Here is a 288358-nt window from a genome sequence, read left to right on the forward strand (position 1 = left end):
CTCTCTGAACTCTCAGGTAGTTCGTATTCTTCCTGGAGTGTAGTGCCTGAACTACAGACAGTATTTCAGCTACAGTCCTGCCATTGCTGAGTACAGCAGAAGGCCTATTTCACACATCTTACAGGCTCTACTCCTGTTTAGCAATCACAGTGTGGTGTTTGCTTTTTCACAATAGCATGATAGTGTTGACTCATGTTTGGCTTGTGATTCAGTCTATCCCATGGACTCTCTTAAGAAGAATTGCCACCAACCACTTCTTTTCCATTATGTATTTGTGCAGCTGGTTATTCATGTCCAAATGTAGTATTCTGTGTTTATCACTCTTGAATAGTGCCCAGGCAGCTAGGAGAGCCCTCTTCACTCTTCCTGTAAAATCCTTGCCAACATTTTTTGTTTCTTATTGCAAAACTCACAAGATACACAGGACTAGCTATTACATGGAGGTTTTTTTTCCTTTGGATTTATGTATTTATTTGTTCAGAAGGCATAGGGAATAATGCTGCTAGGTGAGCACCAACTCTATTAGAAAATACTTTGTATGTGGACAAAGAGATAAGAGAAGAAACTTCTCAATTTGTGTGATAAAGTCCATAAAAACTGATTTGTTTAACCAGAGATTAAACCCAGATGTAAAGCAAACATCATTAAGAAGAAAAAGGCAGGAGCTGACATTGATTAAACCTTTGTAAATTTCCATGACATCAAGCAGATGATGAAAATTTTAGTCAGGAGAAAGACCTCCAGCATATACAGATTTCCTTTGTGCTCTCTTGCAATGCAATCAGGACTTCTGTTGCAAAATAATCAAGGAGTTAGTTATGAAAAAAATCTCGTTCCAATATTTTGTAAAAATAAGTCTTCATAAAGTGCTTAGTTCACACTTAATAACCACAATTAAATAAACACATCTTCGGCAATTTATTCTGAAGCCAAAACTGGTGGTGAGCACTCCTGAGAATATGACAGAAATATGAAAATATGTGTAAGTAATAGTATCAGTAAGTGTGATTCTGAGCACGTTTTTTATATTACTAATTCTTTTACTGGTAGACATAAGTATTCAGGTGTAGTAGCAACTATGATATAAGATGCTAAGTTGATTAAATTTAGCATGTTCCCTTCAAAGCCCACAAAGCATCAGGATTCATTCTGGCCTCACTTCTACAGTTTTGAAATCACTGTTCAACTATTCTTTGTTTAAAATTAGTAAAACATAAGCTAGGCCAAATTCATTAATTGGAAAGACACATTTTGAGCACTGAGAGCTGGCTGAGCATTGAATTCTGGCCTTCTGTAGATTTTTTTTTCCAAATCATCCAATTTATTTCCTCTAGTGTCCCAGAACTAGACCAAGAATAACTTTGAAGCACCTATTTTTATTCTTTGTATAATCTAGCATGGCTCAAAAAAATCCCAGGCAGTTACTGATGAAGGTTGTGTTGCAGACTTCAGTGTGGCGTTAACTCTGATTACATAAATACCAGAAACAGCACTCGTGCTTAGTTGAAGTGTCAGAAAATACAAGTATAGAGAAAAATCCTGGCCTGTACAAAAGATTTTATTTTGAAATATCGTGAACATGGGTGCTGTCCTTGTTATCTGCACTCCTTATAGTACTAATCTCACAAACCCCAATGTTTTTCAGAAGGGTAGGCCCTACAGCAAAATGAGAAGATACCTACGTACTGACTAAAAGATTCAGTTTGCAGCATGACTGTCTTTCTCAACTTGAATTTGCCTATAACATCCTCCAAGGAGCTTGCCTTGCTTATAGCTCCTCTGTTTGCAAACATACTGAAGGCAACCTTGATTCAGTATTTTCTTACTTCAGTAAAATTCTGCTAAGATTCACAGATTAATCCGCTGATGTGCAAAATAATTCCCAAAACTAATTTTGTGAATCTACAAAATTGGCTAATTGCTTGGTGCTTTGGCTTTTCCTAGTTTGCATTTGCCAAACTTCCCTAAACGGTAGTTTAAGCTTTGGTTCTAGTTACGTAGAAAAGATGGAGCAGGACACAGTTTCTGTATCTCTGTATAAGTACAAGGAGAACTAAGAGGTAACTACTTACTAAAGAGGTATTTGATTTAGTTACCAAACAGTGAACTGCTGCATTCAGAAAATAATTATCAACAAGCAGTCAGAATGTGTGATTTCTGCTGCACACACATGCTGGGATGGATTTTTCCTGTAATTGTTTCAGCCATTCATCCTCATTCTCCTCTGTCCCACCTTGTTATAAGTGTCAAAGTATACCCTGAAGTGCAGTCTTGTGGTACTTTATATACCAAGAGCCTCTCTCACTCCATTGCCATGTATAACTTTCTTCCCTTTTCCTCCCTTAGTTTTAGAGACACTGTACTTCTGGCTATTCCCCTCCTCACCTGAAGCTGTGTTTCAGCAGTATATAGTGTTTGTGTGTGTATGTTTTGTGTGTTTCATAAATGAAGTGCTTTGGAAATAATTGTGGAAGGATCAGGATAGCTCACCACTAGAATCTCCTGGAGTTTTTCCTGAATCACCAAATGAGGTAGCCATCTAATCACTTAACAGACAAGTTAGACAGGAAATGCAGGAAGTCAAGAATAACTTTAAGATGGGCTTATTCCTCCAAATGAGAACCTGAACATATTTCTTCAGCTCTGTGTGAGTACTAAACCACTACCATTTCAAGACATGCTTTATGGATAGAGAAAGCTCTGAAAAGGGCATCACAGGCTCAGCCTTCAGATACTCTGCTGACTTGTTTACTTTTGGGAGACATTTTGATAAAGTACATCTTTTGTAACTGCTCACCTTCTTCAGTTTATCTCTTGTTCTCTTTGATGAAAATACATGTAGGGTGTCCACTCTGCAAATTACTGCTGGCCAGCTCTGGATCTTATGCATACACAATATTATAAATTATTACAGATTTATTTCCTCCATGTGCTGGCTGACTGCTTGCTGCTGCACATCCTTGCTCTGTTTTTTGTAACATAACATACAGGTACTGTACTATAGCTTTTTATACAGTTCTGCAGTTAGCAAATCATGCATTAGTAAAAGATCAGAAAACATAGCCTGAACAAAAGTAGATTTAATTTATATGTATCCAAAACACATCCAAAAACCCCACAGAACTTCCTATGCTGAGAATCAGCAGAAAGCTCTACTTCATTTTAAAATGAAGAGATATGTCTAAACCAGTGTAACCCCCAAAACATGGCTTTTCAGTGTTACCTGAGCACCTGTTCCCATATATAGTGCAAATTTTGATGGCAGTCACGCCGGTGTAACTGTATAGCCAACAAGCATTTTCTTTAATTCATCTTCTCCCTCATATAAAAATAAGTTGTGATTTGGATTTTCCCTCCTGACAAACCAGCACAAGTAAAATTAATTTGATGGGGAAAAACCCCAGCAGTTTGAATTGGGAAACAAGATACTTTGCAAAATCATATTTTGAAGAAAAACTTTCCCAAAAATTAAACATAAAACCTTTCATGTCTACTACAGGGCTTGACCTTTCCTTCTTCTCTCCACCTTCTGTGAATAAGTGCTTCCTCCCATCAATTATAACGTGGGAGCTTTAGCTCTGCAGCCTTTACAGTTCCAGGCAGTAATTTCAGTGCATGCTCCAGCTTCAACTGGAATTGCTTCATTTACTTTATAGGGTTTTGCCTAAATTTTCCACTAGTAAAACTGAAGCTTCTCACAGATCTTGCAGTTGGAGTTATTTGCATAAAGGAAAGGTAGTCTGGGGGTCTAGCTGGGGAGGCGCGTTCCAGCCCCTTAGCCACACAATTCCACAGTCTGGGCTTTACCTACAAAGGCTGTAGCTGCAAGCAGAAGGAAGCTAATTTCTTGTGCTGGGTCTGGAGAGACAGGTGCTATGGTGGGTTCACAGTGTGGAGTGTCTGGCTTAGCGTATTCAGGGAGAAAAGGGAATCATAACAGGGTCTCCCCCATGTTTTGTCCATTAAGTCATAAAGAATGCTCCTTTGTGAAACACAGGACAGTAACCTTGCTCAACACTTGCCTAATGGGTCAGGTGCCTTGGATGTCAGAGCCAAAGGACTTTCCTTTAAGATACTGACATGGCCTAGCCTGCACACCCATGTTATCTTCACGATCTCCTATATCACTAGCAGTTCCCTGCCTCAGTTTCTCATGATAACCTCCCCTAGCACCATCACCGTCCTGGAGACTGTCACCTCTCACCAGCCTGCCACTGGGTGAGCTCATGTGAGGCATCCTCCTCCTTCCATGGCAAAATCAGCTGGATGAGCTGGGGCACAAGATTAAGCTGCTGCATTAACCCACCTTGTTATGCCTGTAGCAAAATAGTTCACATTGATGAGTGAGGCTAAAACATGCAGCTGTTCTTCAGAAGGGATGTGACACCTTTTCTGTCTTATCTGAATTCACTGGAAGGGGTGGAGTTATCTAAATAGCAGTAACAGCCTCAGTCATCTCATTTAAACTACTGTTCCAGACTTAATAGAGGCTTAGAAGCCTGAGAGAGACCAAGGCATAGCCAAATTTTGTGGCTCCAACATAAGCTGAATTACAATAACAGAACAGCTGTGAATTCTCATACAAGTTTGTTACATGGCCACTAAGGGCATATTATTTATAGTTCTCAGCAATCCTGGAATCCATACCCAGGTTCTGCAAACACAGAAGGCCTGGTCCCTTTCCAAAACCAGAATGGGAACAAAAGTCAGTGAACATGAGGATGGCTGGGAAGAGCTGAGGGTTAAACTAAATCCAGACGCCTCCTAGGGAAATGCAGCATTTCCCTTGAGGCCTCTCTTGACAGTTTTGACAGGTTTATAACAGAGCCAATATAGTTTTGAATAGCAAAATTATCTTCATAACCCCTGCAATGCTTGGGTTACCCTGACAGTCTAGACAGCACAGATGTGTCTGCACTAAGCTGGTGATCCTACCCTCACCTGTAGCACAGCAGCTGTTTTTCCTATTGATGGTTCTTTTATTTTGCTGGTGACTAATGCATCAAGCTGCTGGAAAATTAGCTACGCTCAGCCACTCAGCATTCAATTATGCAGCTCATATCACTATCTGTCTTCTAATTTTTGACCACAGATGCAGCATTTTAGTGGAGGAGAGTCAGACAGATACCATACTCGTATCCATCACTTGACATTAAGTTTTTAAGCTCTCAGAGTAAAAGCCAAGTCGCCTTGTGAAGTAGTGCCAGCACCAAGAATAGAATTTCTTTGCTCACCATGTCTTCCTTTCAGCACCCTCCTATGTGTTTTTTTTTCCATTAACAGAGTTTGCTTTTTATTCAGGAAAAGGCTATATCCACCCTCCATCGTTGAGCATGTGTGTGCATGTTTTCTTTCTCATAACTTCTCCTTGTGAGCTAATGGGCATAATAGTTGCCTTAGTGAGGTCACGCAGAGGCTCAGGCTTTCCAGGCTGTCACAGGCAGGCTTGTGAAGAATACATGTCTGCAGCTGCTTTGGGTGGAAGCATGGATACGCACGCCTAACTCCCTAGCCCACTCCATCCCCTCTCCTCACCCACTCACTGGTTAGCTGACCTAAAGATTTCCCTGCAAATCCATCTGGCAGGCTGGATTTGTTCTGTTCTTGAGGATGGGAAATAAGCTTTAGCTCTACCATGATGTCTTGATCAACAGCAACTGAACCAGGTTCTTTTTTGCATCATCTAAAGAAATGTGCAATTGATAGCCTTCTCACTTCTCTGACATGTAACAGGCTTGGGCTAAAGGGCTGATTAAGATCCAGACCAAGCTGTTACATACAGAAAGAAAATGTCGTAGAGTATTTGTAAAAATAAACACCATCAGCCAAGCCCACCCTGCAACAAATCATGAGCAGTCTCATAAAAGCCCTTTACAGTCCCTGACGGACATGATGTAAGTGTTGAGTGGCCTGAGCAGCCCCTCCTCAGTCCATGCCTGCATGCTCTGGAAACTCCATGTGCACCCAGTCAGGCACACTCCCTCCCTCTAGAGGGTCTGACACTGCAAGGGAAAAGACAGTGCTGCTTTTCAAAGTCTGGCATCAATACTTGCTATGTGTTATTCAAAGCCCACCTGGGCAATGCTGCTACCCTTGTGCGCCATAGAAACATTACAGTCACAAGAGATGCATCAGGTGGAAAATGAGAGGCAGGGTGATACAGTTGTAACTTTCTGGAGGGGAGCCTTAAGCGCATTAGCCACCTCCATTAGAATTACATTTATGTTCCTCTTTACTAGGGTCAGAGGGCTACTTATTATAGGACCTCACTGACTTTGCATGTTGTGGAATATATAAGAAAAAGTAGCAGGTAACTAAGAAGCTTGTACTCTTAAACAAAAACTTCAAAACATCAGAGAAAAAAAGCAGGTACATCTACCATTACAAAGCACAGGAAGCTTGTGCCATTAGTCCTGTACCTGTGTTGTACTGTAAATATATATGAAATTCGACTTCTCAATTTCATCTTATGTATACCTTGGAAGTTTCCTACAGAAACCCTCCCTTCTCCTCCATGTCATAGTCCATAAGTTAAAAGCCAGCATTCTAAAAATAGTTTCTTTCCTGTTTAGGTCATTTGGTTTTCTCTCCATGGTTTCTATAGGGGCTCTCCTGAAAGGGGAATACAGCAGTGCAATTTGATGCTGAAGGTTATGTTCTGTCCTATTATGTCAGCGGCCCTCTTAATATACTCTATCTTACATAAACAAAACAAACTCATGTGAGAGGGAGGATAGTCTCTCACCTTCAGGGTAAAAAAAAAAAGAAATAATTAAAGATGCATTGTTAAACACACTACCACCATCTGGAAGTAGTTAGCATGGCAAAACAATAAAAAGCCCATCAAAGTTTACAAGGCTAGTTGCCTGCAGTACTTGATTTAGTATCCCCTTTCATTCATTTATTCTACCCACACACTATGTGACGTAATTTTAAAATCCAAACAGTTTGGAAAGTTCCTGCTGTTGCTTATGTGCTAAAGCCCAAGATGAGGTTATCATGTTCACCTTGCAGCAACAAAAGCCAATTTGCATTCCATAAAGTGTTGTACAGTTTGTAGCTGTGCTTGTAGAAGCTGTAGGACATCAGCTGTAGGAAGGAAAGTACAGACAGCTAAATTTCTAATATTAGCTGGCACAGGGAAAAAATATTTCTAAGCACTTTAAATTTAAATGCATTGGTAAGACTTATTTATTTTAAACCAAGACCAAGAGCTTATCATGGTTTTTATGAATTGCTACTTTGGTCTTCTCCAATTGCTGTTATGAGCATTCAGAGCGCATGCAGCCCAAAGCATGCACCACAGAAACTATGTCTGCTCAGGTCCTAAAGACAAGGAAACTACCCTGTTCCCAGAGCCGTCACTGTGCAGGCATACATTACAGACATTAATGGCGTGTTTCATCATATCATATTTGCACAGCAAGGTTGGTTGCAGTCTCAGATTTTAGCTGCTTTTGTATTTCCCTTTTAGTAACTCCAGCAATATCTGTGGCTCATACCCTGAAGTCATGAAAATCAGAGCTCAAATGTTTTATTTTTTTTTCTATGGGATCCCACTTGTGTACGTTAAAGTCACAGCTCCCCCATTACACCATTTTACAGAATGCTCAAAAAAAACCACCTCAATAGTAAAGGCAATTTCAGCCCTTTTTCCACAATATTAAGTGTCCTTTCAGTTCAACTGGTTTTGTATTTCCACACAATGCTTGTTCTTACAAGGGGGTGAGTGCTGTGGACCCCATCTAACAAGTTACTTTAGCAGAGCACGTACATACATAAGTGCTTTGAAGCCAGAACACTGAGCACTTTCCAGGATTTAGTTGGCAGTCTATGGCAGAAGTATCCTCAAAATATTTTCTCTGGTGGATATTACTGATATCCAAGAACACAATTCCATATCCTAATTCAGAAATGAAGATATTTTCATAGACAAGTGGCATCTCTGCCTTCTCTTTTTACATTGGGGGTATTTTGGAATGAAAATTTACTTACCACAGTATGGTGTCCTTCACTGCAAAAACTAGGTACCCGTCTCTAACCAACAGGTATTTGCTCAAGCAAATATTAGCTCTTCAAAGAGCATTTACATTGGAAGTAGCTGGAGTTATCTCAGTTGCTTTGTGTCAGAGCAAAGCTTTTTTGTTTGCTTCTTTTCTGTTCCTTGTTCTTTACACTTCAAGAGACAATAGGTTGAATCCAAAGCTTTTAATTACAGCAAAGCAGCTCCACAAGCAGAATAACCAATTTATTTGGGGATCTAACTCCTGGTTTATTATTTTAAGACTTTTTGAAAGCCATCTTTGATGGTTAATCCTACCTGCTTCAACACCTGGTAGAAGGGCAGGTCTACTACTATTACCCAATGATGAAGGGACTTCTCTCTAGGTTCAGCAGGCCAGTTTAAACAGGCATATAATGATGCTCTTTACCTGCAACTGACCTTTATGTGTAACTTTTTTTGGCTGAACTCAGCCTGTTAGACATCGTAGCCTAATGTCAATAAATGCTGGAGGGATCAACAGTTACACCTCAGCCACTACATTACAAACCAGAGCTGGCTGTCAGACATAAAATTGCTCCAGCCAAGAATCTGTAGTGCTTTTCTATTCATGTACCAAGTATCACAGAAGACAGCAGAGCCAATGAAGCAAAATACTAGCCCAGCTCTTAGAATGGCACAAGAGCTTGAAGGTAGCAAGACTTCCCCTTGCTCCCCCACCCCAAGGTTCCCACAGCTGTTCAACATAGATGTGTGGTGCTCCTGCCAAACAGGTGTCCGTGCCCCCCTGAGGGCTGGTAACAAATGACTACTTCAGTTCAATTTGTGCAATGGAAACTGTTTCCATTACAAGCATAAGTGAAATCTATCCAAGCAACTGATTCTGGGATCCCAAAGCACACATTTTCACAACCTATACTGACATAGCCTTAGCCTTTCCATTAAGTTGGTCAGGTCAATGATTTCTTTGTTCCTCAGCTCGTGAAACACAGGTTGGCAAACACCACCTTCACTAAGGCAGGTACTGCTCTAAAGCCCTGGTTTAGCAGGTTGGATCCTGGTCTACTCAGAGCCTTAAATTCAAGAGATTATTACTGAAAGAGAACCACCACAAAAAGCTTACATACACATTCCTTCCTTATGCATAATTTAAATACTGTCAACACTTCCTTGCAGCCTAGTAATTCCTACATTAATCATTCTGCAAATCAGTTTGGTACTGAACAGAAAAATTGCATCATGTTGTAACAATTTGACCAATTCTAAGCTAAGGCTGCCAGAGGTTGATTAATTAACTGCACACTGTGACAGATTTTTACATGACCTGGTGTTTTAAGTTGATCATGCATGATCAGGGCATTTCAACTTTCCATTACATCCATCACATATGAAAGGACCAGGAAAGATAGCTTGAGCTATATTTCAGACTTGACTCATGTCAAGGGTTCTTTAATACATGTTTAGGAACAAAACCTGTATGTTAAGATGAATCAGCATCTCACTACATGACAGGCTTGACATTTTCTGGACACTGGTATACCTCAGTCACAAGATACACGACATAACTCCATCCGTCCTTGAAAGAAGGGTCACTGAAATCCTTTGGGAGAACAACAGGTAAGTGTCTGAGGGGATGGATACAACAGTATCTACAGCAACCAGACTAACAGAATTCAGTAGTAAGAACTAACTTGAGTCTTAAAAACTTGATTAAGCTACAGTTCAAATCATACTATCTGCATTTAGGTTATACTGACTAGCAGTTTTGCTTATTTAAACAAGTACTTATCTATATCACAGATACTCAGTGTTTTCTGTAACGGCTGATAGCAGTTTTTTTCTCACGTGTTAAGCTCATCACTGCAAGTGAAGCCTACTCTGGCACTAGTACAGTACTAATTTTGCACCTTGAATGTTCAGCTTAATGAACCATTTATAGGTATATTTTTCTCCCTTATGTGACCCAACATAAGCTTTGTTATTCCATTCAAGAATTCAGAGTAGCTGTGCAAGCAATGTTTCATTTAAGAAGCACTGAGCTCAGATTCCCAGAACTATTCTAGGACTTCCTCCTATAGACTTCTACTCTTTTAGAAGAGCTTTTCCCCCAATTAAAACTAACATTCAACTCAATACTTAAAAGCTTCTTTATTTTGCTGTTAGACTTGGGCTTTAAGGACACCTTAAAAATCAGTTACATGAAGATTAATATCGCAAAAAATATGGGGGTGCCATTCCAGAAACACCCATAGCATCTTCAAATATAAATATATATCCAAATTATCATCTAGGAAAAAGTGTGCCACCATTCCTGCCTTTAGCTGGTCCTGCCAGCTTTTGGGTCATAACTCCTCATTGCAGAACTCCTATTGGAAGGAGCATCTCCAAGGTTCATGTCACAGGCATGATTCATAGCAAACTGCTTCAATGCAGCACATGGTCCCAACCTTAAGTTTTTTGAAAACGTTCCATAGTTCTCCCGTGAGCAGTGGGTAAAAAGCATCCAAACATCTCCTGGGACGCATAAGTCATATACACAAAGCCATCTTCATCTTTGTAGTCTCTGTACACTTCTGCCATTGTCAAGGACATACTGGCTAGGCTTTTGTTGTTCACCAGCAGGTAGAAAGCTTGTGTAGCTGTTAAAGCCATCCTGCTTCTAATTGAAGGGAAGAGAAATAGAGGATTAACTATTAACAGATTTAATAAGGTTTCAATTTCAGTCATGAAATATATTGGTCAGAGCAGTTGCACGAACTACATACAAAAAATAGCATGTAAAGTCATAGTGTGGTTTAGTGTCTTCATCAGCAGGAAGTTAACTGTATGTTTGGAAGCTGAAAGGCTTGTGCTTTGAGGAAAGCCTTACATTGTTAGACCATGAGTGCTATTGAGCCTGGGCTTTGAGCTCCCAATTACCAGGGAAAAGTGCTGAGCAGAAACCAAGAACTTCTGCAGCACAACTAAAGTAAAGGATTTGAGCATGGTCTGTTACACTTATTATGAAGTCTACCTTCAAAAGAAGGGTCCTTTCCAGAGACATTACATAGCAGGATCAGGACCTAAGTTGTCCAAGAGCCAAAAGCACATTTTACACTACTTATCATCTACAAAGATATTTTCTGTACTTTAAAAAGTGTGTTGGCAAGCACATAGCTTTCATACTTTGTCAGAGAACATCCCTTAACACTTCGTGAGGCTTCTTCTCTGTAGTGTTTTACTAAGAATAATTTAAAAGCACATTTCATGCCACTCACACCTAGGAGCTGCTTTGAACTTGAGCAAGTTTAGCATAGTGCAGAACAAGAGCAAGGCAGCAACAGCTGTGAGCAGAAGTGAACCACAGAGTCCCTGTGCCAAGCTCATCAGGCAGGAACAAAGCAGAGAAGGAGTCCAATGTAGTCTTTACTCACTACAGTTAGGGGGAAGACAGAAGACTTTATGAATCCAGAAAAGCACCTTTTCCCCAAAGGCACTTGTGAAAGCATCTGTTGATTTTCTTTAAACACTTGCAAGAGAGGGAAGCAATTGCCAACACCTTGATCCTCCTCACCAGCCAAGAAAGCAAGATGCTCCAGCACAGCACTAAACACACCTGCTCAGAGAACAGCAGCAAGCCTTAACTGCAGAAACAGCCCCACAGGCACTCACCACCTACCTTATGATGGTTATGAACTGTGTCATGGTCAGCTCCTCGGGAACAAGAAACTTGGTTTTGTCCAAGAGGGGAAGGTATTTCTCTTTATGGTATCTCTCAACTATTACCTGTGTTAATCAGAGTCATACTTAGAAAACCCCAGACCATTCAGGTCCTTCCCCCGCAACACGTAATAGAACGGTTCCCAGCGGTTATCTCTAACTAGCAGATTGACCTCCGAAAATAAAACAGATTTACCGGGATTTTTGTTGGGAACTTCGCCCGGATTCCTGCTACTTCTTCCAGCCGGGTGGCTGCGCGGGAGAGAGGAGAACGTTACGCGTGCACGCATCCCCCACCTCCGCCAGACCCCCACCGTGCGCCCGCCACCCCTACCGAAACTCTTCCTCAGCTTGAACGGCCGGACCGGCTGCGCCCCGGGCACCGCCTGCATCCTTCCTCCCACCGCGGTGCTCCGGTGAACACTACTGTTGCCACCCCAGGGCCGCGCTTCTTATGGGGCCGGCGCAAGGCCCCGCCCCGCCGCGCCGGGTGAGGCGGAATGAGCTGCCCGTCTCGGCACTGGGTCTTGTCTCAATACGCGTTTTCCCCTCCCCAGCGCGCCAACGGGGGGCAAAGGGAAGGGGAAATGTGCGGCTGGTGAGCCTGCTCTAGTCCCTCCCAGCGGCATCCTTTCTATTCCTAAATTACCTAAGGTGCGAGAGATTTTACAGGCAAGGCAGTAAAATACTCTGTGAGAGGTGAGAGGAGCTACCCTATGGGGTAGTTGAAGGATGCAGCTTAAGGCTGGAATGCCTCCATCTGTCTTCCCTTTCCAGATGGCTAGTCCTAAAGGTTAGTTACCTTCTTCGTATTTACAAACTGCCTCCAAACTACTTCTTTGGTTTTAGGGGAAAAACCAAACAAACAAGGAGACAAAACCAAACCCATTTGTCATATCCTCAGGCTACCAGATTGCTTATCTTCTGACTGACTTGGGAGGTGCGTTTTAATACAATTTTTGTCTCCAAGGCATAGTTGTGATTTTAAGGGTTTCCAAGCAGACTTCAGGTCCATCTGTTTGCCAAATATGATGAGACATTCCCTGCCTTTTTGGCTCCTTGACCTGCTTTTACTTCAGCTGTCAAGATGGCTTTGCAGACAAACAAAATCAGCAAGGAATACAGTTAACCTGGGACTGGTTGTTGTTTGTGTAAGTCATCTCAGTGGATGCTAGAACTGATCCCCAACACTCATTTGCTTTGCTTATCCCTTTAAAATCACAGTCATTTTCATTTTATTTGATCTACCAGGCTAAGGGCAACTAGAAATTGCTATCATTTATGAGTTACTATTTATGAGTTATAGGGTTGGCTGCTTTGTCAAAGCAAAATCAATGAATGTCACCTAAGATCATTTTGAAAAGGAAGATCTTCATTAAAGTGTTTGTGCAGTACATATGCATATGTCATGATTTTAGAACAACCTTTCCAGAACAGTTTCCAGTGACTGAAGTTAGCTCTACTGAGCTGTCGTTTCCTCTTGGTCTGAAAGTAATGAGCTTTAGTGACAGCACAAGCTCCCCCATGTGGTACTGCTGTAATGGAAGGACCAAAGGGAATTGTTCTGTTTTTACCTGCTTGAGGTCCAAAGACTACACTCATAGGAGTCCTGTAAGTCCCTGAACATGAAAGTACAAATTTGCAGTTTCATACCTTATCTAGTCCAATTTCATTGCTACATACATAGCCTCTTCCCGAGTCCCAGGTTTGCAGCTGTGTAACTGAATTTTGGTATATCCATTTTCTCTATTCTAAAGTGATCCCAGCTTCATGGACCTAACCATATAGAGGCTGGCTCAGAAGAACTTGTCAGTTTTCACTGCTTACCCTGCTCTGAAGAACTTGAAATCTGAAATCTTGAAATCTGAATGTCCCAGGTGAGATAAAATGAGGTAGAAATAATCATGGCAACTGCAAAAACCCAAGATGCAAAGAACGCATGCAACATTGAGAACACCATTTCGGGAGGAGGACTGTGGTACAAATGTTAACCGGTTCCACATTTCTGGGGTACAAACACAGGACCACCCTGCCTCCTACAGAATCAAAAGCAAACAGAAAAAGGCAGATAAATAAACGTCAGTATTTTACATGTGATTGTATTTGAAAACTAGAGAATGCCTGACCAGCTGTCTGCTGCATGCTAAAATCACACTTCCAAAGCTTTACAGTAACTGCTGCAAGAAGAAAAATGATATATAAAGTACACAGTGCTTAAGCAGAGAGGTACATCTTGCTTCAAAAAAGGTCTAGCCTTGACATACCACAAAGACAGGATAACACCATAATGTTAATCTGCCTCGTGTGACTACTTGCCAATTAGTGGATCTGTAACTTAGTATTTCCTTAAAGAGAAATGCTAAACATTGCTTTGACTGGTGAATTATTCTTCTTGAGTTTTGTGAATTCTCCTCTGTTCTTTCCTGTTCTGAAGCAAAAGGTGTAAAAGATGATGAAGGTTTTGCATCATTGTATTGGAGTCTCTTCCTCCCCTCTGCCACAGTTTTTAAACACTCAGATGTGTCACAGAGGCATGACATATCCCAAAGAAGGTATCTACTTTTCTCCAAGTGTTGTGTGATGAACAGCACTCCTTTCGGGTGGATGTGTGAGCTGTTGTGGAGCTGAGGATCAAGAGCTGCATGAATGAACCAGAGAACCGAGGTGCTCTGATCAGACTACTCAAGCAGTATGTGTGCCTGCTATGAGGCTCTAGCCAAGATTTTGCCTCTTGTAGAAACCATACAGCTAAAATCTGGTAATTTCACTGCATTCTGCCTTCAGAAGCCTCCTGGTGCTCTCTGGTACTCCTGTACCCTCATGGTTTAAAGTGCTGTAAGGTTTAATGAATAGGAGTGATCAAGGGGCTCTGACTCTGCTTAGGAAACTTAGACCATAGTAGTTTAAAACTAACCACCTGGCTGCCTGCCTCTCCTCATAGCTGGAGGCTGCCTCTCCAGCCAGTGCAGCTTGTGTCTGCAGCTTGAGAGCTGATCCGGGCTTGGTTAATAAGCAGTACAGTGGCCAAGGGCAGGCGAGGCACCAGTGCCTGTCCACTCCTACCAACAGGGCAGTAGCATCCAGCACATTGGTAGGCTGGGGTCAGCGGCATTTTAAATTCCCAAAGCTTTATCTGCCAGAGCTCAGGAGGAGGCAGGGCTCCCAGACTGAAGATGTTAGTCTGTTCTGCCAAGCTAGCTGAACAGCGCAGTGCCTAATGAAGGCAAGCCCAGGGGTCAGACTTAGACAAGAAAAAAAAAAAATATATAGATGTAAATGTAAAAATGTGGACAGCATTAGAAGTGATTCGCGTTCCAGTGGAAGAAATTTGCTTCACTCTTACAAGGTTAAAAGAACTCTAGTATGCCATAAACTGAGATTACTTTTCCTTCATAAGTCAGTATGCAGGTGCTACTGAGTTTATTCCAGTGTAGCAAAACTTGGATGACAAATGGGGCTTCGCTCTGGCTATAAATTCCATCCAACATTTAGTAATCCTGAACACAAGTGTATAGGTAAGCAAGAGAGGATGAGGCTCTAAGTGCAGAAGGCACAAACCAGTTAAAATAACGGTTTAAATATGAATGATACAGTGCTAAAGGAACTGAGATTTATTTATTTAAGCAGCCTATCTGAATAGGAAGAGAAGCTGAAGCATGATGTTCTAGGGAAAAAATGTGACTTGGCAAAATGAAGGCTTATTTGTTGCACTGAGGAAGTATATGAAGTTCTACAGTATTACGCAGTTATCTTAAATACATGCTTTCGTGCAGGTTGTCTGAAGTGCAAATAAAATAGTCAAGAGGGGTTTGAAAAGCCCTCAAGCAGTCAGACTCAGCCAGATAATTTAATGGGTTTTAAAAGAGCCATGCTGAATATTTTCATGCTCCTGAACTTGGCTAGTTACAATAAGGAATCCTTTCCCTTCTTCCCTTCTGAAACTCTAAACCTGTCTGTTTCTTTTCCTGTGACACAGAAGCAGACCTACACTTGTGGGTAAGCCTGAAGTAATTGTGTGCCAGTAACTAACTCTCTGAATTCATAAGTCTTTATGCAAAAAAGCTAGCCTGAGTATTCTTATGTTTTAGGGAATGCTTAGTCCTGATTCTCAGATTTATGGTCTGAACTCATCTGCTAATAAGACTCAGATCACAAATTGAGCCTCTCCCAGAATGTTGAGATAAGTTTGAAATTCCCCAGGGGTATTTCTGGGTTGATTGACTGCATTTATATGTACTTCTGGTTCTTTTCCCTTGTCTTCTGATTTTTTAACCCTAATATCAAACCTAGATTATATCTCATGGCTTTTTTAGCATAGGCACAAGGATTAGAAATGAGTTCTGCTACTTTTAAATGAGAGGCTACACGACTGTTTTGCACCAGAGCTTGGGATTCTGAGCTTGAAATGTCTCTTCTGCAAAAGAAACTTCAGTTAGATTAATTTCATCCCTTCTCCCTTAGCTTTAACTGTCCTACTGGTGTTCATCTCATAGGGATGGGGTCATTTTCTTATGCTAGTTTTTTGGTTTCAAGTGCTGTAATCGTGCTTTTCTTGAGAGCTCTGTCTTCCATTTAAAGACTTTGAGACCTCTCTCAACATTACTTCATTAAATTTTCAACAATATTGAGAGTGCTGAGGTACAGTGAGGTATTCTCAGTAATTTAAAAATTTTTCCACATGCTAAGTGCTTCTGTTCTAAGCATTTGAAATAGAGAAGAATTTGAGACCTAGGTTCTCAGTAAATTCTGCAAGTGTTGCTCAAATTGGAGGTTCTAACTACATGTAAAAAGAAAATAAATAAATCAGTGACTCTTTGATGAAAGCAGACATAAGCTGGCAACCTGTTCATCAGTGTTCCTGCAAGTACATATTTGGTTTTCTGTTTCCTGCTGTACCAATGTTTCACCAGCTTTTTGTCCATACAGGAGCTGAGCTCAAGTCATAGAAAGATGCTAACAAGGGAAAAACATCACTTGCTCTCTAGTTACCATTGCTAAGACGCAACGTATTATGTTTTCTACCTACAGAAGAAACATAACTGATGCTGTTCTTCCAAGCCAATTTCCTTCCATATCTCCTTGAGAAACTGAAGAAGTGTTCTTCTGGGTGGAGAAAAACTTAGTTTTTCCTTGAGGTATAGAATCATAGAATCATTACAGAGTAGTTAGGGCTGAGAAAGACCTTAAAGATCACCCAGTTCCAATCTGCTTGCCATGGGCAGGGACACCTTCCACTAGACCAGGTTGCTCAAAGCACCACCCAACCTGGCCTTGAACACTGCCGGGAAAGGGGCAGCCACAGCTTCTCTAGGCAACCTGTGCCAGTGCCTCAATGGATTTCCCTTTGTAAAATATCATAACCTTCTGTAGTCATGTCTACTTTGCAGCTAGCAATAACTGAATAATGTTGTTCAGAGTTTCTTGGTAACAAGGTCCTTCTGTGGGCCTGGGCCTGGTTGAGTGCTGTTGCTGAATCATTGGCATCTTTAAAGCGTGTGCATATTTGCTCATTATGAGAAACTGCTGGTAATTCACACTCATGCCATCAACAAGTAATGCAAAGGAATGATAAAAAGGGAAAAGCTCCAGGTTTAACTCTGATTAGAATTTACTGAGCATCTGTTTGAATAAATCTGATTTTTTGGACATCTATTATGGTCTGGAATTCTGGGAACCCAATTTCTTCTGCTAATGTGTCTGCTGTTTGACTTGGTAGCATATTTGCGTTTTATCTTGCTGGTTTTAGTAGTGCTCTTACTATAAGTACAGATCTCAGTGCTTGTGCCTTGGTGAGAGGGAAAAGCATCCCATGCTTTGCAAAATGGATTTAAAACTTACACTTTGTCCATAGATGATGATAATCCTGTTTCAAGAGGCTTTCCTTTCATATAGGGTTTTAAAGCATTTTCTCCAGTTATTTTCAGATAGGATGGCAGTGAGTTTATGTCCAGTTTGTTTCTGGCCTCCCTGCTGAGACTGCCAAGAATGTGTCAAATGGTGCCAGAAGTAACTATTAGGTTTGGGTTGTAGATGCTGGAAAATGGTTTCTATTTTAATCTTCAGAAAGGGTGTTATAACTGACAGAGAGCAGAGGATTTTAAAAACAGCTTTAGCACGTCCCCATGAAGCTAGCAGGTTTGTTGTCATCTGGCTGGAAAGCCTGATGGAAGGGTCAAGAGTCGAGCTCTCTTTCAGGGTCAAAAGCATGTCTCACCAGGAGACCATGCACAGAGTTTCCAAGAGCGGCTGAGAACCTTGGAACCTTCTTCTTCAGGTGCACATTAAAGAGGCCTGATTCCTGCTGGGAAATTGCATTCAATGAGAATCTGGACTCTTAAGGTGCTCACATCAGGTACTCAGAAAGTGGCTCTCAGGACTTGAAATCCTTTTTAAATGCTTTCAGTAGAATTGTCTAAGGCTTAGACATGTCTAAATCCCAAAGCTGTCAAAAAAAAAAAATAATCTAAGTATAAAGGAAGATTGAGTTCCTGCTTTGCAAATTCAATACTGTTGAATTGTCTTAGAAATCCTTTTTAAGGGAATTTTGTGAGATGTTAGGAAAAATGCCAAAAATACCGGATGTAAGGGAGAGGGATGTTTATCAGCTATTTTAGGAGGACCCCTAGATAAATATTCCCGGCATCTCTACTGAATTGTGTGATCTTAAGCAAGTCCTGGAACCATGGCCAAGCCCCTGAGCCATATCATATACTTAGCTGCATAACAAATGTGTTGCAGAACTTAGTTAATACTCCTGTACTGTAAACAAAGTCCTTTAGAAATGCTAGCAATGTATTGAATACGAAAATGCTGACAAGTGCTTTGGACTGATATGGGATTGCTGCAAATCATAGCCCAAGCATGTGCATTAGCAGATATTCAAAATCCTCTACTTCAGGGATCTAACTGAAGATTACTATGTCCTGTCTTCTCAGGTGCTGTATATGGTTAATGAAAGAGCGAGAGAGAAACTCTTGCAGGGGGTCCATTCAGTGTCAGTGCTCTGAACTGTCTTTGCATTAAGTCCTTCCCTTTATGTTGGCCACACTCAGTGCTTGATTTGAGGATATGAAGGAGATATTGTGAATATTCTCCAAAGAGCCCAGCCTCTTGGCAGTGGGCTTGAGTTCTGCTTTAGTTCTCTTTCAGACAAATTTCCTTTGCCCAAAAACATGTAGGTTTGGTCAGTTCCTTAGCTATCAAGTGAAGATGTCACAACAGGTTATACCAATGTAATCTAGCCTATCTATTTTGTATCTCTAACCTGGGTTTCAGTTAAAACTATACAGAATGTACCTGTATATCTTAGAGAAAAAAAAATAGCCTTGTATCACTAACACCAAGGAATAGTATGTGTAAGATACAGGTGGGATGGGAGACATTTAACAGAGGTCAGACTGGCAAACCCAAGGGTGCAAAACACTGGCTTATCACACAACTCACAGACTTTAGTTTGTGTGACTAATATGTATGCAGCAGACAAGCCAATTCTTTCCAGCCTTTGCAGTACTCCGGCTGCAGTGGGCAATCTTTATCAACGGATGAATTGTTCTTAAACCCCAAGTGGAATATATTGTGCATGGGGGGGCTGTTGACTGTACAAAACACGTGTCCCTGTCTTGCCTTTTGTCTTCTTGAGGAGACCTAGCTGCTTTGGAAAACAGAAGGCTCTCATTACCTATTTGCTCCCAGGTTCCCTAACCACTTTCAAGTAGTATCTTGACAAGCAATGCAATGCTAGTCTAGCCGACAAGAGACAAAGGCAGAAATAGATCTGCAATTGTTACTGTTGGTGACTGTGACCATATAGTTGTTGCTAGCAACAGAGAATGGACTTTGCCGAGACACCTCTGTGATTTTAAGGGGAAACTCTCAGAAGAATAAGAAACCTGCACAGGTAGTACTGATCAAAAGGATTTTTTTAATGTTTTAAATGAAAGATTGAGTAAACCAGATCTGAGACCTGGTGAAAGTCCTACCCTATGTAAATGCATATATAATTGGGATATGGCAATTATGGAATATTGAATGGTTCCTGTTGGTAACCTCGAGGATCAAATGACTCACAGAATTGGTATCTGGTATCTCATGTCTGTTTGTGTTGAAGACTATCTGAAGAAATGCATGGGATAGTGCCACTTCAGTTTCTACTGTGCAGTTTCCCCCAAGTAGCACATTTTTGATAGGGCAAGCACCAAGAGGAAGTTTTCCTCTAGTGTTAAAGAGGATCCTCAAACACAAGGTTGAGCCACAACAGAAAATGAGAAAACAGTGGTCCTTCACAGGAGATAACCTTCTGCTACATTTTAAGAGGGAACCACTGGAGTTGCCCACCAGTGGTTGTTGGACAAGCATTAGATCCATGAAGCCTTCTGGCAAATGTAAATCCTTCATATGCACGCTTGGCTTTTGCATCAGCATGATGGATGTTTTATGCTGATACCTAAGACTCATAGTCTCTAGGCTCAGTAGCCAGAAGTGTTTATCTTTAAAACTGGCTCTTCTTGCAGGCTGTCATTTTTCCTGAAAATCAAGCACCTCTAAGAATGCTGTGATCAGACTGTAGAAGGACACATTGAACTCTTAGAAAGAAAAGCAAGATTTGTCCTTCATATTCTGTTTCAATATATCCTTAAGTATTTCATCAGGTGCTTTTCTACATTATAGTATTCTCTCCTGCAAATATTTAACCTTTTCCTTTAGTTTTTCATATGCTGGCTTACTTACATTTGTTTGTGTGAGCAGTACCATGTTATGCTTAATTATGTTGAATATTATACTCCTGAAATACAAATACTGAAGCGTATTTACTAAGAGCTTATTGGGAAACAAAGTTAGCTTTGTAACAGCTGAGGCATTCATTTACATCATCTTTTTACTATGGACAATCAAGCAAATTAGTCTCGCTAATTACCCCTGTCCCTTACGTAGGATTAGCTCCACGCAACTGTTAAGTGCAAAACATGAAAGGAAATGTTTTATTAACATATGAACTCTTCCTGCCTTCGAAACTTCAGTCCTCAGTGAACTGAGTTAAAATCTTCTGTTCTTGTATTTTCTTTATTATAAGATGAGACGCTGTAATCACGTAAGACACAGCAGGGTTTTGTGTGTATACTAGCACATATACCACTATATATAATTCTAGATATATATTTATTTGTACACAGAGAGACATGTATGTGTGTAAGTTATTTCTTCTTTCTCATTGAAGGTTTATAGTTATATGTACACAGTGGCTTAATTAAGTTGCTATGGATATAAATGATACTAAATGATTAAACAGCCCAACTGTCTGTGATCAAATGCAACATCTCACCAAATGCTTCTCCAAAATAAAAATTCTTCCAAGGAATGATTTATGATTTAGACCTGTAAGAAGGTTTCCTGGACAGCATTTGTTTCCCATGTGCAATGCGGTTTGAAATCTATTTTCTGATCCAACTTTCTGCAGTTGTCTCTAAAATGGGCTTGATCATAGACGGTGGCAAAATGCCTAAAGATGACTAGATATTTTGCCTCTCTAACACATGTCTCCAGAGTGGTGAGTTACTGTCTAGCATCATTTTAATGTCACAAAATAAAGGAAGTGGAGTGAGAGAGTCACTAATCAAAAACTATTTGAGCTGGACTCACAAAAGAAGAGCTAGGGAAGCAGCTGCCCAGTCTGGATCCTATTCTTCCATGAAGCCTTAAATTTCTTCCCAGAAAAGATCTTGACAAAGCAGGACAACTCTTGAGATTATTTTTTTTCCTGAACAGCAGCAGAATCAAAATGTGTTGAAAGCTTTGATGGAAACAGTTTTGTGTTGAGAAAATCAAAATGTCAGGGTGGGTCAGAGTGAGGTAGATGTCAGTGTGGTGGTGATATACTTGGTGTAGGCCACAGAAAGTGCTGGAGCAAGCCTCTGCCCAGAGGAACAAAAGCAGAAGGTTTTAATCCATTATATTCAGTGTAAATTTCAGATCCTCAGTGCCCTATGCATAGTTAAGTCCCACTCATCAGGATATAGATATGTGAAATCTCCTCTCCTCTCTCATACCAACACAACCTCCAATGCAGTGCAGTTTGGTAACTCCCAATGAAAATATTCTTACCAGTAAGCCCCATGGAGCTGGGCAACCTGCACTGCTGTGTGGCTCTGGTTTTCAGTTCCCCTTAACTGAAAGGACAGGTAACTAACCTGGGTCAGTCCCAGTCCACTGTCTGTGAGCTGGCTGTAGTGCTCCGGCACTATGCAGTGCTCATTATAAAATTTTCTCTACCAATGAAGAATTAGCTCAAGAAAGGTTTGCCCTGTGTGAAGGCTCATCTCTGAGACTCTGAATTAATTTCCTAGCTGTGCTGCAACCTTCCCAAGTGTCTTTGAAACCTCTTTCTTTTCTGGTGGAATTTTCACCCTATCTACAGGACAGAGGTGCCAAATTCCTCACTTGTACTTTGTGCAGTGATAGCACAGTACTACTTTGTCCTCATTTGGAATATGCCTGATACCTTTAAACCCAGAGAGAAAGAAGAAGCTATTACTTACTATCCTTAGAATTAGGGATATCCTATGAATGCTCTCTACAGAAAAGAAGGCTATTTCTCCATTGAAAACCAGAATTGCACACTGTGACTTGTGCATGTACTATTACGTGATGGGCTAAATAATTTTTTTGTCAGACTGCTTTGAATAATGGGTCTGACCCAACCTCTTTTGTCCTAAATTACTAAAATGTCCAAATGTCCAATGTATGAGAACATGAATTGATACTTATCTATCCTCTGCCATTTGAAGTGCAATGAATTCCTGAGCTGGGGATAGTACTTAATATCCTCAGATATACTTCCTTCCACAAATATGTCCAGTGGCCTTTTGAATTGTCCCTTGTCCTCATGGGGGACTTCAACCACCCTGATATCTGTTGGAGGGAAGGTGTGGCCCAGCACAAGCAATCCAGGAGGTTCCTCGATTGTGTGGAAGACAACTTCCTTCTGCAAGTAACAGAGGAGCTGACAAGGAGAGGTGCCATGCTTGACCTTGTGCTCGCCAACAGGGAAGGGCTCGTTGGAAATGTGACTCTCCAGGGCAGCCTTGGTTGCAGCGATCATGAGATGGTCAAATCTAAGATCCTCAGGACAGTGAGAAGAGCGCGCAGCAAGCTCACAGACCTGGACTTCAAGAGAGCAGACTTTGGCCTCTTCAGAAACCTGCTTAGTAAGGTTCCATGGGATATAGCCCTAGAGGGCAGAGGGGCCCAAGACTGTTGGTTGATATTCAAGGATCACCTGCTACAAGCTCAGGAGTGTTGCATCCCAACCAGAAGGAAGTGCAGCAGGAGGGCCAGGAGACCTCCTTGGATGGATAAGGAGCTGCTGAGGAAAATTCGAGGGGAAAAAAAGAGGCTTATAAAAGGTGGAAGCAAGGACAGGTGGCATGGGAAGAATACATGGATGTTGTCTGGGAAGCTAGGGGCCAGGTTAGGGAAGCTAAGGCCCAGTTAGACTTACACTTGGCTAGGGATGTGAAAGATAACAGGAAGGGATTCTACAGGTACATAGCCTAAGGAAAACATGGACGCTCTCTGGAAGCTCTCAGGAGAACTGGCTACCCTGGATTTGGAGAAGGCTGAGGTTCTGAATGACTTCTTTGTCTCAGCCTTCACTGCCAAAGGCTCTGACCGCACCACCCAAGTCTTGGAAGGCAGATGCAGGGACTGTGAGAATGAAGACCTTGCGCCCACTGTAGGAGAGGATCTGGTTCCAGACCATCTTAAAAATCTGAACGTGCACAAGTCCATGGGACCTGATGAAATCCATCCACGGGTCCTGAAGGAGCTGGTGAATGAAGTTGCTAAGCCACTGGCCATCATATTTGAAAACTCATGGCAGTCAGGTGAAGATCCTGACGACTGGAAAAAGGGAAATATAACCCCCATTTTCAAGAAGGGGAAAATGGACGACCCGGGGAATCACAGACCAGTCAGTCTCACCTCTGTGCCTGGCAAAAATCTTGGAGCAGATTCTCCTGGATGGCATGCTAAGGCACATGAAAAACAACAAGGTGCTTGGTGACAGCCAGCATGGCTTCACTAAGGGGAAATCCTGCCTGACCAATTTGGTGGCCTTCTATGATGGGGCTACAGAACTGATGGACAGGGGTAGAGCAGTTGAGGTCATCTACCTGGACTTGTGCAAAGCGTTCGACACTGTCCCACACGACATCCTTGTCTCTAAATTGGAGAGGCATCACTTTGATGGATGGACCACTCGGTGGATAAAGAACTGGCTGGATGGCCGCATGCAAGGAGTTGTCTTCAATGGCTCAGTGTCCGGCTGGAGACCAGGAACGAATGGTGTCCCTCAGGGATTGGTGTTGGGACCAGTCTTGTTCAACATCTTTGTCGCTGACATGGACAGTGGGATTGAGTGCGCCCTCAGCAAGTTTGCCAATGACACCAAGCTGTGTGGTTCGGTTGATACCCTGGAGGGAAGGAATGCCATCCAGAGGGACCTCGACACGCTTGTGAGGTGGGCTGATGCCAACCTCATGAAGTTTAACCATGCCAAGTGCAAGGTCCTACACCTGGGTCACAGCAATCCCAGGCACAGCTACAGGTTGGGCAGAGAAGAGATTCAGAGCAGCCCTGCGGAGAAGGACTTGAGGGTGTTGGTGGATGAGAAAATGAACATGAGCCGGCTTCAGTGTGCGCTTGCAGCCCAGAAAGCCAACCGTATCCTGGGCTGCATCAAAAGGAGTGTGACCAGCAGGTCGAAGGAGGTGATCCTGCCCCTCTACTCTGCTCTCATGAGACCTCACCTGGGGTATTGTGTGCAGTTCTGGTGTCCTCGACATAAAAAGGACATGGAACTGTTGGAAGAAGTCCAGAGGAGGGCCACGAGGATGATCAGGGGACTGGAGCACCTCCCGTATGAAGACAGACTGAGGAAGTTGGAGCTGTTCATTCTGGAGAAGAGAAGGCTGTGTGGAGACCTCATAGCAGCCTCCCAGTGTCTGAAGGGGGCCTATAAGGATGCTGGGGAGGGACTCTTCATTAGGGACTGTAGTGACAGGACAGGCGGTAATGGGTTAAAACAAGGGAAGTTTAGATTGGATATAAGGAAGAAATTCTTTACTGTAAGGGTGGTGAGGCACTAGAATGTGTTGCCCAAGGAATTTGTGAATGCACCATCCCTGGCGGTGTTCAAGGCCAGGCTGAACAGAGCCTTGGGTGAGATGGTTTAGTGTGAGGTGTCCCTGCCCACGGCAGGGGGGTTGGAACTAGCTGCTTTTAAGGTCCTTTCCAGCCCTAACTATTCTATGGTTCTATGATTCAATGAATTCATGCTGGTATAAACTTAAGCATCTGCAACAATAGGGTAACAATAATTCCTACAATTTAGCTAGACATGGTGTGAGGAACCACTTCCATTTATTTATTCTGAACCTTCTGTCTGTTACTAGTTTCATCCAACAATCCTCCATTCTTGTACTGAGGGAAAGGACATTCATCTCCTGTCCACCCAGTTTGATATACCACTTATCTTTATAAATGCTCCTGCAGTGTAAAAACAAAACTCTGATTTTCTATTTAGTTTTTGGTATAGCAGATTAAAATCAATTTTCTCTATCTTGGATGATCAAATTAAGCAACAAGAAGTAGCCTGCCTTTTTCACAGCATGCTCTGCTATTCTACAGCTTCCAGATAAGACTGTTGATTTATGTACAAGGTGTTGCCTCCATTCTCTAAATTTGAATGCTCAAGTTAAGATTTTTGTGCACTCTCTGACTGGCCTTTCAGGCTTATTTTTTTTATAAAACAGGGAGTGGGATTTCCATAACATCAGCAGTCCTGACTCAGACACACAAGGAGCACATCTGTGGAGGGAGAACGTGTCATTTTTCATATGATCTGTTTTCTCACTATAACCACACTGTGACAGACAGGCATGAAAACTCTACAATCTTCAGTCACCTTCTGGCTCTGTGCAGAAAGTCTTGCCCTGTCAAACCCACAGGGGACAGTTGTTTGCCTGATAGTCAGAAGACCATTTAAAGGCTGGGAGTTTATTCTCAGTGGTCATTGTACCTCCAGAAAGATAAGAACAAAATGTGAACGTGCTCCAAACTGATTTGTGCTCCAATCATGCAGTAACTAGTATTTTTGTTCTACCAGCTGACAGCAGGCCAGAGAAGGTCTGCCTAGCAGGGGATTATACGATGTCTTTAAGAGACATAGCACCAAACAACTTTTGCACAATATGGCAGATGCAAGTTGAAACAATCCAGGATGAATGTGTTGCAGCCTAAGGTTCAGGCATGATTTATATAATTGCCCAGCAGTCCCTTTCCAGAGCCCACTGGAAAATCCAAAGGAGTGTCATATTGCGATATTTCTGAGTACCTCTACCAAGACAATGAGTACCTTCAATTTTCCCTGTCTTCATTTCTGTGTTAGAAGAAGTCAGCAATCTGCAGGATCTCATTCTCATACTAAAATGGTGATATTCTTACCACAGGCAGCTGGACTCTGGACTAGTATTTAAACAAAATTTTACATCTCCAAAAATAATATAGCTGAATAACCACATGCTAAAGAATTATATATTTTGATAATTGTTTTAAGGGGAGAGGTATTATTTGTATTTTCTTGTGTCATCTGAGTCCTGGAAAGCCCTCTTGTGCTGAGTGCTATACACACACTGTACAGAAGGAGCATCTTGCCATATGTAACAGTATAGTTAACATAGTTAACTGTTAACCACAGAGAAGATATTTGTGTTTGTAAGTGGGCAAAAGAAGCAGTAAGACATCTCTGGGAGGTATGGGGGACAGTGGTTTTGGGGTGCAGCCAGCTGAAGCTCAGCCACTCTCTTTAGACATCACACTTGAAGAGAGACCAGCAAAAGGTTCCCAATACTCAGCTATGTTATGGGAGTTCCCTAAAATGAAATTTCAGTTCCCACTGTTGTCAGTGCTAATGCGACTGCACAACATGTGGTCCTGTAACCACCATCTTTCTCCTTCATGTTGTGAAACCCAGTGCTTTAGACATAGCTTCCAGATGAAAAGACTATTTTTAAGTTTTCTTAAGGACCATATTTGATAGATTTCACATTTTAGAGACTAGAATTTCTTACAGTCAGTGAACTTTTGCTGAATATCCAGAGTCCTGAGGTAACCCCATCTCCCTCGCCACAGATGTCTGCCCACAGCTGCCCTGGGACACTGGCCAGGGAGTCAGGGAGTCTGGGAAGCCCCAGCCTTCAGTGACACTGATACCTGGCTTTGCTGTTGGTATTAGGGCAGAGGCAGCTTAGCTGTTCCCACATCTGAGCAGCTTCCTGTTGACTAAAGGACTGGGAAGAAAAAAGGATTTCATCTGATTCAAACTGAAACCCAATTCTGAAAAAGATGAATTTTGCTGTTAGCAGGAAACCCCCTTTCTTGGCTGTTCTCACTTGGAATTAGATCCTTGGGTCCACTCCTCTTACGATGCTTGTGCTATTTGAATTCCATTGTTGCAGTACACAAAGGAGATGTATAAAGACAGTTGATTATAATGATCAATGTCAATGGGAACTGCAGAAAGAAATTATCTGCATCTCAGTTACTAATGTGTCTCCAAACATTTTCATTTGGTTTCTCCTATCTTAAGCCTCTTCTATGACCACAGACTCTACCACATTATCAGGTAGCCCTTGAGGTCTGCCTTCTACCTCATCAAATTTTCAGGTCTTCTTTATTATATACTGTGCATATTTCAAATGTCATCACCATAGAGAATACAGCACAATATGAGTGCGAGTTTCGAGGAGAGAACACCCTCACTCCTCCTAGCACTGCTAATGAGGGTATTAAAGGAGTTTTTCTGTGACCTCTGAACTTCAGACTGGCTGTCAGCTGCTGTACTGTGCTTAGTTTGGTTTGAAAAAAAGCAATTCAGTTAAATCCACCCATAGGTGATAGCCATGTAGAGAGCTTGGCTTTTAAATGCTTAGCACATGGAAAGCAGATATTTTCTAGGACAGAAAAGGTCTAGCTGCAAGGACTCCCTGGTGAAGGGGGCATGGGCTATGAGGTGCTGAGGGACAGTGAGGCAGGAATTTGGCAGACATCACTGAATAGTTTCAACCAGAGCTAAAAAGAGGTGTGAGAGGGATGGTTCTGAAGCTCTCATTTATAGAAAGAGGAAAGCACCTTTCAATCTTTCATGGCCAAATCAGACTTTTCTTAATCCTTGTAAAACTTCCCACCCACAGAGTGGAGGTTGTCAGCTTCTAAGGCAAGGACTCTTCCTTTGCCCTCTCCCTCTGCTGAGCTGCGCTCCTCACCTTTTCATCCTCCCAGCCATAGTCAAGATTTCTTGGGTTTCCTGAAGGAGGTCATCATCATGGGCACACAGCAGTATACGTGAAGGCTAAGAAGAGCACAGAGAGTCAGAGAAGAGATTCAGAATAACCATGCTTATTTATAGGCAGAATGACACATATGGGAAGTGAGTGAAACAGACGATCATTAAGGGTGCAGAAGGGCACCCCTCAGCCCATCTTCTAAATAATGGGAAAGATGATACAGAAATTTTGAAGGGAACTATCCCTTTAGAGAAGCCCTTACATTCACCCAATGAAAAAGGCATTGCTATTTAAGCACATTCTCCTTCAGCCCACTTCTGGATCTGAATGCACAGCATGTTTGAACCTCCATTTGTGAGAAGAAATAGCGTCACAGACACAGGTACCATCCTGGACACCAGTATGGGGGTAAATGTCAATTTTCACAGTGCAAACAGACATGAAAAACAAAAGAATGGCTGTGTTTCTGTTTTTAAGGAAGAAACTAGCATCTTCACTGAGTCTGAGACTACAGCTGCAGGGTACAAGAGCATCAAGTATCCTTCTCATGAAGTTTGCTAAGATCAATAATGATAAATCGATCATGTGTTAAAGCAAGCATGGCAGTGGAGAAGTAGCCTTTGTTGTCACAGCTGCCCAGAGACAGGCACTGGTCAAACAGATACCAAAAATCACTGACTTCACTGCAGTTTGGGTATCCATAGAACTCGAAGGCTTGGATGGCCTTGTGAATAACTCCATGTGCTGTTTGAATGAAACCAGTTTGCAGAATGGCTGTGGACACCTAAAATGCTATTTTGCTTGTGAGAGATTATGGTTAGTGACCTGTTGAGCTTCACATGGCACTTCAAGATGAGTTGCTGTCTGTAATAATGAAAAAGTCCCGGCAACGCCTGATGGCAGAAGGCAGTAAAGGTGTCCCTTCACATGGAACAAATTTTCCTCCAGTGCAGTTCAGGCCATCCTGAAGGCAATGCGGTCATTCAAATTCAAATTCATCTCCTGCAGCCAAGGCCACACAATGACCTTGGGCAAGAGAGTCGCAGGGGTAAGGACATCCAGGCACATGCAGATGCAGAGTTACTGCGCTGCTCTGCAGAAGAGGCAGGCTGCAGAGTACTGAGATGCTGTGGTGTAAATCAACAAAATGTGAGCAAGTTAGCACCAAGCAGCTGGCTGGCTAACCAGAGGTAACTGTTTACATGGAAGAACTTGTTTAATGTCTCATTTTGAGCTATTGGTAACTCCAAAATGTGAAGGTCTTGGAGGTGAATCACATGCATTTTGCCTTGGGGATAATTGTAGCTGCTTTCATAAACAGGCGAATGAATGAAAGCAAATACATGAGACATTACAGTGGCACATTGCAAAATTTTTATTTAACAACAGTTTGATTTAAAAAACCCAGAGTTAGTTGGGGTGTTATGCAGTGCAAATGCTCCATTTATTATGTACTTTCCTGGAAACCCAAGTTGTCAACATAAAAATTCTAAAAGGCTTCCTTCCACTTTAGTTTCTCCTACTGTTGTAATTCTGTCTTCTATTTATAGAGCCTTCCACTGATATACACACTATCTTATTTGGAAGCTTAACAACAGAGACAACATAGTGGAAACGGCTCTTTAACTAGAGGCTTCTGAGTGGCGGAAGACAGTAACAGAAGGATGAGTGTTGGCCTTTGTTTACTGGAAGCAATTAAAACCTTGGTGATGTCCCCCTGCATCTGCTCAGCTGCTTCTGGAAGCAAGAATAGTTCTTAGTGGAGTACACATTTCCTTTGAAAATGAAAGAGACCAATTACTGAACACAGTACTAAGATGTCAGTGATTCCCCTTCCTCGGTCATGCAAGTGATTTTTTTTTTTCACATATTATTTCCTCCCTTCCTGCTCCCATACTATTCATTAGGCTTTGAACCTTCTTGTTTTCTCAAATTGGCAAGGTTCTGCCATTTATCTGGCTACAAGTTACCTCAGAACTGTGGTGTGAGGCTCATCAGCACAGTATTTCAAACCTTTCTAACAGAAAAAAACACTTCACACTCTTAAACCACTTCTTTTTTCAGGTTATTTTTTTCTGTCAGTATTTTCAGCTTTAACATCATGTGAATGAAAATGAAGAAATGAAGGACTCTTGCCCTCATGATGCTTGTTTCTGCTCCCAACAAAGGTACATGACTGCATCATCTTCTATGTATTTTGTCAACAGGACTGAGCCTAAGGATTTTGATAAAACACGTTACCACCCACTAAAATTAATAATGGCACTGGATACCAAAATTGGTAAACAATTTATGTTTTGGTTTTGTGTTGCATTATAATTTCCTGATCATCATCTGTGTGTGTGTGTCATGGTTTAGACAATGCACTATTCATGATATGTTGAAACTCTCATTCCTCTGTCTCCCCTTTCACAGTTCTCCAGTATCTGTCATTCTCTTTCCCTCTGGAAATAACCTACTTATGATGTTATAACTAATATATATACATTTTCATATAAATATTTTATATATCTTGAATTGTCCAGATAATATGTATTTACTTATATCCTTACCAACTCTTCTTACTTTGCATTTAAATTTGGAATATGATGCTTATCTATGTTTCTAGATACTCTAGTTACTCTGATAACAACTTGTAAGTCTTGCATATGAACCAAAACATTTTGCACAGGTGTTCCCTTTAGCAAGAGGGTCCTTCAGCAAGACTTAACAATTGTAGGTTAATCTCACTCTCATAACCACTACATAAACTTAATTTTCGTGAAAGGAACACAAACCAGAGAGACAGAAGTAAGGATCGACAATTTAAGACATGGCATCTTTTTACTACTTGTGTAACTCTAACTGCAAAGAGAGAACTGTCTGTATAAAATGTCAGAATGTAACAAAGTGAATGCAACCTGCACAGAAAAAGACATAGCAGCAGAAAATATTGAAAAGGCAGTTGCAATAGCAATTAAGTTTAATGAGAACTGCTAACAACACTGTCAGTAACTGAAAAGTTCTCAATGGCAGACTAGCAAGTGGAAGCACCTGTGTAAAACAGCTGTAGAATAAATCCAAACAGGAAATGCAGGTGTTTGATCCTATTTGATTTTGGGGACATATGCTGGGAAATTATAATGTGGATGGATGGCAAAACACCATCAAAATTTTATTATCCTAAAAATTTGCCTTGGCATTTTTACTGGGAAAGAAATTTTAGGAAAAATTATAGCCAACACTAACTTCTTACAATGGATGTTTTGTTTGGGTACTGGCAGAAAGATAAAAAAAAAAATGTATTTCATACCTGTGCCCTTTTGACACACTGTTTGGAAAGCTTTGCTTTACCTGGCCTTGAAATATTGCACAGAAAGATATAGTACATTTTCATGAACGCTGAGGGTACACCAGTGATGTTCCCATTCAGGGATGACAAAAGTAGACCATTCTCAGAGATCTTGGAAAGGCTGGGTGATGCTGATTTAAACATTGGTTGACAGAAATGGAAGTTGAATGCTACAAGCTGAGCAGGAGATACTAGATCTAGGAGAAATATTCATTTATTATTGATTACTAATTTATCTGCAGAAAAAGAAATTAAACAAAGTTACATCGATATGATCCTGGGTTTTGAAAATCTTGTGTCCAGTCTGGCTGCTGAAACAATCTTCAGAGCTGTATGGTAGAAAAATATAAGCAGGACACAAGAGGCTAGTTACAACAGTTTGAATATCTCAGGGATCAGAGAAAGCAGACAGCTGTGCCAAGAGTCTCTGGTAACACCAGGCAAAACTGCCAAATGATACTTCCAAGCAAGTCCATAAGTCAAGACTTCTTCAGAAGTAGATCAATGACTAAAGATCTGTAGCTTATGCTCTCAGCACCTCAACTAAAAGTGAATGGCAATACAACCAAACCAAAAAAGGGCCAAGCACCAGTATGAAGAGCATCCTGTTTCTGCCTATGAGATACACATTGGCACACAGACAGATGCAAACCATGACTTGCAGTGAGAGGTCAGCAAGCACTTCTACTTTCAGTTGCAGTTGTAGGAGTGACAACCGGAATACAAGACTTCAGCAGTATCCAGCATTCTGTCTGCAGTTTTTGCCACAACTGAAATTAAGCTCAGATCCTGGCATTTTAGCAGCAATTGTGGTGAGGAAAACTTTACTTTTCTTGAAAGGCATGGGTCACTGTCCTACATAGTGAGCCCATGTGTATAGAGTGGAGAGGTTTCAGAGTTTCTAATGCAAGGCCTCCATTTTGAACTGGCCTTTGGCCGGTTATCTCTGAACTTGACTGGAGAGAAACTGGTCATTGACAAGTTGTCCTCCTTTACTCCATATCCGGTGTCTAGCAGTTTTGTAGGAAATAAAATTGGTGTTGTGAAAAGAATGATTTAGAAGCTGAAAAAAAATCAAACTTAAGTCCTTATTTGGCTGCACTGATTATGTGACCACACTCTTCAACTTTTAGCTATCATGTGCAGAAATATCATTGGTAACACAGGACTACCAACAGAGTCAAAGTTTCCTGACTCTAGCAATACCCCCAAAATTAAAAATATCAGCAGTATACTTATAAACATTGTGAGGTTCTTAAATAGAAAATGTTGTAAGACACTGAGTCAAATACTCATGAAGTGGGAAGTGTACTAATGCTGTGTAATGAACACTTCAAGGTCAGGCATGCTTTCTCCTTATATATGGACAGTTAGGTACCTTTGGCACCTATTTGGCACCTAAACCATCTTCTCATTTCTTTGTTCTGGTGGTTAACTTCTATTTCAGTGCAAAGCTGGTGTGGCACTGCAGGAAGGAATTTTTCTAAATAACCTTGTTACTTTGGTGACAGCTATTACCCCTGCTTATAAATCTTGTATTCCATATGAAAACATTTTGCAAGGTCTTGTCCTTAGCAACAGGTGTGTGCATGTGAAGAGTGCTTCAGAAAGATTTATCTACATAAACTTTATTTTCAAAGACAGGCAGTTGAACTGTAGAAAGACAGAAATAAGAAACACAAATTTAATGAAGTTACAGACTCTTGAATAATTCTAACTGAAAAGAATAAACTTGCAAGAACCATCTGAAATATGAACACTGAAGCATAATTCAGAGTTCGTTCTGTCTCTTCAAGGGCTTAAAAATAAAGATAAGGATTGCTACTTTAAGTAGAAAATTAATTAGAAAAAAGTAGGATTTCTTCTTTAAGAAAGAAGACTTTCTACTTAAAGTTTCCCAAAGTAGATTTGGGAAAGTTTTTTTATCAGAGATTATTACAATAAAATGACAAGAAATTACAGAAATAATAAAGCAAAGCAGGACTATTTATCTGGAAGTTGTCAAATACTAACCCCTTGCCATTCTTTCCAGATTGATTCCCGTTATTTGTGATTCAGATGGATTTGAACTACACTTGAAACAAATTTATAGAAATGTTGCTAACTAGAAGAAAGAGTGAAAACAGGGCTAGGCCTAACTTTCTAAAAGTCATGATTGTTTATGCTGTGTTGGTTTTGCACAGTGCTGGAAACTTTACATTTGAGGGATGTTTCTAGAAATGCATAAAGGGGAAGAAATGGCTGGGTTTTGTGCTCCATAACTTGTGTGCTATTTGCTAGAATTAAAAGAGTGGAGTTTTTGTGGGAAAATTACAGTTGGGAACTCAGGTTTGCACAGATGATTTGGGGCTGTGAGGCCCATTTGTGCAGACTCTTGCCTGGAGCAAGGTTCCAATGAGGGCTGTCCAGGGTTGAAAACAATATGCTGTTGGAAGGACAGTGGGATATAGCTCATACTTTACATGTTACTTTTGTTTGCATTGTATGAAAGCAATATGCTGTGGGAAGGGCAGTGGGATATAGCTCATACTTTACATGTTACTTTTGTTTGCATCGTACATTAAAAATATGATGAGCTTGTTTTATGTGTGAGCAGGAGGCCCCACCTTCACGACAGTACTACTGCACACTACTTCAGGTGACTATCATTTGTTGTCAGCAAAAATAAAAATGACCTGATTGGCAGAGGAACCTGTGAGGTGGTAAATGGTATCTGGTTTTCTGTCTTTTGACTAAAATATGCTCTTGCCTTTAAATAAAGAACACAAAACCTGCAAGGCGTTTTCTGAAATACGCTGATAAATTATCTCATGAAAACAGGGTAGCTTGTCAACTTATTATACTATGCAAAAGAGAGAAGGAATAAGAAATAACAAACAACAATCAATGGAACAAGTTATACTCACTAGATAGAATACTCTAGTACTCTACTCAATTAAGTTCATGTCACATCCAATCTTACCATTTATTCTGCTTGCAGGAAATGAGAACATACTAATGGGATGTATCTACATCTGTGCAAGCTAGCAATTACCTTGGCTATTAGTAGACACATAGAGTATACACTGAATGTTCTTTTCTTGCACTGTAGTTCCATAAGACATCCAAAAAACATTACAAAAAAACATTCCAGGTTAAGTACAAAAAATACAAATCCTAAGATTTCTATTTTATTTTTGGGCCATAGGTCAGCAAGCTTCTATTAACTGTTACAGTATTACACTTTTTAAAGTAAAATTAAGGACTGAACTACTTTGAGTTGTTGGATTACTGAGTAAAAGGATAAACAGTTCATATGAATACCATATCATGCCTTGTTGCATTTTCTCAGATGATGTCAAAAAAACCCATCCTCCTTTCCCAGCTCCTCTGCAGCCTACCCAGGCCATCTCGGGGGGTGTCTGCCTGCAGGCTAATTGTTCGGGAACAACTCTCAAACCAGAGTTTATTTCAGTACCTTATGAAGGAATCCAGGTAGAAAGGGTGGTGTGTATTTCATAAGAGACATCTCCCCCTGTATCGAAGAGGAAGTGTGAAATAACCTTGAATGGCCAGGATACAATGTATCAAAACATCAGCTTCAAGAAACTAGCACAGTACAGGGTACGCAGGTCAGGTGGATGCTATAAAACTGTTGTCAGTAGTATGTCCCAGAACACTGAAATGGTTTGTCTGGATTTATGCACTGTATGCTTCCATACAAATTGTGGCTTTTAGAGGATTTTTGTTGGCTTAAACTGATGTTGGATGCAGTTGAGGTCCCCCCAGTCTTTAAATGGACACAAGATTTGGACTCTCCTGTATAATGTTATATAACAATTCTTACTTGAGCCTTAAAGCAAATCTCTAAGGACATGTAATGTACAACTAGCATCAAACAATCTGGGGCAGTAGCCAAGTAGGAAAGAAACTCAGAAAAATACAATAACCACTTGGTTTGCAACCCAGGCTTTCAAGCAAATTAATTTACTTTTAGAGAGTGCCCCTGTCTCAGTGCTCTTGTCAGCCTTTTGAAATAGATGGTTGTTAGTTGAAATATGTTTCAGTTTCAGATTAAGGCTGTCTAGTCAGATGGCAAGCTGTTCCCAAGACAGAAGAGCTCTGTCTTCAGTGTCTGCTGCTGTTTTCCTACTAAGGTAATCCTCAGAGCCTCCATATGGGTAAACTCCCACCAAAGGAGGGCTGTTCCTTTATCCATTGACAGTACCATCTCTTAGGCAACTGTCTGTATATCATATTTTAATTACATAATATTTAATGATTTATGTTAGATTGTTGACAATTTCTTCATTGTATCACCGTATTTGAATTTTGGAGGCAAAGTCCTTGAGGAAGAATAAATTAGTAGTCTTATGTCTTTATTATATCAGGATTTTATTAGCTGCAGTAAAAACAAAAAAGTCTAGTTTTGTAAAATGACTGCCATTTAAACATCAACTTTCTGAAATTACAGTATCACACATAACAAGCTATAGTGTCAATTCAGTAAGTAATCCAGAGGCATCTATGTAAAGATTTCTGGTTACTGGTGTTCTTTAAACATCAAACTGCTGTGAGTACCAGACTCCTGTTTCCCTTGTGTATTATGGGATGCTCCTCCCACAGCTGTGGAAGCCTGTTTACTCCATCACTTTCGGTTAGTGGAGAACATATTCAGGCTGTGATAATGAACCCACTCAGTAAAAGTGATCCTGAGAGAAATTCTTCGGTCAGTTTTACAGATATTAAGTGTAAAGACTGAGATGATTTTTATATTTAATTAAACAGAAGCAAAATAGAAAGCATAACAAACAATCCACCCTCCAAATACTGAGCTGAAGTTTTGTAATTTAAGAGCAGCAAGAATAGTTTCTCATTGCTGCTGTTTGTTTTCATATAGTGCTTCTATTGGTGTTTTTCAGCCTTTAAGGATCTTAGAAGCATGTTTACATTCCCTTTTCCTCTTGATGTTTCATTTACAACTGGTGTATTTGCAGAGAAAGTATCCCTTTACTAACCAGAAAGCAAAGTTTTAATCTGAGAAACTTCATCTGGGTTTTCTTGAATGCACAGGGTTTGCTCAGTAGTCGTCCCTAAGAGAAGGTCTGGCAGCACATTTGGTAAGCTTTAGACTTTCATACTGTCTGCATAGAATAATGTTCCTCCTCCTTTTCATGGTCTCTGAAGCGCTGCATCTTTGTTTGAATACATTCCCTTTTTCTTCTCCTGTGAGATAACTCACACTGCTCTAGTTCCTTTTCTTCTCTTTTCCTCAGCAAAACTGTTTCAAGTGGCACAGTTTGCTGTTAAACAAAAAGGATCCAACAGGTGACAAGTAATGTCTACGCTCACAGCCAACTATCCCTTAATTTATAATTTATTTTCTTTCCAAAGAGAATTATCTAGGTTGGACAGTGTAGGAGAAAAACAAAAACCTGCTTTAGATCAAGACTGTTCTTCTTGTCTACAAGGAGTTTCTGGTGCTCTGTGCACCCACATCTCCCAGTCGGTAGGCAAATATACTGCAGCAAATACTACCAAGATCTTAAAAAGGACCCATCATGCTTGATATCAATACAAACAAGAGCTCATTACCTTACTGAGTTGGAGTTTTTAAAATAAGATCCAAAATTATAGCCTTTGCTAAACCATAGATTAACTAAATATAACATCATTTAAAACAGGTCTGGGCTGGGATCCTGTGGTTTGAGTACTTTCACATCTGGGGTAAATCTGAATGTATAGATTAATTTAATTTCTCACCCCCACTTCAGTTGTGATGATTCTGTGCACTGTAGAAAGAGACACAGCTGTATCGAAGAGATATAGATTCTGATGTGCCACTATGTTTATTTAGGATGCATTAATTAAAGGTGTTATTTCACAGCATTTCAGCACAGTTTAATACAATTTCATTAAATGGTTCTCAGAATTAAACCTGAATAAACATACAGTTTAAACATACATATTAAAATAATGCCCTTCATTAGGGCATGGTGCAATTAGAGATGTAATTTAAAGATGAAGAGCAGAGATATTCCTCTCACTGTATGAAGAAGTGCTTTCCCATTTGAAATCTTACATAAAAACTACATTTAGGAAGATCTGCTATTCTCAGAGGGTTTAATTAAAACCTGCAGAAAATAACAGAATGTAACAGAACAAATGTAGACTGCACAGAGCCAGAGTTTCCTGACTTTATCAATAGCCCAAATATAAAAAAAACCCCGAACTTTAAGTCTTTATAAACATTGTAAGGTTCTCAAATAGAAAACATTTTATGATGGGGCTCAAATATTCGCAGATTTTGAGAAGTGTACTAATGCTGTGTAATGAACACTTCAAGGTGAGGCATGCTTTCTATTTATATGTGAAGAGTTAAGTACCTTTGCCATACTTTCTAATTTCTTTGTCTTGGTGGTTAACTTCCATTTCAGTGCAGAAGCTTTGCCGGAGTTCTCTTTAAGTTCAGTGGGACTTATTCTGTTGAGAAGGACTCTTACATCCTTAACAATACCAAATTTCCTTCTTAGTTCATTGTCTTTTTCCTGAAGTGCTTCTTTCCCATTTCTTTTTCGCAAGCCCTCTTCAGATAGGAATGCAGTCTTGCTGAGGAACTGAAACAAGAAAAAGTAGAAACTGACTATCTGAAAGTGAGTGTTGGATAGTCACTTTCCTCCCTCCCCAGTTTATCTTCACACATTGTTTCTACAGCCTTCCCTACTTCAGGGATATGGCTTTTCATGAAGAATTTAATTCAGAAGGGAGCTTGCAAGCCAGCCCTTCTCTCTTCTTTCACTGTTACTTTAAAAGGTGATTATGATGGCACTCAGCACCTGTTTCAGAAACCCCACCTTCTCCCTTGGGAAGTTTTTTGACATTATGCTAAATTCAGCCCTGTTTTTCTCTAAATTGCAAGAGGCTGCTCCCATTGAGCACAGTGCTTTTGTCCTGTTCAAATACTGAAAAAATCTTGATATATGTCAAGATGGATTTTTTTTCTCAGCATTGTTTAATTATACTTTTTTAACTGTAAAGTCTTGATGACCTGCAAGGTCTACTTTGATTTATCTACAGTGACTATGTCCACTGGAGTTGCTTGGCTTCTCCAAAAAATTGAAATCAAAACCGTTTCACTTATCTTACACAGCACTCAACCTGTTATAAATATGCTGAATAATGCACTTTATATTCATCTATATCCAAGGGGAAAATTACTGTCCATACACAGACATTCAACTGATCATCATATATTACTACCTGTTGCTTTTTCCCAGTAGAAGGTGAGCACTGCTTGGGCTGAGAGATGGTAGTCATACTGTATGAAGAGAAATGTGTTGCATTTGAAGTTTTATTTTGGTTTTGGGGGGTAGCAAAGGTTGTAAGACATCTTTCTTTCTGTTTTATATCATATTGTCCTGACAGCAGCGAGTGTGGAACTTCAGTCGTTACGTCACGGATAACACTGCATGTAATGAGCCAAGCTGTGGTCTTCCTAAGCAACATATCACAGCCATGTACTTCCATTTCTGCTGGCAGAGCTTCATGCCCCATTGCATACAGAAGGTGGACTTTCCCATTACATATCACTAGAGCATTTCCCTTAAAGAGAGGAATTTCCAGTTGCTCTTCAGTAGGACATTCGGACAAAGGTGGTACAATATAAGTATTCTTATTCTTATTTTTGGTATTGGTCAGTGATTTTAAAATTTCTGAAACAACACTGCTAGATGACTTTACAAGAAGAGGATATGATCTTCCTGTACTTCCATCTAGCTCTTCTTGTGCAAGCTGATTGACTGGGGTTATACGGGAACATATCACATCTTCAATCATTACATCAGGACTAGAACAGTGTCTTGTTAAGGTTGGACTCATTGGTATTAAGTACTTTGGAAAATTGTTCCAAATAGGGCTGGAAGCATCTTTCATCCTTATTACTGGCCATACATAAGTTACAGCTGGCATTTCTGTAGCTTGCCTTAGCTCAAAGATATTTTTAGCTCTGGCTGACATTAGTTCCTGCAGTTTAGGTGGGAAAGAAGAAAGAGGTATTGTTGCTATTCTGGCTTGAGGTGGTATCTCTACATCATGTTTTAAAATCTGTGCTCGAGGTTCTTCCATAACCTTAAAAAGTTCAGAGATTCCTGAAACCGATGCTGTGTCTTCTTGGCCAACATGAGTTAGTGAGAGGCATCTTTGCAGAGGGTGATTTTCAACTGAGGCTTCATTACTGTGAGCATGAAGAGCTGTTGAGAAATTCCCTCTCTCAGCAGAGGTCATGCCAGCATTTTCCAGCATGTCAAAACTTCTGGTAGAAAAATCTCCTCCACTCTCCAATTGCTGATACTTTAGCATCAAAGATGTAGTATTTGGCTTCTGTCTTCAGAAAAGCATTACGGTTTGACTTAAACTATTTTGTTTAGACAGACAAGCTACTGTGATCAGGCAGTTGCATGTGTCGGCAAGGCTTCCAGAAGAAGGAGTGCAGTAGGAGTTTCAGTAGGTCTCACCTATATTTATCTCTTTCCCAACGGGCTTCATTCAAGCAGCCTGGCACACTTAAAATAAAAGCTGATATAAATTAAAATGTGATTATACACTTGTAAATGCACAGAGCGATTTTTTTTTTCCCCAAGTTAACTTTATTTAACTCAGAATAAATAAATTAAAAGACAGTAATATATTTGTGATTTAACATTAACTAAAGCTCATCTAGCCATAAGGATTTTTCTGCAGTAATGATTTGTTGTGAGATACTTCCATTCTTGAATTAAATTGGAGTAAGTTTCTGCTTGCTTCAATAGGAATTTGCCCAACAGTACAAACTGATGATTTTGTGCTATCAGCACAGGATCTACTTTGTTTAGATGTACTACTCCCTCACGTAAGAAGCTGCAAATGTACAAATAAATCAAGCTTAGATACTTATCCAACACTTATCAAAACCTGCTAAGCACAAGTTTAATTGTAAAATGCTAAAGAACTAGAAGTAAGTAGTTGAATTTACAGTAAAAGGAAAGACAAAATTTAAATTTGTATGATGAGAAAGGCAAAGACTCTGAGATGGATTAAAAACAAATTAATTTTTAATTAAGTGATCCTATTCCAATGGTTATGTTCTCCCAGGAATAACCTACTTACTTTAGACTTGATTTTATAGAAAGAAAACATAAACACATTACTTGCATGTCAATCACACAACTCTAAGGTGTTTCTTAGCCTCCCTCAATACGCAAAACCACAAATATAAAATAAATATCAAAAACCTGAGTATCAAAACCAAATTTTTGCCTCTGTAACTAAAGAGGTTCTACTATTTAACTTACAAAAAGAAATGTAATATAGATGAGTTCAGCAAGGCTCTGTTCAGGATCATGTTAATTAACCTTCCCAAGTCCCTTTGACTAGTAAAAATATACAAACTGAAAAATAAAATTAACAGTTTCTCCTCATCTAAGCCATACCTTGCATTTATGATGCATGTATCTAGATGTAATCATGTAATTCCAGGGGTCTAATAAAGAAAAATTAGAAATATTTATATGGATTGTCAACAAATTATTTGAATAATTGCACATATAATATAAGACCTTCTGTAAAAGCAGATTTTTTTTCTGTAAATACAGTTTTTTTCTTTGATTTCTCTCATGAGTGTTTTTCTGTTTGTTTGTTTTCCACTTCTGGTTTTAGGGATTCTATCCAGCATTGCCATGTGATAAGGCCAGGACAGGTCTCCTGCCCCAGAAAGTCTGTTACTGGCCTCTGCATTAGCCTTTGCACTCTTTCCATTTGCCATTACTACTGCTCCATTAAATATTCATCTTCTGCTGTGCAGCCAAAGGAATGGTTCCTCCATAGTGATTGCTAAGTAATAAGGAATTTACTATGATCTTTCCAGCAATGGGAGACTTCCCTCAATATCCCTAAACAAAACTAAACCAATCCCAAAGACAATAATTGTTGACATATACCTTAAAAAACAAAAAGCCTCAGAAACCTAGAAACACAGCAATTAAACCGAAATAAAAAAGGAAAGAAGAAAGGTTTGTGGTTTAGAGGCAGAGTAATCCTGATTAACTGTGAAATCAGCTGAGATAGCTGTGGAAGAGAAACTCTCCTTGATGCTCAGAAGCCTCAGTCTCTACTGTGAAGGCTCTGAACTGATTGATGTAGTGACAGGGCTCATTGCCATGGTCTCAAATTTTCCACTCTCTGTGTGCCATTTAAAGACTTCCTAGGTAGCTGTCACTGCCAACCAAATCTCACCAAAAGGACATAAAGCAAACAAAATTTGCTTTACAAATCTGAACTACTGTGTCACTGTTGCAGGCAAGTTTCTCGAGTTCAGACTGTCAAGGTGGCTCAGAGCAGTGCAAGCTGCCCCGTTCTTCTTGCAGGTACCCAAAACCCTTGTGAATATGAGCACTGTTTGCCAGCAAACACAGGCGAGCATATTTTGCGCCACTACACTGAACAGTGCATTTTTTGCTATGTTCATCATAGAGGTGCCACAGGGGATGACAGGGAATGTAACTTAGATCTCTGCCAAATTTTCACTGTACTGATGGTGCTAACCTTGTGGCCTATGAGCTTGGTATGACTCACCATAACAATTATTTTGACCTATAACCTGCTCCTGGTAGCTTCAGTCCTGGGAACCATGAAGGAGGCAGTGGCAGGTCTAGTGAAATATTTGTTAGTGGCAGCATACTCCCAGCCACTATCTTTCCAGCGCAATTCAGGAGTACTCCAGGACGTGTATACATATATGCAGCACACACTGCACGTGAATTAAGCCTAGGACTCAGATCCAGGCATGTCTCCATGCACCAATTTTTCAGTCATCTTGGGCATATTTATCTCTTCCACTGCCTTTGGAAGACATTCTGGGTTTTGTTTGGCCAGAAAATCTGGCCATCAGTTCCCTGTGGTGTCCCTCAGAATTAAAAAAGCAAAAGCTTAGGTGCCTGACTGTGGTGAATCTAAAATAAGACCACTCTAAGAATCTCATGCATGACTGAGGACTATGTTAATGCACGTATTACATTAATTAATGATGTCTTCAGTCCTAACTCTTTGCCATGCACAGCAACCAGTAGACTGACCTTATCTATCAGCACTGGAAGAATCACAGAGGCTCAACTCCAGCATTTTATTGACTGTAAATATCAAATCACACTAATGAAAAATGTACTGTACCTTACAGTTCTGGCAGTGCACATCCTACTGTGCAGCAGTGAGTGCAGTTGTGTTATTTTGTTAGTCCTTGAGCTTCAGAGATAACCACTTGTGTCATTGATCTCAAGGTCCACAATGCTTTAAAGCAGAACCTCAGACTTAGGAAATAAGCAGCATAGATTGCTTTACTACTTCTAGTTTATTTATACAAACTTTTTGATATGAAGTGATCTTACAATCTAAATCTTATCATTGTGACCATTGTCCTGGCTTCATCAGAAATGAAGGCAGCAAAGAATCTTAAGAGAACTTACAAAATATTAAAATTCAAATATTTTTCCTTATTTTTGAGAGAAATGTGAATATGAACATTGCGACTGTGAATTCATAGAAACATTTATGTTCTAATTAGCTCATCACTTGTAAAACTTTGGCTTGGCATTTTAATTTGGTTATAACAGTGTGTTTTTTTCACATAGCAACAATTCGGGGGAGATTCCAAGGCTATCCCTGAGAAAAGCTGCATTTCCTGAAATACAGGCATGACTGCTGCTAGCGTGGCATAGACTGGTTTTGCCTGGGCTTGATCTAATGTATAGCCAAAGTGCCTTTCAGTTGTTAAGTACCCTTATTTCAACACTAGTTCTACATGGAGGGTCACACAAGTCTGTAAAGGAAGTGTCTAGGACTTTGTAGTGTATGTTACAAAATACAGGTAACTTAATGACCTGTACATATATATTTGCTATACGGTTTAACATATATAGTTCCTTCCCTTTTGCAACAGGTGGCCTGCATTTTGGCTATCAAAAATGCTGCAATGTTCAGGAAGAAATCAGTTTGGAGTGCTACTAAAATGGAAAAATATTTTGGTCTTAGTACACTGTTGTAGCAGTTCTTTCAGTTTCTTAAATTGTAGGCAACTGTTTTGGTGAAGTCCTGTTTTCTGAGAAGCGAGCGTTAGTATGCAGGTTAGCAACCTCAAAGGGGCCATGTTTTTCTTATAGCAATCCCTCCTCCAGGAATTGAACGTGAACAGTGTATGTATATCGTAATGGAAAACACCTTGTGTGTCGAAGTCTGAACTGGTCTTCTGTCCTACCTCCAAAGGCTATGAGGACCCTCATAGTTTTCATATCTCCAATAACCTCGATGCCCCTTCTGTAGCTGAGGTACCTCTCCCTGGCTCTTTAAGAAAGGCTATGACTCCTGCACAGAAATGTGTATTAACTGATGCCCCTTCTGTAGCTGAGGTACCTCTTGCTGGCTCTTTAAGCAAGGCTATGACTCCTGCACAGAAATGTGTATTAACTGATGCCCTTTCTGTAGCTGAGGTACCTCTCGCTGGCTGTTTAGGCAAGGCTCTGACTCCCGCACAGAAATGCGTATTAAACTTAGCGGCAGACGTGTGTGTGGTGGAGGGGACGGGGGCACCAGACATGCTTTACTTACAGCTCGACGGTGCTAGTGAGCGTTTACAGGAGCTGACAATCACCTCATCAAACGCACCATCCTACTGCAACACCTGTCAACCGCCACGCAGCCCCGCGGGCGCGTGGACGCCAACTGCCACCGGTACCCCGGGCTCTTTGGCGCCAACCGCCGCCCGCAGGCGCTCGAGCTGTGTGCCCTGCAGGGCTGTACTGCCCCAACAACCCCACTAGCTTCCCCCTCTGCTCACCATCTCTCCCCGCTTTGGGGCCAAGCCTTCCCTGCGGCTTGTACCGTGGCAGAAACGCCGGAGTCCTGGCGTCCAGGTCCATCCTGCCTCCGCAAGGCCGCAGCATACAGGTCCTCCCGGCCCGGGGCTGGCAGCCTCCCTTGCGGCTCACCCGGCTCTCACACGAGGCCCCCACACTGCCTGCGGGTGGTGCTCCCTCCTCCAGCCCTCCCCTACGCGGCCGACTGCATTTCCCCTCAGGCCGAGGGCACTCGCCTCCACCGTTAGAGGCATCATTCTCCAGCCAGGCCCTCACCGCGTGCAGAGGAGAGACATCACTCATCCCAAACCTGCCTCCTGACCTTTCCTCAGTGCCGTTTGCTTCCCATTGCCAGGCAGCGTTCAGCAGACAGAGCAAAAGCGCATCACTGCAGCAGAGGTGAGTGCTGAGTCCTCCATACTGGGCACGCCAGGGCTGCACAGGGGCAGACAACAGCCCGCTGCCACCCCAGCCTGTGCCAGCCTTCCTTGCTTTGAAGAAGTGCTCAAGGCCACAAGCACTGCCTGCTCGAACCCTTGGTGAGAGTCTGCTCCCACAAAGGGGCTATGATACATGACAGCCATGTACCAGGGCCTTCCCCACAGGCCAGGCAGGCCTCACTGTGAGGGAACTCCCCCAGCCCAGCAGGGAGAAGTGGGTCTGTGATCTCTGCTGCTCTGCCACACTGGGAACAGTGCCAGGAAGCATGTGAGTAAGCAGCCAGTTTAATCTGGAACGCTTTAATCAGGTATTCACAGAAGCAGAGGATCAGTTAATAGGGTCTCTTGTGATCATATAGTCTCACCCTTATACAGCACAAGAGTTTATGCAACGAGTTGTGGACTGGTTTGCTCCCAGTGTGATGGGCTTTGAAATAGCCTACAGTTTCAGAAAGTGCTGGAAATAAGCAAGCTGCTTTACTGTTCCCATCCAGTTAGTAGCTCCTCTTGGAAAACTGCTCAGGGCAGAGTCAAACATTTTGTTTAATGGGTGAAATAAAGCTAGAGAAATATAAACCAGAGTGTCGTGGTTTAAACCCAGTCAGGTAACTCGTTCACTCACTCCCCCCCTTCTTTCCCTCCCCCTACTCCCGGAGGGACGGAGAGGAGAATCAAAAAGAATGCAACTCTCACGGGTTGAGATAAGAACAGTTTAGTAACTAAGGTATAACACAAATCACCACCGCTGCTACCAATAATAACAATGATAAAGGAAATAACAAGGGAAGAGAATACATCACCTCACCACCAGCCAACCGATAACTCGCCCCCCCCAGCCCAACCAAGCCCTGACCTACACCTCCTCCAACCCCACAGTCTCCCAGTCCTTCCGGCTAACTCCCAGTTACCTCCTGGCCATGACGTGCTGTGGTATGGAATACCTCTTTGGCTAGCTTGGGTCAGGTGTCCTGTCTCTGCTTCCTCCCGGCTTCCCCTCCTCCTTGGCAGAGCATGAGGCTCACAAAGTCCTTGTCCAAACCAAAACATCCTTGTTATCAGCTCTGTTCCAGAGCTGAAAGTCAAAACACTGCACTGCACCAGCTACCAAGAAGGAGAAACATGACTGCTACTGCTGAACCCAGGACACCAGAGATATAAAGTGGCTGGTGAGACGAATTATGAAGATAACCACCTGGTGCTCCATGTCTGAAAGTCTAACCACCTTTACTGAATTTTTCCAGCAGTCATTAGGTTAAATTCAACCTGTAACAATGAATTTCCTGGGCTTGTTCACTGGCAGCCAGCTCCTGCCAAGGACTTCTACATTCAGGCAGTGGACATATTTCGTACCTGTCATATGAGGTGAACACCTGCTGCCTCTGGCTGCCCATTTCTGTAAGGCTGCTGATGTTCAGTATTTGTTTTTTTCTTAGTGTCTAAGGATGCCTGAGAGATCAAGGCCGCTTCCAGTCAGGTAATAAAAAGTTAGCCCTTGCCCCAGAGAGCTTATGAAGCAGAATCTTCAGAGAGGGAATAAGGACTTTTTTCCCTGTTCCTGCTGACCTACAGAGTTTTGCTGAAATGACATCCCACTGTGATACAGACAGGAGCAAGGAGCATAAACATGTGGCTCTAGCAAGATGCAACTGCTTTATTGTGGCCAGCCCCAGGAATGACTGTGACCTTCAGCACTGCCTCCAAGGACATTCAACATTAGCCACTTACGTGCTTATCAGCAGATGGGGATGAAAATCAGAGGAAAGGAAGGCATGGGCTGAAAGACAAGGTAAGAACAAAGTGAACTGACAGTTTTGCTTTTCCCTCACATCTCCTCTTTGCCAGCAGCTTTTATGTTTGCGCTCAGAGACAGTGAAAGTAAAGGAGGAGAAACACTCTGGCTGACTGTGATCTGCCTACCTACAGCTTTCAAAAGTAAAAAGAAGTATTTTAGAGAAGATGAGAGCTGTGGTAGAGAAGGATGCAGAGATGTTAACCCTAGGTAGAGATATCTAATTGGGGATCAAAAGCGCAGTGGGTGTTCATATTATTTACTCATGCGTGTGTGTGTGTAGGAGGGAGGAATGTAATGCGGGGCAAAATTGTCTGTACATAATTCCCTCATGAAAAAAAAGAGTAGCTTGGCCCTTCACTGTACTGGAACTTTTGCTACCTCTCAGCTGCTGCCTATCCCTTTAAGTAGAAATTTGGTACCCTTCCTCTGGCATTGCCTTTTCTTACATCCCGCAAAGCTGAATCCTGTCTTTTAATGCTACTCAAAGCTCAGTTCAGTCAGTCACAAATGAGAAAGGGAGATGTGGCAGGAGGTTGTGTGAAGATATTTGAAAACCATTTTGCTATAACCCTTGGAAATGCTAGTTGGTGCAATCCTGGCTCATAGATTCTCTTTCCCCAGTCGTAGAACTTGGTACTTATCCTCCTGTAATCATTCATGACCTTGCATCTTTGTCAAAAATTTACTTTAGAAGAAGGAAGAAGCAAAGAAATGTCAAGAGTTTCTCCGCTGAGTTCCTATGACTATGGGTTCTTCTGGTAAAAGGGCTGCAAACCAGAAGGCTGTGTTCATTACCTGCTCACAGCTTGGAAGGAGGGGAGAAGGTTTCAATAGCAGCACTCAATCTGCCTTTTTCACATTGATTTTGGAACTTGCTAATGAGTTAGGAAATAGTAGTTCAGTGATAGAGCACATCACAGACACCAAGTAGACATTAGACTTAATCTTGATATTTTTTTGTTTGCAGAACTGTTTTCTTTAAATGCCTAGGGAAAATTCCCAATTTCAGTGGGTTCTGGACCAAGTCCTAGCATATCAAGCACTTGCTAACAATACACCTGTGTTTATTCATCCATTTCAGATGCTGATCTGTGACATATAAATGCAATGTACTGCACGCATTTTGAAAAGAGGTGGCCTCCTTCAGCTTGTGATAAATCCTGCCTGGGAATGATGCATAGCCTCAAAGGGGAAACTTGAAAATAGGAAAAGGCAAGCACCCCTCCACAGCCTGTACAGCCCTAGAGTAAGCCCTGACCCCCAGGGCTTACCAGAATAAAAAACACCGCACAGATATGATCATGGACCTGCAAGGAATCAGCCAAAGTCTGCACAGGCCCCAGAAAAATACGGGTCTGGTAGCACGTTGCAGAGCACAGTACAGACACTGGAGTGCATGAGCTCTGTGGGTGTGACCTCTGCTGGATGCAGGGTGCCCTGCACAGTGCGGTGTCAGCACATCCTTACACACCACAGTTGCCAGGATTTTTCCATCACCCTGAGCACCTGAGCTCCACATTCCCGCTGAGAGCTGACACGTCCCCCCTCTTCTTTGGAAGCTGTAATTTGCAGTGCTTGCCAGCAGGTGGCACAAAGGACTTAACGGTCTGCCTCTGCTGCCTACGATAAAACGGACTTCCTAAGATGTCTGTCTAGCTTCTGCTTAGTCCATGTGCCTGGTAGCGCTGTCAAGTGTATACTCTATAATAAAAGGAGGTTCTCCAGATGTCTTATGGCACAGTAGTAATGCTTCTTTACACACATACACACACACACACGATTACATATGATCAGATTGTGTCTGGGTAATAGAAGGTGTAAAGAAAAAGGTATTGAAATGCCAGCTCTTGTGAGAGCAATAGCCTGATACCGGAACTCCTGCTCGTGTCAGAAGGAGTAATCATCAAAAGCTGGATCTTATGCACAGAAAGGGCACCCTTTCAGCAATTAAACAGGGAATAGATAGTGACATGAATAAGGGCTCTTAAATACATAAATGCATTAATACAGCTGTGCATACAACCTAGGAGGGTACCAAGCAAAGCAGAGGCTAAAAAAGCTCTACCTAGTGAACCAGAATTAACTAGATTTCATTGCTTCTATGCATATTCCACAGCTGAACAGATTGATTACACTCAAATATCCTCCTTTTTAAGTGGATCCGCTTATTGCTGTTCTTTGCTGATGCCTGCTCCTCATTGATTTTATCTTGCTACAGTCACTAGGGAGCTGGATGCTTCATGGGCAGCAGCTCTGTAACAAAGATGAGGGAATTAATCTCACACTGGCAGACTCATGGGTCTGTGTATGGCTCTGAACTACTGGGTCACAGGAGTTATCACCAGCTTTTCATAGTAATAAGTTCAGCTTCCTGTGCTTGGGCACAACAGTACCGCATGAGTCAGTAGCATACAAGAGCATGGACTGAGCTAAGGACTGTTGTAACATCCTCTGTAGCCTGGGACACAGCAAGGCTTTGTTCCATCTGCATGATACAATTTCTAATCTTAGGAACAAAGCCAGCCATGCAGAAATGAAGACAAAGACAAGCTGGATCACCAGGGATTGGGAAATGAGAGGGAAGGGCAGCTGAGAATGGACTGAATACTAGTGCTAGTTCTGTGGGGCTGCTGTACCTGCACCCACGGCTTTTATTTAACAGGTCTGAAACCCCCCAGGGCTTGCCTCTGCCATTCGGGGTTATTTCTCACTGAGCTATAGACAACTGCTTTCACATACTTGTGCTTAAATCTTTTACGTCTCACTGGCACCTGAATTAAGAGGCATTTCAGCACTGAATTTACTCTTGCTTTAGCGTCTGGCTCCCAGAAAAGACAGATCACTGTGTACCAGGAAAGGCAATAGTTATTATCAGCCTGTTGTATATAGTGCCAGTGCTGACATCAAGATTATTCTGGCCTCAGGGAGCACAGGAAGGTATGGGATTTTGAAACAGAGCTACAGAAATGAAGATAAAAGTCAACATAAAGCTTTGCTAACTTTCTGCCTTTGTTCCCCCATACTTCCACCCAGCTGAAATATAATGACTATGTGCTAGGCTTGGAAAAACTAAACGAGCAAGAAGAAGGTATGGTTATGCCCAGTCACAGAGAAGTTGGAGACTCCCCCCTCTGGACTTGTAGAGCTGAGGGGGAGGCAACTGGCACCAGTGTAATGTTTCCTTGGAGCATAATGCCATCTGCTGGGACTTGCTATTAGCAGATGAGGTAGCTCAAATAAACTTGATAAATGAGTCCAGCAGGGCTAGAAATCACACGCTGCCTCATAGCCATGTTAGCAGAGACAGAATGCAATCACATTTTCAGTTAGCAACACCGTATGATTTAATAGAACTGTTTTTAGAGATTTTCGTTCCTTACTGCCTAATACATTGCTACGGAGTATGACAGTGTATGTACACCCTACACTACGTTCAGACTGGCTGTTAGTGCTGTAAGCTTTTCCCTTGGAATGAAAAAAACAAAGATGATGTGTCATGACAGGGCAAATGAAACTTTCATGGTGGTGCTGCATGAAATGTAACAGCTTGCCTAAAAACATGTTTCCCCAAGGATGAGGAGAAGAAAAATAGAGACCACAGCACGTGCATTCAAGAGTGTTTCTTGAATGCAAAGGCTGCCTATCATGCAGGGACACAAATGGGCACATGGGTTTGTCATTGCTGATGGTGTCCCAGAACAAGAACACTGACACATTGCATTGGTTCCACCGCACTACTGTTGCGGGGACAGCAGTACAGGCTCTTCAGAACTGACTGTCTATGTTTGGTGGCGATCTCAGTTTGGTGGTTGAGTTGAGATCATTAGATGATTGGGAGTGCAAGATGCTAGTACCAGTATTGCCCAAGTTCAAATCCTAACCTAATATGTGACTGTCTCAGCAGCCTCTTTCCTGCTTTTCAATGCATGTGTGTTGGCTAGAGACTTAAATTCTGCTTCATGTGTTGAGGTAGCAGGTATCTTTGCAAGTACACCTTTGAGTCCTACTTCTCTCTTCAGTACCTGCTGGCTTGAAACTATAATTGACATGCTGAGATAAATCTTTTTTTTATCAGTGGTCTTTTGGGAAGGAATTGTCTTGCTACGAATAACTATGTGATACGTTCTTTTTCCTAGTTTGGAACATCCTTTCACATTGGTGTGCCGTGTGAGATTCACTGAGACCAGTGGTAGCCTAAGCGACGCTGAGAGCCTCAGAGGCATTAACTTGACTGTGAGAGAGTGACTGAATAGTCTAATATGCTCTGCAAAGGTTTCAGTCTCTTTCAAAAACAGGTCTTTGAATCCTATTCCTGCCACGGGGTGCCTACCATATTGAGATACACACATTTACAGGCAGTATATGCTAGAAAATACTTGTTTCAGTCCTGTAATGGATGCATTGACTGTGAAGATGATAGTTCTTTTAAAAGAAACTCAGGATGACTCTGCATCTTTCTTGTTTTGAAATATCTTTGTACCCTGCAAATCTCACGGGAAGCATATGCTTTAGTGACTTGTCATGCTGAATGCCTCAGGTTGATTAGATTTGTTGTTTCAGGATGGCTAATGGGTTGCTTGATGACAGCCTCATTGAGGTTGAAATCATTAAGAAAGAAAATACTCCTATAGCATCTTGTCTGGTGGACCATCTACATTTCTGTGGCACGATTACAGCGTCTCTATAGGTATGTGTTTGAATACCTCTACCCTCAGAAATGTTAAATTGAGAGACTTGCTGAATTTATTTATGGAGATCTGATGTTGAACTGATCCAAAATACTGTTTATGCCATAACAGTATTCAGTGTAATAATATTATTGGAGGCATGACTACACCTGGCTCATGAGTGAAAAGTTAATATACTTCAGTTAATTAAAGTGAGTTTTTTGCTCTGGAGCATTTATTCCCCGAGAATGCTGATAGCTACCATACACCTTGCTTCTGACTAGACAAATGTTTTGAGTATGTTAAGACACTGACAGAGCAGTTTGTTTGTTTAGAATATTCCTCATTTCCTTGACCTCATTTTTTGGTCAAGGTACGTGGTAAACGTATTACCTTGCTTACTCCTGTTTTGTGGCCAGGCAGGGGGCAAAGTGATTATTAAATGATATTTACTTGGCCTAACAGCTAGCAATCAGTGTTAACGTATGACAGTGTGTGAGACTGCATTCCTGAGAGTGACAATTTGTTAAAAATTTCCAAGCCTTAGGTAAAGCTTCTGAGCCATAGTAATCTTAAAGACTTTTCCTTAAACAATGCTGGTTTTAATCCTCCTGTCAAGTATGTTGGGTAGCAGTGAAGAGTAAGTCTAAATATACAAGTGTTCCTCTCCCAACAAACACATTTCTCTGCTATTTGGGATCGTTATTTTAGGTCCTTATGAAAGCCACCTCTTCATCACATCATTTAAGCAGTACTAAAAGCTAAAAGTTGGATTCTCATACAGATTGTATGTGGTCAGAATTGTAGAAGTTTAGGTCATAACCCTGAGCTATTTCTTACTGTCTCTGAACTATTAAATCAGTGGGGATTAAGCTGAGCTGTTTTACAGCCAGCAGAGCACTGCTGAGGGCGGAAGGCACAGCATTTTTATGAACTATTCAATTTTTTGGTTTAAGGAACAGTTTGTTTCAAGAACGTGATACTCAAAATGCAAACACCTGTGAAGTTTTATTGGATTATAAATTCATGCTTTTTTGTTGCCTCGAACTGCCTTTTATTAGGGAAGAACAGCTTAGTCATTATTGCGCACCTGCAAACATCTCATACTAGGTACCCTTCCTCCTCAGAGGTGTAGAAAGGATGCTCAGATTGCACCAACCACTTCATGCAAAACATAGCTCCCTCTGCTTCTGTCAACAAGTGCTGGAAGGCTAATGCTGCTTTCCCCCTTACACTGTAACTAAATAGCCTGTTGTGTAGCAGCAGAGATCTGACTGCAGTTCTTGCCCTTGCTTGTGACAATTCAAATCACAGCTCCTGCCTGCCAGCTGGACTTCCACTCTGATATATTATGAAGATAAATCAGCTTTGTGTTCATTCTTCAGCAAGGAGGCAACCCCTAATGGCCCACAGACTTGCAACAAAAGCAAGAAGACACAATGTTCATCCACTTGTAGAAGCTTCCTGTGGCCATGGGAAATGCAGGAAGGAATTATGGGCCACATGTTGCATGTAGTTTAGGGACTGTCACTCTAGAGGTGCCAGCCACGGTGATTATATTGGGTCTGAAACACTACATGGCATGCTACCTTAGTTGTACTGGGCCTGCCTGTGCTGGAAATTCTCCCTGAGATCTTTTGGGTCCCTTACTGTGATGCATTTTCTGCCTTTTTAGTAACGGCCATACCCACCATTAGGAAACGTTTCCAAAAAATACCAACCTTTGATTGTGCGATACTTTAGGTATGATATGCACATTACTCAGATGAAGGGCAGGTAGTCAGTCTTAACAGTTAACTGCAGTATCTGTTATTCCTGGCACTTATTTCTGTAGTTAAGTGTTAAACAACTGCTGTCCCACTTTAATGAGCTTAAAACAAAAATAATAAATGTACAACAGCTCATTATTTCTGTCTTTCCTAACAGGCTTGTTTCAGAGGCCCTCACTTAGCAGCTCTTGTGATTCATGCCAAATGGAACTAATTTCCATGACTATTAGGATCATTTGCAGAGTGTTACACATTACACAGCACAGGTTTGCAGTGAACCCTCTCTGAAACCTGTTTTCTGCTGGTGATGGACTCTATCACAGCAGCACTGTGACTACTGTGGATCTCCCTGCACCTGCATGAACAGGAGCACTGTATAAAACCAAAAAGGTTAAATGAAAATATCTACTGCCAAGAGAAACATCTTATTTCTTGTGAGCAGCTTTATTCTTTTAAATGTGTTAAGTCCAGCTCAGAATTGCCTAACGGCAGGAGCCTTTATTTTGCCCCTTATAGGACATACATACATACATCACAAATAGAAAAGCCATTTCAGATTCTTGAGAAGGATGAAGTAGGAGTCTGCTGGGTGAGTCTGAGAAAATATTCCTCTGAAATGTAAAAATGGCACCATTTCAAGTTTATGTCTCCAATTACCCTAACACAGCTATTTTCAAGGCAGGGCAATGCATATCCACAGAAAGAAAAGTATTAAGGGCTCCTGGGCTTCCCTCTTAGAAAAGCAAAGAGGGCATTCAGCTCAATGTTGTTTCTTGCATAGGGCAAAGCTGCCATCGAGAGTCTTATCCTCTACCTGTCCCCAGACAGCTGGGGTGAATGTGACAAGAAAGGTTGCACCTAGCCAGTAGTGATAAGGGAGGATTCATCATTTTTGTAGCCCTCATACCTTGGTTTTGAGGCATGCACTGTGCAAACTTTTAACTTCACCTAGAGGCATGGCGCTCTGTGCATTTAAATGATGAGCAAATCCAGGATTGCAAGTCAACACAGACAGCAATATGGAGGTGATTAGCATCATTAAAGGGGTTTACAAACTCAGGCTGAACTTTCTTAATTACTTAATGAAACAAATTCACTTCAGTTTCTATTAAATCTTTCAGATTGCCTCAATCGACTCTGAGGGGTGTGAATAAGCAGGGATTCGCTTGGTCACTGTTGTGTAAGAAGGGGTAGTAAGCTCCGAACCTGCACATGTGCATTACAGGGATCTGTCTTTAATCCTGAAAAGGAGAAGGATGCCTTGGATAACCTGTTGAGTTCCCTTCCAGACTTACTATGATGTTATTCCTGTGGCATCAGGACTGAATCCAGGCCACAGATACATAGATGTATGTGACATGTGGTGTTGTCTTGGTCAACAAAGGGTTTTTTCTGTGCTTTGTTTGCCTTCTGCTGTGTTCCTCCAAAGCCTCCTGCTTGCTGTAACAGCCCTCACCAATGGCAACTTCTCGTTACGCTCTTTCCCATAGACTAATCTATTGCCCAGAGCAATAGCCTGAAGAACACTGGAGACTGCAGAGATCTAAAATGAAATCAGTGCAGAGAAACTACCTTTTGTTCTTTCCCAGATAAATGAAATACAAGCATATCCTTGCCAGAAACAAAGGAACCTGTCCCACAGAGAAATTATATTGCTGCTGTTTCTCACTAAGGGGACACTGGAAGACAGAATGCTCTTCAGGCTGTGAAACGCCCTGCTATGAAAAGCAGTGGCCATGCCTTGCGCTCTCCCTCCTCACTGGGCACTGAATGTAGCCTGAGTCAACTGGCCACTACCCTTATCCTCAGGGCACCAAGCAAAAACCACGACTGTCACTTTGAAGGTTTATTTAGGTTTTTACTTTCTTTAAATTTCTAACTCAGATCCAAGCTTTCCCATAGCACTGTATTTCTTTATTGCAGTGATGGGTGTACTCCTGCTGGTGGACTGCTCAGGCCATCCTTCTGCACGGCAAGTGACCATGTTGTGAGAACCGTTTCTTTTCCATACCATGTTTCTGCTAGAAAAGCCACTTTTCAGCAGCTTGGCAGGCGAAGGAAAGGACCAGTGGAAGGGCGACACCAGCCCATTTTTAACTGGCTTGAGAGCTAACTCTTAGAAGACCTACTTTTTTTTTCTACAGAAAATAACTGAGTAGCCCAAGGAAGCAGCCTTTTTACCTCCTAAACCGCCGTAACCGTGACCGCAAGACCAGCGTACAACACCCTCACCTGCTGCCTTTTGAGAGCCACTCAATACGACGGCGAGCCCCACCAGGCGGTGGCTGCCAGCTGTGCGGGAAGGTGGAGCTTGGCCCGTCCCCGCCTCACAACCGGAGCTGCCGCAGGCCCTTCCCGAGCTTGGGGATTCGGTTGAGTTAGTTGAAGCGGTGTAACAGTAATGGGGAGCGGAGACCGGTCTGCTTGCGGTTACCGCCTGTCAGGGAGCCCCTGTTTGACTGCAGCGGCGTCATGTGAGAAGGGGAGGGAAGGGGTGGGAAGGGGTAAAGGCAGAGTTGAGGCTTTCCATTACTCGCTTGGAGCGTCGGCGGTTTGTACTCGTTTTGCACAGGTGTGGATAGTCGGGCGTGCCCTAGGAAAAGGGCTGCTGGCTTCCTGAATCTGTGGATTTAGTACCCTGAGTGTTTGCTGTTGTGTTGGAAGATCGTTCAGGACAGGAGGTAGTTTCAGGGGTATTGCTGGCTTCATGAGCCTAATTTGTCAGTAATCTGTGCAAAAAATGAGCATTGCTTTAACTAAAAATATTGACTTCCTTGAGTTGGACTGTTCTGGCTTCTCAAAGTAATGTCCTGTAGTTAAACTGACTTTTGATGTTGCTGACTTTGCTTCCTTCATTTTGCCAGCATGGTGGCTTTCTGCTGACTGGAATGAACTCACCACTTACATTTCAGAGGTAAAAAGATAGACTGGTGTTTGTGTTTGAACCAGTATCTGATTTCTGCACAAGAATAAGTATAGGCCTCTGTTGCTAAGCTTTAGCTTCTGATAGTTTTCTCTGCTCATGCTGGTTAGGGACTGAGTGGAGCAGCAGTGCTGAAAAATGGCTGAGAGTCATCACTGGGTAAGAACTTGTGTGGCTCTTTGCATAGGTGGTATTGGGACACAGTGGTATTGATCCAGTCAGTACCTAAGCTCTGGGCTTTGGTCCTAAGCTTGGTAATAGTACAAGGATTTAATACTCTTTTGTCATTGTCCAGAAGCAACATCACATGGCCTTTTGCCTTTTGGGTTGTTTTGGAAGAATTATGAATGTATTGCTGATGTCTAGGAAGCAGTGCATTTCAATTGAAAATACGGTTGTGTGACCTGTCTTGAGCTCAGATGAGGAGGAAGCTAGTCCTTCTCTCCTGTGGAACAAAGCAAAAGACCTGTTAAAAGCTCTGTGACACATTGTGATTTATGCTTCATAGATTTATCAGCTTTGAACCTTTTTTGCTCATCACCTGCAGTGCTGCTGGTAGAAAGTAATTCTTGTTAGCTGTAGATTTGCTTCTGCTGGGAACATCAGAAAATTTGAAGAAAACAGCTTTACTAGGTATGTATGAGACTAGAACAGCTGGTAAAAAATTGGTACTTCTTGCTCTGGAAAGATCAGGAGAGACTGAAATGAGATGAACCCCTAATCTAGTTTCAAGGTAAAGCAGAGTATGTAAGAATATCTTCATGCCATCTGGGAGTATGTGTATACTTCAGCATGTTATACTGCTCAGCTTGTACTGGACATGACATCTTGGTAATTCCTAGATGCGCTACTGCTACAACAAAAGTTATTTATTTTTCTGGTTTCCACAATTCCTTTTTCCACAGTATATAAGCACTTTTTATTATTTGAAAGAAGAGGCAACTTGTTGGAGTATTCTTGAGAGAGCTGAAACGAGCAGTAAAAGCTTGCTTTCTGCTTCCATCTGTCTAGTTACAGTCAAATATCTGATGACTGGTACCATGAGATGTAGTCATTTTGCTTGGGTTCTGATCTCATGCTTTTTATGACCTACTGTACCCCAGAACTGGCACAGTTATGTAAATTAAAGGATGTGCTGTGAATTTATTTAGACTTCTGACACTGAGTACTCTTGTGATGGCAAACCAACCACAAATTCCTGATATGAGCTGTTGCTCCTTTGAGCTATGACGGAACTGATCTTTGGCAATCTGTTAAGTGTTATTCTTCAGAGCAAACAATTCCTAATCTAGCAGGATGGTATACAGTCTCACTGGGCTTGGAGTTACTGTTTACGTTGTCTGAGTCATTTAGGCAATTGGGATTGGTTTTGATTGACTGATGCTCCAAAGATCTTTGGCTGGACCTCAGAGCTGAGATAAAAATGTTAAATTTGTTATTTTTGGTAATAAATTACTATACATGAGATCAAACTGACCTGGTTATGGGCATGATACCTGTGAAGTCAGGAAGCCCTTATGCAGTTCTGAGGAAAAATGTCATCTACCTGAGACAGAGATACGAAGTTGGTGTGGAGTATACCACTTGTTTCAGACTATATTACCAGGTGCCTTTGCTGCAGGAGAATAGGGTTCTGCCTCTGGAGGGGACCATTAGTGACTTGCACTTTCCTCTGCCCACTGCCTCTGAGGGAATATATCTGTTGGGGCTCCAACCACTTAAGACTACCAACTCGTCTTTTGGCCATTGTCCAGGCTGCAGCCTGTATCTCGTTGGGCCCCACAATATGTGGTTCGTCTTAAGCACCCATCCAGAACTGCACTGTGATACCTGACTCTGGCAAGTGCAGCCCTTCTGGTCCTTGCTGAGAATTTCCTTTGTTGCTTGTAAACATTTATGAGTCCTGTGGAAGCACTAATTAGCATCAGGCCTAATTTCTCACTTCCTCAGGCTTTGTTAGAGAATCTGCTTTATTCTGAAGGAGACTTTCGTGTACAACAAGCGCAGTCTCGTGTGGGGAGAAGGCCAAGAGGGATCACTTGGGCAGTATCCCTATATTAATCCACTTCCAGATGGGGATTCCTGATTCTCTCATTAATTTCTTTGCTATTAATATAATTCCTGTTCAATTCCTGTACACATTCTGGAAGCCATCATGATAGTGTGAGTTACATCTGATTGATTCGTGTCAGCAGCTCAGGGGTCCTAGTGATTATTGCACTTTGTGTGGAGATGGAATCCCTTGTGATCATTGTGCTATGTGCAAAGGGTATGATAAGTGTCCCTGTCAATACCACAGTGAGGAGGAAGAGGAAACAAGGGAGTAATTCCCCTGGGTCAACTGCAGTATTGTGCAAAGAAATGTTTTGTTCATTGTTTAAATTGCACGAATGTTCTTAGAAAAGGAAGGAGGGGGGTAGGTAACTTAGAGATGAAATCTGTGCGCTGAACAAATAAACACGTAAGGAGTGGAATTTATGGGGGCTAAGATGGCGGTCAGACTTGTGATAGACATTATATTTCTTCACCTGGAGACAAGACCCCAGCAACAGGTGAAGAAGCCCGGGAAAAGAAGACAAAAGGATTGGCTGAAACCCCAGAAGCCCGGGAAAAGAAGACAACAGGATTGGCTGAAACCCAAGAAGCCCGGGAAAAGAAGACAACAGGATTGGCTGAAACCCAAGAAGCCCGGGAAAAGAAGACAACAGGATTGGCTGAAACCCAAGAAGCCCGTGAAACCAAAAAGCGTAAGAGACTATCCCCGGAAGTTCCCCTCGTGTGTCTCGGGCGGAGCAGAGTCTCCCTGGTGCACCCAGCACTGCCTGCTTATTGTCTCTCGATATTAATTATAATAAAAATCAATTAAAACAGATTGGCTAGGTTTTTATAACAATAGTAAAGCCCCCTTCCACATTATTCATCTAACCAAATGCAAAACAGGCTAACAAAACTTGGTGGAATTGCATATAAGCAGTTTTATACTGTATTTAAATAAAACTTGTGAGAACTGGCTTTTCTGTTTCTTGTAAAAATGGCAATGCAGCAAGTTCTGTTGTGTGTGAACTTCTGGTCCTGGCATGCAGGATTAATGTGATGTCTGTCCACTGTGTGCCAAGGTCAGCAATGTGCATTTCTGACAATGTGGACTTACAAGTGCTAAAGAGCATAATTTTGCCATTTTGTTATATACTTTGGTTTTAGATTATTCTGATGTATTTTTTACCTTAGGTCCACAGGAAGAACAGGCCATTTAAAACATTTTTCTGTAAAGAATACTTTATAATGGCCTTTCTGAACCTTTCATTTGACTGTTCAAAGGTAAAGAAGCCAATATCTTTAAAGAGCTTCATTCTTATCAAAATTTTAAGGCTCTCCTTCATCTTTTATTATATTGCACATATGGTTGTCAAAGTAGAAAAGTAATTGCCTTGTGTACCTTTTCTTCCTTGGCTTACTCCAACAAACATTCTAGTTAAAGAGCTTTCAGGAGCTTTAGAGAAGGCTTGGGACTCCAGGCATGTTGTAACTTAAACCTAATGGTGGAGCAAATAGCTGGAAGGGTTGTCATTACCAGGTTGGAGCTGCTGCTGTGGGTTCATTAGCCAAAATGTTACTGTTTCTGTTCTATGGTTGCAGGGCCTCATCTTGCAGCTTAGTCCTGTGCGGCTGTTTCTGTGATCAGACTCCTAGTATGGGAATTCATAAGAAGAGTGTTTGAAAAACTCTGTCCTTCTAAAACCTGCTTGGACAGCAGACAGACTAGGGCTCGGAATTTTAATGATTCAACCTTTTCTTCTTGAGTTCATTACTTTTTCCACTTTCCCGTTTATGCTAGCCTGCCATACCTTTTGCAGTTACAATGCAACTTAAAATTCAGCTTGTTGTCTTGGATTGCTCTCTCACGGAAGCATAGTGTTTGTTGCCCCATAACATACAGGTTATGTATTTATGTCACTTATTGTGTGAGTGACTTTGATCAAATCACCACAGAGACATGCATGTCAAACAGCTGCTGCTATAATATACAGAGAAAACATTGTGGAGGCATTAATTCTGGGAAGGCACTGTGACAGCAAAAAATGTGAGCTATGGAGATAAATTTCACTCTTCGGTGTGAAAACTGACTTCTGCTATACAGACTTGGGTCAGAGTATAGATCAGTGGTGGGGTGCAGACTTCGACTCTTCTGCACCATTTCCTTGCAAGCACTGAAACACAGATCTGCAGAGGTGAAGTTGTAGCATCTGGCTGTTTTGAGGGTCCCATGACATGGCTGAATACATTTTCTCCAAATCAGGTGATGAAGAAAATAATTATTTTAAAACACTGTTTCTGCTGGCAGTTTAATACTCACAGAGTGGGGGACTAGATTGTACAGAGTGTTATGGTAGCCACAGTTTGGTTTTGATTGTCTATAAGATGGTTTTGGTTTTTTTTTTTTTAGCTAGTACCACAGCCCTGCCCATCTTTTCTGTGCTTGTAGATCAAAAGACATTTTTGTAAAACTGAATTTGTTCGGAAGAGTGTTCTCGGACTGAAAAATCAGTGGGTATAGACTTTGCTGCTTTACTTGTCTATAAAGTATTTGCTGTGCTGCTAATATAACCACTGTCCATTTTGAAAGGGCCATCCTAAAATTTTGAGTGTTTCAAATCTTTAAAAGTTTGCATCAGTATGAATAGAAATTAATTTGCTCACCCTTTGGTGCTCCCTGGAATTATCCCATTGATTTAAATGGCACTTTTGGTTAGAAATTAGGTTGTACAATGAGGTCTGTAACTTTTGAGCATGGCTCTGCAGATACTCTTGACTACTGTTATGACAGTTCTACATGAGCTGAGATGCTTTAAGCATTTATAAGCCCTTAAAATGAGCTCGCTAAGCTGGTTCTGCTACAGGAGACATGACCTTTCTGGTAGCTCATAAACCCCTCTGAAATGTGTTAGTATTCCGAACATAGTCTTTGGGACTATTATATTACATCAACAGTAAAATCCATTTAAGGACTTAACTGCCGTGCTGGTTTGATACTAGCTATAGCCATAAATAGGATACAAGGTAGTGACTGGAACATAATGCTTTGGTACTGAACTATGATTTGTGGTTTCATCTTTGCATTATCTAGCATATATATCCTCAAAGTATTTTAAACTGCAGGCTGAACAAGGATACGAAGAAGTCTCCTCCTCCTCTGTCTGCAAATAGAACTTCGTTCAAAGAAAGAAGTTGAAATGTGGGAGCCCTGTGAAAGTAGGTTATTGCCGTTCAGTGATTTCTTTGCACTCTTTCAGTCTTCCTATGCGTCATATTATGAGCATTTTCACTGTTAGTTGTGAGACAGTAGAATGAAGTGATTTGGAAGATTTATTGCAATGAGCCAAACACCTGAGTGTTTTTCTGGCTCTCTTGCTGAAGCATATGTACAGTTTATTGACCTGGATTACTTTAGCCTGAAGAAGCAGGTTAAAACCTGGGCTGTATTTAGCAGGGCTCTGTAAGGGACCAGAGTTTGAGTTTGGGCAATAGGTATACACAGTTCAGGAGTCATTTCACCAGTGACTGACTGTCTCAACATGCTATTGGCATGTTATGCCCTTCAGCTACCTTAAAGAACATGTTGTTAAGAAACCAGTATGTGAAAGAAAATGGCTTTTTGTTGTAGATTTTTTGTTGTAATTTTTGTTGGGGTTTTGTGGTTGTTTTGTTGTTTTTGGTGTTTGTGGCGGTGGTGCTGTTGTGTTGCTGTGTTGGTTTTTTTTGGTGATTTTATTTTATTGTATTTTATTTTATTTCATTTCATTTTTTTATTAAAATGTCACTCGATGCCAAAGGTGATAGCTAAGTCCAGAAGCATACCATAGCTGATTTGCTATTGTGCTCAGCTACATGTGCTGTCACTTGCTCGTTTCTTTCAGTTTAGCGTATTGCTTGAGAACATGTGGCACTCTGGGAAAAATAAATATTGGTATTAAAAAATGAATCAGAGGTTAGCCAAGGGCTCCCCTTCTGGAGGGAACTGCAAAATTCTGAGTTGGAGATGTCTGTACCTTTGGGGATCAGTGCCCTGTTTTAATTGATAAAAAGTATGTGCTGCTTTGGATATGGAAATAAAGCCTGAAAAGGATGTATACTTGAAATGCGGCCTGTTTATGCCTAGGCAGTCTTGTAAGAAAGCAGTTGTTTATTATAGCCTATTGCATGTGATTCTGAGTGGAAAGGGGACCCATTAATGCCACCAGCATTAAAGTTTCTCTGCACAAGAATTGGTTCTTCCTCCTTGCTCTGAACTCTTCACTTCTGTGGTATTTAGTGAAGAAATCTGTCAAGCGTTGTATTGTGGAACAGTGTGGGTCAAAGTCTGGCCAGGTATTGCTTACCTCTTTGTGACCTTTGCAATTAGAAGCTGGCTTTCTGGTAAAACATAAACCAGCCTTCATGAAAGCACATACCACGGAGAGCAGTGGTTATCTTCGGAGTTTCGACTTTCTCTCATCTCCTGTCAGTCTTTACATTTTCTGTTTAAATGTTATCTGCTGCTTATTCTTCTCATTTTCAAACTGCAGGGAACATGAGTTTCTCTCTGTAGAGCTAATTACGTAGCAGTAGATCTGGTTAGAAGTTTTTTAGATGGAAGTTGGAGGGGGGTTTGTTTAGGACTTTTTTTAGTTCTTTTGGTTAGGGCTCTTGTAGTCTTAAGAGAATGTGAAAGCAAAAGAAAATCCCAGTGACTGTGGCAGTCTCCCAGGAAATGAGAAATCCAGGGTAGCGCCTGCTTTCCCAGATTCCAACTAGGATCTTAATTTGAGTCTACTCATATCTGAGTCTACTCAGAGAGGGTTATGTTGCACAAGCCATAGGGGTTTGGGTAAGTATTGGCTGTTGATTATTCTTGTTGGGAGAATTGGGAGTTGCAGCTTTCTGCTGAGGAAAAGGGTGCCTACTTGAAATAGATTACTGTAATAAGGTATGGACACCTTAGAATTTATTTACAGGATCCTCCAAATAACATAATGCTTATCTCAAGTATTGAAATGTTTGGAGTCATCTTACTTGCTGGTTTGTGTCAGTCCCTGGTTTGTTTTCTGCAGTCTGTGTAGCCCACACTTTGATGGAAAGAATACTAGGCTGTTACACAACACTCATTTCCATAGCCAACATTTTCCCACCTCTGTGCATGTATCCCTTCTGTCCTTTGTGGTAGGCTGCCTTATCCACAACAGCAGCTCTTTGTGGGAAGGGTTTTTCTCTCCGAAGCATGACGGTCTTTAGGCAGAGATTTGTTAGTATTGTCATTATTTCTGTAACTCGCTTCTTGGGACATGTGAGGGGACCTGGGCTATTCCATGTTACACATCTTTTACCTTTTGTACATGAAGCTTTCAAAGCCTGTACTGGGGTTCAGGTGGGAGGCTTTAACCTGATTTCGTATTGAGTTAGAAAAGCAAATAAAATTCTACACCATAAATGCATACATTAGCTCAGGCTGTGCTATCATTTACAGCTGTATCCAGAGCAAACTACTTGGGGGTTGAGATAAAAAAACATAGGTGTGGCCCTGGAACTGAAAACATGATAGGGAGAAGAGACACATGCATACTCTGAGGTGGAGCATGCCAACAAGCCTCTGTATTCTTTAGTAATGAGAGGTGGTCATAAACATGAAGGGAGAAGAAACTATTCTTCCTTTTAAATCATTCTATGCAAATGCCCAAATAATAAATTATTCTGTAGAATGTTTTTATGCTTCATGTGTCTTGCCTGTGTCAAAAGTCAGTCTAGCCGCTTGTGGTTTTGTTGGCTAGGAATTATTCTGTACAAGGTTACTTACTTGTTAATGTAGAAACTGTATCACTGCTGTGTTACAGAAGCAGCTACTTTCAGGTAAGTTGTATAGTGTACAAGAAAGAAATCAAGACTCTAAGCCATGTGACTGTTTCCTTTATTGGTATCAGCTGATAACCTGAGCTACTGAGTTAACTTACTGCAGCATCTTAGAATCACAGAATCCTAGAATCATATGGAAGGGACCTTTAAAGATTGTTTAGACCAACCTCTTGCCGTGGGCAGGGATATGTCTCACTAGGTTGCTCAAAGACCTGTCCTTGAGCACTTGGCAACCACAGCTTCTCTGGGCAGCCTGTTCCAGTGTCTTGCTGTCTGTGTCATAAATTATTTTGATGTAGTCCATGTTACAGTTAGCTTTCTGGGCTGCAGGAGCAAGTTGCCTCTTAATGCCCAAGTTTTCATCCACCAGTATCCCCCAAGTCCTTCTCAGCAGGGCCACTTGATTCATTGTAACTCTTCAGACATGACCACCCAGCAATTCCTTATCCATCTCACAGCCATCAATCAACGAGTATCTTTACAGTTTAGTGGCAAGAATGTTGTGGAGGACTATATTAAGGGCCATACAGAAGTCCATGTAGGTAATGTCTGTAGTTCTCCCCTGTCCACTGATGCAGTCACTCCATTGTAGAAGGCCACTGAATTAGTCAGGCTTCATATGCTTCAATTTTATTATCATACATAAAATGTTTTTTCTTACACGTGTCTGCTTTGCCTCCTGCCTATAACCCCAAGAAAAAGTTGGGGTTGAAGTGCTGAATGAGGCTTTATGACCTTCATCTTGGCAGAGCTCAATTAGGCAGTTTTTAATTATTCACTAGAATTTGACAGATGCTGGTAAGCTCTCTGTCTTCTATTTTTCTTTGGTTTGTTTTTTTGGTGTGTTTTTGTTTGTTTGTTTGTTTTCTCCTAGTATTACAAGACCTGCTTTGATAAATGCTGTTTTCTCTTGTCTGATTAATAGGACAGTATTTCCATTTCCAATTGGTCCTGTTCAGTCAAGGGAGAATTGGAAATTCAGAGATGGATCCAGTTTCCTGTTGGGTTGAAGTTTTCACAGGTAAACTGCATCCTGGAGAACACTTCTTTTGTCTGACACCAGGACTTGCTGCTAAGGTTCAGATTTGGAGTGTGATAACTGTAGGGGTGTGAATAGTTGTATCTGTCTAAACACCAAAAGAAGCCAGGAGTAATTCCTTGGCTGTACAGCTAAGTGACACAGTTTGATTCACATCCAACTGCCTTACCTGTCCTTTTCCTCTTTCCCTACAGGGTAGCTGTGGTGAGACTGCATTGAAAACAGTTGCTAAGTCATCTTGTCCTGTAATGCTGCAGCTGGGCATTGCCTGGGAGAGTGCTGGTTGTTGTGGGCCAACATGAAGGACAGTTGTGGTAACAACTCGGATGATACTACATACTGTTCAAGCTTATACCATGCCCCTGTCTTAATTACAAATACAGTCAAAAGACTGCTTTATAGCCTGAGAGTCTGTTTAATGTTCAATGTGTGATAGAGACTGATGTGCCTGAAAGTGGGATTTACGCTTAATGTGCCTGAAGCCTAAAACAGGTTATATGCTGTGTTCCAGTAGTTGTGAAGTTGACTAGATGCTCACAGTCACTCAGTGCCAGTGCTGCTCACAGACTCAGCAGAGCCTTCACTGGAGGCACCAGATAGTCTGCCTGTATTGCTGGGTACACCTTCAGTATGTGTGTGTGCAGGAGACTGAGAGTTAGGGGCTAGTATCTGTGATTCAGTGCTCATGGCAGCAAGCACTGACAGAGGCAGACCAGAAAGAATAACAAAAGCATTATGTACTGAAACAAGATTCTTTTATTTCAGTGCAGTACAAAGAAATAGAAGTTACTTTGCTTTGAATGAAAGTACTGAAACTAAAAGATGAATCAGATGAAAATACATTCGTGTAGTATTAGGAATCCTTGGATATCAAAGCAGTGAAAAATGATATCTATGATGCTGCAGCATTGATAAATAAAAATATTTACATAGCTTTAATGCATTACTTCCTTGATTTAGTGTTACGTCATTAACTTAGTTTCCAGCAGTGCAAGATAGAACTGACAATGCTTAGTTATCAGTCTTTCAGCCAGTGGTTACCCTGTGTTTAAAATGCACTGGTACAGCATGTGCATTTGGCTGTGCCAAGCCACCTCTACAAAACCTCACCAAAACCAAAGTCAGCCTCGGTTCTGTTAACCTTGAACTTTGGTTATGGATAATAACATGGTAAACAGTGGGCCCAGTTCACAGTCAAATAACATGAACTCAGCGTATTAAGTATGAGAAAGTATTGTTTAAATAAAAAAATAAATTAAAAAAAGATTGCTACATTGTCATCCTGCAGCACCAAACACAACAGCTGCTCAGTTTTGAGCTTCAGTTAGAGCACTATTTTTCTGTTTGAATCAGTACAGGTCATCTGTTTTCCTAGTAAAAGCAGGTGAGTTATGTTTTCAAAGGTGTCGAATCATATGGATATTTGGTTTGCGGTAGAGTCAACAGCCCCATTTACAGACTCAGGGTTTTGGTTGGTTTTGTTTTTTACTTAAGTAAACATAAATTACACGGGTAGTCCTGTGAACCAAGCCCGTTGTCAAAAGGAAGCACATTTCTTGCCAAATTAAAAGTCTTATGTAAGAATGTGTTTTTGAATAGCTGCTGTGTATGTTACTAAAATCATGTGTCTTCCTGCTTGCACTTTATACCAACACAAAAATTGGATAAACATGCAGGAAAATGTAGCATCATATAGAAAATAATGTGTAAAAAACCACGTAGTATCTTATATTAAAGCATTTACACTGCATAGGCATTCATATGAGGATATAGTATAATAAAACTCATCAAATATACAAGCATGCAGCAGTTGCCTTATATTCACAGTTCTAGAAATGACCACACATTGATTTCCTCAAATACAAATTGGATTATCCAAAATAGATTTTGCAGCCACTCTCCTTTGCAGTGGCAATCTATGTTCTCGTGTGCATTGCAGATACTGACCTATATAACAGGCCTAAGCTATGCTGCTGTATGGTACACATCTGTGATAAATACTGTGTTTTGAAATAGGAAGGATAATGAGAAGTTACTCATACTTCCCATAGCAGAACTTGGAGACTACGCAGTGCTTGAATTGAACGAAATATATAAGCGTATTTATTGTATTCTCCTTAGAGAGTAACACTGCCACCTTGCCACATATCTAGCTACTGCATAAGCTGGCCATGCAGTTTTCAAAATAAGTTTAGACAGATTTTTTTTCTATTTGATATTTTATTCCATCAGAAGAGGTATAGTAGTAAACTTAAATAGTCTATATCCTTTTTGCTCTGCAAACTTTACAAAGAAATTCTGCTACTTCTAGGTTGTGTAGGGGACACAATGCAGTGCCAACAGCACACTCTGAGATTTAAAATACATTTGCAGAGAGGTGTTTTTTCTTCTGTTGAAGAAAGTGGTGTTGGGTACAGTGGTGAGCTTGGACCACCTTAACTGTCACAAGATGACAGTACTCAGCTTAGACCCTCTCTGTGGCTGAACACCACCTGGAGAGTAAAGTTGAGGTCATGTGGCTTGAAGTTGTCTGTGGTTCTGAGTTGCTTGTTATTGCCTAGCTTGGCAAGTTAACCCGGTGAGTGACTCCAGGACAACAGCGAGCAAAACACCTGGAGGCAATGCATGTGTTAGTTGTGCAAGGCTTGCAGGGGATTCAGAAACAGCATGTGGGAAATAGCTTGAAAAGGAAAAAGACAAGCGACAGAAGGGGAGATAGAGGAAACATTTGACAATGAAAAAGTGGAGTGGAAGGGAAAAGGGAGTATTGAGGCAGTGGTTGCTGTTTTCTCTGGGTTTTATTTTTTTTTTTTTCAAAGAAAAAAGTATAATCCTCTCTGGAATGTTTAGTTCAGAGAGACACGTTGCCCTTTGTTTATAAAAAAGTGAGCTTTGGCACATGTGTAATGTGGGAATGAAAAGGTGAGTAGATGGCTTTGGTATGTGCTATCAGAAATGGTTACATTGATGTATTTCTGTGCTGTGGGCCAGGTGTAGTTCATTATTCCAAGTTACTTTATATGGGCATATTCCCATATTCTAGTAAATGGTATGTGGCCCTTTCTAGAAAGAGCTGTACTATTTCCTGTCAGTAGGACAGCAGTGGAGCAAGTCGTTGTATTAGACATGTTCCAAGCTCTTCTGGCACAGATGCTAATTCTTCCTTTGAGGATGTGTCTCCATGCATGTGTGTGGGGACCTTCAGCTCTTTGTTTGGAATCAATACAAGGCTATTTGGAATCTGAGATGGGGACATCTGAGGGCTTTTATTCTATTAACTTGCACTTGGAAAATGGGCTTAAAGGTTATTTCAGTTGGCTTGCTTGCTGCCACAGATTTTGCTTTCCTGTCTTTCTCCAGATTTGTTCACTGTGACCTCTGTGTTGACATCTGAAGACATAAATGCTGTGAGAAGTGATTGTTTTATCTTTTTTAATGATTATTTGCCAGTAGGTTCTCTATAAATACAGAACCCCATTTTTCACCTCCCATTTAGGCTGTCTACTTGGACATTAGACTTTGAATGCTGAAACCTTTGTACCATGTATCAAAGATAGTGGTTCACAGCAGTTTAGATGTGGGGACTGTCCACAAACATAAGTGTTTTGGTTTATAAATTCCCACTTCATTACTCCGGGGCACTGCACTGGCCTCTCATTCTTTTTCCAATTCTTTTTTTAATTAACATTGGGAAAAATGAGTGTGTTCTGGTTTTGGTCCTGATTTCTTATGCATTTTAATATTTGTACTAGGTTCTTTGAGTCCTTCACTGAATTTGTCATTCATTTTTTTTCTTTCCACAGGGAAAATTGTTATAATCTAATTTGGAAATCTGTTACTACCTAGTCTGAAGATATAACAATCTAGAGATTTTTATAATCTATTTTGAAGAATCTGGAGCTTGTTAAAAGCAGATGTCATCGCTGTCTTGAGTATAGTGAGACAGAGGAAAAGGAGGTCTCCTGAGAAACCTGACAGTTTGCCACAAAGAAGTTAGTTAGCACTAAGCTCTGAGTTCTGAGTTCCCACAGGTATGTCAGCTGTGGATGTGTAAGATTTTCATTTTGAAACTTTTATCATCAGCTCTATTTCTAGTAGCAACCTGGGCTATTCCTTGAAAAAAGGAGACCACTAATTCTCCTTTTTTACCTTCCTCTTTCACCCTTCTTAGAAAGTGAAGAAATTGATTCAGTTCCTCAAGACAAGGTGTATTTGACTTCTCACCCTTTCATGCCAAAGTTAGCTGCACATTTCAGTCATTACAAATCTGGTTGTACGGTAGAGTGGCTTACACAAGATTAAAATGAAGCCACCAGAAGAACCTCTACCTCATTTGAAGTTTCCCAGACATCTTCCCCACCACCCACCTTCTTTTTCTTCCAGATTTTGCATGCCTCTTTCCAGGTGGGGAACTATATGAGGACACTGGAATTATGTATTTGACCCCCTTTATTATGCTTTTTCTAATATCACATTAGGTGGGGAATTGCTCAAAGGACAAAAGCATGCTGAGCAGCCAGCAGTTTTCAGAAGCAGCAGATAACTAAAAATATTTTGTTTTCTTTGCTTGGCAGGCAGTGACAAGTGAAAACCTCAACTGGGTGGCTGAAGAAGCAGGAGACAGTGAGAGGACAAGTGAGAGTAGAAACACCTCTGTGATATTTAGAAAGAAACAGCTGTCACTTCTAGAAGCCTCCTGCTTTTCTGTCAAATTTCAAGAAAAACATTGAATACAGGTACAGTGTTATCTGAAGAATTACAAAAAAGGAATAATGTGGAGTAATTGTACACTGGGCAAATCCACTTGAAAACATTTCTTAGCAAGTCAGTCAATAAAATGTTCCACACACTCCGATTTGAAGAGCTGTGCGGTTTGTTAAATGCTGTCTTGCTTAGACAATGCCTGTAATCTTTCGTGTGAAGATTTGTTCCCAATTAAAATCCCCATTAAGTCTCTCAAAGTTACATTTGAAAATAATTGCAGCTCCTAAGTAATTTATGAACTTGATATAATAGCACTTGGGGGGTGGAGGAGAGTGTAGAATTTTTTAGTTGTGTGATTAGTTTGTCAAATTTGATTACCTGATACTTTTGCTTAGTTTTCACCAATTTATTAGGAGTTCAGAATGGTATTTGTCTGGTTTGACCCTATATTCAAGGAACATATGCAAATGCTGTATGTGATGTGGAATTTACAGGTGTGTGCTATGTTGTAAATCCTTGCTTATATAACACTAGAAAGTGCTAACATACAAGGAAGAGCCCCATTTCAAAATACTGCTTTACTTCTCAGTATCTACTACATAGAAATTGATGGGCTTTTATTCATGCTGATTTCTTTCTCTTAAGTTTGTAGCTGTCAAAGGTTCCTTCCTCATTCTGAAAACAACCATAGGAGTTCACTTGTATAAAGAAAAGCAAGGTGAATGCATAAGAAATACAGGATTTCCCAGGCAGAGAAGCAAAATGTGAATGTAGCCCAGAGCTTTTAGGCCAGCACCCAGTCTATTAACTCAGTCTGATTCAAATTGGTTTGCCTCTGCAGCTATTTTTGCCCCTTCCTCTCTACCCTTACTACATTTTATACTGTTACAGGAGGGATGGATATTACAATGATGTGAGATGCAGTTCCCAACAGGTGTTCACGCAACACTGTTGTGATACATGTAATTTGTATCATTCATGTTTGTCACCCTGCAACATAAAAGAGCACATAACCCTCCTCTGGAATGCTACAGTTGTCATCCATTTTATTATATTCTGTTCTGTAGCCTGAATCAGCCATCAATCTTATTTCTCTTCTTAAAGGGAAAATTGCCATGTTTACTTCAGTGGATTAAAAAGATTTATTAAGGTCTTCCTGTAAAACTGCAGCATAGTGAACAAAAGAGCTGCCTCTATTGATTATAGCAGAGTAATTCGCAATAATGTGATTTTTTTTTTTTGTCCTGTGTGTATTTTGAACTTTATGGAAAGCCTAACCTTAGTGTGTTAACGCAGTTGTAGCATATGAATATGGAATAGAAATGTGTTTTCATAAAAACCCTATTCGAGTTACTATGTTGAACCTGCTCAGTGCAGCTGGATTCTTCAGTCAGATTCTCTGTAAATTCCTGATCTCAAGATTATTCAAACATACAATTCTCACAGACTTTTTCTTTGAAGCCCATGCAGGGCTAGTCAAAACAGGAGGTACAATAGAAAGCTCCACTGTATTATAAGACTGGAATTCATCTGCTGACTTCAGCATCCACAGAGTGTAAAGTATGAGTTCTTCTTTTCCTGTCTAAACTATTTTGAATGAGGTTTCTTTTACATGCTAGTTTGGCAAGCTTCTAAGGCATTTGTGCAAAGTGATGATGCAACAGCAACCTGATTTAACACTGAGAAATTCATAAATAACATCCAGCAGTAATTAAAGTGAAAAACTACAGCTAAGAAAAACAACTGCCCTACAGTATCAGTTGAGCTACTATACTTCTGCGGTATTACCAGTGGAATATGTTTACTGGTGTCTTCAACTCAGGAGGTATTATTGTGAATGTAAGTACACCAAGGATTCATTCTGGTTTTTTTTTTTTACATAGACTGAATTGGATTAACAGTGATTAAAAAAACATTAATATATATGTAGAGAAGGCATAAGAGTAGGCTTAAAACACAATGCCAGAAATTACTATCTGGAAACATACTATACATGTAGTTAGTATTTTTGTATTAAAATGAAGAGTTAATTTTGAAGTCCAAAATGGTTTTAAGATAACTTAGCACACTCTATAAGGCCATTCTCATGAGTCAAGCACATGATATTCAGGATGGGAATATTTATAAAGGATTTCAGTTTGAAGAACTGGAGTAGCCAGCTGATGTCTTTAGCATCTTGGTGAGAAAGTCTGCTCCATTTTCAGTAAGTACACACTAAAGTCACAAAAAAAATACCCTAGAAATTCTTTGACTGAGTTTCTTTTTAGGGTTAAATGGCAGGTACACACGCACAGCTTAGTCCAGTTTTTATGTATGCAAATCTCAATGAAGAAGTAGAATTTAGGTAGCTAGTAGTATAGTGAATAACGGGTATGTCTTAAAAATAGCTTTCTGAGGCATTTTGACTTGTTTCTAACACCCACAGAGCCTGGATTTACTTGAAGAACACTTGGCCCTGTATTGTGCAAAACTTAATTTTTCAGATCTGTTCCTTGTAGGGTACAGCTATGGCTGTTGTGCCATGGCACATAATCCATGCTCTTCTGGCCTTGGAATAGAAGATGAGAATAGTTGTGGATACTAATTCATGATTCAGGTAGAAAAAAATGGTAAGCCAGCTCAAAGCAACTTGAGACGTAACATGCAAGAATGGTAAAGTAACCACTGCATGATTTTTGGACTTCATCCTGTGCCTGCCTACAGCAATTCTGTGGTTATGCTTTTAGTATCAGCCAGGTGTTGGGGAAATTCAGATTTTACCTATTTTTTACACCGTGGCAGGACAGAATAATTCTGTGTTGTGGATTAGTTGATAGCGGAGACAGGAGTATTTGTGAAATTCGGTTGTAGAACTGGGCTTGGATAAAAATGCTCAAATTTAGATGTGCTTGTGGTTTGGACCAACATCTCGCATTCAGTTTTTGTCTTTTTGTGACTCTAGTTTTCATTACTAACCTGTAGACTACACAATATGTAGTCTCAGGAAGGTTCCTGTATGCTGCAGTACTAGATACATTTTTAGCAGAACTTCATGTGAGAGGCAGTTAAACAAAAGCTTGTATGAATAAGGCACTAGTAAATGTTTGCAGCAAACAACAATTACAGTCTGTATTCTTTAAGAATAAAGCCATTCTGTTTAGGAAATTGCCTTTAATACAACAGAGTTACCAATGCCAGTTACAAGGGGATTAGAGAAAGTGCATCTTTTGGATTATGCCTGTGAGGTCTGTGAGAAACCACTGAATGCAGATCCTTAAATTTGGAAATAGCCCATGCAACGGTGTTACACAGGAGAGCTAAAGCAAGAGGAAGCAAGCAGGTCTCGATTCTGATCCCTGCTAAACCCATGTGCAAGCTCTATAATGGATTTGCTCCAGATTTATTTACAGTGGTAAAAAGATCTGAAGCCAAAATCAAGGCTGCTACAGCAAATCTAGTCAAACAGTAACAGTGCTAACCCAAACCAAATAATTGAGTATAATCCCCTTAAACAACTTCAAAAAATAATCTGGTATTTTTAATTTCCTACTTGCTGAAGTCCAAGGATGCACTTTTTCTTTTGGCTAAGGTAACAGACCAGAGCCTTCTGTACTACTTTGGAGCTGCTGCCATTCTAAACAGTTAGTAAAATATCTGAAACTTGAGTCTGCCAGTCTGTATGTAGGATGGCTGACTGCTATTATACATCAAAAGTTGTTTAAAAAAAACCCAAAACTTTTCTGTTCATAAAACCTCAACAAAATGCACTTTTAAAATGTACATTTACATATCATTGCTTTTGGGGGCATCATTGAAGCACCAGTATTTGTTTATCAGGCCAGTAAGAATACATTTGTAAACGAATGCATCTCGCTAACATTCATGATTGTATTTCCCTAGTATCTGTCCAGTAAAACTACTACATCTGGCCCATTCATTGGATATAGTAAGTAGAAGGTCAGTGGTAACTCCAGTCTGATTTCATCACTAAATCCTATTTTGTAAACAGATGGCTTAGCTTCATCATCTGACAGAGTTCCCTTCCACTCGGATCTTCCGTTATTACCTCCACATTACAAGATGTCTTAAAATACTTAACACACTTCTAGTATCCATAATGCAAGAGGGAAAAAAATACATTGATTCATTCCTGTATGTTACTGCCATCAGGTGCTACAATTAACAATGCTGGACAGTGGGTTTTTTTTGTTTGGTTGGGGTGTTTTTGTATCTTATCTAAGGACTAAGTATTAAGTTTATATCAAGCGTTAAGATCACCCATGTCTGGGGGTGTCAGAAGCTTTACAAATAACTGGCTTCTAAATATGTGGTGGATTTTTGTTTGTTTGATTTGGTATTCTTTAGCTTTGACTCAAGACTAAATTCAATGGTGGTATAACTCGTTTGAAATTTTCACTAGAATTCAACATGGATTAATACTTGTTTCTTAAACAAAACAAAAAAACCCCACCAAGTAAATTAAGTGCTGGGGATCACTCTCCCATACCTGCTGTACATATTCTAAATTATATACAGAAAGAAGAAAATACACAAATCACTCTTCACAAAGATCCTTCCTTCACTTATTTCTTACATGAATGTCAAGAGTGTATGCTTTTCTGTTGGGGGGGGGGGGTAATAAACAGCATGTGTGTGTCTGAGTATTAGAGAATGTTATTGAGCAGTAGGGCTATGCAGAATCTGTTCCGTAGAAGTTGACAACTTTTAGTTTTTATGTAACTGTTTTCAGTAAGATGACGTAAATCTTGGCAATTGCAAAAGAAACAATTATTCTTTGTCAAAAGTGTGCCTTTTGTGATCATAACTGGTTTTGTGGTGTGTCTAAGCTGGCAATTTGAAGTTGTGCATATGTTACCTCATTAGAATTTCCGAAGCTGTGCTTCCTTTAAAATAAATGTCAACTTTCTTTGACCTTGTAAATGAAACCAGTGTTTTGAAAGTCACAGTTTTTAACTTGTTCTTAAGATTAAAGTAGTACCTTGGGGTATGGTTGGTTTTCCTTCTCCTGCTTTTGAAGTGTGCCTTCATGCATACAGCCAGGTGCAAAAAGTGTGCATTTTACAAAAAGTTCTGTGAAAGTTTTAAAACCCACAGAACACGGTTTGCTTTCATGGCTGTATTTGTTCCACAGAAGCAGAGGGATAGTAATGAAACATCTTTATCATGAAACGAAGCTATTACAGCTCTGACTAGAGAAAAATCATCTATATGCAAACATCTATATGCAACTTTTTGTTTAAGAGCAAATTATTTCTGTTTGTGCTGATGGATGACAGTGTGTGTGAAGTGCCATTTCATGATTTATTTTTTTAAGCAAAAGTTAGGTGTAAAATAAAACAAAATGACTGTGAACATTTAACAACAATTGCATGATTTTGCATAACCCTTGACCTTCCTAAAAAGCAGTATTTGATTTTTTTATATATGCATAATCTATAAAATATGATAACGTGATAATGAGTCATCACGCAACTGCTGACTCTCACATGATAAATATTAAACTTGGGGAAGACATTTCCTTGAGATTACAAAAAAAACCAAACAAAAAAATTCAGTCCTAGGTCTTTGCTATTAATCCAGAGATTTTGTTAGATGAAACATACACCATTTGCAATCACTATTATGTTGAAAGGAATCCATATTACTTTGATTAAAAAAAAATCCATTTATCTGAAAGGGTTTTGGGATTATGATGAATTTGGTGAGACCAACCCCAATACCTTCTCATACATTTAGGAGCTAGTTAGATAGATAAATGAATTACCAGTCATGTAACTCTCATGTGTTTTAAGGCTAGTTTGAAGACATGGAGGAGTGATACTCAAACTAAATGCTCAAATAAGGAAGCATTCAAGTGACTGGCTATTTATTTAAAAGGAATGATTTGTATGGTGAAAGTTTGCTTATTCTGTTATGTTTTCTAACACAGTAAACCTGCCATCTACTTGAACATTAATAATAACTGATGTTAGAATTCTGCCTTTCATAGCATGAATCCTGGTTTTGCCTCACAGTTTGTTCTAGCCGGGTTTGCAATAAGGGAAAATCCTAAAACTGAAACAGAAAAATTGACACATGCTGTTAAATTTAAACACAGAACATTAAAATTAACGTGGAAGCAGAAATGACATTCAGTGTCAGAAGTTACAAACTTGAAAATCTTAAATAATTCAATATAGAGAATATAGTTTAGACAGTTTTTATATAAGTGTGCTTTTTCCTAAAAACACCCCCCCCACCAAACTTTTTTTTTTGCTTTTTATGTCTTTTGTCTGTAAATATGAAAGAAAGAGGGCTACAGCCCAGCGTCATTTCTTCATCGCCATACTAAACAGTAAAATAGTCTTTCTAATTCACATTGCTCATGGCAGTCTTATTTGATGTCACTTTATTAAGTTTGTGATTAAAGCAGTTTGGGATTTTTGTTGGTTGTAAACTTTTGGCATAATGTGAATACCAGTCCCTTTCAAAAACAGCCTTGAGTTGTTTAATGATGCTCGTGCTGTTTCCCGCGTCTGCTTGGTTGATAACAAGGCCAGCTCCAGCATTCTGTGTAAAAGCATTGCCTACCCAATCAAAATTACCTACGAGTAAAGGCAGGAAATTACAATGAGTTTCTGACACTAAAGAGAAAACAAACAAAAAAAGCGATCTCCCCAAAGCCAATCCAGCATGATACAGTATAATTTGTCCCAGTGCCTACCTGGGCACAGGCAGAAGTAAGTTTTCTGTACTAGCAGGAAAGAAAAAACTCCATTACATACCAGTGTGCAGTGCAGAGTTTCTGGAAGTTTAACAGCTCTAATCCTTCATAAGAAGTGAAACCAGGTTCTTTTATTTATTCAGAACTAAATTGCTCTCCTGTTTGCATATAGTGTAATATTACACCATCTACTTTCCTTATCAGCCTTTTCAGTGCCAAGAATGATTTTTCTTTTTTCCTGTATAAATAATTTAAAGTAGATGGCAGTGCTGACCCAAACCAATAGATCTATCTTACGCAAGTTACCCATTGATAGATACTGCTTCAGGAAAGAAAAGCAGGTTTTACTGCTTTATGCCAGTTATTATCGCCTTTGTTGAAATCTAAGGTAACAAACGAACTTTCCAAATCCTGGTGATCACAAGGCAAAGAGGTTAATTGGATTAATGGAGAACAGGTAAACCAAGTGTTTCAGTTATTTCTTTTTATTTCACTAGAACTAGAACTATTTAAGTTGTACATTTACAACATATGCAGTATTTTGGAGAAAAAAAAATGCTGTTAGTAGAGGTCAGCTTTTAAAATAACATCTGAACATACATAAACAGTAAGGTATCTGAGAAATTTATTCCTTTTATTTCAGTATCATTTCAGCTACTTCAGCAGAAAAGAGTTCTAAGTCTCATCATATGGGACATTTCTTCCTACGCTTTCAAGTAAAAGGTGTATCAGGTCCTTAACATACATTTGCATTGTACACAGCTTTCAGTATGTATTTCTTTCATTTATGTATATGTAAGTATGTAAGGACAATGGGAAAGAAAAAAACCAGCTCAGCTAAGAATCCATGCTGTGTAGACAGGTTCTAAGTTACTAAAATTTGATCTGGCTATTGTAAGGAATTTAAAATAGAGTAAAAAAAAATATACACACAATGACTCAAAACATTTGGGAGACAAGAGAAATAAGCTGCACTACTGGAAGTGAAAAATAAGATTTGGACAGGTTGAGAGCAGGGTAGGTGGGTGGGTGTGCTTAGAGCCCAGCAAGGTGAGCTTTTCAGAGTAGCTCTTGGTTGTATCTCTGCATGACTTGGGATTCTGCATCCCTGTGTGTGCATTGGCAGAATGCTTCTGGGTTGAAGCCTTTGCCCTCACTCATTGCCTCTGCAATTGCTGGCTTTAAGCCCTTTGCAGTAAGAGTGAGTAATTAAGCTAGTAAAGTATCAAGCTGCAGCCTATTAGAATGCATTTTTTCTGTCTTAGCTTTATAAAATCTCATGAGTTACCTTTCAGTTCAGTTGCAGTTTTCTGATCCTGCAGCTCACGCACAGCTCAAGCAGTCATATTTTTTTAAGAGGAAGTAAGTTATCAGCCTGTTTTCAGTAAGCATTTGATGGATAATGAACTTTTGCTAGAGACCTTACTTAAATACACCTTTAACCTCAATTACTATTTAGATCTGTACCTGCTGTTAGGAGGGTATCTGAAATGCTATTGCAGTAAATGGAACAATACTTCAGAAGGTGAGGATGAAAGGCATCTGTACAACAGTATTTAAACCTTTAGTAATAACATGGGAAGCGGAGATCTGTGCATCTTCTTTGGACTGTAGAAACAGGATATGTTAATATGCCAATTTATGCCTACTTCATAAAGTGTGCTGTATTTGTATTCTCAGGCTCTTTTTAAACACTGAAAGCAGACTGTTGCTTTTGAGAAACTGATTCCTGGGGGAAGGGGGAGAAGTTTTTAAATGAGAAGAAGCTGAAAGCTCAGTTTCTATCCAGGTTAGGAAAGAAATTAACTATTAGGCATGTCATCTGTAGATTCCTCGTTTACAAATGGGTGATACTTCAGGCTTTTGGCTACAGACTAGAATTTCTTGAGATGTGGTTACTTACCAATATATGCAGCTCCATCAGTCACCATATATTTGTTACGATTTAATTTGGGAAGGGAAGTGTTCTTCTGTTCTTTAAGAAAGCACGCATTCTCTTCCTCAAGGTCAAAGAATTTCTGCCACAAAATAGAGTGGACTGCAGGTTAATAAGAACCGTTCTATAATAGACATTAAGAAATACGGTCTGTTCTCTACTCTTTATTGAAAATGAGTTAGTGCTACAGAACAGCTTGAGTTTTTATAGCCAAGCATTAATTTTAATAAAACACTACACATTGTATTGCTGAGTAAGTTCTTATAGTTTATAATATTTGTTATGCCTTGGTATTCTGAGCTATACAAAGTGCATGGCTCTTGCATGCTAAAAGTAAAACTGTGCCAGGTAGTAAAGGCTGTGGATTGAACCAGAAAATCCCCATCTTCGTGTTCTGCATGGTAAGAGCCAGGAACTTTTCTTTAGCTCATTTCCTCAGTCACTGAGGGAGATTGGAGTTTGAAGTCTGTTTCATGACCCAGATTGGCAGGCACACCAACAACTGAATTAATATCTTTATATTCACATTGCAGTTTTCAATGGGAAACCTGCTGATTTCAGAAACTTGGAAACTTCTCAGGATTAAATGTGATATGGAAAGATCAAATTTTCCAGACGATAGGAGGAAAATACATCTGGTTTACCTTAAAGGGTGAAGTCCCAATAAGATTTTTTAATTTTTTAGGGTGTTTTTGTTTGTTTGATTATTTTGGAGCTATAGGTACCTCCTGTCTACATCAGCAGCAGACAAAAATGAGATTTTTCCAGTACAAATGTAAGTATTGTTTGTTTCATCAAGGAAAGCAATACATAGACAGAGATTCTAAAACCATAAGCAGAGAGTAACATGTTGAAGGAAAATTAAATATTTAACGCATTACTGGGAAACTGTGATTGAGGTGATGGTGTAGATGCTCAGAAAAAACCTAATTCACAGCATGTCACTGGTACAAGTAACGGGCTACACACTGCACCCACTTAAGAAATCAAAAAATAGTATTAGAAAAACACCACCCCAAAACTCCATGATCATTCTTGGGGGTCTGTTTTCTTTAATGCAAAGTTCATCTGTTGAACCCATGCTCTTTTCGATACAAACCTGGAACAAATCTTTTTAGGTTATGGAGATGTCTTTCAGAATAATATTGCTACTTTGAAAGCCCAACTGTAAAATACTAAATTCATTATCGAAATGTAGTGATGTGTGTGGTTGACTACATCATCAGCTTGATTAAAACTAAAAGAGCTTGTGTTTTTTTCAAGTGCCCTGATACTGGATGGTAATATGGTACAGACTTACGATGAGTAACTATGAAAAAGTTGTTTCCATAAACAGTCTCTTGATCTGGTATGTCACTGCATGCTTACTTACCTGTACATGGCCTTGTTATCTTGCACAGCTTAATGCTTGTCATGAGTTCAAATACTAGCAGAATTCCAAATACAGTTTTTTTTTAATTCAAAACCAAGCCAAACAACCTGAACTGTTTGAGTGATTGCCTCATAAAGGTCACTAGAAAAGATTATTCTATGTAAAACTGTATTATCTGTCCTGTGAGATTTATCATAGAACCATAGAATGGTTTGGGTTGGAAGGGACCTTAAAGATCATCCAGTTCCAACCTCCCCTGCCATGGGCAGGGACACTTCCCACTAGAGCAGGTTGCTCAAAGCTTCATCCAGCCTGGCCTTGGGACACTGCCATGGATGGGGCAGCCCCAGGCTCCCTTGACAATTTGTTCCAGTGACTCACAAACCTCACAGTAAAGAAATCATATCTTTAATTAAAGCTTTTTACTGCATTTAAAGCAGTTACTGCATTCCACTTTTTAAGAAATTAGAACAAACCATCTTAACAGCTGTAAAGGAAGGTTTAGTAGATACTAGGGATTAGTTCCTGGACAACATCAAGACTGTGTGCCTGAGAAACTGCACTGCAAGCATGTGCCCAGCACAGAAAGAGGGGCACTTGGCAAGCCAGAGATCTGAAAGGTTGTGAATTTCTGGATAAAGCCAGAAGAAAATGGGTATGTATGTTTTTCCTGGTGCACCAAAATGGGAACGGAGACAGGTGTGCACAGTGTCTGTGAACACACATGCACAGTCGATGGGCGCTTAGGGTGTCCCGTAGATGGACAGCTAGGGCAACAGTCAAGGACAGGACTCACACAGGGATGAGTAACATACTAATACTGCAAAGAATAGTGTAAATGTGCAAATGGGTGAAGTATTCAATGCTAGAAACCAAAACATAACAACTTGTCATCTTCCCAGTGTTAGGAGAATTCGCAAAAATTTACATACCTTCATGTGAAAATAGTCAAGCACAATAATCGTGTAAGCTTAGAGTTGTCAAATTTAAATAGATTCAGCAGATGTGCTGAATGGAAAAATCATACGTTAGTGTTCTGTTTGTATTACAACTTTGTAAGAGAAAATTTCAGATTCAGGAGGAAGGGGATTGAAAATGTAACGTGCTCTCCAGCAACAGCAGAGAAGCTATTTAGTGCTTGACAGTACAGATACCAGTAGGGAAACCTATCTGCCCTCACAAAGACGATACGCACATGTACCTTAGATGAGCAAGTAAACCAGCACTGGCATCAAGTAGCACAGCCTAACATTCTCCAACATGCGCCTTCAGCAGAAGTACTGTGTTAACAATACACCACCTTCTGCTAACGTTTTATTAATTTTTTCTGTTCTTACTTTAGGAGTTTAGAGCTTTAAAATTAAATTAGTGCTTAGGAGAAGAGGTTTCATAGCTAATTCATAACACTTTATTTGAATTTGTAACTTGCAGTTCTCTTAATATTTCAGTGTTCTTGTGTATAAACACATACAACACATCTGCATGACAGCATTTTCTGTACAGAGTTTAGTTTCACTTTATGTATGCTCATGCCCAAAGGAGAACCAAAAAGGAAAAGAAAAATTTTCCAATAATTCAAAAGATTTAAATTTAGTTTTCACCTTGTTCTCCTATTCCTCCACATCCCACTTTTGTTTCACTTTGACCATAGACAGAACAGATGTCAAGATACAAAAGCAATGGAGTTTTTAAGAAATAGTACTCATCTTTCAGCCAAAATCAAGCAGATACCAGTAAACTCCCAAGTGTCAGGCTATTACTCATACCAAGGCTTGTTTAAAGCAGTGACTTACCCAGTGTGTGGAACACATGATGCGCAGCACAGAGATCACTGAGGTGCACTGTATCTTTACAACTATTTAAATCTGGGGCAGTCTTATTTTTTACTGGAAGTGGTATTTGTATTTTCTACCTGCAGATATTCTAGCTAGAATATCTACCTAGAAGAGATGTCTAGATTGTGGGGTTTTTTTTCTTTTAGCATTTAGTTCTTGATGAGATAAATTCTGTACTAAAGATTCTACCTGCTGCAAATAGATGGAAACGGGTATGATTACGTAGAGCATTAGGTGCACTTAAATAAAAAATAATTTTAAATACATAAATAGAATTCTGATGATAAACACAGAACAAGCTAGAAAATACTCAAAATTGAAGTGGCTTAAGTAGTGTCAGCCATGTATTGGCTTTTTGACTTAAAACCACACTTTATGCTGTTTCTTAGCTAGGGAGCTTGTAATACAGTGTACATTACAACAAAAATCCCTATTTCTAGATATGCATAAATATCACTTTGTGTGTCTAACACTAATACTACTTTGTTTTAATAAGTGTAGATTTTAAAAAGTCAAAATGATTTAGTGGATTGTCAATTTAAGAAGTCATATAATTCAGCAGATTAAGACAGTTATTAAAAAACCCCCATCCAAACAAAAACCAACAACAGAAAACCAAACCACCCCCCCCCCAAAAAAAAGGAATTCATCCATGATGAATTGATCCAAGATTTTTGATTGCCAGTGTGCCTCAATTCCATTAAACTGAACTGTATCAAGTTTAAATTGGTACTTACCAGACACTCTCTTCTCTAATACAAATGTAACAGATATGGTATTTCTCACTTCCCTGTATTGCATGTCTAAAGTGGTCACATAATGGTGGTTCTAGTCTTCACAATTCTGATCTGTAGCCTGAATTTAATGTAAAATCTTCATTATTTTTTCTTGTACTTTGTACTTGACTAAAGGAATAGTAGATGCTTACACAGCTGAACAGTAAGATTGCATGAATCCCAACTAAAACTCATTTTTGTGCAGTCACATACATCAGCCAGTATAAACAAGAGATGACCACAGTTCACTCTATTAGCTTTGCAGTGAAAGACCAGATGTAGTGTTTTACCACACAGACTGCCTTTTGGCATGATTCTGTTGTTTTGTTTTAATTTCTGTAGTTGTCACTACTAGGAAAAAAATCAGTTCATTACGTTACATTTCCTGTGTTATTTAATCTCATTTAAATGCTTTGATACTAACAGAAAACACCTCCCAGTTGTGACGTTTTCTTGGTTTTTGGAGGGGAGGGAAATGTATTACAAAGCAATATGGATTATACTTACAACTTTCAAACTACAGCTTGGAACTTCAGTGCAAATAGCTTTCAGAGATGAAACAAAGTTAAAAGTAAGGGGATCTGTGTCTCTTGAGAAACTTATGAGAAGTCGTACTTTAATACTTCGTAATACTAACGCTTCTCTTATCTTCCCATCTAAATATGGCCAGTACCTGTGAAGAAAGAATACAATATATTCAGAGAACTTAAAAATATCCTGGATTTCTACACTGCCAAGTCTGGACATCATAGAGAAAACAAAACACATGCGAATTTCATTTTCTATCTGTTGGAGGAATACTGCTCTCATTTAAAGGGATTCTCACTAAAGAGATCTGCCATAATCCCTTTTTTGTGTCATTCTGCCCTGCACCAAAATTGTCACTGTGGGGACCGTGAGGTTGAGCACATCTTCCACGTGTGTAGGGGCACGGAGAGCTGCCAAAACACTTGCACAAAATGCAGTACCTTGTCTGCCTGTAGCGGGGAGGGTTACTCCTCTGTCACTGTGAGAGCAGTGGCGCACTTATGGTGCCACAGAATCTCAGGATGAGCTACAGCTAGAGGGTGCTGCTTACCCAGTCCAGGCAGAGGGACAAGAAGGATTTACTGTTGGTTGCACAAGTAAGGAAACAAGAACACTGGCTCCCTCCTTGCGTAACTTTTCTTCCTCTGTACTGAGTCCATACAGGCTAGGGACTGGATGCCTTTTGTAACTTCTTGCTTGGGAAAAGGAGAACTTCTGCTACACAGGGTGCTGGCATCCTTCAGTAGTAGATGAAGATGGATCATTTAAGGAGGATACTACTTTTTTTCCTGATAAGGACTGCAGAAATTCTGCCATGAATGGGATGGTGGCATCCATGGTGCTATTCTCACAATCACGAATTAGCTCTGTGTTCCTGACCATTGGTGGGAGCAGGTCAGGACAGGCAGAATGAGGCAAAAGAAAACACATTTTCTTTATTCCAGCAGCATCAAGGCATTCGGCCTAATGAAATCTGAGCTCTACAATGCCAAAAAATAACTCACAAGTGAGAACTGGGAGCTGACAAGGTAGAGGAGCTGTGGCAGTGGCTCTAACACAAAGCCGTGCTGTAGGGAGAATGTTAAGAATTCACACATTTTCCCTGGATCTCCCTAATCCAATAGATTTCTGAATTCTTCAGGCATGAGAATGGAGAAGGAGTGTAGGAGACAACATCAACTGCAATACTGTAACACTTCTAGTAAGATCATTTCCAACATGAGGGAGAAATGTGAGGGATGCACACTGTGAACCTGAAATTCCTGCAGCTCTGCCCATGGTTCTTTCACTGTGAGAGAGGCTGTGCAAAAAGTTTACTGGGAAAATTATAGGTATTTTTCTGCAAATTTGAACTAAGCATCTTTAATTATGTAAAACTTAACTCTGTTCAGATGAAGTACAGGGATGGAACGGTGAGCTTTGCTAGATGCTCAATTTACTGTGTCACTAAGAGTCAGAGGAAACACTGGATACTTGCCTTCTGAGTTGGACGGTTTATTACACTATGGCCCCAGTTTTGGGCCATGAGTACTTTTTTATGGTCCATTTTAAACAGGGTCTTTATTACTTGGTTTTGGTTGTTTTTAGCAACTCTCAGCTAACCAAAATGTCATATAATTCAAATGACATCTATGCTGAATTTGGAATTTATATGCCTTTTTCAATGACATAATGGCATCTCCCATGTTGTATACAAGAACCCTCATTATTTCTCTCTTAACACACGTAAAAACACTCATTCTCTCATTGAATATCTGTATGATACTCATAAAATGCCAGCATCTGTGGTATCAATACAGTGAATATAATAGTGTAAGAGACAGGATTCATGTATAAGCAGGTTCTTGTATTCCTGGGTCCCAGTCACTTGCAGATGGTCAAACTAGACAATTTCTGATCTCCTTCAAAAGGCAGATCCAAAGCTTAGGACCCAGAACTGGAAACGTCTTCTTAGGTCCCAGTTCTGCTCCCATTTAAGTCAATGGCAGAACTCTCACTGATTTCAATAAGAGCAGAACTGGGCCCCAGGAAATTGGCCCATAGTAGTAACTAATCCCCTGTGGGTTCATTTTCTTCAGTAGACCTTATTTGCATTAGGAGAACCTGCTCGTCCTGGACACAGACACTCACCGTTTAGCATTGGTGTCAATGACGATCGGCAAGTAGTCCATCACAGCTATGTATACAAACTGTTTTGCATCATCGATAACACTGTATATAGCTTCAATATCCAGGACTCTGTCCTTTGGGCAGAAGAGTTTAGGTGAATTCTGTGAAAGAAAAAGTTCAAATATGGCATTTAAAATAAGTGATTTATTTTCTCTTCCTCTCATGCTTCTTGATATGGCAAGTAGTATCATTTATTTTAGTAGAGAATATTAACTGATACATTCAACTGTCTCGCTAGAATACTCAAAGGAACAAAGGAGAGGTATTTGATTAACTTCCCCCTGAAAGCCTCACCATTTAGACGTAACTGTGGGTCAAATGTGGAAGACACAAACTTGAAAACATCCACTGTCATCAATCAAACTCTCCTTCAAGTTCTATTTCAGAGAATTTTGTTCCATAGACTCCCAGGACTGGTTACTATTAGAGTAATATCTGTGTGCTTGCCACACAAGCCTGATCCATCACTTGGGACCAGGGATTATGTCTATTATGTCAGTTCTGTTTAAAGTTCCATGCTCAGTCACTGTCCCAGGGAGATGCTGCAGTTTTGCAAGAAACTGATCTTTAAAACCTACCTTCAGGTATAAACTAACACCAGTAAGAGGTAAGCCCAGCTTTCATCTTTTCTGCTTTGTGTCTAGGGCTGTTGAATGTATCAGGATGTGAAGCTGGCAGGAATTTCCTGTCTGTGGCAGAGAGGCCCAGGACCTTCTGCTCTTGTGCCTGAGCGGGGAAAAGCTTGTGGGCAGCAACACAGTTCTTGGGAGTAGAAGTTGTTAAAGGCACTTTATTGAGCTACAGCAGGTGCCACTTACCCTTTTTCCTTGACAGCTAGACCTGGCAGACCACTGCCTTCCTACTGCTGTATCACCTCCTCACCTTTGTTACCTGCTTGGGTTGTAGCTGAGATGTAGGTTTACACCAGATGTAGATGTGTTTGCTTTAGGGACAGATCCTGGGGCTCTGATCAGTCTGTCTATCTTTCAATACAATGTCTGTCGTATTGGTTTCCCAATCATTGACTGGTGTTCTTAAGGATTTACTACAATTAAGTTAAAAAAATACTGGAAAATTAACTGTAGCAAGATTTCAAGACCAGTATTCCAGATCCATTCCTGAACACTAATAAAAACAACCAAAACCTCTTGCGTTTTATAGGCCAGTCTGGGAGATGACTGTGTTGCCAAGCAACACTAAGCCATGATTCCAGAGTATAAAACAAAAACAAAAACAGTGACAGTGTGTTGTGCTTCTTGCTTTATACAGCACAAATATTGAATGTGAAATATGTTTTCAAAGAATGAGCTGCAACTCAAGACAAAGCGTACAGTGATTTTGTTAAATATAATTTATGTCTATTATCTGAAACTTTTAGGCTATTGCATGGAGATTTTGTTCTTACACTCTTACTATTTCTTGAATAGAAGTTTAAAGTTACAGAATAGCTGAAGAAAGGAATTCTTAGGCTTTGTCTTTTTCAGATGCATTCAATATAAAGACTGGAAAGTTGTCCTGGGTTCAGCAGTAGCAGTCTCTGCTTCCTCACAGCTTCCCCTCCTCCCTGGCAGAGCATGAGCCTCACAGAGTCCTTGGTCAGGGTAAACATCACTTAGCAACAACCGACAACATCGGCTTCACCAACGCTGTTCTCAAAACTAGAAGTCAAAACACAGCACTGCACCAGTTAACACAAAGGAAAAAAACATGACTGCTACTGCTGAACCCAGGACAAAAGTGAATGACCTTTACAAGATAATTAAAAGAAAAACTGCTGTTAAAGCTCTCACTGTAACAACTTGTGTTTGAGCATTCCACTTGTTACCCGGTGGAACAGCCCCCCCCCCCCCCCCCCCCGTGGTCATTGAGTATTTTAGTACTTTTCTCCATAGCAGTTCTATAGTACTTGCTGTTCTGATCAAATACCCATTTGATACTTCTCTTCACCTGCCAAAGCAGGCTGTTATTCTCACTGGGTAACAGTACCTTGTCTTACCTCTGCTAAGGGGGCAGACCAAAAGGGAGGTAATGTGGGTTTAGGGGAGTGAATGGTGCAGCTCTGGGTAGGCACAGACAGGGCCACGATGGCAGTAAGTGAACTGCCTGGCTTGTGGAGACCTTGTATTTGTCATTAGCTCAGGAACAGACAGCAGTTAACACTTGGTCCACCAAACCAGTCCATTGCAACTCCAGGACTGGCTTTCAGAGCAGCATGCTGGCAAACATTGAGAACTTGCCAGCAGATCAGGAATTTATTGAAGAGCCTGTTATCAAGGAAGGAAGAACCAGCCCAGCTGGCTGTGGCTACAAATTACAAGTAGCTCTTAAGGTTGGACTTCACCAATCGAGCTTCTGAGTACTGTTTTTTCTGAAGTGGTATTTCAAGAAGAGGCTTTTGTTGCCCGCACAAAAGGAAAATACAAATTACATGGAGGAAGTAAAGGGTCTGCAACTGCAGAAGAGCAGTTTTTGTAGAGTCTCTCTCCAACTGTCTTTGTCTAGGATCCCAGATTCCTTAAGTTGGCTGTACCCAGCTTTCCTTACTGTGTGCCCCTCCAGGACTGGCTTTCGGCAGGATTTCTTCATTTCTTACAGATTGCTAAGAAGAGAACAGGCTTTCATTTCACAGCTTCTTAGCTAACTGCCTGAAAGTCAGTCCCTAATTTAAGCTAGTCCTTAAGACTCTCCAGAATCAATGGAAGCATGTGTCTTTTCAGATGGCTATTAATTATGGCTGTCTTCAGCACTTCCACATTTCCCCTCTAAACCAGCTCTGTCTCATAACTGATAGTAGGAGTGCAAAAAATCCTGGACAGTTTAATGTTGCCTGGCTCCCAGCAGGTGAAGATAAACCCTGCCCTGTATAACCACTCATCTGCACCAACATCTGTGCTATTACTGACTGTACAACTTAACGATGTGCTACATGTCTTGGTTTAGACAGAATTGGCTATAAAATGATGGGGTTTTGCCCCCTGCTTTATATAGAGCAGTGAATAACTTTTGGCAACTTCATTATATTCCTGGGTTTACTCATGTAATTTCCTCCAAAATGAAAGACACTTCACATCTTTCATCATCGCTATCACTCTGTGTACTTTTTCCAGTTTTGCTACATCAATGCTGAGGTGGAGGAGTGCTTCATTTCTTCCCAGTAAAAATACATACAGAGACAGTGCTTCCATGGGGACTGTTGCTTGAATTTTAGAAGATTTAAAATGTAGTTTAAAAATAGAGCTAAAGTAGATAATGTTCTCCAGAAGTATGAATGCTTTCAATGGAACAGGGTGAAGGTAACTAATCTTTATAAATTTCATGGATATCAAGCTTATTCTGTATCATTTTAGATGTCTGATTAGCAGATCATTTACTCCCAAGTCATTCACTTTCTATCTACTAGAGCAAATAACCTAATTTGAAGGGCCCCCCTATCATTTTTTTGCATGCAAGTGGTAAACATTACAGGGAAAGAAGCCAGTGCTCAAATGAAATCCTGCAGCATCTCCAGGTCTGGCAAATTTCTTGTGTGAACAATGCCAAAGAATCAGAATAAAAGAAATAATTATTGTGATTTGCCTGTTCTGCACCACAAGAAAAGTCAAATAACTTCTTCAGAACCTTTCAGTTACAGACTTGCCCACAAAAGTATACCTATTGGAATAGCTTGTCCCAGACAAGAGAATGATTTGTTATTCCAGCATTATGAGACTATCAAACAAATTCTGTTTTATATAGGTGACAGCTCTGGTGGTCTCTGTAGCTGATTTTCTAGTCACTCACATGAATCTCAATTTCAGTAGCTGCTTTTGGTTAAGGACATAGCAGTAATGTGCATCCTCTTCTGCTAGGGCCAATTTAGAGAAACAGTTAAGTACAGGCTCAATATACACCATAAACATTTGTTTTCACAGAAATTACTTCCCAGGGTAATTTTTCCCTAATAGGTACTTACAGAACATAGCATTATGTCGGACTTACTGCAGGGAACTGTGATCATCTCTTTTATCAATGAAAAGACACTCGGTAACACTTTTGTAGATGCTAACGCCTGCCTAACCTGGTCTCAGTACTTTGTTCTTCATAAAGGATATATTAGGAAAATAAGATGATGTTCAATTTCTAGCCCTTCCAAAAATCTGGTGGGTTAAGTAGTTTTCTTTCCTCCCCTCCCTCTCTGCAACTCATTTCAGAACTTACCGACACAAAAGCTTCTGATTTTGTCTCGTTCAGCTGCAATGTCAGTTTATTTTGAGTATCATACACTCCATACAGTCTCTTAGACCAGCTTGGTGGTATTTTATTCTTGTATCTCAGTGAGCTGTAGAGGGCAAATATCCTTTGTAAATCCAGGACCAGGCAGCTACAGTTGTATACGATGATGCCAAGTTCCTTCATCTGTGAAATTAAAAGTTCATATCATTAGCGATGTTTTGGCTGACGGATCTGTGAAAGCAGGCAGCAAGAACGTAAAAGTGTCTGAGAGGTATCTTCCAGAAGCATGCCTTGAGCTCAGCAGTAGTTCTGTCAACTACAAGAATATTCCTAATGACACTCTTTAAAGGCAAACATATAAGCTATATCTTCAAAGTCAAGAGCAGGTAAAAACGGTAACAGGGCTTGTATGTTCAGTGCATGTCAAAAGTGCATGTCCTGACAGAATAAATAAAACACAATGGACTGAAGTTATTTCTCTAGTGAAGAAGGAGTATGATCCTCCAGCTTCAAATAAAAGGATGAAAAAACATGTGTTTAATACTATCAGTTGCTAAATTATTGTGCTACTAAATCCAGCATGATCCAGTAAATACTGTACCCAATTAGGACACAAAAAGGTTCTTAACTCCCCCACTGCAATGGAATGGAATTGCTGTCTCACCTAGGGTACTCCAAATTTCTGGGTGTCAGTCTCTTCACATGTGAAAATGGAGATAATAATACTCTTCTCTCATCAAAAGTACTCTGTAACCATTAACATTTCCACATATAAAGTATGAGAAAAAATAGCCCAAGTAAATATAGACATCATAGTACAATTAAATGCTTTAGCCTTCTGTGGACACAAGTCTCAATTCTCTATTTAAGTAAAACCATGTCTCCTGGTCATCATAAATCTTGTGTTGGCAGAGATTTCATTAATTGCACAACCCTAGTACTTCAGTTGTTGACAGAATTTCATTTATAAGCATATTTTCTGGCTTCTGTAATTAAAGTGTAACCACACAGACACTCTCCCTTCCTTTGCTTTCTAGTAGCTCAGGAAGGCACTGCTTTGGGCACAAACGCTGATGACCTCTCGTTATCTGCATTTCACACTAGTTCTGCCATCTCCAAAAATAAAGCGACAAGAAAATCTGCATGCATCTGGCAGAAAACAATATGTAGGATAACTATGTAAAGGTTCCATGCTGGTTTCCTGCAAGCAAGGTCTCTTTGTAGCGTGTCTCAGAAGTCTGACTGGCATGATGAAAAAAATAAGGGGAGTACAAACTCTCCAGCATGTTCATCGTTGACATCAAAAAAATCTCCACTGGTTGTATTCCCTTAGATGTCCGCAGTCACATGGAGTGGTTCCCGGTGGAGCGTATCTTTATGTAAAGTCTGTGCAAACTCAATCCCACTGATGTTATCTCTGAGCTTGTTCCTGTGCAATTCTCCCTGACTGCAGGTGAGAACTGGAATGCCTGGAAATGCCACATACATAAGAATATACAGCTGAGCAATCTCATTCCCAAGTATTTACTGAATAGGGGCAACTACAGGCACGTTACCTACTATTCTTACTGTCTAAATCAGAATATTTCTGTGAGCTTCTTTAATTCAGAAAAAAATATGGAATTCCTCCATTAGCCCACACAACCAGAAATTTGTGGATATCTGGAAAATACCACTTGCTGCACCACAGCCTTTCATTTATGGATAAGCCAGTAAATTAATTTTTATGATAAATATGAGTTATGCCAAACTATGCCCAACATCCTAGTCAAACAGTCTATTTGGAATAACATCTTTGGTTTTTCCCCTGTATGCTGGTATCTTTGAGGACACTCTTGTATTCAGTTCCTCTGTCCCTCTACTCTATGCACTGTTTGTCTCCAAACATTCTTAACTATACATTATCACTGTTTTCACTGTGTGCTGCCAATACTGCTCTCTTAATTGCCAGGCATGCCATTGCAAAGGACTTGCTAATAGTATTCTGTTACATCTATCTGCATAATGCGGTTTCATTCTCTTTTCATTGCTGTTAGTTGATTCTGACATAATTATGTGGTTACAGTTTTCCTTTCATTTATCAGTCCCATTATTACTATTCCACTTTATCCTTTCCATTAAAAGCGGAGGTAAAATAGTGTCCTCATAGCACAGCAGAAGCTGCCAGGATTGCATCTGCGTGAGTAGCTCTCCTCGGAGCAGGAATGCTTGCAGTGGGTCCTCTCCCTATGAATTCAAGGATTGCCCTTCTGCCTGAGTGCTTCCTCATGTACAGAGAGGGAGGAAGCTGGGGCACTAATGTTTTTTTTTAAGAGCAGTTTTTACAGATCACCAGCTAGCCTGACTGTAAAACGAAGCACTAGCCGGGCCTTTCCGACAGACTCTCCCGTGAACAGAAGCACATGGGGACCAGCCTGTTTTGCGCAGTGTCTTGATGCTTCTTTGGGAGCGGGTGTCCGCAGGAGCCAAGGCAGTGCCCTGACCGAGGTTACACTCAAATCACAGACTGGAATGAAGCTATTACAAGAGATGTATTTACAGCACAGTAATGAACCCTGTGTTGTGTCTTGCAGTTGGCTTCTCTGGCAGTGAGCGCTGATCAAAGCTTTCCCTGCTTCTGAAGCCATGATATGAGCTCTTCCCCAGATGGATTCCCTGGTACACAATACAAACAGGGCTCAAAGAAAACAGTTATCCTCTTTACCCAACTGCCTGTTTTCATTAAGCTTTTATGAACTTAAGGTCAAATTTGACTGAACCTGAAAAAGAGATTCACATTTTTGGATGAGGGCAGACAGCAACTCCAATGCTTATCATGCAGACCTCATTTTCTTGGGAAACCATCTGGGCACCTCATAACCATCTTGTTTTACATATGTTACATCACCTTGAAATTAGAATAACACAAAGAGTGCACGTGTGTATGCAGTAAAACCCAAGCCATCTCCTCTCTTACAGAACAGCCCCAATAGAGAGATGAAAAATACACTGTTTCAGAAGTGTGTTCCACACTGAGCCTATTTTCACTCCCATTCTCTAAGGTGAGAAGAGACTGCTCTTTTTCCAGTTAATCACAAAGCCTATCATTCTGGATGCACTGTGGAGAGAGAGCAGCAAGGATGTGCAAGTGACAGATTTAGTATGAAGCGGTATGTCATTGAGATAAGGGAAAAGACTTTATCTGTGGTTTGAGAGCTGCTGGGATTGCACACTTTTTTTTTAAATAGTCTCAGAAGAGAAGCAAAAAACCCCATGTTTATACCGAAGGAATCAAAACATGAGTGTTGCCCCCTGGCTTGCAGTGACTGAAACCTGCAGCTAAGCATCATCTGAGGTATCTGTTAAGGCAAAATCTTTCAGGGCAAGAGCTATTAAGGCAAGGGAAGTATTTCTCCATCCTGAGTTTTAAAAGCAACTTGGACACTAATGAAAACCTCAATGAAAAATTAAAGTGAAGAAGATGTCAAGAAATCAAAACCTTAATAAAACTCAGGAAGATAAATCTGAAATGAAAATAGGGAGTCACCAATTTGATTACCTTTAAATGGAACTGAAACGTTTGGATGTTAAAGTCACAAAGCTGGTTGTGAGTGACATTTTCAGGGCATGTGCTGGGGGCTGGGGACAGGAATGCTTTTCTGGATAGAGAATTTAGTGTCCTGTCATGAGCAGGTTTCTTTCCCTCTTTGTTAAGAACCACCATGAGTCCTCAAGGAATACAGAACATGGGAGCTGGCTTTCTTTGTTCTTCCCATGCTATTTACATTCATGCAGAGCAACTCTTAAAGGCTACCAAGTCAGTGTTTGTCTTTCTTGCCAGTATGGGCTCTCTTAAAGCACCAGAGAAGTGAATTACTATACAAGATTCAAGAAATGGTGGCTTATACCCACTGTAAAAATGATGATCTGACTACAGAAATCAGTTAAGTTATAAAAAGTAATAATTACAGCCTAGCTAAAAAAAAATAGTGATTTTTATGACAAGAGGAAGAACTCCTTACTAGGCTGGACAAACAGCAGGATTTCACTGACAGGAAATTTTGCTTATTCTTTTCCCTTGTACACTTGTAGGCATCATATATTAAATGAAAAAAAAACATGAAAAGAACCTCAACAATACAGGTTTCTGGACCAATAGTACCCTATGCTTCCTAACAAGCAGCAACACCTTCCAAACACACTTGGATCATGGGTTAGACAGGGTGTACGATGTGTCCTTATCCTGCACTGTGCAGACAAGACAGTGCGGTTTATATTTACCTTGAGCTCCACTCTTAAGAGACAGTCCCACTGTGTAGGCAAGGTACTGTTTGACCTACATAAGAGTGGCACAATCTGGTTCACAGCCTGCAGTACCTGAGTTGCAGCAAACATAGCAGGAGGCTTAGAAAACTCCTTAATTTCTTTTTGAGGAAAAGTTTTTAGTGGTTGCTTACACTCGAGCCCGATTCTGAAAAAAGCAGGTCTCCTTGGGCATAAACTGCCATTTGCCCAAAAGCTCTGACCACCAGCAGGTGCTGGGCATCCATTGCCTGTGCTACAGAAACTCAAGATTAACTACAGTAGTCTATTACGCACTAAATTCACAAAGTTTTTTGTGCATCTGCCATTTTCTGGTCTTTGAAAATGTATTTGGTTTTGCATTCAAGCTTGTGATTATTTTTTGTTTCCAAATGAATGATGGCTAAACCAGAATCGCATCAGGGTACAGTAACAGAGCAACAAAAAGCATCCTATACTGATAAATCAGTTACTACGGTCTAAAAAGACCTAAGATATTCAGTAGCTTCCAAAGAAAAGTAATACGCAATGTATTCATTACCACCTTAAAGCAGACCACAGACAGTTACAGTGGTTAGCTCATCTCTTCATAAAATAGGCTCTATTTGGTTAGCCTGCACTCAAAAAGTACATTCTTTTGCACTTGGTTATCAGTCTTACCTGACCCCTACCGCAAACCTCCCTTATGCTTTCATATGGTATCCTTTAATGCTCAGTGAATCTTTTCCAGTAATACATAGCGTCATCTTAAGGCTGCCTTCTGTGCAGCTTTTCTTTAATCTCACCAAAACCTGCTGAGCAGATAACATGTGCCAGTCCCACGCCAGGTGCAGGTAACAGCCATGCAGCGGCCTGTGGTGGAGCGACCATCACGAAAGGAGAGACAAAGACATTTGAGAAAGGCAAAAGTGTTTCTCTGTGAAGTATTGTTTGATGCACCTGTTGTAGCAGACTTTGGGCTACAGGAGTAGTGCTCATCAAAATTCAGTAAGTGTAACAGACCCCATTCAGACAACTGTCATTCTGACGTAAACTAAAAAAGGCAACCTGATGCTGAAGAGGCTGAGAAGGCTGCGACACTGCCTGGCTCTTCTCTCACGAAACCTGTACAGGCAGTGAAGTCCACCAAAACAGCAAAACCATGTACCTGAGCTAATACTTCACTAGGAATTGCAACCTACCCTTGTGCGTCCTGGGCCAAAATCCTTGCTCTGTGCTTGGCTAGTAATACAGAGCAGAGGCTTCACAGCATTGTTATGTTAAAATCAAAAGAAATTCAATGAAATCCAAATGCAGCACAGTTCTGCTTCTGCTCCGAGTTCCATTTTTTCTTTCCATGTTGGTAAGAACATGGAAGCTACACTACTGTTAGGAAATACTAAATAGATTAATACAAATGGTAAACCACCGTATACTCAGGAAGTTAGTAAAACTCTGTCTAGGTTAAAGTATCTGAGAGTGAATAAATGCAGAATTTAAATTAACAGCACCTTTGCATGTCAAAAATCATCTAGGGCACAATAAATGTTCGTGATTCCTTATTATTTTGAAAACCGAAACTGTTTTTGAAGAAAGCTTAAGAATTGCTTAAAGAATTCAAACAGATTAAATTTAGAGATTAGCTGTTTCATTGTAACTATTGTTCCTATTTTCTATAGACACTTATTGAATAAATGGTATTTTGATATTCCTATATTCAACTCTCAACCATTCTCCAGTGAATCACCTTGAGAGTCCTGCACAGGGGTATTACTTGTGCCTGGCCTATGTCCCCCGCTATGCTTGAGTGGGTTTTACGTTATCTAAGGCCAAAGGTTAATTTTCTATCACCTTGGATTTAAGTGATTTGAAAATATTGGCAGGCAGAATTTCTACTGAACTAGAAAAAAGCCCCTTCACTTGACAGCAGAATGCAGTGTCAACCTGAGCAGGGTACTCAAACCCATCGCTGAAAATGGAAAACTGTCACGGAAGCCTCTGTGCTGCAAATAAAGCTAAGCATATGACCAAGAAGAGGTGATGCTTTTGATAGAGAGTGCATCCAGCACTGGCACCGAGTGTCAGCAGAAAGCCATGACGTGCTCTCAGTGCAGGAAAGGAAGGGACGTGAGTGAGCTGACTGTACCCCATCGGAACTGATAAAGTACATTTGAACTGGCAGCCACTAGCAGTCCACTGGTCTTTAATTCTCACCTTTAGAACACACATGTGATAGATTTGGGTCTGTGGTTCTTGCAGAATAGAAGTCTCAGGGAAACTACAACTTCATACATTATTTTTACCTTTATTACCTAATGGCAAAAAGCTGCCATGCTAAGGCAGAGGAGATATTTTAGGAGCTGATAATTTTACAGTCCCATTCCTTTTTCTGCTAGACCACAGGTCAAGAGCATAAAACTGCACAGTGATGCTCTGCTAATTCCCACTTCACCTTACGTTCACTAGACAGTCCTACAATTACTTTGCATAGCACCCTGATCTTAAGAAAAACACACTGAAATAAAATGAGGCTCAGCACTTCATTTCTGCTGAAAGGTACTGCCACCGAGGTGCAAAGCAAGCTAAACGCCCAGGCGTTTTAAAATGGTCTGGTTTAAAATGAACTTTGCAAGGAGGAGGCAGCAATTCAGAAAAACAAATTCCTGTGTTCTCAACACGTTAGGAAAAAACTCATGATTTTTCCTTTCTGCCATCTGCTCTATTGATACGGAAAACTGGGCAAAAATAAATCTGCTTGTACAGATGATACAAATACAATTTGTTTAAACTGTGGACCTCTCTGTGATGATGTTCACATAGAACCTAACATGGAACTGAGAGGGCAAATTTGTGCTTTCTTACTATTGTAAGAAAGTATGTGCTATTGAAGCTCACTAACAAACCAAGCCCAAAACACTGCTGCTTGTCAGAGCAAGCCAGAAGGCAGAACTGAATCAGTTAAAATTCCTTGCTATGTAGTCTATCAGCATAATTAATATCACTTGGCATAATCACAGCCTAATTTATAATTTTCAAATGACTTTTCGTTTACAGTTTCATTACCCCCTCAAAGCAAGCACAAGTATCTCTTTAGGGGAAATGCAAGCTTGCAACTGCAAGGAACATTTTTCCAGGATCATGTTTGATTTATTTCTTGTTTTACTGCAGGAAATCTAATTAATGGGGATTCTAATTTGATTCCATTTCTCTTTTGAAATGCAGTTTTTGTTCCTTGTATCAAAGAAAAGTGCAGGCTGGGAAGAAAAGGACCACATTGTGCTGGCCTCCATCTCGCTGCTGGCAAGCTGCGTCACAGTTCAGCACTAGTGTCATTCATATGACATTAAACAAGTGGAACTGTAAAAAAATTAGAAGGTGAAGTGAAAGATCCTGCTAGCTTCTGGAAAGGCCTTCACTCTCCTTTACCATGCACACAGGCGTACCTCCCACTGGTTCCCTCCATCTTCCCTGCTTCAGAGCCTGTCCTGTCAACCCTTATCTTACATTCTCCCCACACAGCTGGAAATCTCAGCACAAGCTTAGTATTCGTTCTCATTCTGTGCAGTGCTGCGAGGGGCAGCCTCGGCACATCATCTGCCATACAAGACAGAGAGAAGAGTGCAAAGGACTGACCTCAGAATAAGGGCAATATTGATTTCTAAACATTTCTCTCCAAGTGCAGTTTCTTTGGGGCTTTCAGATGTGTGGGCTTCAGGGAAATGCAGCAGCATGTAATAGGCTAATTGGATGTATTATTTATAATATTAGCGGCACACAGAAGGCACATCCCTTCCTTTTGCAAACTGAAGGGATTGGTGGCAGGCCTGCTGCGGACACAAACTGGGACAATGACATTGCATATAAATTACCACTGTTCATCCTTGCTAGAGTACCTGATCAGAATTAGAACCCTCTTCTCTTGATGTAAGCAGAGGACCAAAGGCTCTAATTAAATTTTGCCTGAGCCTTGATTAAATTCAGTGTACAGGACCTTGAGGTAAGCTAGGAATCCAAGCAGTTTAGACAGGTAAGATAATTTAGCAAAACAGTACACAGGCAGCCCCAAGACAATGGCTAGCCTGTATGAAAATCTGTTTCAGAAATCCATACTAGCTCTTAGTCCTACCCTTCTGAGTAACCACCTTAGATATTTGTGCTGTTTCTGGCTGCTTCGACATGGAAGCAGTGTCTCCTGTAAAGATGTGGTCCTGGTGTATGCTCCTAGGAAGAAAATGTGGAATTAAATTAATACAGCATATTCATGCCTCCTGATCCTAAGAGTAAAATTGGGGACACATGGATTCTTGCTTCTGTAATTCCCTCTTTCTGCTAAAGCACTATGTTGCACATAAAAGTAAAGATCATTTGGGTCATCTGAAAAGCCTTTTTGTACTTGGTGAAGTACTACTATTATTACAGATAGTACTAATGAATGCTATGGCTGTATCATGAGAAAAAGGAATATTAATGTTTACTGCATCAGGTCATGACCTGGGTGTTTTCTCCTACCTCAAATAATGGCAGATGCTGCCTGTGTGGATGTAAAAATTGTTTATATCTAAATAATGTGTAACACCCTTTGTGCAAGAAACAGAAGTATTGTGTGCCAAAGATGTCAGAGATTTAATAAAAGTCATCATAGCACTTACGTAAGTTAACACTGAACAGAACAAAGAAGAAAAAAAAACCCACATAAAACAAGCATGAGACAACTTTAAGGCTTGATGCCATTGCCATCTGCAGTGTTGGGTAATAATCACTTTACAGGAAAAGGAAATAAATATCTGAAAATATACATGAAAACAGGTTGCTCCAATTCAGCATTAACATTGCCAGTCTGAAAACTAGAAGATCAAATTTATTTATCTCTCACTATTTCTGTTCAAGCTGAGCTCTTTGTTACAGCACAGACAGAATGGAAAGTAATAAAATGCAAGTCCCAAAGATGATAAAAGATGTTTTCCATACATAGAAGCAGAACATATATCATGAAACTGTAGTTTATGTTCATGGTATGTATATGTATGGTATATGCAGGTTCTTCACCTATGCTGCAGAGCTACTTACAAACTTATTTGCTACCCAATCACAGCAATCCACCATATCATTAAATTTTACAGAAATGCCTAATAAGTCATTATACTGATTAGAAAAACTTGATTGTCCAGTACAGGGATTCTCATGACTTCTGCAGTCTTCTGAAGATAGACCTGACATTTCTGTTTGCACGCACTGCCTGACCAAAACGCCTGCCACCAAGTAGTTCCAGGCCAACATCAAGAATTGCACTGTTCTGGTGACTGCTGAAAGGTGACTGCACAATGACTTCCAAGCTTGGCCTCGTTGCTTATGACAACAACATTAAAATCTGAAAAGGTTTAGCGGTGCCATTAATTCTGCATATTCATATGGAAGGAATGCTTTGTCAGAATCTGTTTTGTTCTGCCTGATGACTTATGGATATAGAAAGATGAGATTTTATACTGAGCTGCAGAACCATTATTCTTTTTGTATAATGGCTGAAGTGATTGTCCTTCCTTGCCCTGACTCATGGGAGATTTATGGCATGGTATTTCAGCCCAATTTACTGCATGTCTTTCCACAGGACAATATTAAACCCAGTTTTCCATGAAAGGATTCAACTGCTAAAGTGGGAGGTGACTGTGCTGCTGCATTTGGGAACCTTTTGGAGTTGAGGCAGTTCTGATGAAGATATTTATCCAGAAGGGAACTATCATCTGTGCAATATCAAAGTGCGTGCGCGTGGGTGGAACCACATATTGGGAATACTCTTTCATGACTATTTTAATGTCGTTATTTTAATTGTTTAGTTGAACAAGACTGATCTGATGGGGTATGCTAATAACTAAATACTTCTGAGAGGAATCTGCCTCCATTCATTAACATCACTGACCAAGATTAGTTGCCAGCAAGTTCTTACGAGAGATGACAGAATAGAATGTGGTGCATTAGCACTCCCTCAGAGATTCAGCTGGGTTTTAAAGAACAAGTTCTCTTTCAGCACAACCTAAATCATATTTTGAGTTAGTGGTGGATTTGCTGCCTTTCTTACATCCGTGTAAGCTTCCTGATTATTTTAAGGCTACCACCAGCTGTTGAGCCAGATGCTGGAACCCCTGGATCAGACTGTATGGCCTGATCCAACAAAATGATTTATGTTGGACTCCATAATCTTACACATCTTTTCCAACCCAAATGAATCTCTGATTGCAAAAGGCCACACTGGTCTGAAGAGCTCTGACTGACTCTACAGGCTTCTCCGCCCCCTAGCTGCTGAATTCCAGCAGTAGGCTCTGGCACAGAAGTGCAGCTCAGACCCTTTTGCCCCATCCACACAATCTGGCTTGGACTTGAGAACAGCGGTGGGCAGGACAGAGCAGTGCAAACAGGCCAGGTTCTGCTGCCCCACTTTGTGCAGGGTGTCTGCAAGTAAAGAGGCCATAAAACCATTCCAGTGCAGCACCTGTGCTAATACACATTGCAGTCTCAGCATGTCTTACTATTTCAGGGCTCCTTAATGAACACAACACAAATGAAACCACAGGACTTGCGTGAAATTAGTTGGAGGATCTATAAATTCAAATTAAGCCCTTTTGCTTTACTGCTCACTGCAGAGAGGCCTTAAAGAGGAGTGCCTGGAAACCATTCTCATCACCGTGACCAATGGCCTTTATTTATTTATTTATTTTTAAGGGCAAGACCACTGTCCTGTGCACGATTTGTGACGCACTTCCTGTTCCCAAACTCATTTTTCAAATTTTAATGGCTTAACTCTGAGGCTACTGAGTCTTTGAGCTGCTCATGCGAGCGTATCTCACCAGTGCTGTCTGTTCACCACACTGTCTGCTTGCTTGCTTCAAGATATCAGCAGGGGTCTTTAGAGCTGTCTCCAGTTTTGCACACATGTGCATGGATGATTTTCTTGCCTCTGCATGGTGCTGTACAGTCTGTGTTCTGCCACCAAATTCCTGCATGCCTCTAGTTTCCTAAGGAAGTCTAGAACCCATCCAAAACTCATTATCCTGATATTCACTCATATTATTTGTCAAGTATCTGAGGGACCACTCATAAAACAGTACCAGGCACACTCCCTTTGCAACATCTTCTATGAATCTTAATTATTTTAAGATGTGTTGATGGCATAGCAAGTATAAAAAGCAAGTAAATGATTACGAGGTTAGTTTTACTGGAGAAAGAACCTTCTCTTTTCATTCAGATGCAGAGATCCAACTATCTGACTATCACATACTGCTCTGAAAAGAACAGCTTATCTGGTCAAACTGGATATTCCATCATTTTGCTCTGCATTTTTATTATTTATTGACTTACATTTTATTATTGATTACTGCATCAGTAAGTAAACTTGTTCCAGAGAACGTTCCAGAACAGCAACTGAATAAAAAAAAAATGGAAGAGAAGGAAATAGATCTGTAATTTCAGAGGTCAGAGACCTGAGCACCCTCCTACAGTCAGCAGAAATCAAAAATATCCAGCAAGATGTACTCTGCTCTCTATTACACTAAATACAAACACATAACATGGATGATGCATGTGAGAATGGAGCACAACAGTGGGAGAAGTATGATAAACAGGAATAGCTTCTTAGCACCTTGGAGCTGGGAATTGGCTCTGCATCTAGAGTAACTAGCCAGCCTGGGGAGGCATAAGAAGTCTTTTTGGCTCCAAGCTCAAGGAGAATACACAGCCCTATGCTGGTTTCAATCACAAAAACAGAAGCCCACAGGAACAGGGGAGAACCAGGAGCAATACCAGGCAGCTGCAGAAATACATACAGAACACAAGCAGAGCAGCCGCATTACCCATGTTCGTGTCAGCTTTAACCAGCCCTCTGTTAGCAGTGCACAGCAATGCTAGCAAGAGACAAACAGCCCATTTGCTTCATTTGAGATTCATTTGTAAATACTGGATGGTCAGGTAATAATTTTAAGCAGAGTAAGCCTAATGGACAATACTGACTGCCCTGATTTACTGGATGTAACCAAGAAAAAGTGGCCCGTCTCAGTTGGAGAATAAACCACAACATCCAGCAGTACAAACTTTATACCATGATAAATGCATACTGAGAGTTATGCATATTTCCAAGAGCAACATATCTCCCCCTCTCCCCCATCCCCTCAAAAAAGAAGAAAGAAAAGGAAAAGCTGCTATTTTGGAGATGGGTAACAGTCATCAAACTGCTCCACATCTGATCAAAGCTGGAGACCCTCACCAAAAGCTTTTAGTGAAAATTTTCAGCCTGTCTTTTGAAAGGCAAGCTGTAATAACATCACAGCTGAGTTTTGACAATACAACTAGTTTTCTGTGCAGCAGGAAATAAAAAGACATAAAAGGTACTGAATTATCAGTACAACTACAATATTTACCTAGACCTGTTTTCTTTACATCTTGACTCATTCACCTGTGCTTGCAAACAGGTTGCACTTTTATGCTATCTTTACAATATGAGCTAATTCTGGAAATAATCCCATTGAAATGAAGCAGCATAAGCTTTTTTAAGGATTGGATCACATAGCTACCAATATGTCAGAGCTTTTAAGAAGCAGATATTCTCTGTTGTATGTAAGATATATTATTTAACACAGAAATATGAATTTAGACATACTGGTATTATATTGCATGTACTTTCAGTCTAACATTTACCCATCTGAGCTTGATTGCGCCTTGGTGGATGACTAAATTGAAAGAGCCTTGTTTCGTGTTATAGGACACTTAAGAGCGTGCTCAATTTACTAACAGCGATATGATACTGAACACCACTGGGACAGTAAGAAAATTAAACAAATAATTAGAAGAAAATGGCAAGGATTTACAATGGTCTAAAGTGCCCATTAGGGACGTAACTAATGTTGTTCACACTAGAACAACATTATATCAAATGGAAACACTCATCTAACTTTTGCTTGAGTGAAAAGAAGCGATTCCACTAACTGTCAAAATATCTTATCTCTAAAGGACCAGATGCGCTATTGCGTAACTTCAAGAGACTCATTTAGATAAACGTTCAAAAAATGACTGACTGATTATAGCATGCTTTTTAATCTATGAGTTCTGTAAAGATAGGATGCAACTGTCATTAACAGGAATTGCAAATGTGCGGATCCTCTCTCAGCGATCGGTTTGGAGAGGTGGCTCTGCTACAGCAAGATTTTGGGGAAGCTGGAAACAAATGAGATTGTCATGACTTAGTCCAAGGTATATAGAGCTCCAGTATTTATTACATACTGTTTTTATAGGAGGATGATTTTGATCACACAAATAAATAGAAACTAGAGTGTTCAAGGGTATACTTTGAGAAAATGATCATTCCCCTTTCCCTGAGAGACATACATATGGGTTGCATTTGTTCCTGACAGCATGCAAGAGCTTCCTGAATTTTGGGAACGATTTGAATTGGATTTATAACCCAGAAATGGAGACCAAGAGAAGAAGCAATAATCCCAGGATGACTTCTGTCACTCTTAGTGTGGCCTTCAAGCTGTGACTCCTCCACGAGTCTCCTCAGTATAACTGGGATGAGACTTCTGAGAGTAAAGAACAACATGGATTGCTTCCAATTGATTTTGCTTCCCACAAGCAATCAAAGAGTTAATCCTCCAGTATTTCCACAATCTCAAATTGCCCCAAACCTGCCTTTTTAGATGCAGCTCTCAATAACCAGAGATACCGTATTACCTCCCAACTTTTGTCATCTCAGAGTAGGAAGAAAAAGAGGTTAGGTTTTATCAGTCTTTTTGTCACTGAAGACAAGAGGAGAAGAAGGTGGTAGAGAAGAATTCTAACTGCTGCTTCTGCCTCCCTTTTTCCTATGTTATGAGGAGAGCCTGAACAACTAAATCAAAACCCCCAATATCTCTCAATCCAGTTTTGTCCTGTCTAGTTATAACAGGCAAGACACACAGCAACAAACCAAGTGCTCCTGCAGCCATACCTGTTGCAAGCCTTCCTATACATTGGACTTTCCTAAATGCAAAAACCTAATTCATACTAAAACAAATAAAACATTGGCTTGCCAGGTTTTACTTAAAACTGACACACAGAGGAAACAGATCTTTGGATCAACAGGGGTTTTTGTTTGGTTGGTTTTTTTTTCCTAGTAACTTTAAAGTTCTTAATTTCAGAAAATCCCAAATCCAATATACTTTCACTGTAAATATGATTAGATTATTTATAACTGTCATAACTTTATCTACAGTATCTACAAATGGTTCATAAACCTTTTCTGAATAATTAGTACTTGTATAATACTTAATAGAGTCTTAATATTTTACATAGCTAATTTGACTTCTGATTCAACTGAATTCTTAGAAAAACAAATGAATTGGGAAACTTATTTCTTACACTTCAAATGTAATTGATAATTCATAATTGCTAAAGCCTGCATGTACTGTAGGAGTCAATCCTAAAGAGACAAGTATGTTTTATGTAATAATAATCGTAATGAAAAAGTAGTCCATAGAGAGTTTCTCATTCATGCAATCACACTTCTCGTCTCCTACAGTATTCTGCCTCTCTTGTGTATTTATTTGACCTCTTAGATGCATCAATTAAAAACCTAACTCCTCAGATAAAACAGGTCACTGTTTCCAACCTGATAAACAGCAGTGGGACAGTTTATCTCATTTTCTAATTACCTTAAATTATGTAGATACAATCATCAGTTTCTAACTTATAACAAGAGAGTAAGAGGAGGATGGAGAGGAAACTGCCTGAAAAAGAAATACTGTTGTTCAGTAGTCCTGTCAGACACCCAGCTGTCACACAGGACACTTTAGAAAGTGCTCCAAGGCACTGCTGGGAGTCAGCAAGAACAAATCATTGATCCTTTGCAACAGAGATTATTAGATAAACATCTGCTATTCAAAACTTTGTCCAAGCTCATTTCATGAAAGAAGCAAGGTCAACAAATTCTAGTCATAAGGCCAAGCCCAATTTATCAAGAATTAATATGTCTTCATCGATAAATACATAGGTGAATACATCAGGTATTATTTTCTGAGTCCTCCTCCTGATGGAATTTCTAAAATGAAGAGAAATCAAATGCCTTTCTGAAGTCTTACTTTGTACTGTGAAACAAATCACACAGAGAATCCAACAGAGACACATAAAATAAATGGGAATATGAGAGCAGGTTCACTAGGTTGGGAATTTTTGTCCTAAAAGTTTTACAGCCTGGTGGGTTTTTGTCCTTAAAAAAATTACATCTTGCAGCCATTCAGCTTAAACTGGTCTGAACTGAAAACAGAAGAATGAACAAACCAGAAAATACATGGACTTAATAGGCACCTTAAAAAGAAAAATCCTCTACTAGCAATTTTTACACAGCTAACTAAAAGAGGAAATCATGGGACTGCTTAGGACATCAGCTGAACCAAAATTTAAGCAGGACTTTTTGAGATAATGCTTTTAAGATGTCAAAGGCAAGATACATGACTGCCTGCAATGAATCTAGATATTAGGGTTTGTTTAAGAACCACTGAGAACTTTTGCATCTACCTGATTATCATTTACACCTTTTATTCATACCTTTGCTCCCTGAAGGGAGGTGGCTGATGGCGTGGGCATGTTTGGGCAGAAAGTTAGGGCCATCTGTGCTGTGTGGCTGCTCCCTGTTACCTGTCTCAGCTGTCACCAGCCAGTGTCCTTGGTGCATCGCCTAGCTTCCATCTCCTCAAAGCTCCCTGATCTCCAGGATCTTCCCCACTTCCAAGATCCTTCCCCCAGCCAGGAACTTCACCTTCTTCTGTCCAGGTCCCCTTCTTTGTTCCAAGACCCCCTCTATCCAGCAGCCCTTATTTTCTGGCACTCCAAGACTCACTTTTCCCCCACGTAATTCTGTAAACAGTTCTCATGCATAAGCACAAGGCGTGAGCAGCCTCCTAACTGGTGGTTCTGTCTCATGTCTCGTCAGTAACTGGAAGAGTCCAGGTGTGCCAATTTCATTTACACTTTCAGGTGTTTACAGTCAGACTCCACCAATTGCAGGGAGCAAGTAGCAGGCTTCTGCTTGAGACCTGAACATTCAAATTTGGACACTAACCCCTGCACAAACACCCAACTACCTGCTACCATGACTTAAGCTATTTTATTTGCCTACAAGAGTATTTGGTATAAGCCTGATTCCACTTCCAGTGAAGACAATCAGATTAATTTTACTTGTTTCAATAATTTTCAGTAATGGAATTTTCCAAGGGCTGATTATTTGTTGCACATAAATGTATTTTTCTGAAGTGGTTCAGCTAATCCATTAGACAGTTGTTTGCCCACTGGATTCAATCATTCTTGTGTGAATAAAACTTGTCTAAAAACGTTGTTAGTATGAAAATCTCCAGAAGTGTTTCTTAAGCTCCTGAAAGGTTTTGTCTGTATTACAAACCTCACGCTTCTCAACAGAATTAAGGAGCTAAATGCATTTTCCAGCTTTGCTTGAACTATTGGAGGAAGTCATGGAACAAAAGAAATATGACACCTTTTGTTAGCTCTTGCTCTGCATTAATATTATGAATTCTAATAATTTTTATATAACCAATTTCTTTCATTTAAGTACATTATTAATAAGCTAGGCCAAGGAACTAAAAAATGGAATACAGCACCACAGCCACGTCAAATGTTATTACCACAGGCAAAAATTAATCAGTATATATGCCTAATTTTAGGCATGTTTCAGTGGATCCTTTTTCAGCCAAACATTTTAACACAGATACACGTATTTTGTTGAATAAAAATAGACATCAGCCTAGCATGGTTTAGTGGTGGACTTGGCAGTCCTGCGGTAACAGTTGGACTTGATGATCTTAAAGGTCTTTTCCAACCCAATTGATTCTGTGATTCTATGTTGCTACCTTAAATGTATTCTTAAGTAATTTGCACAGCTATGGCCCAAAGATGTTGCTTGGCTTGTTCAGTGGTTACAAGACTAAATTCTCTGTAGGTGAGAGCCTGGGAACACTGGGAGAATACTTATCAATTGCATCCATATCCAAATGCATGTCAGTGTAGTGGAACATAGAAGCAGTACAGCTGATCACATTGCTCTACTATATGAAATAAAAAGTTCAAAATGTGACTTAAAATTTTATCATGTTCCTCTTCTAGTACCCCCCCCCCCCCCCAACCACATTTGAAGGCAGAGCAGCACCACAAAGAATGAGAGACCATCCAACCAGATGTCTTCATGAGGCTGGTAGATCTGTAAAGGATGTATATAGAGAATTTTATCAATTTATAAAAATTTACGAGAAAATAACTATATCAGTAGAAAGATCATTTCATTGACAAAAACTTACACAGCTTACTAGATCTAAGGAGTGGTATCTGTCCAAGAAAGTGGTAAAAATTCTTGCTGTTTATAACCTGGAATTTTCACTGGGTTATGTAACTGTGCAAGATACTGCCATATATTGGTAACAAAATAAAAAGATGCATCCCTGACAAAATCTGAACATGTTCAAAGAAAGGAGCAAAATATTTCACTGTGAATGAAAAAAACATTAAAGATTTGCAAACCCCTGTTTTCAGGCAGTCTAAACAGTATTATTCATTTGCCTGTGGGGTTTGAGTTTAGACTGAAGCAGATAGCTGGCACATGTGATTTCACTTAAATGATCAGAGTTTTGGCAAACTGGCAACCTAATTGAAACTTGAAAAGTTAATTAATTGAAATGTAATGATGTGCTGTCAACCTTGCCCATAACTTCAAAGCTCAGACTCTGGAAAGTATTAAAACTTTTACAGTGAAGGCACAAGGGTATATGCAACTTTAAAGGTTATTCCCTAAGCAATATATGCAGCATATAAAAATCTCGCCTTGATGCAGAACATTTACTTTTAAAGGAAATACTACTGTTACTTCTTGTCGGTGCTGGCAAGTCGAGAAAATGGCAACAAAACTCAGTAAGCCTCACAATGAGATTAGTTTCCAGCTTATAAATGTAGAGAAGAATTTTCCACAAAGATAAGAACAAAGCTGACACCTTTTGACATGTTAGCCCTGATCACAGAATCATAAAATCAACCAGGCTGGAAAAGACCTTTAAGATCCTCAAGTCCAACCATTACCCCAAGGACCACAACTAAGCCATGTCACCGAGGGTCTCATCTATGCTGTTTTTGAACACTTCCAGGGACGGTGATTCCACTGCTTCCCTAGGAAGCTTGTTCCAATGCCTGAGCACCCTCTCTGTGGAGAAATTTTTCTTGCATCCAATCTAAACCTCCCCTGGTGCAGCTTGCGGCCATTTCCTCTTGTGCTATCACTTGTTACTTGGGAGAAGAGACTGACCCTCAACCTCACTACAACCTCCTTTCAGGTAGTTTCAGGTGACTGATAAGCTGTCCCCTGAGCCTCCTTTTCTCCAAACTAAACAACCCCAGTTCCCTCAGCTATTCCTCATCACAAGTTGTGCTCCAGGCCCTTCACCAGCTGAATTGCCCTTTTCTGGACCTGCTCCAGCACCTTAATGTGTTTCTTGTAGTACGGGGCTCAGAGCTGAACAAAGGATTCAGGGTGCAGCCTCACCAGTGCCAAGTACAGGGTGACGATTACCACCCTGGTCCTACTGACTACACTACTGCTGATACAGGCCAGGATGCTGTTAGCCTTCTTGGCTGCCTGGGCACAAGCTGGCTCATGTTCAGCAGCCATCAGTCAGAACCCCCAGGTCCTTTTCTGCCGAGCAGCTTTCCAGCCACTCTTCCCCAAGCCTGGAATGTTGCATGGGGTTATTGTGGCCCAAATACAGGACCTGGCACTTTGCCGTGTTGAACCTCATACCATCAGCTACAGCCCATCGATCCAGGCTGGTCAGATCCCTCTGCAGAGCCTTCCTATCCTTCAGCAGATCAACACTCCCAGCCAACTTGGTGTTATCTGCAGATTTACTGAGGGTGCACTCAATCCCCTCATCCAGATCATCAATGAAGATATTAAACAACACTGGCCCTAACACCGAGCCCTGAGGGACACCACTAGTACCAGTTGCCAACTACATGTCATGCCATTTAGCACCACTCTTTGGGCTTGACTATCCAGCCAGTTTCCAACCCAGCGAAGAATCCACCTATCCAGACCATGAGCAGCCAATTTCTCCACGAGATCGCTGTGGGAGACAGTGTCAAATGCTTTACTTAAGTCCAAACAGACAATGTCTACAGCCTCTCCCTCATCAACCAGGTAGGTCACTTTATCGTAGAAGGAGATCAGGTTGTTCAAGCAGGACCTGTCGTTCATGAACCTATGTTGTTGACTGTGCCTGATTCCTCCATTTTCCTCCACATTGATGTTGCTTTCTATGGAGCTGTTAAAAGTTAAATTACTATTTCAGCTTTAGACTTAGGCTCCCAAGAAAAGAATGATGCTAACAACTTTGTTCCTCTTCCCCCTCCCACCTCCAAAGGAACAAAAAAAGCATGAACTCCAGTTATAGCTATCCCAGTAACCTTGCATAAATATTCTCTATCATGCTGAGTTGCTCTATGTTAAATGCTGTGTACTGCTATGTTACAGAAGCATTTCTATATCCACTACAGTAGGAAGTAGGAAGGCTCTGGGACTATTGCCTAGGGTGAAATACAATGGAGATCTGCTGCATCCCTAGTAAAAATGCCACACCAGTGAAGCAGGTAGGTGCTCCTATAAGAATTACTCAGTGTACTGTCCTGAATGTATGCAAAGTTTCAGTACAGAGAAAGCAATAAACATGCACGTAGAAAGTACAAGGGAAGGCATCTGAAAAGGTATGACAATCGCACACAGTTACAAGTTTAAGTGACATTGCATTTCAGATATTAGATACAAAACTGGATGCACTCACATAATTCACACTGGAACTGTGCTGCTGAATCATAGAATAGTTAGGGTTGGAAAGGACCTTAAGATCATCTAGTTCCAGCACCCCTGCCATGGGCAGGGACACCTCACACTAAACCATGTCACCCAAGGCTTTGTCCAACCTGGCCTTTGAAATATAAGCTAGAATAATGAGACATTGTTATCTACAAGGTGACTGACTCATACTAGATGTTTTGTTTGAGTAAGAAGACAACTGCTGTGCTTGATAGGCCAAACTACCATATGTTTCTACATTAGCAGAGACATGCTTTATTCTGTTTATCTGCTGTCAAGGTTTAGTAATACTGGCCAAAGTGGTTTGCTGATTCAATAACCACAAGTTCTTTTTCTCTAGAAGTCATATGAGCTTTTGAAGAGACCATATGTGACTAATCAACAGCCCAGTCTGCCTTTTCCCAGTCCTTTCCCTGCAGGTAAACCAAGATATAACAGGAATTGCAAAGCAGCATCTGCAGTGAATTCCCTGCGTCCCCCAGCAAAACTGCAGAAGCCCCTTACCCTGCTACGGAAGGCAGTGCAATGGCAAGGGCAAGGGCATGGGTCTTGACAGGCTTGGCACTATCTGCTCTTCTATTTCCCAGTTAAACTCAGACCGTACTCATTTAGGCTGATTTGAGAGAAGATTGGCCTGATCCCTCATTTGCAGCTGCACTGGGACTCTGATAATGAGAGCCCATGGGAGATGTGTTTACCCAGTAAGGGTTTGGTTCACCACGGGTTTTAAGGTTAGGTCCCATGCACATGCAAAATACTGTCCTTGAGGAAAGCACTCAGAATAAAATGACCAAGTTCTTTGCTTATTTTGCCTCTTATGTAAAAAGTTAAGAGAGATTATTATTTTAGGACTGTATATCAGATCTCTTTGGCAGTTGCCCTGATTTATTAACCTGTAACTGGGGTAAGGGAACTGGATACTCATATCTGATGTCAGCAGAAGACAAGGACCTAATTTCCTTGGGCTCTTCTGAAATCCCAGCATACGTTTCTCAACCAATTGGAAGTAGATTCTCTTTAACTGCAATTCACAGAGGTTTCTTCTTGCTCTGTACAGATACTATTCTGAGCATCATCTTATCAGTACATATAAAAATATTCTGTTATATGACAACAGGATGAAATGTCCAAATGAATACAGAAATAAGAGATATCAAATTAACAGTGAGGAATCACATTTGAAACACTGGCCCACAAAAGAACTGGTATCAAAGTTTAACATGGGTATGTTACAAGAATTAAGATTTACTTCACTGTGAGAAGACCAAGCCTATGAGGTATTGTAGCATCTGTGATGAAGATCATAAACACATTATTAAATATAACAATAATCTATGAAATAGATTGCTTCTTTTCTCCACATTTATTATTTATCACCATTACTCAAAATCCAATTAGAAGTGGCTTCAAAGCTAAAGTATTTAAAAGCCAAATAGTTCTGTGAAGAGCTATTTTGTCATGACATGAAACATTTTAGCTCATGAGGTACAGCAATGTATAAACACTTGATTTCTAAACTGTCCAAGAACCTAAACTATGTGTTGCAAAAATACAACATAATCTCGCCAAGATTCTGTGATTTGCTAACAACATCCTATTTTCTACCGGTATTCCAGACTCCTTTGTAAATGTTCATAAAGTAACCTAAATAAGTAAATAGACATAGGAACAATGAAAATTTATTTATTCTTTACCAAAATGGTTGATTTGGTTTTATTCAGACTTTCAGTCTCAGCTCAAAACAACATTTAAAACCTTCAATACAACCAACACACACCTCCTCCTTTACAAGATCCTTAGAGGCCATGTTCAAAATTATTCATGTGCTTCCAAGATTCTGCTCATATTTAGAAAGCAAGCTTTCTTTACTGCAACCAATAACTACATAGGACTGCAGCTTTTTCCTTTCTGTTGCGCATTTCAGTTACTGAGGTTCCACTCCCTAAGCATGACCAACAGCAGCCTCACTGAATCAGCGGTATGTAGTCAAAATGAATATGACAGCTGTTAATCTGGAGACTGTTGCAGAAAGAAGGAAACTACAGATACCCACAGAAGGCAAATAAGAAGTAAACCAGAACTTACAATCCTGAAACAACAAAATCAGAGAAATCAATAGGGGCAATCATTTTTTTTTTTTAAATTTAACTCAGAGGAGAACTGTTAAGGATAGCTATTCCAATGAAAAGTAAAATTTATAGTAATACACTTTTGCCAACACAGAAGTCATCAAAACCGTGGCAGTGCAGTTTTTGATGCTGGCATTTTTGCCAGCAAACTATCAGAAAAAGCAAGCTATCCATCTTGCTGGCCTCAAGACATTACTTTTTCTCCTCATTATACACTCAAAAGGTATAGGATTACTTTTTCAATTACATTACCTGTCCCAGTGATCTCCAGTCTAGGCTGGCACTTCCAATATACACGTGCTGTTTATCAACAATCCAGAAAGATGACTGAAGCCGACCTTCATTATATGCTGACATGTTCATATACAACACTTCAGCACCTAGAGATTAAAAGATAAATAGCACAATTCAAAATAGCATAGTGTACATTATTAGAAAAACCCCAATTCACATTTCAGGGCTTCAGCTTCCAAAACTAGTGGGGGAGGCAATTAAATGTACCATTAAGATTTAAAACTAATGATAAATAGTGTTACTGTCCCACCGTTTAAAACATTAACATATATTTCAGAAAAGCAGGTCTAGGGAACATTGCCATGTTTACTTAAGTTTCTTCCATTTTAGAACCAAATAACTGCTGTTTTTTTCCAGCACTCCATGTTCCTAAAAATAGTTTATTTTTAAAGGTCCATTCTGTAACTCAAACCTGCTACATGTTATAATAATGACCTTTAAAATACAGGCCAAAATACAACGCCTCCCTAAAAAGCAGACTCTGCTCCTTTCCCCTGTGCAGTGGTTGGAGCAGGTAGCCTATGGTGGGCGGTTGAATGGAACAGACTCTGACAAGAGGAACACCGGTGGACAGCTAAGGAGTGAGGAAGTAAGCAAAGGCCTAACATATGCTGAAACTGCTCTTGATCCTGCTAATCTGTGACATTCAACCTACCACTTTGAACTGCACAGTCTTAATAAGGTTTGTAGGCCACTGAAATCAAAGGAGCTACCTGTCAGGTAAAAGCACATTGGCTTTATCACATCAGTAGGAATGTCTGAATTGGTCCTATCAGTATGTTTGCATCCAGAATATGTTTAATACTAGGTAAATTTAGGGGATTTCTCACACCATTATTGTTCTTTCAGTGCTCCAGTGTTTGTAAGACTAGGTGATTAATCTGAATTAATCATTGCTAAAGGTAATTTAGAGTAACCCACTCATCCTCACATTTTAGTCACGACAGTATCTAGGGAAGAGAAGTGACTATAAACAGCAGCCTGGAGGGCAGTAATGGTACCAGCCATCTTCCATTAAATATTCATGGGATCTTGTACCCATGGGATCAGTACCATGAATTCCAGTAATGGCTGGATATGAGTCACAACTTCAAAAGAATTCCAGCTTTACCTAGAGAACTAAAATGTTTCTTTTCATCTAATTTCATGTTTCTGACCTCCTAAGAAACACTTGACTCACAACTTTAAGGAACAGTTACCAGTACTAAATATTTCTTTTTTTATAATGAAAACTGTAATTCTCACTTGAAGAAATGCTTCTAGAAGTTCAGACATCAAGAAAAGAAGAAAAATCAGGTAAGGAACACTTTTCATTTAGCACCAGACACACATCATAGATTTTGAATAAGTTACAGAATGTGGTTCAAGTGTTGTATATTTTCTGCAACCCAGCTACCTTTCCACTTTTTCCTAGGTAATCACCCATGAATGTACGTATCCACATTCATCTATGCTTAAAACCAGCAGTATTTGCCAATGTTCCTTGGAAAATTGCTTCTGACTTTCATTCCATGCATTAATGAGCAGAACTACTAATTAAAGAGATAATGTGTGTCAAATGGAAAAGAAATCAGAAAATGCTATAGCTGGTGTTAAATGGTTACATTATTTTCTGATGAATAAACAAAACAAAAGCAACTCCTACTAGCTATGAAAAATGATTCTGTGAGGCACTAAACTTCTAGCTGCTTATCTGAAAACTGTTTAAAATCAAGTTTAACATAGCAGTTTGCCTTGATCATATTTTCTTTCCATGCATCTAATTTGCAACATAAAATAGCAGTATGAATTTGACACCCACAACACACCTACATCAAATAGGTTAAAAATGAAATGTTAGGATTTTTGCTGAGAGAAGGTAAAACAGCCAGAAACAACAGTGAGCTTCCTTCTCAAATCTCAGAGCCTAAAATAAACACGGCTTAAAAACATTTTTAACATATCCACTGCTGAACAAAAATGCTGACTGCCAAAGTTACAACAGGAATCCATCTACCCAGTAATCAGCAGACACCATCAGTAACCTGACACAAAATTCAGAAGTTGTAAAACACCAAGATTTGTGGGCGTGCGTAGTTTAAGCAGTAGGATGGGACTATCGCTCTTAAATACAACCTAAGCTTCAATTACCAAAACAGTGAACACAGCAGTGCAGGAGATACTGCTATCATACATATCATTAAAATCAAATCCTGGGACCCAATTTCTTTTCCTTCTGGAAACAGCCAACTCATATGGCTGACGAAAGAGTATCTCCAACTTAATTAGAAAAAAGTCATGTGTTGCAAACAGCAGCTGCTGTGCAGCCTATTAATGAGCCCTTAATTTTTGATGAAAGGAAACACGTATCAGTATTGGTAATTGCCTCTGTTCCAGAACCCCTTGAGATGTTTTGCTCAAACAGGCTTATCAGGCCTTCAACATAATGCATCATCCCTAGCGTGGTCCAGGAACCATGAGGAAATTAAGTCAGACTGATCAATATGTGAAGCCATAACAGAACTCTCTATCATGCTGCAGTCTCAATTACACAAAGCTGTGGGTCTGCTGAGTTCACCAGAAGGCACAATTTGTAGGCTTGATTGCCAATAAAGATGCCAGATTCTTAAAAAAAAAAAAAAAAAAAAAAAAAAAAAATCGATCTAAGAATTTTGTTCCACTGAAAATTAAACTGCAGGGTGAGATCTTAGAGAAAACCAGTGCTGTTGCTTAAAAAACTCAAGGGGATTTTCCTGTTCCATAAAATTGTGCATTCAAAAGGACGGGCCAGATTGCTGTCTTTCTGCAGGAAAAGATCACGGTAGGGATCAAAGCATGCTTTAAGACATACATTTCCCTGAGTACTTTTTCTTCTAGGTGGGAAGGTTTTGTACTCTATAAGGGAGATGACTGATGCACTCTAGGATGCACAGAGGGGACCCTGCAATCGAGAGCCTGGACCTTCTTCATGTGATGGGAACACAGCCCCTGTGAGGTGCCAGGCTGCCACTTAAGACTGCCTCTTGCTTTGTTTCATAATGGCAGAAGAAAACAGAAGACAGTAGTAGTATTGCAAAAAGACTGACTTTTCATCCATTTCCAAAATCCAGACCCCAAAGTAATCCCAAAGAAGGATGGCACAAGCAAGTGCTATTTACATTTCCAGGCTTGCAACACCGTGTTTGGTCTAGCTGCCTGCTGTCAGATACTCCACTAAAAATGTCATGAAGGCTACAGGGCAAGCTTGTCTTCGAGAACAGGAGCTTAAGGCTGGGACCTTTTCTATGTATTTGAGCAAAACCGCTAAGCTGTTAGCATGAGACTTAAATCAACTGCTCATCACATACACACTCTGCCATGTAAAACTGTATGAAGCGCATCCTGGTGCACCTGTGCTGTGGCATATGCTAGCTGTGGGTCACCAGGCAGCTACACAAACTTGGAGACTCTTCCTCTTGTGAGACTGCAGGAGGCTGGGGCTCACAGGGCTGCCACTCAGCCTCCACATCCAGGTTTATGCAACAGTCTGCAGAAGGTGTAGCAGAAGGCTTTGGATCCAGCTCCTGTGAGCAGTACCAGCTTCTCCTGGTACAAAGGCAACATCACTGAGCCAAATCACCTCTCTGGTGGATACGGGAAATCATATTTGTAAAGAAGACCTAGAAAGAGCAATTGTACAGGCTGCTATTATCACAGCTGCCTTGAAAGGAAACATGCAAAGTCTGCCTGCAACAGCTTTCAACAGCACCAGTTACAGGCTAAACTCACTCTGGAGTTAGCAAACATAACGCCCAAGAAACAGAAGCTGCCTTTGCTTGTACCACGGCTAAAATTGGCCTTCTGTCTTCACAACTTTGTTTCTTTCACTATAGTGGTTTTAAAACCACGGAGAAAGAAAAACGGGAAAGAAGAAGGACTTGAAGATTGAGAGGAGGGTCAGACAGAGGTATCTGGGAAGTTGCAGCATGAGCAATGCTATTCAATGCTGTGATTCACAACAGACAGAGCAAGGATGAGGAAAGCACCAAAAGCCCTGACCTCATTAGCCTTGACAGTAGGAAACAGTGCTGGAGCAGGAAAGAACGTGGAAAGAAATGGAGTCACATGATCTGACAGCATGTTTTGGGACTGTGCATCGTGCACTGCTCTGGGTCATGGACCCAGGCTGGGCTCTGCTACCCCCTGCTAGGAAGGGGAGAGTTCTAAAGGTGGAGGAGATAAACAGGGGCTTCTGAATGCCTCTCCTTCCCCATTTTGGGGAAAAGGAGCTTGTCAAGTGCAGACTGCAGAGGCACAGCAGGCACTGGAAGTGGGAGCACACAGGGGCAGGGGGAGCTACACAGGACTATCGGTAGGATTGGGGAGATTGTGGAGGGGTCACAAAGAAGGGACAGCTGGATACAAGGAAGTGCTACTATATGAAATGAGTATGGCCAATGAAAGCAGCACTTGCAGCTCTCTTGTGTGACTGCAGTTTGAACCTGCCAAATGCTTCTGCACCACATCCTGCACATATTCCTGCCACCATTCCCCACATCATCACGAAGCTGGCCACAGTAGGAACAGCTGCCCTCCTCTGCTTACCCCATTCTTGCTGTCCTTTCTCTCCCCTCATCACCATGTCCATATGCTTTATTCACAGCACTGTTTTTTTACCCATCTCTTCATTCTGTGTATTCCCAAGCAAATACTCCAAGTAATGAGACCTTTAAAAAGGAGTCTGAGAATGGGAGCTGTGGCCTCTTTGTTCCACCCCACTGCTGACAGTCACTTGGCACACAAAGACATAGGTTTTGATCTGTACCCTTTGGAGTGGGGCCTCAAGCCAGAGTTGAGAGCAGACTTAACCAATCCACACCACGAACCCTACAGCTCACAAGCACAAGTACCCTTAAGCACAGCTGGTGCTCCAGCAGCCTACACAGCATCTTGCACAGCCTCTTTGGGGGGCTACTGTGTGGCTGGGGGGAAAGCACACGCAGCGCTTGCCACTGTGCCATAGACCTGCTGTATTCTTTCAGCTAACCTGAGTTTTCAGATCAATACAGAAGCAGTTAATCACCATGTGCTCAGAACGATCAACAAAATATCCTTTATTACCCCAGGTCCTAAACTTACTTATTGTTTAAAATATAATTTGCTCACTAGGATATGGATGTGCATACATACAGATACAGAGTGTATGTCTCCTGCCCTACACTTTGCAATAGATACTTTCATTTTATCTATTTGCTTTCAATTTCAGGACTTAGCACAAAGTACACCCATGAATGAAAAGACAAAGCCCCAGAGTTTTCCATACTCTGCTCACACATGGCAGGGTAGCTGTCTCATACTGGGCAGGCACAAGTGACCCAGGCAGAGGATCATCTCCCCAAGAATTTCCGTGCTTTTTTCTCGACTGATTGCAAAAAGTCTGGAGGTCTTCCAGAAGCCCCATTAGTGTGACCTCTCAGCACTCAGAGGAGGAAAAGTACAAAAGCAGAGGAATGCACAACTTGACAACAAAGTTATTTTTACGTCTCTACATGATTACAAGACAAACTAGACAATTTACTGCTTCTGTGCTCCTTATGGAATATTGGATTTGAAATGCAATTTAAAGTCTGCCTGGTCCCAGAAGGATTAATGGTTGAGACTTAAAGAGAGAACACTCAAGGACTTTTAGGGAAATCTCTAATGGTAGTACCTTAACTTTGAATCAGCTCTTTCCTTTACATTCCCCGCTGCTCCTCACATTCACCGCCCCTCTCCTCTTCAAAAACTGCCAGGCCGGAACCCTGCCACTCTGGGATTATGTGCCCATCATGACTTTATAAAAACTGTACAATAAAAACCTTGCTGCCTTTTCTTCAGCAGCCCTGTCTGCAATGGCCACACACAGAGAAAAGGAAATCATAGTTACTCAAATAAACTACATTTTAGTACAAGCCCGAGCAATCTCCAGAAAGCCTTCACAATACAATTTATATTCACACCACCTTGGCCTGTCTCAAACTGTAGCACTCAAGCTACCTGCACGACAAACAGGTCTTTCTCTCTGAATGAAATTCCCACTCACTCCCAATAAACCATATTTTACTTCCAGTAAACCATGAACTAAGTGTACACACAGCTTCTCAAAACAACACTGGCTCCCAAAGTTAATGCTGCTTATGGTAAAACGAGCCCGCTTCTGAAATACAAATTTTTCATGAAAAATTTCTGCAACGCTCACTGCCTTATTTTAGAGCACCTGAGGTCACTGACACAAAGGTAATTCTGAGGAAACCAGCGCGCAGGAGAGGAATGTGACGCTGCAGCTCCACGGCCCGCTCCGGTCAGACACGCACCCAGTGGAATGGCAACGCATGGGCCCACGTACCCGGGGCTGTGGCATGGGCGGGTGGTTCAGGGAGACCACCCAGAAAACGCTCCCTGCCCATCTCCACTGGCACGGTCCCATGCCCGGCTGGAGCTTGGAAGACAGGTTGCTACGAGACACCTTCCCTGAGCAGGCGGGCTACAGCCAAGGATTTCCCTGTGGAGCGGCGGGTGTGAGAAGACAGGTCTCTGTGGCTGCCGGCTGACTTCCCAGCCCCCTCTCCAGGCACTCAGCCAGCTTCTTGTCTGACTCCCTTCCCTGCAGCAGGCTGTAACGTGCCGCCAGGATCTGTCCTGCACGATCAGGGAGAGCAAATAACCTCGACACTGACCACTGTGTTTTTACTTTATTTTTCACTCCGTCAGTAGATTAAAATAATTTCTGTGACCCAGCACAGCCTCAGAAACTGCCCTGTTCACACAGCTGAGGAATCCAGGAGATGAGTGTGGGGGCAGGAGGGAGCAGGAAGAAAAAGAAATGCTGAGAAATGAGCATTAAAACCCCCTATCTCTCTGACTGAAAACAAAGCGTTACAGAATTACAACCAGCACGGTTAAAAACATAACAAAACCACAACCAACAAAACTCCCCAGTAACAGTGGCATGCACAGATCTCATTTTCAGCAGCCTTTCTCCTTCCTCTTCTCAGCCATGCCCAACCAGCATTTATCGGGGTCCAAGGGATGAACTGGATCAGGAATGGCATCCAAATTAAAAATAAATAAAAATAGTTGTTTCAAATGCAGAACTATTCACTAGCCCAGCTCACCATTTGGCAGTAAACAATTTTTCTGACGCATCTGAAGGCACAGCACAAGTGTCCAAACAAGTGGCTTGTGGCTGGGGGCACAAGATGCAGGAGCTGCTTATGCCAGTGCTGCCATTTAAAGGTATGCCTGTGTAATCACAGCCTCCATTCCTCTCAAAAATCAAGCCTCAGAAATTCCCAGTGGCAAGCCCGAGTATTTGTTTGCCTTTTATCTTGTATAACCATTTGCCTGATGCAAACAAAGCAGATAGGAGGGCAACGCTGGCATTTGCCTGGGATGACATTTCCCATATGCTTACACAGGGGTCCACGGTGACACAGAAGTACCAGAAAAGACCTGTGAGGGACTCTCGTGCGTGCAGGGTTTGACCACTGGATGCAGGATGGCAGATTCCCGAGAACAAAGGAAAGGTCAAAATTAATTTCTTTCAATTCCTTCTTTAACTTCAGTGACATATTGGGAGCTAGTTCTCAAGGTAATGTTTATCTAAATATGCTTTTACAGTGGCTTTGGAGATGTCAAATGTTGGCCTTTGTTGCTAGTTTAAGTAATTAAAATACCGATTTCTCAGCTAAGTACCCTGCTGCTTACAGAGTTCAATATAGGAATGTTTTAGCTTTCACCCACGTGAACATATTTGCACTGCCTGCTGGACACTTTTGGTTTACTCAGCAGAAAAAACACATATAAGCAAAAGGCTTCCCAATCCATGTCACAGGAGAGATGAAAAAGAGGCGTGACAGTATTTCTTTGTAATACTTACGCACCCAGCTATGCATAATTTCTGACTCACTGACAAAAAGCCAAAGGCCCATTTTAATTGCAAGGTGAGCAAACTATGACATCTGACAGCCTAGGGATAAAAGGTCTCCTCTTGACCCACAGAATAGGTAAGCACAAGCACACTCTACATGAGCTTCCCTGCGAATAGCAGGTAGCTCAGTTGATTAATCACATGTGGACACGTTTAATTAACCTATGCATAGAATTTTAGACTGCAGACAAGGAAGACATTCATATAACTACAGACCTTTGGTCCCCCCAAAGATGTAAAACCAGTTTCCAGAGCAAACTCTTGGCTTTCTCTTTTTCACCCATGAGACAGAGGGCATAAAGCATCCATAAAGCACTGAGATTCTATGAAGAAAACCACTAAATGCAGTGCAGCCCATCCATGTTAACCCCCCCCCCCCAGTATTTAGAAACAGGATTTGAAGCCTGATACCCCTTTCTCTAATGCAGACTATATAACAACATGATTTTTACAAGTAAATTCACCTTGTTAACCCCACAGGTTTTTATTATTTGCACTGTAATAGTTTTTTCCATTCTTCTCACTTTTTCTTAAGCCCTATGGTGTGCACTCGATTTCTTAAGATTTTTGTTACTGTAGAATTTTACATTCTACATTTTCCACTGGAAATGTATTCTATTCTTATCTAAGACACATCCGTGTCACCACGTCCTTGGGAGGTACATGTTGCCACCCAGTAGATATTTGATAAGTAAGCACCCCACAAATGCAAGCAGCCAACACTACAGTTCAGTACACAGAACAAGTCAGGAAAGCAGACATGCTTCAACTCTACTCTTTTCCACCTGGATTTGGCTTCTGAAGTATATTCTGTTCTATATATGTTTCTATATAAAACCTCATCTATATCAATTATGGTTTCTATATTTTTATATATACGAAACCCTCATTGTTTGGGACAAAGTTTAGGACTCCCATTTTAGACCAAACCAAAACAAAACCAAAGTCTGTGCACAGGAATTTTGTGCAAATTGAAAAGATCCATATGGCTTTTCCTTTCCCTCTAATAAATTTTATTGAAAGCAGCAAACATTTCACGCCTTTTGTAACAGGTTTTGCTGCTGGATGCAGCAAGAGTGAGAGAAATCCTCATATTGCACTGACTTGACTCTGCCATCAGGATTTTTCAATCAATTTTTTACTTCTTTTTGAGCTATTTAAGGTATTTCATATCAATAGTCATAGATTATTTTGAATAAAACTTTGAATCATGAGAGCACTGATGATCAGTTCAATTCTTTCCCCTTAGCAGAACTCAGCATTCCTATAAATAGCATTTTCTGTGTATAAATCTGTTTTGTGAGTCTGATGATTCAGTAGTCTGTAAGACAACTAATGTGCAACAAAGTTTGTTCAAGTATTTTCTTAAAAATCCATCTTTTTTTTTCCCTGTGCTATTGGAGAGTAGACTGTTCATTTACTAGATGAAGCTATGAAAGTGCTTTAGAGATTGGGAAAAAGTAATTTTCTTAGTTGACCAGGCAACAAAGCATATTACCGCCTAAAGGAAGGCTATAATACTATCAGTAAAAGCATTACTAAAGCTGGATTGTGGCTTGCTTTCTTTGCCTAATTATAATTGCATACATTTTTACTATAAAAGAAGGCTATTTTAAATATAAGATTAGTAAACACACACACTGCTTACCCCACCCACCTTCAAAGACTCTTTTCTTTACTTGGATTAGCATTATGAAGCACTAGATTTGTTTATACACTTCCTAGATGAAACATCCAAGAATTCAGGGATATTTTTTCATCTTGATACATGAGGAGTTAGAATCACAACCGTCTATGAATGAGCAAGGCTAAATACCTACCAAAAATGCAGTGACCATTTATCCCCGTCTCTCTTTTTAACTGATCATAGAATAGTTAGGGTTGAAAAGGACCTTAAGATCATCTGGTTCCAACCCCCCTGCCATTATTTCATTCTGATATTCATATATTCTAGAATCATCAGTATTGGCAACAGTCACTTCTAAAGGTGCTGATTAGCAATAACACTTGCGCAATCATTCCCCAAATGTGGTCCCCAGACATCTGTAGCTCTGCTTCAGGTTCTGTTGGTTTCCTTCCCATGAAGGAGAAATCTCAGTCCTGGAAGGTGAGAAAGCATAAAGGGAGGACAGAGTATGCCTTCTCACAGGGCAGTATTATTTGGTCCTTAGCTACTGCTTTTTAGTTTTATAATACCTTCATAATAGAATTAATTTTTCTTCTGTACTTCCATTAACTGATCCTCTGAGCAGCCCTAGAGTATTATATCCAGGCTACCAAAAGCCATGAACACTAGCTGACCTGGCCAAGGTAATACAAGGAAAGCAGAAGCACAGCCTAAACTAACCTGGGTCTGTAGTGGTGCAGCCATTTCTTTCAAGATCTCACTTTTCTCCTAACGTCTTTCCTTACCTTTCTTCTGATTCCTTCCTATTATCCTGCCAAGTCGGCCTTTGACATCTTTTCCCCCAGATAATTCCTATCTCAATTCCAATTATTTTTCTCTCTTTTCACCTATACTGTCACGAGCTCACCAGGAACATGCTTCACCTTTTGCCAGCATTCTTTTCTGATCTTTTCTTAAATTACTCAGTTTTCTGGTTTTGCCCTTCCATCTGATTCATTCCTTCCATTTAATTTTCCCCACTATTTCCCCCCATGTCATTCCTCCTCCCCTCCACTTCATCCTCAGTTCATCATTTTACTCTTGCCCTTGCCTACTCATTCATATGTTTTATCATATATATTTATTTGGTTATTCATTCACTCCCCCAGTGCCCAATTACTTGAGGAACATATTTTGGTTTTTAACTACATGCGCAGCACAAGGTGTTCTCCAAACCTTTATGGATAAATTTTGTAAAGGAAAAAGTATTTTTTCTTCAGAGTTTTAAGCCTAACCACATTTTTGGGGTGCCCAGTTTGGTTCTAACATTACTTATTATGTGCTAGAACTCCTGCAGGTTTTAACTAATGATATACAGTGCAAAAGTAGAGAAAGATTGTTGATGGTTGTTGCAGATTGGGATTCCGGGAATTTCTTTTGCTTTCTTAGTCCAAACAACAACTGAAGCTGAGCTTTTGTTTCTTATCATGGATCGAAGGTTCTGAAAAGAATAAGGCACTTTTAGAGTTTCTTCTTTTATAAAATTAAGCATGCAGAATAGACACTGCAGCTCTGCTGTAGCAGACTAAAGAGTCTCACAGTTGATTTATTACTGTTATGATCAGCATGTCAGATGCATTTTGGTCATGCAGAAGTTTCGCACAATAAAATGGAGACATATGAAAGAGACAAATGGACATGCCCCCATGTCAAAATCAGAAAAATCCACACAATATACTGAGGAAAAATACATGTGAGGAAAAAATCCTTTGTCTTTGATGAAATACACAGAGGATACAAATCAATAGCTTGTCAGTTAGCAGCTTTTTAACACACATTTTCATCCAAACAGCCTTTTTGAAATGTAGAAAGCAAAATTAAAACCATAACTCCACAGATTCTATGTTATTAGCAGAGTCAAGGACACACACAATATACAGTCAATAAAAGTGGTAGCATACTGAAATCATAGAGAATATTCATGTACCAGAGGACTAGACCACAAGTATCATCTTATTTCTCCAGTGCAAATATCAGCAAATGTCTGTGAAAGACAGGAATATAGCTATATTATCCCCTATGACATTTTGAACTGATAGAAAACCAGGTCTGTAGGACTTCACTTTGTTCTGCAAACAACACAGGACAGACAGAATTAGCTTGAGAACGATAAAAGACAGATACAGACCAGCTGAGAGCCATCTGGGATGCCAGCAGGGTACAGGACAGAGGCTGCATAACTTGCCTGCTTGCAGCTGCACATGGAGGTCCCTATGAAAGCCAGGCCAGAAGACAGCATGTGCACTTCTAGTCCTAATAATCCCAATGTGGACTTGGTGCCAATTGCTTCACTTAAGCAGAAGAAAGTGCTGTCATTACTACAAAATTGCACCTGAAACAGCCACCCGGATGCAAACCCAGGAAAGCCTGAGCAATGAGAGTGTGGGGCAGCATGACAAGAAACAGACAGAGAAACCAATTAGATTTGTACTAAGAAGTGCATGTAAACTGGAAATAATAAAAGATTTGATGGTGAACGTGGTTCAATATTGGTATGAAGTTACTGAACGCACTGGCAAGCAGGCAACTCCTATATGAAAACCATGCAAGATCTATCTGAAAGTTGTACTAGATTGTAACAGGGTCATATGACAGGAAACAGCTCTGCTGGCAGGGGAGGATCAGCTCCTTAGAATAAGGACTGCTGATGTAGGACCTCTCTTTTGTGTGTTACAAAAGACAAAATGTACGGAGTAAATAAGGCTAGGGTTCAACAAAAAAAGGACAGTCTTATATTTTTAGTTGCTTGAAACAACCCAGAATATTTGGATACCACAGGTGTTGTTCCAGAAAGTCACTCTGCATGAGAGAGAAAGGCCAGGGCTGTCACACGTCATTTTCTGAGGAGTTAGTTTGAGCCCTTGGGGTCTAATCTTGTTCACAATGACACTACATATTAAGTGCTACACAGTGTTACCCTCTTTAAAATAAGAAACCAAAATAAGCAACCGATTGTGTGTGCACAAACTGACATCAAAATAAGTGGATATCCTGGCTCTCACCTGCATCTTATTTCTTCATCTATAAAATGGGAACTAACGTGTTCCTCTATTTCTTGTGACCATCATGAACATTTACTCTTGAATATTCATGAAGCATTCTTATTCCAGTGTTAATACCACAGGAAGAAAACAGGAGACAAATTTGTCCCCAGATGAAGTCTTGACCAATGTTCAAAACAAAAGAAGAGACAATAAAAATGATAGTGAAATAAAATATTCTACACATGCTTTCAAGTGCATAGAGAATCCACGTGCATTGAATTTGATAGGGAAGAAAATGATGTTATAATCAACTAAAGTCAGCATCCTAACTGCAAACAGCTTGATGGTACAAACAGACATGATATGGAGAATATATTTTTACATACCATAAATGACTGCTTCATGGATCAATTAGAGAATGCACAAGCTGAGAAGCTACTCTTGATTTATTTTGAGCAATACATAGTATTGCATAGTACTGATTCAATCTGCAGCTATCAGAAAGCCCCATGGAGGATGACCACACTGTACTCCAGTTCACTATCTTCCTAACAACATCATCTGCATCCTACAGGCCCATTCTGGTAACATTTAATTTCAGAAAGAAGACCTTCATAACATAAGGAATTATGCCAGGAGAAAATCAAAAGCCAAAGAGAAAAATCTTTACACTTTTCCAGGCAATACTTGGAAACATTTTAACAGAGGCTCAGCATAAATGTATATGACTACCAAAACCAGATACCCCTTCTCCTAAGACATGGTGCAAGCACAGATAAAAGAGAAGATAAAGAAGGTTAGAGTTAAAATGGCATCCTTCAGTAAGCAGATTGAGAAAAGGAAAGAGAGAAAAGTAAAATCAAGCTCAGGCAAGCAAATTGCAAAACTACATACAGTAAATCAAATAGATTTTGAGGAAATACGGATACTGAAGTTGCAGAATGCATTGCTACTGTGCCTAGTGCTTTGTGGATGAAAAAAATACAGATTCAAAAGCAATGCACAAAATAAAGGAAAAATTATCCCAACACCACAACAGCCTGCTGAACTCCATGACAAGTCCTTAACCTACAAATTTCTAAAAGGATATACAGAGTCAGGGGAATATCATTCTCTGCTTGTTTCAGTTGTTACACTCTGTAAGTGTGTGGTTCTGCTAACCCCAGCAGTGCAGAAGAATGACCTTTAGTTTCATTGCCTTATAGCTGAGAATTGCTATGTGACCCTTTGCTTAGGAACTGTTCATTTTGACAGCCTGACACTGCAATCATCATACTGGCTTTTTACATGATTTTATTCACACTCGAAAAGTTGTGGTCAACAGCTCAACACCCAAGTGGAGACCAATGACAAGTAGCATTACTCAGGGGTTGGTACTGGGACCAGCGCTGTTCAACATCTTTATCAGTGACGCAGACAGAATATAGTTTATATTCTGTCCAAAGGAAGAAGATGCTGAATGCACTCTGTTCTTAAGCATGAGCATTAGAGGCAATCACTCTATAATGATAAGAACTAAGAGTTGGAAATGATGGAGTGTAGCCTGATATATCATTCTAGGAGCTTTTCTTCCAGTTGAATTTTAGAACAAGCTTAATGTAATTCACTTTCCAACAAAAATGCTGTGTAAATTTCACAACACACCAAAGTGCTGTAGAAGCCTAAGGTTAATTTGAAAGTGGATATAGCATATTACCAGATAGATCCAGTATTAGCATGATCATGGCGAGACCTTGTTACAAAGATAAAGCTTGGTAAGTAGTGCCATATAAACTGGCAAGATTTGTCACACGAGTTTACTTCATGGTACAGTTGTGCTGGTTGCAACAACCCAAGGGTAGGCATGGTTGAGTATTCTTTCAAAAGTATTCATCAAATCAAAACCAAATGGTGTAGTCAAACAGTGTCAGCTTCATTTGGATATGCTCTGAGGCTTTTGACAATTTCTCATATAACTTTGAGCACATAATACTTTAATTGCAGGTTTGAAGCAGATATATTAATTGAGCTAAGCAGCAAAAGGAGCTAGAAGAATGCAATAAAATGTACACAACTTCAGAAGTCCAAGTGTCTGTGTTATGTAGCTTGATAGTCCTCACAGACTACTATGAATAAGGCACAGTTCTAGGAAGACAGGCTTCAAGTGGATATGAAACATATGGGAACTGCATGAATGGACAAGACAAAATTCACTGTCAGTAAATTAACCTGGTTTTTTTGGACTGCTATGTAGTACTGTTAGGCTCCATCTCTTTTCAGGATGAGATTGTGTTAGTACTTTTGCATGTAAGAGAAAGCATGGGCTGCCAAAATTTCTGGAAAGGGAGCACAGCTACCTAACAAATGTTTTCTGAGCTCAGATGGCCCTGGCAGCTCTTAGTAGCTCTTCCAGTAACTGTAGGTAGGAACTTGCATGCTATCCATATGTTTTAAAAATGTCACAACTAATTTCTGCTAATGCCACATGTTACTGGTTCCTCTGTACTAAAAAGTGGCAGCTACTCTAACCAACTAATGCCATACAAGAAGAATCCATTCCAGTATCTAAACTATCAAGCAAGATCTGGAGATGTTCCTTGTGGTATGAACCTGCTATGTTGGACTTGATTAGTTACTACCAAACAAAAGTAATTTGGCTGTTCACAAGATGGCTGGATTACAATGCTCGTAGTCATAAAATACAAAAGTATCTATTTCTGCCAAATCCATGAATATACATGCATTAGTAACAGAATCAAGTCCATACTGAAATTGTGTACTAAAATACTAAACAATCAATTATGCCAGACTTTTTCTATTATAAATTTTAAAGCACAAGAGTTATGATACTGTTTCAACTAAACACCTAGCATCTTAAAAGTGCCACACAACATGTCTAGCTTTAATTCATAGAAAACAGGTAAAATTATTTACCTATGGGTCTTTGAATCAATGACTACAGAGATTGGAAAGCATATGACTGGTATTTTACAATGCAAAACTACACATTACTAATGGGAGGGTACTGTCCCTGTGAACACAGCCATCCCTCTCAGCAAAGGTATTTTTAAGTAAAGTCTACACACACTTCAGAGCTTAGAATTAGAATTTATTTCTTGCTTATCTGGCTCTGATGGGCACAGAGTCTTTTGCTTAAATGAACCTTCTCCCTCTCTGCAAAACAAGCGAGAACAACCCACAGCCCTGGTTACCTTCAGAATTTAAATTATAATGACGTTTATTTTTGTTGTTTGTTTGTTTTTCTCTCTATTGGTTGTGGATAACTCTGTAAGGCAGGCTATGCCTAAATCATAGAATGGTCAGGGTTGGAAAGGAGCTTAAGATCATCTAGTTCCAACCCCCCTGCAAAGGGCAGGGACACCTCACCCTAGACCATGTTGCCCAAGGCTCTATCCAGCTTGGCCTTGAACACTGTCAGAGATGGAGGAAGGAATCTTCTTAAAGTTCATGTGCTTCAGACTCATAAGAGAAAATAAGCTTTCACATTGTGATCTATTATGGTGCCCAGTGTGGGGATATTTGTGTGTCCAGTGGAAGCCCTATTCCCAGATCAGGCATCTAGCTTCTTATAGAAGCTATAATTAATTAAAATTGGACTATCAGCAATTTTTTTTTTTTTTTAGCTAAAAAACATCTAAAATAGGCAGCAGGCAATGGCAACGGAAGGTATGCTGTTCACCACAGCCCCTCACTTGGAATTGCACAGGAAGATCGATACTCCAAGGAAGGTTCAAAATCCTGTCCTATAATCAGAAGCTTAAAATAATTCTTTTACAAGAAAGGGCAAGATATTTTTTTCTCTAAATATATGGGGTGGCAGTTGAAGGAGCAGAAGCAGAGCAGGGACTGGAAGCCATACCAAATGAATTTGTGATCACTACAGAGTCATCTTTAAATGCGTACAGGTATTTTCTGCAAACTGCAGAGCTCAAATAGGAGGGACTGAGAGAGTGCCACTACAGAATACCCTCTGCACTTCCAATCCTTTGTGATTTCAAACTCTGTTTTACAAAGTTCAAGATTTTTCGATACTAGCTTAATTTGCTGTCAGGCAGTCAGCTCTTCTTCAGGGTGACAATTTAGAAACCTTCAGACAGAGCAGATTTTCAACCTAACCTTCTGTGACTCAGGCAGGTGTTCTGTGTCAACGACATTTTGCACATCTACATGACTGTCTAAGATGTAACAAAAATACTACCCACCTGCTCTTTTCAGCCACATTTCATAGGGCTGAACATGGCTTACCTTACACTGCAGCACCTAGCTCCCCAAGTGAAACAAGTGAGAAACATTGTGTGTGAGTTCTCATGGGATTTAAGCATAAAAAGAATGTTAAACATTTCCTTGCTATCAAGACATTAGTGGATGTGTGCACACTTAGCAACATAAACTGAGGTAAAAGAGTTTTAGATGCCTAACAGAAAGATGTTTTCCCAAAACCCAACAAAGCAGGAGTTTCTGGATGTTAGTGTTGCCAAGATAGTAGATATCCAAATACTTGAATCTCTGATGCAAAACTGGAATCTGCTTCCTTCTTTTAAGATGGGATGCAACTAGTTTTGCAAATTCTGCTCAGTATTTCTCATTATGCAGAACTCTGACAAAGTTATTATGCAGGTCTAAGAGGTAAAGAACATAATGAAATCTTTCATCTTGGAATTGACTTTAAGATTGCTTGTCACAGGCTCAAGGTTGTTGAGAAAATACCAGGAAACAGTCTCCAGCAGCAACTAATAAGATCTAAATCAAATCATGCATCTACTCTGTTGTGGGTACACAAGAAATATAAAAATAAAAAGGAACAAGGCCTGATTCATAATAAATCAAAACATAAAAATTAATTTAAAATCAAGTGTCAAAGGCCTTGCCAGTACAATTTTCATTAGCTGCCTTTTGAACACTCATATTTTAAGGTATAGCTTAGGCAGAGTTTTTGAAAAATGTCAATATTTAAAATCTGAAAGGAATGGAAGAAGTGATTTCTCCCATCTGTTCAAATCCTCCTTCGCTTAACTCTGTGAAACTCAGATCTAAATTACTCGCTTCCCTCAGGAGGACTTGCCCGTAGTCTACTGGTCCTCTCAAAGGATCCTGCTTACATGTTACTGAAAAATCACAGGAGAATATTAATCTAAATTTGGTACTCCTGAATTTTAAAAGAGCAGGAGCTTATCTCACCTTCAGCACCCTTCCCTCTCACAGTATCAGAGAATCCAGCCCAGGAAAGATTGATAAAGCAATGGATCTACAACTCCATTCAATGCTTTACCTAAAAACATGAACTGAACTTCAGCTACCAAGAGTATTCTTTACACTCCTATGGAGTATGCATCAGGTAATATTATTTTAATGGTACATCTGGACTGGACACCTCTTCAAGAACCAGCTTCAGGATTCCAGTTTCCCATTTTATGAATGAAGTGTATTTTCTTTTTAGCCTTCTCAGTGTTTTTACATTGATTCTCAAAATTATCTTCATATGAAGAAGAATTAAAAGCTTTCTCAGAATCATAGAAAAGCCCAGGTTAGATGTGTTCTCAGAAGATCATTCCTCACAATCTTTTGTGAGAAAGGGAGCCTATATGAGATTATCAAGCATCCTATCCAGTCATGCCTTGAAAACCTCTGCAACAAGGACTCTACCACACCCCTGGGGAGGCTGTCTCAGTGATTGATTGTTCTTACTGGTAAAAAATTAAAAAAAAATAAAATCTATCTTTCTTACATTGAGGTGAATGTCCTTAAACACAGAAATTTATGCTTTTCGTGCAAATCATTAACATCATGGAACAATTAAAATCAGCTTTGAAACCAATCTTTCTGAAACCAGACCTTTCCCATGCACCGGAGAAAAATACTCACGAGGCCAGTCATCACAGGGGCTTGTCTACTTTCTTCTTAAAATTGCCAGTGATAGCTCTTTTATAAGCTGCTCACAGTCCACTGTCCCCATATTTAGGACACTGTCTCCAATACCGAATCCAAATATTCTGTACTGAATGTAAATCAATGTCATTATGATTGACTCTACCAATGGCTTTCACAAAACCCCAAGTCACTCAAAACCGAAACATCTTTTAGGCACCAAGAAACTTATCAGAAAATGCCATCTCTTACTCCTATAGCTTAATCTTTTCCAGAGAAAACAGCAGTTTCTCCCAAATGGTGAACTCCACATTCTTAGGGTTTGCAGTAAACAAAGGCTCTAGGCTTAAAAAAGTGCTTAACTCACAGCTTGTTTCATAAGGAGAAACTGGACTGATGGTCTCAGGTGATCTCAACCTTTTCTAAGACATAACACAAGTTTTTCAGTTCTTGTATAATATGTTAAAAATACATCTTCTTCCCACTCCCCCACAACTAAACAGGGAAAGGGAACATGACTGTGTCCAAAGGTAAGAAGAAACTCGCGTCCCACAAGCATCACAGCTCTAAAACTATGCAGCACTTTAAGTGTGCCAACAGAAGCAGACAGAATACAGGACTAAATACATTTCATCTGATATATAAATCATATTCACTATCGCTGTCCATCATGCAACAACTTCATTAAAACAGAAGCACAGGAAAAAACAAAACCACAAAAAAAGTTCTAGGCATTAGATGAACTCTCAGCTTTCTGGTGCCATGTCAGATTAAGCCTATCTAAACCAGTTTCCAGTGATCCTGCCTCCCTTGCCAGCCCCAGCTATGTGTTTCCTATCTGTGTTGTACCCAGTATTTATGCCTCTGAGATGATGCACTCAGTAATGCAGAAATCTAATGCAAATTACAAGCAAGACAGCCAAAAAAAAAGCAGTCTGTAGCCAAATCAGCCCCCTGAACTGTCTTGCCACGTGATCACTGGTGCAAGGAAGAAGGCAGGGACAACATATGGTGGGGAGGGCAAAGAGGAGGCTGGGATCATGCAGCTGCTGGGATATAAACTGATGCAATTCGTCATGGAATGGTATCTGTTAGTGTTGGCAATCCAAGTGCAAAAATAAAAGAACAAAAAGCTCAATTTTCTACTAATTTCCTTATCTCCCTGCAATAATATAACTTTTTATTTTCTCTTTTCTGGTTGTATCTGGTTAAGAGAGAGTGTAATCCTGGACAACTGTGCATGAGCTGCTCAATGAGTAAGAGCAACATATGTGATGTGGTGATTAGAACCTGCCCTAGCACAATGACTTTAAATTAATCTCCATTTTCATTGCTATTATTCAATAGCTATTAGTTGAGTTAGACGATTTTTTTTAATCACATTATGATACAGACTCCTCTTTTCATATCTGCCTCCATGTGCACTGAAAAAAAAAACACAAAAATGTGCCTTGCAAATATATATCTATATAAAATTATTCATGAAAAGGGGATATTGGGGGAGAAGCGAATAGAAAAGGAATGGAGCAATGCAAATTGAAGTAAGGAAATCCATTGGAATGTCTTAAAAAACATTTACACTGTCAGCTAAAATAAGATCATAATTAGTAAGGGATTTAGATTCTGTACATGTAAAAAATGATACAGCAACCTGCTAATTGTAGACAATAATATTCAAAAGTTACTGAGGAACAAAGACTGGTACATAATTATGTGCAAGGAGTAGGAGGGTTACAAGAAATGTTTCAATCTAGTAGATTGAACCACAGCTGAGAAAAGGCTAGAACAATAACCTTGAAAACAAGCATTAAAAAGCTACTGTCACAGCAAAAGGAGGATAAAGAAGAACATGTTTGTTTACACAGCAAGCTAAATTTTGCCTACAGGCAGACCTACCCTACAAGAGAGCCATAGACATATGGGCATAGCATTTGTTTACATATGAAAGTAAAATACAGCTTTAACTATAGAGAAGCAAAACTTCACACCCTAGGACTGCATGTTACAAAGGTCCTATAAAAATAACATCATAGTTTATAGCCTGTTTAGTAATAATTTTGACAACTAACGTGCAATTGATTTTTTAAAATTACTGATACACTTTTTTTTAATTACAACTATAGAATGCTCAGATCTGGCTTCTGATGTCTGTGCTGCCATTAATAATCACTCTTTGTCCCTGAGAGACAGAAACAGCAAGCAACCTCACCTAACAGTGATATTGTAAAAAGAAATTCATTAATACTGCATTTGCGGAGCGCTCAGATACCACAGTGAGAGGCAGCACGGAAAAGCCTGCAAGGAAATTAATCATTCTGCATTCAGTCCAGGATCTGGCAGATGTGCAATAAAGAAATCCTGGAGACATACATTAAATATGAAGATAAAAGAAGACCCTAGCCATTACTAGCAGAAATAATATCCCCTGAATGAGCATCATCTGCCTTAGGCATTAAATATTTCACATATTCTCATTCAATACAATGGAAAAAATTCTGATTAATGGGATAAGATTATAGCAAGTACCAGACAGGTATTCTGTGCAAAATACAGAGTTTGATAATGTAATTAAGTCTACCATAAATATATGTTCTGGGACTAGTATTTCTGCATTTCCACATGCTTAATTTTGCAACTAAATAACACCTCCACATCACAGCAATTATTAGCTAATGTTTATTCTCAGCACTCAGGAGTTCCTGTCACCACAGTCCTAGGTGTGTTTTGTGTTAACACAGTAAATCAATCCATGTTTCACACTGCAGCTGCTAGACTGCTTCTGTAATCAAGATATCCTGTCCTACAGTTAGCTCTAATGATTCAGGATAGCAAAGACATGACAAAAGAAGGCTTAACTGTGGCAACAAACCTGCAGGTTTACAGCTAGCTCAGTTATCTGTACTAACATTGCACTGTAAAATACTGATTTTATTTTACTCTACATCAGTTCTTCTCTCCCATCCACATAAGTTATGCTTTGTCTTACCCCATCAGCTCAAATCTGAAGTCAGATTTCAATTTTCTCCTCTGTTAACCAGTAGGGACGGCTGCTGCAGAGGAAGGATGTGTAGGGAGGACTCTAGGATGCATCCCTGGGCTGGAAAAGGTCTATCAAAGCTGCTTTCTATAGTACTTCAGAAATGGGGAGAAGAGGCAAGGGGGCTCCATGCATGCCTGTCTAGAAAAATGAAAGATGTGCTAAAATAATCTGGCTGGCAGAAATAGTCTCAATATCTGTGCTGAGATGCAGCAGTGCTGTAACATATTATGGTTCCTAGTACAAAAAATAAAAAAGAAATAAAAAAATCAAACACCACAGAAATATGGATGACCAACTATAGTCCTTCACGCAACTACATACAAACCCATGCCACTGTGTCAAGACTAAGACTTTTACCTTGGCTACTTAAGTCAGAAAGGGCACACTACCTGAAGATACAGCAAGGTAGATAACCACAGGCTGATGAACTGCAGCATCTTTAAAGGCTCCCAGGCTGTATATCAACAGGTACATCCTAGGGCTGACACCCAAATCATCCCTCATCTTGACTCCAGGAACCCGCCTGCACAGCATGGGGACACACCTCAGGTGTTCTCATCACCCAGTGTTCTGAATGTTCTGAAAAGAAAGGCAAGGCTCTTCCACCTTCTCTATGCAGTCTCTTACATTTAGGACAACAAACTACCTGGAGGCACTGAGTTTCACCACAGAAAGAGGCTAGCTTATGCTTACCTAGCAAGGTGAAAGCAGGCTCAGGAGCATGTGAAGCTCCCAGAGTCCCACAGGCTATGTATGTGGTTTCTCCCCATGCTATTCCCATGGCTGAGGCACAGCTGGTGAACCACAGAGTAGTACTTGGACTCTCCTCTGCCTAATTCAGACAGACACTGCAAGTGGGAGTTTGGATCTTTTCAGCCAAATGTATTCTGGTTCATCACCACAAGAAGCTTCAAAACTTAGCTGAGCTATTGATATATTTACTGCTTTCTTTCCCACAAGAGGAATATTTCTATCAAAAAAGGTGTGTGGCGTTATCTTTCATAAGACAAATTGACCAGTTGCCACCATAATTAGTCATCTTCATGAATATATGTGTCCAAATGACAATGCACAGCTCCCTTTCAAGGATCAATCCTGACTGATTTTTAAGGATGCAGGTGGCCAGCGACTCATGAGTAAAGAGATTAATAATTTCAGTAGACAGATCTTCTAGGATGGCATAGCAAAGCTTAATGATATGTTTGTCCTCAGCTAAGACAACGGTAGCAGGTAACAGCAATTTTTTTCTACAGCAGACATTGAAAAGTCTAATATAGGCACGTTTTCCATTTACTGTGTTATTAATACCAATGAACTAATAGAATTTGGGGTAGCCTTTTTTTTTTTTTATTTAAGCTAGCCTAGCAGTCCAGTTACCTCCTATTTGACACAAGCAGGACACACCCCGAGTCTGCTATTCATACAAGGTCTGCTCATTTAAACATAAAATTAAGAAAACTAAATCTGATTAAATGTCAAAATTAACATATCTCCTTTCAGGAATGCAGAACCAAACAGAGCTTTCCTTGTTATAAAAACCAGAACAACAAACTGAAATTGTGTGTGCACACACTGTATGCAGGTGAAAGAATTTCATCAGAGCTGGCAATCACCATGTCATCATCAAGACATTCTAACACAAAAAATGTAGAAATAAGCAAACCAAAACATAGAATGAGAGGAAAAAAACCAAAACACCCCAACATTCACAGTGAGAAAATCAAGATGTTATAATGTCTGTCTTTGAAAGGCCAACAGCACACAGTGATATCTACAGTTACAGGGTTCAAAAATGATGACAGCAAAAATCACAAGAATTACTATATAGAAGTGACTTTCTCCTATTCTTTGTAGCTCAGAGCACTCAAATATATTGATTCCTTCATTTCACTACTCTAAAATTTCCTGTCTTAGAAATCTGAATGATGCAAATTTGAACCTAGTAAAATTGTAAAAGCCTAGGTTCTGTTTGTTTGCTAGTTCAAAAAGTTCACAGGTCTGATTAATTCCCACATAAACTGAAGGAAGTGTTAATAACAAACATCACTCCCTTTTCCAGCCAGAAGTTTTGCTCATCTTTTTTTCAAAGAGGACAGTTTCTGATATTGGGTATTCTCAGTAAACGTCAGCTAAAATACCTATCGCCAGGTACATCAATGTAAATGTACAGGCCTCAGCTGTCATCTCTTCTGACTCATGGAATTTGGAATGTTAGAATCTGAGGGAAAAGAAACCACTTTTTCAAAGACAATTTTACTGACATTGATGCTAGAACACCTATTTCTTTTTCAACACATAAGAAAAAGATAATCCCTTACATCACAGACATCTGACAGAGCTGATGTACTTTTACTGGTTATCAAAGGATCGATATCACTTTTGGTTATATAACACAAATAATCAAAGGCCAGGAATAGGCAGTGTCACAAAATGACAAGTCTCTGTATTTATTACATTTAAATAACTTGTCAGTCTTGATCAAAAATGATCACTTTAAGGACTTCCATTAGTAATGTTCTTTTACTTACCCAGTGGGGAGGTTACAAGGAATTTAAACAAATAAAGATTGATCTCTTTTGGAAAAGAATGTTCTTTATTCTTTACTGCAAAAAAGACATGTTTTGTTAGGGTGCTGCTACACATAGCAATTGCTTTGCTTAATTTACTTTTTAGAATTCCCTTTGTGATCCAGTTAGTAAGCTGTGTCAAAAATGATCACCATCAAAATACAGAGGTTCTTTCTGCCTTTTGAAAATGTATCCTATCCTTAAAATCTTACTTTTATCAGATTATACAGATAATTAATGTATTTTTATTGGCAAATTGTGTACAAGATTGCTAAAACTCCTAAGAGATTCTGATTTCTTTCTGCATTTCTTAAGCTCTCTTTGCTATTTTTCCACAGACTTTTACATAAAGCAAGTTTATTCACGTAGTGCCAGTAATCTCTCTTTGGATAGGGATTTAAGCTTCAAAGCAATGATTAGGAAAGCAGACACCTAAGAATTACATGTAGCACAGCAAACCTTGCAGTTAAATCTGACTGACAGACTATTCTCTAATGCTTTGGAATCATCAGTACCATAGGTATGTCAGTTTATTAATTTATTTTGCTATTGCTCAAAAAAGGAAACCGTCTCTTCCCACAGGGTATTACAGCAGTCTCTCAGGTTACTTCACTGACCATTGGAATGGCTGTAATGAGTTTAAACATCTAACTGCACCACCTTTTTGAACACTTGCAAACTGCAAACAACAACTACAGTAATAGAGTTTCAGATTCTTGAGAGCTATGGAACAGAGAAAGCTGAAGGATTACAGGGTAACAGTGCTAAACCAAGAGTGTGCATTTTATACATCATCTGAGGCTGCATTTTAGGTAAAGGGAACATTACATATCAGTCAATGGCATAATAACACAAAGTCTTACCCTTTGTTTTCAAGTCGTTTAATACCTTTGATTCCACAGGCAGTATGTCGCTCACTAGTTTTATCTCAATATTTCGGGATGCCAGTTCAAGCAGTTTTTCAAAAAGACGCTGACCCTGGCAAGAAAATGAAAGGAAAGCAGAAGTTGTGAGACAGAATTGTTCAAACAGCAAATGAACAAATTAAACCAAAAACATATCGTACAACAGCTGAGTAAATATGCTCCCAGGTATGGTTAAATTTACCCTAAAAGTTAGCAACTCAAACCACTTTTTCTTGAAGAAATAATGTTTTGAAGGCAAAATGTGCTACATCCTTTTCCCAGATTATACAATGCAATTATACAATACCATTGATGACAGGTGACACACAGAGAAGGAAGCATCCAGATTTTTTATGCTTCATAAATGCATTCTTATATTAACTTTCCTCTAAATAATTACATTCCCTTAAATCAGAATAAAAATTACACAATTCTGTCTTGAATGATTTTTTGTAATTGATTCTAACCATAGTACAGTACATTTTCAAGTGGTCACATGTTCATCTTTAGATGAGCTATATCATGAATGAAAACAATGATCTCCATGTATTTCATATACTTTTCCATTTTACAGATATAAATCTACTATTTAAGCCCTATTTCTAACCAAGACCAAAAAAAAGGAATCTCATACTGAGTTAGCTACTTGTTAGAATCAAAATCAAGAACTTTGTTTCACTTGAAAAATAAAACTTTGAATCACCACATTTTTCCACATCTGAGAAACAAAAAGTAGATTTTTTAAACATAGTAAATGTTTAATTTTTAGTTTCAATATTTTAACTTTAAGAAAAATATTTAACTAAAACCATCTAACTAATTTGAAGAATGAAATATCCAGTAACGTATATGAAATATGCTGTGTTACAACCACCACCATTAAAGCCTGCTTCCTTGCTGCCATTCTAGCTTACTACAGCAGACACCAGTAACAGTTAGCAGCCAAATACACAAAAACTTTGGCTTTGCACAGCTAACAAAGTGCCTGCCCTACCTATGCAGTTCACTTTAGATTCAATATAATGATGATCCCAAGGTAAAGCAAAAATCAACAGTCATACCTACTTTAAAACAAAGATGTAGAAGATAAAGCCTTCCACAGAAACATCCTAGATAATTCTCTGAACAAATTGCTACTCTCAAAATCTTACAAGGATCTCTCTATTCAACAAAAATAGCCAAAGCAAAAGCAGTTTGTAATCTGACTTTGCATGGACTTGCAGAACCTCAGACAGAAGCCCTACTCCTGCATCAAACCCAGAAGGAGCAGACAGTGGAAAGCCACCCTTTGCCCTGCGATTGCCTTCACAGATTGACACTTTGAGACTTGCTGAGCCTTAAGCATCAGTCACAGAAAGTAGCTCTTCACCTGTCTACACTACAGACACAAAGCCAAGCCATCAATCACACTACAGACGTATTTTTTAATATTCACTTATTTTGAATATGTGGCACAAGAAGAATACCCAGCTTTCTAAAAACTAGCTTTCTCAAAATTACGGGGCAGCCAGGGACTGCAATGAAAACACATAACTACTGTTTATATTTTACTTTTGTAATACATGCCTGCTTGCTGGCTCAAATCCACAGTGTAGCTTTCTGCTCACCCCAGGGTTCATATGAACTTAGTAGTCAACAAGATACTGACATAAGGAAAGCATTGGAAAAAACAGGAAAATAAAAACAAATGCTTTGCATGAATCTCCAAATGTTTCTTATACTCAGATTCAGCATTTCTTGAGGTGCCTAGGTGGTCCCATATGCAAAAAAAGACACCCATGATTTAACTTACACACTCAAAAGCCCTTACTGAGTTGCTGTGCATGTCAAGGTATGGTTTTCCCTCACATGGCTCCTGAAGCTAGAAGGATCCTGTCACATCAGTGATTGTGTTGGACTCCTTTAAGAGGAGCAGATGTTACCCAAAGTAAGTCAATGAGACAATAGCAAGGTGGATGCTGCACACAGTTATGCAGCAGCGCTATTGGAATCCTGGGGGAGAAAAGGGGAGCTGGCCAGTATTCCCGAGTGGCTTTACTCCAGCCAAGATAGTCTGTTCTGCAGTTGCTGCAGACTGGCACTGCTAGACTAACTGAATCAGGGAACAGCAATCATTATATTGTCTGCTGGGTGACCAATCCGTGCCTTGCCCTATCTTCCAGCTCTCCAAGCGCCACAGCCCATGACATGCCAAAGCTCAGACAGCCTTTGGACCCACTTCTTCTGTGTCCAGTGACTGGAGAAACCAGCAAGTTTAGTTTTCATTAGTCATATCTTCACAAAGAGTGAGCAGGAAAAATTGAGTAAAAGGCTTGCATGACATAAATTAAATACGTATGTATGTATAAACAGATACTTGGAAAGGTTCTATATGTTGATTTAATTTACTTGGTAGAAAGACAGACACTTTTTGTTTTGGTTATTTGCAAAAACCAATTTTGACAAGAAGCATAGTAGAAAGCTCTAGCATACAAAAAATAAACATGGAAAAGGCATTCATAAATTTGATGGAAAGTGATTCACAATATTAATACAAATTAATGCATTAACTGTTCTGCTAAGGAAATGCTTGGAAAGCTAACACCTAAAGCTGATAAGATTAATTGCTTCAGGGGATGGTTCTTTAGGGCTTTTCCCCCATGGTAATTATTTTTGTTTACTGCCACTTCTATCTGCACAAGATTTTATTTATGTATGATTTACAAAAGCTTCAATAAACAAGCCTGGACTACCTGCAATAATTTTAGTTTGGACCCAAAAGAACATGGCAGCATTTCCTGATTTTAACCTGGTCTTAGTATGCGCTGATGTGACCAACACAGTATCCTTGATGGATCACCTGGCTGTCTCTTACGGGCCATGCTGTCAGCTGCATGGCCCATCCTATGGGTGAATAGAACACTTAAAGTGCAGCCCCGCATTCCAATGAAGATACCTTCTCTGAAAAGCAATCTCTTTTCCCATCAGAGATGCTACATGCTATGCATTTATAATATCCTTTTTTTTGGTCTAATTATATTCATAAATAGTAAAACCTCAAATCGATAAAAAATTTAAAGCAACTAGGAGTGCACTCACCACAAATAGGTGTGTTTATGCAGGTATACAAAAAACAACATCCAGTGCCAGGCTGCAAAGAATTCCCTCCATCTCATCTCTTTCTGCATCATTCTTCAGCAGGCATTTATATACTCAGCACAGCTTAACCTATACATTCTAAACAACTGTGAAAATTTCCCAACTTGTTTTTAAAAGTATGCATGCTATACTAAAATAGGGTACATTATTGAAGAACCAGACCTTCTGCTCCATTAATATTAATTTGAAACTCTGTTTCTATACTTTATGACATGTTTACCTGCAATTTTTCTGTTTTCTTCTATGGAAAGGTAAAAAGACCGGACAGAGGGTCTGAAGAGTTTTGTCACTGTTGTCAGCACATTTGAAATGCTTCTGTTGAATACAAACCCTCATGTTGTCATTCAGACAACATTCCCTTTGCGATGCAATACCAGGCTGCTGTGTGACTACGTGACAGTGGTCAGAATAATTTCAATATACTCAGCTTAGGAGGACTGAGAAATAGTAGCAACCCAGTGCTGTGAAACTGCAGCATGCAACCTTATACCATATCTGCATTTTGACACTTAATACCACCAGAAATCGGCATACCCTGGTAAAAAATTCCCTTATGCTTTTCACTGGGCTGTTTCAAAAAACCTACTGTGACAAAACAGGATATAAAGAGTATTTATCACAGGAACACACTGACATTCTCACCGTAGCTTTAAACTAGCACACACCTGAAACATCAATCCCGGCTGTACCTGCCACAGTCATCTGGTGAATTGAAAAAACAAAAAAGTTATCATTATCAAAAGATCCTGAAATTGCCCCCAAAGCAATTTCTCAGCAGTCACTAGGCAGACTGATTCTAGCCTGGCTGATTTCCCTTCCCTGCTGTTGTCTTTATCAGTATGCATTCCTCATTAAAAATAAAACAGAGGAGATAAGAACACAAAAATGCTGTATTTATTGAAATACTATAAAATCGAATTATTGCACTCTTCAGTAACTTACATTCCTACAGTTTAGACAATGCTCAACTTTATCTATCCACAGAAATGAAACTAGTTACTTCCACAATCTTCTTCTGTATTTATTCTATATAGTTCTACTAATATTTTTAAAGGTTGTCTTATAATCAAGCCCTAGGTATATCTACAAAACATTACCAAAAAACACAGCATGCTTTCAGAAACTGGTGGAAAAAACAAATCAAGAAATCCTAACCTTAACTTCTGCTATTTACTACAGAACAAAGAAACTCAAATGCTTTTCTCAATTCTTCTAGCAAAACAGCTAATGAAAAGAGAGCGAATGTGCTTTCATTGAAAAAAAACCCCTCTTTTTTTAGTTTCTTTTCTATAACTCAATCTGTACCAGCTGTATTGAGGAAATGCCATCACCTGAAGAGATGTTTGTGTAAAAATAAGCTTACAGAAAGGAAAATACACTGTGATGTATACAGCTGATTGTAGCCAGTCTCTGCTGTAGCCATTAGGTTTGGAGATGTGCTCTTTGTACTTATTTGCATTTTTAAATAACTTTCAGTAATGGATACATGTAAGCTCTGGCACTAACATTTGTTTTACCAAAGAAATCACTTTAGATCCTTGGACAATGCATGCCTGAGTGACACACAACCCATCATCAGAGATTCATTACAAAACTGAACAGCTGGCTTACATGAGACATACTACCAGATGGAAAGGGAGATTCCTCCCATCAAGCCAATAGGTAGGTAAATAAAGTCAAGAACCATCTATTTTTTTTTGTGCAATCACTGTAAAAATCAGATGCAGATCTATACTTTGATCATCTTATGGTCATCCTGTCGTGGGTTCAGCAGTAGCAGTCTTTTTTCCCCTTCTTGGTAGCTGGTGCAGTGCAGTGTTTTGACTTTCGGCCTGGGAACAGAGCTGATAGCGATGTTTTGGTTTGGCCAAGGACTTTGTGAGCCTCATGCTCTGCCAGGGAGGAGGGGAAGCCAGGAGGAAGCAGAGACAGGACACCTGACCCATACTGACCAAAGAGGCATTCCATACCACAGCACGTCATGCCCAGGATGTAACGGGGAGTTAGCCGGAAGGGCTGGGAGACTGCAGGGTTGGAGGAGGTATCGGTCAGTGCTTGGTCGGGCTTGGGGGGCAAGTTATCGGTTGGTTGGTGGTGAGGTGTTGTATTCTCTTCCCTTGTTATTTCCTTTATCATTGTTATTATTGGTGGTAGCAGTAGTGATCTGTGTTATACCTTAGTTACTAAACTGTTCTTATCTCAACCTGTGGGAGTTGCATTCTTTTCGATTCTCCTCTCCGTCCCTCCGGGAGTAGGGGGAGGGAAAGAAGGGGGGGGAGTGAGTGAACGAGTTACCTGACTGGGTTTAAACCACGACACATCCAAATAGCCATCCAGGGAGAACTCTGCCATACTCATAGCGGTATCAGTAAGTCATGATGGCATTAATTCTTATTTGTGAAACAGAATAAAATTTGTGAGTAAGAATTATAAAAGGTCACTCCAAATTAAGGTTTCTAAATATGAGATGAGCCAGAGGAAATTAATTGTGAAAAATCATGAAATTGGCATTATCTCACATTCACTTCTCCCTTCACTGCAATGAATGAAAGGCTAACCTCCGAAATTGTGTTTCCATTATCCTCTGGTATCTCTAAACATCAGATTGCCACAGGAGTCACACATTCACATTCTGCAAAAATCTCAAGGCTTCTACACGACAGCTACCCTGCTGTCTGGAAAATGCACAGATGATAATGCAAAAATCACCAAAACACATTTTATCTTCTGAATGAGAAAAGCAGGTGTAGAAAGCCTATTCAGTATTTTGCCAAATATTTGTTTACTTGACCGCCTAACCTGTAGAAGCACATCGAACACTGCAGCATCATGTGTTTCCATTTGGAGACTAATTTAGCAAGACTCATGAACTCAGATGGCCAAGTGGAGCAGTTGTGACCTGGACAACTTAGCCAGCTGTGACTGCTAGTTTAGACTTATAACAATAAAACATGGACAGGCAACTGTCAAGGACACAAGGTAACATAGGTACCACACCCACAAACAAAAGTTAACAAAAATACAGCAGGAACTTCTGCAATTTCATATATGCAGACATATGTATATGCATTTATGTATGTCCAATACATTGGACAAAATGGACAATGTGTCCCTGCCCATGGCAGGGGGGTTGGAACTAGATGATCTTAAGGTCCTTTCCAACCCTAACTATTCGATGATTCTACGTATATGGATGATATTTATATTGGGCATATATATATATATATGTGTGTGTGTACATACAGCTGCAGAATTTTCTGCTCTGTGTTTCCTCAATACATGTATTGGACATGCATATATGTACACGTATGCATGTCCATATGAATGCATATGTATAATGTACGTATATATATATATATGCATGTGCGCGTGTATATAACTACACAAACATATACAGAGAAAATAGCTAAACCTTGTAACTAATTATCAAAAAGCAATCTAGCCTACTCAGCCTTTCTCCTTCAAAAATCCACGTCTGTTGAAGTGCTCTTGTAGACAACCTTGCTTTGCAATATGCCTTGAATATTCATAAAATGGAAATCAGAAGTTACAGAGCAGGATGTGGGTCCATATGGAAAATGGTTACGTGCTCAGTTTCTGATAAAACAAGGATCATTCAAGGAAAGGCTAGAACTAACTAAACACCATACCACCTGGAAGTTTTGCATCTCACCCCCTAACCTTTCATAATGCTTCTGTTATTTTGGGGCAAATTTCCCTAAATTCAAATTGTAAAGACTTGAGAACAGTCTATTTATAACTCAGAAAACAGCTAGATTACAATTATTGAAGGTCCTCTGAAATTTCACTTTAATTTTCTAAGTGAAGAAGCAGATGTAACAAGTTTTCTCCTTTCCCTTTCACAAGCTAAGCTTTGTGTACATTCTCCTGGGCAGCAATTTGCTAGGAAGTGCTGCGACTTGGCAATTTCTTTAGCAATTAGACTGGCCAATAGAAGTACAGTGTTTTAGCATGGATAGACAAGCTTGACAGAAAGATCTATCAGCTGTTCAGCCCACACTGCTGTACAAATGAGGAAATGACTGGAATATTAATTGCCTTTAAACAGAAGTAATTACCCACTTTTGTAAGACTACTAGCAGGCAGAAATAGATACCAGAATAGAATATTATGAAAAATGTTTCGTTTTTCTGGCTTTAATTGTGCATTTGAGGATGAAAGAGCAAATCCACTTCTTGCATATCTCTTCTCCCTTTCCCTGCTCTGACATTCCACAGTATCTTACAGTTTTTACTTTGCATGAGAATGTGGAACAGTGTGAATAGATTTGATGCTTAACTACTGAAATCCCAATTTCCAGTTTCCTATTTTTGTCCTCTGATTGAGATTTGTTAGGCTCTGCTGGTTTTGAAGAAAATGACATATTGAATTTTTTTCAGACAAAACATTTTTAAAAGATTCATGCATACACCAATTCATGCACATCCTAAAAACATCTAAGGCACTATCTCTTTGAATTCATCTGCTTGAATGACAGTACATGGGTTTGAAGTTTCTTAGGCAATACATTTAAATAAAGCTTAGCTGCATAATTACATTGTGAAAAAACTCAATATTTTGATACTCAATACATTTATTCGCAAACTATATTCCAATATTTATAAGCATTCTAAAAGGAAGGGTTTGCACTGCATTTCTCATTCGGGTGCTTGCCTCAGATTTTCACTCTTTTTAATGGACATGCAGAAGATTTATTCTGAAGGAAAGTTAATGTATGACATTCAACTCGGCTACAGCCTCTTTCAAAAGAAGTAAAATCCAGCTCACGACTTGAAAACACAGACTATTTGCAGTAATATCTTTAGTTGCTCAGAATACCAGTCTTTGTCTGCGACCTACCAGAACTAGAGAGGAAAGGGAAGGGTTTATACCATAGTATAACAGCGTTGATTCCTTACCTGGCTGCCATTTTAACCCCATTTCATGTTAGCCGAGCAGCTTCTTTCAGCAACGAATACAGATAGTGGAAAAGAGGACATACTCTCAAACTACCAACTCTTTGATAACTTAGCTTCACAATTGATACTAAGTGGAAATCTGCCCTTACCGTATTTCTAAGAGTACTGATCTCAAGTCTTTGTTGGAATAACATCACTGTAATGCATGTCTGCCTCATTCACTATGATTCATGATTTTTTTCCTATTGCTCTTAATTGCAGAAGTCTGAAAACTTCTCCCTCACGAGATTCATTTTGGAAAGGTAAGAGAAATCATCTGATACTACATTGTTTTTTATATATGTACTTCTATCCATTTGGCTGCAGAATTAACCCACATGCCTATGCTTTTACTGTTTCAGTTGAACCAAACAGAAAAGAAATGTATACATTTATGGATATTCCCTAATTCTAAATGTGTTAATATAGGTACAATTTTGCAGGGTTCTTAAGACTACACAATGACATCCTTTCCTAAGATGGAAGCAATATGAATGTGTTGGATGTGTTACCTAGACTAACATATCACCACTTTCAGAAAGCTATTGTATTGGCAGGAAAATCTCCATGAGAAAATGTTTTTCTTACACTACTCAAACAAATGGGTCTGTACAGGGACAGGCTGTAGTTCTAAAAAATTAATAGTGAAACAAGAACAGATTGTCAAAGTCCCACCCTTTCATTAGGCTAGAACATACCTGGCATGCTGATGGATGGCTGTGATTGAGGTCCCACTGGGAAGATACTATGTCAACAGACTTTTCAGCCATATTAAGTAAATTCATCCAGCCTTGGAAAAGAGACAAATGGGATGGTGCACTGTCTGAATAGTTGATACCTTCAGGAATATTTTCCACAAGAGCAACCCTGAGAATAGATAAGGAAAGAATAACCACTTAACAAAAGCACTTCTCTGCATTAAAAAGTTCCAAATTGTAAAGAATGTCAGGTTTTGGGCCTGTGGTTCAACATCTGCTCCCAGAGGCTCTCAGCAGTGTGCCACCCTGCAACTCATTCTGAAGTTGCTGAATGTCATGCTCTGCACTTCCCAAAACAATTAAATGCAGAAATGACCTACTCTAATGCAGCAAAGCCAGTTAAGCTTTTGAAGCTCTGTGAAACTAACTTAAATATGTAAAAACTTACTTCTAATAACACAGAAAGTGGGAATTAGTCCTTAAGGTGAGGATGGGAAGAATGAAACAATCTCTTCTTGTGTTGCCACTCTCATTTTTGCATTTAATTTCTTCTCTCTAAGCAAAGTGGTGAAATGTATATTGCCTGGCATTCTCTTAGGTCTGCTTTTATAGCTGACATTTTATTACACTGCAGTCTCTATACATGAATTCCCCCCTTCCAACTGCTATAAGCTGCCTAATTTCTATGCTTTTGTTTACCTGTGTAATACTCTAATTGGGATCCAGTGTTTAAGAAAGGAGAATTATGCCATTTTAATTTCCTGTTGCTTTTTGAAGGCTCCTTAATCTTATTGTCTATATTATTGAAAAGCAAATCACATTACACACATTCGCATGGATCCAAGGAGGTAAACTAACATTGTAGTAAACTGACACTTCAAAATATGCTCCTCTGCTTCAGGGAAATTGCGTTTCATGCAGCACACTGCCTCCCTTCTAGGTTTCCCTAAATTGCAGCAGGTAAAGCTCCTCTCTACACTCAACAGAGAAATCTTACAAATAAACACACGTCAAACAAGATTCCCAATTCTGTCTGTAGGTAAACAGATTAAATTTTCAGCTTATGCAGATGGCACTTCTGTAAGTGCTCCTAACATCTGCCACTTTTACTGTAAATCATACAAACTAGATTTAGGAAGGCTGTAGTAGGGATTTGAAGAATACTCATTTTCATTGTATCCAAGTACATTGAGTACTTCTAGTCTGTTTCTGTACTTATTAACAGCATTAATTATCAAATCCAATATGAATATAATTTTTAAACTTTTTAAGTAAATAATTAATACCAGCCTTTAGTGTAAATGAGAATTGTACACTTTTTGACTGGGTCACATAGAACCTTTTACAGCTTTTTCACAATATCAAGCATATTTCTGAAGTTAACCCGTTAAAAGACTGAAGATTAGTACCCTGTAGTAATGTAAAGAAAACCCATCAAGAACCGTGATAAAGTAAACCTGTCATAATTATCACATTCTTACTCTCCTGGCTTGGCAAAAAATCCCCCCCAAAACTAGAACATGCACAGCTCCTCCTTTCATTAAACATTCAAGTACATTCTCTTATTCTCTAAAATCTGCCAGTCAGCATATATATCACTAAACTGCAATTACTGATGGTGTTCTCAATAACATACTTTGAACATGGTATTCTAGTGATTAACATTAAACTTCACTGTAGTAACAAAGTTGTAAAAACAGTAAATTGACAATAAAAGGTTAAATACACAACTTGATTTCTTTATGTCTTCAAAGTTTACTTCATTCTAAAACATTCCACCTACCTTGTTTATGAACTTTTCAAAGTAACTAGTGCCTTAAATATTTAGAGCTTATATTAGTCTATTAGCAATGCCATGCTTCTAAAAAGAATCTATTTTACTCTAACACTTAAGGTTTTAGACTTCTTTCTGCTGCACCTAATCCTGTTATAAAACTTTTGTTAGGTCCCTTGAAAGCGTAGTTAGTTTTTTCTCAATAGTTAACATCACTAATCATAGTGCAGCTCTTAGCAGTGTTCATGTTCCTAGAGCTATTTTATGAAGAGCTGCAGGATGGCCACCTTCAAAGAGCAAGAAATCAAAGCAGAGAAGGTAAAGTTATATTTACAAGGACATAAACTCTCCCTCACCCAACAATCCAGCAGCAAAGAGAAACGACTCCATGTCTTCCTGGCCTCTGCCATCCCCTACCCAGTCACATACAGATACAGGAGAGAGTTACTTTGAATATTCTCCAAAGACATTCCTCAGATCAAATGATTATTCAAAAGATAATCTATCAAAAGTGATTCAGATTTATCTAGAATTAAAAGTGCACATCACTTCCTTAACACAAGATTTGTTCAAAATTTGTCAGTATTAGAATATCACCTGACATACAGTGTTTTCTGGTTGAACCTATGCAAACAAATATACAGGAACCCACAAAGGAACTCATAGGACTGAATCTGTCATGGTCGCTTCCAATGGCTTGTAGTTGTGTTTCCCATGTACTGAAGTCCTGCCACACTGGAAAGCATTAGCTTAACTTCCATTCTTCTTAACTCTGTCTTTGGCAAGTTGAAAGTTGACAAAAAGGTAACACAGTCTTCAGAAGGGCTGACAACCTGGAGATCATGTAGCTCAACCCTCCTTGCCAAAGCAAGGTCAGTGACAGCAGGTTGCTCAAGACACTGTCCCATCAGGTTTTGAGTATCTCCAGTATCTCCAGGTCCAAGAAGATTAGCATGTTATATTCGAGACTAGGGCCCTAATCCAGTCAAACACATACATGCTTATTTCCAATATAAGGATTTCAAGTTATTTAGGTCTGAAGTCGAGGAAAATGCTCTATCTACATATTATAAACCCAGATTCCAGAAGTGGCTGGAAGCTAAACCTAAAAGTGTAATGGAGTAAGACCTGCAGGTTTGCATCATTGCTCTATGGATACATTTGGGAAGAGAAACCATGAAGATATGTAAAAAAAATTGGGCTCTTATTCCTTTCCGTATGTTAAAACCGTCTACTTGTTCAAATAATGTAGCAAGACAAATCTGCTGGGCAAAAGGATATTCATCTCTCTCTTAAAAGGATCCTTGTCAGGAACAAGGTGCCACTTGGTAAGAAACTCTGTCCTAACTGTTGGGCTGAACTTGCTCTTCACTAGGGGATCAGCTCTTAACTTTTCAATCTGCATAGCATTCAGCAGGCTACAGTACTAGCACTAAATACAGAATGTGACACACCTCCTGTCATTCTATAATTTGGGTTTGATTATCTTTGTTCTAATTGAATACTGTTAAAATTGCATGAAATGCAATGGAAACAGCAACACATCTGGTGAAGGGTCTAGAGCTCAAATCTTATGAGGACCTGCCAAGGGAACTGGGGCTGTGTAAAGCAAGCTGTGGGGAGACATTATTGTACTCTACAACTACCTGAAAGGACGTTGTAGTGAGGTTGGTGTTGGTCTCTTCTCCCAGGTAACAAGTAACAGGACAAGAGGAAATAGCCTCAGGTTGCACAAGGGGCAACCTGATGTTTGATGTTAGGGAAAATTTCTTCAAGAGGGTTGCCAAGCATTGGAACAGGCTGCCCAGGGAAGTGGCTGAGTCACCATCCCTGGAGGTATTTAAAAGACGTGTAGATGTGGTGCTTCAGGGACATGGTTTAGTGGTGGGCTTAACAGTGCTAATAGTTAGACTTGATCTTAAAGGTCTTTTCCAACCTAAATGATTCTATGTAACAGAAGCGAAATGCATTCCCGTTAGTGAAACTGTTAGTCAGAACAGATAGTATCTGTTAATATATTTCCTAGTCTTCGATTTAACCAAATAGTAAGTACTTTGTGTCCTTTGACATTTCATTTATCAAGGGCACCAGTTAAAATGTTGTTTTCATGGTTTAGAATTCCTTTTAATAATGAAATGATTCTGCCAACCCCCCCAATATGTTTCCCTATTTACTCAAAAACTCAACATCAAACTCAGAATTAACAAAAAAAGTCAACCACAAGTTTTTAAACTAAGTGACTTTGCCTTCATAATCTTCCCTTTTCCTTTAGTAAAACAGCAAAGTTCCTTTAACACAAAAGTGCTTAGTCAATAAAAGTTTTGTTAAACCTTCTGTGCAAAAGTTTGAGTCTGCAAGCCCCAATTCAATCAATAAAAGCTAAATTTAGCTCTCATTTTCATTCCAATATAACCCACAAAGAGGTTTTTAAAATATAGAGTAACAAAAACTTCCATGAGAGAAGGTCATTCACAGACCTTGAGGAAGATCAGGAACGGTGACATAATTTAGTCTGCAAAATGGCATACTAACAAAGCAAAACAGAACAAATGTAGCATGGAGATTAAAACAGACACTTCCTACACTCAAAATCATTAGCAGATAACCTTACACCTGCTGGATGAAATGTCCTTCCCTTCACCGATTTCCTGGTGTTCCATTTCATCTATTAATGCCAACACAGGCTACACTGTGGTTATATAGCTGAATATGCTCAAACCTACCTCACACAGACTGAGAAACCTGAATGTAACTTTACATGATTTCTGTGAAGCTATAGAGAGACAGGGGTCAGAGCTGAGATTCAAACTCCTGAAAGCCAACAGAAATGTGGTAAGCAGTATAATGGCATTTAATGCCCAAAAAAGTACAGACCTTGACCTCAATAAGACGACTCTTCTAAACTCAGCTACATGACTTGAATTTAGCAATTCCAAGTAAATTTTGTCCCAGGCTAAGGGTTCATCACCTTTGAAAATTCTTTGGTCAGACAGTGAGAAGGCTTGTTTCTGATATACCAATTTTTTCCTCTGAAGGGAATAGATATACTTTTAGTTTAGCATATGGGTTAATTAGAGTAGAAAGAGGTCTAGGGCAGTGAAAATAGGCAGAAGCTGTATGTCTGTCTCTTGAATACACTTGGGGTTATTTGGGTTATTAGCAAAAATTTATAGCTCTGTTGAAGAGTTTAGCTGTAACTATTACATAACTATAAAAGTTCTCATAATTCCAACTTCACAACATATTAAAATGATAAGGTATAGAACATTAATCCTCCAGTCTGTCTCAATACAGACTCATCCAGTAAAGAAAATCCAGGTCATATGCATAATGGACCGCGAACTCAAGCTAAGTACTCAAAACTACCTAGGTTATTAGCATCTAACTGAAAGTACCGGAAGCTCTGTAACAGTCCTCTAAAACTGGCGGGACACACGTATGTGCATTTGTACATGTGCATGTGCCCGAGTGTATGCGCACAACAAAAGCTCTTTGCTGACATTTACCTGTCTGCTTTTTGAATTTTAGTCATGAAAACTTTGATCTCCAGAAACAAAATTTTGGGATGCTGAATGCCTGGTTTAAGACTATGTTTTGAATGAGATCTGTAGTGAATGCAGATAAGTGCATTAGATATATTTTTTCTGCAGACGTGCAGCATTAGGGTCCAGGTACAGAGTTTTATCTGAATATTTCTGAGTTATGTGATAGAGTAGATTAGTGTGATGCTTAAACTGAAAAGCTGCTGTTATTGCCTTCTGAAAAATAGGTATTTTCAACAGGATTCCATGTGCCCAATGATAAAACACTGCAATGAGCATATTAACAATTACTAAGATATCAAACTGTGCTGGAATTTGAGAGAAACATAGCATCAGTCTGTGTTCTGAAGGAAGATTCATCTCTTGATTTTCTTTGTATTCAGAATCTGGTAACCAGTCATGAGATATGAGAGCAAAAAGGTAAAAACCTGTTGTATATGAGGCCTAACTAGATAGTTTAAAGCAGATTTCCTAACTTCCCTTTCCCTGGACATGTGAATTGCAACCTAGGGGAATAAAAAGGGAGTGGTCTAACAGTTTTAAAGGTGTGCATGTAAATGGGACTACTAGACTGTTGTGTTGGAGCATATAAAGAAATAGAGCTATAGCTACAGCATGCAGCACAGCAGTGTTACTTTTAGCTGTGCTGCCACAAGCAGAAGAGGCGCATACTCATCCCAGGCTTTTGCTCCTCATCACAGCAGTGGGTCAGTGACTCCTCAGTCTCACTGCTCACCTGGGCCAGTGTGGCACCCTGGCACAAGAAAGACCCACAGCATTTTGCATTACAAATGCAAGACATGCAGATAATTTGCTAAGTTACATGTAGCTAGCTAGGGACGGTTAAGCCATTTTGCACCTACTGCAGTTTGACCGATTTCCTAACCACTGGCCTAAATTCTGTGAATGCCATCTGTGACCAGACTCAAAAGAGACAGGCCTCTTCAGCTAAGTGAGGGGCCTGATCCTATTTAACATACAGCTGCAGGAGGTGGCTGTGGCACCAAAGCAGGAATAAACAGCCCTGCCAACTTCAAGTGCTCACTGAACTTCAGCTTTAAGCACTTCAGCTAATGCCCAGATAGGAAGTTGCTTCTCAGCTTTCCCCTTCTATGGCTGCTTCTTCTTTGTACTTAGTCTCCTTTCAATTTTTCTTATCAGTCCACAGAAGTGACTGACGTATGCTAACTATATAGCAACGCATATTTTAACTCCTCACCATTTAGGCCTTTTTATATTTTCCATAGTCAACTTGGGAGATCACTTTGTTATTGCTATTCCCACATAATTGTTTTTTTGTGCCCACTCATCACAACGTCTACAAGCCAAATATAGCATGCAGACATGCACAATGCATCCATCAAACCTGGCAGATTTTACGTGCCAGATTCTTGGTTGGTACAACATAAAAACTAAGATTTTCAGTCAGCAGTTATGTCAGAGGAAAAATATTGGTTTTTAGCAGTGAAAGATTAGACTCAGTTCTGTGGGCCTACAGAATAAGGAACTTGAAGCACTCCAGGAATACCTTTTCTCTTTGGACTGCCCTGTGGAAAAAGATGATTCCCTCCCTCTTACACCATCATCTTCAGAACCTACCAACAATAACATCTTATTGTTTCAACTCTCCTCAAGTGAGGAGCACACAATATTGTAACAAACCACAGGCACAGAAGTTTCACAAGAAGCACCCACTGTACAAAACCACAAGTCATCTAAGGCTCGAACCTGTGAACAATTTCTAATTAAATGTATTTTAGGTGATGAAATTATATTTACACAATTGTATCTCAGATGCAAGTTTCAATTCTCAAAGGCAAAACTGCATCCAAAAGAGGGAAAGAATTGACCAGATGTTTTACAATGTCACTTCAACCTACTGGGGACAATATCTCCCCTGTGGCAAAGCAAATCTGAACCTTAGAAATTAAATCTAGCCTGCCATAACCATTTTAATACTGGAACTAAGAGAGCAGTCATATAATGTATCGAATGAAAAATGAGCACAGACATGGGAAAGAAAGAATAAATAGCAAACATTAAAGATCTTCATTTGTTTGTAATGATATGACTGATTTTTGCCTCAGTTCACAAAAATATATAAAGTGCAACTGAGCATTGAGCCTTTAAGCAGCCTTATTGATTTTCTTAGGGCTTCTCATATACTTGATGCAGACTTCGGCTTTTACTTGAATTATGCAGGTCAGTCCAGCTCAATACTGACCTTTTCCCTCCACTATTACAAATCCAGGCTCATACCAAAATAATCCTTATCAACTGCCCCTTGCTCCATAAACAGAATGCTGAAATGAAGGTTGTTGATTTCATTGTATAAAATTATTTAACATTGTTAAGACTCGGTAACAAATGCCTCATAAACAAACAAAAAACCCCTTAGAATGCAACTGAAGGGATCAGGCAAAATATGTGTAAAGACCTTTCTGGAATAAAAATAATGTGTGGGTTTGCTTCAGGTGCTCTCCTTTAAGTTTCTAGCTCTGCTGAATTAAGCCTGAATCATAACAGCACACTTGCTGAAAAATATAACTGATTGTTAAAGTCCAGTATCTTTAACTGAGCAGCCAAGCCATAGAACCAGAAATAAAGGCAAGTGTAAAGACACAATAAAATATAAATCTATATGATAGAGGTCTTGTGCTACTCCTAGTTTTAATTTTGTATATGAATTTGCCACGCTTCATCTGGGGCTCCTTGTTACTCTAACAGTAGTAACAAACACAGTAGGATCCATCTTTGGCAAATTCCTTGGAATTACTGCATTGGGAGGTAGCAGCATGGGCTTCTGAAAATGTCCACTGACCATATACAATATTTGGGGTTGATATTTTAATATACAGTATTTTAAGTACTGCTGCCTGAATTCTCATCATTCAAACTCTGCATCAGAGGCACGAGGCAAATTTAATCTGGTTTACTGTTTTGGGTGATGTTTTTTGTGTGGTTTATTTTGTTTGGAGTTTTCTTTGTGTTTGCTTTGAGGGGGTTTATGGTTATGTTAGCACCTTCTCTATAACAAGAAACATAGAATCAAGAAGCATAACAATATCGACTAAGACTTCTAATTATTATTCCTAATGAAAATGCTTTGAAAGTCTGCTGCAGCTTACCTTTAGCTGCAGTAAATACAAGATCAGATATATTGATTTAAAAATGTGGTTACACTACTTACAAGCAGCTCTCATGGTAACACAGCAAGCCCTGGACAGCACGCAGGAACTTAAACAGAAGTTCCAAACTGAAATAGAAAAGGTTTCCTGGGTGATCAAGTACCTGTCCTTGCTACTTCAAACAATGTTTCATATGCGTTTATTCCTAAATTTTCTAGATAAGGAAAAGATAATAGAACAAGGAGGGGTTTTTATCATGACTTGTCATACTGGAATATTTTTTATCTTGCTGCTGTCATAGGCAGAAATCTGCTTCACTAGATATCCTTTTACTTGCTCTATCCTTTACCCTCAGTAACCCAGATCTCATGTCTCTCTCCTGTGATATTTTTACGGATGACAATTATTTCCTTTCTTAGCTTTCGCCCTCACAGTCAAGTGCCTTTAGTGTCTTCTTTATTATATAGAGTCTTCCTTCCTAGAACCTCCTCCTACTCACTATGAGTTCAACCTTCTTGGTTATTGGTGGTCAGTTGCACATAGTATTCCAGATTAAAGCTTGTCAGTGCCATTGAAAATGACATTAATACTTCCTTTTTACTTCTGGTTACATCTTGCCTGATGTAAATAGCATTGCACCTCTCTCTAAGCAATTCTATCTTCTTTTATGACAGTTTCCCTAAGGAACTGCTTCCCTTATACAGTATAAAGATAGAAAATCCAGTTAAATTAGAGTTGGACTACTGCCTAGGAGTGAATAAAATTAAACTGTTAACCAAAATGGTTCATGTATCCTCATGAGAAACCAAAATACATATTTAAGATCCATTATAACCTTGCAAATTTGAAAAAGGGTTTTCCCATTCTCAGTCTGATGAGGGGCAGTATGGGATCGCTTCTATTTATTTCCTGCCTTCAGATCATGTATTTTCTTGTTCAAATTTAATTCTGATGATGACTGTGGGTACACATATCTTTAGGAGGCTCCACAGTCAACTATTTCTTTATTCATACATTTAAGTCAGAAAACTCACAAAACCAGACCTCTGTCATTCCCTGCTTCTGCATGACTGCTGTAATTTGTAAAGTTCAAGGAGTGAAGCAAAGTGAAGAGATACCAAGATTAAAGAAACAGAACGATTAAAAGCCAGATGATGGCTGAAATGTGTAGCAGACATAAGAAAAAGCTTTTCACAGCCCTTTACTGAAATGGTAAGCAACACGTTCTAACAAAGCAGCAGACAGTTGAAGTAGCCTTATTTCTCTCAAAGCTGCTTTTAAGGATGTTTTATTATTACTTTCAACTAATTCAAGAACAGACTAACCACAGACCCTGAGGAATGATAAATTCCATGAGGTATGAAACATGGTAATTGTTGTGAAGCTGAGAGGACAAAAAGGTGAAAATACAGGGAGTCTGAAAAGAGCAATTTTGAAGCATTAACCCAGTCCCTGATAAGAAATTGTATCATGATCAGGATCTGCAGCAAAAAAGCTTAAAGAAATTCTGCTGAAAGACCCAGAATTAACTGTTAGCAAAGATGGTGGCAATCACCAAAATCACCTATGTCATACTGAATCCTAGGGATGTCAGACATCCCTGCAAGAAGTGGACATAAAAAGCTCACATGACTATAAGGAAGAACACCACTGCAGAAGGGAAGAAGGAACTCCAGCTGGCATTCCAGCAAACAAAACAGCAGACACTATCATCAAATAATTCAGGTTGGAAGTCCCCTACCTGTTCTAATGAGTAAATTAAGGAAAAAAAAAAAACAACAAACCAAAACCAAACCAAACAGCAACCAAACCAAACAACCCACAAAAAAAACCCAACAATAACAAAAAACCAATACAGATGGGATGTGGAAAACTCACTACGGTGAGTGAGAGATCTGGAAATGATTAAATTATTATAGAACAAAACCAACTGTAAGACAGAAGATAGATACATAAAACCAAAAGTAAGGTTTATTTGGAAGATACTTCAATAGGAACACTAACTAGCAAAGCAAAAATATTCCCTAACGTACTCCAGTTGAACAAGTGTACTTATAAAGGGGTATGGACATTTGAAGCCAGAAATATCTACACAAAACCAGGCATGGATCCCTATGCATCCCTCACCTGGGTTTTTCAGTCCCTTCCCTTCCAAGCATTCCAGAAGGAAATAATTTTATTTTTTTTAAATAAACAAATTGTTGTACGTAGAAGACATCAACTGTTCTGTCAAAAAACATCAAGGCCCCAATCCAGAGCCCTATACACAAAGTACCTTCTTGTACAAACCCCAACTGCCTAGTTGAATTATTGACTCCTTGAAATTTGTGCTTTCTATTGTGCTACAAAGAGCAACAAGAACATGAATAAAGCAACTTCATTAAAGAAGATGACCAAGTTTCAGCAAAAAATTGCTAAGGATTAGCAGAAATGTTTTGCTTCTACTTAGTAGCCATACACAAAATATTGTCATTTGTAATGAAAATCACTTTCTCAGATGTTGTTTTCAAAAACACAGCAAGTTTCCACCATCTTAAAAAATGCTTTCTATTGCTTCAAAGTGGTTCTTTTTCACTGGAAATTGGACATGTTTTTTAAAATGGGATCATTTGTGTTACTGTTGCACTCCACGCCGAAATAGAGACTTCCAAGTAATCTTTATTACAAATGCTTTGCATATGAAATACATTTTGGATTAAAATGAACTTAATGAGATAAATATTGTTACTAAAAATCTTCTTTTTACTGTCATATTGCATAAAAATAAAAAGCAGCTAAGCATTTAAAATGAGATAAACTTGGAAAAAAGAAAGTAGTAAATTTAACATGTTAACTCTTCAAAGAATAGAAACACTTGGTTATGTAGGGGTATTAGAGTAATTTGGAAGTAATTCTGTGTCATTCACCAAATGAGATAAAGACTATGAGAACAAGTGAAAACTCTACAGCCTTGCAGCACTATTTTCAACTTTCAACTCAGTAGTTACTTCACTAAATCTCATTCAAACATGGTAATTGCTGTTTCAGAGAGGTAGCAATACTCCAACAGAGGGACTCAGAGACAAGAATTAAGCACCTACAGGGTGCAGATGGAGATGGGTGCCCCCACTCTTTGCTGTTCCAAACAGCAATCAAGGCTTGCAGCCACACTCCCATCCTACACATGGCTCTCCACATACAGACGAGAGCTTTCAAGAAGCTTTAAGAAAGATGACAGCATTATAACAAACAAAACCCCTAACAGTAAAATTAAAAGACCCAAGAAGGTCATAAACTGATTGTTTCATTTAGCAATGATAAATTCAGTTACACCATCTCCATGCTCTACTCTTGATTACTATGCTTTTCCACTTACATCCAATACCAATATGGGGATGTTATCACACCAAACCAGAGAGGGGTGAGCAGTGCCTTCCCTTTAAAACTGTTAACTTGCAGCTCCTTAAACAACAATAAAGAGCCCTTATGGATTTTAAAAAATAATAATAATTTTTAGAAGAACCCTGCTGGAAATACAGTCCTCAGAAAATAAACAAAGATCCTTTCTTTATCTTTTCCTTTCCTGATGTAGAGATGGAAAATTTTCATTTATGCTACATCTCATGCAAGCCAGAATTCTGCACAAACAATTTCAAGGCCAGTTAATGTGTATGCAACGCGATGACCTTCTAGAATGCATTAGCTTCTTAAAACATTGGCATTGAACAATAGGAAAGTATTTACCACATGCACTCATAAAACAAAAGAAAGTCATGGATCAGGGAGGTCAAAGTTTTGCTGCTACTTTTGACCTCGAACACAGACAAACACAGAATATTTCCTGGGGACTGAGGAACATTAATCAAAGGTTTGTTGTTTTCCAGTACACCTCCAGCTATCTTTTACTCCTAATCTGTCGCTAAATCTCTAGGAAGAATGTCCTACGTTCCAGCCATTATTAGTAAAAGACCAATCATCATCCTTGACTTGCTAGATAGTCCATTAAGCTTGAAATAATATGTTGAACAAATGTCCCTTTTCATTACCACATTATTACTAACAGTATGAGTTCAATGAACTTTTATCGTCTGAAACCTGGAAGAGGGAAAATGATGGATCATTGGAGAGCAAAGGAGAGGGAGAGAAGATGCAACAAAGAACTGTTATTAAGACCACCTACTTCCAGTATGACATAAGCTAGCTTTAAATAAAAGGTACCATTTGGAAAATGGGTATTCATTCTTTGATTTTTACTACTGATTAAACACCACATCTATGTACCGCCCAAAGAAATGAAAAGCAAACTTTTGTTGTCTGTGAATAAATTTATCAACTTGGTTCAAAGCTCTTATTATCTTTAGTGGATTTTTCAAATAAACTCATCTTGCTTATGACTAGAAACATCAACGTTGGAATTTGTGAGTTAAAACTTTAGACATGACAGTTCCATTTTATTTCCAGATGAAATATATAACAGAAACAACTAAAATCTAAATTTTCAGTAATAAATCTGCAATTAACTCTTACTTAGAATTGCTGCACCTGGATTAGTTACCTAATAGCATACTAGGTTAATATAGTTAGGGCTAGTGGAAAACTTACAGAAATGTATTTTTTATTATAACACACATATTTTCCACAAATGCATCAGGGCAATAATTAACAAGGTTAATATCCTAATACAGCTAACTAATCTTGACTCCACTGATAACCCCTTTATCTTGCAGTATGGTTTCTCAGATACAGCTTGAGAATGAACAAGTTTGTTACAGCAACAGATTATCCAGCTGATAGGCCTTTGATGAATTATCACAGGATTATATATAAGCAAGGCCATGGTTGTGCTGAGATCTCCAAAAGCGAATTTGTGCACACCTTCAGGGTACGTTTGTGCCAACGCCACCAAGCCTTTCAAATGGTGTTAAATGCCCCAATAAAATTTTCAGGTTTTATCCTTCTGTGGGAGGGTATGATTTCTGCTGCCTTCTTTGTATGTTGCTCCTATTAATGGGGCTTTCACACATTGCACTGAATACTGTAGACAGCTCTGTATGACCCAGATTTTTCTCAGAAAAAGTTGTGAGAATCTTTAAATACATTTGTATGCCCCTTTCTCGACTGCTCAGACTAAAATTAGACAATATTGAAGTATATAGATTAATTCCATATTTGTGTACTGTTGAAATCACTACAGATAATCTGTTACAAAGAGCTACTATTTCTTGATACTGCTGACTCAAGCAATGTTCATGAAATGCACTTCAGTAGTTTTATGAGAAAGCACCTGGAAAAGACTTTTTTTTTTTTACTTATTATTTATACTTGTGTAAAACATTCTGAAGATGGTAGTGGCAATCCTCAGAGAAAGTAACTTGCTGAATTGCAAAGTGCTGATTCTACCTGTCCTCACTGTGATCTGATGTAAAACTGAAAGCTAAAAATGAAGTACAGTAACACAAATACAGTAGTTCACTATAAGTGACTGCACTTCAGAGGATGTATCTTGCACATATGAACAGCCATTTGGGACAAAGGAGGACTAGCAGAGAATAAAATTATTGCATTGTTGATATAAGAAGTATGTTATTACAGTACAGAAAAGTCAAAATACAATCAACCCCTCCTTTATTTTTTTAAAGCCCTGGTTAAGGTATGAAAATAACACTGTTTGAAACAGCCTTGAATGTCAGCTGTTATGCAGCCACTGTATTACTTCAGCTAAGAGATGAAACAAAACTAATTTTTACATTTTCTTGGTCACAGCTGGTTGTAAAATCTGGGCAAAGCACTCACCATCTATTTCTTTTGCAACAGAAAACAACATTATTATCTTTAAATTTTGCTTTTAAAGAAAAAGCAAAACAATTCCTAGTATTCCACTGACAGAGTCAAAGGCACAACTCTTCATTTCACTTGGTCACAGCCCTTCAGAGCATCAATGTGCACAAAAAGCTAAAATATCTGCTGAATGAAAGCTGACTTTTCTACCCTGGCCTTTTCTACAGAGCTTTTAAGTGCAGTATTTACTGCAGACAATGCCATTCTGGAGGCAACAAAGCAGTCCTTGCTTTGTGCACCAACAGAGCAGAACACTACTTCTTAGCCCATTATTTTCTGTTAAAATCCCAGTAGCAAAGAAAGCAAACCCTCTGTGCCAAAGTCCTGAAGTGACTAAAGAGCCAAAATATGAGCCATCTTAACAGCATAGCTTCTCTCCCATTGGTCAAGATTTTGCATTCCACCTGTACCAATTCCCCAAAACCCTTATTCAGCAGTGAAACATTTAAAAAAGCATTTCTTGGCATCTTGCCCTACAGCAGAAGAAAATTTACATTTTTACAGCATTTCTGCCTGTCAGCACTTAAACATTCCAGTGGGTTTTGCAGCTGTGCAGGGAGGATTGAGAGACGGTCAGCAGATTCTTATGGCAGATTCTTATGGGAGACAAGTGCCCAAGGGTGCTGAGGCAGGAGAAACCAGCTGACCTGACCAGTCTTTACACTCCACAGAAAATTCAAACAGCACCTTTCACCTCCAATAAGCATGCCAAAACAAAGGCCCTTCATGATCCATGGGCTCTGTGTAGGGAGGAATGTCAAAATCCTTATTTTTTGATTGATCTTAACAAAAGAAGCAGCTTTCTGTACAAACTCATCAAAGAGAGAAAGCATAGCTAATTGTAACTTCAACTCCCATAAGCTGTACCTAGTATATGGATTTTAAGTTACAGATCTTTATGCTGTAACTACTGCATGCACTTTGAGAAAGCAAGCAAGAGCAAAATCAGAGAACCACAGCCTTACAGGTTTCTACTTGGAAGCGGGGACAGCAGTGTGTCTGATTCTAATACAAATAAGGGGCAGGATGAGAATAGCAGTAAAGCCAGGAGCTAGTCAGTGCCTGCCATCTTTAAGAGCTTCAGGCTGAGGCGGCTGACCTAAGGTGATTCCAATAGCATGAGCTGCTGTTCTTCAGGGGAGCCATTGAGCACTTGGACACCCAGTTTCAATGGGTGAATTAAGTCCAGGAATCCAAGTCCAAGTAAGAGGTTAAAGCCATTCTCCCCTCTACTGAAAGCAGAACAGCACTTTTTCTCCATAGGGTCTCTTGGTTAAGCACTAACCCTGCATATTTCCCCCCAAAAGATATCCCTTGGCCAACCCAAGAAGAGTCTGCCTTATTGTTTCAGTACACCTTGTTAAACTACTGATTGCAGTCAGAAAATACGTACTCCTTCACAGGAACACAACAGCTTAAGTATTTTGATTTCAAGACAATAAAACTGAGATCTCACAAGCATGTTCTGTGGATTAAATACCTTATGACACAGTCATCTAAATAAATATACCAACTTAACTAATTAGCTAAATCCTTCTTAGTGATACTAATACATAGAACAGCCAATCTGTTTAATATTTACAGCACTGGGGCCAAGTCAGGTTTATTCTTGAGACACTGTCTCCAAATAGAGACTTGATATAGTTCATCTAAGCTGGGAACATGCATGTGTGTAAAATGGATTTTGAAAACGTTCCAAGGAATGGTGTTTGTGCCACTTTCTAAACCACCAGGGTAGAGGGGAAGCCCACAAAAAGACCTTTAAGGAAAAGCCCAAGGGAAACACAAACACACTGTGAGAACCTCACACAGCCAAACTTAAATGACAAGGCAAAGAAAGGGGGAAGGAAAATAAGCTACAGGTGTCTGTCAAGGGGAAGAAAATTTAAAAAGCTGTAAAAATAAAGTAAGGAGGAGACATCTTTACTGCATGACAAAATCGTTCCAGAGCGTAAGCCAAGAGAAAACTAAGTCCACATGAGCAGTAACAGGAACTACTTCATGTAAGAGACTATAGATGAACAATTTAACGCACCACCATTCATTATTCAAAATGTTCACACTCACACTGGAACTTCTTGAAATCTGTCCTGGTTTGGAGTTAATGAGAATGGTATTCTCCCCGTTAGTGCCTCCCAGTGTCTTGTCCATGCCCCACTGCCTCTGCCCTTTTCCTACCATCTAGGTGTCACATCACACTCAGTGCCTTAAAAATTAAAACCTCGTCCTTGGAAACAGCAGATCCGTAGCTCACATTATCACATTGTAGACATCTAGATGCAACACTGAACGATAAAGAATGGAAATATGAGGATCCTGAGGATCTGAAGTGAATTGAAATGAAGAAAGATGAGGTACATATTACAAAACTCCTAGTGAAAAAAAGAAACAGTGTGATCCAATTCTGCTGAATTTAGAATAAGGAATTTATCTGGCATGGCTGTTTATTATCTAGAGTGCCATATATACTATTAACCAAGAGGCACTACATCATTTAGTTTTCTCTGTTCTCTACCATACTGTAATTGAAGATCTATAAGATACGCTTATCGAAAACCCCACACAATTGCCTTGTCTACGTATTTCAAAAGCTCATGCTTAATCTCTAGACATGAAAGGACAAGGACACCATCAGAAAAGAAAGATTTTTTTAAGAATTCCAACTGATTTTGTTTTCTTAACATCCTATTTATTTGCACATTTTTACTTCTGAGCTAACGTTTTCAAAATTCATAATCTACAAATGCTGTTAGTAAAAGTCTTCCAAATACAATAGTTCGCCCATATCGAGTGCCTGTTTCCTGACAGCCTAAGCAATATTTTCTAAATTGCAGCTGGAGAAGCTCTGCACCCCATTCTGTGGCGAGCAGTTTGCTTTCTAACAGAGGCAAGTACTATAAAGCGCACACAACTCAGACAATGCTGACCTTCTTAGGTGAAGCCATTCTTGCCCCTGTCATGCATGAGGAAATCCAGCTGCTGTTCTTGGTGTTAACAATGTATTTTTAAATTTAAATCTGCCTTTTTTTTTTCTCTCCTCTTATGTTTTATGGTATGTGCACTGCAGTGAACAACCTGAATATCCATCAGTCAGTAATCAGGAGTTCAGACTTCCCAACATAACATTGTAAAAGCTGACTCAGTTTAGCCACTGGAAAGAATCTCAGCCTCTTTCCTTTGTTTGTACCATATTTAAATCTTGGGTAAATACCATTATCTTAACTTTCAAATAATCTAAAATTTAACAGCTGAGGTACTTAAAGTGCTGTACAAAGGTGCACAGCAACCACACCAGCCCCTCATCAGCTGGGTTATTTCTATTCAGCACTTTTGAGCAGCAACCCATTCCCTGCTCACCCCTCCGTAAAACACAGCAAAATATTCTAACCTATCAACTTTACAGAGTCTCTCAAAAGATCAACAAATACTGTATAAATAGCTACTGTCATTTACACTAATTAGCCAGTGAGATGTTTTTATTTTATTTCTACATTCAGCTTGTGACAATGCAAATTCATACAAAACCTTTTGACAGGGCCTGAATATCATGAATACATATTACGGTGATATTTTGACCATTTTATTTTAATGACAAAATATATGTTGTCTTTTTGTTTCCTCCTACATAATCTGGTATTAACAAATTGTAACTGTAAATAGCAACATTAACTTAGACTAAATAATCATGCATCGATACACAATAAGCAGGAATATGATTGTTACCTTCTTTTCTCTTGGCCTATGCAACTTTCTAAAGAGCCCCGGTTATCTTGGTATGACTTGGGATGGATACACGTGTTAGCTCACAGTTGGAGAAACCAGTCACAAATCAAAATATTTTTCCTCTTAAATAAACAGGTTCTTATCGTGTTTGAAATAATTTACTGATAATCTTCTAAGTAATAACTCTCTTCTGCAGAATAGGAACAAAAAGATATTCTATGATGTTGACATTCATACAATCCAAAAATCCCTTAAGCTTAATTAATGCCCTTCCTGCCCCACAAGAACAAACAAAACCACTTTGTAAAACAATGAAGGGAAATTCAAAACCTTTAGTCAGCAACAATTTGAAATCAGCACTGCAAATTCAGCAGATATAGTCAAGGTAGGAATGGTAATAAAAATCCACAGATGAAAAAAAACCAACTCAAAGTATCCGTTCCCAAAGGACATTGCCAGCACTCAAATTACAGAGGCAAGATTGTATGGATATGTTCCATGACACCTTGGGAGCACTAAATAGGTTTGACTATTGTCTGTTGCTTTTAGGTATCTGTTTGTATTTCCGGATTTTGTTGGGTTTTGTTTGTTTGGTTGTTTTTTTAAGGGTAATTAATTTTAGTCCATGTAGAATTGCATTTGATTAAAATTGCATCCAAATTAAAAGTCAAGGAGAGGAAGACAAGGGAAATGGGCACAAGCTATGTAGCTTGATAAAGTAGCATTTATATTTCTACTAAAAGAATGTTTTAGACTGATGCACTTAGATTTAAATAAAAAACCCCAAACCAAGCAAAACTAAAAACCAAACAAACAAAACCCTAACAAAATAAAACATGAAAGCCCCCATCCTTTCACGTTTTAGAAAAAAAATTGTAATCAGCAACTGGTAATTGTACAGAAAACTCCATGGAATGTATTTCAATAGCAACATCCTGACTCTCAAAAAAGCCCTCTGAAAACATCAAAATATCATGAAGGATTAGAAGTACATTTCCAGCTGGAACACTACCACATAAACATGCCCAGCACAGAACCTCTGACAAAAACCCAGACATTTCTATGACTTTTCTCAAGAGCAACTTTGAGCACCTCACTGTGTTCTCCTTTCTAGTCAGTCCTGAACAACTCTCTTCACATGCAAACAGATGAGTCACTAGGAAAAGGAATAGTTTGTCTAATGTCATACAGAGGTTACATCTCTACTGCTTTCCCATATCATTTCCCAAAGTTACTACAGTGATGAACTGCCTCCAGGTTGTAGCGTTGTGTCTTTGCCCAAAATTGGAAGGTGTTCAGGATATCTTTACAGTAGCTCACACACAACTATAAAACATACCATACTGTCCTAATAGCTATGGTTGAATGCTTGAGAAGACACTTCTAGTCCAGTAAGTACTTCAGCCTTCATTGCCCAAAATACATCACCCATAGCATCCTCTAGCGCCTTTATTGCACTGTAAATCTGCCTACTCTCCACCAGCACCTGTGCAAAACATGCACTGCCAAGATGATATAAGTGACACAAAACTGGGTGGAAGAAAGACTACAGATTTTTGTTCTAACCTCATGCTGGTGGCATATTCATTCTTCCGTTAAGGTTTTATGATTAGTTGTAAAGCTTACACATATGTGTATTTTGCTAAGCTATTCATAAAACTGCATTTTTCTCCAATACTTAGCCAATAGAAGCTGAGCTCTAAACTTTATTATTTTAGAGACTGATTCAAGTCCATCTGACTTTAGGTGGCATTTCAAAAATGATAACAAAGAAACCAAAACCTGATTTTCCCAAGAGCTTTTTTAAAGAAATATTTTTGGAGTTTGATGAAGATCAATTAGCTATATACCTGACAACATGCAAAAGATATCAGATTATCATCTGTGGTCATATGTATGAATAAAACATATTTATTCTGAGAGTTCCATGCTGATCTAGAAAAACAGGAAAAAGTCAAAGCCAGCACTTTTAATGTGCCATTAAATATCCATCAAAAGTTTAGTCTGAGGCAAGATGAATCCTCCTCCTCATATCAGAAGGTATGAAAATCACTGATGGCTCTTAGAAGAGCCATTTCAACACTTAGTATGTGAAGAAACAAGATTTAAAAGTACCAAATTATGATGTTGTCTGTCATGAAAACTCGCTTTAAACTCTATGATAATTTTGTAACAGCCTTATTTGGAAAGGACTGGTCATTAAGTAGGGAATAAGTGACAGAAAAAGAATTGTCTCTAGCCATGCCAGGGCTGGTATTTGTGCATTATTTTTCTGTTTTTCATTCAGGTTGACAGCAAACAAATTCATTATAGAAAAACCCTAAAATGTAACACAAAAAACAGTAATGATAATAAAATGGACCAAGTCCCCCAGTGCATTTTTAACTCTTGGCCCGGACAACTGGATGTGGGTAAGTTGAATAAAGGAGGCAAACTTGTACTTTTCTGATTAACAGAGATCATAAATAGAGAGGTTCATCTGCTCAACACACAAGAGTACTACTTAGCTAAAGTGCTACTCACAGACACTGATGCTCTGACTAAATAGAGAGATGTGGACATAGGAAGACCACATGAGACACCATACAGAAGAGGTTCAAAAAGGCCAAGCATGTTCAGATCCCTCTGTAGAACCTTCCTACCCTCAAGCAGATCAACACTCCCACCCAACTTGTGTTATCTGCAAACTTACTGAGGGTGCCCCCAATCCCTTTACCCATCATGTTGACAGAAGGCATTTTTATACCAAGTATTCTAAGTGTGTTGTAAATAGAAATCTTCTGTTGCTCTTTAACAGGCTTGTTTTCAAATCTGAGCATCTTGTTTTGTTTAGCTTTTTCATTATTGTGCCTGTCAGAGTTTGTTTATTAAATAGAAATCCATCAATATAAACCTTGCTATGTTTGGAACCCATGCAGCACAGAGAACATCTCCCCCACAATCAGCCAGGGGCAAAGGACTTCCAAGGTAAAACAACATTGAGCATGTGCTGCAGTATGCTTACTTCACAGTGCTGCAAAACCTTACTTGGTGAAATAGCAGAGAGGAGTTGAAGGAACAATTTATAAAGCAATAGAAAAAAAATCTGTGCTGGAATCCAATTGTGTGCGCTCTCTCACAAACCAAGAATAAAGAAACTTCTAATGAAATTGAAAGCAGTGCATGCAACACATAATAACTCATCAATATAACTAATTACTGTTTACAACTAGATCTAATCTCTAGAACTTAGTGCTGCAAAGTACTGTTGAAATCTAAGTTCATCATTTCAACAGGAAGATTCAGCTCCTCTGCAGGATACCTATAGAGGAGAAAAAGCCTTAACCAAAACAATCTGAACAATTTCCAAAGCAAACGCAAACACTGCCAAGTATCACCACCTACTTGCTATAGGGCAGAATTGGTCAAAACCTCCCTACAATCACAAATAAGTAGCTTTGCTGTTCATATTATACTGATAAGCAAATTCCTTCAACACAAATCCAAACAGAAAAGGACAAATGCCTTCATTCTGTATTACTCTGAGAACAAGAGAAATATCAAAATAGCAAAACTGTGTCACTGGAGCAGAACGCAAGACAGAATCCTTTTTGAACACACATGCACACACACACTTCAAGAAAATACTCCCATTATCACCAGAAAAAGGAAAAAAGAAAAAAGAAAATCATTATGACAACAGTTTTTGTACACCCTAACATGGGAACTGTGGAAAGCAGCTACCATTGCTTCCTTTCCCACCTTACCAAATCCATAGCTAGAGGCAGGAGCTATGCTACCTGCTACTACTGCTTAGATTCATATTGCAAAAGCCAGTGAGATGAGGATAATTAAGGGCATGTGGAAGCTCTGTAGGACTCTAGTATGACTATCAGCAGGAACAAGCAGAAGAGGCATGCTGTACCTTGCTGCAAACACTTTGGGTAACAGAGACCATCTCTTACTAGCTGTAATGACTTTTGTTTCCCAGATTGGTATTTTTAGTTTATCAGCCAGTTTCAACAATGCCAAGTAAGCCTTGACTGACGTTATATCAGAGGCCAAGATTTATTCACAACAGATCAGCCATTAAAAAGTACTATTTCCAAAGTACAATAATCTAATTTTATAGCTGCAGCGTCTAATGGACCCACAGCAAGACAGGCAAAATTCCCAGACTTCTAAGCGTATCCTCTTAAGCAGTCTCATTCATCGGGACTGCCTAATAACATTAATGTGGATGTCTCAAGAGAATTATTTGTAACCCAACCAAACATGAAGTGCATAAGCTTTTCACAGTCATTACTGCTTTTTTATTCTTTAAATGTCAATTGGTTGACACTCCTTTCAATAGGAAGAGTCAAAAAACATTTGTATTTTTTTTAAGTCCAGCATTCTGAAATCAAATTTTGTGGAAGGAAGCCAAGAATGTGCAGCACCCTCTGAAGTGAAATGCTGCCTCTCAGCAGAACTGGTCCAGTCGTAAAAAAATAAATTAAAAAGTCTACTTTTAGTCAGCCAGGCTCTTCACATATAAGATCACGGTTTGAACGTTATATGTGACAGCGTAAATAAGTACAAACAACGTTATTGCACCTAAACCAATAGTTTCCCAGTCAGTAGAATTCAGATTCTGACTGCAATTCTGAAGCCAAAATTTGTGTGCCTGATAAATTCTACAGACCTTCCCTCACCTTTATTTGCATTGCAATGTATGTATCAGTAGAAGATACAGTAATTTTTCCAGAGGTGCCTGGTAGTTAATCTTACAAGAACATTTATTTGTCCTAATATTTGCTCTCAATTATAAGGATAGGGACGCAAATAATTTTAAATTACCTATTTGTATTTTTTGGATTACAGCATGTAAAGGAGGCTAAAAAAATTAAGTTTCTGTATCTATATTTCAAATGAAAAAAAAATTATTATTTAAATTTCACATATTCAAGTTCCTCTTGAATATTCTACTCAGTGTTATTAAATATCAAGTTCCTCTGTCTAACAAATAAAATGGGAAATGGTTTGCAGCCTACAGCAATATGACTTCACATTGTGACAGTCACAAATGACCTGTAAGGCAGATGCATGTCAGTTCTCAACCACTGACTGATTATTTCAGCGAGCAGCTTAAAGATTACAAATCACAATTTTGCTTTCAAACAGTTTCATTTCTTTAAAAAGTGCCATTTCCTATGCAACTGTTTAGATGGGTGTCAACAACCAAAGAAGGCAGCGAAACAGGCTGCTTTTCCACTTCCATGACTTGGTTTTGGTACAAAACCCTGAGAGAAATAAAATACATCAGTGAAGAGTAAGGTCTTTTGGGCAACATATGCAGTAAGTATTCCTTATGTAATAAGAGTTAAGGAATGATTAACGGAATAGGAACATCATGTTGAACTACCAGAAGCAGATCAGAAAGACTGCATTTGTATCCATGAACAACAGTACAATCACAACAAAAAAAGATGTAGGCTTTACTGGAAAACATACCTCAGTGATTCCTCCCTCAGGCTACAAAAACCTCTAGACTTCTAAAAGTGTCTTCCTTTTACTTTCTCTCTCTCTCTCCTCCTTTAAAAAATTCTCACTTGCTATTTTTTGGCACAAGCTCGAAAAATTTCTAGCCAAAGACTACAGCTCTATTTCAGACATATTTTCCTTTAAAATAAAAAGACAGAAATTAAATTGATTTTCAGAAGACGAAAACCTTTAACAAATCATCAGTGAAGTTTTTCTCTAATCAATAGCCTCCCTTCCCATCAAGCTTCTTCACAAATTTGATCGATTAAAACAGGATTCGCATATCATAAAGTTTTATTTGACAATCATTTCATCTAACAAAACCAAAGTACGACCATCTATTACAGTTCTGTCGTAACATATCCTCCAAACCTAAGTGCCTGTTCCTGAATTTCAGTGAAAGTACTCACACAGCAGAAATATAAGTATTCAATTATTCTTGGCTTACATATTGGAAGTGCTTACCCCAAGTACTAAATATATACCACAGGCAGAAATTGATCTTGCAGAACTTCAGTTAAGTCTGCAATATATTAAACACATAAAGGAGCCCAGGTTCATCATGCAGAGAAAGATTCAATGTTAGCAGGTAGCAGCTGCCAACACTTGGATACTGTTATTAGAAAAGGTTTAGGCAGTTTATACACAGAGCGTTGATGTGCCTTCTGGTTCAGGCATTAGTAGCTAGATCATGGACTTGAATCGCTCTGTGAAAGGCACCTTAAAATAGAGCTGGGGTCTGAGATCACTTTTATCACTGTAAGTGCAGACCAATTTAACTGACTCCTACTTTTAAAGCTGGATTTACTCCCAGGCTCCTGTAACAGTCCATGAGAGACAAGAGTGACACACACCAATGAAGAAAAAGCTAAGCAAAGGTGAGTAGTCTTTGGAAAGGCAGATGGGTGTAACCCATACAAATAGACAATCTCCTATGCTGGGATAAAATAGTATCTTGGTTTTCCATAGCACTGTACATTGCCCCCACTCTGAAATGTTTTACCGTTTGAAGAATACAAAGTAAAGAAGCCCAAGTTCTTCATTGACTAGGCCTGTGTAGCCAAAGAGAACAAAAAGGGAGCCATTAGTTGATACAACTAAGAGGAAAACATGGTGCAGTAGCTCTTGTGTGTGCTGAAGTTGTGTGCAGCACTCAGAAGCCAATGAGCAGAAAAACTTTCCCCTCATCTGACCTAGTTCTGTCAAAGATTCACACATGGAGATAGTGGGTGTAAAGGTGATACATGCAGTATCTTCAAAAATTTTGGAAGGCAACAACTCACAGTGAAGAATACCTAAGGCCCTGATGTGGAGAGGCAGGCTACTGGAAAAAATGTAGAAAATGCAGACAAGATACCAGAAGGCTGCCCAGAACTGTAGGCATACAAAAGAGTGAACAGATTAGGGCCAAGCCATTTTACAAATACAAAGCAATGTTGAGGAAAAACAAAAAACGGTGCCAGAAGGATAGCTGGCTTTAGGGCAAAGCTACCCCATGCTGCAGGTGTGTCCTGTTTGAAAGGAGCTACAGAGTTAAAGAATCAACCCTCTCAAAAAAAAAAAAAGAAAAAAAAAAGGCAGCAGCATGTAAAAAATACTGCAAAATCCAATATTACTGCAAAACCATAATCCAATTTGCTGGATTGTGAATTGCTGCTGACTGCACTGTGACAAGGCAACTTAAAAGGGCAATGCCCCCGAAGAGTTTTTACACAAAATCAACAAGGAATAGCAGAAATAAGAAGACTGTTCTCCTTATTTCAAAAAAACATTAATATTTCATTAGATTATTGTAAAAAAATACATATAAGTTATGTCCAAATCACTACATACCCAGCCATTGGTAGCTTGACTGACTATGAACCAACAATGGAACAGGTGGTCCAGGAAGGCTTTGGAGTCCATACTTGGAGCTGCGCAAAGCCCAACATTGCACATCCTCAAGCAAGCTGCTGTAGCTAATCCTGCTCTGAACAGGGTCATGGACTGGAGGATGACCAGAACTGCAGCCCCTTCCAACTCCAGCAATTCCCTAATTAGATTAGAATGGATTTCTGAGAAGCTATTTAAGGATGCCTGGTTTTTCCCTCAAAATGAATCAGAGAGGGTGCTCTATATACAAGAAAAAGCCTTGGGGAAAAAAAAGAAAACAAAACAAAAAAACCCAAACCAAAAGCAATCCACTTGTGAATGAAGCCTGCAAATGTTTGTTAAATCAGCTTTACTGGTGGACAGAAGGTGACCTTGGACAACACCATGCAGAAAAAGCATTGGTCATCGCTGATGAACAGATTCATGAAGGAACCTAACAGTGAGAAGCAGCAAAATGAACTTCAGAGTCTGGAAATGAAAGGTCCCCAAAATCTCATCACCTACTGAAATCTAAAGTTAAAAGATATACATAACTGTGGAGGTGTCAGAGGCAAATCCGAACTCCACATAGCCAGTGCTCCAGTCTTTCTGACCATATTACTAGTTTTCTTCACAGTTTCTAGGCAAGCAACTGTGTCTCTTAGGGGAGTGCAAAAAACAGGAATATGTAAAATGTCCCTCTATATAAAAGGAACATTAGTCTAAGGTCAGCAGAGGTCAGTGACCTTCTTGAAGAAAAAAGAAAGCAGCTCTTAATGAACAACAGACATGACAGAATAGGGAACTACGCGAGCCACCTCAGTACTCATTTACTGAAGTTTAATGGGCTGTGACCCAGGCTTACAAAATAATTGTACTAACACAAGGGTCTTGTTCAAAACAAACCACCAAAAATAACTCCAAAAAGTGTGTTCCGTTTTGCCAAACCAACTTCCAAAGCCAGAAATTCAAAATGAGAAACTGTTTCTTCCTTTTGCCTATTCTTCCCAATTACAGGACTACTGTAATTACTACATGCCATTATAACACACACATGTTCTTATCCACCCCAAAAGAGAAGTTTTGTTTGTTACCTCTTACCGACAGTTATTTTGACAGTTCTTTTCTGAGAGTCCATCCTCATCTTCTCCCATAATATCCACTGCCGAAAATATCAGTGCAACCAGAATTGCAAAGCAGCATACCAGTGCAAAGATCACAATGCATCTTTGCTGGGACTGAAAGAGATTAAGATTAAAAAAAGTTTTAATGGTGTGAGCACATTCCAGTCAATGACCTGAGACTCTAAATCTTTTACATAAGATCTAAAATTCTCTGAAGATCTTACTGCCATAGCTGTCAACATGAAACACACCTCAGGATGAAAACACTCTCAAAATTGTCTTTCACGTATCACCTTGAGATGTATTTTAAATCTCTGAGACTCTGTTAAATAATTCATGTCAAAAATAAGATCCATAATTCAAACTGTTTTCTGTTTGTAACACAAGGAAAGCATTGTGCATTAAAATAATGATTCTTACATTAACTACATATTTTCTGGTTGAGCCTCATAGGTAAAGTATGCACTTAGGATGGCACTCAAAAGTCTTGAGAGTTTTGTTGTGTTTGGCTGAAATAAAACATGTCATTGCGAGCAGAATGAAGAACAAAGGCTTTTTTTATTGCTACACAAAGTAACTGACATTGTTACTATGACTGCCACAGTAACTGAGACACTTTGGCAAGTCCTTGCCCTAAAGTACTTATACGAAAAAATAATTCACAGATGATAGATGGGATTGAAGGAAAAAATGGGATACTGTTGCTTAACATGACAGGCAATACCCTCTGCATCAATGCCCTCATCATCTGCATCTTAATAATCTCAGATTAAATATTAAAACACAGCACAGCACTATTTTATTCTACAATATGAAATCCTTCAGTACCAAATCAGATGCAATCATGTAAAGCCACAGAAAAAGGTGAAACCTCTACAATCTGCTGGCATGCAATTTACATAGCTGCATGAAACAATATTTTTTTCTGAAACCAAATATTCAAACAAATATAATGTGTGCAAAAAAACACACTATAAATAAAAACATAAAAGTCTAACTTCTGTTGCCATAGTTATTTTCTTAATTTTAATTATCACCCTGTAATTAAAATGTCACGTAAAGAAGAAAAGCTTTATAAAGGAATGGGTAAGTGAGAAAGTAGGAAAAGTGTAAGGGAAACAAAGCAATGTCATCTTTGCAGCTGAAAAGCAACTTCATAGTATTTGCATTGCTCCTGACATTTTGTTTAAGATATAATAAGTTTCAGAGTAATAGGAACATTTTCCCATATACATAAAAGAACTACTTTAAATAGGCTTCCAAAACTTGCAAACTAATGCACATCCCAGAAGAAACAAGCTCATGCCTTTCAGAACAAATCAGATATAAATGCTTTATTTCAGTCTATGAAAATCTAAAATGCAGCAAACTACTCCTTCAAAAAACCAGGAACAAATATTCAGAAATTTGGTGAGAAATTAATCCTTTTACCTAACTGTAACACAGAATAAGCTGCTTAAGTTATAGGCATATTTTAAATGCAATGCATATTAGACACTTTTATACATTTGAAATATATATTCATGTTTGTGCTTTCTAATAAATTACCTAAAATCTTCCAAGAATGCAGCATAGGAAAGTCATCTTCAACCATTTACAAGGCCTATTTTTGAAACAAATAAAATTTGGACCTTTTTTTTTTGCTGATACTAGGTATAATCATGGCAACATATGAAAAGAATTAGAAATGATTGCATTTGGGTGTCCAGAACTAAGGCTGCAGTCAGATGCACAGTAGAACTTAAGAGATAAATGTTAAAACATTGCCTTGTTGCCTCATACTACTGGCAAGACAAACGAAGTGTCAAAGATAAAGAGGTATTCAGATCTGGGACACTGCTTTATGCCATTTCTTCGTCAGGAGGGCTAGCACTCTTGCCAAGATGATCGTGGTCTCATGCAGTTTTTTACAGTTTTGTAAGTGTATTTGCAGAAACTGATGCAGCTTCTTCCAAGCACTGAGCATATCACCATGGCAGCAACATAGCAAAGCTACTCCCATACCAGAGAGTCAAACAGAGCTGGGGCTTGTTCTCAAGCCTCTAAGAGCAGGGGATGTGGCCCAGCATGGCTTGCAACATTAGTATTCTTTTTCCTCCCAAACCAGTCATTCTACTCACTGGGAATAGTCCCAGGTCCACATTTTGGGGATAATTGTAATAATAAGCATCCTAGCTGCCACTCAGTATAAATTATTTTATGTCATCGCTCTGGTGAGTAACTCCATCTTCTTTGCTGTGTGAACAACTAGAGAGAGCTACAGGGTCACTGGACCAGCAGGAACCACAGTAGCCTTCAAGGCTGGGCCAGCACACATGGAGGCAGCCAGAGATGTTTCATTAAAAGGAGCCCACTGTACCTCTACCACACGTGTCATAAGTCATAAAACAGCCCTACAGCCCTTTTAACTGGCTTAAAATTTAAGGCCAAAAGCTATATAAAATCTGAAGAGTATCACAAGGAGAGAAAAAAAAAAACAAAAAACCCAACAAAACAACAATAAAAAAGGCAGGTGCAACAGATGCCTTAAGTTTCTTTAATACCAAAAAATTTAATGATAGCAATTCCTAGGGGTTTATGTTCCAGGAACACGGAAAGTGGCGGACAACATAATTCTGAATGGAGCCCCTAATCTAGCTTTAAATACTGTTCCACATAAATTTGGAGAACATATTCAAGGTTTCTTGACTTCTGTGTTGCAGCTGAAATTTGTATAAGGTTTAAATCCTTGTTATGTAGAGCTTGTCAAGCTCTGCAGTTTGACTGACTGCTTCTCACTATGAGCGGCACATAGTCCCACTAGTAAGACCACTGCTAATATACTAGCACTAAAATACAGAACTGCATAAATCTAATTTACTGCACTCATTCACACAGATCATTTATAATTACACATTTGTCTTTGACAGTTGTAACAGATTAATTTTTTTCACATGCAGCTAAACAGCATGATTACAAATAGCATAGGGGGCCTTTTAAATCCACACACAGAAAACCAGAACAATATAAAAGGGTGAAAATAGTATTTTTTTCTCTCTGAAAAAAAAAAATTAAATAAATCAAAACTAAACCTCCAAGTTTGTGATTCTCCTACATGTACATTTTTAATCACAGGTCTGAGGGGCCAGGTAAAGGCCATTTTTAAAAAATCATACAGATTATTAAGGAGGACTTTGAATGGTTTTACAGTTCATCATCAAATTCTTCTCCTGAGTGGTTATTTTTTTGATTGCTTTTAAATCTATATATGACATTAGAAATAAGTATTTGAATATTGCTTAGATTCAAATTGATGTTTATATTAGAAAATAATAATAATAAAATTACTGGCACCAAACAAGTCTTCTGAGCCTTTTGTTTGGTAATGGTAATAAATCTTACTTTTCATGCACTAATGTCAAACTCCAGGCAATTTTCTAATAGGCTTTTTCTAATTAAAATAGATTAGAATAGACCATACCACTGTTCTACTGTGTGCGCCTCTGTGTACGTGTGCGTGTATGCGCAAGTAACAGCAGGTTTCTTGAAAGCATTCAAAGTAGAAGAGCTCATGCCATAGACAGATCAGAAGAAATCTGCTAGATTTGCTCCTCAGACTCTTGCATCAGTGGGCTCAGGCAGTCCAACTGCTTGGTGCTATGCTGTTCCGTATCCCCTTGACGACTGGGATCCCTCAGAGCTATCCTCCTTCTTCCTTCAGTAAATGCCTGAAAAACCCTTTGTGTGTTTAAGCTTTCTTAATTACAGAATACAGGATCTCTCCAGCTTATGTAGTCCATCTATCCACATACATGGTTAATTTATACAAGTATTACTTCTAACGTATATTTGCCTAACCTGTACCTAAAACCTCCCATTCAAAGGGATCCTGCAGTCTCTTCAGGCAATTCATCCTTGGTGTTAGTACCTTACTGATGCCTAACTTAAGTCTCTTATGGTGCAATATATACCCTTTCCAACTTGGTCAAAATGGAGAACAGAGTATTTCACTCTTTCGTACTGCAGATTCTTACATATTTGAAGATTATTAGAGATACTAAGAGGCCTGGGCCCAGAACATCCACTAGGTTAACTGCACCTGTCAGAGGACAACCTGAAATTTCACTCTTAACAGCATCGAGATCTCTCTATTGTGAACCCAGAAATTCTGTTACATGAGAGAAAGATTTCTTCAGAGGTTATGAAAGACTGGGAAAGAAACTTCTGCAGGATCAAGGACTATCAAAAATGCTGCCATTTTCCATTTCATGAGCAAAACACATTTCTTTCACCTGCCTCATCTATCTTACATAATATCCACATTTAAATAAATTCAACAAAACAACGTATTTACTAAAATAAAGCATGATTATTTTTTATGCTGTTATACCCCAAGTGAGAAAAAGAACAAAAGCTGCACCACTGGAATGCAGTGCAGTATTATTCACACATGATTTTAATCACAAAAGGACCCTTTCTGTTTGTTTATTATTAAGAAAAAGGATAGTCTATGTCAGCTAAGGTTGCATCAGAGTCTGTGATACCCAAGCAGAATTGAAAATGAGAGCAAGAAAGTAAAAGGCCTCCATCTTTACTGCACTTGCATTGCTCAAAGGCTGTTAAGAACACTTCAATGGTCCATAAAGCTTTCATTTTCTTCACAAACAGTAGGTATCTCAGTGACACGCTAAATTTAATCAGGAATTTAATTTTCCCTCAATATTGTACAAAAATGTCCATCTCTCCCCAAACAGGAGCCGTGAAATTGCAATGCTGCATCTACTGAGAAAACTGAGCATATAAAAACAAAACATGTCATGGTTATGAACTAGTGCCTTATTCTTATACCTATTTAAGAACACAGGATGTAATATTTATACATACAGCATACTAATACAGAGTTCACGGCCGTCTGTCATAACCACAGAGGCTCTAAGACTTAGGTTTTCACATCTGCCATGAGTAGCCTGCTCTTTCCTGCAACACGTCTCAGATTTCACACCAGTGTGGGAACAAAAGTGCTCATCTTCAATACTAGCAACCTGTTCAACACCTTTTAAAATTCTGCTTACAACTAGGGTTTTATGTCATGCTACAGCACATTCAGCAAAGAAAGCAAGGAACTGGACTTCAAGAATTAATAATCATTCTTGGGTTAACCTTGATTCTTTAAATCATTATGTGTGTTTATTAGAGAAAAACCATTGCTATAAAGACTGTTTTCCACTAATCTGGAATCTATATACAGTAATAATCTTCATTTCATCCTTAAATCTCCCAGCTAAGATTATTAATATAAATCAGCACTTAATTCCTATTAAAAAAGGGAAGGAACTGATCCAATAGTGCTGAGATAAGTTAAATATTTTCATATTGGCTGGGCCCAGAGAGCTTCGTGCTTGGGTGTTTATGATACTGGCTAAGGCTAACAAAGAACTTTTAGCACTTACCAATGAAAACTGAAAGTATCAGAACACTGGAAAAGCAAAGATGTTACCCATATTTAAGAAAAAAAGTTGAGCGAGCAATAGAAATCAGGAAATTATAGAATCATAGAATGGTTAGCATTGGAAAGGACCTTAAGATCCTCTAGTTCCAACCTCCTGCCACGGGCAGGGGTGCCTCACGCTAAACCATGTAGCCCAAGGCTCTGTCCAGCCTGGCCTTGAACACTGCCAGGGATGGAGCATTTACCACGTCTTTAGGCAACCTCTTCCAGTGCCTCACAACCCTCACAGTAAAGAACTTCTTCCTTATATCTAACTTGAACTTCACCTGTTTAAATTTGAACCCATTACCTCCTTGTCTTATCACTACAGTCCCTGATGAAGAGTTCCTCTCTGGCATCCTTACAGGCCCCCTTCAGATACTGGAAGGCTGCTATGAGGTCTCCACGCAGCCTTCTCTTCTCCAGGCTGAACAGCCCCAACTTCCTCAGCCTGTCCTCATACAGGAGGTGCTCCAACCCCCTTTATCATCCTCATGGCCCTCCTCTGGACTTGCTCCATCAGCTCCATGTCCTTCTGTTGAGGACACCAGAATTGCACACATAATATTGTAATTTCAATCTCTAACAAATACTTGAACAAGTAACAAAGCTATTATATGTAAACTCCTAGTAGACAAGAAATTGTAAAGAAAAAGTCATATCTATTTTGATTTCCATCTTTCCTAGTCATGAGCACTGTTATCCTGCTAGAGAAGCTGAAAATAACATATTTTGAACTCTAGTAAAAACCTTCTCACAAAGCACAGAAACTATGTCCAGATTATTACAAGAGAGGTGTAAAGCTGGTATGAATATGCTCATTGAAACAATGTGAGGAGATTCTGCTGTGTATCTGTTTTTGTTCATGTCTTCATTAATAGTCTAAATTATGGACTAGAAATGAACTGTGCCTGTTAAGTTTTCAATTAAAACCAAAGCAGCACAAAATGAAATCATACTGGAACATTAGATTTACTTTTCAAAATGTTCTTGACAATTTAGGTGGTGTGTTGAGAAAAACAGGTTAAAATTCAATTAAGGAAAAGAGCTACCAGCAGGTAGGAGCAAACAATTGCACAGACAGAGGAACTGAGAAAACATTAGGAAAAAGGATAAGCAAAATGATTAAAAAGTTGGAGCAGGTGCTCTAGGAAGACAGAACAAAAATGGGTAGGAGTCAGTAGTTTGGAGAGAAGAACTATGACCAAGAGGTACAAAACCATCAAAAGAGCATCAGGTATAGTGAAGGCAAAATTATTCACTAAGTACCACAATACCAGAAATAGGGGATGTTTACTCAAAGTTGTAGGAGTTAAGTTTCAGAAAGATACAGTACTTTTTTAATGAAGTGGATATAGAACATCAGGAATTTGTTGCCACAGGAGGCCGTGAAAGCAAACAGCAGCAGGTTTAAAAAGAGATTAGACAAAGCCTTTGAAAACATGTCCAGAACAGATGCTAGAGAAAACAGGCAGGGATGATGGGGACATGCTATTGCCACTGTTAGGCATACAGTCCAGGGCTAGATATGCCATGTGTCAGAGCTGTAGAATGCATTTTCTACATTCTTAAATAGTTTTCTTTCTCCATAGAAGAACCCATGAGTTATAGCAGAGTACAACATGAACATGAATCTACTGTGTCACACTGTTGTGTTGACTTAATCCTCTACATCCTGGTATAACACCTCTACTGTGTATGAGGCAAAAATAATCCTTAGCCTCTACTCCAACTTGGCATATTTTGTCCACCTTTCAAGACTGCATGGAGACAGTTCAGAGAAAAATCAACAATAAATATTTAGTCCTGTAGTTACCCACAGAAAGAAGAGAATCAACAGTTAATTCTCCAAACAGCATTCTTTAATGACAGTGTCTTCCAAGCAAACAAGGCATATGAAGTCACACTGTCTGCCCAGCAGTCCTTGGCTACCCAGTTTAATTTGAATCTGTATTTGAAAGAAAGATTTATAAAAATGTAATTATCTCAGACACACAAAATCCAGTATGTAGATAGACTTAGCTGAGAAAGACCAAAATTAGTACCTCTACCAAGGGAAAGATGATCCAGAGTTTTGCCTTCCAGCACACACATAGCTCAGCACCATGCAGCTTCATAGAGACAGAGATGGGAGCAATCACTGCCATGGTGGCATACAGAGGGGCTGTGGGCCCTCATCACACACCCACAGTGAAGCAGCTGCATTGGTTTCACTGCCCATTGAACAAACATTTGATCCAACAGATCAGGCATCTAACACATGGATAGAAATGTTACTATAAATAGAAATCCAATAAACTGCTTTGAAAGAAATCCAAGGCTTTATGGGTTACTTATCTGAGCTGCCTCCACACAAAGCGCTGTATTACGGAAAGCTATTAACAGTCAAAATATGAGCTGTATAAGAAAATACGGTTTCCAGCACATGACCAACTAACCTCTAATGCATTTTGTTGACCAGAATTGGCAGAAAAGTAGGAGTGAAAAGCCTGAATACATTTAAGCGTTCATGTGCCATTTCCGTGAAATTGGGCCCTAACTTCTCAACATGATGTATCGACAATCCAGCATAACATAACACAGTATTACAGTTCAGCAATGCCAAAAAAAGGCTCTCGTGTACACTATAAAAGGCTACTCAAATCCAGTGTCTCCTGTATTGAAAAGTATTGAACAATCTGAACCAGGCATGAACAACAAATTCAGAATACTATTAAAAACTCTTTAGTAGAAAACACAGTAAACCATATTTCTGTATCCTGATATCTCTTAAAACATCTTTAAACCTGGACCCTTTAAGTAAAGACTCTTACCACAGCTAGCATTAGACTCATTACTCCTCCAAGAATTTTACAAGTAAAAATTGCTGTGCTATGAAAAGCTATAATCGATTTCTTTTTGGATCAGCACTTTGCCATATAATAAAAAGACAGAGTACCTTCAGAAAAAAAAAAAACAGACAAAAAAAAGTCCCCTCCGAAAAAAACCAAACCAAGGGTTTTTAGCAAGGAAGAGGTAAGGTAAGAAAGAACGATGGAAAAAGAAATTATGAAAGATAGAAGAGGTAGAAAGGATGTGATACAGAAAGATATAAGAAAAAAGGTAAAAACTCAGATTAGCACTTGAAAGTCTACAAAAAAAGAAATCTGCAGCTAAAAATAGTGTTACATATATACAAACAAAGTACTCAGTTTTATTTGTTAGATCTTTTATGTCCGGTAAGAGACTTTCTAGAAACAACTTCAGTTCACTAATATAATTAAAATCAGAACTCAGCTCTCTTCAGAAACCAGGTGAAACACAGCAAACAATCACTAAGCAAACAAATGTTTAAAGGTCCATCATCTCCCATGAAGAACTGCATCCTATAAGGCAGCATTTTGAGAAAGAATGAAATTAATGCATCAAGATGCAAGCTATTTTGTACACGGCAGAATAGTATATTTAAAATCAGTTAGAACCACTGGAGGACAGCAGGCTGGGGGGATCTAGCAGATGACACAAAGACTGGCCTACAATCCACAGGTCCAGGTATCAGCAGGTGCTGTGGTTGTCTGATTGCCTGCAGAAAACATACTTTGCAATTCTACACCCTTTATGTATCACTCTGGAGTCTACAGCATAACAGGCCAGGCAGTTAGAAAGCTCTACTTTTCTCCAAACTTACTTTCAATTTTATGTTGATAGTCTCACATCCTAATGGAAAACTAGACTGAAATACCAGAACCTCTATAGTTCAGAATGATCCATGAATACTAAACGTGAAGCTGAAGTAACCTGCCATATTGCATCTGTCTGTAGCCTGCAATACTCTTGTTTTCATAATCAACAGAAAAAAAATTAATCTACATGGCTATCATCTTTTCCACATTGTTTATGTAGAAATTCCATTTTTCTGACCCACGAGTTTCTTAACTCTCCTCTGGAATGAACAGTTTATTGTACTGTGCTCTGGCTGTCACATTTAGCACTGCAACATCAAAGAATTTGAGGCTGAAGGGACCAGCAAATGTTGGGCAGTTATGGGCAAAGTACCCTTTAAGAGAAAATACAGCAAGCCTAACAATGCCTGTGCAAATATGTATATGACAAATCACTGTATATCATTTTGGCATCCAAAAACACCTAAGCATCTCTGTGGATCTTACTCATATTTGTGCCATGTTCCCTGAAATCAGTGATCATTTGGAATGTAGATTCTGGTTCCAGGACCATTATTAAACATCAAAATTTATTTTTTAATGTGTATATATATATTAAAGATGTATATTTATACACACAGACACCCCATACATATTTTTAATGACTTTAATCAACCAACATTAGTACTTTTCTAAGTCACAAGGAAAAATTAGTAGTACTTAGATATGTTTCTTTGCAAAGTCAGACCAGACTATATACAGACAAATACACTTATATCATACTTGTGATCTCTAATTTACAAATGGTAATGCCTCTGTTTAAAGAGCCTAGGTTTAAAAGTAACTATACCTTATTTTAGTACTTTAGTAACTGGAAAACAAATACTAATGACATAGTTGAGTAACCTGAAACTTGCTGATAGTACAGCATCAGCTACAAATACGTATTTCTTTCAAGACAGTGTTTTACCTAATGATGCCGCTAATAAGGCTTTAAGATAAACTAAATGAAATATAAAAATCCTGCACAAATTTTTTTCCCTAGTGTTTGCATATGTTATTGTTGGCACATTCAATGACCATATGTACAGTCAGCTCAAGCTTCTTGCACACAGCCTTTCACTGTTTTTCCAAGAGGCTTTCAAAAAGAGACAAGACCACATCCACCACCACCAAAACTAAAAATAAGAAATTGTGGCTAGTGGCACATAAACGCCATCAGAGAGGCTGCCACACAAATTTGAGATCAAGTACAGTTCTGCAGCAGAACAAACTCACCACTCTACCTGGAGCATGTTTTTTCCTAGTCAAATTAACAAAGCAAAATATATTACCTTCAACTTTTTCCACTGAGCTTTAAGCATTTCATCCTGCAATTGGGAGAGACTAAGAGCACATGTGCCGTCAATTACAGCAACATCACATTAAGTTCCCATAAAGCAATCATTCTACAAGCAAAGGCAGGTGGTACATCTGAATCTGGAGGTACTAACTTAGTTTGTTAGATAAGTTGGCAGTTTCCCTTTCACAAAGTATAAAAAACAACTTAAGAAGATTTCAAATTATTTTTATTTAAGAGTTTGCTTTTACTCATTCTGATGGGACAAACTTAAGGAAAAATTTTTAACAGCACTGTTATAAGCTGACACAAGTTCATGAAACAAAATTGTCTTACATGGGAAGCATTTCTTTTTAGCTCATTGTGAATTTCTAACTACACTCTGAGTACACACTGAACTAACAGATTTGCATTGTGCCAAGCAAGTTAATGTCATTGTCACAGACAGCACAGCTAATGTGACATTCACAACAGAAATTATATTCTAATGTAAAGAGAGATAAAGGAAAACAAAGCGAGGCTTATGATCTCAGCTAATCAGAGATAAAAAGATAAACTAGTTAATTATAGTGATTAAGTCTATCATATATGCTTGCTTTCTTATGATAGACTTCAGAGGTGATTTAGTTACCACATTTTTTTATCCTATAGAATTCTATGTTTTAATTAAGTTGCAGTATTCATAACTTCTATACCTTAAGTAATTCTACTTGGTGGATAATTCCTTTACTTGCTGGAGAATATGTGGCATTACAATAAAGATGGAACTGCTGTATTTACTTTGGCTTCTGGGAACTAAAAATTATAAACATAAAATTTATGCCTACTATCATTTTTAGAAATAGGAAACAAAGATATTTTGCTCAGATCATCCCTTGCCTGCCCAATGCTTGAAAGAAATTCTCTATATCAAGATCCCTGGATTTCTGCAGAAAAGGAACAAGAGAAAAAACTCCCTTCTTGGCATCTTACTCTTGTCTATGATTCCATATGAAACAGAGAACTGAAGAGTGGGATGTGACCAAGAGCAGCACCATCTCCTACCCTGCATGCAAATCTCCAACATGAAGACAGTCAGGCTAGAAGATCCACATTTTTATGTATCCCCAAAATACAGGTGCCTCTCCTTGGCAGGGACCCCAGGGCTCCGCTTGGCTCACTCTTCTCTGACCAAGAGGCAGTTCTTCCAGTTTTTGTTTTATGTGTGTGTTTTTGTTTTGTATTTGTTTGGAGGTTTTTGTTTGTTTGTTGTTTTGTTTTTATAATGAAAGCACTTCCTAGCAAAGCAGGAATAGAAAAGAAAAAAATCAATTTGTCAAAGTTTTCAATGACTGAAATGTCTGTTGCTACCTATTTGCAATAATTGTTAATAATAAGCCTTAGACTCATTGATTTAAAAGCATTTGGTCAGAAAGGCTTTCCTGGAATCACAACAAAATAACAAAGATTTTAAGATTTACAATGAGAAAAAATTTATAGGCACTCATGAATATATAACAAGCAAACAAAACAAAAAAGGTGTACCAAGATAAAAGAAAGTCAAGAATCAAATAAAACAGCCCTTTAAAACCTCCAATCTTCTACTTTACCATCCTCTGTATGAGATCTGTTAGTGTTCTCAGGGTAGCTCATTGTTGGAGTATTTTTCCTACCCCTAGTGGAGTTGACACACACCATTATGCATTGAGAAGATAGAAGAGAATCAAGTAAGCAGGCCAAAGTGAATTGTTCCTGGATGTCCTCCTCTTTCACTGTTCCAATCATATTCACCCTTTCCTTCTTCCCTGCTCCACACCAAAGAGCAAAATAATTCAACATTAGCATGTTCTCACTCCCACTAACAAGCCCCCACTCTATTCTGCCATCTTACATGTTTCTCTCTTCATCCAATGTAGAGAAGATAACAGGTATCTTGAGGGCAGGACAAAAAAATTCAGCACCAGTAGGATCTAGGTAGGGTCAAAGAGATTAGTTTTCTAGAGAGTGCTGCAACCATGATCCTGCATCAGCAGAGTGCAAAACTACTCTACTCTGACTTTTCACCTCTTGTTGGAATTATCTGATACCTCTTCCACTAGCAGCCCTTCTTGTGCTGCTTTATCTCCATATTTGTAAGGTTAGAATCCTTGTGTTATGTTGGGATATGAAGGAGTCAGAGCTTTTTTCCTCTTCATTTACTTATTTATTGGCTTTATGGTAAGGGTTTTGTCTTACTCAATTTTTAGTCCAATATTATAGAATCATAGAATCGTTAGGGTTGGAAAGGACCTTAAGATCATCAAGTTCCAACCCCTCTGCCATGGGCAGGGACACCTCACACTAAACCATATCACCCAAGGCCTCGTCCAACCTGGTCTTGAACGCTGCCAGGGACGGAGCATTCACAACCTCCCTGGGCAACCTATTCCAGTGCCTCACCACCCCAACAGTAAAGAACTTCTTCCTTATATCCAATCTAAACTTCCCTTGTTTAAGTTTTAACCCGTTACCCCTTGTCCTATCACTACAGGCCCTAATGAAGAGTCCCTCCCCAGCATCCCTATAGGTCCCCTTCAGATACTGGAAGGCTGCTATGAGGTCTCCACGCAGCCTTCTCTTCTCCATTATAGTATTATTCTACTGAATTGGTATCATTACCTATTGGTCTATTATCTAGTCAAAATCTTTATTTGGTTTTCCTACCCTGTTTATGTAAGCAATAAATTATTTTTAAAAATAATTTCCAAAACATTCTACATAATCTGTGAGCATTGTAACTGACTGAGCATACATAAAAAATAAAATAAAATTGTCACCTTGGCTTCCTATTTTCTATTTTATCTTTGATTTTTTTTCTTTTCATCCAATTGAAAATCCAGATAAAACAGGGCCCAGTTACGTAAAACATTTTGCTTTACTAGGTTGCAGAAAAGCTGCTTTGTCCCTCAGCCCATCAACAATTTTCATGACCCGTGACTTGAAAAATCTCATGAATACCTTCACCTTTCTATTACTTATCCTTTAAGTCAACCGGTGGTTTTAGAAGTTACTGAGAAGGAAAAAGGTGCTTGCACATGAATATACATATTTATGCACACAGACTTTACAAGTCCTAAACATTAAATATATCCAATCTATATGATGTTTTTTTAAAAAATAAGAAGATCCATACAGGTACATGGCCATTCCCAGGAAAACCATCAAGTGTTCTGACCTGAGTTTTTGTCTAGCTTTATTAATGTTTTAAATTAGGTATTCACTAGAGGTTATTTTAATCATTGCTAATTTGGAATTTTAATCATTCTGTAAAATAAAACATGGAATGAAGCTACTGTGAAGATCTGTCTTCTTATTCTCAGTTCTGTAGAAAAGAATCCCAATGAAGTAAAACAAGCAAAAGAGAAGACGAACCTTGAATACAAAACAGCCACACAGCAATTTGACATGGTGGAGGCACATATCCCTCACTTGATATTTCAATGTTCCTGATAGGAGAGGAAGCGTATTGCACCTCACTAACAGAAGTGATGAACAGAGAAAGTGCCAGCAAAGAGTAAGTGCCAAAGAGTGTCACTAAACATTATCACCTTTCATCCTACTCTGAAGTCCGATATTTTTCTGCAGCTTTTTCTTTTCTTTTTTGACAACAAATTTCATTGGGAATACTGTTTTAGGAGGAAAAGAAACTAAATTATTTGGAGTCTTAGGACAGACTATAAACCCAGGAAAACTGTTTTGGGAGAGATATCTGGGAAATCTTAAGTCTCAGGATGACAGTCTCATGCCCAGTCTAAAAATAACAGCATTTTATTAGAAGCTCTCTTTCAAAGTAGCCATTTTGTAAAGCTCTGTAATATTCACACAGACATCTGGCATTTCACCTTCTACATTTTCAGAAATCTTTGATAATAAGGTTCTAGGGGTCTCAAAATATGGAAATCTGCTAATTTCTCAGAAAGTAGCAAAATGCTAATTAATAGCTACCATTTTTGAATTAATCTGAGATATGTAGATCCTACACTGTCATATTATATTGACTTGTATTTTTTCTCCTGAAAGCAATAGCTATAAAACTCATTTACATGTGAAAGCAATCTTAGAGTATATATAATTTTTGTATGTGTTGCTTAAGGCTGAAATGTATTTCACATGAATAAAAATCAATAGTGTTTATTGTGTATTCTGGTAAAGTAATAAATGAAATTCAAGTAAAATTAGGTACACATTTGCTTTCTGAATGTATAACATTTTAACAAGTATAATTTTAAGCAACATACATGGATACTCTACCAGTACTCTACTCGGAAATTACATAGGTAAGATAGGTTGATAACATTTCCACATGATGTGCATCACCATGTGTCGCTGTACATACTAGTTAAGAGAACAGAGGTTCTCACAATTCTGCTTACATTCCTTATGCATAGGAATCTGTAAGCCTAATGGCAACAGGCTTTCTCTTCTTAGTTTCCTATCCATTTGTAAAGAAAATCAGCAAAATGTCCAGTGGTATAGATATGCTATATATGTCCTTCTTAAGATCACATTCCAAATGAATTTGATTATTTCTGAGATAACATACATTATCAGAAACAAGACAAACCAGGATTACTATAGAAAGCTATGTTAAAGGCTGTGCATGAGCTCATACTATGATCTGATTGATACTCCATGTTCATGTTTACATAGACTTTATTTTTAAATTGCAGGTATTTATTCCCATATTAAATAACTTCAAAGAGTTTTACACAAAACTAGTTACAGAAAGCACTGCTTACAAACTAAAAGAAGTGTAATTTTGTTTAGTGACTGACATGCACTGAATGATAGTCAAGCAAGTGAATTGGTATCTTTGATGGCATTTATAAGAAATATGCACATATATATGTTCTACAAAGCTTACTTCTGGGCAAATGCCACTGTACATCATAAGCATAGCAGTTCCCAAATTTTCTGGGTCACTGAAACACTGCCAGACCTCAAGAGCTGTAATAAGAAACCACAACTATTGATCAACACATAGCAACTGCAATAAAGGTGAAGTAAATACTAATATTTAATACACTTCAGTGGGTCAGCTAAAGATCATCTACCACAAGTTTTGTAGATCATCAATGCTGTCCAGACCACACACTACAAAACTTCACAGACAGAGCAAGCCTTATGATCTGGGTTCAAAGTTACCTTTTCCTATAGTGGAGAGGTATGGTAAGATGCAGAGACCACACTCAAACCCAACTCTCCAAATGTACAGAAAAGATAATTGGAATATGTGTTCTCAATATAAAGCAAAAGACAATATTTTGTAGCAGCTTTGCGCTAAAGACGTGTGTATGCATACATTATAGCATATGTATGCTAAATATACATATATAATGTATGCTAAAAACGACAAATGTTTTACAGTGAGTTTACCAAATGAGCCAACACTTGTTACTGTTTAGTAACTCGTTACTGGAGAGAGGGTTGCTCTGAAACACTATCCTTATCCACTGAAGAGCCATCAAGCTTGCTAGCATACTCCAACTTAAATCTTATGTTCCCCATTTTTATACAATGGCGAACTTCCCATCTGTTCCTGTCCTTCTCTACTCCTCACCTTTCTTTTGTACTGAACTGGCCACTGGCTTAGAAGAAACTGCTGTGTATAACCATTTTGACACTGTCCTTACAAGGAGTAAGGATTGACTCTACCTTCAAAAAGCATACGTAATTAATTTTTCTATAATGCCAAAAAATCCACTTTGACTGAAAATGTGATAAAATTCTTTCAAATCATAAACCTTTAGCCCTTCTCTTTCAAGGGACATTAAAATGCAGACTATAATAATGTAAAAGTCATTCAAAACAACCTTTTCAGGGACAATATGCACTTGTTTAAAACCTTTGCCTTTTCTTCAGTTCATTCTGTCTGGCTATGAAAACACCAGCTCCCTATGGACCTAAAGGTATAATTAGATATGTGCCTAAGCCAAAACTCATCCACTTCAATGAGTTCAAATTCATATTTTGCCAACGGCATAATACTGTGGCTGTAATCTAACACATTCATTTTGTGATGTTCAAAATGTACAGCCAGGTAGCAACCTCATACCTCAAGCACTTCTGTTTAGCATGGTTCTCTGCCAGACAAACCTCTTTGATCTCATTTTGAGATTACCCTGAATATATAAAGAAAAATTATTATATATGGTATAAAGTCATCAGCTTGATTTATACTATGAAAACAAGATTCTTGATCAAAATTTAATAGATGATTCAAAGCATCTGGTACCTTATTAAATATTCATGTTACCCTATTTTGTATTACCAAGGAGAGATGGCATTTTCATTTGCCTTTGTTGCTAAGACTTTTTGACAGATCTGTAATTTTCTTTGTCCATTTCTTCTGCTCCATTCTCTAAAGGCCCTTCCACAAAATGAAACAGTTCTAGGTTTTGTCCATCTTATGATAATTATGCTCTTCTATAGGACACACTAAGTGGCAAGACCTCACTCTTTGTCTACTAGGACTGCAAGGCCGGATTTGTTTCTAAAACTTAGCTTTGTGCTCAGCTGCTAAGCTTTTTACCAAGAAAAAGTGAACTATCTTAACAAAGTATGACAGTAACTTATTTTTCTATTTTTAGTTCTTTTGTGTGTTATGTTTTCATATACATACTTCTAAAATAACCTTACTATGCTCACTCACCTTCAAAATTTGCACTTATACAAACATGAACAGAATTTGGTTCCTCTTCTTATCTACCCCATGGCTGACAACTTCTACAAAGTTACTTAGTAGAAATGAAAATGTTTAAATACATGTCATTCTGATATATTTGCTTCTTGCATGGCTTTCAGCTTAGTTCTTACATAAAAAAAGAACAACAAACAATGGGTATCTGGAAACTAACCTTGCTATCTGAACTACTGAACTACATACTAATAATTTTGTAATAAACTCTGTTACTTTCAGAAAAATCATTACAAAGATAAAAATTTTTGCCTAAGCAGCACAGACGGTATGTTTTTAAACATGAGGGCAAAGAAAATACTAGCTTCTATGCAAACCTGATGTCCTGGCTTACAATCAAACTGTAATTTTGGATGTGCATTCTCCAGAACCCCACAACACCCAAGAAAGCTTGTGTTTCTTTCTTATTAGTTGGTGGAGACATTGCTGTTATCTTATTGATGACATTATCGCGTGGGGTGATACAGTGGAAGAAGTTTTTGAGAAAGGGAGGAAAATAATCCAAATCCTGCTGAAAGCCAGTTTTGCCATAAAATGGAGTAAGGGACCTGCACAGGAGAGTCAATTTTTGGGAATAAAATGGCAAGATGAATGCAGACAGATCCCCACAGATGTGATCAACAAGATAACAGCAATGTCTCCACCAACTAATAAGAAAGAAACACAAGCTTTCTTGGGTGCTGTGGGGTTCTGGAGAATGCACATCCTGAATTACAGCTTGATTGTAAACCCTCTCTATCATGTCACCCAGAAGAAGAACGATTTTAAATGGGGCCCTGAGCAACAGCAAGCCTTTGAGCAAATTAAACACGAGACAGTTCACGCAGTAGCCCTTGGACCAGTCCGGACCGGGCCAGATGTAAAAAATGTACTGTACACTGCAGCTGGGGAGAACGGTCCTACCTGGAGCCTCTGGCAGAAAGCTCCAGGGGAGACTTGAGGTCGACCCCTCAAGCCTTTGGAGTCAGGGATACAGAGGATCTGAGGCCAGCTATACCCCAACTGAGAAAGAGATACTGGCAGCCTATGAAGGGGTTCGAGCTGCTTCGGAAGTGATTGGCACTGAAGCACAGCTCCTCCTGGACCCAAGCTGCCCGTGCTAGGCTGGATGTTCAAAGACAGGGTCTCCTCTACACATGCAACTGATGCTACATGGAGTAAGTGGGCTGCACTAATTACACAACGAACTCAAATAGGAAATCCCAGTTGTCCAGGCATTCTAGAAGTCATCATGGACTGGCCAGAGGGCAAAGATTTCGGAATGTCACCAGAAGAGGGGGTGATGCGTGCTGAAGAGGCCCCATGTTGGGTGCCAAAAAGAACTGTTGTCGTTTAAGGCCATCTGGCAACCCAGAACCACACAGCCATTCCCTCACTGCCCCCTCTTCCTCCCCCCAGCTCCTGGAGGGATGGGGAGGAGAATCAGAAGAATGTAACTCCCACAGGTTGAGATAAGAACAGTCCAGTAACTAAGGTATAACACAAACCACCACTGCTACCACCAATAATAACAATGATAGGGGAAATAACAGGGGAAGAGAATACAACCGCTCACCAACCACCCATCGATACCCAGCCTGACCCAAGCAGTGATCTAGCCCTTCTGGGTAACTGCCCCCAGTTTATATACTGGGCATGATGTGCTGTGGTATGGAATACCTCTTTGGCTAGTTTGGGTCAGGTGTCTTGTCTCTGCTTCCTCCCAGCTTCCCCTCCTCCCTGGCAGAGCATGAGACTCATAAAGTCCTTGATCAGAGTAAACATTACTGAGCAACAACTAAAAACATCAGTGTTATCAGCACTGTTCCCAGGCTGAAAGTCAAAACCACAGCACTGCACCAGCTACTAAGAAGGAGAAAAATGACTGCTACTGCTGAACCCAGGACACCTGAGTAGTGAAAACTGAAGGAAATTAATCAGCAACTTATAAATACAAGAAATATGTTTGTACTTACACAGAGATCCCTCCAAGGACACTAAACCTATTTGCAATAGCTGCAGAAATTAATATATTCCCTTCATGATGTTTCGTAGCCGTGCAAATTACTTTGTAGATGGCAACGATGGCAATTTATCTCTTTACTACATAAGAATGGCCTTAGACACTGTAAATGGCTATTTGACAAAAAGCATCTGTTAACTTTTTCAGCTCAATGCAAGAATTTTCCAGTGCTCATTCTCTGTTAGACAATCACAATTCTTCCCATAGAACACTGAAAGAAAGTACAGGCAAACTTCTTAACTGAAAATCTACAACACGTTTGAGAGAAAGAAGACATTATCTGAAGGTCAGAAAAAAAAAACCAAACACCCACAATCAAAAAACAAAGCCAAAAATTAGTTTAAAAAGATTTGCTGTTGCTTTTTATGTCACCTTACATAAGGGCAGAACACAGCAGGTAATTTAATAGTTGTTTAAAATACTGTAACTAATGGTTTGGAAAAGCCTCTGTATTGTCATCCTTCAGCTTGTCTACCATAAAGCTAGCAAACTACTTCAAGCTACCTAATCTGCAGGCAAAGAAGGCCACCCTGTTGTGGCAAGATGGGAAGGGGATGGGCTTAACCCATCGTTATTCCAAGGGCTGGAATGGCTACAAGGCAACACCAAAATACCATCAAAATGAATTGATACTCACTAGATGATGGCATTAAAAAGGCAGCTGAGGATAATGAGGTTGCATAAATTGTTTAAGGCCACTTTTCTCAGTAGCAATCTTGGCACATTGTACAAGGTGATGAAACCTGGGCTGGCACACAGCAGGCTGTCTGTAACAGCCGGTGCTGCTAAGAAAAAATTCTTAATTTTTTAGTATTTCTCCAAGGTACAGACACAGCCAGAAACCATAGTCAGCGGTTCTGTTAATGTAATATTACAGGATCCAAACTGCCCTTTTCAGCCTCTCTGACAGAAGAAAGCTTTAGGGAATAGAATGAGGAAGGTCTATGGAGTGAAGACATACGGAAAAGGAAGACTAGAGTTGAAGCTCACCAAATAGAGTGATAAAACAGAAGAATTCAAGAGAAATATAAGAAGACAAATACCACAAAAAAAAACAAAACACTGATATCTGATGCCGAGTTGCCCTGAAAATGCCCATGGCAGGGAGGTTGGAACTAGATGATCTTAAGGTCCTTTCCAACCCTAACTATTCTATGACTCTATATATTGACTCACAGGCTAATCTAGCAAAAAAACCCTAGAAAGTCATGCTTGCACCACAATGCCACCCAGGGTGAGTGCTCCAGCACCATCATAGTAACTACAGTACTTGTGCTCACCCTGCATGGCCTTGATGTTAGACCAGGGAGCATAATGAAGGAAAAAAAAAACTGCTGTCATGGAGCATCTGGTACTCAGAACCCCTTTCCAGAATGAAGTTATGTACAAATTCCTTTTACCTTTTTTCCTTTCATCTGGTATAGCTAAGGAATAAAACCCAATCTTGACATATAATAATGGCAGTATATTTTGCTTTTTCTTCTATTATCTTTTTGCTACAACTCACTGATTCTCCCTCAATTTCAGCAAGTTCCCTGCCTCATCTTTGAAAAGATGTCTTTGCACTGGAGAACAAAGATGCATTTTGACTTTGTAGCATGCCCCAACACCTTCACTCAAAAAACAGGGAAGCTTCAGGATGTTCTACAAAAATCTTTTGACTGCTGTCAGAAGTGTCAGAAAACAACTTCAAAGTCCCCTGGGAGGATGCCAGAACTAGATGGAGAAGTAGAAGCCATTTACATCTACCCTTTTAAATTGTCTTCATTTTCAACAAGCACTCAGACATTCATTAGTTTTAGCATATCCCAGCACATGACCATAGCGAATAGCTTACTATGGCTTTTATTATGAATTATTCCACCTATAAGACCATTTAAAAATCTATGCAGCTATGACACCTGATTCCAAAATACCCATTCAATATTAAAACACTCCCTGCTGACTATCAGGAAGATCTCCCTCCCTTTTTCTACCTGAAGCATTTCCCTCTGTCTTTGTTTATGAAGGTACAGAGAGTTTTACCTCCTCTTGAATGCTACACTAAGTCCTCCCTCTGCTGTAAGAGTCTTATTACACCACCAGTCACATTTACATATTTTTAATTACTATTTCAGACAGACTCAGTTAATAAATGCGTTGCAGATACACATAGATAGCACAAAGACTTAGCATACCAGGACCACAGAAGAATTTCCTCTTTCATTTTAGCCTCCTGGCCCCAACCCCTACAAACATTATAATTTCTATTCTTAATTTAAGTCTGAAAAATGCACAGAGACATGGGTAGCTTGTAAGGGAAGACTTTTAATTCAGGGAGTTCTGAACATTGTAAGCTAACAAAAGCACTGTTGAGCTAAACATAAAAGAAATAGTAATCCAACAAAACCATTTTTATACCCATCAATTAAAAAAATATCAAAATAATATGTAAAATCACATCAGTGCATCACTGAATAATCTAATACAGTAAGGTTAAGGTTTTGTCCCCCAGCATTAGCAAGTGCATTTGAATAAACATTCATTACTCCTTTCATTGTTCATTTTCTTAGTTATGTGACAATTATCCTAGTGGACAGACATTTAGTTTATCACACTAAGTAAAGAAGGCAAACAAAGGCAAGAAATTGCAGTAGGACCCTGATGCTAAGTGACTGGATGGTACCCAAAAGTTATACAGCTGCTTTACCAAAGTTCACATAAGCGCATGTGACATTTCTGACTTAAATTGCCTCAAAATTATTTTTAAACCAAGTATTCCCACTATTGCACTATTACTATAAGCAAGATCATAGTTATAGGGCATAACCTTATGGAAAGCTCAACTTTGTGTCCGGATGTCAAACAGGAAAACTAAGTTACCAGAAACGGAACATAACACCAAAGAATATTTCTTCACATTGTCAATTTTTACACACTTGTGTGTTCCCACAGCCTGAAAGTCATGTGCGGTTCTGGACCACACATTTAAAAAATCACAGAACAGCTGAAGAGGTACGGAGAAAGGTAAAAAGCACAAGCAAAGTCTAGGTTGTTTCTATTTAAAGAAAGATTAAATAAACTGATAGTCTTCAGGTTGGAAAAAGAAATAACTAAGGGAAGGAAGAGACAGAACTATAAATTTGTAAGCAGCATTGAAAAGATGACTAAGAAAAAGTTTTTCACTGTACCTTCCAACAAAAACATTAGAGGGCATTGAACTGATTATGTTGGCAAGTTCAAACTGAAAAGAAGAGGGTGCTCTTCCACACAAGGCATTGCTAAACTGTGATTTCCACACAAGGCACTGTTAATCTATGGACATGGGATGCCATAGGTGCTAGAAGCTAACATAGATTTGAAGATGGATTCCTTTCGATTTTCTTCATGAATAGAGAAAAGCTCTGGGAACTAGTAAAGACAAAAATACCAACTCCAATAACTGGAAATTACAACTGAGTCTATTTTCTTCCCTCTTTACCAGGCTCCTGTCAGAGATAGGCTGGCTAGATGCTCAGCATGAACAGTACAGCTACTCTTGTGTTACAGGTACACATTTCCTGGAGAACTCTGGCTAAACACTCTAGGACTACATTTCAATGAATTACTGATGTAAGACACACTGACTGCTCAACGTTAGTAACATATTCACTTGTAAGACAAAATGCCAATGCTGAATGTCAACCACTTGTATTTTCTTTCAAGTTCAACATCTTCAAGGGACAAAACAGACGACAGCATACACATCACTAAGGAAATACTCATGTAGCACAGGTGGTAGCAGGGCTAAGAGGGTACCCAACAGGCCTTACAGGTCCAGGCCAGACCTCACAGCTCCCCTCACCTGCCCACAGCTCAGAATGCCATGTTAGCTCCCAGGGAAGTCAGCCTCCGCCCCAGCAGTGCCGGTCTCCATCTCCCCAAGGCCCTGCCCTGTTATGGGCTCTGCTGACCCATGGCCACTCGCACCCCAATGTCTAGCACCAGGGCTACCCCTAGCTGCCCTCTTCCATGGATGGGTAGTGGCCCTAGCCACCAGGTCCCTCTCTGACAGCCACACAGGGAGACCCTGCTCCTAGTAGACCCTGTTCCCCAGGGAAGCCCCTGGTCCACATGGCTCCCTGGCTAATGGTGCCCATGGCACAAAGCAGCCTGCACCTCGCACAGGAAGATAAATGTACCCCTGGAGAAGGATGAGGAAAATAATTTTACTGCAGCTGTTGATCCCTCAAAATCTGCACCAAAGGATGACCTCACTGATCACTGTTTTTAGGGGTGTGCCTAACACAGGGAGGTTACTGCATTGTGCACAGGCTGTCACTGGTGACAGAAGGGTCCCAGCTGCTCCTGCTTAGGGACCCACAGTTGTCACTTCTGACTGTGTGTGAGCTACCCTAATGTTTTAAGTGAAGAATGACCATACAATCTAATTTTGTAACTATTTAACTTAAAACACATCAACAAAATCATGCTACTTTTGTGTCCTTCCATCACAGTAAATCACGTTTTAAAGTTGAACTTCCTTGCACTTACCATAACTTCAGTGTGTACTTGTAATAACCTCTTAGACTTTTTATGAGCCTAAACTCCTGTCATCCAAGAGACTGACATTGAATTATCTATTCTGAAGGACTTTTTCAAGGTTTCGTTTTTCTTGCACAACCTGTTGTACATTCAACTGCCAGCTTTATCTAGTCACCATTACAAAGGAGATGTATTACTTGAAAAAAAAATAAACCTTTAGGCTGTTCTGTAAGTTTTATTCATGGTACAAGAGAAGGAGGAAGACTGAGACACTCCTTTATATAAATCTTCAAAAATTGAAGGCCATTTGTACTTGGATTTATGACAGTAATAACCTACCTGTGTTTCTCAGGTTTATTAAAATTAATGACTCCAATAAAAACAACAGCAACAGTTGCGTATAAAAAGTATCAATATTAATTCAGAAAACTGGCTCCCATGTTAAAAAATAAAGCCAACGTTAACACTGTTGGTAGCGATGCAAACAACATCCTGTTCAATCTATCAAAGAAGTAACGCTATCAATCTAAACACAGTTCATAATGTACCAGTCCTAGCCTTCAGAGGCATACGTTTTTCCTTTATTATAGTACAAGACCTTGGAGCTCCCCAGTACCACATGCTGCCACATGTTTTGTGTCAAAGCACAGCTTCCAGAGAGCAACTATCTGGATTCATGAAGACAGTAGCTGGATTTTCTACCTTCTTTCTATCTTAAGAATTTTGTCAAGAAAAAGTAGTGCTTGTCTAGCATATGAACAGCTCATATATCTGGGGAGTTATGTGATTTCCTATGTATATATTTCTCATAAACACAAGCAGCAATGAAAATGAGTATTCGTAACTGCATACACAAAGTACTGTGTATTTCGGCTATACAGCCTGCTCCTCTCTCTCAAATAATACTGCAGGATAAGCTAATTGTGGCAGTACCTCACAGCCACCTGAGACATCTAGTCCTCAGAATTATCTCTGTTTTGCCTTTAGCACATATGTTACTAATTTGGGTTTTGTTTGTTTTTAATAGACTCTGACTAACAAAAGGTGGAGATACTCATCACCACTGGGGAACAAAGAAAAGTAAAAAGGATAAGTTTCAAGCTCCCCGAGTTGATATAGTTATGAACAATATCTACGACTCTCAGTAAATAGGACAGATCATACACTCAATGCCAGTGAGTGAAGCAAGACCTACTGAATTTAATAGAACTGGCACAAGATTCACTATGCTGACGCTATTATAGCAAATGGAAAGGTTCTGCTGGTCCCACTGGAAACTTGCCAAGGATGTAATTGATAAAGGTTTCTACTAAACAGAATTAACAACTAATAAAACACATTGGCAATATAACTGCCATCAGCATCGTATCGCAGGTAAAACATATCTGTATGTGGTTGTCCAAAAAGAGAAGAGAAACAAATACAGGCAATCCATTCCAGCTAGGCAACTTCTGGCTATTTGTTTGGCCAGTCTCAACAAAGTAAACAATAATCTAGTCTCTTCTGAAATTTGACAGCACTCTCATGCTCTAAATCTACTCTTTTTCTTCCTTATTCAGATTTAAGAGTTTACCCAGCCATGATCCCAGGACCACAGCACCAGATATCTAAAAACAAAAAAAAAAAAGAAAAAAGTTAATCAAAGATAAAAAAAATAAATTAAAACTTACAAATCAGTTGACACCAGTAAAACAAGGTTTCAAAAACTGAACATTTTTACAGTGTTATGAAGCAGGATCTCAATCCTGATTTATAAATACATTCTAACATCTCTGTAACAGACCCATGTTCCTCACACCTACAAATGCAAATCTACTATGGTTTCTTTACTTACTGGTTCTAAAACTTAAGAACCCCTAAAAGGCACCAAGACAGCAAAACATAGTGCTTCTCACCTTCTAAAATACTGATTCTTGAGGTAGAAAGAATGTGTTTTAGTTCAAATGACAAGTGAGATGTTTTCCATTTTCTCCTATGCAACTCTTCCTGGTTCTCTTCTATTAAAGAAGATGCAACATGTACAAGACCAATGCTGATAGCTCAATTAGAGTTACGTAGTGCACCACTAATTACTTAGAGTAACATCAAATCTAGAACTTAGATGCTGTAAAGTCCGTAAGTTTAGAGCACCAGTAACGCAAGCATCTTTGTATTGTACTGTCTGCAGGAGGAAAACCACTAGAATTCACAGCTCTCTCAGAAGTTAAGTGATCAGCTCAAAAGTATAACCTGATAGAGAAACCTATGAAAAATTATTTAATTATTCAAGAGATCACTGAAAGAGTCTCCTGAGTGACTTTCATGACCAGAGAGTAAATCCCAGTGTTTTCTTTTGCGCTCTTACAGTCTTAACATAGTCCTTTTTTGTTTATGCTTAGCAATACTCCTGCCTTTATGAGCCAAATCACAGATTCCTTGCCAAGTCGAAGTCTGCAGCTCTCCCCTAAAGTAGACAATGTCTTTCATCCCAGAAGACCGACACTCTTGGTTAGTTTTCAAGCAAGCAGCTCCTGAAACTGATTTATTACAAGGATGGGGCAGCATGGCTTGAAGCAGGGCAGCCATACACAGCCTGAACTGGATCATTTAAGCTACCTTAGAAACACAGCTTGAATAGAGATGGTCTTGACAACTTCCTGAATAACCAACATTTCTCATAACTACAAAAGCTGCATAAAATAAGAGTGACTATAAAGCACTGTAGCTATTTAAGACAGATGCTTGAAGTTGGATGATGTGAACATTCCTTCTATATTTCAATTTTCAGTCACAATAGAGCAAAGATTTGTGACATGAAAATGTCATGGATACGCTCCATTTTTATTGCCCTGTTATTTTTGTTGAAGCATTTCTTAATTCAGAGTGATCACTAAAGAACCACAGAATGATTCTGTCAGTGATCTTCCATGATTTTTAGGCTATTTACTAACAGAACCAGAAGGCCTGTAAACCACTTGGAAAGCAAACTACACAATCCTTTGTTAAAAAAGACTGACTGCTTCCTGGATGATTTTCCTAGGAGTGCTAGGTGACTAGTGATTTGTAGCTATCAGGAATAGCATTATATGTCTATCTAAGCAAAAGTCATCACCAAGACAAACTGAAGCAATAACTGTACATTCTTTGATTAGCATTTAGTAGGTGAAGCACAACAGGCTGCAATTCTAACATTTTAGAGTAAATTCCCAGATTTCCCACTTGCACCTTTAATTTGCAAATATCATCCCAGGACTTTCTGCTGCAGGCTTCACCACTACAACTCTGAAAATTCTTTTGCCTCAATACCGAGCAAGAAAAACTCTGCTTAGTTCATGAGATCATCTGTCACCAGTGCCAATTACAACATAGCAGGATCAAGGTTGTGATCTTGATGGTTTGCAGACTGGATATAGTTTTCCAGAGCTTGAGTTCATCCATTTTTTAGCTGCACTGTTTTCTATACTAGAAGGAAAATACAGGTCATTTTTTCTGACAATGCTTACGCATTTCAGTGGCAAAGACTTGATGTTACAAGGACCCTACTCCTCCCCCAACTCTTTCTCTCTTCACTCCCCCCCCCCCCAGAAGAGTTGTATCACACTGAGAAAACAGCTTGAGGAAGTTTGGACTGCCACTGTCTAAGGAGCACATATTCCGTGGGCAGGCAGACTATTTCATTTGCCAGAGCTGTCAAGAGAGCCCTTTCTACAAACACTAGCTATAGACAAAATAAAAGAAAAATTACAATAAAATGTTTTAAAAGCTGCATGCAGAGCGCTGAAGTGAATGCATAGTAATTAACTGGTTTCCTGGGTAACTAAGGGCAAAATGATCAAATCTGCCTGCTTAAAATTAGTTTCTTAAATTTACATTTAGACATTTAAGAGTTGCATAATTTCCAGGTGTTCTGCACTGCAGCTGTTTTGATTAGCTGCACCTCTAGCAAAGTATGCAAGAGTCAGTCCACAGGTTCGGGAACATAAGCCAGTAAGATGCCTCTTTTCCAGTTGTGACTTCAGTATGAAGTATAAGGAGGATTTGATTTGCCAATGTGTCAGCATGCACAGCCTGTCAAACTCAAGCAGAAGTGACCTTTCAAAAACCTGAACAAGGTAAGATTCCAAATTTAAGCATTAACACTAGAGATGTCTGCTTACTTAAACACAGGTACAAATCCAGCTCACTGTACTAGAGCACAGAACATGAAAGGACAGCTTAAAATCAGAGTGCCTGATTTAGAAGGAATATTAATGGCACAAACTCAACAAGAAAGCTTGGAAAATTGCCTTTCCCATCCCTTTCAGTATGTATCTGCAGTTCCTGAAAGGGACAACATGGAAATAACTCAGGGGAAGTGGTTAATGCCCTGTATAAATCCACTGAACTATTCCCCTCTCCACGATGGAGTACCTGCCTTGCAGGCTCTTATGGGTGTTCAAATGCTTTGTCAGTGCTTTTGTCTTCAGTTTGTCAGTGTCAGCAAGCATGAGATGTTAGCAAGCTCCATGATGAGCTGTGCAGCAAATATTTAAAGAATTATTTAAAAATTTTATTTACCACATGAAAAATGCAATGCACACACTAGGAGATGGGCAATCATGAGAGGTTTTGGACCACCTAAGTAATTTTTCTTTCAGGACTAGATAATCTCTTGTGCAGGTTCCTAAACCAAGGAACCAGACATCTGGGAACCCAACTGTTGTAGCTTAAAACTTATTTTTGAACTTTTTCTTTTTTTTTTGCATCTTTCTGTGTGTGGGAATTCGTGTGCATGGGAAAGAAAACAGAATTAACTGGCTGATCAGTGATTTCACATTACAAACAAAACCAATTACACACTTTTCCCTGGTTTGTACAACAATACCAGCCAGTTTCTAGTGTAACTTAATGAAAAGATTGGACTCCCACTAGGTATGTATTTGTCCAGGTGGGTTACAGCTGTATAATTGGAGTAGCACTTCACTAACCGGGATTCAGAAAACAACCTGCTGGGTAAAAAAGGAAAGAAGAGGTTCTCTCTGTAGTTCAACCCTTTTATTTATTTATGAGGGAGAAGATACGCGCTCTAAAAATGCAAAAAAAAAAAAGTGACAGGTGGTAAAGAAGCATCTGAATTATGTTTCAGCTCTAATGAAATGAGTCATGGGAATTCTCATCCTTCAAAATAATTTGAAATCTTTAGAACGTTATTCTCGATGGTGTTTCCTAGAAGTTTTCTTCACTAATTTAAGCAAGAACAAACAACACCGAATTTTAATTCACTGCCAGGTACATCCGTTTCTATTCCAAGCCCCATCCAGAAAACAACCATTTTAGAATTTAAGATAGAAGAGTGTTTATAACACAATAAATAATATGCTGCTCACTGCAGCCTAGTGAGTGTCAGGCCCCAAGAGTAAACACCTGAAACTAACCATGGTCTATGTTCTGCATCCATTTCCCTACACAGTCCATTCAGAAATTATGCTTTTGATTTAAAAAACACATACACATTTACACAACACAGTCTGAGATCAAAGACTCAGCAAAAGATATAAAGCCACTACTAGAAAACACAAGAGATCTATGTAAGCCCAGGACAGGATCTCCCTATCTAAACTCTGCAAGTCTGCCATATTCAGCTGTGGGTCTCACTTTAACCATTACAACCAGCAGTACCTACGTTTTTTAAACTCGGGTAGTTACATAGGGTTAGTTTATGAAATCTGACAAATTTGGCTTCATGGTTTTGGTTGGGATTTCTCTTAGAAATTAATACTAACTGAATTCACCATTCTTCCCTTTTGCTATGATGCAGTGTAGGTCTAAATCTGTGCCCTGTTTTTGTGCAACGCCTAATACCAAAATGCAAAGCAGAAATGGCAAGAACACTCAACTCCAGTTACTGTGACATCTCAGTATACCACAGACAGTTGCAATATTCTAATTCTTACTCAGTAGCAAAGTTTACAGTAAAACAAGTACAGCAAACGAGAAAGAGCCTGTCTTTAAAACAGAGAAAAACTGATGAACTCCAGGTTAATTGCACTAGGGTTTCTTTTTAAATAATAGGTGAGGAAAGTTATTTCATAGCTTCAGTGAACCCTCCCCAGAGGAAGACTGCTGTGCCAATTAATTTTCCCCACATACTTTCTGCTACACTTCTTCACTCAGGCCTGGGAGCAAAACATTACACAGCAACCTCTTAGCAAAGCAAACTACTCATCACAGGTGGGCACAAGCAGGAGCAGCCTTGGCCCTGGGCCTCCCATCAGAGCTCCTAGCTGAGGGCCAATCCTCAGGAGACTTGAGCTCCTCCTGCTGAAGATTTCTTTGGGCTACAGTAAAAGTATAGCCCACAATGTGTATTTTGACCAGGAGTTTCCAGGATCAGCTAAGCTGTCCTTTCTTGCAAACAAGTGTTATCACACACACTGCCTACACCTTTGTCAGGCAGCAGGTAAAACAAAATCCACTGAAGCCTTTTCCTTTCCACAGAATATGGAGGAGTAATGGGGAGGAGGAAGAGGGAATCATAGAAAGGTTAGGATGCTCAAAGCCCTGTCTAACCTGGCCTTGAACACTTCCAGGGAGAACTAGTATATTTTTATCTGTTTAGGATGACATGAAGCCCAGGAAAGTCACGAGACCCCATACCTAGTAGAAAGCATTTGCAAGATTTAGCCCTGAGCAACTGACTCTTAATTTCTGATGTCCAAGTCACTTCTGAATTACTTTCTAAGTAATATTTACTTCCTAGTTCCTAGGTAATATTTAGCAGCAGATGAATTACTATTGTCACCTCCTCTGGACGCCACCACTGACACAGCTCAGAGCAAATATTTAGCTGTTTTTGGACCATTAAATGATCCACAGCAAATGCACTATATCCAAAGACTAGAAAATCCAGAAGGCTGCTACAACTGTAAGACTATTAAAGCCATCCTACATCAACAGAAATTAGCAGTCTTTCAGCCTTTATTCATCCTTCAGATTCTTCTACAAGTATCTTTACATTTCCTTTTACTAAAAAGGGACTCTAATTAACGGAGGAGCCAACTTCATTCGTAAGACATTAATGTAACAAAGTCACAAAAATTCTAAAGTATTGTATAATAAACTCCCTTCTATAACAGTTAAAAACCTGCAAGCTCTCTCTCATGATGCAAGGCATCAAAACTAATTTATTCAGTTAGATTTGCATTGCCATGACCTCGAGGGGTTCTGAAAGTGACACAGTAGAAAGATTCATGTTTACCCTGGTACACTCAGATTTGTTTATTTTTTTCCAAGCACTTAACACGTGTCTAGTTAATTGCAGTACTGTTCACCATATGAAGTAAAATATCTAAACACATATTTAGAAGAAGTTATAAATATTAGCAATTTTGATTGCAGGTTGGTTGATTGCATTTGGGTGGGTTTGTTTTTTGGGGGGAATATGTTTTAGGTTATTTTTTTCTTCAAAATGAAAGAACAAACAGTGCCTTTGTGCAATGGCACACGCTACAAATGCTGTTGTTGCCAGCATAAGGGGAATGAACTGCTGTTATCTCAGAGCATGTGTTCTCCATCCACTGAAAACTACATCCGTAATAGTAGTTTCTTAGTATTTTTTTTACTTCCAACAAACTTCCTTTCTTGGATCCTAGTAATACAGCAATTACCCGTCAAGTTCAAAATCATCAAATCCACCAGGATCACCAAGACAAAAGAATCTTTCAGGACTCAATCTTTGAAGCTCTTCTGCAGGTTCCTAGAAGCCCAAACTGAGTAATTAGCTTTGAATGATGAATATATGAATGACCTTGAAACAGAAGCTATACATGGGGCGCACCTAAGGATGAAGAAACTCCCCATCACTTGCTAGCTACTGGACCACACCAGCACTGAGGGACAGAGGAAACAGATTCCAAGATCAGCTTAAGTTCACAGACAAAGCAGCTAACTACAAACATAATTTCATGACGACCTCTGCAGCAAACAAATGTTAGCACAGACCTTAGTATATTCTGTCTGTAACATTCCTAGTGCGGTGTATTCATCCCTCACATAGAACTAATTTTCTCATGCTTTGCATGTGCAAGGAAACCAATTTTGTCTCTACCTGTGCTGTAGTGGAATAATTATTAGATGCAAGTGCTGTTTTTGAATAGTGGAATGAAGAGTAAGACAAAAAAGGTTTCTTTTTAACATGCCTATCAACTTTGACAATCCTACAAAGAGAAAAATAAGAAAATTAACAGTCATGTGTACAAGTTTCATAGAGTCAGAAAAGAACCTAACAAGGTTTAATTGCCTTAAAGGACTTTTTTATCATGGAGTTCTTTAGCACTCTCTAAAATTAGCCCTTTCTGTTTGCTCCATCCTTGGAAGTATTTCAGTGCAGGTTAGATGGGGCTTTGAGCAACCTCGTCTAGTGGGAGGTATCCCTGCCCATGGCAGGGGTTGGAACTACATGATTGTTAAGGTCCCTTCCAGACCAAAGCATCCTATGATTTTATTTCACCAATGAAAAAATAAAAAAAAAATAAAAATAAAAAAAAACAAAACCAAAAACCAAACCCACAAACCAAAACACCACCATTTCTTCTTCTCACATAAGTTTTGCAGGCCATTTTGAGTCCATGGAAGATCTTTCATTCTTACTTGAATGAATCACAGGTTTGCAGAGCAGTAGCTCTTTGGTTACTCAAGACCCAGTGATTCAGAGCGTTTGGGCCAAATCAAGTATATATTCTTCCAACACTTTCTCTCTAGAACTAATGCTCCTAAAATCTATACCACGCTACACAGATCTTTTTTATTTTTTTTTTTTTAATTTCTGAACAGGAAGGACCACAACAAAAACTTTTATAAGTATTGACAGGGAAAAAGTTAAATCTGAGATGTAGTCCTATAGCATCCTCCTTCTTGCCATTTTTCCCAAATAAATGCATGTCCAGTCTCAGTCACCAATTGGGCAAATAAATACCCATTATATGGCCCAAACAGAAGCCTCCCTGTAACTGGATATGCATTGTCCTGTCATAAAAGGAACATGTCAGCAGTCTTCAGCCTGGTAGCTTGAGACATATACACTACCTCCTATCCTGTGACAGGGAGAATTATCACATAAAAGTAACATGATGAAACACATCCCATCACACAAGGGGAAAAAAGGCTGCAATACATGGTTTGAGAACATCTCTGACCTACTCAAAAGTTTAGCACTATTGAGTTAAAGCCATAACTAGGAAAGCCATCCTACCATGGTAATAGAGGCAAAAGTACTGTGGGTTTCAATCAGGATTTATTTACCTTCTTCAGCTGGATAAGTATGTACAGAGGCTGCCAACCTTCTGCTCCGAGTCTTATTCAAAAATCTTTACGGATCCAAAAGCTTTAGTCATATACCCAAGGTGTATCTTGTGAGCAGAAGGGAAGTGGAGCCTCTGGCACAGTTACAGGGGAGCAGACAACACTCACCTCTGCATTCTCTACTTCATTATTAGATGATGCAACAGAGCTGACTGCAGGTGTAACCCCAGGTGACTTAGCAACATCAGAAAACAGATTTAAATAAAATTTACAGTGGACTAAAAACTCAAGTGCAAGATGTAGAGAATTTCTCTAGTATGAGAGCTTCCCATCACCACTCTATGTAGTGGGGCAAGCCTGGAAATACTGCAAAACTGCACACCGTGTCTCCTACCATCATGTATTATGCAGACTCTGTTCTGACTGGAGCACACTCATTATACAAGCATCGGAAACATATCCTTTAGGGCACAACTCCATAACTGGCTCTTCTTATGCCTGCACACTATCAGTGTGTATAAAGTTTTCAGTACCCTTGTGTATTCTCCAAACCTTTTTTATGTAAGAGAGATCCAGAGTAAGTCTCAACCTTAATTGTTTTCAGTATTCTCAATATGGCCACGAAGTATAAGAACAATTATGTGCTGCAAAACATCACGCTGCTATGAGAGTCATAAGATGTATGGGTCACAGAATTTTGTCCCAATATTTCAAAATACTTCAAATGCTACAATGTGAACATTAACCAGATGCAGAAAAATATCTATTGTCCAGCCACCCTCCCACTTGAGCTCCATTTCTCAGGAAGCTACTCCCATCAATTATTTCACCTAGAGGCCAGACTGACCTTTTCCCCTGCCTTCATTTTTGATACCATGACAGGATAAAAGCTAGAAGGACATACTAATGCTAAAAGCATCCCTTTTTAATAGTTTCTTTGTATATCACACGGATGAAGGAATAAAACCCTGTCTCGAACACAGATGCAGCAGACATGCTAATACATTATGTAAGCCCCAGCAAATAATTTATAACTTTCTGAAGGCAATTCATTTTAAGTTACCCTGCAGCATGATAGCACAGTTTAAAAGATGGATTTCAGTGAGAAAAACCTGATCTGCAGAGTATATTGATAATGAATCAAAAAAATGGCTTTAAAAAAATCCTCCACCACCAAAAAAATGACTGCAGTTTAGGAATTCTTGCATAAACCTTGCTTGCTGTCATATTTTGTTCACTGAAAGTATCTGGGCTCCGCAAGCATGGACGCCGATTTCAAAACACAAGCTTATTCCATTATGAATAAACTCTAATACATACCTGAAGATATTCCAGCATTACTTTTCAATTAAGGGTCAAAGCGATTATCTTTGCCCTTCACAAACAATACTTGGGCAGCATGCAACAGCGTATTTCAGTCTAGAATGGTGCACAAACTTATGGGTGTGGTAAACAGCCTGTCACATAGTTATGACATCATCTGAACTGAACTGTGCCAAAAGTTAGTTCAGGCATATAAATCAGTACTAAACAAACACACAAAACCTGTGATTTCAAAGCTGTACTGTGTCAGGTTTCTTCTGACTAAACACTTCAATTCTTGTTCAGCAACAGCATTACGAAAGCCAGCCTGAGTGAAAGCCATACTTCTGAATGGACAAACTACTTTTCCCCAAAATAAGCAGGAGAACAAAACAAAAAAAACTAAACCAGTAAAACCTGAGAATGTTACTGAGTTTTGAATCAGCTTCATTGCAGGTGCAAAGCTGTCTTGTGTTTTTTTTCTTCCCTAAACATGATTTATATTACATATAAACCTACAGCTTACATATTTATAGTGTAGCTCTTTAAATACAGGATTACACTTTCAGGCAGATTAGCACACTTTTGAGGGGGTTAAAAAAAAAAAAAAAGAAAAGTATTTAACCTAAATTCATTTGTATGAATCGTACATTCAATTGGTGAGTAGGCTTTTTAAAATTCTGCACCAGAAAGACACTTAAACTTTGCCATACCCAGCACCTCTTGCACTAATCCTAGATGATACTTTATTAGAATTTAGCACTGCAATAGTTATGCTTACAACCCTTCAGTTTTTCAGGTAAGGCTGTTACATTACTCATAATTTTATTTTTGTTCCTTAGTCTTCCTATAAAAAAGAACACTTTGAAAAATTAAAGCTGGGTATAGAGTCCCTGACAGCTTGCAATTCTGACCTCTCTTTAAGAAAGAAATCCTACCAGTTTAAAATTGCCCAGACAATTCAAACTGAAAGAAACAGGTCCCTTGTGAACTGCCTGCACTAGTTACCTAGCTAATCCACAAAAACAATGCAAGTTTACTTTGGCTTAAACTATCAAGAGCAAGGATGTTGAATGTTATATTTCTAGAAGGATTTTTTTTTTTTTTTTAATTTGCTGTTACTGAGGCATATCTGTATTTGACTTACATAGGAACTAAGGAATCACACACCTGGAAAAAGTGTCAAGTACCAGTAATAACAACAACAACAACAATAATAATAATAATAATGACAACCACCACCCTAGTTAAAAACAACACCATGCTTACACTGACACTAAACATCTTTCCAAGAACCTTACAGCCTGGTTGCCATCCAGTTATTGATTTTGTTAATCTATGCTGCATGTTGAGAAGGAAATAATAAATCTTTACCACAAAGTATGTTTACAGTCATAAACTGGAATATATAGGCCAAGATAATACAATTTACTACCTACTGTACTTCAGTATTTTATTTCTTGCCACTCAGTGAAACCACTTTGAAAAGGAAACCATCAGAAAGCATTCACTGATAGTTTCAGTTCTTGCATTCTAATTTTCATACTGCTCAGCAACAACAAATGCACAAGAAAGATTAAAAAAAATACCAAATCATAGTTTCACATCTGCTGTACACTTTTCAGACTCCCATAGTGGCTCTTTTAAAAATTTCTTCCATTTGAATCACAAAGGGAATAATTTCCCACGTATCAGCTGGGTTGTCAAGTAAGCACATTTCAGTACTCTTCATATTTATTTAGTAATTTGTTTTCCTTTCATCCGGATGTACTCTAACTTCATAATCAATGTATTCCTCGACTTAGTATGCACTTAAATTGAATGGCTGAGTCCCCATACAGGGGACTGGGCTTGATTCATATTTCAATTAAAAAACAAAGCAAAATAAGACAGTCTTGGCAATGAGTCTTGGGACTAAACACTCCCAATATCTGTGGAGATAACCCCCTTCCCCCCCCCGCACTTCTTTAATACTTAGAAAACTGCTAATAAGGATATTTTATTGTATCTTTAAGCACTGTTTAAACTACTAATAGCACTGGTATCATTTTACTATAATTTCAGATTTTATATTTGTGTTTTATATTCTAATTCCATTGTTTAATATTTAGATATGAATATTTCCATAGTTACAAAGAACAAAATCACTATCCTAAAAAGTTTTCCTGGTTATCTTTCTCACTAAACAATTACACAAGAGAAACACAATGTGACTAACAGGTCTTCATGGATAGAAAACCCAGAAAAATAAAAACTTCTTGTTTCCCTAAAAGTCAAAAGCTATGTACTGAGCATGTCTGCTTCTTTCTAAAACACAAAACCCTCAAGCCCCAGCAAAAACCCAACAAAAGAAAACATAAACATACAGCCTGCATAAGCGATCAGCATAGGTTTATTTATATTTGTATGTCTAATGTCTGTATCGGTGGTTATTAATGCAAAATCATTTTTAAAGCCCATGCAGCTGCCCTTCCGCAATAAGACAAGTAGACAGGCTTACATTTTACATCAGATTCGAGTGAGCATTGTTTCCCAGTTTTAAAAGATTTTATATAAGCTGCACATGTTCAGTGCCAAGGATATTTGTCACCAACTTGCTTTGCTGATCTCTTGTAGCAAAACATTGATAATGCACTGATTGTTACACAGTTTCCTTGGTTTAATTGCTAATCCCTACTAATTTCATCACCATCTTCTAAGCATTCTTTTCAAAGTAATAATCCCAATCTGGTGAAAAGTAAAGAGCTTCTTACCATTCTGATTCAAAATTTTCCCCGTCTCTGGAGTCCAGCAGCAGGGAGCTGTTGCTGTTGTACTGCCTACTAGAGACACCAGAGGCTTTGGAAGCAGAGAATGTTTTCTGTGGTTAAAATGTATCACCACTGATTATATTTCAGTCTCTCAGTTCCTAGCCTTGATGCTCTGGAAATCAGCCAATCCAAGCGATAAAGAGGTTTGCAACAAGAAGTTGCAGAATTTTCACAGCAAATGCTTCATGGAAATGTTTTGCTTCTGATACTTGTTTTTTATATCCACTATATGTTAAAATAAACCCTGGCTCCCTTTTCCCTCCTCCTCTTTTTCTTTTTTTTTCCCCCAAGATGAGATTCATATATTGTTCACAAGGGACTTTAGCACTTGCTACAGCTAGGCACAGTGCAGAAAGGCATCATGCCAGATTACGCATATATCTCTGCCAAGACACCTGAATTTTGACTTGCAACACACCCTGTTATTCCAAACATGGGTTTCCTAAGCCAAAGCTCCTGACTTTGCCAAAACACACGGTGTTTTTGTAAGACAGCCAAATGCCCCTTCAAATTAGCTAAGAGCATCTTTTATTTGCAATGTGGTTGCTCTGCGTTGTCTTTACTTTTTTTTTTTTTTTGATAAACACTTTTTTCCTAGTGAAGACAAGGTGGTAAATTCCAAAGAGATGAAATGATCAACTGGTACTTCTGCTATGTGTTTCTACCCCCATCCCCTCAAGAATACACACCACAGACAATCTCTCTGCAATGCTGTAACTACAATTAACTACTTAGTTAATATTATAACCACTTTAATGTTCTCAGTGACAACCTCAGGATGCTGCTGTGCTGGGTGCGATACAAAAGAAGCCCAAAAAACAAAGATAGTCCTGACTCAACAGACCTTGCTGTCAAAGAACACAGTAAGAGATGATAAAGAAGGAGGCAGAAAGGTCCAAATCAGACAATTCTGGCTCGTTTAATAGGTAGAGTAATAACCCAGCAACCTGACTATATCCAAGCTTTGGGGGAATTACAATAAGAGAGTTTTAACAGAAGGGTCATTAAGAGGCTACGGAGACTACCTTAGAAATTCTCTCAAGGAGGAAGCATGTTATTGTACTAGAAAGCACAAGATTGAGTCTGAAATTTTAATGAATGGATGAAAGAGGATGGAGTCATTGCTTCTTCAATGACTGAGAGTTTATAAACATCTAGAAAAGTTAAGACCATGCTCTGTGAAAGAAAGGAAAAGAAATTCAGAAGAGGTGCTCTTAGCTTTCTTCTCTTTGTAAGAGGATTCAATAATGATTTTCTGATTCAAACTGAATCAGTTTGAATGGGTATGAGAGTGCATGACTGACCTGAAAAAAAGCAAAGGAAAGGACGCTGGACTAATTGTCAAGCTTGTTTAGAAGGTGAAAATCAGCTGGATGGACATTATTTGTTGAAACAACAATGAATTTATTGGAAGAAACTATAGAGAGAAATAAGACTTAGTCATCAATAGCACTGACTGTTTTTTCAAACTCAGAGAAAGAACAAAGTAATAAATGACATGTTATGGAAATCACAAAATTAAGTTGTTTTCCAGGGTGACAATAAAGCAGCAGCAGGGGAGTTTACAGGAGGTAACAGCCATATTGAGCTGTTATTTTCTAGCTGAATAGCCACAAGAAGATTTCTCTATCACGTACTTTTCTTTTTAGCCAGAACTAACAAAATTCATTTGCAAGCCATTACAACAAAGATGAACTTGATCTGTATTTATAGATGTGTTATCTTATGTAAATAAAGGGACCAAGTTTCAACCCCCAAGAAATACAGCAAAACGATGTCAAAAAAAGGTGTTGACAGAATCATAAAGGAGGGTGAAAAATTAAACAAAAGAGATTCTATGAAACGAAGACAAAATTTCAGGAAGAAAATGGGCAACAGTATAACAAGGTAGTTTACAGGATAAAGAAAGTGTAGAGCACTGGTTCCACTGTTTGACCAGAAAGCTGTCTGCCGTGACTTTGCCTTAGCAGTTTCTGCAGCATGGAGGGAGCAGAAGATGCATTGGAAAATGCCCAGTGCTGCACCAGAAGTTTGGCAATGATAGCAAACAACTTGTATAGCTGGGTTAGTCAGACTGCTAATGGGACTCCCATCTCAAGGGCTCCACTTGTAATATCCTTGAGACCCAACAGACAATTCTGTGAAACAATTCAAAAGCTACGGAGGGCTTGCTCTATTTTAGAAATAAAAGCTTTTCCATCAGAATGTTTTCAGCCACCTTGCTAGTGTGTGCAAACCATTTGTGTAAACCTTGACATTTCTGAAACCCTTATAATCACAAAAGATACATACTGGGATAGTGATCAGATGGTGAATATGAAGACATGCAGCCAAATCTTGCCCCTGTAGGTTTCTACAGATAACATGGATGGAACAGGGCGATATGACCCTATGCACACATGCAAACAATTTTCAACTCTCACTCAGTGAAGCCAGATATACCTCCATTTCATATTGAATAGTTAATAATTAATTGAATGCATGCAAACTTCAGAGTGAATTCTGGCATGGTCTTCTCATATTTAAAACAGACACATCCCAAACTCAAGTGACTATATAATCTCCTAAATTCAACTAAGACGTTTTTATATAGAACAAGCACTATCAACACAAGTATACAGGCAGAACTGACATGCTATACCATTAGCACTTTTCCGTCAAAAGAAGGCCTCCTTTTTCATTTACTGTAAACTCCTTCCAACACACACACACAGAGGCAAAAAGAAGTGTCCATTAAGGGAAAGAACTGTGTACTGGTATAACTGCAATAGTTTAAATGTGAACTTCAACATTTACCTCTACATAACACTTAACCTGATGGAAAACAAAATCATTTTTAACTGTCATCAGAGGCTATTTACAAAATAAAGAAAAAAGCTCTCATGGGCTTCACGTTCTCAAAGGATCACATTCCTTAGGCACCTGTAGAAATGCAGCTAGCAGCCCACACAGATTAAACACTTATTTAAACTGTTTTTCTTAAGCAATGACATATGCAAGCCCTTGAATGCTCAAAATGATCAAGGAATGCACAATGATGCTGTTGTTGGATTAAAAGTAATCTATTTTTACGACGTAACTTCCATTGCCAGATCTACTCCTTCACATGTGCATGTTTTCTACAGCATGTAAACCTTTGCACTAGAGCCCTCAGTCTGCAACAATCGAACAGCTGTATTAAGAGGTACCAAACATAAAGCAATTGTTCAAAAAACTGAATTTTTTTCCCAGTAGAATTTTTTTGTTGTTGTTATTATGGCATGCAATTGCTATCTGAAGACAGGATGGAAAAATCAAAGTATTTCAAATTTTCATTATTTCAAAAGCCCTAATGAATTTAAATGCAGAACTGTTGAGTCATTTTGGATTTGCTTGAGATGCCACAAAGCTTAAGGGACATGCAGTTATGGCTTTCTTGGGGCACTCTAAGTCTGTTCAAATCATCCCTAGCATTATGAAGCACCATCTCTCCCCATAAGTTGTAATACATTAAAAGACCTATGAACAGCTTGCTAGAAATAGTTAAAAATAAATCACAGCTCTGTGACTGAGATGAGGAATTAGGCAAAAGTGTGCAATATTTTTTTACTTTGCAGAATGAAGATAAACTAGGTTACACACATCTGCAGGAATTCTAAAAGTCAGGAAACCCAAACAGATACAAACTCTCAAAGAAACCTACAAAATAGAAAAATGACTAACAAAAGACTTTGAATATTTAATAATTTGATATAATAAAATATATATTTTTCCCCATTCCTTCTCTGAAATTTTCACTCTCAGAAAAGGCCTAAATCCACCATGATAGCTGGGATCTATACAGCATATCAACATGTATATTCTCATTTTAAGGATATTCCATTCCTCAGGAACGGGAAAACAATAAACCATGGTGCAGAACACAGTAAGACACTTCAAGATCTTAAGACACCCAAATATTTTAAAATCCAAGCCAAAATACTTCTAGTATGAAGTTTAGCCTATCTTGGTCAGATGAACTTGGAACAACAGAATCTACTTCCATGTACTAAAAAAAGTCAACTGAACGCATGCTGACAATCACAAAAATTCCTTTCAGACAGCAGTGTTTCACCTTGCAAGAAGCTTTACCACATTCTCACATGCAAACTACATTTCAAAGGAATATTTTCTCATTATTTTGTGAAGAACTATTTCAAAGTTAAAGCTAAGAGTGAAAGTTAGAAACAGTTGCAAAAAAAAATGCCATCAAATTAAAAAAGTTTTCTTAAAAAAAAGAAAAAACTCGAAAGAGTGCCTTCTTATCTATCAGACGCTGCTGAAAAAACATATGAGTGCTGCCTCCCAGAGTCCAGCTGCCTAGAAACAGTTTCTTCTCTTTTTCTGTGGTACACTGATTCAGAGTCCAAAGAAACGATCTCCAAGGGCTGTGAAACAGTAACTAGATTCTCTGTTTCTGCCAACTATTTATACCAAAAGACCACCCCAGCTCAAGCTCTGACAGACCTAGGCCTCTGCTGTGTTGCCCATACAGCACAGCCAGGTAACAGCTTCAAAACGGAGCAGAATCTGCCTCTCATAGACACATGCAACCATATAAAGGAAAAGACAGTTGTTAGACCCTCTCCATAGGCCCCCAGATTGCTGTGCAGAGCCTGCCTCCACCACTTCCCCACTTGGAGCAGGCAGGTGGGCTATCAGAGACTCTTCAGCGCCCTGGGGAGATGGCTGTGGGAGAGGAGGCACAGGAGTGGGATGCAGCGCTGCACTGAGAGGGTGGGCAACTTCCACCTCCTGTCATCAATATCAACAGAGACTATGACACAGTTCCTATGCATGCTGCAGCTAAATGACTCAGACCAACATTTCTTGATCTAACCACTGGAATGAGCACACAACTGTGATCATATTCTGACACAAGAAGCAGATGTTTAAGGAGTTCCATTTAAAGAACTTTAGGGTTTAGGCTATTGTATTTTTAACACTAATCACAGATCACTACTTTGCAAGTTTAGTGAACACCTTTGCCAAGCATCCTTCCATCACAAAGTAACTCAAGGGATCTTTCTACAGTCTACACTGTATATCCCATATATGTTAGTGACGATGATACACAGCCTTAAAATATCAGAATTGTTATCAGTATAATAACAGCTTATCGGCAAACTTTTCTGTCTGAAATACAAGTATTTCCCTCAGTAACTTCCATTCCTAAAGAAATACTTGCTAATATTCAAAATGGGAAGAAAACACAAATCGGCACATCTTGGTTTCATGTTGCTTTCAAGGGGACGACGACAGTCAGGCACTCTCTTCCTCTCCCTCTCGCCACGAGGGGGGGGTGCAGCATTGCTCGGGCCCCGTTCTCCAGCAAGGAAATAAGTATAAAACACAGAAGTATCATCGTCTTAAAACAACCACTTGAATTAACTTAATTAAGCTAAGCAAGAATGATCACAATATATGCCGAGTACTTAATAAAACAGATTTTTATACAAAAAGCCTATGTAATGTATACACTGAAAAATAGCCAATTTTAAAAACAGCTATTCATTTTACATACATTAGAATTTGGCCTCCTACATACATCAAAGCAGCTGTGGTGGTTAATTCAGTTTTGTTTCCATGTGAAATTGCACTTAATATAATTTCCCTAAATTACAAAAGACATTTAATTCTGCTGCAGTATTCTTACCTAATGCCAGTTTCAAACTTGGATAGAGGAGGAAAGAAATTGCAGGAAGATCAAAGCTGCTACCACTATGTTGAGAATAGCTTGAGATAGAAGTGGAGAAATGGAACAGCATCCAAGGAGATCTTCAGGGTTTGGTGTGACCTCAGGGCTAAATACAGAATAGTGACCAACATCTGTTGGACTTCCATGATCATAATGCTCCTCCTTATGACCTTCTGAGCTGTCCTCAGAAAGCTGGTATGCAATACAGAAACACATGCTTAGAGAGGGATAGCTCTGGAAAACTCCAGATAAAATAGAGAGGCACAGCAGAGTTCTACTGTAAAGTCATATGGACAAGAAAATGCTCCAAAGGACATTAAATGGCAAAGGCTCACATTCCTAGCAACACAGTACCTGACAGACATAGTAGCACACTCCTGAGGAATAGGGCCACAAGAGCACAAAACTATTCCATAGTAACTAGCTCAATTAAAATTGCAACCTATTTTATAAATCAGCATGTGAGCCTCACCAACTGGTTCTTGGGGAAGTGATTGATCCTAAGAACAAAGTGTGAAGTAGCTGAACAGCACCAGCATTTGTTCAGGTATCAGACACTGTGAAGCAGGAGGTGCTGATTAAACCCACCTCCAAATGAAAAGAGACATAATCATGAAACTAAGCAGGCAAATAACTGCTACAAGTTTATGAAAACTGGAGAAGTGTAGGTGTACACAGTACACATCTCCAGCACAAGCTGAGCAAGAAATGGACCTGCACAGCCCTGCAAGACATATGGAAGATTAGATTTCCTTTACCATGAAATATGAACAGCAGCAGCAAGCAATATCTTAATGTCAGCACATACCTGGACTCCCAAGCCATAAACTACCATTCTCCCCACTATAAGCAATATGAGAAAGATGAACTATGAAGATACAATGTGGAGAAAGAAGTAGGCTTAGAACAATATGGAAATGCTGTAGGATTTGGCCCAGGAATGAATCCTGAAGGGCAATCATCTGATGTGCACTAGGGAGTTATCACAGAAGCCTTAGATGTCACATCCAGCCTCCATCCATTCAAAGGGAAAACAAAAGAGCAACAGCAAATATATGCTGTCAAGTAGTCATATACTACCATGCAGGTATACTACAGACACTACATAAAGTTAAGAAAGTGTGAAAGACACAAAAAAGTAATGCCTAAAAAAAAAAGAAAAAACAACAAAAAACAAACACACCAAACAAAACCAACAAAAAACAAAAGAAAACCATACCAAAAAGAACACCCAAACAAAGAAAAAACCCCTCACAAAAAAAGACAAAAAAAACTCAAACAAAACCCTCAATTTTTATCAGTATTGGAACAGAGGTTAACAAGGACACTAAAAGTAGCAAAGGTAACAGGGACAAACACTCCCAACTCCAAAGCCTTGCTTGATGCTCTGAGAAAACTGCTTTCTGAAAGAGTGGTTGGACGATTACCAGCACTTTTACCAAAACAATGGACTGCATGCGCTGACAGCATTTTGTGAAAAGATACAGCAAGTGGTCAGACATCTGAACAGAAACCATCTCTAGAAATGACAGAACATTTGAAAAACTGATGATAGCAGCAGATGATAATCTGGCGCACTTGCAGCTAAGCATACAAGAAAGAAGAACACGGAAGAGTTGACTTCAGTAACAAGAACTCTGAAAGGCTTCTCAAAAAACTGCATAAGCTTCTGAACTAAATTTTTTAACCAAAATCCTTTGGAAAAAGAAGAAAACTGATTTAAAGGATGGGCTGTGCCCTTACAAGACAGAGGGACAGCATAGCTGAGGCTTTGCCCTAAACTAATTGTAGGCAAATACAGCGAGCTCAACATTAAAGAGTCTTTTGCTTATTTCACCAAGCTTAAAAGATAGATACAAAGACATAAATAACTCCTACCTATGAGAAAGTGAAATCATGTTTAGCCATGCATCCAAAACACAGAACCATACAGTGCTGTGAAGAAAATTAGCTACTTCCCAGGTTGACACATTACAACTACTTTGCAACAAAGCTGACTGCCATGACCGGACACAACAAAAAGGGACCAACCCGGACAACATGGACAGCTTCATGTACTTGCAAGGTCTTAACATGAAAGAGAGCGTTGCTATCTGCCTGAAGACATCACAGATAGAAACAGATGTCAACTTGAAGGATACCATGGAGAAGAAATTCTTAAAATCAGATATAAATTCTCAGCTTCGCTCTTTGTAGCCAACACACTGCTTGGTTTTGAAATTAAATGTTTCTAATGGTTGCCTGGAGTCAGCTAGTAAAAGGACATCAATAGCTATAATTAGAAAACAAGAGTGAGAAAGAGCTGATCAATAAGGTAGCAAAAAACCCCAAACCAAAAACAAAGCAGCACGACTTCTCTAAAGACATCTTCCAGATGAAAGATTATCATCTGCTTGTAAGGCTGGACAGTGGAACAGTGGTTGAGTAGCAAATTTAAAAACACTGCGCAGTGAAGCATAAGACAGAACGAGAATATACTGTGTGCCTGGTGCATACAGTCATTATACTGCCCTGGCAGAGGAAGAAAGGAATAACATATATTCGTAGTAATTTAGATTAATACCCACATTTTTGCAGTGTAGCTGAAAGCTACTGTTCAGAAATTTAATGTTGGGTAATGAATAACTTAATGAACTTATTACCGGTCAAGCTGAACTGAAGGCACAGCTTAAGTTCATTAATGGCTTAATCATGTAATGAATTTAAGGAATCAAGTTAGCTCCAAGAGGTAATTAAGGCCTCGGTATCTTTCCTGACCAAATTCTTTGCTGCTGTAGCACAGATACAACCTCAGTAGTTTCAACTGTGTTTCAGGCTGTAGTATACAAAACACTTTCTGACTTGATAATATTTGGGGAGGTAGGGGGGCGGGGTGGAGGGAGGCAGAAAGGAAGCAAAGTGAGAAACATTACCATTTCCATTATTTGCAACAATTACACAATTACACACAACATTTGTGTAGCCAAGGAAATAAAGCTTCCTGAATATATATAGATTTCCTAAGATAATATTAATCTTTGAATCTGCTATAAATAATTTGACCACTAACTGGAGACAGAGCCCCAGCATGTCCACATAATTTACATAGTTTACAGGAACTATTAAAAAATATGAATCAGCTTAGACTGAGTTTCAGATTTCTTTCCACAGATTTCTATCCTTGATTGTTTTCTTTTCTTTAGCCTTCACAATTATATAAATTATATTTGGATTATATTCTGATCTCTTAATATTTGGAGGTAGTTGTTGATACCTCTTTTACATTCCATCGCCATTTTTTTTTAGCATTACATTATCCTGGCTTTCAGGAGCCCAAAGCTTCTCCAGATAACAGACTGTAACTATGTGAAGCACATCTTTCCATCTCTCTTGCTAGGGCCACAATCAACAATAAAAGCAATCCAATCTGAAAAAGACCTCTAAATTTCCACTCTAACTAAAAAGAAAAACAACCCACCAAAACCAAACCAAACCAAAACTACGGATTGGGTTTGCTCTCAGTCTCTAAACACAGAAGTTCATTCTTCTATGAAAACCAATCTGACAGAAAAGAAAATTATACTTGGATAAACTCTCCTTAGAAATATCTTCTGACCAGTTTTCAGTAAGTTATTTTCAAAGCTTTGAGCCCTCTGAACACCAGAGAACCTCCAGATAATTCAGTCCTGATTCGAGAAAAAAAAATGAATATATCGATGTAGAAAAAAAAAAAAAAAACAAAAACCAAAAAACAAACAAACAAACAAAAACAACCAAAAAACAACCAAACACCACAGAAAAGAACAGACCCTCCCCAACCCAAGAACCAAAGCTTCAACCAACCCCTTGAAGTCAAATTGTGACATCTGTATGCAAATAGAAGCCCTTCTTTGTTTTCCTAAAGAGCTGCTTTTTTTTTTTTTTTTTGCCTATATGATGGGTACACCTAAATTAACATTTGAGTCTGCTTCGAGGGTATACTTTCATAAATATACAAGTCTCCTCACTGTCTCCGTCTTCTACTGGATCCCAATAGGGAACAAACCCTTTCAAGACAGGTAACTATTTATTAATATTCCAGAAAACAGTGACAGCAAGTTAAGGGAGCCTATAAGGATGCTGGGGATGGACTCTTTGTTAGGGACTGTAGTGATAGGACAAGGGGTAGTAGGTTAAAACTTAAACAGGGGGAGTTTAGATTGGATATAAGGAAGAAGTTCTTTACTGTAAGGATGGTGAAGCACTGGAAGGAGTTGCCCAAGGAAGTTGTGAATGCTCCAACCCTGACGGTGGTCAAGGCCAGGTTGGACAGAGCCTTGGGTGACCGTGCCCATAACAATGTTCCCATTGGAACTAGAGTATCTTAAGGTCCTTTCCAACCCTAACTGTGATTCTAAAAACAAAAATAAAAAAATAAAACTCTCATGTCTCTTCTGATGCTAGGAACCCCAAGATGACACCACATTGGATGGACTCAGTCAGGGCATGGCTTTGTGTGCTGATTTTCACCATGGTGAGGTTGACCAATTCTACATTTATTTGCATTCTTATAGGGTCTTCCTTACAATACAGGATCAACTATCACTGCCAGCAATCAAGTCTGGAATATGGATTTAGTTTTGAAGAGTACTTTGGTGGCATTCTTAATGTTCTTAAATCATTAATAAATGAGCAGCTCCTGGAAACATGTACATTGAATATCTGCATATTGATTAAATGCACATCTCTTGAGTAGCCAGCAGTCACATTGTGTTTATGACAGGGAGACATACATCTGTATATGTTATCACACAGATTACTAACTCATGCTACAATATTCTTCTGGGCCAGTCACCACAGTCCTCAATGAAGTCTGTTTCACAGAGTGGTTTGGGCATTTGCAGCTGGATTTAGCTGGATTAAACCCACATGCACATTTCAGAAGTGCAACTAATATTTAAAAACTTACAAGTGTTCAGTCAACGGAACCAAACTAAAGCCAGTCCTATTTAAATCTCCCAAATGTGTATAGCATGGACATTCAGTCTTACCCCCAAATACTCCGCTTTAAAGGTCTGTTTATACGGCTTTGTACTATTTGCTATGGTAGAGATAGCCTGTGCAAGTGCCAGGGACAGATGCAAACTGAGGCCAAAGTGTCCTGTATCTTACAGACACTTGCAATAAAGAAAGAAAGATAAACCAAAAAGTGGAATATAGTGGCTTGGACACCAATCTAGGAGTCAGAGAACTAATTTATGTCCAAAACCAACAAACTGAGTAAAATAAATTGACATTTTTGGACCTGGAGAGGAGCAACCCCACCAGTGTATGTGCCACCAGTATATGCTGACGGCGCCAAGCTGGAAGAAGCAGCCCTGGAGATCCTGAGGGACACCAAGTAGAACATGAGCCAGCAATGTGTCCTTGTAGCAAAGGTGGCCAACATTATCCTGGGCTACATTAGAAGAAGCAACGCCAGGAGGTCAAGGGAGGTGATCTTCCCTCTCTACTCTGCACTGGTGAGGCCACACCGGCAGTACTATATCCAGTTCTAGGCTCCCCAGTACAAGAGAAATATGGAGCTACTGGAGAGAGTTGAGTAAATACGGTTTAGGGACTGGAGCATCTCTTCTGTGAGGAAAAGCTGAGTGAGCTGGGACTGTTCATCCTGGAGAATAAAAGGCTTGGAGGGATGAACTCATCAGTGTGCACAAATATCTGAAGGGATGATGTAGGGAAGATGGAGCCAGACTTCTCAGTGGTGTCCAGAGACAGTCCAAGAGGTGATGAGCACAAACTGAAACATAGAAGGTTCTGTCTGAACACCAGGAAACATTTTTTTTTTACTGTGATGGTAACTAAGCACTGGCACATGGGGTGTCTAGAGAGGTTGTGGAGTCTGCATCCCTGGAGATGTTCAAAAGCCATCTGGACATGGTCCTGGGCAGCCTGCTCTCTCACTGGTCATGCTTAAGCATGATGGTTGGACAATATGATGTCCAGAGGACCCTTCCATTCAAACCATTCTGTGATTCTGTGACGGCACAGAAGAGTTTACCTGCAGGAGCTTTCTTCCCAAACCTGCCTTGAGCGTCGTTCCTGATCAGAATTTTCTAAGGTTTTCCTTATGCTTTTATTCTTTAGATAATTCTGTAAAAGACATCTAGCAAAAACTAGTATATTTTACGCTGTATATTCTGAAAGCAGAAACCTCATACAGAGCTTGACTGTGTTCAGTATTTTCCTAGCCTTGAGCCACAGCCATCTAAGTTCCTACCCTGAAAAAGAGAGACCTACAAAGCATACTCTGTAAGAAGCCATGAGAAACTCATACTCATCCCTAAATGTTATTTTGCTTTGTGTTTCAATGAACACGAGTACATCAACCATCAAAAAAGTGGTTTCTTATCAGCCCCCTCCCTGTTCTGACACTCCTGCTCCTTCCTCTACATCAAACTTAGCTCACCCTGCAGCAACACGATCACTGTGTCAGCTCACCTATCTGAAAGTTAGCAATTTCATTTGGAAAGAAAGGGAAGTAAAAATTATCAAGTTCATCAGCTTAGCCTCTGGCCACGTGATCACTAGGAGCAACACAAGGAAGACAGCAGACACTGCATCTGAGGAAGCCGGGCATCATTTCTCAGTATCAACCTGCTGCTGAACCAGATGAGATGCATCTAAATTGCCATGATACCACCTACTCTGGAAAGCTGAAATGAAAAATGCTATATTCTTTTTTATCTAAAGTATTAATATGGTTTACAACTTGCCCATATGTATATTTTATCATCTTCACTGGATATATCCTCACAACCCTTATAAAACACTGAGTAATGCTATTAGCCATTATACATGCAGAGAAACCAGCTGCAGTGCGAGTATGGTATCTTGCCCAAGGTTACATTGAAATTGCAAAGCCTGTTTCACTCTATCTTTAAAATGACCAGTAAGTGGAGCACTCTCCTGAGATTTTATTTCCTGTCTGTGCCCAAAACATTTATTTAGGTTAGGCCAACTTTAAGTGATCCTAGAAACTGAATAGAAACTATAATGAAGACAAAATTCAACATTTCCTCAGCTCAGCTCCATGGCTTTTTCAGAGTAGACATTTTTCTGGAGCAGATACTACCTTCTAAAGCAGAAAAAAAAAAAAGTCACAAATGTAGTCTCAAATCTTGTAATCAGAGTAAGTCAATCTAACTGCAGACAACTCGTCTTGGGAGTCATCCTGTGAAGATAATAACCTGGTGCTCTGAAGAACAGGTGCAAGGGAGGAATTTATATCCACTTATTTCTCCGAACTTGAAATGGCAGGAATATGTTAGGGAATGAGTCCAAATGATCAAAATATTCATACTTCAAGAGGGAAGGCAGCAAGTGAGAATGATAACGTGGACATAACTTAGATTTACCTAGAGTGAATTGTATTCAACTAACTTGAATGTCTTCTGTGTGAGTTGACTGTGGACTCTGTGGACTAAAGGAAAGCAGAACATATTGCATACCTTGACATTAGCAAGGCTTCTGACAGTCTCCCGTAAAATTCTTAGAGAAATTGTTAAGTTGTGCACTGGATAACCACATAAAAAGGGTTGGAAACTGCATGATCCGTTGGGCTAAAAGGGTCATGGTCAGCATACAGAGGCCAGCTGGTGGCCAGACACTACCGAAACCCAACCTATTCCTATGTTTGAAATCCCACAAGGCATGACACAGTGAAAAGCATAAAATCAACACCTCCGCCCCCTCAAAACTGAATGCATAAGGAAAAAGCAGCTTTGAAAGAATGTTAGAGAACTTAATTTTACCAATAAGGAAAACCTAATGAAAGTAATTTAAGAATTGAAACTGTCAGTATTGCTATACTTAGTATTAATACTGTACTTGGAAGCATCTCGAGGTCATAAAACATTTGTCCCATTGGACCTGGTGATCTTATCCATAGTCTTTATGTATTCCTTTCCCACAACATAAGGAAGAGGAAGGAAAAAAAGCTTCCTGATTACCCAAAATATCCACATCAACTCATGTGTCCCATATCAAGTCAAAGTGTTCATGAAACACCACAGAAAGGAAAGAATTTCAACTCTCTAGAAGACAATGCTGTCACTCAAATGACAAATAGGAGACTCATAATAGCCTACAATGGATTACTCACATGGAAAAAATTATGATTGAAGAGACTCTGTTGCTCTCCCTACATGTTGCAAGGAGTGTAACAACCCTACACATTATATGATAACCAATATCTAAGAAAAACACATTTCATTTCTGTAGTCTTGGTTTAGATATAGGAAGATATTCAACTTTTAATGCAGTTTTTCTTTGAAAAGCAGTATGAAAACTGCTTGATTTTTTACATAAATCAACAGCAATTTATCTGACAAAGACTGCAGAAGGAAACTAAAACCTCTTCATCTCAGAATAAGTATAAAACAGGAGAGACCAGTATGGCTGAAAATCAACATTTGAGAAAAGCATGCCCCGTTTTTATTTTACCTATGTTTTCAAGTGACGTACAGACATATGCAGTGGGCTCTTTTGGGGTTGAAAAAAGCTCATCTTGGAAATATTTGGCCATGCATACACTTGCAAAGGCTTACGTCAAAAGTGTTAGCATAGCCATCCACAAATTACTGATGTGACTTCCCTGCATATAGCAAACATTAAAAACTAGAAAAGGAAGAGCAATCTGAACTTTTGGTCCAGTCATGAACAGTGAATTGCAAATAAATAAAAAATTTAAACCCCTAAAAATACCCAAAGAGCTTGTCAGCTGCATTAAGACTTCGACAAATTAACTCACAGTTAGAATACCTCCAACTTTTGGAAACCAAGAAACAAACAAAAATGCCCACCTTTCTCTTGCTAAATACTAACCCAAAAATACTAAACAGTGAGCTAATGCAAGAGCCAGAACTCAAATCCACTGCACGGCAAAATCTGAAAAATAAAATTTGGCTCTATTATCTTGCAGGGCAGTCTTTTCTTCCACTTTGACCATCAGATCCAAAAGCTTCCAAAGGCCAAGTTGAGCAATGCTCATATTTTTACCTATGGAGTCCTAAAAAAAAGCTTCTATTTTTCTATCATCATACAACTACAAGCAAGTTCAGTACTCCTTACAGGAATCTTCCAGCCCGTTTCCTTCAAGCTTCCCAATTCCTCTCTGTTTTTCTTCCCTCCACCCTATAGAATAGTTAGGGTTGGAAAAGACCTTCAGATCATTTAGTTCCAACCCCACTGCCCATGATTCAGTTGCTCTCAAAAAAATCACTCATCTGCCCCTTGTGCAAAGCACAGCAGCCAGGACAATATAACAAGACAGCCTTCTTTTCTGCTGCTAAAGTCATCACCTCCCCCTCTTTTTTTTTTTTTAACCAAAAAGGGAAAAACTAACACATTGCATAGTAAACATGCAATAAATAGAACTAAACAAACCTATCAGTCATGGTATCAAGCTCAACAGCTGAAAGCATACACATATACAGACATTAAAGTTAAGTAGAGCTAAACAAGCTACTATAAATCCAATACAACTCACAGAAAAGAAGCTACTATCAGCAGTTATGTTGTTGTTGTTTTCAGATTATGTCATCATGTCGTCTCTAATTAGACATGCAACTATTATCTAGAAGAGTATTTTGGGAAGGTGCTTCCATCATGATGGTAACAATCAAACAGCCATCACCAGCTGATTCTTCATTAAGCTATTCTACTCCAGTCAGAGCTACCAAAAATTAATGATGTCCAGAAATAAACTGAGAACATCTGTTGCCAAACAGTCATAAAGTGAATAAACAAAGCAACAAATATCTGCAAAAGTTCTTATAACAAAATGTTAATCCCCTAAATACTGGAGAAACGAGCAGAAAAGCAAACAAATCACAAATAGCTGCTGGGGAGAGACTTTTATTGTAAGAAATGACAGAAAGCAACAGCTCCAATACAGTCATCAGGTTAATCCAAACACGAAGGGATCTTAAAACCTTTCAAAATTACTAACATCCCCTCTTAAACAAAACCAACACCACAAACACAACAAACAGTATACACACACTTCCTGTGTCTTATGTACTGTGGCCTGTAAATCACTGAGCTTTGCTATCCAGTGGTGCTCCTATAATAAACAAGTGTTTCTATATCTGCTGCAAATTTCTTTCTAGATCAGAGAAAATCCTATTTAGTACCTGCATAGACAACTGTGTGCGTTTTTTGAAATTAGTTTATTTCTGAAAAACAAAAATAGATGTGCAATCCTTTGGAAAACAGATGCCGTAATGCTGAGGAAAAGTTTTAACAACCCTTCCAAGGCACAATGGTATGGTTGCTTGTATCTCATTTCACAGAAAACATCTGAGCTCTCATTTAATTACAAAGAGAGAAGAAGAATATTCTGAAAGAATAGTATTTTGGCTGACACAACAAAGTCACATTGGTGGCAAGAAGTTTTGTCATTCCTAGCATAATCATTGCTTTTTGTTACTAGATCTGTAGACAGCACTTACAAGGCCTTTGCCCACCTCAGGCTGTCACACAACTCACCATTCATTATAACTTTAGGGTTTGCAAAAGCCCACGCTCAAGACTAGACTTTAAATGACTTAAGAACTTTGGAAAGTATTACCCTACCAGTATAAAAATTATGTATAAACCTTGTAAGAGAAGTATATTTGCAAAAGTATATTTGCAAATCATACATAATCTTCCATGATAGTTCCACACAAGGTGCATGACAGAAGGTGGAATGCAATACCAAAATAGTGCTCTGGATTCATCAGAGAAGTTCAGGGGGAAATGGAAGCAGAGCAGGGACAAGCGAATAAAGAAAAACAATATAAAAAATAAGCATTATGAAAGAAATGATGAGATGAAATTATAGAAAAAAGGAGAAATGAAATGCCCTGGTTTGGGTAGCTAAATTCAACCTTGGAGAAGTAAACAGGGAAACAGTTGTGCAGTACAGGAGCTTTTTTAAAATTGGCTATGAAGCAACAGTAGTTTAAAGCCAACCAAAATGCTTGGAACAGCCCCAGCACAGACAAACCTAGGGAACAAAGTGCACAAGCTGAAGAAAGTTTATTTTTTTAATTTAAATTTCCAGCAGTCCAAGATTTCGGCTGTCATATGGTTGCTGAAACAAATTGATTTTGGCTAATGTGCTTTAAGACCATATACCACACGGCCAGAGAATACAGGCTGGCACATTCCAGCTTTCCACAGCAGGAGCTTGCTGCAACTAAGCCATGACAACAAAGCTCAGAGAGAACAATACTGCATTAAAATGGGATACAATAAAACAGGGTTAGGTGCTATCTGCTTGCCACATGCCCAATAGGGAATTGAAATAGGTGTCTGCAGGGACAGCAGCTCACTGACACTGACAAAGGAAATTGCTTTGTTTAAAAGGGTAACATTTTCCAAAACACGTACGTGACCTTCCTTCATGCTAGGCCCAAAGGAATTGTTGTTGCTCAAACAATAAATCATGCTAACTGCAAGAGCCTGAAACAGCTTTTGGTGTATTGATATCTTCTGATGCTCGCAGCATCCCAAATAAGCACCAGTCACTATTCAGCATCACAGTTTTGGTATAAGTCACATTCTGCAAACAAATCACTCAAAAAATACTTTCAAATCGCAAATAATTTCACAATTGTTGGGCTTTCATTCATTAGTGGGGTTTTTTGTTTGTTTTAACTCATTTGTTTTCAAGTTGTATTTCCTTAGAAGCACCTGATCAGCGGCACTAACCAGGTAATCTTTCTTTATGTAACAGGACTTACGCAAAAGATGCATTTTCTCAGGAAACTAAAAATCACAGATCCAATAGAGACAACACTGAATATACTCCATGACATATCGTTTTAAGCAGCACTTATGCACAGGACTTTGTGTGTGACTCTGAATGACTTCTTAACCAGCAAACAGTCATCTATTCACAAAACATACTGGTTTTCCATGAAAAGATACATGGAGAAATAGCACAGCTTAGCAAATGCTTCAAACCGTGACTGAAGCCATGTATAAATGACATGAAGGATAGGCTCATTATCCTACCACAACTTAGCATTATGAATCCTGTTGAAAACTCAGGGAATATACTTTTCCATAAAGCATTAAAGAACATAAAGGCCAGTAGATAGCATAGCTTCAATATGAGAGTTTACAGTACCAAACACACTGCTACAGGCCATAAGACAATTCTTTAATAAGCAGGAAAAAGTTACTGAATGTACTGATTTAAGGGAAGAAAGGAGAAAGCGCAATCACTGACTCTTCAGACAACTCATCAGCTTGAAACTTTTCAACCATTTTTACCCAGAAGGTAACAGTGAATAGGCAGCAAAGGGTTAGACATGCACATCAACTTCTGTTTATGAAGAAAGAAATGTCCATCCATCGTACTGCACAGGCCCTTAGAGGTGTTCAGGTCCTAGAGCAAACTGACAGAGCTTTAGTCCTAACTTATTCCATTCCACTCATCTTCCCAATACAATTTACTATGGCTATTTTATCACTGCCCACAAAGAGGCTAAACAAGCCAACTTCCGTCAGCAGCCACCAGAAAGCCACAAGAAGGATGCTGCTTCAGAATTTCTATATGTTCCCTAATCACTTGGGGTTTTTTCTTAGTGTTCCAGGAACACTAAGATGTTCATGGGTCTTTGCCAAGAAACAACTATGGGAACAACAACAGAACTTGACAAGACTCTCCATCTTTATCGCAGCCACCAGTCACATTAATGAATATTCTTTTATTTGCTCACCTAATTCATTCTCCATAAAAGGCAACATAGTGTGGTTTGGGTTTTTTTGTTTGTTTCCAATTATTATCATTAAAGCAGGTGCACATTTCCACTTCAATAAGCACAAAACGTAAAAGCAGATGATGCCTGCTACCATAAAACTCAGATCATATTCCATTTTAGGTTTGATTTGATTTCTAGCATGATGGGCACTTTCTAATGAGGAACAGAAGTATTCTAATTGGAGCAAAGAAACAATTTCACACGTAGCTTTGCTTTTCTGAGTTTTCTTTCATTAGTCTTGGCGGATAACTAAGGTTTCAAATGCACCTATCTAACTTCCTTCTGTATTCTCCATTCTGAAACACCTGAAGGTGAACTTAAATAGTGGGCAACTGGTTCTATATAATTTTTTGCATGCTTCACAGTTTCTTACATTCTATCTCTTATATTAGGATGCTTTCTGTCTTTTTCATAGCCTGTCACGGATCTTTCCCTGTGCTTACTACAAGGTGTTCTCAACGTACCCAGTGACCAGCCTGATGATCCTGAGACCTAAAGCTCAAGAAAAGGTGAGACAGATTCTTCTTGCAACTGCTAGCATTATACATGCACCTTACTTTTCTGCCCCAAACCCATGACAGCTCAGCTGATCCACAGTCTTCTCTCAAGTAGCTCATATACAACTTAAATCCATAGTAGTGAAGTCAATGGAGACTTTACTGTGGCTTTGGTACAAGATCAAACAGAAGTGTACAAACAGTATCAAGGAAATAGAGTTCAAGTCACTGTCAGCTTTAACACCATTCTCATAAGTAAATAGGCAGCCTCAGTTGAAGTAGTGCCTCAAGTTTGTCTCATACACTTAATGAATATTCCTTTACTGAAAACCTCCTGCCTAGAAAGGATCAGTCATGGAGCTTAATGGGCAGCAGCACAATTTCTGTAACTAATGAGACACGCCATGTTTACTGTGGCTGGAAGTGCTGAAGATGTTACTAACTTTTACACATTCACATGTTTCAAAACAAATACACATCTGCTCATTATGACAAGCATTTTACAGCACATACTAGGTTTTAGAGAATCAAGTAAATATTCCTTTACTGTAGTAACAACAGATCATGAAAGTTAAACTGGTCACAATTGCTGTGTCAGCATTGCTCCCCATTTGGTTCTGCTCCAAACAGTTCAAATTACCCTGTGGAAACGCAGGCTATTTAATGTATCAGAATAGCAGGAATTATCTAAATCACTTTTTGTTTTATTAGTAGCAATTCTCAAATACATTAGCTTTTTATTCCATTAAACATTTCATTACAAATGTAAATAGTGAAATACAAATAAGAACAAAAATGATAATAGAATGACTAGTATTTATGTGCTGGAACAACTATATGAATTACAAAACAAGCTGCTGATTATGTTGACGTCATGCAGTCACAAATGGAATTTACTAAGTTTTTTAAAATTCTTGGTTTTAATAACAAAAATTAATAACATGCACAACTTTATTTACCTACAAACACTGCACATAAAGAAGAGATTTTATAGGTTGTGAAAAAATGGAAGAAAATAGATAAATTTGTCTCTCTTCAGAGAGCAAGCCAATGAAGTACTGCTAAAAATATCACTCTGATATTTCTCTGTCCAGGGCGAGATCATATCTACACAGTCAAATTACATAATGCATTGATCAGAACAAAAGCAGCCAAATCAAGGAATATTTAGGGTTGGAAAGGATCACCTAGTTCCAACCCCCGTGCCGTGAGCAGGGGCATCTCGCACTAAACCATGTCACCCAAGGCTCTGTCCAGCCTGGCCTTGAACACTACCAGGGATGGAGCATTCACCACTTCTTTGGACAACCTGTTCCAGTGCCTCAGCACCCTCACAGTAAAGAACTTCTTCCCTAGACCTAACCTGAACTTCCCCTGTTTAAGTTTAAACCCATTACCCCTTGTCCTATTGCTACAACCCCTGATGAAAAGTCCCTCTCCAGCACCCTTGTAAGCCCCTTTCAGATACTGGAAGGTTGCTATGACATCTCCACAAAGCTTCTCTTCTCCAGGCTGCACAGCCCCAGCTGTCTTAGGAGGAGACCTTAATGATCCACTAGTGCCAATCCCCTGCCATGGACAGGGACACCTTCCACTAGCCCAGGTTGCTCAAAGTTCCATCCAGCCTGGCCTTGAACACTTCTAGGAATGGGGCAGCCACCACTTCCCTGAGCAAAACAAAAAACGCTCTGAAAATACTCAAATCCTGTGTTATAGGTGGAAAGCCTTTATAAAAGATTATAAAGAATTCTAAGGAGCATAATTTGGGAGGAAAAAAAAAGTGAATGTTTTGAGGGATAATCATCCAAATAACTTAGGAATAAGAAGTCATTTCTGATTAAATTGATCCACTTCACTGGCACCAATGCATCATTCAGTCTCTCTCTTCCTCCTCCTGAACGTCTCCTAATTCCCTGCATATATTTCTTCTCTTTTAGCTGAGTGTCCCTTCTGCCCACTAAAGCACAGCAGATAGACAACCAAAAGAAGAGCAGTACTTAAGTGACTTTGATGGAACAGTAGGCTAACTGGCTTACTTTATAACACTGAAGTCGGGTGAATCTGAAAGTGCCTCAGTCATCAGTAAACGGTTCAATTGCATCCCCACCAGATAAGATAACACCTAGGCACACATTCAGTCCACTGCTCCCCCATTCTGGAAACCTGAGCATACAGGTCATGAGCAAGCAGCAGCACAGGTCCCTATCCTGGCTGATTAGGGCATATGGAAACCAGCATGTACCTATTGCCTAATCTAGATATACCCTCAAATAATCTATTCTAGTTATCAAAAACTGTGAAGGACAGATTGGAAACAACTTGATTGTCTACTCAGACTACACAATGCTACAGGCAATAGATGAGTGTCAGTGCACTGGAAAATTAATTTTACACGTTTTAGCTCTAAAAGCTGTCATCCGGTAATGGAAAAATCTAGCAATACAAAAATTCAAAAAAAGCATCCAAATCTCATTTTAAGAAACGTCCTTTCAGATTCTTTAACCTGAATATTCCCTTTGTCATATTAAGAGGCCATATGGACTTACCAATACATTAGCAGGGCACCTATATTTTTTATTTTTTTTTGTTGGGTGTGGGTGGTGGTGAGGTTGTTTTTCTTTTTTTTTTTTTCTTTGTGGGGTTTTGTTTGTTTGTTTGAGGTTTGGGTTTTTTCTTTTTTTTTTTCCTCTCAGTAAGGAAACTACATAGAAGGCCTGGGAATCAGACCTTAAATAATGTTACAAGCATAGCAATGCAAGAAGTAGACTTTCATAAGCACATCCCCCAGGAAAGGTCTTCACTAGGGCAGAAAGATGCAGGAAGACTATTGTCAGCACAGGACTTTCTTTGTTAGGAATGATTAAGAATGTATGAATTCCAATCTTGAATGACAGTGAAGTGGCATTTATTAACCATTGGCATGAGTTTATCTGTTGTTTCCATCTTTGTATAGTCTGGTACAGAGATTTTCACTGCAGTACTTTAACATTCCTTGTTCTGGAATGTATAAGGCCTAAACTAAACAGCCACAGAGACTAGCTGCATTGGGCAGCTTCTACAGACAGTGAGTGGTTGCATTTATGAGTACATATTTAATAAGGATAATTTTCCTAGTGTCTTAAGTACTCCTGCTATGTTTAAAAGTGAATGGTTTGCTACAACAGCAAACCACTGAAGACTATTCATTTGTGTACCAGACAAGAAGATTGAGTTGCAAGTTTCAGGACCTGCTGTTTCAAAATCCTTAAACAAGGGTGGTCAATGTTGATAAAAAGAAGTGATGATAGTAGCAAAAAACTAATTTGTATTTTCCAAATTCTGGTAGCATTAGGAAAGGCATAGCAGTGAAAACCACTTTTCCCATATCTTCACTGAAGTTAGAATCTGGAACAAGCACAGCTTAAGAATTAGGTCTTTTGTTCAGAAACTACAAAACTTCCTTTCTAAAAAATCTTGAATAGGTTGAATTAAATTTATATATGCATATATAAATAAATTTTAAGTGCAACCTTTAAGCTTCAAGTTGCTATGTTTTCTTGTGCAACAACAGGAAGCCAGACACTATAAATTAAGGCTGCTACAGTGGCTGCACCTCTCAAACATTTTAATTTTAGCTTTAGAGATTTGGACTTTCAAAGTGATTTTCTCCAAGTTAGGTCTGCTTTGCCAGTGACAGTAATTGGTGAGCAATCTTCCTGTCTTTATCTCAGGCTACAAGATGTTTTATCTCATTTTCTCCACCTGTCCTGTTTTGAAGGGGGAGGGAGAGAGCGGCTTAGTGGGCAACTGGCAGACAACCAAGGGCAACCCACCACAACTAGAAAGAGAAAAATTAACCATTACATTTTTTTCATAGTTTGACAATACAAAATTACCTTTATGCGTGGTAACTACTGAAATAAGTTCTTCTTTCCCCTCCAAATGTCAAGATTTCAAGATATTAAATTTGAAAGAAACAGTTTTGTCTTTTCTGCCCTAAAATGCTATTCAATGTTTTCACAACACTGTTCAATGAGTTCAGTCCCCTTTTTCCACTACTATGAACATTTATTTTTCTCTAACTACATTTGTCTAAAAAACATTACTAGTGAAAGACACCTTCAAGGAAAGCAGTATTTCAACAGAAGAATTCCTCCACACACAGTCTGTCAGCACTGAAGCAAACTGTGTGCTACTACTTCAGTGAGAACCTCAACATATGCTAGTATTGCTGCTGCAGGCAGACACTTCCAAATGTCAGTTGTCTTCTGAGGAAAAGCCAAAGTCCCTCTACTTAATGGAGTTTGTTCTCTTGATTTTAATGATGAAAACTAAGTATAGATATCTATCTGCAGGACCAGACAGACATTTGGAATTATTGTCTGCAACCATGCCATCAAAAAGTTCTACATGCTGGAAACCAACTTTTGAACCCTTTGAACTGCCCCCACTTATGCATCTTCATACATGGTGCACTCTATTCTTTCTGGTATCCAGCTTTAATACAAGAGACACTCTCAACGCATTTAACAAAAAAAAAAAAAAAACCAACCAATCCAAAACGACTAACTAACCACCAACAACAAACACCCCCCATGTATTTGCATTTACTGCAATACAAGGACCATTTCAGGAATGCGTAATGATTTTCCGAATTCTGACTTAGATCCTTTTATAATTCTCCCTTAAGCTGAAGTTGATGGCTCTGTTCAGGAACTGATCTGTCTTCACGGAGTTCCACTCTTGTTACTTGCTTTACAGCAACCTATGTCCATTTTCTTTGTTTACATGTTACAAGTTATAGCTATACACGCTATACACATGGTGTCCTCTGCCGTCCTTGGATATCAAATTCTGAAGCCTATAAACCTGCCCTTTCACTTTTAACACTCATGCTAATTCACATGCAAGAGCAAAACCACAATTTTAAACTATCCAACAACGTTTTTGTTAACAATTTCCTGTATCATAAGAAGAAATCTAAATTAAAAAAAGAGGGAAGAAAAAAAGGCTGCCTAAAAGAACTAATAGTTTTTGAATAATAACAATGCACTGGCAGAAATGGATTTGGGATTTAAACTTTTATAAAGATGTTAAGACGTGAATTAAAGTTATCTTTTATTTCTGATTTGTTCCTGAAGCTCCAAGAAGTAACACAGCCATGCTTGTCGAGCAGTGTTGTAAATTGTCTCAGGCCTAACATCTGCACATTAGATACCTGCCTCTGTTGCCACGTTGACGCTGTCCTCCCTCTGCCTCATAAACTGTTCTCTCTGGGTAGCAATGCTGCCAAAGGGAAGAAGTATGCCGACTAGCTGTGTCACATCAATTGGTCAAGTCAATTCTCATAACAGCAAGAGTACTTAGAATCCAAAAATCTCAATGTTATCTTTGCTCTCAGTCAGAACTTACGTAAAAAAAAAAGAGATGATGCAAGAATTACCAATAACTTCCCCTAATTACAATAATACTAAAGGTAATGAACTGAGGATCTCCAATAAATAAAACCTTTTTGATACCAGGTCTCCCCAAAAAAGTCATAGTTTCAAAGCAGTTTCTTAAAAGAACTTAAAAAATGTTTTAACATAAATGATAATTAAATTTAAAAGTTATTAGAGAAAGACCGCAACATATTTGAGAAGCAACACCTGTATTTGTCATTAAAAAACATAAATATATCTGTTGTAACTTCAAAAGAAATCTGTTCTGCTTTTGGTTTAAGTTTTGATTATTTAAAACTAATTCTCCAGAATTCTTTGCTGAGGTACTGAGAAAACAGCTATACAGTACTTGTCATTACTGAAGGCTATACAGACATGATGGAGACCCACTGTAAATTGAACCAGGCATCAGTAACTCCCACCAGATACAGCCTATCAGGTTAGCTACTCTTTCTCCCCATCCCTGCCTCTTCCTTCCCCCCCACCAATTCCCATTTCATTTAAAAAGGCAACACTAGGCAAACAAAAAAAACCACACCACTATGCAAAGGAAACTTTTCAGAATATTTCACACAACCGTTTTCAACACTTCCAGTACCAGGCAAACAACTTCACAAAAAGCACAAGGAACCAGCTGAAGTAGATACACAGAATCTGAGCAATCTCGACTCTGCAGGCATTTCAGCCACAGGTTTGCACCATCACTATGGTCACATCTGCAACATCAGAGTTCCTCACACCTCTACTTATTTCCTCTATTAAAAGTACAACACGAGCTACAGCACACGTGTACACTGAGGCCTCACTTGAGCTAAAATTTCTAATTGACCTATCTTTAAACATGTTACAGCAGATTCATTTTATCTTAAATATGATGTCCAAGTTCTCAACAGAAAACAGAGGTGAGTTGCGTTTAGATCTTGCGCTGTACAAATTGTGTTACTGCCACTTGGAAATGATAATCCATGTAAACAAATAGCCAATGGGGAGACACACTATATAAAGGTCCATTTCAAGAACAATCAATTGGTAGGACGCCAGCAATACATTTCAGTTTTTGTCTTCATCTATGGTCAGTCAATAATTAAGTATTGAGCAATTTTTAAAGAAACTGTATTATATTTGTGCATCTGAACTTGTTCTGTGCTTTTAGAAGAGATATGGCAACAGCTGAATTTTGAACTTCTTTACGCACTCTTCAAAACGAGACCTGTTAAAAAGAACAAAACCCTAAACAACAAAACTAAAGAGTCCACAACATCAAAACTTACAATTCTGTTGCAAATTTGAGTTCTAGAAACAAACTGTTTGTGCATTTGAGATTTTTATTAATATAAAAAAGTTTTAATCAGAACTTTTTTAGCCCCTCAAAACAGTATCTGGATTAATAAGGCATGTGTCACATGAATAAGCCATGCTACTTTAATGAAAGTCAATGTAATGTATTTACCATGGTCTACAAGGATTTACTGGAAGTAGCGTACAAAATATAGTGGCCAATTTTATCCCTGTTACAACCACACTGAAATCAATGCAAGAAATCATTTAAATGAAGAAAAAAACCAACCCCTCCTCAAGGCCTAAACAGTACATGCGACACTTCAAAATACATTCATGCATATCTTGACTTACACTCACTATATACCCTTCTGCCTGTATCTGTCATTAAGTACCATGAAATTTGTGATGATACACTTTTAAAATCAGTCCGTGTATGCCAACTTCTTGTATTTTGATTTTCTTTATTGTTAGCAAATAACATGATTATCTCAAAGGGAGCTGCAATGCCCATGGCAGGGAGGTTGAAGCTAGATGATCTTAAGGTCCTTCCTAATCCTAACTATTTTATGATTCTATGTACTCTATCCACCTCATGAAGTTTGTATATCTCCATTACCCAATATTGACCATAAGCTATCATATGTCAATGACCATACCATTTAGAACGATATACCTAAAATGAATTGGTTTGTCTTTTGGAGTGGAAGAATGGACTGTAGGAGATAATTTCTTTGGAAAAAAATACACTCAAATCCCTAGAGATCTGTCTGAAAACAGAAAGCAACAACCTTGGTCCCAAACTATATAACCAAAATACAACCTAGAAATTAATACATATTTTATTTTCCTTCATTTAGGGCACCTATGCAAAAGCCTGTCTGTTACCACATTCTTGAGTAATGCAACTACTCTAAATCATAAAACCAAAGTAATTTCACATATATACTGTTGGCATATTTAATATTCTGCAGGGTATTCACAATAGGTATCAATGAAATACCTCACGGAAAGAAAAAATATCCATATTCCAATTTTTTTTTCTTTACATTATTCAAATAGATTTTGGGAATAAAAACTGGATCAAATGAGAGGGAAACCCGCAGAAGGACATGCATTCATACCAAGCTGATTACAGAAAATGCTTTTCACACCAGTGATGCAGAGTTATTTATTGTCATAAAATACCGACTTCAGCATAAAACCAACCAAACAACAATAACAAAAACCCCCAAACAAAAAATCCACCAACCAAACCACACACAAAATAAGGGTTTTTTTCACTTCTAATCTTCTAACAAGTTAATGCCTGTTTTCTTTGGCCATGCTAATACTGGGGTGTGATTTAAAAAACCGGTATCTGAACATCCTAATATTCAGCTACTAGAATAATAGTTAGCTATCAAACTGCTGACAGATTATTCCCCCCGATTAAAATTTAAAACCATTCATTTGATGACACATATCAACATGTAATCAGATGTAGCAAAAGCTTGTTACAAAAGCCAAGCTCACATTTTTGTGTTTTCTATGTTTTAGCTGTGCTGAGATAAAGCACTGACTTTTCTTCTTGGTTCACAATGGGAGAATACTCTGCTTACAAGTTCACTACTGTGAAGCCTTGTTGTTAGTGTGAAGAATCACAAAAACATGTGTAAGAAGGCAGACAGGATTCAATACCTTTCCCAACATTTGAAATGTGGTATTTCCAACTGTTCATCAGTTCTAGTCATTTCCCTGGAAGTGTAAACAACTCAAGTTTAAGATTTCACTAATAGGGATAAATACTCAGCAGGTTAGTGGGAAGGGAGAGTGATACTCCATGAACTAGTTGGTACAGGAGCCTTTTTCAGGTTTCATTTTTAAAGGACCCTACTATGTCATCTAGATTTTTCAGGTAATAAAGGCAATTTATCCTTATAATGAGACCATTTCTATCCAAAGAGATTTCAGGTGGCTGACTTCAAGATGCACAGGAAAATATTTCCTGTTGTACAACATGCCTGTGATTACAAATTACTTGCTAATGTAAAGAATGACAGACTGTTGTATTATGCAAACCTCTCCTTACTCTTTTGCATCCCTGTAAATGCAGCCACTTTCCTGGTTTGATTGTACTATGCACTGTAACAATGGGTTTCACCTAACAAGCTATTCAGAAAACTCTTACACAGTATGCAGGGCATCTCAGTCCATTTCCTTGATGCTAAAAGTAACATGAAAAATGCTTTCAAACATCATCTGAGACAGGAGTACTTAGAAGCACCTTAAATTCTCATTAAATATTCACTAGGCCTGTCCACAGTATCAGTTTTATTGTGGTCCCAAACACAGTTAAGTCATGTACTACTGCTGCAGGAATTGATGTCTTGAAGGAAATCTCTCCCCCACACAGACTGAGTATTTTCAAAGTCTCATGCATGAAGAAGAAAAAGAAAGGGGGGAGGGAAATCACAGCTAGAATTTAAAAAAAAAAACATTTTCTTTTAGCAATTCTAGACCTACATTATAATCACTGTGAGATAAATGCTCTAACCTCCATCTGCACCATCCCAATCTTTCTCCTCCCACATCAGTGCTGAATTTGCAGAACAGAAGAATGAATAAACTGAGAACATTAAAAAAATATTTTAGTTAGAAAGACTTGCATGTGGTTTGAGAACAGCACTGACATCTTATTTATGTCAGATTTGACTAGGCTGGGACCTCTATGTAGCTCCTTTCTCTGCCTTTTGGGAATATGCCATACCCAATTACTGGAGCAACACTTCTTCTGGAGTCCAAGCTAATGGAGAGGTAGCCTAAGAGAGTACCTTGACATAGGTCTAAAAAGAAAACAAAGGGAGGAAAATAGAAGCTGGCTTACGTGCTCCAGTTTGTCTTTCCTCCTCAACCAGACACTGGCACTGTAGTCCTGCTGCTTGACAGTGCTGTAGAAGTTCGCACCTACTCTGGTGAGGCTTGGGGAAGGCTCTCTGGGTCTGCTCTTCAGCCTCATCTGCTCGAAGCCCTCATGGGGGGATGAGGAGAGCCAGTCATGCCTGACTTCCATCTTGACATGACAAGGCAAAGTCCAAAGAAAAAAAAAAATCAGAAGAAATCAAGAAATTAAGAAGCACTTGATGAAGAGGGTCCAGAAAAGAACAAGATGGGGGAAGAAGGAAGAGAGGCAAAGCAAAAACGCCCCCAAAACCACAAAACGGGAAGAGAAAGGGAAGAAAAAGAGAAATAACAAGGTAGGAGGAGTGGAGGGAGAAGAAAAGGCTGCAGGTACGAGAGGAGCAAGCCGAGAGAGATGAAAGAGGAAAGAAGAAGACGCTCCAAGATGCCGCTGCGCGTTGCCCTCGCCGCCAGCAAGCTGCAGCCCAGGACCGACGCAGCGGGACGCGGCTGCTCGCGGCTCTGCCCGGGACGGAGGTGCGGCCCCGCACAGACCGAGGCCAGGCCGGGCGGGGCTGCTGCCGCCCGCCCGCCTGCAGGTTGGCGCAGTGGAGGGGCCACCGCCCGCCCGGGGATGAAGCCGGCTCCTCCCCCGGCTCCCCCTCCTCGGCAGCCACCTTCGGGGAAGCAGAAAGCAGCGCGGAAGAGCCTCGCTTATTGCCGCTAGGAACACGACTGCCACCCCCTCCTGGGGGGCAGGAGGCTCCCCTGGGGAAGTTCTCTCGTCCCGAAGCAAGCCAACCCGCTCCCCGGACCTCGCCGCGGGGCTCGGCGGCAGGCTGCCCCTCCGTCTCCTGGAAGCCTTTGTCCGAGCTCCCCGCACCGGGGGCTCCCGGGGCCCCGCCATCCTGCCCTGCCCGGGGTGAGATGCACCCCTCGCCGCCGCCCGAACCTGCCGCCGTGAGCGGGAGGTGCGGGGCTGCAGGCCACCTCTCTGTGTCGCCCCCGTTCCTCCCTTCCTGGGCAGGGGCTCCCGGCGCTCTGAAGCGTAACCAGACCAAGCTGACAGTTCCTCGCCCGGGGTAACCAGAAGCACACTTCACCTGGTCAGGGGGCGAAAGCGTCAGGCCCCGGGCGGCAGGAGCCTCGGGTCCAGGTCTTGCCTGGAAGCCCTCAGACTCCGCAAAGACTCAGCTAGCGCCAGACCTCAGAACTGAAATCGTTTCTGTGGTCACAGCGGGCCAATGTCGCTGGAATGCCCACACCCCTTGTTACCTGACACCCAGGTAGTGCTCTGCAAAAACGAGGCGTTTTGGGGGGGTTTCTGTAGTCCACTACCGTCTCCTGTAATGAAGTTGGTTTGTGTTGCTATTCAGCTCAAACTTGTTTCAGCGGGGAAAAAAAAAATAAATAAAAAAATCTTTCTTTTTTCATGCTATGAAAAGCCACCTCGCTTATTGCCCACACACTCTGCAAAGCTATATTAGGCACAGATAAGAAAACTTTCTTACGTAGCATCAAGAAATAATTATTGGAGCTCAGAACCACATTTCATTTTCTGGTGAATATTTGCTGGCAGACAATCTGTAGTTTGCCAGAGGCATAAACTGATGTAGCTACTCAGATACTGAAAGCCTGCACTTGAATCCAGTTCAGTGAAAATAGCCTTTGAATGGTGAAACAGTTCATTCGAACTAGTTGGTAAGAACATTATAAAAGACCTCTCTGCTAACCACCTCATCTGGAGTGAGCTTCACTTCCACCTGAAGTAAGGTTTAAGGTATCATTATGGTTGGGCTCAAGGTATATTGCTACAAAAAATAATTCAGAAACCAGACAAATAATGAAAGTTTTCCTTTCAAAATTCTAAGGATAAAGGCAAAACTCACATCACACCTCATAAGTGAGGATTATTATTAAGATGCAATACTGCTATCCTTACAAAATGTTGGAAAAACAAACTGAACAGTAATGGGGATTTGGTAGGAACATGAAGTACAGCATTTTCCCCCCAAAAAAGGTAATTTTACAATATTTACCTGAATACTACCAAAAAAATCCCCAAGACACTCTGAAAGCATAAACAAAATAGCAAGAAGACCCATCGACGTAAATACTTTTTACTTACCAGTATAAAAAACTTGCAGCTTTCTTGTTAATAACTTCCTCTCTAATTTCTTCAGTTGGTAGCCTAAATCTGGGTATTTCCGTTATCGTCAATACATTCTCATAACACCTGGAGCAAAAACTAGGACCATGTGACTGCATGCAGGACACACCTGAAGGCACTGAGATTTAAAGTATGGCATGTCACAGCTGCAGTAGTTTTAAGTTCAGGCAGAATAATGTGATTAAAAGTTCTGCTGAACTGAACTTTAGCTGCAGATGCCCATTTATGAATTGTATATGCTTATAGATGCAGCTACTGCCAAAGGATTGGTATACATACAGATGTTCAGTCAAAAAGAAGAAAAGAAAAAGCCTCTGAGTTTCTTCATGTGCTGTAAGGACAGCCTGCTTTATGTTGGTTTTGCATAAGAAGTTTCACATTGTTCCTATGGCAGTATAAAGCACTTCAACCTTTTCCTTATTCCTCTGGGCTTTCTTGTTTATGCTGTTTGCAAATATAAAAAAAGAAGAAAAAAAAGAAAAACCAGACCCACAAGAAAAGTTTCTTGTAGTGCTCTGTAGTTGCCGCTTGCTTTCCTCCCCATTCCTTAATCCTATGACAGACCAGAATCAATATGCCACTGTACTTCATTACAATATGTTGTCCCATTCTTCCATGTATGTCACCTTTTCTTGGGAAGAAGATTTAGAGTTAGAAAACACAGCCTAAAGACTATAATTTTTTTTGTGTTTTCATAAAAATTTTACTCAGGCAAAACAACAAGCTATTAATACAAAGTCAGTCCCTAGCAAATACATAGCCATTAATCTAATTTTAAAGAGTTAAAGAGCTATTTCCCAGATTTTCTTTTCCAGCTCATTTCTAGTTTGGACCTATGCAGGAGACAAGTTTGTTCAAACCACAACCACAAGCATACCAACCAGCTCAGTTCAGATATAGCTCAACTCATTAATATTCCATCAGTTCTGTAGTAGGCCAGCAATTCCAGTTGGCTGTATGCACTGGATTAAATAGCTGTCTTTCTCTTCCGTGCAATTTTCAGAATTATCCAAACACCTGCTCCCGTCAAGGCCTTTTCTTTCCATAGCCAGACGACTACCGCAGCAAGGATGACTGAAAATACAAACTTACGTTGTTAGCTATAGATGCACGTCATGCATATCATAACATGATTTTACTCTACCACAGTTCACACTACACTCTTCTCTAATTCGCTGCCAATTTTAACATCAAAACTTGGAGAAATTCCTTCTAAGGCAGTCTGCATTTTCTGTACCAATAGGGTGAATGCTGTAGGGGGCAGGGTAAACTCAGGCCAACATGAAGAAGATAATCAGATGTAAGTAGAAACATAGGGCTACAATATATTTACTTAAAATAAAATATATAAATATATAAATAAAAAGAAAATAAAATATATAAATAAATTAAAAAGAGACAGCTTCTTTTTCTTCCAAAAACTTGCCCAGACAAGTTTTAAGGGAACTTCTTCCTGTGCTCCATCTTTCTAAGTTTTTTTATATTAAGGGGTTCTTAGCAATACAGCATATGTATAAGAGCATTAGACCTTTTACCAACAAATGGCATATACCTAGAAATACAAAAAGTTTCTATAGCAAGACCTTATTATGGCTGGATGGCTAATATACAAACATGCACACACTTGTAACAGAACCATAGAATGGTTTGGATTGGAGAGGAACTTAACATCATCTATTTCCAACCCCTGTGCCATGGACAAGGACACCTCCCAGTAGACTAGGTAACAGATTCAAGGTTTTCTTACAAAGCATTAATTTATGCTACAGAGCTGGCCTTCACACAAGCCATGGCCCGCTTTTAGACTGTACTACACCTGACTGAACCAGCAGGTAGCAAGTGCCTGCAGGCTTCAGCTGGTGTGCAGTTAGAGGGCTGTGCCGGACACCAGCCTCAATAGCAGCACTGTGCCTGGCAGCCAGACAGAAGGTAACTGCCCCCTTCTTGCCCAGTTCAGCTGAACTTGCTTTCTCATCTAGAAATTGCCAAGACCCAGGTAGGGTGATCTGTGTAACCTTCCCAAAACACTGGCATGTCCCAGACAAAATTACTAGTTTTTCAAGCAACTTTAGAATTACCAAACCACCAGCTTCTGCTTAGCCACCCAAATTATAGCAACCTACAAATTAAAAACCCGTTGCAGCAGTCTCTTTGCTTCCTGCTGACAGGCTTGCCATGTATGTCTCCCAGCCTATCAGCTCCTAACTCTTGGAAGCAGCTGCCAGTCACTGAAACATGGGTTTGCCACAGGGAAAGACCAGAGAGAAAAGATAAAGAGGGTTGTTTTCTTTTCTGCATAGTGAGATCTCATACAGTACCATGCACAGGGTCAGAAGGGTAAAACTCACTAGATGCGAAGTAAGAAAACAGTAAGAAAAAGCTAGAATCCTACATGGGGAGTTGTAAATAATTCCTGTATTGTGTATGCTGCGTACACGACCGTTGTACATTATATATGTATCTTCAGTTTACGGACAAGAATTGAAGTCACAAATATGTAATTGTAGGGTGAAAGCTAAGGCTGCTGCAAAGATTTGGAGTTGGAGGTGCTTCAGATTTCAGTCTATGAGCATATGAAACGTCTACCTCAGAAATTACATGGAAGCATTGTCTAGTACTGATAAAGTTCTCTGCTTTAGCCTCCACGTGTCTTTCTGGATTCAGCTACTAACCAAACTGTTCTGTGTCTCTTGCCTCAAATTTTAACCCCAAACTCTTTCTTCTTTGCACAATTCCTGATTTTTAAAAAAGCCACACATACAAAACAGCCACCTGTTAGGAACATCATGACTCTTTGAGACATCTCTCCTGTCAGATTTGGTTGAAATCTGAACCTATCAGTCTGGGACTGACAGACAAATAGCATAATTATATCAGCTTTATTTCCTTTAGAAACCAAATAAAAATATCTGAGAGATCAACTAGTTCATTTCCCATTTGAAATTAAAGATTATCCTGTAAATATCATCAACATTTCCAATTAACCTAGAACTGCAGGGCTAGAATTTTTCTCCTATGCCATCCTTTCTACCTCCATATAACCTAAGGGAACACTAAACCAGCCCCTCGGGCCCATCGCCTGCTGAATACATACCAGTGTGGACTGGAGTTCCCTTACTTTCACCAGGGGTTGTGACAGAATATATAATATTTTTTATCTCAAATCCAAATCTGCCTTCTCTCTTTCTCCTCTCTTTCATCCACCCATCCACACCCATGCACACATTGCTAAAGAACATTTTCTGTTCTGGGCCTCAATAATCTTGTCCAGACAATATTTCATCCTGCACCTTAAAATAACATTCATTAGTGGCACATACTAATGGGGCCAAATTCTGTCCTCCATTACACCTCAATGTCCCCACCAGAGTCACGAAACAAAAATAACTGTATAATGAAAGTGTAACCAGGGGGCAAAATGTGGCCTACATTTCTTTAAAATAAGTCTGCAGCAAGTAATGCTTGTCCATGTCCCCTGAGAATAAGACTCTTTACATCTGCGTGAAGGGCAATGCCTTTTTTTGCTGTTTACTGGGTAGGTTCACATCTATCTATCTCAGCTTAGGTTCTTCGTGCTGAATTTATCTGTTTGATGCAGTGAAGTGCAATAGGCAGACTGCTGACAAGATCTAAGCTCTTGAATACTTCTGCTCTGAAGTGAGTAGTTAAAATTGTTCCAGAGGAGGAGTAGTCAACAGAAGAAAAAGACTGTAAGGGACAATGTTTTTTCCAATGAACTGGAACTGGAAGCACAGCAGGTGTGGGATATGTGCCACCAGAAGGAGGGATCTCCAGGGATAGGGGAATGCTTTTCACTTTTATTCTCAACACATACACTAATTATAGTTGATAACAAGGGATATATGCTCTATACTTGCACAGTATGAGCTGTAGGGAGAGAGGAGAGAGAAAACTTTCATGAATATTAACGTATAAACAACAAAGAACATAAAGAAAAAAATCCAATTACAGGGTGGAAGAAGTAAAACGTCTGTGAATGTTCTTGGTTTTGTTTGTTGTTTTCTTTTTTTGTGGCTAGATTGGTAGGACCATATAGGGAAAGAACAGGCTTTAAGATTAGTACTCTGAAAAGTTTCAGAGTATATTCTTATGATTCATAGATATAGGGCAAAAGAAAAAATATATTAAAAAAAAGGGATAGAACAGCATGAAGATTTTTTTCCCCTTAAAATAACAGAGTACCTCTGTAATGTACATCTGTATTTAGAAAAATTTTCACTAACAGAGCATTAGCTCGGGAAGTGTGCAAAGAGCTCTCTTACACATAAGACTTTTAGCCTTTTCTTCAGTTTCCAATAAAATCTTGTTTCTACCATATGAAAGAGCATACTTTAAAACAATTGAAAATCTTTTCACACAGAAATTTGTGTGCCTTCTGATTATTCTTCAATATACTCTACATAATTTCAGAGCACAGAATTTGTTGATACTATTTCTCTGATCCAAAGTAAAATGCCCTAAATTATAACTGCCCTTTGGAAATTAGCTCAGAACTTCCTGCTCAATAATGTCAAGCTGCATGCTACAGTATCAGAAGCTTTAACTCAAACTGTTTTCTAGTTGCTGTAAGACTTACAGGTAAAAGTGGTTCATCTGTATTTGTGCCATTCTGTGTACTATACATACAGTCAATTTAAAACATTTTGCACTGAAGTGTTTATAAATATTTGGATGCTGGCTTCCATTGAAATACACATGAAAGGATCATTATTTACTGAAATATTTCCCACTGAGAGCAAGCAGAAAGTTATGCCATGAAAGTAATATTTTTTTCCCTAAAAGAGATACGTCATCTTACATCAGATATCAGACTTGTGTGACCAGAAAGATATTTATTGATGTGACAGCACCTAAAAGAAGACAATATGGCATTAACTTCATGCTTGTCTTTGTACTCTGATCCAACTGATCTAATAGCATTTAGGGTGACTGTCATTCAATCAGACCAGCTATGCATAGAAGAGCAGACTGGAAAGACAATGTTCACACATGGTGCAGGATAAAAGGACAGGCTGAAGAAGCCTGGATTTAGATCAGTTTGGTTTACGGGGAGCCATGTCCTTACATGCACCTTATATAAAGCTTGATTTTTGTCAAGGTAGATGAACCTTCCTGGTATCAGAACACCATTTTTATTTTTGCCTTGTAGTGTTACACCCCACAAATTGGTCCCTATTGCCTGCTTTTTATCACCATCTTATTATAAGAGTTTCTTTTTCCTTAGCATTTCGCACCAATAGTTGTTCCCTCTCACCTCTTCTCCTCCTTCCAAATAACACTTGATACATTCTGTGTTCTTTTCCTGTTGTTTTTTTTTTTCCCTGTACCTTACCACTCCTTCACTCTGTTACTTTGTTTTCAGACTTAGTGAAATAGCACCAGGGCTCTAAAGTAGTCAAGAGTCTGAGGAAGTCTGGAATGCAACTGTCAAAGGAGTGTGATTAACATCAAGAAGTCCAGTTGAGGACATACTAGTTTGGCAGAATGAGTGTAGTATTTTCAGCACCCTCACTGGTGTTGTGGTAAAGACCTAGTATAGAAACATAGTGAAATCCTTTACTACACAACTAGTGGGTTGAAATTTCACCTGTAGTGTTTAATGATTAACACAAAAGCATGGTGCATCTTCTGGCTAAGTAGTGGAATGAATTCCAGGAGACCTTACCTCAATCATTAGGTCCATTATGGGCTAGTGAATTATTTTTGGCATGTCACTTACATTCTTTGTATCTGAATGATATCTGCTAAATTAGAATAACATTGCTTCATTTTTCCAGTCTGTCTTGTTTATTTAGATAGAGAACTTGAGAGGCAGAGAATATCACTTAGAATACTCCTGTGCATAACCTGACAAGAAAGAGTCCCAAGATGTCTGTTGCAGCAAAACTGAACGTGACACTATCTGTAATTTATTTATATTGTACCTGTGCTATAATGTATGCTAGTCACTGATGAATCCTAGCCTTCAGAAAGCTTCTCCTGAAATGTTAAGCATGTATGTAAACCTTATAGAATGGGGAAGAATGAGTAAGTTTCTTCCCTGTCCTAAAAGTATTATTTTTCAATACATATGTTTCTGTTGTATTTGACATACTCAAAAGGTGGCTGGAACTTCTTTTGAATATGTCAAAAGGAGTTTGGAACTCACCAGAAAAGCAGTTGGTTCAGACTTAATTTTATGCATTTGCATGTACTTACTGTGTGCAGTTGTGTTAAAGATATGTGACCAATATTTTACTGAATTATTGATGGCTGTCATTCAGAAGGACTAAAGCTATCTGTGACGTCTTTGGAACATAGGATGGTCTGACTTTCTATGAACTTCTGGGATGAGGTTAGCATAACTGAAGACAATACATTTTGCTTTTAGAGCGACAGCTTTAAAGAAACACTCTTAGCTCATCCTTACTGAGTGTATCCTCACTTGGAAGATATATTGGTAGACAAAGGCTAAATGAGGGAGCGTAGTTATATATCTGCAGCATCAGGCAGCACTGCTATAGCTCTACCTTGTCACAGCCACCTCTGAGACATGCTCCTGTTGAATTCTAACAAAATTCACAGGAAAGGTATTGTAAGAAAAGAGGTATTTTTCCTTGTGAGCACTCTCAATGGCTTAAACCAAGTCTTCCTGTAATGAAAAATTAAAATTGTGATATTGGAAAACTTATGTTCTTAAATTACCAGAACTGCTGTAAACACATGAGGGAGGAACTGCAGTCATCACATGCTTTGCATACCCTACTCCAGAAAGGAAGAATTCCAATTTTTCTTTTTGAGGGACTGAAAAATAAAAAAAAAATTAACCTTTCTTCAAAGTGGAGTACTGACTGTTTCCAAGGCCTAGAAATTACTATGGATGTTCAAGATATGCTGTATCACCCTTTCCTAAAAATTGTTTGTGGTGTGTATGATCCCTTTTTATAGTGCTCAAGAAGGATAAGATTAATCCCCGAGATGTGCAGCAAGTAGTTCATGCATGTACTGCCTTGTTTTAAAGATGAGCATATACAAGATAGACATCTTACCTACCCACTTTACTTTCTTCTGTCACTAGGACTTTTTTATGTAGAAAACATTTGGAATTGTGATAGTCCAGAGGAAAAGGTAGGCAAGATGATGCAGTAAAAGTTATCTTATTATTTATTAGGAGTACTAGGTTATTGGGGGGAAGGGGGGGGGGGGGGGGGAAGGGGGAGTGTTATTTGTTTTCCAGTGAATTGGTAGCATTCTACTTCCCTTCTATAAAATATTAAATTATTCTCATGTAGGGAAATTGTGTCACTATAGGTATGTTCAGCATATATTAAACTAGAAGCTCAAAAACTTGAAGCAGTTACATAAATGCTCAAACCCTCCTACCCAATTTATCAGGAGTTCTAGAATTTACAAATTCAGATACAAATTCTTGAAACATTAAAATACAACCAACATAAGGCCAAATTGTGTACTGCTGGAACTGCAAAATGGCAATTAAATTTACATTTGGGTTTACATTTGGGGCACAAAAATCTCATTTCCTCTAGAGGCAAGTGGAAAGAACAAACAAGCAATGCCAATGCTGCAAATCCATCATTGGGTGCTCCAATGAAACTGCCACAGAGTGTAATTAAAGTGCAGGGGAGGGAAGACCTGAAGTGACCATCTTCATTTTCCCCAGCAATGATACCAGAGAACTGCCTTGTATTCTCTTTAATGTAAAGTTTTCTGACCTACCTTTAGTGGAAGGAGATTCCACGGCCTCTCTCAGCTGCCTTTGCCAGTGCTTATCCTTTGAAAGAGGTTGTTGGTATCTACCCTGAATCTGTTTTGCTATTAATTCTCTTTTTCGTTTCTTTTTTTTTAACAAGTGTGTAAGAGTGACAGTGAGTAAACCAGTCACTGTTCTTTTTCTAATACTCTTTCCTTGTCCAAATTATGGCTACGTGTCTCCTTACCACTTACCTCAGCTCTCTTTCAAACAAAAGACATCTACCTTTTCCTTAAGGTAGATGTCTTCTAAACCATATATTCTTACTGTGTCCTTTTTTAGTTACTTCAATTAGTCTATTTTTCCCCTAATACATGGTGCCAAAGACCTGATGTGGTGCTCCAGCTGAGACCTTGCAGAGACCAATTACAACAGATTTGTTTTCTCTTATTACTTGTATATAATGCTGCTTTTTTCTACAGTCAACACTGAGGTTCATCTTGCTTGCACGAGAAACACTTTGCTGGGTTATATTTCAGTCGTGGTTTCTTATAAGCTGCCTGTCATTCTCTGCAGGATGATAGCATAAGCAGTTACCACTTAGATTTTTTATGTGGACTTTTGATTTTTGGTTTGGTGGTATTTTTGTTCCCCAAATACAAAGCCTTATTAATTTCAATTTGTTCACTTCAGAATACTTTTGCAATTTATCATGACTATTTTGAATTCTGATCCTGTCTCCCACATAAAATGTCTTGTATCCTTCACAAGTTTGGTGGTGCTAATCTACACTCTATTATTCCTGACATTAAAGCTGATACTGGTTAGGACTGGTAAAAACACTGTAAGACACTTGATATCTCCACTCAGTCTGACACCAAAACGTTGGTATCTGCTTTTCCAATCAGTTTGGTTCCTGTCCTATTTTATCTATCCCTCCTGTTTTTCAGAAGATGGTTCCATGTTCTGTGAGAGCAAGACAAGCATCTTGTCATCAAGTGTTCATTTGCCAAACAAGGAATCTGCTCCTTCCCTGGAAAAAAAAGGAAGGAACAAAACTAGAAAGAGCCTGAAAACATTGACACAATTCGTTCTTTCTCTAGTCTGTTACAGGAACATCATGTGGGGTGGAACCAAAGTATCACTGAAGTCCTGATATAGCATGTCAGTGAACTACCACGTAAGGCAAAAGTACATCTTTCTACTGAGGTTGCCAGACACAGTTATCCTTATTAGAATATTAAAGTAATTTGGAAGTTTTCATTCTGATACCTGCCCAATTTTTTTTTTTTTTTTTTTTAGTGTATTAAAATCTCAGCAACCCACCATTTCTTAGAGCAAGATTAGGAAGACTTTTTGAGAGGTATTAGTATAATTCTTAGTATAATACTTTGGAAGAGAAGTAGAATTTCAAAAAGGTTGATTTTGTACCAGGAAAGTGCTTCCCCATTTCTTGTAAAAATCCATCCACAATTGACCTATTGTACTTTTAATTCTTACAGCTCATTATATACATCTTAGAACTCACATGGAATTCTAAGAACTTCCCTAAAGACACTTCCTTCCATTTCCTTGTGTCCTGTTGCTGGTTGCCAGGGAGAGATCAGCACTTCCCTCTCTGCTGCCCCCCTTGAGGATATGTTTTGTCCAAAATGATCATGGAGTTTTTATCAAGTCATACCCCATTAATGACTGTGGGATCACAGTTTGAGAATGCAGACAAAGAGGGTGGACTACCTTGATGAGGATTGAGCAGCATTGTGGAATCTGGTAATTGGACTCAGGGCAAAAGGGACTTAGAGTGAACAGACTGTCTGGGAAGAATAATTTAGCATTTAGCTGTGTGCCTGCTGTATAAAGATCTTTGTAAGTTCAATCTTTCCTATTCAAACTATAATTCATCTTTTTCAGTCTGCTGTGAGGGATCCACAATTCAAGATGAGAGTATCATTACTTACGTTTGATTTTAGAGATGCATCCTTCAACACTCTTTAATATACTTCAGTTTTATCAGCTAAAAAAATATAAATCTGTAAGAGTTTTATATTTAGTTTTCTGTACCCGTAATATAGTTAAACCAACTTCAGTATTTATGCATATGGTAAGGGAATCCATTTTGAACAACTTTTCAAAGAGTAATTTCTTCAAAGACTTGGTTATTAGTAATGAATATGTCTTGCAAATCTAGTAAAGCAGTCAACCTGTATAATTTTTTTTTATAACACAAGATGTAAAGAGGTTCAAAATGGAGATGAGAAAAGCATTCAAAACAGTTAAAAATTATGGTGATATTACAGTTATTGTAATTCTAACATTCTATCATAGTATTTTTATAATGATCTATTCTTATATTTTGGGTAGGCAATTCAGCACATTTTCTAAATTTGACAGATTTAAAATTCTTCTCCTTCTTATTCTGTTATTCTTTTATCTATCACATTTACCTGGACTCTTCCTGATGTTCTTCCTGTCTTCTCCCTCACTCATAGCTATCTATGCACAAGACCATTCTAGCAGGGTGAAATGCCCTTTCAGTCCGTTACGTCTTTCTAGCACGGTTCATATTGTTCTTAGCCTAATTTTAGCTGTAGTGAGTCACTTTTCTTCACCTTCTGTGTGGAGTCACTTCTCCACACAGAGGAACCTATAACTTAGATGTAGAAGCATTTTTTAACCAAGACTTGCTTATTTACTTAACTGATAGGATGGGTGAACCCTAAACTCTTAACAGCCTAGCATGCTGCTCATGAGCAAAGAGACAGAGTCACTGAGAGCTGATACTCCTCCAGTATTCTACCAAAACATGTCTTTCTTAGAACTGAAATAACTGTCTGGGAAAGACACATGATGAACCTCATCTGAAAGAGCAGTGGGATGTGCCTCTAGATATTTTCAGAAGTAAAAGAGAAACACCGATATGGGTAGGGCTTTGCAGAGATGAAGCTAACATTCAGGATAAGCTAATACGAGTCACCTGAATGGATTGGGAAATAGATATTTGCCTTCTAGTATAGGACTGTTTCTATCATTATTTTAAGCTTTAGTACAGCTTGGGTTTTTTCTCTTATTCTGGACAATATGAATTTTATTATTGTGATAAAATGAGTAATTGTTTGGGGCCTCCAAAACAAGAAGGATGTGGACCTGCTTGAGCAAGTCTAGAGGAGGGCCATAAAGATGATCAGAGGTCTGGAGCACCTACCCTGTGAAAACAGGCTGAGAGAGTTGGGCTTGTTCAGCCTGGAGAAGGCTCTGGAGGGATCTTATGGCAGCCTTTCAGTACTTAAATGGGGCCTACAAGAAATCTGGAGAAGGACTTTTTCCGCAGGCAGGTACTGATGGGACAAGGGAGAATGATTTTAAACTGAAATAGGGTAGGTTTAGATTAGACATTAGGAAAAAATTCTTTACTATGAGGGTGGTGAGACACTGGAACAGATTGCCCAGAGAAGCTGTGGGTGCCCCAGTGTGTGTTCAAGGCCAGGTTGGATGGGGCTTTGAGCAACCTGGTGTAGAAGGTGTCCCTGCCTGTGGCAGAGGGGCTGGAACTAGTTGATCTTTAAGGTCCCTTCCAACCCAAACTTTTCTGTGATTCTATGAATGCAGTAACAAAGAATTAGCCACAAAAAATGAAAAAAGTAGGGGAAGTAAAAAGTGTGTTGCAGTTTTTTCCTAAATTTTAGTTGTAAAATACTCATGGGGAGGGCACCCATTAAAATGATTTAGGGATAGGGTACTAGAATAATAGGCTTGTAACAAAATCACACACAAAAAGTAATTAAGATCTTCCTACTGTCTCAGATTCTCATTCCCTATCAGTTTCATTCCTTGAAGGAAAATGTTATAGACAGCAATCTCCTGACTCTTGAAGCCTCATAACTTGAGATATTATGACAGTAATTCTTATGATATGTACTTTTCAGAGGAGCTGAATGTTAACGGAAGAGTATTCACAATATCACAAATAACACCCAACATGCAGGTATAATAAAGTACTACCTTCTAATGTGCCTTCTTTACTGCAAGAAGAAGCTGGGTGCAAAAGTGATTGTGGTAGGGAGGGCTGGGACTCTCATAGGAGCATGAATTCCCCATGTTATCTTCCTTAGCTACTTCCTGAGAACAAGAAAAAAAAAAAAAGAGAAGTTTGGGGTGGGGGTAGAGGAAATGATTGCACAGAGAGAAATAGCAAGTTCAGGCCATGTACAAAATAGTGTGGGCTAAATGATGTCCTGGGTAGTGTAAAAAGGAGCTGTCCAGAGCTGAGGGAGGAGGTGTCTAAAACAACATGGAAAACACAATGAATGAAGAAAATTTCCTTATATGACAAAGGGATCCTTGCAGGAAGTAAGTTTTGTAATTATTACTGTGTAAGACTGGTTACTGCATCCAAATGACGTTCAGGCTTGCTTCATCAGAAAAATAGATGCTAAGATAGTAATTAATAATTCAATTGGAACTAGACGATCTCAAGGTCCTTTCCAACCCTAACTATTCTATGATTCTATGAATTGAAGTCCTTCCTTTATTTCACTACCCCAGAAATCAAACTCTGGTATTTTGCCACAGGCTTCTGGCAAAATGACTGCACATTAAAATGTCTAAAGTGCCCTTGAGGTTTTATCAGCAAGTTCTGTAGATCATAAACAGAGGAAACCCTGAAGAAATAAAAATGCACTTGTCTGTCATTTTAAAAGAGGAGAATTAAGAAAACAGATTCTAAAGAGCCTTGCTATGCTACATACAAGTATAGCTGTTTCTAATCTATTAATACCTGGCCGGGATGCTGGCCAGGATGTTGCTTGTTTTACTCATTCATAGATTCCAGCTTCTCATACAAGAAAAATGAGTAAGTTCTGGAGCAATTTCATTACCTTCAGGCCAAATTATACAGAAATGTCAAGACCAAATACACAGCTTCTGGATCTGAGCTTCAGGATAACATGAACTTCAGAACAGGAAGGGAGGGGAAAGAATGGAAAGGGAAAGAAGAGGAGGGGAGGGCAAGACAGGGAAGAGGAGTTAAGGCAAGAAAGCACGGAATTGTTGGACTCTTCTATGTTTCTATACAAGTACAAAGAGCAGAGAGGATTCCTCAACAACCCAGAGGATAGGAGCAGAAATTGTGTTTATGTTTGTCTCTCCTACCTATAGAAAAATAGCACTATGTATTTTAGTTCTGTTTACATTCTGTATTCCCAGTGAGAAAGCTAATACAAATGTGGAAGCAAGGGAACGAATGCAAGAAGCTTCAGAGATTTATTGAAGTGGTATTGAAGTGGGGAAGTCTGTAGGAATGTGTTTGACTTTCACAGAGTTTAACTAAAGGCAAGAATGTGCAGTACTACATTATACACATGACTACCTCAGTGGTGTTGATATGTGATTAAACACATAGATCATGTGCAGTAACTGTGGGTGCATGGGTTTCTGTTAAACTGCAAGAGGATTTTCAGCCAGTACTGTGCTAGAAATTTCCCCAGCCAGCTACAGCTGCATGGCACACACAAATTCTGAGGCAGTTTTCTTTGGGTTTTAGTTTCGTTGCTTCTGCAGGAGGTAAACCCTACACTATCATAAACGCTGCTGCTTATGGAGAGTCAAACTATTGTTGCTGCTGTTGTTTTTCTTTGTACCTGACCAAAGTAAACAGATGTGACATAGTTAAAGAAGACATTTTTTTAGGATTCAATGGAGAGACAAACTCCCCTGCAGCAATAAAAAATACCCAAACTAAACAAACATCTGCAACAGCTTCTTAGAATGATATAGATAGGTTGAGAACTATGTGAACTAACATTCTCCTTGAACTCTTGGTGTGTCGCCTGTACTTTGGAACAACATTCTGCCTATTTTCCATTTGGCCTCTCACACAGGAGAGGGACAAAGAAAGGTAAAAGAAAGGAGGATATAAAAAAAAAAACAGCAGCAGCACTTTTTTTTTTTTCCTTTTTATGCTGTTGAGCTTTACTTCCTGCAAAAGGAAAGAAAATGTCCTTCTATTCCTATCGCTGCCTATGGCACTTTCCTCTCTGTGGATCCCATTAATTTTAACACACTGGTCTTACCATGTACATCCGACCTCCTATCTCATTTTTGGTGCCTTTTGGTGCCCTGAAGATTCATAAGGGGAAGTAGGACACAGCTTCACAGGGAAAAAAAGGGCAAAAGCTCAAAGTAAGTGAGAAATTTCTGCAGAAATGATAGATTGCTGACAGTCTTGCAAAGCAAGGCAATACTTTCCCCTTCCTCTCTTCATTCATCTTCATTCAATTTACAGTCAGGAAGGGGACAGGTTTTCTGCAGAAGCTGATGTTCTCTCCACTGCCTAAATAATCAGAACTTGTAACAATGTGAGTGGTCATTTCTGGACTAAAATAAATAAAATTCTTACTTAAGCAATTAAAATGCAATTTACAATCATAATTAAATAAAAAAGGTGCAGATATTTCTTTGCAGTTCTCTTTACTGACTTTCTCAGTGTTAGAAATGTTATTCTTTTCATGCTTCATAAATTTCACAAAAATGAATGTAAATAGATGGTCTGTTAGCTAGACTTGGTGATTAATGATTAATAATCACACTATACTGTATTTCCTAGCGCCTAGATAGTTTTATGATACAAACACACAATTACATATCAGTTGGAATGACTGACTTCTAAGCAAACTCTTTTTCTGGGTGAGAAGTATCTTTTGTCTACTCCTGGTTCCTGATATACAACTTAGAATTACATTTTCAGTAACAGCAACTCAGAGCAGTTGAGATTTAAGCCCCAAATTTTCTTGACTGTCTTCCTCTGAGATTGCACAGGACTATAAATTATGCTGGGTAGAAAAAAATGGGAGAAAATGATGCAGTCTTATTCTGCATCAGACTCCAGAGTTTTTTTCTTATTTGATTAACAGTATTCTCTCTCAGTTCACAAGGGGAAGACCTCCCGTACAGAATGGAGCACAATTCTATTTTTATGGAGATCAGTCCAAACAGGTACTTTCTGCCTTTCTGTATTGTCCTCAAAGCCTCCGAAAATGTAATTTTTGAATGTCAAATACATTTTGTATCGTCAGAAAGTTATATATACAATAAAAAAGTCAGAAATATTCCTTATTTAAACCGAAGGTAGTTTAATATGAACATTTTAAGATCTATTTTGCATTCTGCTAACCACATCTTTTAACGTACCTGCATTTTCTTTGAACTTCTGGGCAGCATCATGATTTAATCCATACAATTCCAAAGACAGTTTAAAAAAAATTAAAATAAAATCTGCTTTCCTCAGGGCTAATCAACAGGAAACATAGAAAGTTAACTCTGCCTTTTCTTCCAGCTATTTTTCATCCAGCATAGTTTATTTAACACTTGAGGAAGTGAGGACATCTCTAGCTATAGGGAAAGAATAGTGTTTTTTAGAAAACTGTGAAAACTGCAATTGCTCCATCACGTTTTATGATGGATAAATTATAACCCTAACTCACAGTGATATTTCTAAATCCATGAAAAACTAAAAATATTTCTGAGACTTACAGAAGGTGCTGAAGAAGTGATGGATGCCGGGATTACTGATATGTCCATAGCCTCCACATTATCATTGTCCCATATAATACATATGTTTCTGGTGACATGGCACTGAAAGGTTTATTGGTATGCATGCATATTGGAATCTGTACCTACTACTGCATAGGCAACAGTTTTAGTTCCCCAGTGGAAAAAAAAACCAAAAACCAAAACCAACCAAAAACCACAACTGAAGTGATTATGGAAAAAAAAATTTGCAAAGGCAGTTCCTTTTTTTTTTTTTTGTATTCTATATGGGACTTGGTAAATCACAATATTCACTCTGACTAGCTAAAACACTCTTACTAAGCTATATTCAAGTTAATCATTCAGTAATACTAGCCTCATAAACATGGTTGAATTGAAATGCCCGTGAATGTACAGTTGGTATTTCTTTCATGCATAGTGTACTACATCTCAATAGGGTTTTATGCATTTCTCCTGCCAGATAAGAAAAGTTGGTAGGAAAATATTCACTAAAGCCATGTATTAGATAATTTAGGATGCTGACAGTAGTGAGGTTCTTCAACAATTTCTTTACTGTCTTGCACTTTACCACCAATTTGTAATAAACCTGATTTTATTGCTGACTTGTGAGGCTTATGAGGAATTAACAAAAGAAAATGGAAAGAAGCTGGAATTCTTATGATGTGACATAGTTACCTGTACATGTTATTAAAGCTATGTCCATTTTAGTGAACTGCTACCTTATACATTATTTTATATTAGAAATGATGCACAGTTACAGAGCATTTTCTGTGTACCTCAAGGAGCTAAATACTTAATCATTTCTCCTTTCTCATTAATGATTATTACACAACTTTTATAAAACACACTCAGAAATCATGTTGGTTTCTCCTAGTCAGTAGAAATGCTGAGGATTTTCTGTCTCAGGCGATTCAAGTGCAACATATATCTATATTAAAAAGGTCATGGGTAATTCCTTGATATTTTCTCTAACTTCTCCATGATTGGTGATGATTATCCCAGTTCACCGCAACCTTTGTGTACCTGAGAACATACCAGCTATATAACAAGCTCCAAAACAACCACTGGGGTTGCTTCAAAGAACAAATACTCAGTCTTCCTGTCTCGGGGTTTCCATGGCACTTAGAAACACCACTAGCACTGAAGATCATTTTTGGATTCACAGAGAAAAGGCTACTCTAAAGCTATTGCACATTTATTCTTGGATAGATTTTATGCAAAATACTGAACTGAGCTACTTAGATATGCATTTAATGATAGCCTTGTTTCCTCAAGGCCTTTGCCTGATATCCAATCAGAGCTAGACATAATCAGCACATATTTTCACAGTAAAATAAACTCCTTGTTTCTCTTGACCAAGAGGAAAGAGCATTTTTCAAATGATACTGGAACAGGTTTTCTGAAAATGAAACCAGCAAAAGTGAGGCAAAAAAAGTTTTTGTCAATGACAACCTTTTTTTTCTCTTTTACATTCTGGTTATTATATACACAGATGCACATACTTTTTTGTTAAGAGAAAGCAAATTTATTTGGAACTGAATACAAATTGCAGGGCTTTGTTTTTTTCTGATATTGCTGTTTTTTTTTCTGGAGCAATAAGTATCATTGCTAAATAAATAAATAAACAAAACCCCAGAACATCACAGCAACATGCCAGTTTCCTCACTACTTCTGTCCCCTACTGTCAACTGCACCAGTTCTCTTTTTCTGAGGCTCAACCTTGTTTATAAACCCTCTCACTGCATATTGCAACGTTACCTTCATTTTTCCAAAGCCTTATGGCATTATCATCACAAGTCAAGCCTTAGGGCATTATCACAAGCTAGAAATGAGGCAGTCAGAACTGTAGTTGTACAATGCGATACTTCAAGAATACGCTAAAAGGCAGTCTTAGTTAAGTGCAGTTCTACCGTCCAACTTTTTGAGCTGCTGGCTACAAAACTGACAACATGATGGAAAGCACAGGCCACTCCAAAGAGAAAAATCGTGCCTTAAGGCAGGAAAAGTATGCAAGCTGCAGAATGCAAACACACCAGCAACAGACTGGCACCTGTGTTTGAGCAGTAGTGTGAAATACATTTTTAAAAGTGCTTTATCCGGAGAAGTTACAGCATTTAATTATTACCTGATAGTGCTGTGTTTTCTCCTTCATAATAAGTAGGGGTCACAACATTGGCATCTTAGTCATCACTCTGGTTATGGGGAAAGTCTTTCAGCACCTGAAGCCTATATTTAAATGAAAGAAATTAATGAACACCAATGTTATGGTCCTTGCATTTATCTCCCCCACAATTTTTAGGATCCATCACAAAAGTATAAGTTGCTATTATAACAATCAGTCAAAAAGAATCACTTCAATGACCGAGAGGCATTCTATATGTGCATTTTCATAAAGTAAACAAATATTAATAATATCTGGAGAAAAAAAATGCGTTATCTTTATCCTATGTAAACTCTGAAGATTTGCAGGCACATAGCAAAAAAAGATACTGCTGCTGACAATGCATTAACAGTGAGATGTTCCTGTCTTCTTGACACAGGTCTGACTACTGCTTCACCTCTGTTTAGTAACCTAGTAATCTTTCCAAACTCCTCAGGGGATATGAATTCTTTATCAGGCTTAAGTCATACTGGAGTAAATTCAGAAAAAAATCCAAGCTGCTCTTTGTACGAATGCCAGCAGCCACATCGATCCAGAGCGAAAATATACATGATGAAATCAGTCTGGGGATTAAGTGGGAAGTTTCTTGCTGTTTCTGTAGATGTTTCTAGTTTGCTAAACTTTGCAATGGGCTAGATTTTGTATTCATGTAAGACTATTTTCTACACCTTCTCTCCACGCAAGGGAAATAAACAGCCTAGTAACTCTCAAGTCAATTAATCGTTTCCTCTGGACTTCCAGTACCCTCAGTGTACAGGTGTAGAAACTGTTCAATACTATTCTTTGCCTTGCTGCAATCTATTTCATCAAAGAAACTCAGGAAAACCAACAGGCTTCATTGCTGACAGTCATTTGGGCACTTGTGAAAAGCTGTGCAAGCTTCCTGAGCAGTTCTTTGTCCTTGTGTAGCCACATTTTATAATTCTTCAGGAAACATATAAACCAACACAAATCCATGTAAAAAAAAATAAAAATCTATCACTACACTGAACTGGGGTCAGGATTTTACAGTCAGGAGAAATAGCTTGAAAGAATTCACATTTATCTGTCCAACCGATGTGAGCTCCTATAAACTGATTCTACTATAGGCAAACACTGCTTTCAGAAATAAAGGGCAAAACATATTACATCAGTTTTTATCCATAGTTTGACTTTGACACAGTTGCAACAGAGATAGGCACCGTTATTTAAGCTTTCAGCTACAACTACTAAGCTGTTATCATAACTAGAATCATAGAATAGTTAGGGGTGAAAAGGACCTTAAGATCATATTCTTAATATATTTTTTCTTGTCTAGGACTGATACAGAAATGTTCTCTACTATGATTTACAATGCCCCATATTTAATGGATTTTGATTGTTTGTCCAGTATCTTCTAAGCATATATATGAATTAATATAAGTGTCTGGGTCAATATAATCTGGTCTGCTTTCCGACAAAGAAATATTTTATCTATGTATTTTACTTCCTGTTATGTGAAGAACAACCTGTGTTTGCTTTGTATACCCATCTGAGATGACCACCAGCAGTACTGTACAGAAGCAGAAAAAAGGCCTACGAAACCCCATACTATGTAATCTTCTATTGGCACTCATTTCTTATCAATAGCAAGTCCCTTCAAAGCAATAACTTCAGAATACGTATTAATCACGTACAACAAATGGAATTTTTACTAGAGAAAAAGTCACCTCAGCTGTAGCATTTAATCCTCAAAAGAGAGCTATTCAATAATGCCGCTGTAAATTTGAGCATGAACAGAAGGGCAGAAAAAAGGAAAAAAAAAAAAGTATATTTCTGCAGCTCTATCCAAAACAAGTAATAAAAAGAGTGCCTTGCCTTCATTCTTTTCCTTTCACTGCTTTTAGAGCATACAAGGAAAACTGGAGTGTAACAGTGCTGCAGAAAGTGCAGGAGCAAAGGCAGATTTGAGGACAGTTATCAAAAACAGAGGCTCAGCAGGAAAAAAAAAAAAACAGAGAATTGAGGTTCTTTTATTACACATTAGAACATGCTCAAAAAATGTTATGCATATCTCCTTTTGGTTAAGCTCAGATACAGCAATAATATCTGATATACCGTCTCCTGAGACCATTTCCCCACTGGTCTTGAGATTGTTTCTTAGGTTGTTGTCTATAATATCTTTTTTTCCTCTATTTTCATCCTGTAGCATCACTGTTGCATTTCACTGTTACCAAAATTATCAACAGAAAACCAGAAGAAAGTTAACGAAAAGATGTGTATGAATTTGTTATATCACTGGAAGTTCTGAAAATCACATATTTGTATACCATTTTCATTGTGAGGAGTCTCTGTGTGTATGTAAATGGCATATGAGATTTTCTAAATGAGAAAGAAAAGAAAAAGCCACATCTCATTGCCCATCACTCCTGTTGAAGGTGGAACATCTTTCTGTACTTAGGTTTGGTTTTGGTTTTTTTTCATAAAGTGAACCCCATTCAGACCTATTCAGTTTTCCCTTGGAACAGTTACATCTTAATTGAGGGCAGATAAATTACCTACCCTCAGCTTCTGTATATAAGCACCACAGAACTCGGTCTATTATAACAAGGCGCTCTTGCTATAGAGATTCATCTTTATTCCAATAGAATTTAGGAGTTAGGTAAATGTTCATTAAAATCTGTGTTAGTACAGCAAGAGAAAGTTGCTACTATCATATGGCCTTCATCAAATGATAGACTGTTCATGTGGTGTAACTGACACCTTTTTGTAGAGTAGAACACAATTTCTATCTTTCTGGTTTTTGTTTTTAAACAGATGAGCTTCAGATACTTTAAGATCCTAAAAAAATTCATATCCCACACATTGGGTATATGAGCATAAATGGTCAATTATTTGAGATTATTTTCAAATTAAATTTACTTCATTTAGTTGATTATTTAGAAAAATAATAGTAATTTGAATTTTCTATTTTAGGATCTGATTTTGAACAGTTGGAGATCCATGCAAGAAGTTGTCCCTATTTTTGTTAGTGTAATTCAGCTAAATAATGTTTTTGTGTCAGGGAATAAATTTCATTCTATATTCTACCTATTCCCATGAGAAGAAGAATTAAATGGCAATGGGATAAATGATTTTCCATGGCCACAAAGCTGTACAAATATCTGGGGAAAAAGATGTTAGACTTGCCAAGACAGTGAGCTATAAACACTCTTGTTGCTGTTCCTGGGGGGAAAGGAAGAGGCTTTATTTTGGACTGAGAACAACTGTCAAAAGAGGGATATTTTTAATCAAATCACTTATGTGATTTGATGCTATTAAGTTACAATGGCCTTTTGTTTCCTTCAATTGCTCTCTCACCTAACAAAGAGCCAAACTCGTGAGGACAAGAAGAGAATGAAGGGATATTACAGATAACAAGAATTTGAATCAACAGCTGAAATCTGAAGTTAACAGAGTTCAAACTGGGAAAATGATGCCATATTTAATAGTGAGACTGAAGGTGATCATCATGAAACATGACAAATTCTTCACCATCTGTAGTTAAGACTGATGTCCTTCTAAAAGATTTACTCAAATAGAGCTTATGAAGTCAGGTGTAGTAATCTCTTTTAGGAATTCTACATTAACGTGACCTAAGAGGTAAAACATAAATTTAAAATTTTTATCTGACTTTTAGTTCTATGAATATTATAAATATATATCTAGCAGAAAAATCTGATACAGGTGATAGGATAATTATGAATGAGTAAAAGATGAAATCAATTTTTACCCTAAAGAAACTGATTTTCTTTTGTATACCTTTCTTTAAAAAGAAAATAAATTGGATAATTATTTTGGATAATTGTAATGAATTGTAAAATAAGTATATGCAAAAAAATCTATGCAAATAATCACAATGAACATGCTTTAGACTGTAAAAAGGAAAGTGTCAGTTAATTTTTCTGAATGGCCTATATTAGAAACCATGTAGAGAACAGCAGAGGTAATTTGAAATTAATTTATCAAATTATATCCGTTCAAGATAACTTCTCACTAGAAAATAGTGAGGGACAGGTGGACTATTCAGATGATGCAGGTCCCAGAAACCATCTGCTCTGAAGGTGGAGCTTTGGAAGGCTCCTTTAAAACCCCTTTGAATCAAGCTTCAGGAAAAGAAAGCACATGTGACACTCCCTATATGGAAGGTGTGATCTAAACGGGTCCCTCAAAAAGTGACTGCAGCCTTTAAGTGCTTTCACTGTGGTCACAGCTGGAAGCTGAGCTGTGGATTTGTAGGTCAAGCTTTAACACTTACTGCTGATAAGTAGTAGAAGCTATACGGAATGCTGACAGATTCTTTTCAGACATTGACCTAGATTTAGCCTGATTCAGTTGAAAGGCCTTTTTGCAGGGAGAAACCCCTGTCCTTCCTTATATTCTGCCTAATTTATGCAATTCATTTAGTCTAGAAGACACTACAGCCAGCAGAGTAAGAAGACAATTCAGAGCATCAAGGGAACACACTAAATATTAGCATACCCTATCTTCATCACCTCTGTATGAGTGACTGCAACAAAGATTATTCTATAGCACTACAAAATCATGACTCCTGTGACCTATTCCCTTAGGATATCAACCAAAATTTCAATCTCATTATAGACGAGAGCTTTCATCTTTGCCAAGTTCAAGTTCAGGATGATGACTTTGACCTTCTCAGAGTACCTCTAAATACAGAGAAATGGGGGTCTTCATCATGGGCACTTATTTATGTATATTTGGAAGAGCAGCTTAAAGAAATTTTCTACTGAATTCACCATAAGCTTAGATTCACTTTTCCATGGTACTCTTTATCAAATTCCTTTTCACATCTAGAATCTCAAAGAGAAGGCATTTAGCGCTTTTCTCACCTTAATACTTTTCTACTACTTTTCTAAAAAATCTACCAATCCTTAAAATATCAATATCACATTCTTATGAGCACCTTTTACTTCTACTACATTCTACTACCTTCTACTACTTTACTGTTACATCTAAACAAAACAAAACAAAACAATAAACCTTTCGTTTTTCTTACTAAGAAGGCTGTGCACAACCTTAGCTGACCTCAAAGATAAGAAAGATGTTCCAGGCAACACAGGGAGTTTGTGACATTCTGTCCATTTATATACCTTCAACCTTAACCTTTCCCAGAATGTAAGGATTTTCTGAAACTCTTGAGGTTGCTGTTATAATACAGTGTTTTTATCTTTAAAATCTTTGAGTGGTATCTAGCAGAGCACACCATCAGAAACACGTATAATAATTTTCAAGACATATAATGACAGAATCCATGTTTTTTTGTTTTTTAAATCAGAATAATTTTGTGTCTTCCTAACCTATTATAGTGTAGTGGGATAGTTTCCCAGTATAACTGCCAAGTCCAAAGTATTTTAAATTCCTGTTCTTTCTGTAGTACCATTTCCTTTACAGAATGAAGCACTAATTTAGGTTGACTGACAATCAGCAGATAATAAGAAGAAATCAGTATATTAGGACTCAATTTTATGAAGATAGTGCTAAAAATTCCTTTTTGAACATTAGGAATATATAGTAAAACTTATTAGTGTGAAAAGTAGAATCCAAATATCTATGCCAAAATGCATCCTATTTTTCAACAGGGTCAACTCATTGCACATTTGTTGGCTCATCTTCACAGTGAAGATAATGCACTCGCTGCTGCTCTGTGCAAGACATTGCATCTTACACTAATTCATTTAGAGTGTTCAGCAGCTCTGGAAGCCATTAAAATGGCTTTCAGATGACATTTCCAGAATATTTTCAGGGGTTTCTGTGCTTGCTTTGTATTCCATTCAGGAATTAACATCTGAAATAGCAAGTACACACAGGAAAATAAATCAGTTAATCTCTGGTTTTGGCTCTTTTGGAAGATACTCATTTGAACTGGAAGATAGCTGAAACTATTTGAGTGGAGCAGTCAGATTTGGAACATCTGAGTTTACATATATATTACAACCTATTTTTCATGCTTAAAATCATGTTCTTGTTCTTTCTTATTTTTGGCCACTGTCTTCCTAGGTATTCTGTATTCCATAAGTGGTCATTAATCAGCAGTTTCTATCAGCATTAATCTATCACTTAATTTCAGGCCGATCTCTAACTACTTGAAATCCAATTCAACCTTATAGCACATATGAGCCACATCAAATGAAACATTGTTTTTTTATTCTATCCTACTCTTCTTTTTGATGATTCTAAACCTATACTTGCTCATATAATCTATATATTTTTTCTCTTTCACTGAACGCTCATTTACTATTCAGCACTGAGGGGACAGGGAATATTTTTTATGTACATCCTAAAAAGTTGCATTAATTTTCTTATAGATAACTGTTTGGTTTTTTTAGGAGTTGGGTTTTTTCTTTCTTAAGACAAACATGATGAGCATCCAAAGACATGAAAGGAAACACATTGCAGCTACATCACTCTGGAACTGATGTTAATTTTACCCATTTATAGAGAAAACAGAATACCTAAAACAATATCTAGGCCACTGCTCTGCTCTTTTAAAAGTTGTTAATACCTATAATAAAATCTATTTTTGGTATGTTAATCTTTAAACTACCCAGAGTTCCTGTTCCTTGAATTCTGCTTGTCACACTGCCAATTTATATTGTTTTTTAATCTTTCTGAATCTAGTCCTTTCTAGTTATAAGTAATGTAAATGGCATCTACTTGTTCAACCAACTAAATTAGTATGCAATACGTTTTTGCTTCTTAGATTGTCATCAGTGTAGACAGTGAAAATGAGACCAGGGGAATTCACTACGTGCTTCTGCAATAATGCAAGCAGTTCAGAAACTGCCTTACTGGTTCAAGAAGTAGGAAGAGGGTAAGAGTGATTTACATGCCACAAGGGTATTGATGTGCCTTAAGTAGCTGAAAGACTTGAGTTGCAGGTCTCAGTTTGGAGAAGAAGAGCAGAGATGCACATTAGGAGTGAAGGGAAAAGGGAAGAAATCAGTGATTATGGGCTGTGGACTGGAAACACTGACCTTGAAAGAAAATTGTTAAGGAGGCAAGATAGAATGCTGGCATAGTGGATTAACAGGCAGAGTCTGCGCTGGGCTATAGGATATATAAATATATATATGTATACATACATACATGCATATTTTTTTCCTTCATTTTTTTGGTGTATATACTATTTTCTTTTACTCAATTTGTCAATAGTTGTTGGAACCATTCAGTAACAGGAATATACCCCTACTTACTTTCAGGCTTATTCATCACACAAATTAAATATCACCACTAGTTTTAATTACTATCCTTAGTGAAATCTGCTGTCCTGATTTACAGAACAGTACAGCAAACACAAGAATTCACAGACTTCATTATGAGCTGTAAGCACCTATGAAAATGAGGCCAACATTATACTTGGGTATTGCACAACTCAGAGTTAATGAAGCAGCCACACTGCTGGACATCTCCTGTATAAAACATTCATGATGAAAAAATAAAGATTGAAGTGTGGAGACTGATATTTTAAGAGTTGTTTGTGGTTATTTTTATTTTTTTTTTTAACAAACCTCTTTTCCCTGAGCTCTGCAATATCAACGAGCATGGAAAGATGGCAAAATACAGTAATTTTGATTTTCTGGTGGCTGTAAGCATGATAATGTTTTATTTTAAATGGTATTTAATGTATCAGTTTATTTTAACTCCAAAATATTGTCACAATTTGCAGAAAGAAACCAACAATAAAATGAAAACCAGATCTTGAAGATAGTCTATTATGTATATTTTCAAAGTTTCCTAACTTCAAATGTTATAATGAAACCTGCTCTGCTTACTTCTAAAGTCAAGATGTGGCTTATATTGTGAACCATGACAACCTGCAATTTCATCCCGCTTAAATTCCTGTAGGGCTTGCACAGCTTTAGCACAAGTTTCTCATATTTCTGTAGCCATGCATATATTTTTAAAATTAACAGAAAAGGTTTAAAATTAACAAAAAATACCACTTTGCATGACAGTCAGCCCTTGTCTAAAATGTCTGAATTCTTCTGAAGCTGGTGAAGTTTAGGCTATACTCTGGCTAAATTTGGCCTATTGTTTTTATAGAAGCAAATGTGACTTGGGTAGCAAATGTTTTAGAAATCAGTCAGTTTACAGGGCTTAGAAGTCTTATTTTTCAGGTCATGCTTGTTGGTTGACACTGAAAAAGTTCAAATTTAGAGTCAAAATAGCCAAATATACGGTATTTTATTATTTGTAGAACAGGGATTTTTTTTTTTTTTTTCTTTTTCTTCAAAAATACAGTCCAATGCTGTTTGCAGGATTCCTGAGAAGTGAACCAAGGGATTTATTAATGCAGTTGCAGTTCATACATGCCCAGGAGAACTTAGTGCCAAGCAATGATTAGAGACTGCTGCTGTAACCTAATGCTTGACACTGGCTATGAACGTATCAATAGCAGCAATGCTTATTATGTGTAATGGACTGTACCTCCTCTTTGCTAAATTCGAACCATTACAAAGCTTATATTACACTGGTATATTAAAATGTGCTAGGAAGTAATTAATCCATAATTGTGTGATAGAAAATAACCAATAGAAATTGTGAAGGAAAGGATAACCTTACCAGAATAGTAATGCTTTGCTTTTTTTAATATAATATAGCAATAAAGCATTTTTGCTGGCATCAACGGGATCTTACAGTACATTTCAACTTGCAAGAGACCTTTTTACTTATTCAACACTGTCGGTTAAAACATGAGAAGTACATTTAAAAACCAGAGTCTAAAACCACAGAGCCTAAATAAACTCAGCCTCATTCATTCATATCAGCATGTTCACATGCTGCAGTATTTTATGTAAATCAGGCTGTATTAGCATCCTGAAAAAAAAGCCAAAAATTAGGCCAGGCTTTAAACTTAATTGACTGCAAGAAAAGATCTCATTGTGCAAAGACTTGAGCATAATCCAGAGAAGGCTGAGAAGGGGCACTCTATCCACACCCAACTGCCAAAACTTAGAAACATGGTGTAATCTGAAATGTGATTCCTTCATAGCATCTGTAGAAAAATATGCCTAGAATCTTTCTGTTGTAAAAAATTACCAAAACTCGTGTTTCTCTTTTGAGGAAACCTCAGTATCTGCCTAACCTCAAAGTACCAGCAGAATTCAACACTTGCCCTTCATCAAAAATGACCCAATTACACAAGGTATTTTTAAACTAAAGATTACTCTTACAAAAAATAACAGGCTGAAATGTTTTAATTGCATCAGTTATCTCAAGTAATTCATTAAAATGTCACAACACTGACAAACGACGCTCTCCGGAGTTCATGTATGTGTTACCTTGATTGCTTTAATATTTATTTTGTATCACCAACAATCATTTTACTCAGCAAAGATGGTTCTGTGTGTATGTAAAACAATAAAAAAATCATTGTTTGGGGGCATATAAGGGTGAAGAACTTGCTCCCAGACCTGAAAACAGTTTTTTTTTCCTCTCTTTTATTTTTATTTTTTCATGAAAATATATCTCCTAAACAAATCACTGAGAAGCTATGAAATATGTAATAGTATAATCTCTTACTCTGCTGTGCATTTATCAGTGTTCATGGAGAGTGTGTTTTAACTGGCTATTCAGTGGCCCATCAATTACTTCAGATCACAACAAAAGCTGGTTTGAGCTTTAGCTTGAGCTTCAGAGGATACAAGGAAAAAAAATTGGCAGCTTGATTTCCTGGTCTCACCAAAAAAGTAAGACATTCATTTTCATTTCCCATTGCCTACAAATGCTGTAAAGAAAAGAAAAATCTTCCTGGGTGATTAAAAAGCAATCAAAGCCATTCTTATTACTCAGGTTAAATGAAGTAATTTCAGTGAAACTATATAGATGTCTTGTTCACTGTTTAGGTGATAAGCTTAGCAGATAGAGTTGTAGGTAGACTTGCACTTTAACTAAAAACAAAGTTAATAAACTAAATCAATACAATATTAAGACTGCATATCTTAAGTAGATTGAAACCCAGTGATAGTTTTTGAAATGTAGTGCTTACTTAGATACAAAGATCATCAGGCACAATTCCCATAGGCCCTTGAGAATCAAATAAATTGATTTTCTTTCAACTCCTTCCTACAGAAATCAAATCTTGGTCTCAGTCTACTTCACATTTTTACTATTGTTCAGCCTGGAGGAGGGAAGGCTCCAGGGAGAGCTTATAGCAGTCTTCCAGTACCTAAAAGGGGCCTAAAAGAATTCTGGAGAGGGATTTCTAACAAAGCATGTAGTGACAAGACAAGGGGGAATGGCTTTAAACTGAAACAGGGTAAATTTAGATGAGATGTTAGGAAGAAATTCTTTATTGTGAGGGTGATGAAACACTGGAACTGGTTGCCCAGTGAAGCTGTGGGTGTCGCATCCCTGACAGTGTTCAAGGACAGTTTGAATGGTGCTTTGAGCAACCTGGTCTAGTGGAAGGTTTCCCTGCCATGGCAGGGAGGTTGGAAGTAGATGATCTTAAAGGTCCCTTCCAACCCAAACCATTCTATGATTCTATGATATGATTCTGTATTTAATAAAAGTTATGGGAAACTATTATGGTTTTCTGTTAAATCAATGAAGTCCTGTGAAAGTAACATAATATTGATCTCATGTAAGGGACCATCATATTTCATAGACTGACAAAAAGAGTCTTTTTGGTTCCCCAAAATAAGCTCAACAGTTCAGGAAAAAATCTGAAATTACTGATGCTGCTGAAATGATAGGTCTTTTAAAAAAATCTTGTAACTTCCTTATCTAGAAATTAGATTAAATTTTATTTCACCATTACTTACAGCAGTTACTATGCTTTTTCATGACCAAAAAGCAACAAACACTTGTTCAATAATAACTCTGACCTTAGATTAATGGAGACAATAAACAGGAATGAACAAATAAAATGCATACTGAGAAAGAACAGTTTTTCCTTTCTTATGTGCTGCTTTGAAGTTTCCAGGTGGAGTACAGTAACATAGATACATCTCCGCAAAGCAAAAATAAATGAAAATTGCAAAATTATAGTACAGTTTCATAACAGAAGTTTCACAACAACTCTGAAAAGTTGTCTTTTAATGTCCTGATAAGATACTGCTCAGCAACACATTAAGTTTTGCTTTGGTATGTGAAAAGGCAGTGATTAATATACATCTTTTGTATTTAAAAGCTTACTAAAATCTAGTAACATAACAGTTTCTTCTGGTCATAAAATTTACATAGAAGCATGTCTATTTTCACAATGATTGACTGGGGTGCCCTACGTATGTAATGTAAATATAAAAGAAACATTGTGATGTCAGAAAAAGAATACAACAAAAAAGGATTTTAAGTGTAGATCATACTGTTAGCTATAGGCAGAATTCTAAGTATTCAAGATTTTGGCACATGCAAAATGAAATGGCAAAGGGAATTAAACAAATCCTTAACAGAAAAGTGGTAGAAAAAAGGCAATGGTTCTGATTTCAGTAATAAAATTGTAATATTTTAGCTAATTTCCAATAATTATTTCTGGTCTATAAAGCATCTTCTTTCATGGCTTCTATCCTCATATTGTAAAGCCAATCACTGGAAGAATTTATTTGTGTACACAACCTGTGCATTATGAAATCTGGAATGCTGATTTGAAGGGCCAGAAACACATTTAAATTATTTTAAAAATTAAAGTTTAATTCCATGTTGTATTTGTTTATACTGTAAACAGATTAATATGTCCCTTCAGAATATCTCCTAACTAAAAAACCACAATATGTTAACATTAACATAAAGACACGCTTGGATATGGTGTCTCATTTATGAGAGCCACAAGAAACTCCAGCAGAGCCAAGGAATTCATTGTCCTCCAAAAGTGATTTGAAAAGGGCATATAAACCATTAACTCTTTGGCATCTTTCCATATATACTTTTTATCCTAGCACTGTATGAATTACTTTATATTAGGTTGTGGCTCAATGTATGTCATAGATTGAGAGATCCTCCTCCACACTTACACGTGTGCATATACACATGTGTTTATATATACATGGATATACAATGTATATTCACAAGAAGCTCAAGAAAATAATAACAGCAGGGTATGCACAGCAAACCTTCTGCCACTGGCAAATTTTTATACTAAGTATGAGACGGTTGTTCTTTTAGAGGCTTTGTGCTTCCTTGTCTCAATGACAAATGTTTGGTCTCTTCTCCCTATCTTAAATTGCTTATATCCCATTTTCACATTTGTCCTTCCACCATGTAAATTCATTGGCATTAGCGAAGTCACTGAACTTACACTGATGTTTAAATTAGCATCTGAGTTTGGCTCAAGAGTGTGCTTTTGAAGTAAATCTGTTCACGCTCTATGCTTATGTTCACATCACAGAGCAGCTTCACTGTATGTGAGAGACTTCTTGTATAAAACAGAACAGAAAGATTGCACCTCCAGCACACTGGACATTGGGTTCTAAGCACCAACTGCTTCTCACAACATACGCAATCCTATTGGACCGAACTATTTGCTAATACCCACAGCTGCAATCAGGCAGCAAAAGGACAGAAGTATCTCCTGCTTACCAAAATAATCTATTTCTCTCACTTTAAAATTCTTTGTACACTTCCTATCACACTGAAAGTAGGCTCTTGCATTGGGATACTGTCAGCATCAATGTAAAGATGTGCCTAAGCTCATATATCAAGTATAATTTGAATTCAGTTGACAAAGCCTGTAAGAGAGGAAGAAATCTGTCAGAGTATTTATCAGGTACATCAGAGGTCTGGTTAGCACCTAGAGCAAATAAGGTCAATAACTAGTTACAGTTAACTAGCAACACTTTCACTCAGCACACTTCAAGCCCAAGATATCTTTTTTAATTATTATTAAAAAATAGCATAAGAGTTTCTCCTATCTCACTTCTCCTAAACATGCCACTTTCTCTCTGTCCCCATGCTCCTGCGGACTAAATTCTCATCTCCCTCCAGCTGTCTACAACTTTCTTTGCAGAGACTCACCCGCCTCCTTTAAAACCTTATTGAATCCCATGAGCATACCTTGCTGTGATTTTTTTATAGCTAGCTTCTGCTTTACTCCCATCTTGATTAGTTTTGTCTGGTTTTCCTCCTCCTGTGCTCTTATTAGCACACACTTCTCTCTTACACAATCTACTTGGCCTTGTCCTCTATTTACCTTTCTCTCTCTCTTCTGCTCTCTGCATCCTGCCTTCTATTGACACTCTTTTGAAAGGAATAGGGCTCTCCTTCCTTAGAACACTTCCTTCAAGCAGCTTTTGGACTGTCCTCTTTTGCAAAACCTTACTATAATAGATTTCTCCAACAGTGTTTCTGACCTTTTGTTTTCAAGAGTTAGTCTGCAAAACTGCCAAGCAGAGAAACCTCAAGGATGTCTGCAATGGTAAAATGAAGAGAATCAAATCTGAGTGCTTGGCCCCTGACTGTGTATGATGCTTAGCTTTTTTTTTTTGTCCTCCAGGCTTTGCCTGCACAGTTCGCAGCAGTTTTCTCCAATGCACCCCCACTTGATTTGGGGATCATCATATCAGAGATCACGCTGAAACAGAGTAAGCATGAGACTGCATCAGTTTTGACATTCCCCATCCGATAAAATTCTCCACTACTCCAACCTCAGCAACCAGAGTGCTTCAGCACATGTCATAAACAACATCTGTACCAACTGATAAAAACAACATTTTGGTGGAACATAGAACATCCCTCACATTATTTCAAATATTTTGAACATAAAAATAATTGTGTTTTGGGGCTACAGGAGTACCACATAGGCCAAGTGCTAAATAGATGCTGTGCTCTACAGGAACTAGCTTGACATAAGCTCATCCATACAATTTGGCTTGAGGGACAGGGATCTTTCCTGTCCCTTTTTATTTCCCTCTATAGCTCTGTTCTCCAACCCCCACTCCACTCTGAATAAACTAGGCACATATCACTCACGGTGCTTTACAGACAAGATCTAATCCACCATGATGGTATTTTCTCCATCGTCACAATTGTGGCATCTCAAACCTACAACTAGTACTCAAGACAGACAGTTCCTTCTTTTATTCAAGACTTTTGCTGTTAAGGTAGTCCATATTTATACTCAAACAGGAATACATAGCATGTGGGTTAAAAAATGTGCTGAGTTTTCTGGCTGCCCAATTTCCAGTTAAACTTCCTTCTGCAGCTGAATAAAAACAATGACTGGATTCTGTTTCTTCATTCCCGTGCCCACAAGATTCCTCTCTCTCATTGTTGTTAGGTCATGGTTTTACTCTAAAGTCCGTAAAATATTGCAGGACTGTCCAATTTATAGCAAACTGAATGGCAGATTGTATTCTAACATATTTATTCACTGGCCAGATGGCAAATAAATCATTAGAGGTTATATGTACTACTTGAAGAAGAGAGACCAAGTGGAATTTTCTTGCTGGTCTCCAACTGAATAGTCCTTGTTTATACGCTCATAATTAGACAAGGGCAAAAAAAGTAACTCTGTTTATCAAAATCAGTGAAGGTCTCTGTTTGGAGAGAACATATGGTGGTCATAATTTGAATGGAGAAAAACTATATTTTTGGAGACAAGCCAATAAAAATGGAAAAAACAAACACAGATTTTTGCAGAGATTTTTTTATTTTCTTCTCAGGTCAGGAAACAAAACCAACAAACTTCAAATTGCTCATGAAAAACTGCTCTGAGCTTAATTCAATTACATTCATCAGCCTGAAAAAAAAAAAAAAGAGGTAGGAGTAGTCGTGAGATAAGGTGATATGTCAGCAGAGAGGGGGGAGGAGAGAAGTTCAATAGCTCCTGTGAGAATACAAAAAAAGAAGTAATTATCACCTATGGAGCAATGAGATATGAATGATATTTGGCACAAGGGAAATTCTAAAACCTTGATCTAAGTATATGATTTTTTTCTGTCTAAAAATCATGAACTTCAATTCTTAGGCTTGCCTTTTAATGATATTTTTAAAGTCTTCCTTGAGGTCAAAGATGTAACAGTTGCTTTGTGAATGCTCTATCACAGGTAACAAAGCTCCTCTAACAGCTGTATTAAGATGCCTTGCATGGAGTCTATTTGAAGCTTCCAATTAGGTAGAAGCTGCATGTATGTTGAATATTCTGCTGGATATATTGTAAAGCTTATGGCACATTCAAAGGATGAAAACCAAGATAAAATGTAAAGAAATAAAGAAATATTAACAAAGGCAAAGAAAGTGGGGAACAGCCTCTTCCTAGAGAACAGTGGCAAAGAGAGCCCTACCTCCTGCTCCCATCAGAGAAGAAAAAAGAAAAAGAAAATAAAAGGATGCTAGACCAAGGGAAAAGATGAAGTAACCAAACTCCTGATCTATAAATGATCTTTGACTAAAATTAAAGACACTGTAAGGGTAAGCCTGGGAGTTTGCAAAGTGAAAAGCTACATTTAAGGAAAGAAATTCTTACAGGCACTCATTAATTACTACCTTCCAACAAGCAGCAGAGGAGTGTCAAGCAGCATATGACTTGGAAAATGAAGCCCATTGTCACATGAGGCCAATGAAAAAAAGAAGGATCAACTTTATTCTATTGAGACTGGACATTTTGTCAAAGTTTACTGAGAAGCTGTCCATTTGAAAATTGCATGCATGCAGCCCATAAAGACTACAGGACATGTGCAGAAAAAAAAAATAAAAAGAAGAAAAGAATTTTTTGTTCCATAATAGTCTGTAAGATTACATTGAAAGTCTGCATTAAGCACTGTATTGCTCACTCTTGTTTTTGTAGTTCATTTCTTGTTCACTTGGTTTTTTAACCCTTCGTTCTTAGGGCAAATCACAGAGCAAGTACCTAATCATATCAGAGGTACAGGAATGCAGTAACCTGATGGGGAGTGAATGTAAGTGAGAAAAAACAAACCAAAACAAAACCCAAGCATTTAGTGGGCTTAATTTGCAGCAGGACCTAGGGTTTAACCTTTCTGAGAACATAGCGCACCTTATACATAGGAAAGCCAGTCCTTCCTCTTTTCTCTCCTTACCACAACTGAGCATTGATCTAGCTTCTGTGGGTTTCCCTTAAAATGTTGTTTATAGGGGAATTTTGTACTTTTGAGGATGGAAATATCAATAAACCTTGGTTACTTGGAGAGAATGTTCCAGAGGTTATGAAAGCCCACTTGAATTGGATGCAGTGGTGGATGCAGATGAAGGGAGAAGTGGGCCTTTGTTAATACTCCCAAGAAAATGTACCCCAGATATCACAGAGAATGGGGAAACCAGGAAACCCAATTGCTGTACTGGTCTGATGACTGCAAACTTGATCCCTCCTGTTCTTATTCCCTGTGAAATTGTCAACAAGCAATTTTTACTCTTTCATCATATATGATACTAAAACCAGACTAAAAACTATAAGAGAGAGGGAGAGAGGTGTTAGACTAATCAAAAAATGTCCTTATTATGATGAGCTTAATAAGCCAGAAACTCATCTTAATTAATTAGCTTTAAATCAGATTCTAAAAAAAGGATCTTGATTTTAAGTGGGACCTCAGATTAGCCAATTAGTTAATGTTTGCAAAGTGTGGTGAATATGCGGAAAGAGAGGGCGTTTGTTCTATCGTGCACGATCTCAACTCAGTCTGGGGGAGTGCAGTCTTAAGCTGAGGCCCTCTTTGGGGTCTAGGTTTGCATATAGGAGAGAATATACCCTGATGGTTGTAGCCAGGTATTGCCAAAACATTTTGATTCTGAGCTGATCTCTGCTATTAACATACTGTGAATAGGAGCAAGTCCATTTTGTTCTTCTAAAACACAGAGACAGTCAAAGCAGACTACTTCAGTAGGGCAGTAAGGCTCATTTGCTTGACGTGTATGACACTCTTGAAATGCCATGGAGTGATATTAAGTATGAACTGAATCTCTTTATATCAAATGCAGTCCTAAGGATTGTGCTACTGAGGGGAGAGGGAGTAAGAGTTTTCAGTGGCTTTCTTTCACAATGCCATGTGCATGAATGACTATGTCTGTTTTGTTAGCATACCAAGCTACTTTGATTTGTAGTTGTACAACTGAGGTGAAGTGACCACAGTACACAGGAAAGGATAGAAAAGATGAAAAGCAGAAGAGATTAAGGGGGCAGCTTTCAGTAAAAGCAAAGAAGCACAAGAGATTGAAAAATGAAGGAAAGCATAAGACGGGCTGTGACACTGGAAAGAGCAGCTTGGGAGATCGATATGTAATACTAGTATAATAATTAATCTCCACCTTTTTCTTTAGCAAATGACAACACATTCAAAGAAATTGTATTCTCTCTAACAACTACTTGGAAATAAACAGGCAGGGGAAAATTCATGGATATTTTACTGTTGTGGAGTAATCTCTGAGCACTCATGAAGGACAGAAGAAAGAAATAATTCTCTTCTTGATGCTGCTGTATAGACCAAACACATTATAAAAAAAGTAGGCATGTTCACACGCCACTAAATTGGCTCTTTCTCATATACAGATGAAAAGAAGATGACACCCACTGTATTTTATACAAAAAAAATGTGGTCGCTTAAAAAAAATTGAGTTGCTTTCCTCATTGATGATCTGCCTCTTTCTACCCACTCCAAGACAACCAACACATCTGACACCATTGACTGTTCCGGAGCTGACCATCCATGTGTCAGGATTCACAGTGACTACCTCAGAATTTGTGTCTGTGCCCAGCTGAGGGCACTTGTTCTTTAGCTTTTTGTATGAAGTTAGAAACTAGCTAGGTCTCAAGCTCCTTCATGAAATTACCCAAGCGTAACATGAAATACTAGTGCCAAACCAGCAGTCTGTCATATCCAAATGGCAGTAGCTTGAATTCAAAGAACCCAAGCTGCAGTTGTTTTCCATATCCATTTACTTACTTCCTGATATGCAGTATCATGCATTGCTCATATTGAATCTTATTTTCTGAGTTTAATTTTCATTATTATTTTCATTAAAATGAAGAAAAAATTATTTTCCCTCTACAAAATCATTATACAATGTTCATTATTTAATATTTTTGCAATGTATTTCATTTATTAATCGTTTCTCCAGACTAAACAACTCCAATTTTTTATGTCCTTGTACAAAAATAAAACTTGTATTACATTTACCTCTTTATGAAAATGTCATGCAGTATTCCAGATGACAGTACACACAACTTACATAGCACAATTGCCAATTAATTTCAGGATTTCTTCTTCATTCTTAACATTAATATTTGCATCACAATGCTGCTGCATACCACTAGAGGCTTTCCTTCATTTGGAAACAATCATTCCTGTGTCTGTACTTCAGTATATAGTTGTTTAGAACTCATCAATACCTACAAATAGCATCTAACACACATTACTATGGATTTGTCTGCAATTGATTTCATTTTTTTCTTATATTAACAATTTATGTACATTTTCTTCTCAAATGATCTTTAGACTTTAACTAATCTAATTACTCTTTTGTCCATCAAAGCTGAGGATTTAACTCATCTAAAAAACTAGGACCACTGAAATGGTCATTCCTTCAAAGAGTTTATCAGTCCTTTGTTGTTGTGTGGCCCCCCAGCATCACTTGGAAGACACAAAGAACCTGGCAAACATGAAGTCAGATATATTGCATATGAATGATAGATTCTTCCTTTTGGTTATCTCCTTTTCAACAATATTAGGCATTGTTGTAACTAAGAGCAATGAGAACATACATTGAATTTTAAATGTGCAGTGCAATTCATTTCAGTCAGTATGATTTTCCAGTGTGAATTTGCCAGAGCAGCTGCGTTAAACATTTCCTCTAACCCTTCTTTTGCATCTAATTTTCACATAGATTCTGTCTTCTGTGATCAAGAAGAGGAGTAGTCTGAGCAGGATGAAAAATGGGTTATTCTCATCCAAGATTTATCCTTTCTGTATTGATTGATGTCATCACTTACTAACCCAACAATACAGTACAACAGCAGAAAACAACACCTCAAAAATAGTCACAGAAATACTCGGGGGAGATTTCATTATATTGTTGATCAATGACTTTCAAAAATACTAGATCAACATCAAAAATAACTGCATTCTAAGGAGAAAGATTTACTGAACAGCAAGTAGCTAGGAACTTCTTGGTAAGTAGTTTTTACTTTATATTACAAGAATGCATTATAATCTTGCAACAGTGTAAGAGTAGAAGTAAATAATAGATCACCATCTTAAATAGCTGAATGACATATAGCTAGCTTTCAACCTTAATGTATTTCAGATATTTAAAACATGCTTTAAACTTAAAAAAAATAACATTTTGTACAGGAGGAATAAGAGAGTCCTCCCTAGACAACATAAGAACTCTCAAAACAAAACCCACAGTCAGCCTCAAAAGGGAAGATGGGTAAAGCAGAATCAGGTGCACCACCCAAAAAGATTCCCAAACAGTAGGAAAAAAATATTATTTTTCATTTTATGCAATGAACACGCTTTTCACTGTAATGAATTAAGTCATATAAATGTGTTATGTCATAAGTCCCATGAACAGCTTTAGCCTTCAGAGAAACAGACTATATTCTTTGGTCTTCCTGTTCTCAGCATCAATTACTTCTACACCCTCTAAAGTTGTATTGCCTAATCTAACTTAATCAGCTGTAAGGACCAAGACTGTCCATCCTAGTCTCTACAGCCGGGACATTTTAAATACCATGCATTTGAATTTGTAGATTATCTCTTTGGTAAGTAAAAGCTTACACACCAAAATATTAATGAGATTGTCACTAATCCACTTAATTTAAAAACTCAAAAGCCTTTCAATGACTTCTAGCTTTCTGAGGACAAGAAATTGAACTAGAGTCAATATGATAATGTAAAACCTAACACTTGTTTCAAACAGCTCATTTATTATAGTGAACATACCATAATTGTTATTCCCACTCCAGTGTGTTCTCAAAATGGCAGGATATATTTCATTCAAGTTGGTATTTACAGAAGAAATACCACATACTATGAAGTTTGGAAAGAGTTAGCATTTCAGTCAGTTGTTTTCCTGTGAGAAGGTACTACTCTTGCCCCACTGTAAAAAAAACATCTAAACTCACAGGCTTCAGCTATTATTTCTCACACTTTCAGCCATTTGCAAAGTGAAAAAGGTAGAACAGTGACTATTTTTAACTATGTTTCTGAAAATATTTAGACAGATGCTATGGTGACAAGATGTTGCTAACTGCAGGTCTGAAGGAACGCACACTTTCAAAATCATCTTAGTCCACCTATTTACAACAGCAGCCTAGTACAAGCAACACTGCGCATATATATATATATATATATATGTAAATTAAAGAAAAAATTTCCACTTTAAAAAATGTTCGGAAATCTCCCTGGCATAGTTGAGAGCAAACATTCTTAGGCAGCTAAATTATCCAATACAAGAATTAATGGATAGTTAAGTTAGCTAAAGAATAACCATGAGATACCTATATTCTTCTAAAAACATATTGATGTTGCAAGTGTATAATCTTCACATTCCAAAATACATTATTTATGTAGTATTTAGCGATATTGAATTCCGTGCCATTTTCCTCCATTTCATAGATTTTAAGAGATACCAGTCTATCCCAATCAAAACCTATGATAAAATTACCCAAGGTCTTCAGAGAAGACAGGATTTCAGTAATGTGTGTTTGGGAAATGGTCACTGGTGGAAGTGTTTGCCAAAACCACTAAAAAAATAAGAAAGATTTTGAAAAGGTTACTTCTTAGAGAACAGAAGAAAAATAACCTGTAGAAAGCAAAGGGAACTGAGCTCAATCAAAACTTCACTTCAAAACATTTTCAATATCCACTGTGACTGGAACGAAATATCTGTAGTATAAATAGGAATTTTTACTGTTCCACAACAGATGTTGACCCATTCGAATGGAAGTTTTGTGAATTGGAGGTATGTGGATGAGTCAGTCATCCTACATTTGTTCAGTCACATGGTTCAAAAGCTTTCTGTGTCCTAGTGAGAGATGTCTGGAATCTTATGAAATAACTATGCAATATCAGCCAGTGTAACTCTGAGTTCATTGCAAAGACTGTAACTGGAGTCATAATAATTGCAAAAACACGAAACATAACTACAATTAATAAAGATGAATATACACATATTCTGTTCAGAATATCATCTCATGCTTCATAAATCTACAGAACTTTATATTTGAAGTTTATTTTTTTCATGGTACTATTCAAGTTATGAAAGTGTGCTTCTGATGCACTAATTCCAGAGTATAACATTTCTAGGATGGATGCCAGGAACATGATTTTGCCTGTGCAGTTTCAAGCAGAAACTATCAAGAAGCTAGAATAATATCAAATAAATCTGCAGGCCAATGAGTACAAATGAAATGAATACTGTTGGAGACAGAAGTTCTGTCCAGAGTGGCATGATTCAATTTTAAAGTGACAGTTCCTTGCCATGGATGTTCCTGTGCCATCATCAGTTTCAGTGATAAGAAAATTACATTTCTCTGTGTACTAATTCTTTCACTTCTTTTCATTGCTGCTAGGGAGTGTTTTATAACTGTCATGCAGGTGATAGGAACATCAAGGAGTTTAATGTTTCAGACTGCGGTGCAGTAGGAATTTTAAAACTGGTTTTCTTTAGACACCTAAGCAAAACAAACAATGTCTAGATTGCACATGTATATTTGCAGGCATACTGGCTCATTCACACAATGGATGAACTACTATGAACAATGTAGGACTCGTGAGTACAAATAAACATGTTCTCAAAGAGGGGGCAAAAAAGATTAATTGAAAACACATTTCATACAATTTGAAAATCTACTTTGCACTTTAGAAGAGCATAAGTTAAAAAAGAAATCATTAACCATCTTCAATATGAATCTTAAGAGATTTACTCTTGCTTTTTGAAGGTCTGACAGTTCTTTTTCCTTCTGCAATTGTTTACCCATTCCTACTGAATTTATTCCAATTCTGAGTTCCCTAAAATCTTCTCAGCAGGCTTACAACATCATCTTCACCTAGCAGACTTCAATTACATACAGCTCATCACTTTGTTCTGAATAGATATGCAGCATACTAAGTAGGGGAAGAAAAAGACTCCTCGACTCACTATCTGCTCATTTGGAAAACTCTCTCTTGGTCTAAACTGTACACCAGGGAAGATCTGCCAGATACAGCAGAGGAGCCAGTTCAAGTCTTACAAAATGGTTTGGTACAGAGGGCTGACTTAATAACATCTAAAAGTAGAAAGTACAGTGCCAGCAGGGATGAAAAAGTAAACAGGTGTTGTCACTGCAGGAGAGAGTGATATGCTATGTTATCAGTACTCTTATTGCCTCCATTTCTGGAGGTATAAGCTGACTTTATGAAATCCCATGCTAAAGAAGAAAATCAGCAAGTCAAGAAATAGAAAGAAATGCCACTCACTGCTAAGACTGAATATTGAGATATATCCACTGTGCCACTATTTAGCAAAGTCAGATGAGTTTCAAGGTGAAAGTTGCTGGAATGGAGCTTGGAAAATGAAGTCTCTGTGCTCAAGGCCAGGCAATCATAGAATCACAGAATGCTTTGGGTCAGAAGGGACCTTAAAGATCATCTAGTTCCATCCCCCCATGTCACAGGCAGGGATACTTTCCTCTAGACCAGATTGCTCAAAGCCCCATCCAACCTGGCTTGAGCACTGCCAGGGATGGGGCAGCTACAGCTTCTCTGGTCAATGTATTCAAATGTCTCACCACCCTCATAGTGAAGAATCTGTATTCAATCTGTATTCTAATATTCCTGACTCATGGAAACTTCATTTTGCATGTATTTTTGGATGGTTTGTGTTTATATTTGTGTTATTTTGCCAAATAGTAAGTGATTCATTTTCCTTCTTAAATTCTAAAGGAAATATGTTTACTTGTTACCAAGTTGGGAACACCAAGTTGTGCAACAGCAGAAGATAAAAATAGTTGCCTTAGCAATTTTTGTAGGTTAGGGACAATCAGCACATCAGTGGTAGAAAATAAAATGCTACTTCAGATCTGTGCACAGTTTCATATTCATCTACACATGGATTAGTTGACTATTATTTTCAGTTTGCATGAGTTTGTATCAGGTAAATCAGCATAGATTATTCTGATCCAAACACTTTCCTGAGATAGTCAGTGCTTTGATTTCTTTTAAGGACACCTCATTTTCTGTATTAGCTGGTAGCTAATCTATCCATTTAGAAACTTTGCCTAGGGAAAACAATTAAAGCAAAAAATGACTTTTCTATCAGTTTAAAGCCTTATTTATTAACTTTGAGTGATGCCTTGAGGTAAAATTTCAAGAATAAAAAGTTGTATTAAGGTCAAAACTACACTCCTGGCCAGTTCTTTAAAGTAAATACCCAGTGTTAGGAAGAGGGGAGAAAGGAGGACAGGAAGTAAAAGTGAGAAGCCAGTAGTCAGAAGACATACGAAGACACCCTAACCTTGAGCAAAGTAATTCTGCAATACACTATCAGTGCAAAAATGAAAATATGCGGTGCAACTGAGGTAACACAGTCCACTAATTTCCTCCTTCATTGTTTAGTTGAATGTTATTCCACAAGTTCTGAAGAAGGAAAACCATGAAAACAGCATTCCTTGAAAAAGGATGTGGGACATGCTGTAGTTCAGAAATTGAACATATGTCAACATTAGTGTGATGCATTAAAAAAAAACAACCCAACAAAACAATTAGCAGTTACATTCTATAACACTCATAAATCACTTATTTCATTCTGCTCAACACTGGCAAAGCCCCACCTGGATTGTAAGGCTGACTCTTGTGCATTGTAATGCACAGAAGATGCAGGAGAAGTGAAAAAACTGCAGTGAAGGAAACATCATCTGAGGTCCCAAAATGATCTACAAGCTATAGTAGAAAGAAATGAGTTCAGTCTACAGAGAGAAAAAAGAGCAAATATAAATATATTTACCAAGCACATAGTGTTTTAGAAAAGAAAGAAACAAAATTCTACATTCTGCAAATTTACTCTGAATATGATTTACAGAAATAATAGGTTTAAATTACAGCAAGAAATATTCAGAATAGGTGCTAGAAAACACCTTCTAATAAGGGTGCCAGGGTCTTAAACAATTGCCTGGTTGAGGAAACCTATTATTTTGAAAATGGCTGTATATTCACTCAGGAATTATGTTGGGCTGGAGAGGATCAATGAGATAATATCTTGATACTCTTCCAGCCTTATTTATACTATGCAATCAATATTTATGTGCACATATACATGTACAACTACATATCATTTATTCACATTTTCATGAGGATTTTCTTATTCAAAGGACAAAACAGCAAAAGCACAAGAACAGTCATACCTGTGCAAAACCCTAGTCCCAGTTCCTGATTTATTCTGTTTAGTGCGCTTTATACATTTTACAATCATGAAAAGAGATAATGATTCCATTATTCCTTTTCAAAATATTGGTATAAAATTCCAGTTCTCTGTTTCATTGTTAACATTCATGCCATGCTACTTTTCACAACTGCAATACAAACATAAAACTAATCATGTTCACATATAATGTGCAAGTCTAACGTTTTTGTAATTTTTACTGAGTTATGTCATCAACATTTAAGCATGCTCCCTATTGATTTTAATCAGAAGTTCTGCTTACAATCTCATGGTCTACTGATATTAAATAACGTGCATATATTTTAAGAAAGAAGACAAACACAACAAGCTATCAAAATCCTGTTTTGTCATACTGCTTTACATCAAAGATATTCCTACACTTCACAGGTCTTGATTTCTGTTGGTTTACATCTTACAGTTTTTCATTTGCACCAGTGAAAAACTGAATGGGAATCTACTTCAGACCTGCAACTGTGAAGAAGTTCATTCAACTTGTATAAAACTGCTAGTAAGAGGTGATATAACCAACATCTATGAGAACCTACACAGTGTATAAAACTTTAAAAACTGGAATACTCTAAAAAATGGATAAAGGGAAAAAATCTACAAGTGAACAATTGAATTGGACTACCATTAAGATGCAAGTTTTTAACAGTGAGAGGCTGCTAAGCAGTGGCCTCTGAAATCTCAGAAAATCTAAAAGCTTAAGTGACTGTAAAACAACCATACTTTTTCAAAAGAATTCAGTTTTCAATTTGTCTTTATGTGGATGATAATATATCCCAGACAACCACAAGAACAGGGCCCAAACTCCTCTAAACTTGCTTTTAAAGAAATCTTTTTACAGATAATATATGCAAAAATAATAAGGAAGAAATTGTATGTACCTTTAGACAGGGAAATCCCCCTGACTGGGAAATTCAACTTGGAAACATCTTCTTAAAACTCTTCTGCCATCAAATTAGCAAATTTGATCAATTATTGTTTTGAAAAATGGAAGGTAGATATTACTTTATGCTTGAGTTGCACTGCTTCTATTTATTTGCAAACACTGCCCTTCTGTTAGCCATTAGTGTGATTCTTGGCTCTCTGGCTGCTTTTGATACTATTAACCAAGCATTACTCAGCACAGACATGCAGTGTTTAAAAGAGCTGATTTACCCCTGCAAGTTTAGAAGCTTTGGTACTAGGAATCTTCAAGGACAGCCAGGCCTAATTAAGCACAGGTGGAGCTACAAAATGAGTAATGTACCAACAGGGACAGTAGTCCTGAAAAGTTCAACCTGACTGCTAATTAAATACAAGTGTGTGTCAACATTTTGCTGAGTGTTATGAGGCAATAATCACAGTGCTTGTTTTATCTAACTCATTCCTGATATAGCTCTGCTTTGCATTACTGATAGAGCAAGCCCCTGAAGTCACCTAACTGAGAAACTAGGTATGTTATATTGTTAACATACGTTTTCTAAAGCATGGAAACATCTTGATATTAGAGGAGTACATCTGTAGAGAATTGTTCCTAACAAAACCTCATATGAGTTTCTACTAAGAGAAATTTATTGCTTTGGTATGATAACATGATCTGATAGAAAGCCACCCTTGTTCCATAATTTATTCTCAATAAACCTTTGCAGATAGCAAATGCCAAATAATGTGCCTGTGAGAAAAGACTGTGTATTCGTGTAGTGTTTAAGTATCTGTAGGCACTGAACAATACAATGAGTTTTAGCAGAGACATAGCAACGATAAAATAGACAGCTATTTTTTTCAGTTTCTATTACACTAATCAGAAAAGCTATTAATTTCTCAAAGTGCCTAAATGTGTAAGGCAGAACTGAATTAAGTAAATGGCCATGATTAATTGTGAAGATGCTTCTTAAACTGTACTTTGGCTGACCTTCATATCTAATTGGCAGTGCTGCAGAATATCCAGTGTCAGATACAGAACTGGTTGAATAGTTGGATGAAACTTCCAAATGCATGTAATTGAGATGGGAATAAAACACTTAAATTCATATTTACTCATGTATAGTACCACACTTCTGACATTTGGATCACATACTTCAGCTCCCAGAGATTCTGATGCTTTTAATATATAGTCATCAATATATAAAAAGTAGCATTAATATTTTCTTTCTGTATTTTTTGTATTTTTCTTCTAGAATGTATTTTCTTTCATGTAATCAGATCTCTAGCTAACAAAGAAGTTTCAACAATTTGACTTACTGAAGTGCTATCAAGGATATGGGTATTAATGTGTTCCCTAGCAAATGCTGATACTTCTCATTATAATGCCATTATCATCTTAGAAAAGCTTACCTAGCTTTTCAATGAAAAGATGATTTGTATTTGAATGTAATCCAAAGGTGCATATTTGATTCATGGTTTGAAATTAAATCCAAAATAAATCCAAATAAAGAGGCCAGTGAGAATTGTGCGTATCTATAATTTTGCCCTTTGTGCCTTTAGCAGCCATCTCAAAAGCCATAGAAAAAGTAAAAAATGCTGTATTAGGTATCTGTAGCTTTTGCAACACAAATAATCAACATTGATTAAGTGTATTAAGACACATTAAAACACTCATTCTAAGAACAATCTCTTTGCTGTTACTCTTTTCCAAGTAAAAAAAAATTGGAAACCTCTGTTAAAGTTCCTGAATCACCCTGAGGCTATTGTGCAGCCACAGATCTCTGAAGTGAAAATTTCTTCATCCCTTGAAGAGCAGCTACCTGAAAAAAACTGTACCAAAAGTTACCTTTTGTTAAGGATACATTCAGAAAGAATTCTATACTTCTCTGTAAGGTAACAAGTAGAAAGAATTAAGGTCTTTACTTTTCAAAAGCCATTATTTATAGAGAGCTTTGGATGATCTATGACTTCAGTGAGTGAGACACAATTCCGAATTAACTTTTCCCTTCCACAGCTTGGAGGAGATGGATTCAAAGACTTTCTTCCTGTTCTGCTTCCCCTCCATCCCCAATTCTTTCTTTGCCTTAGTAAACTTTGCCTGATGCTTTTATTTTTTGCTTCCATGACTTCCTAACTAAAACAGTGTGTGTGTGTGCGTGTGTGTGTGCGCGTGTGTGTGTGTAGGGATAAAATAAAAAAAAACAAAAGGGTAAGCCAAGGAAAAAGAGATCTCATGATGCTGTCTACACTGAATAGTCTTCTCTGATTGCCAGTGAGAAGAAGGGAGACTGGTAATGTCAAACAGGGTCTCACTGTCATTCACTAGACTGATAACTGAAGATGGGCACATCCAGTTGATGTGCTAGAGTATGTGCGCTTTGCTTACTCCTGAAATTACAGGATATAACATTCTATCACAAATTCAACCCTGCATCTATTGCAATTAGTCAGTGGTGACACATTTTTACACAAATAAGTCTTCTAAGTCACTTCCTACTCATAAAGAAGCAGCAGCTCATTATAGAATGATAGAATCACAGAATCAGCTGGGTTGGAAAAGACCTTTAAGATCACGAAGTCTGGCCGTTCTCCCAGCACTGCCAAGTCCACACTAAACCATGTCATACTACATTTCATGAATTCTAAAGGGTTCAGATATCAGCTGGTATTTTTCTTAGTGCAAATGGTGAGGGCAGAGAATAAGATTTGCCACATATTATTGATCATATGATGCATATGTTGATATGTATATCTCTCTGGGGAAACCTCATTAGAGCCTTTCAGGGGGTTATAAGAAAAATGGGGACAGACCTTTTAGTATGATCTGCAGCTATAGGAGAAGGGCTGATGGCTTTATACTAAAACAAGATAGATTTAGACTAGATATAAGGAAGAAATTTTTTATGATGAGGGCAGTGAAACACTGGAGATGTCCTTGTTCATTACAGGGGGGTGGAGTAAATGAGCTTTAAAGGTCTCTTCAAAACCAAACTATTCTATGATTCTGTGATTTTTAAATACAAAGATTTTAACATTCCAAAAATAGGTTTTAATTCTGTCTGTATGCTTGTGAGATAGCAAGAGACCTACAGATTTTTCAAGCTATGATAATTCACTAGCCCATCATCAGTTCTTCTAACCTGAATTACACTGGAAATCCAACTCTGGCAAAGAAAAATGCAGCTGCCATTCAGGTTTTTTGTTGTCTCAACTTTGGGGAAGGAAGGTTTTGCACCATGACTTTTGTCTTCTGAAGTCTCTTTCTCATTGTGATGGTCTTAATAAGTAAATATGGTAAAAAGAAATCCTCAATTAAAGATCTTTTCTATTACCTGGAGCTAAAGGTGGCTTGGTTTAGAATGAGTTCTAGTTTGGATGTAGATGAAGTATGTCATAGTGGGTTTTATGAAGACAAGTAGACAAGATACTAAGAAGTGAATTTCTTTTCTCCTGCAGGAATCACAAGCATGCTTACATACAGGTTAGAAATTCATGAGTCTAAGGTCATGAAACCTTGCACTCTTACAGTGCATCTGGTTTACTTAAGACCCTCCGAAAAAGTTAGGAATCTCTTCCAAGTGATATTTGATAATGTAAAAAACCAATTTCCCTAATTCTCTCACAAAAAAATATGTCCTCACAAAAAAAATATGCCCAAACCATGACAAACTAGCATTCAATATAATGGTCCTTTGAGGTGATTAGGCAGTTGAAGTATATTACTCGTGACAGGAGGCTGAGAAAAATGGATTTGTTGAGTCCAGGAAAGATGAAGGGGAGGCTTTAACTGCTGTCTCCATCTTCTTAAAGGCACATTGCAGAGAACACAGACCCAGTCACTTCTCACTGGTACACAATAGAACAGATAACTTCCCCTTTCTTGACATTTAAAGGATACTGCAAGAAGAGCTGGTTTGCTCTTTCTTTGATAGAACTAAAAACTTGTCTTGATTGGATCATTTACTGTCTGCCTGTTTAAATCTGTCTTGATGCAGCAGCTACTCCTTTGCTTTCCTGCAAATATTTAATGGTTCTCCAAAACTGCTGCTATATTTCACCTAGTTCCATTGCATTTAGTAGTGGTAATGTCAGTCTCTGTTCATTTCTACTGTGTAAATAGCTATATTACAGTAAATATCATCTCAATATAAGCACTTCCAGATCCTTCCACATGAACTACTACAAAGAAATACAGATTTTTACCAAGTAGATCAAATTCAAAATAGATGGCAATTGGGCCAATCTACCAGTGCACAATGCAAACATAATTTCATGCATCATATCATATGATGACCTCATGGCTCAAAGTGAGACTCACAGGTTGTGAATTTTCTGTACTTCTTATCACTTCAGTTGAATTGCTACATATGCGATACATTCGAAGCAGTGTTTCAACTGAGGGGAAAATTACTGCAATGGCTAAAGAATAAAACAGAGAATTGTATTTTGAAATAAAAATGAAAAATGAAAAAAAGATTGTTATCTGTCTTATTGCAGAACGTATTTTCAGATAAGAATAATAGCAAAAAAAAAAAAAAAGAAAGGACCAACAATTAGGCTTTATCAACGCAGCCAGTGACTCGACTCTGCACTGAGTCTAAATTATTTAGAAAATGCAAGGGGCCTGAATCTTTCTAACAAAATCAATTTGAATGATAAAAAGCTCGGCAAATGATGTCAAGTTTCTTCAAGAAGCTGTTTTAAAAAGAAACGTAATGTAAACATAGGAAACAGTCTTTCTTCAAATAGGAGATGAAGTTTGCAGCAGTTTTACACAGTAATAAATCTTTTACTTCACATATAATCAAAAGATGGAATCGATCTCCAAATAGAGCACAGTTCAGGCTTAACTACACAGATAAAACTGTTGCTCCATGTCATTCAAAGAGAAGATTTTTATTTCCTTGAAAATCTTAACTCTGAGTTTGCATATGTCTAGACATGATTTTTTTTGTTGCTCTTGATTTTTCTGTTCACATATTCCTTATTTCTTGTTTCCAGAATCCCATGCTGTGTGGCTAAGCAAGGATAAGGAGGACAGCTAGTAGCTGCACAGTTCTTTGAATGAAGCAGCACCATAAGTAACTGACAGCAGGCACTAAGCTCAGATCAGCCACTTTGAAAAGGCTCACTAGAATAGCTGTAAATTAGACCTGAAAGGAACAGGAGACCACCATTGAGGAAATCAAAAGAATTACTGTTCCCAAAACATTGTTTGGTTTAGAGATCTTCAAGAGTATTAAAGCGATACAGACTGACCCCACTTTGTTGAATTATGTAACAGTCTTCATTGCCAAGTTTGTTGATGTGCTTGGCCTTTATTTTTTAATATTCTTATTACATTATATTAACTAGTTACCAAGAACTATATCTACAAAAAAAACCAAGCAAACAAAAATAAAAGACTAATCAAATTCATGCTACTACTTGGATTCTGCTTGAAGATATTCCATATTCATTCTGTGGGTTGATTAGCTTTCCCTACTTGGTCACTATTTTAAGTTTTGCTTAAAATAGTAGCAGGAAGTGCTACTATTTAAGGATAAAATAAAAGTGCTACTGTTTAAGCACTTCGTGTATGCAGTGCTACTTCAGGAAACTGAAAAAACTAAAACAACCAACAACCAACTAACCCTGCTCTCCCCCATCCTACAGTCCCGTCCCCAACCCCCCAAGCATTACAACTTTACAATATCTGTTTCAGCTCAGATAAAAAGCTGGAAAAACTTACCACTGTCCCATGATCCAGTGAATCCAAGTCTGCCTAGTCGACACTTCTGTCATCTACCAATCCTTTTTGAGTCTATACAAGCCACAGGATTACTGTGAAAATGTCCTTGATTATGCTTGAGCTCCTACTACCTCTTGTGCTGATACGGCCTCTTCTTTTATACTTCCTTGAACATTATAGTTCTCTTTGTAACACTGTCATTAAAACTGGATTAGAAAAAAACTCTATGGTCTATCTTGAACTGCTACAATAATTTCCATATACCAGAAAAATTGTTAAACTTCCAATATTACATTATATGTATTTTCTCACAGTTTGCTGTTTGTTAGTTTGCATAAAAATATGTGTTTGTACAGTGCAGTTCTACAAGAAGTTTTAAGGAATGCAGGCCAACTATGTGTTAGGATTTGAGTAATCCATCTAGAGGACTGGACTCTGAAT

General features: G+C 38.8%; 3 protein-coding genes and 1 long non-coding RNA gene across 16 annotated transcripts; 1 reads left to right on the plus strand and 3 right to left on the minus strand.

Annotated features, from left to right (window-relative positions):
- Positions 1-10135: 10135 nt before the first annotated feature.
- Positions 10136-12133, minus strand: MAP1LC3C (microtubule associated protein 1 light chain 3 gamma). Its single transcript, XM_057414487.1, has 4 exons — positions 12036-12133; positions 11898-11953; positions 11661-11767; positions 10136-10661 (listed from the first exon to the last, which is right to left on the minus strand). Exons 1-4 carry the CDS (start codon positions 12091-12093, stop codon positions 10451-10453), a joined length of 432 nt encoding a protein of 143 aa, XP_057270470.1. The 5' UTR covers positions 12094-12133; the 3' UTR covers positions 10136-10450.
- A 23596-nt stretch (positions 12134-35729) lies between these two features.
- Positions 35730-41388, minus strand: LOC130602029 (ligand-dependent nuclear receptor-interacting factor 1-like). Of its 3 annotated transcripts, XM_057414527.1 has the most exons (5): positions 41326-41388; positions 40819-40868; positions 38612-39925; positions 37738-37968; positions 35730-36654 (listed from the first exon to the last, which is right to left on the minus strand). In XM_057414527.1, exons 3-5 carry the CDS (start codon positions 39707-39709, stop codon positions 36487-36489), a joined length of 1497 nt encoding a protein of 498 aa, XP_057270510.1. In that variant the 5' UTR covers positions 39710-39925; positions 40819-40868; positions 41326-41388; the 3' UTR covers positions 35730-36486. The 3 variants fall into 3 exon arrangements, 2 of the variants coding, with proteins under 2 accessions (XP_057270510.1, XP_057270511.1); XM_057414528.1 differs by lacking the exon at positions 41326-41388 and having other exon boundaries at positions 38612-39912; positions 40819-40865; XR_008972801.1 differs by lacking the exons at positions 38612-39925; positions 40819-40868; positions 41326-41388 and having other exon boundaries at positions 37115-38409.
- A 4483-nt stretch (positions 41389-45871) lies between these two features.
- On the plus strand, positions 45872-102413 carry LOC130602000 (uncharacterized). 2 transcript variants are annotated; one of them, XR_008972793.1, is made up of 4 exons: positions 45872-46458; positions 69321-69482; positions 98847-98994; positions 102364-102413. It is a non-coding gene; the product is annotated as an uncharacterized LOC130602000 (long non-coding RNA). The 2 variants fall into 2 exon arrangements; XR_008972792.1 differs by lacking the exon at positions 102364-102413 and having other exon boundaries at positions 98847-99364.
- Positions 75194-237959, minus strand: PLD5 (phospholipase D family member 5). Of its 10 annotated transcripts, none has more exons than XM_057414473.1 (10): positions 237347-237959; positions 171734-171870; positions 145296-145464; positions 136460-136574; positions 111506-111633; positions 88967-89164; positions 84731-84870; positions 82580-82745; positions 78057-78171; positions 75194-76034 (listed from the first exon to the last, which is right to left on the minus strand). In XM_057414473.1, the coding sequence occupies exons 1-10, from the start codon at positions 237530-237532 to the stop codon at positions 75799-75801; spliced, it is 1590 nt and encodes a 529-aa protein (XP_057270456.1). In that variant the 5' UTR covers positions 237533-237959; the 3' UTR covers positions 75194-75798. The 10 variants fall into 10 exon arrangements, with proteins under 10 accessions (XP_057270456.1, XP_057270457.1, XP_057270460.1 ...); XM_057414474.1 differs by lacking the exon at positions 237347-237959 and adding an exon at positions 208737-209066; XM_057414475.1 differs by lacking the exon at positions 75194-76034 and adding an exon at positions 77113-77761.
- Between the last annotated feature and the right edge of the window lie 50399 nt (positions 237960-288358).

Source organism: Pezoporus wallicus, unplaced genomic scaffold (assembly GCF_028554395.1).
Source record: "Pezoporus wallicus isolate ANWC-B61680 ecotype Strahan unplaced genomic scaffold, APGP_CSIRO_Pwel_v1 contig_8042, whole genome shotgun sequence".
In the NCBI taxonomy this organism is placed as follows: domain Eukaryota; kingdom Metazoa; phylum Chordata; class Aves; order Psittaciformes; family Psittacidae; genus Pezoporus; species Pezoporus wallicus.

Coding starts and splice junctions, on each gene's coding strand:
- MAP1LC3C (XM_057414487.1), bottom strand. CDS start 12,093: ATGCAGGCGGTGCCCGGGGCGCAGCCGGTCCGGCCGTTCAAGCTGAGG. Junction 11,768..11,897: donor AGTTCCCAACAAAAATCCCG/GTAAATCTGTTT, acceptor TGATTAACACAG/GTAATAGTTGAGAGATACCA. Junction 10,662..11,660: donor CAGTTCATAACCATCATAAG/GTAGGTGGTGAG, acceptor CCCTTCAATTAG/AAGCAGGATGGCTTTAACAG.
- LOC130602029 (XM_057414527.1), bottom strand. CDS start 39,709: ATGCTAAAGTATCAGCAATTGGAGAGTGGAGGAGATTTTTCTACCAGA. Junction 37,969..38,611: donor CTACTGGGAAAAAGCAACAG/GTAGTAATATAT, acceptor TTCTTGTTTCAG/TTCCTCAGCAAGACTGCATT. Junction 36,655..37,737: donor AATTAGAAAGTATGGCAAAG/GTACTTAACTCT, acceptor TTTGTTTAACAG/CAAACTGTGCCACTTGAAAC.
- PLD5 (XM_057414473.1), bottom strand. CDS start 237,532: ATGGAAGTCAGGCATGACTGGCTCTCCTCATCCCCCCATGAGGGCTTC. Junction 89,165..111,505: donor ACTGGAGATCACTGGGACAG/GTAATGTAATTG, acceptor TTAATTTCACAG/ATGAAGGAACTTGGCATCAT. Junction 78,172..82,579: donor CAAGCTGTAGTTTGAAAGTT/GTAAGTATAATC, acceptor ATTTTGTGGCAG/AAATTCTTTGACCTTGAGGA.